This window comes from Triturus cristatus, chromosome 7 (assembly GCF_964204655.1).
Source record: "Triturus cristatus chromosome 7, aTriCri1.1, whole genome shotgun sequence".
In the NCBI taxonomy this organism is placed as follows: domain Eukaryota; kingdom Metazoa; phylum Chordata; class Amphibia; order Caudata; family Salamandridae; genus Triturus; species Triturus cristatus.
This window is the reverse complement of record NC_140590.1, coordinates 309,606,156-309,894,513: the sequence shown is the minus strand read 5'-3', so window position 1 is coordinate 309,894,513 and position 288,358 is coordinate 309,606,156. Positions and strand designations below refer to the sequence as shown.

At 44.9% G+C, this 288,358-nt stretch overlaps 1 protein-coding gene across 1 annotated transcript; it reads right to left on the bottom strand.

Moving 5' to 3' along the window:
- Positions 1-113,524: 113,524 nt before the first annotated feature.
- Positions 113,525-232,037, bottom strand: MBOAT7 (membrane bound acylglycerophosphatidylinositol O-acyltransferase MBOAT7). Its single transcript, XM_085616362.1, has 8 exons — positions 231,876-232,037; positions 214,237-214,319; positions 209,797-209,926; positions 166,617-166,743; positions 166,047-166,203; positions 137,491-137,851; positions 129,018-129,200; positions 113,525-115,339 (listed from the first exon to the last, which is right to left on the bottom strand). Exons 2-8 carry the CDS (start codon positions 214,310-214,312, stop codon positions 114,949-114,951), a joined length of 1,425 nt encoding a protein of 474 aa, XP_085472488.1. The 5' UTR covers positions 214,313-214,319; positions 231,876-232,037; the 3' UTR covers positions 113,525-114,948.
- Positions 232,038-288,358: the final 56,321 nt, after the last annotated feature.

Sequence of the window (288,358 nt, the reverse complement as noted above, 5' to 3'; positions counted from 1 at the left end):
CAGGTGGCGCAAGCGCCGTCGACTGAGACTGAGAGTGAATGTTCCGTACCTTTAGCACAGGAGTCTCCTGTCAAGTGGGGTAAGCCTTTTGATGATTTGTCCGCAGCGGACAGAAACCATGTTTGGTTCACGGATGGTTCAGCGAGGTTTATAGGAACGACACGGCACTGGAAGGCGGTGTCCTATAATCCGGTTACACAGAAATTGCTGAGCACAACTGGTGAAGGTAAAAGCAGCCAATTTGCCGAGTTGTATGCTGTTTATCAAGTTTTGAAACAAGAGTTACCTGGTACATGTCATATTTTCACTGATTCTTGGTCTACTGCCAATGGACTGGCTGTTTGGTTGCCGACTTGGCATTCCCATAATTGGAAGTTACATTCCAAGGAATTGTGGGGAAAAGAGTTATGGCAAGAGATTTGGGAGATGCTCCCACAGAGTACTGTTACAATCTTCCATGTGGATGCTCACACCCCGATAGATTCTCTTGACAAATTTTTTCATAACATTGCAGATGAGAAATCTAAAATTGCTGAGGCAGTGGTGGACAGGCAAGATTCTGACATTGCGGGATTGGCGAAATGGGCACACCAGAAGGCAGGACATTTTGGAGAGAAGGCCACTAGCAGGTGGGCTGCTGATCGAGGAATTTATATTCCCCTAGATTTAATTAAAAATGTTATCTTACACTGTCCCGTTTGTCAACATATCAGACAGCGTAAAGTGCCCCAAATTGTTAAAGGTCATTTACATCGCGGAAAACTGCCCGCTCAAATCTGGCAGATTGATTACATTGGTCCACTTCCTATGAGTAGGAATTGTCAATATGTTTGCACTATTGTTGATACATACAGTGGCCTGCTGGTAGCCCTTCCCTGTAAGCAAGCTACCCAATTGAATACCATTAAAACATTAGAATTGATTATGATGTATTATGGTGTGCCATTCCAAATTCAATCCGATAATGCATCCCATTTTCGTGGAAGATTGGTACAGGAATTCTGTGCGGAAAACAATATTGAATGGATATTCCATATACCCTACTATCCACAGGCCTCGGGCCTGGTGGAGAGATTGAATGGCCTGCTAAAGGACCAGCTGCGTAAGTTAACAAATGACAAGTATAAGAATTGGCGAGACTTTTTGCCTCAAGCGTTATTGATTTTGAATAACCGTCCTTTCCTAAATGCTGAATCCCCACTTATGCGTTTGTTTCCTCCGAATGTTGATGCTAAGCCCAATGAAATAAGAGAGACTGTGATGTACTGGGAAATTACTCCTGGAGCTTTGGCTCCATGTAGAGCGACCCCAGGGTCGGCAGGTTTAGACTTGCATGCCATGGATGACACCGTTTTAAAAAGTAAGGATCGGGTCATCATTGCTACTGGTGTTGGTATTCATATACCACCTGGGAATTTCGGATTAATCGCCCCTAGATCGGGGCTGGCCGTAAAAGGCATTCAGGTGCTTGGAGGAATTATTGACAGTGATTATCAGGGAGAGATTAAGGTGCTCCTGCTGAATAGCAGTGAGGTTGACTTACTGATACACCGCACTGACCGAGTGGCTCAATTACTCATTATGCCTGTTTTCAGTGGTACATTAATGAAAGGCACTGCCCCAACTTTGCTAACTGTACGAGGCCAGAAAGGTTTTGGCTCTACGGATAACCCTGGGGCTAGGGTTTGGGTGCAGTCGCCTAAAAATCCCCCTGAACAAGCAGAGGTTATTGCCACTGGTCAGGACAATACCATTTTGGTTATGAGACCAGGGAAAGATAGCTGGGAGGCGGTCCCGGCTGACAAATGTTATTTACGAGAATGATTAATGCCTGTATTTGATTCTCTTTCAGATCATTCTTTGGACTGTTGCTGCAGGATGTGTCGGTACTGGACTCCTTTTGGGATGGTACGACGAGAAAGGAGGGATCCCGTCAACCCGGGATGAACTGAGAACCCGAGTGTTGCGTTCCTTCGCTGCGTGGGATTCATCATCGAACTTTTGGACATCATTGGCCAGGAGGGTGACTGATGCCCCTCACTTCTGTTTGACACCGATGAGATCTGTACACGATATTCTGGCGACCTGTCTGGTTGCTGTCCCTGCCTCGTTGGAAACCCTAATTCACATTTTTAATGTTTCGAAGGCTCGTCCCAATGTTCTCCTGGGTGATTTTGCTACCCATGTATATTGCCCTTTATGTACTGAACTGCCGAACGAGCCACCCCCCATCCCGTCCCAAATAGTTACCTATAATATCACACAAGGTGATTTATGCTTCTTTCTTACGTGTAATCCTAGTGCGATCTCTGAATGTCTACGCCTCAAACTAAAAGGCGCCACTTCATTTACCGCTCATGAACGGACTTTGTGCTTTCAAAGGACACCGACCACATGTGTTTCAGTCCAGAACAATATGACTTGCAATAGTTTGGTAGTTACCCCCAGTCATTATCGCACGATGTTACTACCTGCCGGATGGCTTTTCTCATGTGGTAATACTTCCTGGCCATATGTCCCTGCAAACATTTCCGGAGGCCCTTGTGCTATTACGAGACTTAGTTTGTTAATGTTTTCATCACATCCGAATGCCAACTCTCGTGTGATTCGAGATACTGTGATGTTACAGGAGGATTGTGACTCATCTTTGCATTTATATTCCAAGTCTGAATACCTTAGCCTAGCTATTTCAATTATTGGTGTTCCTGCTCTGGCAGTTTATAATGCCAAATCCATTGGGAAAATGGCCTGTTGGATGGTGAAATCCATTAATCATACTTCTACAGTCCTGTCCGACATGTTACTGGATGCCCAGGGTGAACGTAGGGCCATTTTGCAAAACAGAGCGGCCATTGATTATCTTTTGCTTAAACACGGACATGACTGCTCCGATTTCGAAGGTCTCTGTTGTTTTAACTTGTCCGATCATACACAATCCATTCGTGCACACATTGATAAGTTGCGTGATTTAACGGAAGAAGTTAGAAAACATGTTGACCAGGGCTGGTTTGACTGGCTCTTTAATTGGTTGCCTGACGTATACATGCTACGTCAAACATTAGGTGGTATTCTGATTGCTGTAGCTGTTTTGATTTCTATCTGTTGCTTTATTCAGTGTATTCCTTCACTGCTTCAATTCTGTACACTCGGTACTAGACATAGATCAGTTAGCTTTGTTTCATATTATTCGTCCACAGATGTTAGTTCTGTTTAATGAATGTATAATAGACTGAAGTCAAGGGTGAAATGTACTGCTCGATTTTCCCGGCCTTATTGTGTTGAAGGGTGATTAATGTGACTTCAGTCTCTTTCCATCCAAGTCTAAGGGTTAGAGTAGTGTATAGAGCCTATTTACTAGGCACTTCGACATGATCCTGTGTTCTTCCCCATAGATCAGGGTTTGCACACATATCCTAGGGGATAGATTTGTTAGTATTAGGGGTAATCTGTTCTGTAGTGAGGGTATTTCATGGAGCCGTGCTGAATTCAGGCCTGGTAGGCCTTAAACGGGAGAGACTCCATCTTTCCTCCTGCTCTGGCAGCTTGGGATGCTTCTAGGTCATAGGCAGTGTTTTAGTTAGGAGGTGTTATTCGCTTGGAGAGAACCGGTTCAGGCCGGCCCTTATCGAAGGATTGTATTTTTCTTCATGCCGAAGACACTACATCAGGCCGGCCGGCTGGGAACGTGTCCTTGGCACGGGGAGGTACAAGAATTTGGTGGGCGGCAGGTTACGGGCTGGAATTTTCCATGAGAAAATGCACATCTATATTAGTGAAAGTCTGAGGCAGACACTGGCACTTGCTTTTAGTCCGTAGGCGGCACCTGGCCGTTAGCAGTAAAGCTACTACTTATTCCAGGGAAGACAGATGACAAACCTGAAGGTGGAGAAAAACCGAGAGATAGATATTCTTCTAACAGAATAGCCAAAGAAAAGAGAGTAGCCGATGAGGAAGAGGTCCCAGTGACTCGGAGAAGGAGAAGGGAGTAGATCCGTGACTGCGGAGGTGTGACTTCCAGGCGAAGCCGAGGCACAGACGAGAAGGGAACCTAGATGACCATTGAGTGCAGGCTACATACGACCAAGGTGATGTCAACCCCTTTATTATTAGAGTGTACAACTTAATTTATCACTTTTCTTTGCAGGTCATATGTGATATGTATTATGTTCTGTGAGCGTGTATGTAGTGACTAAATAAAGTATCCAGTTTGTAGTGAATCAACATGTGCTGCGTGTTCTTGTATAAGAGGGTAGCCTATTCTTCTAGTCAGCTGTGACTTGATATGAACAGATGTTAATCCTGATCAGGTAAGTGGTAGCTGAATAAGGGAGAAAGGAGCCCCTCGAACTGGGGAACAGGTTGTGCTCAACTAGCAGTCTTTGTGTGATCTGATACATAGTAACACTGGTTCCCTTGGTGTATGTCGTGGTAATTATAGGATGAACTTGTGCTAAGGCTGCCGTCCGGGCAGGAAGTCCTGGGTCCGTTTGGGACCGCGAGGCTAAGGCTGCCGTCTGGGCAGGAAGTCCTGGGTCCGTTTGGGACCGCGAGGCTGAGGCTGCCATCTGGGTAGGAAGTCCTGGGTCCGTTTGGGACCGCGAGGCTAAGGCTGCCGTCTGGGCAGGAAGTCCTGGGTCTGTTTGGGACCGCGAGGCTGAGGCTGCCGTCTGGGTAGGAAGTCCTGGGTCCGTTTGGGACCGCGAGGCTAAGGCTGCCGTCTGGGCAGGAAGTCCTGGGTCCGTTTGGGACCGCGAGGCTGAGGCTGCCGTCTGGGTAGGAAGTCCTGGGTCCGTTTGGGACCGCGAGGCTAAGGCTGCCGTCTGGGCAGGAAGTCCTGGGTCCGTTTGGGACCGCGAGGCTGAGGCTACCGTCTGGGTAGGAAGTCCTGGGTCCGTTTGGGACCGCGAGGCTGAGGCTGCCGTCTGGGTAGGAAGTCCTGGGTCCATTTGGGACCGCGAGGCCGCCACTTGTATTATAAGAGGTCTTGATATATATATATATATATATATATATATTACCTACTGGCGATAGCCAGTAGGTAGTTATAGTTAGGACCACGTTTCCATAGGAAAACCTCAACATTCTATTTTGAATAACTTTGGCGCCGGTCGACGAATCCTCGCGAATTTCTCAAAATAGGTGGGGCGCTACGCTCCGCTCCTTCCCTGAAAGTCTCGGGGGGATTCGTCAAGCGGGGGCTGAGATAAAAGGGGGGTCCCAAAACGCGTTTTTCCCATGCATTTTTCCATAGGACCTTTAGAACGAGCTACAGCCCGAATGGCTGAACAGAATTACTCAAAATTTGGCAGAGAGGTAGTCCCTAGGTCAAGGAAGTGCCTTTTGTAGGTTTGGTGTAAATCTGTTCAGTAGATTCTGAGAAAATAGCCTTTAAATCAATATATATATCTGAGCCAGCTTACGGTACGCTTACCGTACGCTTACGGTAAGCGTACGGCGGCGTGCGCGAGCGCGATTCTGATTGGCTCTTAGATCTTAGTAAACATTCGAATCGGCCGAAACCAGGAAGCGGCGGCCGCCATTTTGTCTCTCGCACTGAGAGAGATTTTTAAAATCTGAAGCCCAAAAACATGTAAAGGGGCTGTTTTGACAACTCCCTCCCACATAGTCATGTTGAGGGAGTCCTCAAACATCCCCCAAGTGCAAAAACGGTTTTATTTTTTTTTCGGCAATTTCGCGGGGTACGCTTACCGTACGCTTACGGTAAGCGTACGGTAAAAAAATAAAAATAAAAAAAACACTATCCACACTTACCCCACCCCCTGTGCTTTTGGTGGCCGAAGGCCACCAAATGTGCTGGGCTTATTACAATGGAAAAAAACACTATCCACACTTACCCCACCCCCTGTGCTTTTGGTGGCCGTAGGCCACCAAATGTACAGGGCTTATTATAAGGGAAAAAAACTTAGCATTTAAAAAACCGTACTAATTCACTGAAAAAACCATAGGTTTCACACACGTTATAGTTAGGAATTAGCATTTAAAAAACCTTGCAAATTCACTGAAAAAACCATAGGTTTCACACATGTTATAGTTAGTGGAAATTTTACTCGTAAAAAACCAGTGAAATTGCCCCGTTATAGTTAGCGCAGGCAACTATAACTCACGCGACCGCAATCCTCTGCTGATGACATATGTGTCTTTATGAAAAAAAAATATTTGTAATATATGTATAGCTAAAAATGTATGGAAGAAGACATGGGCAAATAAGTGTCTAAATACAGTATTAGCATCAGCAGAGGATTGTGGTCGCGTGAGTTATAGTTGCCTGCGCTAACTATAACGGGGCAATTTCACTGGTTTTTTACGAGTAAAATTTCCACTAACTATAACATGTGTGAAACCTATGGTTTTTTCAGTGAATATATATATGAGTAGGAATTCCCTGTCCTTAGGTGGTATGTATATATGTGGTTTCTTAGGTGTGAATAGGCCCTAGGGAGGGGGTAACGTTCTGGCTGGGTTAGAGAGGCTCTGTTGAGCGGGTTCTATCTGATCCGAAAACCCAAGCAGAACACCATCTCCATCCTGTGTAGTTGGACATCTTCTCCATCTAAAGAAAGAAGACAAGAAGGATAGGTAGTGGCTTAGAGTTGGCACAGTAAGAAAAGCTATAAGTCAAATAATTTTACTAGAGAGACGCAAGCTACAGCATAATTCAAGTATTGGGAAATGTGTATGAAGTAGTTTAATGATGTTATAGAGTCTGTAGAACGGAATTCCTGAGTATTGTGTTTGTTATTACAGGTGTTAGCTGACCAGACAGAAGAGCACCAGAGTTATTGCCATTGTAGCAATCTCTCTATATTCCCATTCCCCTTTCCCCCTCCCCACTGTGTGCAGATAGGTTTCTGGTGCGCATTGGGGTAGGGGAGTTGGGAAAATATCTTCTTGCCATCAGCTTCAGCCCTTCTGCTCCCATGGAGGCACAAGTTCAGGTACAGTTCCAAAAACTATCAGTCATAGCAGGGGGAAGAGGGCATTAAACAAAACTATGAGTTTTATAAAATTGGAAAAAGTTGAGAACTCAACATGCATAAATTTAAAGTAAAAAAGGTGATAATATTGAAGTAAAAACAGATAGGAGAAAAGAATGTGTTAGAGATGAAAGGTAGGGAGTACGAAAAGGTAGAGAGTAGTAGGAGATAATAAAACTGAGGAAGGAAAAGGTGAAAGGGGATGAGTAGTCAAAGAGGAAAAGATAGAAAAAGGAAAACAAGAAAGGAAGAGAAAAGGAAAGAAAAGAAGGTAAAGATTGTACATGATAGACAAGGAGAAGTTGACAGGAAGCTGGAGGACTTCAGTCAAGAAAGACAGAATACGTATCCAGACCAAAGAGAGTATCAAGAGGAGGCGGGGAGTCGCAAGAGGAAGTCAGATGGCAAAGCCAGCAAGGACATCGGGAAACAACAGGAACCAGTAGACAGAAAAATATGAAAAAATTGGGAGCTTAGTAGGCGGTAACAGAAAGAGACTGACGACATAAAAAGATAAAATAATAAAATAATAAAAAATAAAATAGTAAACAACTGCACCAATGACATCCGATGGAAGAATTAACACTTACCAAACACGAGGAGTAACTGTGAACATTATTAGCAGGAAGGGAGGACAGGAAGGAAAGAAACATCAGGGGAATGAGTCTGTACTGGAAGGGAGACATCTGTGGAGAAAAACCAAAGAAATAATAGCAAATGGCCTCCAGAGAAGGCGAACAAAATTCCTAACAACAGCAAAAGAAGACGAATATCTTCAGAACTTTAGAATGAGAAAAGTTAAATCAGAGAAACATAAGACAGAGCAAGAGGAGACAATGCTCAGGCCCCTACAAAGTCCAGCTCTTCTCCCTTATGACGAGAAATGAATTGTCTTAGATCTTCAGTATGATAAAAAGAGTAGGTCTTTTCTTTGTGAGTGACTTTAAAAAAGCAAGGATGTTCCAGACCGTATCTAGCACTCATGGATCGAAGAGCTGTGAGAAAGGAAAGAAATTCCTTGAGACGGGCAGCACCACATCTTGAGAGAAGAAAACTCTTTGACCAGATCATAGCATCTGCTTTCTCCGCTTTGCCGCTGAGAGAACCATTAACAGCTCAGTGTACTCCAGAAATAAAATGATTATCCCTCTGGGGCAGTTGACCAACGAAGCAGAAGATGAACCTCCGGGTTAGGATGGGCACGTGCAAATTGAGAGTGGTGCCGTCCTTGAGACCAACAATTTTAGGGATGTGTGTTTCACAAAGGCGAGCATTTGGGCCCCTCCTCTCCCTCAGGAATACCATAAATCCGAAGGTTGATGCACCTATTACGGTTTTCTAAGTCCTCCGTTTGCATTTTGAGGAGGGGGATCTCCTTAGACATAACAGCAACCTGAGGAATCACATCCTGAGTGTCACTGATCCCCTGTTCCACCGAGGACACTCTTGAAAATAGGTTAGACCACCCCTCTTCTAGCCTCTGAAGAGTAGCGTTAGTGTCAATCGCAAAAGGCTTTATAAGCTTTATCTATTCCATGAGGTCCTCCAGTGTTATAGGTATTGGAGATTTAGTAGGAGAGTTGGGTTCATTCTTTTGGCGTTTGGAAGAGGCACCAGTATTGGAGTCCTTGTGGAGGGAAGACCTATTTGCAGAGGTACTCTTCTGGCCAAGGGAGGAAGAAGGCTCCATATAGATGAATGTATTAAAGTCTCAAGAGACAGGCACTGTATAAGAATAGAGTATGAAACCTGTAGAGACAAAACGTTATCTAATGATCTCGCTTCAGCACCGAGCAGAGCAATCAGAGATGACGCTAATGATTCAATTAGAGCTGAGAGGTTTTTAGAGTCAGCCCAAAGGATTCCAAAACCTGCTAAGGTACGTCATATAATTATTAATGGCTGACTGTTGTTAAGGGTTGAAGCGTATCAAAAAGCAGGCGGTAAAGGCGCTCCTCTGATCCCCTTCACATCCCACCGGAAACAGGACGTCCAATGTTGCCAAAACTCAAATGGCGAGCACAGTTAATGCCTGACCACCATACTCAGTCACAACCTTCTTGCAAGAAAGGTAAACCAGTTCACAGCATTAAGCCTCAATGGGAAATGGACACCCAGTGAAGCCTCACGTCAATCCAAGCATATAGTACGACTTTAGTAACATCCGGTTGTTTCAAGGAATATTGCATTTCTATAACATAAGTTTCTCATCAGAAAATTTGCAGGTGAAATAAAAAGCTTCAGTATCAGATGTCTCCGCCACAGCAATAGAACTTTAACTGGAAACAGCAGTGTTGCCACCGAGACGCACCTCAGGCAGCACGGAGAAAACCATGAATTAAAGTTGCATCGCGCCACAAGCAAAATAGCAGGCGCTGCTGGAGAACCTGAGGGGAGAGCGGCGCGGAGGAAACAGGGCAAAAAGCAGCTACAAAAAAAGACAAAAAGACAGCTACCTGTGCCCCCGCGCCCGCTCCTCAGGTAGAATCAGTCCATTGCACCGGGATTCAGCAATTACAGCTACCGGTAACAAGAAGGTCCCGCTCGAAGCACGGAGCCTCAGCCAGACGTGGCCATCTTGTGGCAGCTCAAGCCACGCCCCAAGTCAATATGTTTTTTGAGCTCCTTGCCCATCACGTTTTTCAGGATTTTGACACTGGAAGGATGGATATTGGCCTACAACTAGACCGAATAGTAGAATCAAGGTTAGACTTTCATGAGAGGGGGTGTAATGATATGCCCATGCTCTTCAGTAAATACTCATTTCACTAGATCAAATCATAACTGTTAGACCTGTCAGCCTTAGAGTAGTCTTCCCCCAGACCTTTTGCCTTACTTCTCCTGTTTTGCTGAATTCCAATGCTAACCAGTGCTAAAGTGCTTGTGCTCGCTCCTTGAAACATGGTGAAATTTACTTCCACCCAACTGAATATTTAATTTACTTGTAAGTCCCTAGCAAAGTAGTACTACATGTACCCGGGACCTGTAAATGAAATGCTATTAGTGGGCCTGCAGTACTAATTATGCAACCCACTTAGATAGCCATTTAAACAGGTCTCGGGCCCGTTCTTCCTGTCTGTGTGTGCAGTTTTACCTGCATTTTGACCTGGCAACAAATCTTTTGCAAAGCCTAGATCTTCCTTTTTAATACCTATAAGTCAACCCAAGGCTAGGCCCTAAACAGCCCACAGATCAGGAGGCAGTTTACGTAAACAGTTGGACATGTACTTTTGGCAGTGAAAGACTCAAATTAGTTTTTCATTACTGCAAGGCATACCTCTCATAGGATAAGATTGGGTTACCTTATCACAGTTATAAGTGATAACTTCTGATTGGGAGCAGGTAGAAAAGATATGTTTGGTGTCTGAGGGATTGCATTTTAAAACCCTTTTTAATGGTCCTTTTGGATTTTAAGTCACAATTCTGAAACTACCACTTTTAGAAAGTTGGCATTTTCTTGTCCTACCCATTTGGTTCATGCAGCCTGTTCCTAGGTCACATAATTAATTGTGGTTGGGAGTTGGCATTTATGTATTACTCCTAGACAGCCACACAATAAGAACTCGGGGTGTTGGCAGGATAGGCTATCTCTGGCAGAATGAGGGAGTGGGGAAACTGTTACCTATGACACAATCAATTCAATGGGGCTGCCTAAGCACACAAACAAAGGACTTCGCACTTGTCAAGGAACCACACACTCTTTCCTGTTCAATTGCGTGGTGTTGAGTTTCGCAGAGAAGCAATGAGCTAACTTCCCTGATTCCTATTTTATAACTGGAGATTTTAAATATTACACTAGTTAACAGATAGAAACTGGGGAGGAAGGCCGGATACTGGACGTTTTTGTAGTGAGTTCTTGCTGTCGATCTGCAAGGCAACAAGGAACAAATCTAAGTAAAATTGTCCTGAGTACTTTGCCTTTAAACTACTTTCTATTGTGAGTTTCTCTTTAATTCAAACCTATTAAAAGCCTATCTGCGATCAGAAGGTGGAAGTCCTTGCGTCCGAGTATGTCTTTGTGGGGCTGGTTAGCAGAGCAGGGGTAGATGTAGTGTGTCTTTGCTTCGTGATGGTGAAATCTGAGGAAGCTCTTTAGGAAGAGAGCAAAACACCAGTATGACTCAAAATTCAACTACATGAGGCTTTCTTGTTATCTAACATATATACTTAGGTATTACTGTTTGACATAACTCACTTGTGGGTTTTTGCATTCCTTTGTAACCAGCTCCTACTAAAATGGGAAAAAGCAGAAGGAAAAAACAACGTGCCTTCTAATCTTAATTCACTATTCGAATGAGTACCTCTTTACAAGAAACTATGAATGTTCTTTCTTAAAACAAACTCTAATGACTTTTAAGCAAAAGCTACAAAAGTTCTTCTTGACAGTGTTCTTATTTTTTTGTTATGCGTAGCACAATTGAGCACAAAAGGTTCCAAAAATTATCATTGACTTTCTTGCGTCGGGCACCAGAATAAACTTGTATTTAGCTTTCTTATTTCTTGTTTTGCAGGTCCAGACGTCGCCGTGAAGAAAAGAAGATTTTCAGGAAGCCGAGTCAAAAGCGATGAAGTCCTACGCGAAGTTGAAGAGAAACTGCACGAACGTCATCCAGGCAAAACAAACAAAAGGCCAAGCGCCTTCTAGAACTCGGGTGTGGTTTTTTATAGTCAGACCACACCCAAGCGTTTACACGTTTGTCCATGTTCCCTACGTGGTGACGTGTGCGTGCAGATTTCTCCTGATCCCGATAGCGAGCAGAAGCTCCGCTGGAACTCAAAGCTCTGGAGCAATCTTCCTTCAGTCCTCTGGCATCTTATATTTCAAACACAAAACGTTCTTGTTTTACTCAATGATAAAGATAAGAGCTACAGGTATTTTCTGGCATCTCGTGTTTAAAACACCAAGTGTCCTTTGTTAATGATACCTACTATATGTAAATATCAATGGGGAGGGAATGAGAAGCAGTGATCCATCCGGCTTCCAATGGTAATACAAAAAATCAAGTACTGGGAGAATGGATCACTTGTCCTGTGGTATCAGGGTCTAAGATCTTAGAAAACTATGTAAGAAAACCCTCATATGAGTACACAGGTCGGGGGCGGTGTATCTTGATTCTCCGCCTTCGTGTACTATCACAGCATCTTCATTGGGTCTCTTTTGTTAGTATGCTGTCCTCCACCTGGAGGTAGACCAACTGATATTACAGTAGCGTCCAGGTATCAAAAAAAGGAGAGGGATGTGCAAAGTGCTCATAAGTGGTGAGGTTAAAATTCCCTACTCAACTCCAGAAACTACAATAATTTTTAATGAGAATACGAGTGAAGTGGGAAATTAAAATAAAAGTGATGTTGTGATAGACAGAGTTACTAGTCTATTACATCAGTGAATAAGGTCTGTGAATAAGGTCAACATGTTTCAGCCTTCTCGTGCATTCTTGAGGCTTTCGTCAGGACCAAAAAGTGAAAAGGGGGCCCGTTCTGCCGTCTTTTATTATGTGATCAGGTGATCACAATTGTGTTAATTCCTTTGGAGAGTTGTTGACTCTGTAATATAAACGAGATTAATTTGCATTTCTTGTAATCATTCTACCCTCTTTTCAGCATTGGTGATATAGTGACCATTCGTCCTATATAATTAATGGGGCTGTGACAGTAATAATGTAATAATTATCGTGCTTCCAATTAAGCAATTCAAAAGGAAATTTACGCGCTAAAAACAACTGAGCAGTCAAGGAGAGACTGGCATGTGGGCTATTAGTGGAGGAAAGTCATAAGATTCACTAGATGTCTTAATTACGGTAGCACTTATGTGGTCATATTAAATCAAGTGAACATTAGATATCACATGAGACATTTCGGTATTACTTTTGTTGGAATCTAAGAACAAACAGCACATGTATGACATTAACTTGTATTGTTGAGATGTAGGACTTCGGGTATCTGGTGCATGTCAATAATCCTATGTTCACTTCAATATAGGAGTTAATTGTATCATTGTTTGAGAGTACACACGCGTTTAGCATAAAAGAGTAGTGGGTCGTCACTGATGGTTTGAATGCACTTGTGGGGGCATATCTAATTTAGTGAGTAAGACGACATACATCCACTGATTCTTATTCTATGTGTGTCGTGCGCTCGTGTTTAGCCGCCTTTAATAAGATGAAATGAGCAGTGTGTGTTTCATCTTTCAATTTTTTTATTAGGGTTTTGCATGCATTTCATTACAGTAAACTTTCGCTTATAAATGCTCCAATCATTACATTACATCATCATCAACCTTTGCGTGAGCTATAGTGAGTGGGTGCTGTAGTTCGTTAGTTGCCGAAGGTATCTATTATAATCGGTAAGGCTGGTCGCCCCCTAGTGCGCTCTGCTCCGTCCCCGTGTATGTCTGCACAGTAATGTCGCCAGCGTCCGTCTCTATCGGGGTCAGCACTACCTCCCCATTGTAGTGTATGCAACGTTCCCTTCTTTCCCAGGTTCACTGTCAGGTCATGTATCTAGGACCACGGCGTGTAAGCCGTCAACCGGGGCAACTACCGCCTACGGGGCGGTTTGGAACGGGCCCTAGGGAGGGGGGGGATCCTTAAACTTGGAAAAAGAAGGGGTGGGGAAGGAAGGGAGTAGGAGGTGAAAAATGGAAGGGGGGGTGGGACTGCGGGACTGGCGGGGGCGAGGTTCACGTGCCAGATTGTGGGAGGACTGATAGCTAGTGCGAGCGATCCGTCCTGAGATCTACCTAGGAGAGGGGGGGGGGGTCGAGCCTGTCGGTCATCGCTTGTCGCGACACAGGGGGCCGGGTCCGCGCTCGCTCTCGCACCTAGGTACTCTGTCTACCTGCGGAGTCGTCTGCGCCCTCCACCAGGTTGGGGCGGCCAGGGGATGTCGGAGAGGCGTGAGGGGTGAGCTGTGGCACGTCCGGGGCGTCCCTCGACTCGTAGTTTTGCTTAAAAAGGATAAGGAGGAGCGCCCATTCCATAGATATCGGGTGTTACGGGCGCCCTTCGCCTCCTCCTCCCTTAACAGTTCCTCCTCGGCTGCTCCCCATTTGAGCACTGCGCCTGCCCACGCCGGTATGGGCGGTCCTTCTGGGGCCCTCCAATGCATCGCGATGTTCCTCTTCGCGAGGAGCACGGCTAGGGACATAAACTTCCACTGTACCTTCGCGGTTTTCTTCTTCGGGGACAACCCCAGTGCACACTCCTCCCAGGTGGCGGCGGCCGGGATTTCAGTTGTAGCGCAGACGGTTTGGTACACCTCCTCCCAAAAACGGTGTATGGAGGGGCAGGCCCAGAACATATGCTTGAAATCGGCGTCTGTCAGGTGACATCGGGGGCAGTCAAATCGCGTTTCAGGGTAAAACCGGTGGAGTTTGTCTGGAGTAAGATACGCCCGGTGGAGAATGTTGAATTGGATATTTTTAAATCGCGCGTTCCTGGACACCTTTTTGGGGGACACCAGGGCTTTGCGCCACTCCGCGTCATTGAATACGCGGCCTGCATCGTCCTCCCACGTTTCCCGGAGTTTGTCCAGGGAAACGTCCGCCAACTCCCTAATCGCTTTATAATGCCATGTGACCAGGTGACTGCCCGCTCCCATGCGCAGCACTGTATGCAGCACCGGATGCGTCGGGGGTTCCCCATCGCGTGGGTTCCAGAAGCGGCCACTACTTTCCAGCAGCTGCCTGTGTCTCAGGAATTGTCCCTGGGGGAGGTCATACCACTCCACCATCTGTGCGTACGTCCTCAACTGCCCCTCCTGAAACAGCGCCTCCATCTCCGTGACGCCGTGGTCCGTCCACACCTGGAGGGCCCTCGCGGTGTAGTGTCCGTTCCGTCGCGGGAACCCCACCAGAGGGAGCAGGGGGGAATACAGCGGCCGTCCCCTTGACATGCGGTGTATCCGCATCATGCATCGGCGGGCTACGACGACCTGAAGCGGATGTGTGCGTATCGGCTTTGAGCCCGGCAACAGCATACGTCGGATCGCGGGCAGTGGTAGTCTACCCGCATCCGTGACTGTCTCCTCCATATGTCGCTCCGCCGTCCACTGGGATAACCACTGGAGCTGTGCCGCGAGAAAGTATGATTCGAAGGATGGGGCCCCCAGGCCTCCGGCCGTCGTAGGTAGATACAATGTACGCAGCGCTACTCGGTGCCGACCGCCCCCCCAGATCAAGGTTGCTAGCAGCGTGTCTAGTTCCCGGAAAAAGGCACGGGGTGGGATTAGTGGAAGGTTTGCGAAGTAGTAGAGCATTCGCGGCACCATGATCATCTTCGCGATTGCGACGCGTCCTATAGGTGCTAATGGAAGAGTCTTCCAGAACTCCACAGCCGAGCGCAGGCTGATCAGTGCCCTCCGGTGGTTTCCCTCAAAGAGGTCTCTGGGGGAGTGGTATAGGCGCACCCCCAGGTATCTGGGGGGAGTCCCTTCCCATTTCAATGTCTGCGCACCTAGCGTTATCGTCAGAGATTCTGCGCGCGCGCCCAAAGGGAAAACGGACGATTTTTCCCAGTTGACCCGGAGTCCCGAAGTGTCCCCGTACTCCTGTAGTGTCGTCCAAATGGATGTAAGGTCAGCCGATATGTCACGGACGTAGATCAGTAGATCGTCCGCATATAGAGACACGCAGTGGGTGACGCCCGCTATGGGGATCCCCCAAGTCTCTCCCTCCCGTCGCAGCCTAATGGCCAGGGGTTCCATCGCCAGAGCGAAGAGGAGAGGAGAGAGGGGGCAACCCTGCCTGGTCCCGCTGGCCACCGGGAACGGAGCCGACACTAGTCTGCCGATTCTCACCCTGGAGGAGAGGCTCCCGTACAGCAGCTGTGTGTAGGCCAGCAGCACGGGCCCGACGCCCATACGACTCAAGACCTCGAACAGGTAAGGCCACGACAAGGTATCGAACGCCTTTTCTAGGTCCAGGACCAAGCAGGCCGCCCGGGGATACCGTCCCTTCGTCTGGTCCTGGACATGAAAGAAGCGGCGCAGATTGTGTGAGGTGTTACGTCGGGGAACAAACCCACACTGGTCTGGATGCACCAGCGTTGGGAGAATTCGACTGTATCGCTCTGCTAAAATTTTCCCGAGGATCTTGCAGTCCGTGTTCAGGAGCGTTATTGGTCGATAGGAGGCCGGGAGTACGGGGTCTCTATGATGCTTCAGGAAGGTCACCACGACCGACGTCCGCATCGAGTCTGGGAGCAGTTTACGAGTTACCGCCTCCTCGTATATGGAGACCAGGCGTGGCGCCAGCAGTGTCACGAATGCGTGGTAGAACTCGATCGGGAGTCCGTCCGTACCCGGCGTCTTTCCGCGGGCAAGTGCCTTAATCGCCTGTTTCACATCAACCGCGAGAATCCGTTTGTCTAAGTCCTTGCCGATGTCGGGGGGGATCCCGGGCAGGGGCGACTCGCCTAGGAAGCCGGCGAGATCTCTCGAGGGTCCGGCCCGTGGGGCACGGTATAGGGTCGCGTAGTACCCGTGAAAGATGCGCAAGATATCTGTCTGTGAGTATTTTAGTTGCCCGTCTGGGGCCATGAGTTCTGTGATAGGGCGCGGTGTTGTGTCTTGTTTGGCCAACCAGGCCAGGAGCGATCCCGTCCTATTCCCCTCTCGGTGCGCTCGAGCCGCGTATGCGCGAAAGTTGTATTTACGCAGATCGCGCAACGTAACCGCGTGGGAGGTTTTGGCCTCTGAGAGTTGTGTCATTGTGGCGTCGCCCTGATCCGCCCTTTTCGAGAGTTCCATGAGCTGGGACTCCGCCCTTTGCAAGGCCTTGTCCAGCACTCTCCTTACCCCGACTACTTGCTGGATGCAGTGGCCTCTGGCGCACACCTTAAATGCGTCCCACTCCACCGAACGTGTGGACGCCGTATTGTCATTCTGGCGGAAGTGGCCCTGCATAAACTCCTCAAGTGTGTGACGGAACACCGGGTCTGTGAGGCATTCTCGAGGCATCCTCCAAGTCGGAATCGGGGGGTGAGGCGGTTTCCATCGGAGGACCATAGTGTGCGCGTCGTGGTCCGACACTATCCTGCCGAGATAGTCAGAGTCCTGTACCAAGGGCACGAGTGACATGGAGCCGAGGAACCTGTCTAAACGGACCCTCAGATTATGTGGGATCGAATGGAAGGAGTAGAGTTTCGCAGTGGGGTGGCGGGTACTCCAGATGTCTGCCAACCCCCATTTGGCCACCCATCTGCGGAGGTCCGCGGCTTGCTTGTGTGCAGGGGAGTGGGCCTGTGGGGGATGTGAGCGGTCCAGGTGTGGGTCCAGAGTGCAGTTGTAATCCCCTCCTAGGAGCCATGGGACTGAAGTGTGTTGTGCTAATGTGCGTGTGAGTGTGCCCCAGAATCCCTCCTGTTCCGAGTTGGGGGCATATATACTCCCTATCAGTAGTTGTTGACCCTCTAATAAACCCGTCAGCACTGCATATCGACCTTCTCTGTCTACGAGTCTGTTTTGCTCTTTAAATGGCACCCCCGGCCTGATCCATACTAGGGCGCCTCTGGCGAACGCGGAGTAGGTCGTGGCGCAGATTATGCCTCGCCACTTTCTTTGTAGCCGGTCCACTTCCCCTACCGTCAGGTGCGTCTCTTGTAAGAGTGCAACTTGGGCCTGTTGTCGCTTAATGTAGGCATAAATAGAGTATCGTTTTCGTGCGGTGTGCATGCCTCGGACATTCAGTGTCAGGAACTTTATGTCTGTGTTAGGGGAGTTGTGAGGTGTGATGTGGGAAGTCATCTGTATGTGTTCTCATCGCGTGGCAAACCCCACGGTCATCGCTTCCAGCCCCACGCCCGCCGCCTATCGTCCGTCCATGCACTGTGTCGTCTATGGCGGTCACCTCGCCCGCTGCAGGAATGGTAGGGAAAAGGTATGCAGGGAGGGGGGTGAACAATAACAACGGTGGGAAACAGTCCCAATACTGGGGGCGCACCGCACAAGGCGGTGTGCCCAAACTAGTGATCATAGTGAAACTTTAGTTCGTAGTTGTGGGGGTGGTGGTTCTAGGTGGCTGCCGACTCTCGCTCTGGCGGTAGTCCGTATATTGTCAATGTCCATAGGTGTCCTGCCCTCTGTCGGGCTCTGTGGCGTAGTTCGTTCCCGTCGATTAGCCGGGTTGTGCGTGCTCGTGTCCCGTCTGTTCTGGTCTGTGGGCTTCTTGTTAGATGAGAGTGTCTGCGGTCTGAGGGGTCACCACCGGGGGTGTCACCGAGCCCTCTCGTGACCTCGGCGTGGCACTCCTTTCGTCGTCAGAGCTGAAGATGTGGGGGCCCCGCTCGGAATCTGTGTCTCTGTCCTGTGGGCTCATAGTGGCCACCGCCTGGAGTGCCTTCCGGCGTTCCGCCATGATCTGCGCGAGGTCCGGAGAGCTGGTGGAGGTAGTGCCGGTCCGTGCACTGATCCGCGTGGAAGAAGCCCCTCGGCGTCGGCGATCCGGGCGCCCGGATGTCCTCCTCGGGCGCGGGCTGGAGCTGTCCCCGGGGTGTCGTGCGTGTTGTTCCGCCCATGTCGCCGCCTCTCCTGGGTCTGTGAAGAAGTGTGTCTCGCCTCCATAAATGATCTTGAGGCGGGCCGGGAATAGGAGCGCGTACTGCATGCCTCGCAGGCGCAGGGTGCGTTTCACTGCTTGGAAGGTGGCGCGTTGCTGTTGGACCGCACGGGAGTAGTCCGGGAACAACATGACCTGTTTGTTCTCTATCTGCAGTTGTCCCTGTTGCCTGGCCGCTCTGAGGATAGTGTCTCGGTCCCTATAATGAAGGAGCTTGAGTAAGAACGGGCGAGGAGGCATGCCCGGTTGCGGCCTGCGTGCCGGCACTCTGTGGGCCCTCTCCACGGAGAAGAACGCTGTAAGGGCGTCCGCAGGAGTGAAGGAGGCTATCCACTCAGTGATATATTTGACCGGGTTAGGCTCTTCGATTCCTTCCGGCAAATTGACTATGCGAATGTTACTCCGTCTGGAACGCCCCTCCAAGTCGTCCATCTTGTTCTCCAGTGTCTTTATACGGGTTTGGAGGTCCCGGAGTGTGGTCCCATGTTGTTGCACCTGTGGTTCCAGAGTCTGGATCGTGCTGGCGTTGTGCGCGGCTTTGTCCGCCAGTTTCCTGTGGTCGTCTCGGAGGAGGCCCAGGTCCGACGCCAACTCACCGAACTTCCCCTCCATCGCCACTCTAGAGTGTTCTATGGCCGCCAGGACCTGATCCAGCTTCCTGGACGTATGGTCTTCGGTGACGGGTTCAGTGGTATGCGGGGGCCCCCTGGACGTGGATGCGGCCACTCGCGACGGGTGGGAGGTCGACGGCGCCCCCGCCGCCTTTTGACGACCCATGGTTGGGGATGGGCCCTCCCCACGGTGACGGGTGCGCCCGTCCGCTGGTGTCCGCACTTGGGTTGGCTCAGCAGGGCCGTTCTCGTGGCAGATAGGTCACCCAGGGAGGAGTCCGCTTCTGGGCCCTGTCTCGTCGTTCCGGGCGCGAGTGCACCGCCTGCGCTCCTTCTGGTCGCCGGCCTGCCAATACAGGATGTCTGCGGGCCCCCTGCGGTCACGAGCCCGGTCCGTTTTCCGTATGGGGGTGCGCACTCCTCCGTCCCCGATCTGCAGGGGGGGCAAGGACGATCCCGTCTCCCTGGCTTAGGAAGAGTCCCCCCACGAAGCCTCACCGACCAGTCCCCTGCAGCTTGGCCAATCCCACTGCATCCGCTGTGCGGGCTCTGCCCTCTCCTCGTGTTCCACGTCCAACCCGGCTCTCAGGCACGACGCGGTGCCAGGCAGAGTTCCCTGCCTCCTCGCCGTTCCCTCCCCAGAGCGAGGTCAGCGACCGCACGCAGCCCGGGTCCCTCCATGTGATCTCCTCGATGGCCTGGCTCTGTGCTGGTCTGTGTCCACAGGTGTCCGCCCAGGCGGCGATCAGGGCTCTCCGTTCCGGGGGCAGCGGCCGCGCCCCCTCCCCTCGCCGGGCGATCTGCCTCACAGCGCCTCCGAACAGTGCACCGGGTCTGGGGTCCCTCGGTGTCGTCCAGGTCGGGTCTCACCTGTGTGATGGGGCCGGCCGCCGGGTCGTCAGCAGCTACTGGAGGGTGCAGTACAGTGTTCGCCGCCGTCGCCCAGCCACTCGGTCCCACTCGGGGGGGGGGAGGGGATCAGCGCCCCCCCGTCACTTCGCCGCCGCAGCCGCCAGCATTCGGGGCTGCGCTCCAGGTCCGGATCTGCTCTCCTGTGATGTGGCGCCAAGGTGGGTGGTCGCGATCGCCGACCGGATCAGTCCCGCCGCGGGAGCCTCCGTGGCGCCTCAGGCTCGCCACTTCCCTCCCAGGCTAGGCGTCCGTCCGCCATCTTGTCCGCGGATCGGCCAGCGGCCGCGCGATGTCTCCGGCTGCACCACAGCCGTCCCCGCCGAGATCCAACGCCTGCCGGAGGTGCCGCTATTGTCACCGGGCACGGTCCGATACGTTCCCGGGAAGATGGAAGCCCGGGGCAGGTATAACTGTCCGTTACACGGGCCGTCGAGCGGGAGCCTCAAAGAGAGGAGTCCGCCATCTTGGCTGGCTCGGCCACACCATGAGCAGTGTGTGTTTACCGTGATTAGAGAGGAGCGCACATTTGATTGCTAAAACTAACAAACATACAGATTGTCCGCTTTATTCGTAAGCGTCATCATTTTCAAGTCAGCAGTGTATGTTTACCGTGAATAAAGAGGCGCACACATTTGACCGTTAAACCAAACAAACAAACATACAGATTGTCCGCTAATTCGTAAGGGTCATCATTCCCAAATTGATATGAGTATAATAATTTTTAGTCTCTATTACCTTTCCCAATGTCTTGTTTTAGCTTCCTCGGGACATCAGAGATCAAGAAACCTGTTCCTGTGGGGTTAAATGTTGTTTAGTTGGGTGCTCTTACCGCATTAGTCTTCTGTCTCGTGGTAGCGAGTAACACGGGCTTACCGGTTCTTCATTACGCATTGCTTGTGCTGACTCTGATCGCGGTGTCCCGGGTAACGCGGGGCCGCGTATCGATCGTTTTTACATGTTTGACTTTAGAAACTAAGAAGAGACTCTCATTCCTACATCTGGTTGGCAAGTCGGTTGGCAAAGGTCATCATTGTTACGAAAAAAGATACCTACTATATGTCTAAGCATACTCAGAAACAATGGGCCCGATTCACAGAACTAACTTAAGACAAAATCCTAAACTTACTACCATTTTGGTATTCACAGAAGGCACTTACTCATTTTGGTATTCACAGAAGGCACTTACTCATTTCGGCATTCACAGAAGTTAGGAGTCCTAACTTTAGGACTCCTAAATGCCTTCTGTGAATACCGAAAGTCTTAAAATTAGGATTTTTCTCAGTTTAGTAGTAGTATAGTTAGGACTCCTAACTTTAGGACTCCTAAATGCCTTCTGTGAATACCGAAAGTCTTAAAATTAGGATTTTTCTCAATTTAGTAGTCCTAAATTTAGGACTCCTAAATGTCTTCTGTGAATACCGAAAGTCTTAAAATTAGGATTTTTCTCAGTTTAGGAGTCCTAAGGTTAGGACTCCTAACTTTACAACTACTAAACTGAGAAAAAAACCTAATTTTAAGGCTTTCGGTATTCACAGAAGGCATTTAGGAGTCCTAAACTTAGGAGTCCTAAACTTAGGACTACTAAATTGAGAAAAATCCTAATTTTAAGGCTTTCGGTATTCACAGAAGGCATTTAGGAGTCCTAAACTTAGGAGTCCTAAATTTAGGACTACTAAATTGAGAAAAATCCTAATTTTAAGACTTTCGGTATTCACAGAAGGCATTTAGGAGTCCTAAAGTTAGGAGTCCTAACTATACTACTACTAAACTGAGAAAAATCCTAATTTTAAGACTTTCGGTATTCACAGAAGGCATTTAGGAGTCCTAAACTTAGGACTCCTAACTTCTGTGAATACCGAAATGAGTAAGTGCCTTCTGTGAATACCAAAATGAGTAAGTGCCTTCTGTGAATACCAAAATGGTAGTAAGTTTAGGATTTTGTCTTAAGTTAGTTCTGTGAATCGGGCCCATAAACACTATACATGTTAAATCATCAAAGCCTCATCTTATATAACCATAAAACTCATTTACTCATTACACTACATTTAAGCAGTGCTGGTGCACGGGATGGGGTTGGTATTTTATAACATAAAAAGGCTCTGAACTATACAGAGACACGCACATAGATGTTTATTACAGAACATGTCTTTGCCCTATGCCCTAATCATGACAGCACTAGCCTATCGTGCTCCCAGACAGACTGGAACCAGGGCAGAGTGGCTGAAAATTTCAGACACCTCTGTAGGGGAGAAGCTCCAGAAGCTTGTCCCAGTTCAATTTGGGCACCAGATATGAAAAGGGGACCCTCCGACTCACTCTACAATACACACTGGGCCAGTGGATATGACAGAAGGACACTCTGCTTGCTGAGAAGGAACACTGGACCTGTACCCTTCATCCCAGGCTGAGGAAACTCCAAGGGTCAGCTGACTAACCTCCTATTTTGAGCTCCCAGGACATAATAAGCTCATTGAAGCCTCACTGCATCTACCCAGCTGACCTGCTGCCTGGACTTGCAACTGAAACTGAAACTGCCCGAAGCCTGTTTGCTCTGCTGGAGTGAGTGTCCAAACTCCAAGAGTTGCCTCTTAGTGGCATCAGTGGCGCTCCTCCCTGAAGAAAGCAAAAAAACCTGAAGATTTTGGCAGTTTGCACAAAGATCTTGCCACCTGCGTTACCTGCCAACACGAAGCTCTGGTGAATCCGACTTCACGCTACAGCAACGACTGGCAAAAGCGAGATCTGCACTTCACACTACAGCCAGCGGTGACCGCTAACGCCAATCTCCAGCAACGTTCATTTATGATGCCAGATAGGATTTTCGCCACAGCTGGAGTGGGTAGAAGAAAACTGTGAATGAGGCAATCACATACTAATGGACAAAGTCTGATTAAAGCCCCCTATGGTAACTATGTTCTACATACTTTTAGTTAAATCAAAAGATTTTGGCTAACGCAGGCCTAAGAAAGCCATAAGTTTAGCACTGGCTAATAGCCTCACCTTTGGGAACAAAGACAAGAAAAAAGGGAAGAAAGGAAGGATGGCGGGATGGAAGAATGGAAAAAGGAAGAAAGGCAGACAAAGAAATCAAGGAAGGTGGGCAAAAAAAGAAAGGAAGGTATGCAAAAATGGAAAGTATAAAAGAAGGAGTGAAGGCAAAAATAGAAGGAAGGGAAGGAGGCAAAAAAATAAGGAAGGCAAAAGAAAGAAAGGAGGGAAGAAGGCAAGAAAGTAGTAAAGAGGTAAAAATATTAAAGAAGAAAATAAGGAGCAAAGGCAAAAATACAGAAGGAAAGAGAAAAAAGGAAGGGTAAAAGAACAAAAGAATATAAATAAAGAAGGTAAAATGAAAAAAGGAAACAAAGGAAAGAAAGAAGGCATAAGAGAAAGGCAAAAAGAAAGAAGGAAATAAACAAATTAAGAAGGCAAAAAGAACAAAGGAAAGAAGGCAAAAAATAAAATAAGCACAAAGGCAAATAGAAAGACAGTAAGAAGGAAAGATTCCAATAAAGAAGGAAAAAGCAAATGAAGATGCAAAAAAGAAAAAAGACAGAAAAGAAAAGAGACACAGCCAAGAAAGCAAAAAAGACAGTTAAGAGAAACAATTTAAAAAAGAAAGTAGACAAAAAAAGAATGGAATTCGGAAAGAAATAAGGTGAAAGAGAAAGAATGAAGGGAAAAAGGAAAGAAAAATGGAAAGCAGGCAAAAAGAGTAAGAAAATATGAAAGAAGGTAAAAAACAAAGAAAGTATGAAGGGAAAGGAAAGGAAAAAGAAAGCAGCAAAAAAGATAGGCAGAATAAAAGGAAATGCAAACAAGAAAAGAAAAGAAGAAAAGGGAAAAATGAAGTCAAAAGAAATAAAGGCAATTAGGAAAAAAGTAGGAAAGAAGAAGGAGAAGACCGAAAGAAGGAAGGAAGGAAACAGGGTTCAGGGTTCACATTATATAATATTGGACACTAAAACCCAAATGACGCTCTACCTATGCTGAAATAAAACTGTGTGTTGCAAATTAAACCTGATAAATTTTGGTTTTCTTCCTGGGCAAAGTTTATTAAAGAACTATTGGTAAAACCAAGTCAAGGAGCACAATATGGTATGGTGTGGAATAGCAAAAGTCCACTTCATAAGTAAGAGACAACCACCTTGGGAGATAGGAACTGATAAAGCTGGAATGTGCCCTGTGCTCACTTCAAATGTGGCCTACTATCACATCAGGTAACACTGGCACTAAAGGGAAATAAACCTTGTTTGCAGATGTGCTCATTGTGAAAGAGAAAAATGCAGTCACACAAAGTGACGTTACCTAGAGGCTTGAGTGGACTGACCCATTGGCCCATGCTGTAGTGGGTGGAAGAAATCAGAAATATAAAAATACAGACCAATGAATGAAGAGAGGTGGCTAAATGCCCCTTTAAGTAAGTATATTATACATGTTATTTTAGAAAAATCAAAAGGTCTTGGCTAAGGCCAGACCTAAAAAGGGGTCACTCAGATCCACTCTTCAGTACACTCCTGAACCTGTGGTTACTACAGAAGAAGGACACTCTGCAACACGAGGCCTGCCCAACTTGCTGAGAAGGAAGACTGGATCTGTACCCTTCTTCCCAGGCTGAAGTAACTGCAAGGATCAGGTACCTTTACCTCCTGTTTTGAGCTACAGGGACAAGACACACTCCAGAGCCCTTCCTGGAACTGCCCAACTGACCTAATACCGTAACTTTTAACTGGACCGGCAACTGGAACTTCCTGACCACTACTGTTCTTTGTACCACTTGGAGTTCAGGAGTTTACTCCAGCAGAGTGCAGTGGCATAGAGCTATTGGTGCAGAGTAGAGTGGTGCAAAGTAGAGTGATGCAGAGTGGTACAGAGTAGAGTGCATTGGTGTATAGTAGCATAGAGTACAGTGGAGTAGACTAGAGTGCAGTGGCATAGAGCACAGTAGTGTAGAGTGCAGGGTAGAGGGTATTAGGGAAAAAAGAGCAACATGGAAAAGGGACAAGTGGGAGGGAATAGAAGCTACTTCGATGGGGATATGGGAGACAGACTAGAAACACAAGCACTCATGTGAAGCAGTGGATGGACACAAGTACTTGGTCCATCCTCCAGGGGAGGGTCAAACACAAGAAGAGGACATGACCTAGGCATGCCATGGCAAACGGGAGCAAAGCAAATGAGAGTGACTCTAAAGCTAGCAAATGGTAAGCTAGAGCCCACTGTATGTAAACAAAAGTCTGGCAGAGACAGAGCAGGAGCTGTCGATGTGAAACAGTTACACGGTTCCCAGTAGAAAATGTAGGACTGGGTATTAGGACAACAGCACATCAGGGCAGGGACAACTACATCATTAGAAACTGTCGGCACAATCCCTAGGTAGCTCACAGTGCCTCACCCAAACCCCTAACCCTTCTGGGTTGGCAGGTGATTTTGGCGACCTCAAACATGACACGCTGATCCCCAAGGTAATCATGGAAACTGATATCATCCCTTTTGTTGTTTATTCATGCATGCCCTTGGTTTCAATGCATTTATCAAAACAATCGTAGTTTTCCATAGAAAGAATGTGCTGTGATTATTCAGCAGATAAAGCAAATCAAAGTAACCAGCATTGGGAACATGGTGAAAAGAATAAACAGTCCAACCATGGCAGTCTGATTTGCATATATCTATATTATTACCCAATGCTACCCCTATTCCGGGAGCATAGTGGGGGTACCCTTGCCTGATCTCTTGGGATAGCCTGTGACCCCATACCTGAGTGACTTGGTCTGGAGTTGGATTGGCAATCCCACTCTGCAGGATCAGCATGGAAGATGAGCATTGGCAGAGCTGTATGTCTAACAAGACATTCGTCCCATGACCGTTGTGACTGTAGTGCCCCCGCTGACCCACAAAGGGACAGTGCACTGTTTATTTGATAATAAAACCACTGTGTTAGCAATATAGGTCTGATGCAATGATGTGTTTAGATGTCCGAAGCGGTCTCTGAGCAGATAACGAATGTAGTAGGATATCTTGTTCTATGTCCCTAGTCTAGAATAAAGAGTCCAGATTATGTAGCAGGAAAGGCTTTCTAAAAACAAGCAGAATGTGCAGCGTTAATTAGAATCATATCTTGAAAACAAAATATTTGTAAATGGTAACATGGCTAAAATGAAGTCTGCTAAAAATGTAAAACTAGAGGGAGAACCGAAGTGGGCCCAAGAGGGCTTCACCACACCTTCAACTTGTCTAAAAATAAAGCATATACTACCACATGCATCAAAAGTAGGATTGCAATTCCTAAATACCAATTTTTAAGGAATCGCTATTTGGGTATCACAAATCCTTATGCATGTAGGGATAGCAAAATAAATTGCGATTCCTTAACATTACTTAGTAGCGATTTGGAAATTGTGAATCGCTATTAGGTAATGTCACTCCATTCATTCCTATGGGCCTATAGGACCATAGGAATGAATGGCAATGCATTCGCAAATTGTGATTACCAAATTGATAATCGCAAATTGCAAATGCAATTCCAAGGGTGCCAGGAGGCCTAAGGCCCCCCCTGATGCACCCTGCCAAAAGTTAAGTGGGTACATGTGGTGCCCACATGCCCTAAGGGCATGTGTGTGTGCCACATGTCCCTTTGAATAATGCACTTTTGTGGATTTTTCAACAAATGCGCAAATTACCATCAACTTGAAGTTGATGGTAATTAGCATTTCCTAAATGCACAGTTTGCATTTAGGAAAGGCTTGATGCATCGCCTTTAAGGAATCGCAAATTGCGATTGCCTAAATGCATTCGCAATTTAGGTAATCTCAAAAAGATGCAATTACCTAATTTGCAACTTGAAATGGGTGCATGCACCAGAAAAGGGCTTTTCCCGTCGCAAAAAGTTTGCTGCATATGGCCCTAAATGTAAAATAAAAGCTATCAGAAACCCAGCAAACTAAAAACTGCTGAAAAATGCCAATTTAAAATCAATTTATAAAAACAACAAGAAGCCACAATTCCTTATTATTGTCGCTAAAGGTGCCACATAAATATTAAAAAGAGTGGGGCTTAAAAAAGACCCCTGAGGCACCCCATATGGTGAATGAAAAGGTTTTGATTTAGCCTCTCCTAGCTCCACTGTGAACATTCTGTTAGACAGATATGAGGCTAACAACCTTCGCGCCATCACATGAACTCCGACATCAGCTAGTCGGCTCAGGAGTGTTTCATGGTTTACTGTGTCGAAGGCCACCGAAAGATCCAAAAGGATCAAGGCGGCCTTCCCTCCAGTGTCCAGTACACTTCTGAGTTCCTCTACTGCCATGAGCAGAGCCGTTTCCATTCCATGTCCCTCCCGGAATCCATATTGGGAGTGGTCTAAGGCATTTACTTCCAAGAGAAATTGTGACAGTTGTTTGTTCAATAATTTCTCCAGAACTTTTGAGGCAAAAGGGATTCTCGCAATAGGTTTATAATTCCCAGGTTCCTGTGGGTCTAGATTTGGCTTCTTCAGTAGCGGCAATACTGAGGCTGTTTTCCATGCGTTTGGAAAGCAGCCAGTTTTTATTATTTGTTTAGGATTGATTTAGGCTATATTGCTGTTTACTTCCTACAGCAGGCTGAGCAGAACAGTCAGTGTAAATTATGTATTCATACTGATCTAGAGGCATTATTCCATTCGGAAGAGGATATTCTTGTTCGTACTGCAGGAATGTTTGTGTTTTTAATGTAGAGTCAAACTTGTAGTCTACATCTGTTTCAGTGAGAGAATTAGCCCATTGTATCCATTGCGTATGCAATGCTTTAGCGTTAGGAATGCTTGCTTTAGTAACGGCCTCTAAAGTTGGTACTGGAGTTACGACAATTATTTGTTTTCCCTTACTACAGCAGTCTGTACTGCTGTCAGTATTTTTTCAGTGGATGCAAAACGCATTTCAGCATTTGTGTACAAATGTGATTTGTATGCTATGGGTACAGTTTCCTGAGTGACCCATGACTACACGGATCACCAAATTTGTAGTATGTGCACTTGTATCTAATTGTTCGGAAGCTATCATGTCAGCTTGTAGGGCACTAAGAATTTCTGTATGTTCTTGTTTCTAGTGTCGAACTGAGAAATCCGGTCTAATTAAGTCGTAGAAAGGTTTCACTTTTTCTGGGTAATCCAAAGTGTATGTTCTGCCAAAATTTAGAAATCCTAAAATGGATTGTAGATTTTTCAGAATTTTTGGAGAGTGGAGCAGTGCGCAGTTTTCCAAAACACTAGCTGCAAAGCTCTTCCCTCACTGGAGAGCTCATATCCCAAAAATAGGACATTGAGGTGGGTGTTTTTTGAATTTTTAAAGTTACATTTGTAGCCCTTAGAGGCGAACTCCAAAATGATGTTGTTCACCCTGGTCAAATGATCCATTAGTTCATCATCAGTCAGATAAATATCTTCATAGGACAATGCCTCCTCAACAAAATATTTAAGTAACTCAGACACTCTTGCGGAAAATAACCCCGGCCTATTCTTATACCCTTGGGGCAATCTACAGAATTAACGCTGAGAGCCGAGGGCCAAAAATGTGGTCAAATATCTGCTTTCAGGTGCTATATTTTGGCAAAAGAAGCCATTTGAGATATCTAGTGTTGTCTTGTATTTCTTCTGCACGATTTTATTCATTTATGCAGCACTGTGTGCATTTTGTACTACAAATGTTTTCGTGCATGTGTTCAAATGCCTGTAGTCTAAAACTAGATGATATGAATTGTCTGCTTTCATTACGGGAAAAAAAGGATTATTAATTGATGAGGTGCAATTCTCAATCACATCTAGGTATGCAAGTTGATCTAAGATCTCCCCGGCTTGTTTTTACACGTCATGTTTTATAGGTTACTTCCTCTGTGGAGTTGGAGTAGTTTTTACTGCGATTACATGGTGAGGTGACTCAGCATCCCACCCTACATGATTGCAGTATGAAGCAGGAGCTAGTGCAACCGTCTAATCCGGCGCATATGAATATTTTAAAGATTCTGGAACGAGGTCGCAGAAGACAGGTAAAATTACTGTTTCTCCCTTTGGGCAGTCCATAATGAACTCTGGAGGCCTAGCTTTTTCAGCCAAAAAGATATTGTATGCAAAAGTCAGGTTCCCCCAAAACAGACCCTTCACTTTTCTGGGAATGTCCGCCTCCATATGGAGTGTTTTTTCATATAACTGGTGCAGGACACTTACCCTAGTATCAGGTATTTCCACTGTGATCTGCTCATTCAACACCGCTGTCACCAGAAATTACATCCGGTTTTTGGTGAGCTATTGTTACGTCTGCTGCACTGTCTAGCATCGTCAGAGTCCATTCAGAAATTGAGTCCTCAGCAGCCTGGGTATTTCTTATTTTAAGACCAGCTACTTTCTTCTTTTTAAATTGAGGTCTGGATTTTGGTTCATCTTCTTTTTTAGGTCTCGCGAGCCAAAGGCTCGAAGAGACATTTTATATGTGGGATTTTCAAAGTGCTACCCACAGTTTTGGCTGGCCTAAACCTTGAGTGCACGATCACATGCACGTGCACAGCTGCTCCCACTCCCCCCTCCCTTCTCTATAGCTTTGGCTCCTTTGTTTTTTATTACACCCTCCCTTCTCTCCCCGCTGTTTTCACACTACCCCCTCCCTTCTAATCAGTTTCCTTTCTGCTTGCTTGATCACGTCTCCGATCACTTTAACTATGGCTTTCCTCTCTCGTCATGGTGCGCGCACATCGCACACCACTCGCCTGCCAGCCTGCTTTCACTTTTGCGCCTCAGTCACTCAGCCTCTATCCCTTGTGTGTGCTGCGTCCCCTTCGCATCCCTCTTCCTTGCTCTCTGTATTGCCCCAGGTTCATTTACTCCAGACCCCACCCTTACCTGTCCTGCTTAGCTTTTTTTAAGCCCCCCTTCCCCCCATGGCTCCTCCCTTTCTCTCTTGTCTCTCACTACTTCCTATCTATCGCAACGTTCACTTGATCTTCCATCAGGTCCCTCCGTTTCTCATCTGCCCCTGGAAGTCGACGCTGTCTCGCTGCACTGCACGATTCCCCTACACAGCCCTCCTGAGGAGAGTCCGATCCACCCACGCACACTGCCCCCCCTCCAGCTCGATCGTCCTCCCACGCAGCCCCTTCGTGGCTTGTCCAACCGTGAAATTAAATCCATGTCACTTCTGCAGAGAGAAATACGCTGGTCTGAGCGAAATATCTGCGACCGAGACAATCTGTCTGTTTACAAGCACATATACACCTCACACGTACTAACAGAACTGCTCACATGTCACTCCCACACAGATACAGACACAGACACAGCCCTCATTAGGAAGTAAACAAACTGCTCATGCGCACGCCCACACACTCCGAAAATCACATGTTACTAGAAAGAATACACACTGGTCGCTCTTTCACACAGGCACGCATACAACTTCAAGTACTAACAACTGCTCACATTTCACTCTCATATAGAAGACACACAACTCTCATTAGGAAGTACACAAACTGCACGCACGCACACACACACACACACTAGAATGAATACAGGCTGGTCTCTCTTTCACTCAAACACGCACACAACTTCAAGTACTAAAACCAGCTTCGCACATTTCACTCTCACAATGACACACAACTCTTATTAGAACTACACAAACTGCTCACACACACACACACCTCACACGGAAGGGCTCTAACTGCTCTCATATACACACAAACACATTCTCATGTGGATGGAGATACTGATTGCACCCGTAAGAAATGTTACAGACTGCTCAACTACTCCTGCATGCCTACACTCATCACCCTCACGAGAAAAGGCATCCATTGTTGGCAACTTTCTTACACGTGCAAATAGGCACACCGTATGGGGAAGGAGGTACCCGCAGCAGGAATGAAAGTATTGCAACACTGCCGAGACCTTATAAAACCATCATAAAGATGGGTGTACATGCGGCCATCTAAAACTATTTTTATAATAAAGTTTTGCAAAAAAGTTACATTGGCTGCTACCAGAGGCGCAACTAGAGCCAAATTTCGGGGGGGGCTAAGAAAAAATTTCGGGGGGGGGCTGAATCTTTTAAGCCATAGGCAGAGTGGAGCTGCAGGGGCTCTTAGAAGGGGTGAAACACCAGCGAGGCCTCATTAACATGCAAATGGTCTTTTAAAGACCTGTGAAGTGCTCGGGTGCGGCTCTGTGAGCGCCGGGAAGCTGTCTCAGCCTGGGCTGCCACACACGACGGGGGGGCTGAAGCCCTGTGAGTCCAATGGGTGTTGCGCGCCTGGCTGCTACACATGTGTTCACCACTTTTTTTGTGTTCTTTTCAAAATGCACACCTTGCCACTGCTGCCCCTGGCACTGAAGAGGGCTGCTTTTGTGTGGATGTGCTCATTGTGCGAGGCCTGCATAACATGCTCACGGTGAAGTTAGCCAATGGCTGAAGAGGGCTGCCCGCTGCTGTATGGCGTAGTGGGTGGAAGAAAAATGGGAATGTAAAAGGGTACTGCGGGGAATTAACTGGTGTATTTGAACAGTTGGCTTCAAGTCCTTATAAGTAAGTACAAAATTTGCATATATAAAATTAGACGAAAAGGTCTTGGCTAAATTCAAACTTAAATCAGCCTTTTGACTTTGGCATTTGGCTTTTTATGTCATGGTTTGAAAAAAACGTTAGTATTAGGGCCCTGCCAGGCCATCACCAATAAAAAAAATACATTGACTGAAGGCACAAATATATTGGAATATTAAAAAACTCTTATTGCCGTACTAGTCCCTGCACTGAAAGGAATTACTTTGTTTGCGGATCTGCTCCATGTGAAAGAGCAGTATACAGTCACTCACAGTGAAGTTAGCTAGTGACTGCAGTGGCCGACCTATCACCCATGCTGTATGGTGTAATAAACAGAAGGGCATGTGAATGACACAACAGATGATGCTTAAAACAGTGCTGGCTGAAAGCCCCTATAAGCCAGTGTATCAGATGCATAATTTTAGTAAAATCAAAAGGCCTTAGCTACGCCAGGCATATATCGGTTTTGGGAGCCTTACAGAACAAGCATTGGCATAGCCAATAGGTCTGGCCTTTGGGACCTTATAAGTGTTTAGCCATGCAACTGTTGATGTTGTTGCACCAAGGATATTGTGCTGCATAACTAAACACTTATAAGGTCCCAAAAGCGAGACCTATTGGCTATGCCAATGCTTTTTTTTTTGTATTTGCAGCACCCACACAGGACAATGGTGACTGCTTTTCGTATAGAGCGCTATGCCGCTCTAACTTTTAGTGGCCGCCCCCTTCCCTCACAGCACTCACTGCACAATGGCGACATTCTATCACCTTTAAAAAAAAAATTTTATAAATTGGCATGCTGAGTGTGGCACTTTGTATAGGGACACCATGCTCAGTTTCATTTTTTGAAAACAAATATAATGTGCAGCACGGCGTCCGTTTCAGGGACACTCGCTCTGTTTATTTGATTTTTTTTTACTTTATTGATGAGCGCGGCGCCCGCTTTATGGACACCGCGCTCTACAATACAATAGGCCTTGCTTTTGCCAAAGTTTGACCTATTGGTATTGTAAATGACAAAGCCATTTAATATTATAAAAGACATTGCCATTTACCATGCCAATAGCTCAAAATCTCGCAATTGCGAGACCTATTGCATTGTAAATGCTTGTTTAAATTGAGGCTGGAGTGTGATGTGTATCTCTTGATTTTGCTCGCTCTTCTGATCAGTGTTCTTATTTTTTATAAATCTTTTCATTGAACAAGCTCAAATTACAGTACATATGTTCACAAGTATGCATGTATATCATTACATCAGTTTGAATCAGTAGTACATCATTTGGGTAGGTGGGTGCCACTCTGTTTCTCGCAAGCATATAAATAGGTATATCACTACAGGAGACCCTACTGGTTGCTCGGAGTGTGCATACTCCATCGGCAGCCCAGTCTTTACATATTGGTAGGCATTTGTGACATATTTCAGATCGCCTTATGTCCCTCTGTATCTACACCATGGTGACCAATTCTTCTCTCATTTCTTAATACATCCCCTGCTTTTGTACACAGTTTCTTCTGCTCGTTGGCACCAGTCTAGATCTTTTTCACACTCAGTCACTAACCGAGGTTTGGGCGCAACCTAGCGTCTAACTATGTTTTATTATGCATACCTGTAACCAGTGTCATCAGAAGGAGCCATCTGGCGTCCATTGGGACCTCCCTGTTCATCACTTTTGCCATTATTGTCGTGACTCGTTGCCAGAATTGTGCAATCTTGGGGCACTCCCATTGGATATGCAAAAAGGAGCCCTCGCGCTGGCAGTCCCTGGTGCAGTGCGATGTTGGTGTCCTCTCCCATTTGAACAACAGTGTGCATGGGTAGTACATGCGGTGTAGTACCTTAAGCTGTACCACCCTAAATCCTGTACGGATTGCTATTTCTCTAGGGCTTTGCAATGCCTCTATCCATTCCTCGTCGTCTATATTGCCTAGATCGTCAGTCCAAGCTGCCAGGAGGGTGATCAGGGAGTCTGGTATATTATTCATGAGTTTTCGATAAATGGTTGAGGTTGCCGTTTCAGGGATAGCATCTGCCAGGAGTCTATCCTTTAGGGGGGGAATGGTCTGGGAGGGTCGGGCCCCGATGTATGTGCCTCCGCAGGGCATGTACGAATCTCAGGTAGGGAAATCTCTGAGCCGGAGTCAGACTGTATTCTTTCTGTAAGTCCTCAAAGGGAAGAGGAGCATCGTTCCTCCACACATCTCCCAGTCGCTTGATGCCTATTGTCTGCCAGCCCTTGAAGCCTCCGAATGTCACCATTTCTTTCAACTGATCACTGACCCAGAGAGGCGTCATGCTGGTTAATTTGCCCTGCCATCCCAGGAGTCTGTTCGGCCCCCTCCAGCATGCCACCACAGTCGCAGTGTGGCAAGACCACTCGGGTCGTGTCTTTTTGGCATATAGAAGTGATTCGCAGTTCCTCCCCATTATTGCATCTCTGTCTACCCTGTAGGCTGGCTCACTCTCATCTGTGTAGACCCAGTAATTTACAACCAGTAGCTGTGAGGCCAAGTAATATAGCTTAATGTCCAGGACGGAGAGGCCGCCGTCATAGACCCCTTTCTGCAGTTTATGCAGTGCTATTCTGGGTGAACTGCCCTGCCATAGAAATGGCCGGACTTCTTGAGCCACATTTTTAAAGATTATCGGGGGGATTGGGTACGGGGTATTCTGCATGATGTACAAAAGGCGTGGTAGAGCCATCATCTTGTATAGCGCAGCTCTGCAAAAGATGAGGGACAAGGGCAGGGTGCACCAGTGCTGCATGTCCGTACGAAGCCTGTCTAGCTGGGGGGGTAAGGTTTCTCCTCAGAAACAATTGTTGATCTCAGGTAACATGAAGACCCAGATATTTAAATCCATCAGTCACAATTGGAGCCACACACCTTGCCTGCAGCTGCAGGGGTGGGGCCCGACATAGGAAAAATCCCCCACTTAGCCCAGTTTATTGAGAATCGTAACTGCAGAATAATTTGAAGATGTCTAATACTCGTGCTATAGAGTAGTATGGTCTTGGAAGGTATAGGATTCTATCGTCGGCGTACAACAATATCTGCTCTTCCCCACTCCTCAGCGTTGCAATGGCCCAGATCATCGGGTCCGTCCTGATCCAGTGTCCCAGTGGCTCCAATGTTAAGGCAAACAGCAGTGGCAATAGTGGACAGCCCTGTCTCATGCCCCTTCGCACCTGAAACGACCTAGACAGTGCTCCGTTAACTCGTACTCGGGCCAGCAAGCCCTGGTAGAGCAGCTTCACCCCAACTGTAGAAAGCGTGGTCGAAGCCCAGCTTAGTGAGCGCTGCAAATAAGGACGACCATTCTATACTGTCAAAGGCCATCGAGGCGTCTAACACCATTAGTGCCGTCTGCTGCGAGGTGTGGTTTTTGTCAAGTGAAGCACACCGTGCAGTGTTCGCAGATTATAACGAGTGCTTCTGTTGGGCATGAAGCCGGATTGATCTACATGGACTATGGTTGTTATGACAGACACTAGTCTTCTGCCAAGATCTTTGCAATACCTTTGCCTCCAAATTGAACAATGAAATTGGCTGGTATGAGCTGCATTGATCTGGCGGCATGCCCGTCTTGTGTATAACCACAATGGTGGCCACTCGCTAGTCTGCAGTCAATTGTCCCTCTTCCCGGGCATCTACTAGCATGTTGTGTAGAGGTGGTATTATTTTGGAAGGCCATTTGGGCCAACTGCTTTCCCTGATTTTAAGGATCTCAGAGCTTTAGTCAGTTCCTCCCCCATAAGGTCAACATCTAAGGCCGCGTGCGTTTCCGCAGACAAACTGGGCACCGAAAATCCCTGCAGTATTCATCACAATCCCTCTCAGATCTTGCACACACCGGTGCATATACACCTTCATAGTAGGGGGCAAAGGTTTCTGCTATTTCCACATTGGCTGTGTGCAGTGCCCCTGTTTTGTCTCATATGCTGACCACCCACAATCGCTCCCTGTCTCGCTTTTCAAGCCAGGCCAACAGCCTGGAAGCCTTGTTGCCCACATCATACAGCCAGTGCTGTGTAGCCAGGGCATATGCCCTTGCCTCGCCATCTGCCAGAGCTCGCAACTCTCGCTGCTGCAGAGCCAATTCATGCTGCTTATCTGCTATCACTTCCTTTTCCATTTGAGCTACAATGCTTAAAAACTACTGGATTGAGGAGGTATTATGCCTCGCATCCATTCATAAAAATAAAGGTTCTGCCACACACGACCAACAAGGTGGGCAGATGGATGATCTCTAAATTAAAAAAAAGATGGTAAAATCCTTTTATGGGTAATATATATGGCCCAAATAATGATGACCACTTATTTTGGCGTGACCTCTCAATCAAGTAACAAAACATCCCCAATGATGAAATGTTTGTGATGAGAAGCAGCTTCAATCACCCAAAAGATGTCACCCTAAATAGAAACTCCAATTGTACAAGCAACGCTTGCAAATGTGCATCGAGGAGACGACAATTGAATTCTGCCTGTTGTAAATGGTAAAGATTGGCAATTGAGGATATGTTCATGGAATGTACATGGGCTGGCCCATCTATTGTCTGATCGAGATACTATTCTATTTTTAAACTCGTTTGCAATCTTACTACTCCAAGAAACGTGGAGAGAACAAGCAACACCTTTGTTTGGGTTTAATGAGTTCAATCTCCCGGCAGTACACTCCAATAAATCGTGCCGTGCAAATTGTGGGCTCTCATGCTATATTGAGGCTGAACTAAATGTAACAGTGGAAGAATTTGACTTTAAATTGGATTGGTTTCAATGCCCTGTATTGCGGAATAAAGGTCTAAGTTTGATAATACTTCAAGTATATCTAAGTGCAAGGAATAATAAGATTACCCAGTTGTACACCTTACGGGAAATCAAAAGCCGATTCATATTTCGACACCTTATGGGATATCATAAGCTGATTCATAATTCGGCATTCAGGAGCTGGATTTATAGTTTCTGGCGATTTTATGTTACATTTGGGTTTTTTTAAATCCTGGAAATGGAAAGATTTATTGTAGTGCGAAAGTGTTATGATGAAATGTACCAGCTATGACTTACTCTGCTGAAAGGAAAATTCAGATTCGTGCCACCTTTTAAACATTCTAAATATGGTTCAATCATTGACTGCACCTTTATTTCAGAAAATGTAAGCCCAATATTGTTTGAATACCGGTGACCCCTCGACTTGAGAGTGATCACAACCCTCAGATAGTTGTACTACAAAATCCAACAAACTATAATATTAGATCCAGAGAGCTCCCAAACATGATCCATTCTTCAAAAAAAATTTAAAGACTTATGTGGCATATGGATAAATACGAAGAAATAATACAGGCTGCAAAAGCAATAATAAAGGATAGTGGCCAGTGCGAGGAGGGGTTAGGTTATATGATTAACAAATGGAATTATTTAACAACATCCCTGGTGGAAAAAAATTCAAAACAAAATCATAAGAAAACTAATATTATATCAGGTTCGCCAAATAAATGGTTTACTTCTAAGCTATGCAAGCTAAAACAATCACTTGACAGAGCTGTACGAGATGCCTACTCCCACAGATACCAGCAATCCTACTATGTCTATAAGGACAAAATGAAGACACTAAGAAGATCTTATAGGCGAGAAGTTTGGGTAGCTAAATCATATTATCAAACTGGGCTTTGAAATAGTTTACTCCACGCCTCCAAACAAAATAATGTAAAAATGTTTTAGAAAATAATTAACAATTTAGAAAGGGGAGGCAGTAGGGCTTTTTGTATTAACATCACAGAAATTGAATCCGTACATTTTATCACCAATCTGTACGGCATAGTTTACCCAGTTGTGAAAAAGCAAGATTTGTGTTTTAACTATGAAAAAATGAGTGAACAAATTACTGAGATAGAGGATGGTAGGAGCCTGGGTATGAACAATAATGGTACATTTTGTGACAGTAGTTCTGACTTGAAGAATGATCTGGATCATATAAGTTGAAATGAAATACCCACTCTTTTACATGGCCTTCATTCAAATGGTGCCTCCGGTCCTAATGGTCTTCCCAATGCCTTGTTCCGTGCAGATATTGATATGTGGGCTGAAATACTAACCCCATTGTTCAATGGGGTATTGGAATCGGAAATTGGGCCTGTATCATGGCAAGTTAGTATTCTACAGCCCATTTATAAATGAGGACCGGTCGACAACGCTGTTAATTTCAGGTTGATTTCTTTAACTGTTGTTGATGCTAAGGTTTTTGCCTCACGTATATTGATAGACCTGGAAAAATGGGCAACACAGCAAGGTATAATTCCATTCAATCAAGCAGGTTTTCATAAGGGTTAATCTACTATTACCAACTTGTAGGCCCTAACTATCATCAGAGCGGGCAGTTAAAAAAAAAAATCTGTACACAGCCTTTGATTCAGTTCCACGTGATTTATTATGGAAAACATTGGTTGGCTGGGACATTCCACGGAACTTGCTGGAGGCTATAATCCTATTGTATTCCAATACTTGGGTTCAGGTTAGGCTGGGTGACAGTGGCTTTATCACAAAAAATGAAAACCTATAATTGCTTAAAGCAAGGTTGTGTCCTCGCACCTTGCCTTTTTATTCTATACTTATCAGATCTTCTGCAGCACTTGGGTTCTGTTAATGCTCATTTTCCAAGAGGTGCAAATTAGTTATCTTCAACATGCAGATGATACTATTCTGTTGAGTCGAACCCCTGTAGGTCTTCAAAGATTGATATAAATGCTTTTGACAATTATATATTTATGAATGTCCTGGAACTGAATGTGAAAAAAACTAAAATTATGAAAATTGGTCCAGCAAAATTAAAGACTAATTCATGGAGGGCGAGAGGTGGGACGATTGAAGTTGTAAAAACCTATAGATATTTAGGTATTTTATTTGATAATACAGTGTTATTTAAGAATCATTTTAAAGCTCTAAGGGCAAAAACTGTAACTCTAATTCATGCTTTTAAATGCCTACATAAATCACTGAATTGCCAATCATATGAACATCTTCTTAAAGTCATGAGAGCCAAGCTTCAGCCTATTATTACATACGGCTCACCGATTACCAGCGGGAAAGATGCAAAGCTATTGGACGTATTAGCAATCAAGGCTTATATGGCTTATAAGGCAACATTTGGGATCCCCAGGTCCGTGGGTCAAGTTGAAATAAGATTAGAGTTTGGTCCCCAAAGACAGTGTATGGTGTCGCAAGGGGCATTTTTGAAATGCATGTACTCTATGTTTTTCTCCGACCCGACCTCTTTAGCGAACAACTAGAGGAAAAAAAAAAAAAAAGGAATATAAAAAACATTTGGGAAGGATTTTGCGTCCTCATTTGCAAAGCCTTCTCTTTCTTCTTGCCCCCTAATGATTGATCGCCTGGGCCTGGCCCCTCAGCACAGTCTTATAGGTGTCCCACAGATTCTGGTGCGAGCCCACTGACCATGTATTTTCTTGGAAGTATAGGTCTGTTTTTTCCAGGAGTTTATCCCTGATTTTAGGATCTCTTAATTGCCAGGGGTCGATTCTAGGGAACGGTGGAATATTGGTAGTCTGGCCCAAACTGTAATACCTACTGGGGAGTGGTCAGTGATGCCTTTACCCATCAATACTGGTGAAGCAAAGTCCCCTACTCTGTCAATGTGTGTGAATAAATAGTCAGTTCTTGAGAAGGAGCCGTGCCTTGATGAGTAATATGTATACTGCATCCTCTGAGGATTGTGTGTCCGCCAGAGGTCCACCAAGCCCATGGCCATTAAGAAGCCTGAAAGGGTCCGCTCTCCTTTTTGGCCCACTTGTGGATTGGAGCGGTCCAGCTCAGGATCTAAAACTGCATTGGTGTCTCCCCCCACCAGAAGTGTACCCACGGGAAGTCCCACTAAGACCGCGCTTTTCGTGGGGAAGAATACCGCCTGCAGCCTCGGTGGAATATAGAATGAGCACAGCCCTATTGAGCGCCCCTCCCACTTGCCTGCTACTACTATACAACAGCCGGCATCGTCTGACTGGATACCATTAATTTTGAACGGCAATGTGTTCCAAATCAAAATTCCCACTCCCCAAGCATCAGTCGAGTACCCTGAATGTGCAGCTAATCGATACCCAAATCGGTGTAGGGCTCTATATCGGCTCCCTCTGAGATGTGTCTCCTGCATCATCACTGCATCTGGGGCATGCCGCTTGATATACTGAAGAATAAGTGTCCTCTTGATTTTGTTCCCTTGACCGTTAACATTCCAGGTCCAGACTAGTTACATCCCTTACTCTCGTGGTCATAGCAATCGTTAGCCATGGATTGTCCCTCCACCCTGGTCAACACTGCGTTAACATGCATCGTGATACAGATATATTTGTCTTGAGCAACAGTACAATAATAAACAAAAAATGTAAACAAGTTACCCAACGACCCCCTCCCTGCTAGGTGAGTAATTATCCTCCCACCTCCCCAACATGCAGAGTGTCTAACACCCTAAGTATGTAATGTCAACAATTGATGGGGGGGGCGGAAGGCCAGCCTCCAGCATGTGGTAGAATAGTTACATCTGGTTAGATTAATAGTTCATCACAAGCATATGCTGTCAATACATGCAGCAGTGAGGCACCTATTGATTAATTTAAATAGGTGAGCAATTCAGCTCATATAAAATATTATAGTTAGGAGTGCATCTCTTCCCTCTATATTTTGAGAATAGTTACTTTGACAGACTGTACCTTAGGCCCTGAGCAAACAAGTTATGCATTGTACAAGGGCATTGCAAGCCTCTACCACCATTATTAGCTAAATCACATCCCAATGTCTCATCACTCTTATCATCTACTATATCTACCTCAGCGACCCCCCACGTCCCCTCTCCACCCGATATAGGGACGGAAAAGTCAGTGGTGACAATAGTCCCCCCTCACGATCACTTATCTGTTCTTTGACGCTGGGTGGGGCTATCTGGCGCGGGATCTACTTCTTGCCACTTCGGATTTTGGGCTTTTGCAGTGGATGTTTGGGGCGATCCCCTTTCCGCCCAACCGTCTGCCTGCCCTCCAGCCAGTCACTTGCCTCGTCTGGTGTCGTGAAAAAGTAATCTTTCCCTCCGTCAAGAATCTTCAGATTCCCTGGGAATAGCATCATGTACTTTACGTTCTGTGCCCGAAGGGCACGTTTTACTGCATCAAAGGTGCGTGTTTGGCGCTGAACCTGCAGTGTGAAGTCAGGAAAGAAGCGAATGGTGGTATTTTTGTGCTGCAGGTCACCCAACCGACGCGTCGCCTGCAGGATAGCGTCTCTGTCCCTGTACTTCAATATACGCGATATAATTGTTCGGGGGGGCCTGGGCGCGGACAAGGTCCTAGTGCGCAGTTCAATCGTTCCACAGCGAAAAATGTGGACAGGCGCTTTGGCTTGAGCTTGTTCAGGATAAGGTCCTCCAGGAAGAGGTCCATCGATGGCCCCTCCATTCCTTCCAGAACCCCTACTCATTGGATGTTATTTTGCCGTGCTCTACCCTCCTGGTCCTCCAACTTAGTCTGGAAATCTGTATGATTTTTGGTTAAAGTAGTCGCCTGGCCATCCAGGCATTTCATTTTAGACTGCAGGCCCCCAATGCTTGTCTCTGCAGTGGACACCTTGTCCGCCAATGTCCAGAAGTCTGCCCAAAGCAGGTTTACCTCCACTGTCACAGAGTCCAGTTTTGGTTCCAGTGTACCACACAGTTCCCTTATTGCTAGCACAATGTCTCTTAGAGAGGGCTCTTCCTACCAAGCCGGCGAAGCCACCCCGGCAGCGCTCTCTTCACAGCTCATTGTTACTGTGTACTTGTCTATTTGATTGGTCTGACCGGACCCTGCATGTTTGGTTCGAAACATTGTCTTGGCTTTCCAGGATGATAAAATTCCTGGGTGCAAGCCCGACCCTCAGTGAATTATCTTGACTTCGGGCTCTTTATCACCTGGATGCCTCCAGTGTCTCCGTCTGGGCCCACATGGCATCTCTACACCATCCGCTCTCACCTTTTGCCACGCTGCCACTCTGGAAAGTGTGCACCTTTCTTTTTCCTGCCTGCTTATCTGTGTGCTCATCTGTGCTGGTTCCCCTAAGCCTCGGATTTAAACACCCCAAAGACCCTCTCTAGATTTGCCTCAGGAAGCATGGCACAATTTGTCAGGCCTTGATGCGCTGCCCCACTAGGCCGCTCTAATTATGTTTTTGCGTGCTGTGCCGGGTGAATCCCATGTCTTCCAACAAGCAGAACCCAGGCTTGCCCAGCCCAATCTCAGGCTATTTTAAGGTCCGGGCTGCCCAGTTGCCCTGCTGAGGTCTTTAATATGCCTTTCCTTGACTTCAGGATGTCCAGGCCTCCATGTGGGGTCCACACTCAATTTCTGGGCTTCCCTCTCAGGCCCCGGATCTCTCACCTCCAGATAGCCCACAGTCGACCGTTCTAGCCAACAGCAGAACTCTGTGCCTCTCCATGTCTTCAGGATGTCAGACCTGGACGTGGGGCCCACATGTGGTCTCTGGGCCTCTGCCCCGGGCCCCGGAACCCCACGCCTTCAGCAAGCCCCCAGTTGACTTCTCTCTTCGCCAGCAGGACCCCAAAAAGGGCCACCGATGCCGCTCATTAAGCCACTCCCCCTCAGCCCTGCCTGGTTTCAACGCTGGCTAATGGGACCCCCAGCATGCCTGCCGCGGTCGCTCACCACTGCTTGGCAAAGGTACAGGTGCTCCGTATGTAGTCTCTCCTCTGTGGGCCCTTTGCTGCCACTGTGCACCCATCAAGCCAGGAGCAGCAGGAGCATAGCTGTCTCGTCCCTCAACAACTCTCGTCTGGGCCTTTCACACCCGGACTGCACCCAGAGCCGCAGGCTCGCAATTTTGGGGATGCGTCCCCAAGGTTCTCTAGCAGGCCCAGAGAGCACGTCCGTCGTCGCTGTGTTCAGGCGGGTGATCGCGTCCTGGGCAGGGCCCGCCGGCCTCAGAGTCTCCCACTAGCTTTCACTGCCGCCTCGTTCCTGTGACCAAGGTCCATTGCCTGGGACACGGATCTTCGCTGGCCAGAGGAGCCGCAGTACTGCTTCCCGTTGTATTCTGCAGTCAGTGTTCTTTCTGATGGCGGATTATAACGCATTTAATGGGGCTTAAAGCTGGTGGCTAACGCAGCTCGTTTAGCTTGCGGCCATCTTCACCAGCTGCTAGCCACGCCCCCCCCGATCTGTGTTCTGACCGTCCTTTCATCTTGGATTGCTTTGATGAACCCAGAAAGGACCGAGAGGAACGTGTATCAGTATCCTGAAACCTGTTACGTTTTTTTTTAAATATTGTCATGATTTCTAAGGTTATACCTCCAGTCAGAGGACTTCTGTTGAGGAAACCCACCCCATGATTGTGATCTATTCCCTGTATTTTTATTTTTTATTATCCCATTTCTTTTTAGAAGAATCAGGTGCTTGCTTGGAGTTATCCTTTTCATGACTGCCCATTACTTGTGGTTTTGCAGGTCTAGCTCCCAAATTATCTCTACCCAATAAAGCATAGGTGTCTTTGACAATTTTTGGTAAATCTTGCTCCTTTTGTGCAGTAGTGCATTCGGCAAGGTGTTGGCATATAGCCACTGCTGCTTCTTTCCCTTTTATGTTGGCTAACATAATTGTAGAAACCTGGGGAAAATTGCCTATTAATTCATCCCTATGTTCCGAGCAGGTTCTGCCCCATACTCGTTCAGTATTTGTCTTGATACTTCTGGTATCACTGCTATTGAAAGGGTATGATGGCAGAGAAAACTGTGTCCCAAGTGGTACAGTCCTGTATCTGGGGAGCTATTCCCATTGGCAAGCAGATTGTTAATATTCTGTGTTTTTCTTGTGGGCCTGTATGTGGGAACACAGCCTCTAGTTGTGCTATTTTCTGTGCTATCCAGAATGGCATTTGCTCACTTTTAGTGGGCATTTTTCCCATAACCGCGTTCAGTGTTTGTGGGGTGATATTAGTTGCAATCCCTTGCAATTGACCTGCTGGAGTAACCCTTGTAGTGCTGAGGGACCAAAATTGTGAAATTTTGCAGCAAGTTAATTTCTGCAATATTCTGAAATGTTTATCAGACCTTTACGCTCAGTTTCCTCCCTACTTGTACTAGCATTGCCATCAGCCGCAGTTTTTGCTGTCTGAGACAGAATTCTACCATAGTGCTAAAACAATGACTATTTGCAGGCATATGGAAACATGACACCAATATTGTATACTCCTAAGATGCTAACCCTAACTAGATGTACCTAAGTGTACGAAGCATGTATACAGGTGTATAGCCAATAATCCCCCTAAGGAAGAGCCAACTCCATTACCTGATGTGAGAGAACGAAGGACCCAGTCTTGGTCTCGATCTGGACACCCCGCAAGGGATGTCAGACAACTGCGTGCTGGAGTGTCTGCATGCAGGGACCTCTGCGTCTCATGTCAGCATGGAAGTATTTTTCTCCTCTCCTTTACCTAGCGAAGATGTGGTACATATATACTTCGAAAGGTACCATCAGGGGTTCTACCTAGATGTGTCATGATACTTGTGGGCATGTCGGCCAAGGATGACGATAGTGGTGACCCTTATACAGAGGTATTTAGAAGAAGATGGTAATCCTGCTGAACTACTGATACTCATGCATAATAAATTAGGGTAATTTTCGGAGAAAAGTACACATTTATGCGGCACCTAACTAGGTAAATGTCAGTGCCAGAACCGTTATGTAGAACAATGGTAGGACAAATGTAGGTAAAAGGTCGTGCAACTACCTAGGCCTATATCGGGGTACATAACACAACAGGACGTCAGAGTGCAGGGACTGAGTCTAATTACACCATCAGAAACTGTTGGCCCTATTCCTAGCCACCTCACCCTAACCCTCCTGGGGTGGCAGGTGATTTTGGCAACCTCGGCCATGACACTGTGATCTGCCAGGGGCTTGTGGAAACACATCTTACCTATTTAGTTTTTTACTCATGCATGCCCTTGGTAAAACACATGAAAGATACGAATAGAGTTTTCAATGCATTTATTGAAACAACCATAGTCTTTCATAGAAAGAATGTGCTGCGATTATTAGGCAGGTAAAATTAAGCAAAGTAACCAGCACTGTGAACCTGGAGAAAAGAATACACCGTCCAACCATGGCACTCTGCTTTCTATATGTCTATATATCTACCTAATGTGCTCCTATTCTGAGAGCATAGAGGGGTACCCTGTGCTTGATCTAGTAGGATAGCCCAAGACCCCATACCAGAGAGACTTGGTCTGGACTTGGATTGGCAATCCCTCTCTGCAGGATCAGCATGGAAGATCAGCACTGGCGGAGCTGCATGTCTAACACAACATTCATCCTAGGATCATTGTGGCTGGAGTGCCCCTTCTGACCACAAAGGGACAGTGCACCATGTATATACTAAAATCACTGTGTTAGTGATACAGCTCTGATTGAATGATGCGTCTATATATTAGAAGCTGTCTCAGAGCAAAAAATGCATGTACAAGGATATCTCGTTCTATGTCCCTAGCCTTACACGAAGAGTACAGATTATGTAGCAGGAAAGGCTTTCTAAAACCAAGTTGTATGTGCAGAACTACTTAGAATCGTATTGTGAAAATAAAATATGTGTAAAAGGCAACAGGGCTAAAACGAAGTCTGCTAAAATGTATCAAATGAAAAACTAAAAGGAGAACCAAAGAGGGCCAAACAGGGCTTTACCAGAAAACGTTTAAAAAGTACTTTATTCTACCTGCAACACAACAAACAAACTAGGATGAATACAGGAATTACTAAAAACAACAAGAATTGCTAGCAACAATGGGCATTGCTAGCAACTACGGGAATGCTTCCCCGTGCTTCACTGATTTGGCCTCTGTCTAGGTGTGGTATCCTTGCAGTGTCTTGTGCCAAATATTGTGCCCAAAATGCTCTTAAGCAGCTTAAAAAGATAAGATGGAATGCTAAACATTGTCAAAATTCACTCCTAGTCACAAATCTGGGTTTAATCCATTGTCCATGAGAAGCAGGGTCAAGACTGATTTGCATATGGCTGGGTCTAAACTGGAATGGCGTGGCGAGCAAAAACAACGATGGAATTCAACCCAGACTGGGAGTGAATGTCTGATTTGTACAGCATTCCGTCCATCATCTGTTCTTCTTGCCTTTATCACCCTAAGTACAAAGGGTATGCCCAGACCTGGGTTCCATGCTCACTATGGATTCAGTCTAGCTTGGCTGATGAGGTGAGATATCCTGAAACCGGTTCCAGGATGCTTGTTTCCGGGTCCAGGGAGGCCATGGCCTGGCAGTTCGGGCTGGACTGTTCCCATGAGGAGCAGGGTCAAGACCGATTTGCATTTCCGTGGGTTCAAACTGGAAGGTGTTACAAGCAAAAAAAAAACGACGGATTTAACCCAGATCTGTGACCGGGAGTGAAGGTTTGATTTGTTCAACTATCCGTCCTTAATCTGTTCCTTTTGCAAAATGCTCTTAAAGACATTTTGGCTATGTCTTGGGAGTGCCAAAAGTATCTGGCAGTCTCAGCACCATAATTACCACCATAGATCAGTTTGTGTGGGGACAGAGGGTAGGTGGGTTTTTCTACCAATCACCGTTTAGAACTGTCCAGTTGCAAGTGTCACATCAATCAGCACCCTTTCTCTTGGACACCTCTATGGATGACAAACAGGTTTGGTCAGACCGCGGACCAGCTGCTGTTCTTTTAGATTTACCGTTTATGTGTGCTCTTTGGCGAACTTGGTGAAAAGTTGTGAGCTCACTTTATTTTCATACGTGGATGACATGAAAATCATTTTTTCGCTATCATTAGTGCAGAGGCACAACTCAGAGGCCCTGAACTCCTGTTTGAGTGCAGTGGCAGAGTGGATGAATATTCATTCAGTAAAGTTCAAAGGAGATAAAATCGAGGCACTGTAGCTGGGAAAGAATCCATCCCTTTGGGGTCCCCCAACACTGGCCGGAAAGTTTGCACCCTCTTCTATCACCAGTGCCCAAGGTGAAGAGCCTGGGATTTGTGCTGAACGATAAGTTATCTCTGAAACCCCAGGCAATGAAGGGGGCAGCTACATGTTTCACTGTCCTGAAATGGCTGCAAAAAAACCAAGCGGCAGCTCCCAGCCTAAAGGACGGTAATACAGGTATTAATAATACTGAGACGGGAATACAGCAATGTGCTTTATCTGGGAGCAGAAAGAACAGCTATTAGCCGGTTACAGGTAGTCCTGAACTCAGCTGTAAGGATGCTCTATAGACTCCCTAAAAACTCCTCGGCATCCCGGCTTTTACAGGAACTCCACTGCTTGAAGTGGAAAAGAGAATTTTTCTATTTGCACAAGGTAAGAGAAGAGGTAGGTCCACAATACTTGCAAGAATTTGTTAAAGTCTATCAACCACCTGTATGCTCCGCTCGGGGGGGGGGGATATATATATATAGTGTTCTTTTAGTCCAATGTACATGGACCGTTGCCCAGTAGTTTGCATTCCGGGGCTCTAAACTGTGGAACTCTCTCCCAGAATTGTTGAGAAACTGTCCTTCATTGATCATTGGCAGTCTTTGGAAGACAATTGAAGACATGGCTTTTCCGAAGTGCGATAATAAACACAGACCTACCTGACGTGCTAGCAGCAGGAAAAGCGGAGGGCTTTATGAAACCAATAATATAAAAAAAAAAACAAATTGACCACAACACCAAACGAACCCGCTGCCCAAACAGCATGGAGTAATGCGCTGGAGTCTTTTGGGGGACTAGAGGTGGTTCTGAAGCCCATACTTTAGGATGGCTGTATAACTTTGTGAGGCAAATCTCACAGGGCCACAATTCCAGGCAGCAGGCATAGTCTGATAGGAGGAGTTGGAACTTATGGTAATGGTTCTGTCAATTCGGCATATAACACTTCAGGGAGTGATTCGAGACCTGCAGGAATAGAAGGTAGGTCCCAATGTAGCAGGACGTCCCTGCTATGGACATTGTGTAATTACCGTCCACACTGCCAACCCCATCAAACTCTCCCAACCCAGGGATGAGTGCATCGATGCACTCAACCCAAAGAACAGAGGTAGCCGGAAACAAGCACTTCACAAGTAGGGTCTTGCCACAAGTCTTTGCAGTGCCAATCTTCCCTTAGGTTTTACAGTGAAGATATTGCTTTTAGAATTTGATCTGTCCTTTCTGTGCCTACTTGTCCTCTGATGCTGGGCTCTTCTTTGGGCAGTCTCCTAATGCAGAAACAATCTACTGCAGGACAGTCTCCTCATTCAAGGCATGCCCTCAGCACACCGTCAGAAATGATTGGATTCAAACGTATTGCTCTCTCACCTGGCTGGGAATCTGACAATAACAGACAATTATTATGAACTGAAGACGATTCTCCAACACTCTGGAGTTTGTTACCTGGTACTGTTGGGCGTGAATTCTGAACACAGACTTGGAATCCAAGTCTCCTTCTTAAATAATAGTTACTTACAGAACTGTGGCTTCTATAGGCACTGCTCTGGTACTGGTTCTAGGCAGATCTGCCATTTTTGTATCCGGCTCCAGACAGCTTAGCTTTAGGCTTTGTCTCCGAGTGTCAGGATGCAGGATGAGTGGGGATGGACGCCTCTAGCTCGGAGAAACCCAAAACACTGGCACAAAGGCCAGAAATGCCTTCACACTCTACACATTTCAACCTGTAGGTGATAACACCTCTGAGTGAACACTTCTAAAAGAAATGCGGTCTCCTGCCCTCCTACACACCAGAGACTACCTACTGATGAAGGCTTCAGGAATGATTTGAAAGAGCCCTGCAAAATACATTGCTCTTCTGGTAGTCTACCACCACCCACAAATTTGTGCACCATCTTCACAGCAGAAGTCCAAAATGGATTTCACACACTCCTAATTCATTGTGCCGTGCACATATCATGCACAAACATGCTACATCCATGTACACTTGGCTGCTGAGATAGACCGACTTGCAAAGGACTGACAGACAGTTTGGAGGGGGGGGGGGGGCAGTAGGCGACTCTCCCAGCACAGGTGGCAAGTAAAAAGAACTGTTTTGTTAAGCAAACACTTCACTATCACGTCTGAGTAAAATGCAGCCTAGCGAACTGACAGAAGTCAAACTCAGAGGAAGGAGGGAGAACATTTGTGTGGCATTGCACCCATGACTGGCTAATGTTGATAATAAAAAGAGCAAAGAGATTATCTGACAACCAAAATGTAAACAAGTGAGTGCCAATTAAAAACTACAGTCCTCAGTATTATAAATATAAAAAGAGACTGGGTAAAATACATGAGGGGATATCAGTATTTAAAGATTTTCTGATACAGTCCAAAATCCAAAAATTACATAATGACATGACCCGTTTTTCACATGATAAGATATACCCCTACTCGGTCCATAACTATTCTGAACCAGTCTAAAAAGGTGGAGATAGATAACTTACCCCATCTACATATGGAAGGTCCTCAGACTCTGCAGGGTGGAATAGTGGAGAGTATCAGCATGGGAGACATAGAGGAAGAAATAGGAGGAAACCAGGGAATCACCATTTTCCACCCACCTGCACGGCCTCATCCCTTCACACCCCCCACATACTACAGATGGGTGAACCCTTACAATCAACATTCTCACCAAATAACCAATTTCCTTTTTAGGGAGAGGTCAGAGACAACAGAGGCAAAAAGAAAAAAAAAGACAGGTTCAGTGGGAGGAAACCCAGCAGAGAATGCACACAAGGACCGTGACCTAAAAGGCAACACCAGGGACAAGCTGGAACACAACCTAGTTGTAAACCTAACAAAGAATCGACAAGGACACAAATGAGTGCTTCAATGAAGGACTCCACTCTTGCCCTAGACAAAATCCATGTAATATATCTGTGACTATTTCCTCCGATAAATAGTTCAAAGGACACCCACATACCTGAAGGACATCAAGGACCTACAGGCACTTTAAAAAGATTTGGAGTTTGACCCACAAAAGAATTTACTTATTGTTAGACCTGGCATCTTTTGGCGTGTTTCTCCTGTCTTTTTGCTTTCCGACTTCATGGTTTTGGTGGTTTGCGGGACATCATTTTTGCTGGTTTAGTATCTCTGTGCACTTTTTCACTGCTATTCAGTGCTAAAGCACAAGTGCTCCTACTGTAAACTGTATTATGATTGGTTTCCCATGATTGGGACATTTGAATTCCTAGTAAGTCCCTAGTACAGTGCACTTTGTGTTGTAAATCAAATGCTACTAGTGAGCTTGCAGCACTGGCTGTGCCACCCACAAAAGTAGATTTTCAAAGGTGTCTCAGACCTGCCACTGCAGTGTCTGTGCGCAGATTTACTGCCATGGAGACCTGGCAAGTGCACCCACTTGCCAGGCCCTAACCTTCCCTTTTCTTACACGTCAGGCATCCCTCAGGTAGGCCCAAGGCACTCACATGGGCAGGGTGCAGTTTATGGGAAAGGTAGGACATGTACTGGTCTTACATGTCCGGGTAGTGAAATACTTCCAATTTTGTTTTCACTATTGAAAAGCTATGTGTCCCATAGTGTTAGACCTGGCATCATTGGCATGAGTCTCTCCTCCATTTTTTTCTGTTTGCCTCCTCTGTTTACGATGTTTTTTCTGGATTATTGCTTTGGGCACTGTGCCACTGCTGATCAGTGCCACAGTGCAAGTGCTCCCTATGTTAAATTGTTACATTGATTGGTGTTACCATGATTGGCTTGGTTGACTTACTGTTCAGACCCTAGTCTAGTGCACTGCGTGTGCCAAGGGCGTGTAAGTTAACTGCTGCTGGTGGGCTTGCAGCACTGGTTGTGCCACCCACAGAAGCAGCGTGTAAAATGTGTCTCAGGCCTGCCACCGCGGCGCCTGCGTGCAGTCCCTGACTGCCATGTCGACTTGGTAAGGAAACCTACTTACCCGTCTCTAAACCTTCACTTTGCCACATTTCAGACACCTCTATGGTAGGCCCTAGGGCAGGGTGCATTGTTGGTAAAAGGTAGGTCATGCCCTGATGTGTGTGGCATGACCTAATAGTGAATTACAGCCATTTTCGTTTTTCACTATTGAAGGGCTACCTGCCTCCAATAGGCCAGACTGGGCAGACTGATTATTAACTCCATTATAATCTATCTGACTCAGGGAGCATGGTAGCAAGTCGAGTTTAGTATCCCTGAACTCAGAATTTAATAACACACCCTTTAGGATGGATGGTTTTTAAATTCTATGTTTGAAAATAGCACTTTTAGAAAGTGGCTATTTTCTTGTCCAACTATCTACCGGTCTCTGCTGGTTTGGTGTGTGTGTCAGGGGCTGGGTGGCTCCAGAGGTCTGAGTGAGTCAGTGTGGGGTGAATGGGGCGTTTACACGTAGAGTGAGGGAAGAGTAGCCTGCCCTGCCTGACACAATACTGGCTCTGCCTCCTGCTGGGCGACTGATAGCCCTGCTCCTGCCAGTGACAATACTGGCTCCGCCTCCTGCTGGGCGGCTGAGGACTCTGCCCTGCTCAGTGAATAGGCCAGGTGCCTCTGCCTGGCAACACCCACAACAAACCTGAGCTGGTGGGAATCTCCCTGCTTGGACAAAGGGAACAAAGGGAAAAAGGGGTATAAGAGAAGGACCCCTGAACCAAGAACTCAGATCACTTCTGACAAGGAAACCTGTACCAAGGACAAGAAGCCTGCTGATCTAAGGACTTGCCTCCCCTTTCTGCCAGAGTGCTGTTTTGCTGTGGAGGAACCTGAAAGCTGCTTCTTTATTTTTGCCAAGGAACAAGGAGAGAGGAACTTGGTGTGTACTCTCTGAACACTTGCTAGGAAATCTCCAAGGACTGGAAGAGTGCCAGTCTCCTGTTGAAGTCACAGGGCCAAAGGACTTCACCATCTACTGAATTGCTGAAAAGTGTTGTTTCCAGTACACAAGGGAAAATCTGCAGTCTCGACGCCAGCAGCAACGCCAGTGAGCAGTGGGTATCGGCCCCGGCTCCAAGTGACCCCGTCTCGACGCCGGTATCGACGCCAGTGAGGAGTGAGTATCGGCTCTACCTCCAAGCGACCCCGTCCCGACGCCGCTGCTGATCGCATCGACTCGACGCCCTTCTCGACGCCGTGAGCGCTGCTCCGGCCCGACATCCCTCGACACCGCTGCGGATTGACCCGACTCCGAGGCACGATCGACGCCGACCTCGACGCCGACATCTCGACGCCGTGGAACCTCGTTTTCCTCGTTTCTCAAGGTACTGTACTTGTGGGGTCTGTTGCAACTCCAGGCTCGACGTAGCGCTCCTCGCGGTCGACGCCGAACCTTGGGACTCTTGTAGACTCGACGTCGTGTGACTCCTGTGGGGGTTACATTGTTGCCAAAGAACTGTGCTCAGAAGAATACTTTGCTAAAGAACTATTTGCCAAGAAGAAACCTTACTTGAACTATTATTTTTCCTTCCAAAGAGTATTTATTAAGACTGTGGTATATTTTTGTCGTTATTTGGTCTTGTGCTAAGCCTTATATAAAAATACTATTTTTATAATAACCTCTGTGTCGTGTCCATCTGTAGTGTATTCACTTTATTACTGTATGTGGTCATAAATGCTTAACACACTGCCTCTGAGATAAGCCTGTCTGCTCTGCCAAGCTACCAAGGGGGTAGCAGGGGTTATCTGAGTGTGTAATCCCCTTTCCCTGACTAGAGTTGGTAGGTCCCTATTTGTCAGAAGTGTATACCTCTGCCAACTAGAGACCGCCGGTTCTAACATTGGTGGTCAGCGGTGAGGATTTGAACTTTGCATTTATGACTCATGTGCAGTGATTAGTGTACGCTACATAGTGAAAGCAGACCATAACGCAGCCACAATCTGTTTTGGTAGGATTGCCTATTTTTGTTCTCCGCTTTCCTGGAGCTTATTTTCTTAAACACTGCCAGTTTTGACCATGGAGAATGCCGGAGCTGCTACACCTGTGGAGAAGGTTGTGGGGGAATTTGATAAGGAGAAGATAGATTCCTACACGCTAAAAGATCTAAAAGGATTTTGCAAGCAGTTTAAAGTTCCTACCACAGGTCTCACAAGGAAAGACGACTTCCTCAAAGCGCTGAAGGCCTGGTTAGAGGCCAGAAATCCCTCTGATCCGGTGGTGGTACCGGAAGAGGAAGAAGAGGAGGAAGAGCCCGCAGATGGGCCAGTGTCATCTCCAGGCAGTAGTGCGTCCTCTAGGAGCCTTTCCCCCGAAGAATTAGAAGACAGGGAGAAGGAGAGGGGGTACAAGTTAGAAATGGCAAAACTTAAATTAGGAGGGCAGTTGGAATTAGAGAATGCGAGAAGCAAGAGAGAAGCTGAAATGGAGAGCAAAAGATTAGATTTTGAGAGAGAGAAATTAGCGTTTGAACGTGAGAAGATGGTGAGGGAGATGGAGCTTAAAACTAAGAGTTTAGAGTTGAATCCCTCTGGTGGCAGCACTCCATCTGTGCCTGCAGAAAGTAGGTTTTATTTTCCTAAAGATGTGATCAAAGATTACAGTAAGAATGAAGATATTAGCCAATGGTTTAAAGCATATGAGTTAGCGTTATTGGCCCACCGGGTCCCTGAGAAGGATTGGGGAACGGGGTTGTGGAGCCGCTTTACAAACGAGGGGAGAGATACCTTGTTGAGCCTTCCTGCTGAGGATAGGATGTCTTATACTCATATGAAAGATGCTTTAATGCTGAGATATGGCTTAACTCCAGAAAAGTACAGACAAACCTTTAGAGAATGTAAGAAGTTGCCTGGTACTACGTGGGTTGAATATGTGTCTTTTTTCTGCAGAACCATGGATGGTTGGATAAAGGGTAGCAAGGTTGATAGTTATGATGCTCTTTATGATTTGTTTGCTTGGGAGCACTTGTCTAATAACTGTTTTCCAGAGCTACGCCAGCACCTTGTTGATAGCAAGCTATCTAACCCTAGAAAACTTGCTGAGGAGGCGGACCGCTGGGTCAGTACCAGGGTCCACAAGGGTCCAGTGGGAGACTCAGCCAAAGGTGGGCAGGGTCCCCAGCAGAAGAGTGGGGGGGACAGGGGTAAACAGAGGGAGTTTCAGAAAGGGCCCCAAAGTAGTCCCCAAGGGAACCAAGGGAAGGGTTCCCAGCCTCCCCCTGTAAAGAAGCCAGAGGCCCCGACAGGTAAACCTGTTCACAGGGGCCCCATGACCTGCTATGCCTGTAAGCAGGTGGGACACCGTTATTATGATCCCCAGTGTCCCATGAAGGATTCGAATGCACCGCCGCGTGCACCCCCTCGTCAGGTAGCGAGTGTAGCCCTGGGAGGGGATGAGATGGGTGCCCCCGGTGGGTGGGGTCCCGCAGAAATGTCCCTGGTCTCTTTAGGAGACGTGGAAATGGTCCCTCCAACCCCTCTGCCTAGTAACACTAAGAAATATAGGCAGTGGGTGACCATTAATGGCCATAGGGTGGAAGCTCTCAGAGACACCGGAGCGAGTGTGACAGCTGTCAAGTGTCACTTGGTGTCCAGAGAGCAGGTGGTCCCTCATGCATTCTACCCCGTTGTAGCTGCTGACAACTCACAGAGTCAGTGTGAGGTAGCTCAAGTTCCCTTTGAGTGGGGGGGGTCTCAGGTACTCTTCAGGTTGCTGTGAGGCCCGCCATGCCTGTTGATTGTCTCTTGGGCAATGATTTGGAGGACTCCCCTTGGGCTAAGGTGGAGAGAAAATCGCATCTGGAAATGTTGGGTCTGCCTGAGTGGGTGTGTGCGACCACCCGGTCCATGTCAGTCAGTAAGGGTGTTGATGGGGGCCCGGAGCCTGAAAGTATGGCCCAGGTCCCAACCATGAAGAGAAGAGGCAGGGGGCGCGGGAAACCGTCCCCCATCGTTCCCGCGGTCCAGGAGGGAGCAGACCCTGAGGGGGATGCCCTGGAACCGACAGGAGAACAAGTGGCCGAACTGGGAGACCTGCCCGAGCTGACCCATTGGCAGCAGGATGGTGGTCCCTCCAGGGAGGAATTTTGTGCTGAGCAGAAAGTGTGCCCTTCTCTTGTGGGTATGAGGCAGCAGGCCTCAGCCCAAACGACAGGTGATCAGTCAGGATCACATTGGGTCTACTGGGAGAACGACCTCCTGTATAGCGAGCCTAAGGCTGCTGAACCTGGGTCAGCCCGTGTGCTGGTGGTACCCCAGCGCTTCAGAGCCTTCCTACTGGGGTTGGCTCATGACGTTCCGTTAGCTGGACATCTGGGGCAGGACAAGACCTATGACAGGCTTGTCACCCATTTTTATTGGCCTCAGATGAGAAAGGATTCAGATATCCATTGTAGGACCTGTCAAACTTGCCAGGCAAGTGGGAAAAGCGGGCGGAAGCAGAAGGCTCCCCTCCAACCTTTTCCCGTCGTCAGTACCCCCTTCGAGCGAGTGGGAATTGACATTGTGGGGCCACTGGACCCCAAGACAGCCATGGGCAACAGGTTTATCCTGGTCTTGGTGGACCATGCCACCCGGTACCCGGAAGCCATCCCTCTCCGAACAGTGACGGCCCCCGTGGTGGGACGAGCACTGATGGGTGTTTTCTCCCGCATGGGGTTCCCCAGAGAGGTGGTGTCAGACCGGGGCACCAACTTCATTTCGAATTATATGAAGTCTCTGTGGAAGGAGTGTGGGGTAACCTACAAGTTTACCACTCCTTACCACCCTCAAGGTAATGGGCTGGTTGAGAGATTCAACCGGACCCTAAAAGGCATGATCATGGGTCTTGAAGAACCAATGAGGCGTAAATGGGACGTCCTCTTGCCATGCCTGCTGTTTGCTTACCGTGAGGTGCCACAGAAGTCTCTAGGGTTCAGCCCCTTTGAGCTTTTGTATGGTCACCCGGTAAGAGGACCTTTGAGTCTGGTCAAAGAAGGCTGGGAGCAATCTCCCAGGAAACCTCCCCAGGATGTATATAGTTACATGCTGGCCTTTAGGAACCAGACTCGGTGCTTCAGAGATCTTGCTCAGGCAAATCTGGAGGCCAGCCAGGAAGAGATGAAGCGGTGGTACGATCAGAATGCCACTCTGGTTGAGCTTCAACCTGGTCAGAAAGTTTGGGTCATGGCCCCTGTGGAACCTTGTGCGCTCAAGGACAGGTGGACTGGACCATTTGAGGTTGTGGAGAAGAAGAGCGATGTCACCTACTTGGTGGACTTGAAGTCTCCCAGGAACCCCTTAAGGGTCCTGCATGTCAACCGGTTAAAGCCCCACTTAGAAAGGTCCGAAGTGGGCATGCTCCTTGCCACAGATGCTGGGATGGAGGAGGAGAGTGAGCCTCTTCCTGACCTCCTGTGTGCAAAAGAAAAAGATGGGTCAGTGGATGGTGTTGTCCTCTCTGACACACTGACCCCTGAGCAGCAGCAAGATTGTCGCCATCTGTTGGTACAATTCCCTGATCTGTTCTCCTTAATCCCTGGTGTCACTCAGTGGTGTGTCCACGATGTGGACACTGGGGACAGCACTCCTGTGAGGCACAAGGCCTACAGGGTGACTGACAAGGTCAGAGCATACATCAAGGAGGAGGTCTCCAAGATGTTTGCCTTAGGGGTGGTTGAGTTGTGGTAAATATTCTTTTTACCTTGACTGAATTTCATACTGAATCTGAAATAAAGTAGAATAGCTCAAAATAACAAGAGGCAGAATCCGTGGTATAAGAGATTTTCTGAATGGGCTTTATTTCAAAATGGCCGACTCGAGTGGCGGCCTTCAGGTTCCGTCACCACGAGGGTTCAGGAAGTGAAGTACAATACTTTATTGACAAGAAGTAACTTTTATAGCTCATACATTACAATGAAATGAATGCAAAAGGCGTAACAATTGATAAGAGAAATGACAGAGTGGTACGTAATCGAAACTAGGCGTAATAAGGAGCAGAAAGAAACATGATTGGCTCTGATTATCATGCATAGGTGGATCTATAAGATAATACTTAACATAGATGCGCGCGCAGCAGCATGACGTGTGATTGACGTGCAACTAGGGGGTGAAGGGGACTTGACATTTAGCTCTACATGTGGAGACGAGAAGTCTGGGGGGTCAAGTCAACCTAATCCCAAATCATATCTAACATCCTATGTTTAGAGAACTATGTTATCCACAAGAAAAGACTCTCGGACAGAATCTATTCTATACTGACTGTGTGTGCGTGTACAAGCGTCTAAGTGTCTATATGAGATGCGAGGGGCAGAAAACTTTCCATGGCAACAGGGCTATGAATTACTTGCAGGAGGACGGAAAGGCCGAGTCCTTTGCTTGTGAGCTAAAGGAAATGTTTACCTAAATCACTGGACAGGAATGCATCGGCTGAAGAGCAAAGTAGATAATTCGAAGGTGAAATACAGCTTCTTGGCAGGCAGGCAAAACTGGCCGAGGCAGGCACCGTTAGCTGCACAGGGAGTAGGACAAAGTTCATGGATACAGATGCGAGCTCAAGCTGAAGCTGTCAGGGACAGAGAGCAGGGAAGGCTTTAAGGACAGAATCGGGCCTACTTGCCTGAACTGTAAAAATGGAGTAACTTAGCCATATAAAGTCGGTGGCCTTTCATACTTAGGAATCGAATATCCAGCCCATTGATGGCGGATCTGACAGAGAACATGTTGACGGTGGACGCACATATGTTTGCGTTTTGGAAACTGAAACTGGAGGGAACATACATGTACTTGTGACATGCACATAGAACCGTTGGGGTCCAAGATAGGGGACATAACTGATCAGGAAAATCCACATTTCCACATTCCCTCCTTGTCCCCTACTTGCCCTTCAAGAGATATCAATCTTCATCATTCCATCGATTTGCTCATGGAGCATCATTTCTTCTTCCTTCTTCTTCCGGCATTTTGAACGAGAACCTTGATATGGAATGCATGATGTGGCACACAGACCACAAATCGCTGGTCCACATTGCAGGCATAAACAACAACTGAAGAGCATAAGAAGGCCAATACCTAGGAAGGATAGAACTCTCCATCCCCAGGCTGATATCACACTCCAAAACCACCCGGACCACGTCCAAGTGCCTGGATTCTCGTGTATCTGGCTCACAATCTTATGAAGGCGTGTTATAGCTTTATATACAGATGGCGAATTTTCTGGTATGAATATGCAGCAGCTGGATCCGATGACCCTGCAAGCTCCGCCCCTATCGGCCAGGATGACGTCAAGGACAAGACGATTCTGGAGAACAACAATTCTCATCACTGATTGTTCCTCTGTCAGATTGCCTAGGGCGGCTATAGTCTCGTTTACTACAGCTTCGAGAGTCTTGGTTAGTCTACGTATCAGCTTACTATTTGATATTGTACCTATATAGGGAAAGATGCCTTTATTGAAATCTACATACTTGTCCCATGCCGTCTCAGTATAATCGACAACTGGGAGATCTCTTCGCTCTCTATTGTGTACTAAATGAACATTCCGATAATAATCAGGGGGAGCTAGGAAAACAGGTGGCAGAAGGAATGCTATGTAACAGGTACCATCCCAATCTAGAGGCAGACGCATATATGCCGTCTGACCACATATAAAGTAAGAATGGCGAGAAGCTCTAAATGAAGATTTACCTTGATCACTATATTCTACTGTAGTAACGCATTGGCTATGGCCCATATGTATGGAACCAACTTTTCTTACACATAATTCACCCTTAACTGGAAATACTGACATAGTGGGCAGAATTAGTTCAACTTCGGATTTGACATTCAGAATCATAAGATTAGGTGTAAAATTACCTAATTTATACACTTCATTTTCTAGATCAGTTCCTGTTCTACTGGGGTGACCCTCCTTATTAGGATGACAGACTTTGAATAAAACTAGATTCAGACTTCCCCATATCCAATGTTGTTGATAAACTGCTGTGTCTGGGTCTATGGAATTTAGTAAACTAAACCATGCTCCACAGGAGCCATTGTGTGTGAACGGATGTGGAAAGAAAGGCAGAACTCCTTTGTTATTCTGATAGGGAGGGAGTCGGCCACACACCCAACAATTGGTGGCATTACTAGTCTGATGGGAATGATGTAACATACTAATGAAAGTGTTATTGCGCAGCGCAAGTCTATAAGATAATTCATGTGGCGGTAGGTCACTAAAAGAATGTTCAGTAGCAACATTATAAATATGTCTAGAAATAGGATGATATATGTGCAAAATCACACTCGTAATAATTACTAAAACACTCAATAAAAACAAAATTAATAATGTCCTCATACAGTAGCTACGCAGTGATTTACAATACGCCTGTCGTTTCAACATTTCTCGGGTATTTTCTCTACTCAGGTCCAAGGGATACATGTCGGAGACAATTCAACCGCTTCACCTTGGAGAGGACTTAAACAATCAAATTGCTCGACTGTTTGGGCCTAAGCTTTAATTTATAGCACTGAGAGTCATTCTGTTCAACAAAAGGAAGTTTTGAATCAGTCTGTGAGGGAGTGCAGGGCACAGTGTCTATATCCGAGGATAGTCCATGAAATTTCTTAATATGGCTGGAATGTATCCAGCCCTTGCGGCCCTCAACTTTCACGGCTGTTCTTGTGGTCAGCAGGACTAGCTTCGGTGCTTTCCACCTGGGCTCCAACTGGGTCTTCCGATCAAAATTTCTCACAAACACCAGATCCCCCGGAGCAACGTCATGGGGTTTCACCTCAGTGTTGTCAGGAAAAGCTGCAGCTACCTGTGAACGACAAGATTGTAGTGCAGACATCAAGGAAGCCAAGTAATCTGTCAGCATATTACAATTAACATCAGTTATTTTACGTGGTATAGGCGTCCCCCACATATTTGGTGGTCTTCCGAAGATCACCTCATACGGGGATAGCCCTGTTCGAGAGTGTGCTACCATTCTTATGTAAAATAGTGCAACTGGTAATGCTACTATCCAGTCAACACCTTTCTCCTTACATATTTTAGACAATCTGATTTTCAAAATTTGATTATGTCGTTCCACGAGACCTGCTGCCTCGGGGTGTCGGACACAGTGGAATTTCCACTGATATCCCAACAAAAGTGAGACATGTTTCATTAATTCGGATGAGAAAGGCTGGCCGTTATCTGAATATACAACACGTGGTAAACCGTACCGCGGGAAGAATTCTCGAACTAACTGTTTGGCAGTAGTCGGGGCCGTGTAATCTGAAACCGGGTACGCCTCTGTCCAACGGGACAGAGCGCAGACAACTACCAGAACATATTTGAATCCTCGACATCGTTCCATCTGGATATAATCCATTTGGAGCACTTCAAAAGGATGGTCAGGAGTCTGGAATCCACCCTGTTCTACGGGAACACTTTTTCCTGGGTTGAACTGACAACATATCATACAGGTACGGACTTTTTGTTTAGCTGCTGCTCGTAAATGTTTGTTGAACCAAATGCGTTGAATGCTATCTAGCATAGCTTTCTCTCCTAAATGCGCTGGGCTGTGAATTGTAGCTATAATGGCTTGGACCATAGAGTCAGGAAGAAACCATACAGATTTCTCCTTTGTCATCCATCCCTGATCTGTCTGGATCCCTCCTAGTTCAGTCCATTTCTTTAATTCTTCTGCAGTAGCATGTGTCTGTATGTCAATTACGTCAAGTGCGGGATCCTTAATTGTCATACACTGTGTTGGTGTCTGAACTATTGGCTTTGTCATGTCTAATGTGCGATTCTGAGCAGTCTGTTTAGCTGTTCTGTCAGCTAAATCATTGCCTTGAGAAATGATATCAGTAACCTTCGTGTGTGCTTTACATTTCATAATCGATATGGCAGTTGGTAGATGTATTGCGTCTAACAAGGCATGAATGAGGGTTCCGTGCTGAATGTGGGCACCATGGGAGGTTAAATAACCTCTCTCTCGCCACAGCACGCCGAAGTCGTGTACAACTCCGAATGCATAACGTGAGTCAGTGTATACATTAACTTTCTTATTTGTGGCTTGAATACAGGCTTGTGTTAGGGCAATAAGTTCTGCTGCTTGGGCTGACAAAGTATCTATACAACTTGTCTCAATAACTTCAGTGTCTGTTGTGACTGCATACGCGGCCACTAAGTCTCCTGTACTTGCTCTCATGCACGATCCGTCTACATACAACGTCAGGTCTGGATCTAACAATGGAACGTCTGTCAAGTCTTGTCTAGGTTTCGTCTTTATTTCAATAATTTCAACACAATCATGAGCTAGTGGGTCTGTTCCAATTACAGGTAATAGTGTAGCAGGATTCAATGTATTACACCGTCGGATCTCTATGTGTGGCTGAAACAATGTCAGTTCATAACCGGTAAGTCTTGCTATGGTCAAGTGTTGTGTTTGTGTTCGGTTCACAAGAACTTCTACTGCATGTGGTACTTGTACTGTCAATGGATGTCCTAACACTATGGCATCGCTTTGTCTGATTGCTAAAGCTGTTGCTGCCACTGATTTCAGGCACGCGGGCAAAGCCTGAGCTACGGGATCTAATGTACTGGAAAAATAAGCACATGGCTTGCGTGATCCTGCTTGATCCTGAGTGAGTACTGACAAAGCAGTACCTTCGCGTTCTGTGACAAAAAGTGTAAAATGTTTGCTATAACATGGTGTTGCTAAAACAGGTGCTTGACATAAAGCTTCCTTTAAGCTTTCAAAAGCTTGTGTATGTTCCTGAGTCCAAGGGAGAACAGTCGATGTGGCTGCCTCCTGTGTGGTTAACTGAATGAGTGGTTTTGCTAGAAATGCGTACTGAGGGATCCACTGCCTACAATATGAAGTGAGGCCTATGAAAGCCCGCACCTCCTTTTGTGTCTGGGGTATTGACATGTCAGCAATTAACTGGATGCGATCTGGTGTAAGCTGCCTTCCCTCCTTGGACAGCGAGTGACCAAGATAAATAACTCGCTGGACACAGAATTGCAGCTTAGAAGGAGACACCTTGTGCCCTTTGTCGGCTAGAAAATGTAAAACTGTCAGGGAAGCCTTTTCACATTCAGGTTCGCTTCTCGCGGTGATCAGCAGATCATCGACATATTGAAGCAGTGCAGTATTGACTGGCATGTGGATACTGTCAAGTTCTCGTTTCAGTGCTTGGCTGTAGATGCTGGGGCTTTCTGTGAATCCTTGGGGAGCGCGTGAGAATTTAAAGCTGCGCCCATTTAAACTGAATCCGAACAAATATTGGCTTTCCGGATCTATTGGGACGCTAAAAAAGGCATTCTTGAGATCAATTACAGTAAAGAATGTTGCTTCGGAATCAATTGCTGTCAATAATGATGATATATCGGGGACCACAGGAAATTGTGGCACAATGCACTTGTTTAGTTCACGCAAATCAATAACCAATCGGTATACTGGCGGAGCAGTAGGGTCAGTTCGTTTAAGAATCGGAATTATCGGCGAATTACATACATTGGAGTCTGTTTCTACAACTACTCCTTGGGCAATTAACTCATCAATGATTTTCAGCAAAGCCACTACAGCATCTTGCGGTAACTTGTATTGTCGCATTCGTGGTAATACCACTCCTGCCTTTAGTGTGACTCGATATGGTGTAATGTTCATGCAACCAACATCAGTAGGGCCTTGTGCCCATAGATGTGCTGGTAAAGTCTGTAGTCGGGGATCCATGTCTCTAGACACATAGTGACCTTTAAAATCACGTAAAAACAACCTTATTCCTCCCGGAGAACAACATATTATGGCTCCTAGGGCTTTCAGAGTTTTAATTCCTAACAGATTTTCTGGGCATGATTTAGTAAGCAATAAATCTGTAGTTCGTGTCAAAGGTCCTATCGTAAGTGGAAGAGGCTGTGATACTTCATTAACAATAGGTTTTCCTGAAAAACCAAGGGAAACATTTTGAGAGCCTGAGAGGGGTGCCCCTGGAACTTCACTACGTTTTATAGTTGTTCGACTTGCCCCTGTATCGAGTAAGAATTTTCTATCTTGACCTAATAATTCACTATGTACATAAGGTCCTTCTTGATCTACAGGAATCTCGATAAGCGGTAAGTCAACTTCCCTCTCTAGGCTGGTTCATGCGTAACGCTGATACTCAGGATATTCATACTGTGCAGTCTGATACATTTGTCGTGTGGTGGTTTGTGTGGCAGTAACAGGCAACGGTGGTGCAGCTGGCACAAACTGTATTGGCTGTTGTGCGGCTGGCATGGCCTGGGAATGTGGCATAGCTCCTTGTTCATTCTGATCTTGTCTGAGTGGCCGTGATCTTTCTTGTGTTTTACCTATGGCGATATTGTGTTTTAAAACTGGACAATCGTGTACATAATGACCTGGCTTTTTGCAATAATTGCATGTCCCTTTTACCAGTCCTGCTGAATCGGAATGTGTCATACCCTTTTTATGTCCTTCAGCCGGTACTGTCTGAGACACTAGCATTTTCATTTTTGTATCTTTCATACGTCTTTGTTCGTGTTCTTGTTCATCTCTAATTCTATTGTGATGATACTGTAACATTTGTAGCATTTGTGACGGAGTGTTACTTTGCCAGGTACTCTCGAATTTCAATATTCTATTCTTTACTGGAGGTAATGCATTTTCTACTAATTTTGTCACAAATAAATGTGGATACGACTCACTACTTGTTTTTATACCACTATTTATTCCAAAACATTTTTCAAATCGGGCATAATAGTCACTTGTGTCTTCATCATGCTTTTGTTTACAGGCCGTGATTGCACCCCAATCTTCCTTTTTCGTAGTTAACAAACGTGGCAGTACTTGTACTAGTAAACCTGGTAATGCTTTGATTTTATCCCCGAGCCCTGAACCTGCAGCTCGGGCCTTTTCTTCCGTTTCTAATGCTGTCCAATCTATCTTTTGGTCTCCCACTTCCCACTCTTTTTCTTTCAGTTTTTCATAAATGCCAGCAGGTAAGAGCACCTTTAATATCGTCATAATATCAGGATAGGTATACTCTCCCATCAGCAACATGTCCTTAATTTCTCGGTGGAAACCCGCTGGGTCTTTGTCATGACTTGGTACTACTTTCTTCATTTCTAACAATTCAATTTTTGATATGGGTGTGTATACAAATACACGGTGAAACTCATTGTCTTCGCCTTTTATTGGGTGCACTTCTCGTAAGGGATTTTGTCTATCCATATAATACGGCGTTCTTTCTCTGCGGGGCAGCGGGAAAGAATCCGGATTTACAAAAAGGACATACTGTTTACGTGACACTAATATTTCTTTAATTAACTTGTTACTAGAACCTCTCCATCTGTTCGTGAGTAGTTCCGTTAATATATCAGGTAAAGGACCAGGGTCAGCATGTTGGCTCTTATATAGTATAAGGAGTTGCTGAATCATATAGATTCCAGCTAAACGTTGTTCATCTGCACTAAGGTTAAAAAACGTGTGTGCTACGGTCTCATCACCGTATTTTTCAGGACTGTCAATCCAGTGAACGGCTGATCTGGCCAATTCTTGCTCATCCATGGAATCGAGGAGGTGGTAACCCCTTCGTTCTCGTAGTAGTTTATCTGCGGCTTGGAACAGATGTTCAGGAGACTTTAAATTTATTACAGGCGTCGGATACGTTCTGCTATTATTTGGACATACAGAGTGTATGGGATCAGAAAAGCATCTAGTATTATCACAGGATCTTCCTCTGCCTACGTATGCTATGGTTTCTGACTGTCTTGCGGAATTCCCTGATTCGGAGACTTCATCTTGCTCGAACTCGTCTGTTTCCAATCTTTCTTCGTGAATGCGTTCTATTTCTCTACGGATTTTTCGGCACATGGCTATTATACAGTTTTTCTTATCGTGTCTCCCTTCTGATATATTCTGGCTCCATCTTGTAAGAATGAGCATTGTATTCGGGTCTACCCCCGGACGGTCTTGATTTCTGATCACGCAGTTTATGAGGAAACGTAACAGTTCCCCCTGTATTTCTACTTTCTGGAATTCCATAGCTCTGTTAATACATTCTGGGTCTCGCCCTGTTTGGACAAAATGATATATGTTATCTAGATGCGTAGTCATTCCTGGTAACCTCGCTAAATACTCTGCGGCTCGTCTGATACGTAATGATGCCAGGACCATTTCGTCCTCTTTACCGACCACCGGGTCATATCTACAATCTATAAGGAGTTCCTTAAGCGTGCGTTCACTTACGAATTTGGGTGTACGTGAATGCGCTGATTCTTGAAAAACAAGTTTATTTATTCTAGGTGGCGTAAAAGTATTGCTTGCACCTCCCGTGGCCCCTTCAGGGGCGTCGGGTGTGAATGGATTCGTCGAACGTGACACAGCAACTATAGGTGTCGATACCACTGTAGAATCGATTGCGGGGACAGATGCGGAAACAGATGTGCTTGCCGGAGCTCGTGTCGGGACTTGCTGTTGCACGGGGACAGATACCTGATCCTGACGTTGAACCCCTCTGCCAGACGGTCTATGTGGTGTGGGGTTAGCATACTCGGGAGCTGCGTCATCTAGATATGAGGAAAGAAAAACATCTTCTGCGGTTCTGGGATGCCCTTTTGGATGTACCTTAATTGGAAATAATGGGGGTGGCAAGTCTTTTGGCATCTCTGGAACAGCCTTAGGTAGTCCTTCGGCTAGGAGGGGATACATACCACTCATAAGAGCGTTTCTTTGTCTATCTACTTGTTCTGATTTCACTCGGATACCTTCCTCAATTAATATATTTTCTTGAACTTCCTTTGAACTCTCTTTACTCCTCTCTTCTTGTCTACGTGCTTTTTCTGTACGTCTATGAGATTCTTTACGCCATAACTCAACAGCGTCTTTCTGTGACTGTCTGACTTTTCTTTTCCATAACTCTTCCTCCACTTTCATGATGCACTCTGCATCCCAGGTTCCCGCTGCGGGCCACCTTTGACTTTCCGGCAATCCCTTGGTATAATCTACCCATAGATCAAGAAACAATATGGCATCTAAGCCATGCTTGTGATACATAAAATGCCCTGGGGTGTCCCTAGGAGGAATAGGAACTGCTTCTTCGAGCACCCCTTTTCTGGTAGTAATCTGTCTTAACTTCGAGAAGAGCGGCATCTTGACAACTGATCTGATACTTACTCTTGCATTCACTTAATACGAAAAACACAATAATGAACGGTGAACAATGAACAATCATTCATACCACAATATGCAAGACATTTGAACACTTTAAACATTTAAACATTAAACATTTTAAAAATGACCGACGATGATGACAGTCTGCATAACTAATCACCAAGCTGAATTCTTGACAATAACTGAATACTTCGGAATACTTGATATACTGCTAAACAGTACATATACACTGCTAAACAGTGCAGACCGGATTTGTGTACCCAAATCCGTCTTGACCGGCACAACCTATGTGCTGTCAACACGCCTCCCCGGCGATGGTACTCACCGAGTAGCTCCTTGAAACGGAAGGCCTCAGAGAATGAACGGGACTCGATGACTGCGGACAGCGGACCCTCTGGACATCGGGATTTCGAAAACCTGGTGGGCCTCTGTATACCTCGGATCTTGCTCTCTCAGCTAGGCTCTGGTCGGGATACTTCGCACTTCTCACCGCCTCGTCTGGGTTGATCGCAGCCTCAGTCGCCCCCGCTTGACCGGAGGGAGTTTACAGGAAATCCTGCTGGTACGCGTTTATGGTCCGTCCAGCTGTGGCAGGAGACCGGGCCTGCAACGCACCGCCGGCGCGTGAGATGAGAAAGTGTCCCTGTTCGGGCGCCATTATGTGGTAAATATTCTTTTTACCTTGACTGAATTTCATACTGAATCTGAAATAAAGTAGAATAGCTCAAAATAACAAGAGGCAGAATCCGTGGTATAAGAGATTTTCTGAATGGGCTTTATTTCAAAATGGCCGACTCGAGTGGCGGCCTTCAGGTTCCGTCACCACGAGGGTTCAGGAAGTGAAGTACAATACTTTATTGACAAGAAGTAACTTTTATAGCTCATACATTACAATGAAATGAATGCAAAAGGCGTAACAATTGATAAGAGAAATGACAGAGTGGTACGTAATCGAAACTAGGCGTAATAAGGAGCAGAAAGAAACATGATTGGCTCTGATTATCATGCATAGGTGGATCTATAAGATAATACTTAACATAGATGCGCGCGCAGCAGCATGACGTGTGATTGACGTGCAACTAGGGGGTGAAGGGGACTTGACATTTAGCTCTACATGTGGAGACGAGAAGTCTGGGGGGTCAAGTCAACCTAATCCCAAATCATATCTAACATCCTATGTTTAGAGAACTATGTTATCCACAAGAAAAGACTCTCGGACAGAATCTATTCTATACTGACTGTGTGTGCGTGTACAAGCGTCTAAGTGTCTATATGAGATGCGAGGGGCAGAAAACTTTCCATGGCAACAGGGCTATGAATTACTTGCAGGAGGACGGAAAGGCCGAGTCCTTTGCTTGTGAGCTAAAGGAAATGTTTACCTAAATCACTGGACAGGAATGCATCGGCTGAAGAGCAAAGTAGATAATTCGAAGGTGAAATACAGCTTCTTGGCAGGCAGGCAAAACTGGCCGAGGCAGGCACCGTTAGCTGCACAGGGAGTAGGACAAAGTTCATGGATACAGATGCGAGCTCAAGCTGAAGCTGTCAGGGACAGAGAGCAGGGAAGGCTTTAAGGACAGAATCGGGCCTACTTGCCTGAACTGTAAAAATGGAGTAACTTAGCCATATAAAGTCGGTGGCCTTTCATACTTAGGAATCGAATATCCAGCCCATTGATGGCGGATCTGACAGAGAACATGTTGACGGTGGACGCACATATGTTTGCGTTTTGGAAACTGAAACTGGAGGGAACATACATGTACTTGTGACATGCACATAGAACCGTTGGGGTCCAAGATAGGGGACATAACTGATCAGGAAAATCCACATTTCCACAGAGTCCTCTAGCAGTCCTTGGGCCAGCCCAGTGGTCTTGGTCCCAAAGGCTGCAGCGCCTGGTGCTTCACCAGAACTTCGGTTCTGTGTGGATTACCGAGGACTCAATTCGGTCACCAAGACTGACGCGCACCCCATCCCCAGAGCTGATGAGCTCATCGATCGGTTGGGGGCTGCCCGGTACCTTAGTACGTTTGATCTAACGTCTGGGTACTGGCAGATCGCCTTGACTGATGGGGCAAAAGAGAGGTCTGCATTCTCCACACCAGATGGGCACTACCAGTTCCGTGTGATGCCCTTTGGGATGAAGAATGCCCCTGCCACATTCCAGAGGTTGGTTAACCAGGTATTGGCCGGGCTGGAAGATTTCAGCGCCGCCTACCTGGACGATATAGCAGTGTTCAGCGCCAGCTGGGAGGAACACTTGCGCCACCTCCAGGAAGTGTTGTTGGCCCTGCGCAGAGCAGGCCTCACAATCAAGGCTAGTAAGTGCCAGATTGGGCAGGGTTCAGTGGTGTACTTGGGGCACCAAGTAGGGAGTGGCAAGGTGGCCCCCCTGCAACCCAAGATAGATACCATCCTGGCTTGGGAACCGCCCAAAACCCAGACTCAGGTGAGAGCCTTCTTGGGTCTCACGGGTTACTACAGGAGGTCTGTCAAGGGGTATGGCAACATTGTGCACCCCTTGACCTCGCTGACTTCCAGGAAGCAGCCGAGACTTGTGATCTGGACTGACGCCTGTCAGAACGCCTTTGACACCCTGAAAACTGCAATGTGTACAGCACCGGTCCTCCAGGCACCCGACTTTTCAAAAGAATTCATTGTTCAGACAGACGCTTCAGAGCATGGTGTGGGGGCTGTTCTAGCACAGATGAATGAGGAGGGCCGAGACTTACCTGTAGCCTTCATCAGCCGGAGGTTACTTCCCAGGGAACAAAGGTGGAGTGCGATAGAGCGTGAGGCATTTGCTGTGGTCTGGGCGCTGAAGAAGCTAAGACCCTACCTGTTTGGGACTCACTTCCGGGTTCAGACAGACCACAGGCCCCTCAGATGGTTAATGCAGATGAGGGGTGAGAACCCAAAGCTGTTGAGTTGGTCCATTTCCCTACAGGGGATGGACTTTACGGTGGAACACCGCCCTGGTACAGATCACGCCAATGCTGATGGTCTGTCCAGATTTTTCCGCCTTAGTGATGAGGACTCCCTGGGTGAAGGGTAGTTCTCCCCACATTTCAGCTGGAGGGGACACGTGTTAGACCTGGCATCATTGGCATGAGTCTCTCCTCCATTTTTTTCTGTTTGCCTCCTCTGTTTACGATGTTTTTGCTGGATTATTGCTTTGGGCACTGTGCCACTGCTGATCAGTGCCACAGTGCAAGTGCTCCCTATGTTAAATTGTTACATTGATTGGTGTTACCATGATTGGCTTGGTTGACTTACTGTTCAGACCCTAGTCTAGTGCACTGCGTGTGCCAAGGGCGTGTAAGTTAACTGCTGCTGGTGGGCTTGCAGCACTGGTTGTGCCACCCACAGAAGCAGCGTGTAAAATGTGTCTCAGGCCTGCCACCGCGGCGCCTGCGTGCAGTCCCTGACTGCCATGTCGACTTGGTAAGGAAACCTACTTACCCGTCTCTAAACCTTCACTTTGCCACATTTCAGACACCTCTATGGTAGGCCCTAGGGCAGGGTGCATTGTTGGTAAAAGGTAGGTCATGCCCTGATGTGTGTGGCATGACCTAATAGTGAATTACAGCCATTTTCGTTTTTCACTATTGAAGGGCTACCTGCCTCCAATAGGCCAGACTGGGCAGACTGATTATTAACTCCATTATAATCTATCTGACTCAGGGAGCATGGTAGCAAGTCGAGTTTAGTATCCCTGAACTCAGAATTTAATAACACACCCTTTAGGATGGATGGTTTTTAAATTCTATGTTTGAAAATAGCACTTTTAGAAAGTGGCTATTTTCTTGTCCAACTATCTACCGGTCTCTGCTGGTTTGGTGTGTGTGTCAGGGGCTGGGTGGCTCCAGAGGTCTGAGTGAGTCAGTGTGGGGTGAATGGGGCGTTTACACGTAGAGTGAGGGAAGAGTAGCCTGCCCTGCCTGACACAATACTGGCTCCGCCTCCTGCTGGGCGACTGATAGCCCTGCTCCTGCCAGTGACAATACTGGCTCCGCCTCCTGCTGGGCGGCTGAGGACTCTGCCCTGCTCAGTGAATAGGCCAGGTGCCTCTGCCTGGCAACACCCACAACAAACCTGAGCTGGTGGGAATCTCCCTGCTTGGACAAAGGGAACAAAGGGAAAAAGGGGTATAAGAGAAGGACCCCTGAACCAAGAACTCAGATCACTTCTGACAAGGAAACCTGTACCAAGGACAAGAAGCCTGCTGATCTAAGGACTTGCCTCCCCTTTCTGCCAGAGTGCTGTTTTGCTGTGGAGGAACCTGAAAGCTGCTTCTTTATTTTTGCCAAGGAACAAGGAGAGAGGAACTTGGTGTGTACTCTCTGAACACTTGCTAGGAAATCTCCAAGGACTGGAAGAGTGCCAGTCTCCTGTTGAAGTCACAGGGCCAAAGGACTTCACCATCTACTGAATTGCTGAATTGCTGGAAAGTGTTGTTTCCAGTACACAAGGGAAAATCTGCAGTCTCGACGCCAGCAGCAACGCCAGTGAGCAGTGGGTATCGGCCCCGGCTCCAAGTGACCCCGTCTCGACGCCGGTATCGACGCCAGTGAGGAGTGAGTATCGGCTCTACCTCCAAGCGACCCCGTCCCGACGCCGCTGCTGATCGCATCGACTCGACGCCCTTCTCGACGCCGTGAGCGCTGCTCCGGCCCGACATCCCTCGACACCGCTGCGGATTGACCCGACTCCGAGGCACGATCGACGCCGACCTCGACGCCGACATCTCGACGCCGTGGATCCTCGTTTTCTTCGTTTCTCAAGGTACTGTACTTGTGGGGTCTGTTGCAACTCCAGGCTCGACGTAGCGCTCCTCGCGGTCGACGCCGAACCTTGGGACTCTTGTAGACTCGACGTCGTGTGACTCCTGTGGGGGTTACATTGTTGCCAAAGAACTGTGCTCAGAAGAATACTTTGCTAAAGAACTATTTGCCAAGAAGAAACCTTACTTGAACTATTATTTTTCCTTCCAAAGAGTATTTATTAAGACTGTGGTATATTTTTGTAGTTATTTGGTCTTGTGCTAAGCCTTATATAAAAATACTATTTTTATAATAACCTCTGTGTCGTGTCCATCTGTAGTGTATTCACTTTATTACTGTATGTGGTCATAAATGCTTAACACACTGCCTCTGAGATAAGCCTGAATGTTCTGCCAAGCTACCAAGGGGGTAGCAGGGGTTATCTGAGTGTGTAATCCCCTTTCCCTGACTAGAGTTGGTAGGTCCCTATTTGTCAGAAGTGTATACCTCTGCCAACTAGAGACCGCCGGTTCTAACACATAGGCTAACATGTTATGTTAACAGCACTTTTAGCACACACGGCTACTCCAAGGAGTGTCCAGGCGCGTGCCCTGCGAGGTAATTAGACAAATCACAGAAGACTATTTTAAAAGTAGGGTCTTCAGTCTCTTTCTGAAAGCTTTCGGGTCACACAGAGCGCGAAGCTCCACTGGGAGTGACAGAGATCTGCCACCTGCCTTCTGTTTGCGGAATCTGGAGACGCATGCCATTTGTTTGGTAGAAGAACGTAATTGCCTAGCCGATGAGTGAAAGCTGAATCTTGCTCTCAAATAGGCCAGACCATGACTATAGAGGGCGGAGTGAACAATAACCAGAGATTCAAACTTCACCCTCTCTTTCACCGGCAACCAGTGGAGGTCACGAAGATGCCACCTGACATTCACTCTTTTAGGGAGATTAAGTAATAATCTGGCTGCTGCATTCTGAATCATCTGAAGTTTATTTCAGAGGTAACCAAGCAGGCTGGCATATAGCGCGTTGGCATAATCGATGTGTGATGTGATCAAGGTTTGGGTGACAGTTTTCCTAGTCTTAGTAGGGAGCAGCGGTAAGAATTTGTGTAGTGCCTTCAGGATACCAAAATATGTGGGGCAGACCATAGTTTTTCATAGAACCATATCCCCAAGTTTTTTCTTGGACCACTGTGGGGAGATTCGTCTGGCCAGAAAGAGCGCCAGTACTGCGGGGGGACATTTCGAAAAAGGAGGATCTCTGTCTTGTCATTACATTTCAGTTGGGCTAGCACTAGCCAATAAAAAATTGCGGTCAGGCAGGTTTAGCCATGGGCACAGCTAGTCTCACTTTTATTCCAGGAGAAAAGGAGCTGGTAATTATCTGCATATGAGATGACTTTGGCTCAGAGTTCATCAGCTAGCTGAATGAGGGGAGACACAAAGATGTTAAACAACAGGGGGCTCAATACTGAGCACGGAGGGACCCCGTGACCATATTCTGGGGAGCAGACGCAAAGGGCGGGATCCAGTTGTGCGGGATTCTGTCCTTCAGCTAGGATTTAAGACAATTCCAGGCTGACACTTCCACGCCGATTTCCTGAAGGTAGGCCAGGAGCAGGGCATGCGGGACTGTATCGAACACAGCCGATAAGTCCAAAATGATCAAGGCTGCCCCACCCCCGAATCTAAGATTCCACGTATTGCCTCAGATGTTTCAGCCAGCGCTGTTTCAGTACTGTTTAAAGATATGAAGCCTGATTGAACCGGATGAAAAAGTTCATGCCGTTCCACAAAACCAGATAATTGATTGTTAACCTGCTTTTCCAAGACCTTGGCCACTGCCGGGCGATGGGGCGATAGTTAGAAGGTAGAGCAGGATCCAATGAGGGTTCCTTAAGCAAGGGAATAATTGTGGCCTGTTTCCAGACAGAGGGTTCCCTGGTTGAGGATAGGGATAAGTTGAGCAATGTATTAACCAAAGGGTTAAAAGCCTAATCTACACCTGCCAGACGTTTAGTCGGGCAGAGATCAATTAGTGAGCCAGATTTAAGAATTTTTTAAGCTGCAAGGGTGTCACTCAAAGATATGGCTTCAAATGCCACTAGTTTAACCTGTGGGTTAGGGATCCTCACAGGAGGGGTCTACCCCACCGACCTCAGGCTATCAAAGGCACTAAAATTAGCTTGGATGACACAAACATGATCGTTAAGGAAACCTGCAAGTTGATCGCACCATTTCTGCAACGACACATGGACACGAATCACAGCTTTGGGGGAGAAAAAGCGAAAGATTTGTTTGGCATTGTTGCCAGAATGGGCAAAATGTTCTGCATAATAGAGGCTTCTAGCTTTGGAAACGGAGGCATAATACTTCTTTTGAACCCTTTTGAAGATCTCTCTATCCTCTGGACTATACTTCCGCCTCCACTTGCATTCTAGTTTCTTGCACTGTTGTCTCTCCAGTTCTAGGGGTCCGGAAAACCAAGGCTTCAAGGGTAATGTTCCGATCTAGACTAAGCTGGACTGAGGGGGCGAGTAGGTCAACCACTTTATTGATCCAGATGTTATAGCTCCCTTGTGCTTCCTCAATTTCCTTTGACAGCATGGGATGAGACACGGCTAACACCTTTCTAAAATGCTCAGGGTCGATCTTATTGACAGCTTTCCCTGCTGCCTATTGACCTTAGTAGCCTGCATCGGCTTTTTCTGTACTTGCCAGTTGAATTTAATCAGGAAGTGGTCCAACAAATCACGAGAAATGGGTCATCCAATAATAGTGGCTTATTAGAGCACACTAGATCCACCTCGATGAGTGGGGTGTGTGACAAATTGTTCTAGGTGAGCTTGGTTCATAGAATCAAGAAACTCTAGCCTATCTCCAGCTTCTGGGTTATCCACATGATTATTGAGATCACTGAGGAAGATGAAATGAGAGTAGCGAAGCCCCAGAGGGGTAATCACATTGTCCAGGGCTCATTCCATTGGCAATTCCAATGCTCCCTTAACACAATTGTGACTACCCCCCAACACGCCCCAGCTTCCGATCCACTCGGATAATTCTGAAACCTTCCAGGATAGCCATCTCAATCACCGGACCAGAGCTCTCAGACAGCCATGTTTCGGTGAGAAAGAACAAATCAAGAAGCTCCTCGTTAAGCATATCAAAGTGGTCCTGTGTGTGCTTAGGAACAGAGCGTGCATTAATCAGAGCTTCCTTAAATGTGTGGTTGTGCCGAGTAGCTTGAGGCTGCATTCTTGTTTGTAGCGATAACGCATGCCCTGGTGTTCGCCTGCCAAATGCCAGGTGCCATCTCCAGTGCAATTAACGGGGGCTAATAGTAAAAGCTCCTTACTGCTATACATCAGTGGAGGCAACTTACTATTTCTTGCGCCACGGGCAGCATGGCTGGCGCTGGATGCTTCCGGGCACAGAGGGGATTGTCTTAGGTGCACCTTTGGTGTGCCAGCAGCGCATCCACACAGCAAGTGTTTTTATCGGTATTCCCCCCACGACGACTAGAGCATGCACAAATTCAAGATGGCGTCTCTAGTCGTCCCTACATGTAAGACTTCTTCCAGCCCAGGCGGGGCTTGCTCGCTCCCCAGAGACCTCCATCACAAATCAAATACAAATTAATACAGATTCTAAAAGGCAGTCAGTAAAATAGACATTTGAGGCAGCAAAATGCACCAGACATACCACACATGGATTATAACAGCAAAAAATTGTAGAAAACGAATGATATTTAAAAGTAACACAGGAGGTACAAACTGTGGTCTAACCACTCAAAGGCAGTTTCTTTGTAGCACCTTGCAAGCATAAACTTCCATTGGAACAAGATAGAGAAATGGAGTTTAGGCTTCCTGAACTCCTGTGTGCACCTCTGCCATTTGTCTATTCACTGTCTGGGTTCAGGGTGACAGGAGCAGGGAATATGCATTGACACTAGACAGACACAGGGAGGTAGAGGTATGATATGCCTTTCCTGGGTGGCTCATAGCCAGGCTGAATAGTACTGGCTGCATTTAGAGAGGTGAGAGGAGTTGTCGCTTGCACCTGAATGGGATGTGGCTGCCTTCCACAAAGCGGTCTCCTCCCCTGGAGTGAGCCTGGCCTCAGCAGGCTCAGGCAGTACTGGTTTATGTATGCCAGTGGAACTTTGTTTGTCGCAACTTCAAAGGGAAATGTGGTATAACTATTAGGGCCCTGACTAAAGGACTTTGGAACTCTTTGGGATCAAGAAACCTACCAAGAAGAAGAGCCGTAGAAGCTGTGAGGAGAGACTACCACTTTGCTGTTTGCTTTGCTGTGTTGGCCTACAGTGGCTGCTTCTGTCTTGGGCACTGAAAGGACTGGACTGAACTGAACTTTTTACAGCAACTTCTTCTGAGTATCTCCAAGGATTTGAAGAAGAGCTTTCCCCCTGTTCAAAAGTCTCAGGAACAGCAAAAACTTTGCCTTTCTCTGCGTACTGCCTCTGGGACCATGTGTTTAAGTTGTCACAGAGGGAAGCAGAAATCAGATGCCATCACAGAGACCGGCGGTGGCTCCATGACCTGAAGGAACTACAGAGGGCACCACTGCACTTCGCTCCACAACCCTGGTATCACCAACGACGCCGTCCACTGCCAAGCCACTGCTTGCACTGCAACTTGTGGGCACCACACTTCGCACCGCCTCGCTTCACTCCACTGCCCTGGTCTCGCCAATGCAGCTGCTGCAAGCAGACATCGCCACATGCACTGTGGTCTGGGGGCACCGCTTGCAAGTTACACGATTCACCGCCCTGTCCCACACCGCAGTCTTGGCCCTCCAACGACAGTCCCATCGATCCCAGATCATCAACAGACACCGTGGCACCTCGCACTGCAGCCCTGGCCTCACCAACACTGCTGGACAACTGCCACAGAGCCGCTACCTGCACCGCGACTTGAGGGCACCGCATGCTACATCGCTCCATTCACACCGCAGCCTCGACTCCCGCCACAGCCAGCCTGCACCACCATGGTCAGCCAGAAACATTGGATTGGTTGGTTCACACCACCATGGTAGCCCCGGACAGATGTATCCCCTTCAGGTAACAATTTCTAAATCTATTTTTGCTTATTGCTATTCCTGAGTAACTTTATGTTGGATTCTTATAGTTTTATGGTGTGGTTTTGCCCAGACAAATATTGGATATTTTTCCAAAACTGGTGTGGTGCCCTTTTGTAGTGTATTTACTGTATTGTAAGTTTTGTGCAAATGCTTTACATATTGCCTCTGAGATCAGCCTGACTGCTCATGCCAAGCGACCAAGGTGGTGAGCAGAGGTTATTTTAGAAGTGTAACTGCCTTATCCTGACAGGGAAGAAGGGTCCCTATTTGGTCAGGGTTCAAACCCCATAGCCAGCCAGAGACCCCCATTTCTAACTCTCATTGGAATCGACACCGAGAGCCTATATACGAGTCTTCCACAAGGTGAGAAGTTCAGAGTAACAGAAGAACATCTCCATCTTGAAGACTGCAAATACTCATTTCCACAACACTGTCTTGGAGTGTGCTAGGTTGGAACTAACCAAAATGTATTTTGAATTTGAAGGTACCTTGTACTTCCAGACCCATTGTACTACCATGGGGAGTACATTTGCACCTTGTATTGCAGAACTGTATGTACATACTTTTGAGAGAGATTAAATCATGTGTGACACCAACCTCCTCACGGTCCAGATACAAATCTGAAAGTAGTACTTACATGATGTACTGGTAATTTGGGAGGGTGATCAAGAATCAGCATAGCTTTTTTCCATGAATAAACAACTGTGACACACACCTTAAGTACACACACACACAAATACACTGTCAACAATGAAGAACTTACCTTTCTGGATGCGAGGGTCCTCCAAGCAAAAATGTGCTTACATACAAGTTAATACCACAACCAACCAACAAAAAAATATATTGATGTTTGATAGTTTGTACCCTAGACCATTGAGGGTCAATCCCCGTACAGACAATTGCAGTAAGAACGAGATCAAAAGGCAGGCAGACTGTATCTAGCACAAACTTGGGGAATATAACGATTCTGAGAAAATAATCCAAAGCATAAGAAAAAGAGCTAGAAATCAGAATATGGAGACCCTGTTTTTTTGGAGGTTTATATATTGCAAACGAAGGTATCGGGTATTGGAGTGCTTTAGATTTGCACCAGTTGCGTTACACATGGACACATTTATTTTTTGGTTAGGCACAGGCAATTAGGTGATTTGCCCAGAATCACAGGATGTTGAGCTTCTTTGTCGAAAACAATACCTTGAGAAAATGAAGGCCAAAAGATTGATCTGTTACTACTTACAATAAAACATCAAATTAGATCCAAGAAAATCATTAATAAGCACTGACTTCTCCTGAACACAGGGCCTCTGTCCTTGAAAAAACCTATGCTCTCACACAAGAGGGGTAGGAGCTCCAGGGACTCCTTAGTACACACCAGAGGTCGAATAACTAACACCAACACAACCTGACATCCAGCCTGAGGGGAAGCATCGAAGGTAGCAGGCCATTACCCTTGCAGTCACTGTAGGATATACAATTTAAAAACCCATACTCAAATTTTGGATTTGGATACACCATAGCCCTTGAGAAAGCATACCAACTGTAACTCGGCACAGGTAATCTATATGATTGCCCACCAATATCAACTAAGATACATAGGAATTGTAGTGAAGATTGCTATCTATATACGTACAATGCTAAGTTAGCACAACCGCGTTCGATGTTCCATCTTGCCGCTTTTGCTGCTTTTGCACACGACACTGTAGTCACACGTTATTAATTGAGAAATGCTTGCTCGATTTTGCTTCACATGAGAACTGTCTGTTGTTCACAGCGAGTAGCGACCTTGGTCTGAACATTGTGTATAGAAATAGTCTGGGACGCCAGACGGTGCATGTTGTTGGGTTCAGGTTGATCGGCCCACTATTTAGCCATAACACACACGCAGCTGCAAATACCTGAAAGTCGGGTGCTTTTAATATTGCAGTGCTGCATGTTTTTATTCATTCGGAAGAAGAGCTTTCCCAGGAGCAGAGTCTAGCTGATCCTGTGATGTGATTCCACTAAGCTGATCTTTACGGTATGGGGTTCCCCATTCAAGCCTAGAGACCTTTTATTAGTCTAATAATAACCATATTAGTTTACTAGCGAAAGGAAGGTGGTTGTCATCCACTGTCATTTGATTATGATTACTCCTTTCATTTTCTATGGTATTGTAACTATGCTAATGGTTTTGATGTAAATCATTTGTCTGCTTATGTTAGCCAAAGTACTGCATCTTAGGACACAAGGTTTATAAAATAAACTCTTTAAACTTTACAGTGTCTCTGTTTATTCTGACGTGGACTGATATGAGAATAATTACGAACAGGTATTTCTGATTCCCACCATTCCTAAGAATACCCTAAGTCGCTTGTTCTGGGTTGTCTATACATTGGGACCGCCGAGATAAAACTCGGATAACGAATGGGACACTGATGCTGGTCGGATAAGGGGTTCTGAGGTGAGTTTTTGGTACACCACAATTAACTGAGGTCCTGGTTTCCTGTGCATAGTTCTGTGCATAAGCAGAATCCCTGCAACAGAATGACTTGCAGGAAAAGGACTCATCTGTGAACGCCGCAGTAACTCACAGTGCAAACGCAATACCACCAAAACATCTAATCACCACGTCATGAAGAGCCAAATGGTGAACGTCCTGAAATGGGTTGTGATTGAAAAATTAGACAACTTAACAAAGTATTCAGAGAGTTTTCTATTTGAGAAAGAGCAACAGTAGGTCTATAGATTATCCACCAACAAGGAAGGAATTAATGATGACATGCTCTGAATAAATAATGATATTCAAACATCTGGATGTCCCTGGTCATCACAAAATATGAGAGCTAATGAGGCAGTCGCTCTCCCTATTACCCTCCAAACTCTAATCAAGGTTCCTGGAAACTCCACCACTCGATTTTACGACCACAGAAAAAGAGGAAGGTAAAGAAACTAAACCTATTATGGAAGAAATAGAACTGATTTCTTTATTTAAAAAGCAAAGGGCAAACTCCACTCTCCTTAACCTCATCACCCCAAGTTTTGTTTCAATAAAGACTGAAAGAGAAACGTGGGCACAAAAGTAAATGCAATCACAAGACCTATCGACAGGGAAGACGTCTACTAAACCGCAGAATAATCTAACATGCATTGTGGAAATTACGGACCTATTTCCCTTGGGAGAAGATCCCCTAAATCAAGAAAGAATAACAAATCTTCTTCAAAGGATACAACCATTACAGTTACTAGCAATAAACGAAATAAAATTTGTATCTCTTCGAGAAAGAACGAAAACCGCGACAGCTGTCGTAAAATTTTGGTCTCCAGTAATTCCGGGTATTATACTAAGAGAAAGCGATACTCTACACAAATGCGGATTCGATGTGGCCCCAGTAAAAAGCACAAACGGAAAATTAGAAGACATCGTTACAATTGCAAATCAGCACATAAACAAAAATCAAAATTGCATCAATAATCCTTTAAATCTATACAAAGAAAATATATAAGTCTCACTTACGAACGGTGTAAGGAGAAGCTGGACCAAAAATACTCCAAAAAAGGAAAATATAGCCACTGTAAATACATGGGCATGGATCGCAGAGAATCTTAACAGCAAAAAACAGGGACAGGAAAACAAGCGCCCCTTTTTAGCAATTGTTTGACCATCTCTTCCTGGAAAATTGCAGGAAAACCCCAGGAAAAACTGGCAATAATTACGCAAGATAGTCCAGGGATTGTGGTTTTACAAGAAACCTGGGCAATCACAACCCTTGACCACCTTGACTATGTTGTATACGACATTCCAGCAGAACCGGTTGCCCATGGGCACGCAAAAGGAGGGATAGCAATTCTTCTATCTGAAGAATATGATTGGGATCAAGAAATCATCCCAATGAGCTCAAAGAACATTCAATGCATTAAGATCAAATTTGGGACTGATCTGCGCGAACGCTCGAACAAACTTCTCATTTTTAATGTCTAGATTCCTCCGGGAGCTAAAATGAACGCATTACCGTTAGACATTTTTGAGGGTCTCGAAAAGGTGGTAGAAGATCATGGTTTCCCGCCAATTTTCCCTAACGGGCAAATATCGAACGACCTATTGGAAAAATGGGAGTCTGGAGAAAAAGAAGCAGCTCTGGCAATACCTATCCGACAATTCCCTATAGGAAACAAAGCCGATAAGAGAGGGAACATTTTATTATCGACACTCCCGATCATGAACGGAGTAATAGTAAATGGCAACACAGGAGACATTCCGGCTTCCTATACAAGAAAGGGTAGCCGTAATGCCTCAATTCTTGACTACATGATTTGTAGTCTAGATCTATTTGGATCAGCCCTACAATTAAACATCAAGTTTGAGACAGGAAGTGATCATGCAATATTACACTGAACAACAGATTTATGCCTGAAACCAACATCTCTGGTGCATATCATGGATTTACAAAGTACAGTACTGGTAAACCCACTCCAGTGCAGTTATCATGGAATCCTAGAACATTCGATAAAATCATGCAAATAATTGAGAAGTCAAGCCCATTAAAAACTATTCACTCAACAAAATCCAACAAAAAACTTTGAGGCTGTGGTCAATAAACTGGTACAACTGTTGCAGGAAAATTCAAATCAACGAACGACAAAAATGCTAAAAAAACAAAAGACGGAACCCAGATATAAGGGAAACAGAATTAAACAAACTAATAAGGGCACAATTTTTGCAATTCTCTGAAATAAGAAAACATGAAATCAATAAATTGAAAAATAGTCGCAGAAGAGAAAGATAAAGTACAAAAAAAGACACAGGCCAAAAAATGGGTGGACCTTCAAATAGCAGCAAAACAAAAAAGACAAACATTCCTACTGGAACATAATAGCGTTAGAAACGGGTAAAAAACAAAAAAATCACTACAAGCAAATCCAGTACCGCCATCAGAATGGGAAATATATATAACCAACTTAAACAAAATAAATGAAAAGACTGGAAGTGAGACTAACACAATGCAAGGGAGGAAAGGAAAAAAGTACATATAAAGAGGCCCCATCTCCTCTTCAAATTGAATATTACATAAAAAAGGCAAGATCGTCGGCTGCAATGGGTCCTGATCAAATTCCTATTAAGGTCCTAAAAAACACAACCCTAAAAAGAGTGGAGCATGATTCTAACACGCCTTTTCTGCTACATATTCGGAACAGGGGAAATTCCAAAGTCCTGGAAGGGGAGCATCGTAATTCCAATCCACAAGAAGGGCTCCAGGCTGCTCCCCTGCAATTATCAGCAGATAGCTCTCCTGGACGCTACTGGGAAGATATTTGCGGCAGCTGTTTTAGACCATCTCAAAGAGTGGGCATTTTCAACTGGTTCCATTCTGGTTAACCAAGCTGGGTTTAGATCAAAACACTCGGTTATAGACAATATCGCAGTACTGCAAACAATAATGGAAAAATACGTCATCAATAAGTCACAGGTAGTGTATGCAGTCTTTGTCGATTTTACAACTGCATTTGACAGGGTACACAGAGATAAGCTCCGGAAAAACTCCAAAAAATGGAAATCCCAGATTATCTCCTCTATCTAATAATATCATTGTACTCTGGGACATGGTGTCAAGTCCAAATGTGGAGGGAGAAAGGTCTCACCCGCCCAATACCTACACCTAACGGCCTGCAGCAAGGGTGCCTCCTAGCTCCCTTACTGTTCTCTCTACACCTCAGTGACTTGCCGGAAAGACTCAATCCGGTTAATCATTTCCCACCTAAAATTGTAGCTTTTAAAATTCATTCTATGATGTACGCAGATGTTGTAATCTTGGATCTGACTCCATTCGGTCTTCAAAGAAATCTGCAGGCACTCACTAAATATACAGAAGAAATCTATTTAATACCCAACGTCACTAAAACAAAAATCGTCCCGTTTACAGGACGGAAGAGTTATGTCAAATACAACTGGTCTTTAGGGGGAAAAACGATGGAAATTGTAAAAGAATATACATGTCTGGGGGAATTTTTGTTTCCCCATCTTTGCACAATCTGCCCCACTTGCAAAACATGGGCCGAAAAGCTGATGTCCATTTAGGGGTTCTCCAACGACTTTATTCCTCCACTGGGCAAAGACACTTCTCTTCTACAAGTATATAGCTCAAATATTCCCTCGGTACTATCATATGCAATAGAATATATTCCAATAAATCAATGGAAACAACTCGACCTGAAAGAAGGTAACGTCCTCAGGAAACTGACCAAGACATAACAAGGTGTGCTGGTACAAGCTCTTCGGCTCGAATCATCATTAGTCAGCTCTTTTTCAAGAGGGATCACTAACATAATAAGATGGGCATACAATTTGGTTCACGCGGATCAAGGAACTCTACGATCCTTGCTAAAAATTTAGACATTTTAGCAAGAATCGCCGAAGTATGTATTTTGTAGAAACTTATCTATCGCTTTTAAACTATCAAATGTTACTCTTGGCATGTTGAAATCTTGGACCACAGCACATTTGAAACTTTTTTTAAAACATCTAACACCAAGGCTAAGCATGGATCTTGATATCCAACATTGCTCAGAACTATCAATGTACAAACAATATGCGGAAACTATTGTATTTAAGAAAACGCAACAGTAAATCTTTTTTAACTTCAATCACGGAGTCAGGCGAATTATTATACTACTCTTTCTTGGGATACTGCCTCCGAAATCATTTACTTTTATGTTGTATCCAAAAGAAAAAGGGTCTAATCTCTGTGATTTATGTAAAGGTGGGGTGCAAGATTTAGAACACGTATTTGTTTGCCCAAACGAGACTGTCGTACAAGCTAGAAAGAGATTTTTAAAACCAATTAGAACAAAGTGCAAAATTAACTCTGTTCAGAATTTGATTTCTCTCTGCAAGGCACCACCTAACGAATGTGTGTGTATTAATATGTACAATTTTTTTAAATCATTTTAAAATTTGTATTAGAACAATAATTTTATTACCAAAATGTAATTTTAATCGTCAAATATTTGTTGTTCTCAGACGAGAACTAAATCAAATAAACTTGAACTTTGAAACCATAGCCCTTGAGAAAGCATACCAACTGTAACTCGGCACAGGTAATCTATATGATTGCCCACCAATATCAACTAGGATACATAGGAATGACTTGCAGGAAAAGGACTCATCTGTGAACGCCGCAGTAACTCGCAGTGCAAACGCAATACCACCAAAACATCTAATCACTACGTCACAAAGAGCCAAATGGTGAACGACCGGAAATGGGTTGTGATTGAAAAATTAGACAACTTAAAGTATTCAGAGAGTTTTCTATTTGAGAAAGAGCAAAAGTAGGTCTATAGATTATCCACCAACAAGGAAGGAATTAAGGATGACATGCTCTGAATAAATAATGATATTCAAACATCTGGATGTCCCTGGTCATCACAAAAGATGAGAGCTAATGAGGAAGTCGCTCTCCCAATTACCCTCCAAACTCTTATCAAGAGAGCGGACACTTCACCATATTACCTTCCTGGAATAAATTACCTGCATGGACCACATGCTGAAAACATTTGATATCTAGGGGTACAGAGAGAGTCATTTTTCATTAAGGTCTGGATGCTATTCCAAAACCCTTAAATGACACACCAGGCTTACATATTTCTAGCGATAAGAGTTGGCGGCACCATATTGATATTGCCACACTTAGACATAGGCAATTGTCTGGTGCTATTTGTGCAGAGCATAGAAAATCCTTAACCAAACCTGTAAAACCTGCCCTTCAGGTTTATGAAGCAAAGGCTCTAGGCTCTGCCCTTTATGGTGCTGAGCTCTGGGGCTTTGAGAAAGTGGTTGTGCTTCAATCCTCTGAAAATAAATTTTTCAGGGCTATAACGGGTGTTCCTAAAAGCACCCCCCTGTTGCCCCTCAAATATGATTTGGGCAGAAGAGCAGTTTCAGATTTGGTTAAGCTCCGTCCGATCTTATATTGGCGCAGGTTATGGACGACTCCTGTGCTCTCTCACTATGCCGAGGGCTTTTTAGACATTATAAGATCTGATGTATTCCACAAAATTGGGTGGTTAAAATCACTTAAGACAACTTTGACTGAGCTTGGTTTGTGTTCACTTTGGGAAGATCCTGAGAGAGCAATTTTTCCATCTAAAAGCACTCTAAAAGACATTTACTGGGAGATGGTTGCCTCCCGGCAATGGAGTAGCTCCAGTGCTGGATCTATGACTGGAGAATTCTTAGAGGCCAAGATGTATCCCTGTTTAGAACCCTACTGGGAAATTATAACCAAGCCAGGAGAAAGAAAGCTCCTTTTCCAACTTAGAGCAGGCGCTCTTCCCCTCAGATATCTGTCAGCTAAGTGGGAAGGTGGATCCTGTGACAGCTGCCCTGTTTGTGGTATTACTAAAGAATCAATCGGCCACTTTTTATTTTCGTGCAAAGCTTACGCTGCTCCAAGGCGCATCTGGCTGTCCCCGATGTGTAAAAATCTGGGGACCACCAGTAGTATTGTCGCTTTGCGTATTATATGCACCAGCACTTTGACTTGGATTTCAGTAGCCACTGCAAAGTACCTAGGGTGGGCATGGTCGATAAGACAGAGACTGCTAGTCACTTGACTATTCTCTTGTTTAGATAGAGATTGCTAGTCATCTGACTATTCTCTGCTATGTCATTTCGTCTGCATCTTATCTTAACTTATATACATTTTAAAACTACCCCTGTATTAATCTATTCTTACTATTTTTTTCTAAATTTCCTTTTGTTAATAGAACAGTATGTTACATAAATTGGATTAGTAATTAAATTTGAAATTTTCAAGAAGTAGGTCTCGTATTCTGATATCATTGATTGGAATATAATTCTTTTTTTAAATGTTGTATGAATTGTTTTTATTGTATATTTGTACTTGCTTTTATGAATGAATTTCGAATAAAGCATACTTTGACTTGACGACTTGACACACCAGAACTCAGACAACTTCTCCAGTATGCAGTGAATTGATTTAGCAGGGCAAAGATTATGAGAGGATCATGTACCCCAAGTAGGACATCATTCTATTTTGTTTGGCAGCTTTCTCAGTATCAGCGTTTTAGAAATACCAATGAATTTTAAAACAAAAGGCCACTTTCAGCTCTCCGAATTGGCAATTTTATATCCAAGTAAGGTGTGTTCAACAGAACTAAAATGGATGGTTGTTCAGTGTCTTTTCTAATAAACACACCGCATCTATCCAACATCACTTAGTGTAGGTCCTATGATGTTAATAGATGGATGAACACACATGCTTCCATGCATAAGTAACAAATGAATATGTTAAAATAACGTCAGATAGTTATCACAGGCAATATGAAGGGATTTGAGAAGCCGAATAGGTATCTCTGGGGGGCTGACATTTGACTAAGTAAGTCTGAGGAAAAAAGGGCCATACTTAACATGTACACACCCAATTTCAATTTCTAATGGGACAATGTCTATTATCTCCCTCTCTTTCAGAGAGTAACTACAAGTCTGCCTGCGTCTAATACTCTTTGGGGCACATTGAAAACACTTATTTTTCGACCGCAACTTGCTCTGTAAGCATGAACAACTCAACACAATTGACTTATTTACGACCTTGAGGTTTCTAGTTAAGCTCATTTGATATTAGAGTAATGGGTCAGAGACAATAAGTAATGCATGTGCATCTGTTTGTTCCACTATATACACACTTTTGTGCAGTGCCCTCTGCATTTGACAGCATGCAATACTAGCTGTGAAGGTTTATGTCTATCTTTTGACCCTCAGATACTAAACTGAGGAATTATATCAGTATGTGAGACATGCTTGAATGAGTGGAATTCACGCAGCCATATATTCACATAAATAGTGTATTGTTTCTAAATAAGGAGTCCCAATTGGGTTTGTGTAAGGATCTAAGGTATGGTCCTGACGAAATGCATTTGACCAATCAGGCATAATTATTTGGCTGAAATATGTAGACTCACAGATGTAGAGTTTATTATTTACTACAGTAACATTGCCTTTGGTTTTCAATCTTGCCAGAGGATCCTCTCACACCAAATCTCGACAACTCTTGTAATGCACAGAAACAATAACACTGGCAAAGCCAATCGATACCAGCATGTTAACTTATAGACTTACCCAATGCTGTTAAATGTCTGATAGCTGTAATTCAAAACTCAATATTGACCTTCATACAAAGAGGGTGTTCTTTCAGGCAAAGAGTTGAAACTTCACCAAACAGGAGTACTTCCTCTTAAATAAACAAAGTTAGCACTTATTTTTTGGGTAGGTATTACCTACTTTTCTTCTACAACAGTCACAAAAATGGAAGCAAAAAGAGGGCTTAATTTGTGGGTCGTTTGGTGCCTTTGATGTATTAAACGTTAGAACCACAGGCACTGCTCTCAGAGCAAAAGAGTTGAGAGCATACCCTCCTCTTTGCCCTTACAGCTGGAACAGACTGAGATAACTCCAAGCAATGCCCTTAGTGCAGTTCATAATTTTGTTTGGGAATTTACAAAAGTGTAGCTTCAACTGGGCATCTTTGATGAAATGGAAACCTATGAATATATTTCTTCAAAATGAATTCACAATTTTGCATCATATGTCTACCTAACAAGTGTTCCTTCTATTTCTTGAAGATGAAGTGCTTCCTTATTCGTGAATATCTAGTACATATCCTCACCTACAACAATGTTAAGGACTACGGGGAGAATGTATGTACCCTGTGATACCAAGATGGCTGCAATAGATGCATGTGAATTAAAGATTGCTTAAAATATTACAAATGCATTCAAATAATGCCATCTCATTTGAAGTTAGCTGCAGTGGGCATACTCAGAAGTAAAAGAAAAAGTGGGCGAGGAGTGCATGGGAAACCTGAAAATGTAAAAGCACAGGACAGAGTAGGTGGAGAAAACAATGGAAAAGCTGGGAGATGCAATACAGAGAGGGAGGGGTGGGGAAGTGAAGTTAATAGCAGCACACAGAGGAGACACGAAGAAAATACTCATTACTAAATGAAAAAGGTAGTTCCTTGATTGCAAGAAACATCAGCAGTCGAAACATACAAGTCAACCAAATCAGAACACTGTGAGAGCAAAATGCTCCTGTGTGAGTTAAACACATGAACAAGTAGGAAAGTCATTCACTCAAGCAGATAGAAATTTGATAAGCAACACAATAGTCCAGTCATAATCACTAAGTATGTGTTAGGTATTGAAAACAATAGGTCTGCTTACATACATACAGCTAAAGCTATCTATACCATAAACATAAAATAGGATGACATTTAACCAAAAACACTTTTCATTAAATTCTCAAAAAGTGATTAAATGCATTTGCTCTAAGGCTCCGACTGTTATTAGAAGAATGTCTGCCAGTTGTATGCATTGTAAACCTCACCCACTCGTCAAGAGAATTTCTTCATATGGTCACACAAAGAAGGTGAGGGAGCACCGTCCTTGCTTCACTAGTGTTGCCATCATGGCCAAGGATAAGGTCCTCACCCCTCTCCCCCTTCCAGCACCAAGCAGAGTACTTTGGACAAATACACCCAGCTTGGGGAGCCCTCCTCTCTCACTGATGCGGGCAGACAGGACGGTCCAAATCTGGACAGTGCTGCACTCCTGGCAGCTATTACTCAGACGCAAGACATGCTGGATCCAAAAATCGGAGCGGTGGTCACAGACTTTACTTTGCTCCACAAAGACCACAGGTAAACCCTTGAGTGGATTGCTGAGGCTGAAACCAGGATCATTGGAATAGAAGACCCCTGCAAAGAGGCGCAACAGGTCTCTGGTGTGAAAGACTCAGTTAACACCATAAAACAAACTGTCTAAACTTACTGCTGTAACCAGGGAACTGGCGGCGAGAGTACAGGATGTGGAGGGCAGGACTCGCCGAAATAACTTGAGGTTTGTTGGCTTCCCCGAGGGTTGCGAGAGTCCCTCAATGCAACACTTTTTGGAACAATGGCTTTACTCTCTGATGCCCACAGAGGCCCAGTCCTCCTGTTTTGTGGCATAGCATGCCCACAGAGTATTAGTACGGCACCCTCCTCCCAGGGCTCAGCCTTGACCTGTTAATGCAAAGCTCCTAAATTACATGGACCGGGATGTTATCCTCAAACATGGCTGTTACCAATACAAGATTACATACCAGTTTCAAACCATCATGATCTTCCCATATTATACCACGATGGTGCAGCAGCAACGACAATCCTTTTTGGCAGCGAAACGATGACTATGACCTGAATATCCAATAAATGCTATTACATCTTGCTAAGCTGAAGGTCATCTATCGATCGCAGATGTTCTTCTCGGAGACACTCGAGGTCTTTCAGTAGATCAATAAAAAAATTCATTTAAAGCCACACACTCCCCCCACACATGGACTCTAACTCGTCCCAAGGGGACAGATTAAACAAACCTACCGAAATCCTGGTGAAGAGGCGCAACAGATCTCTTTCCTCATGGAGGAGCTCCAGACGGGATGACGGGGCCCTGGTCGAGGGTGGGGGAACTACCAGAACCTCAGATGTCAGCCGCATTGCCTTCTACATTAAACCAGTGAAGGTAAGTCGATCCTTGTGGTGTTTGCATCCAGCTTCAATGTAGTCCAGAACATTTGCAACAGATAGACTTTGAGAGTGGTATATTTGACTTTCCCTGTTCATTGACCTTGTTGGGTATGGTGATCCTTTGGGTCAGGCCTGGTGAGGTCTCCTGTTAGGGCCTAGCGGTGGTGTGCCCCGCAACAGATACTTCTGGTTCTCAAGGTATGGGGGGTTGGGGATTTGTTTATGTTATCGAGCTTTAGTTTTGTGCACCTACAGCCCACCTCTCTACTTGTCTGCAGTACCCACTGGGCGTTCCGCACTAGTACATCATGAGTAGAATGGGTGACTTAACGGACCAGCTTCATGTAGTGTTGTGGAATTTGAATGGCTTACTAGATGAGACTAAATGAGGGCAGTTCTGAAACCTGCTAGAAGGGTGTGGGCAAGGTTTTGCTGCTTCAGGAGACCCATCTGCTAGGTAATAAGGTCCCTTGTCTAGCCCGGTTTGGCTTCACTCAAGTAAATTTTTCACTCTGGGTTTCTGAGGGTATCCAGCGGCACAAGCATCTCAATTAAAAATCATGGTCCATTCCAGCATGTTAAAACATGGGTAGATATATGGCAGTAATAGGTAAATTGCATGGGGAACCTCTCACTTTTCTCTGTATGGGGTGAACTCCCTGGGGTACTCACGGTATTGGGGGTTGTCTGGAACAGTGTTATGGATCTTTCGGTGGACTGTGGCGCCCGCAAGGACCAACCCCGGGGTCTGGGAAAGCCCACCTGTCTTCTTTTGTAACTGCTTTGGTCTGATTGATGTCTGGCGGGAACACCATCCATCCGGGGGGAGGTGTACATTCTTCTCCCTAGCATGCAGCTCCTTTTCCCACCCACGTAATTTTCTTATCCCACATTCACACCTGCATAGAGTTGTGGATGATGGGGTTTTGGTGCAGGGCATTCTGATCACTCTTGAGTGGCAATTAGACTCGGCATGGGCTGTCAGCAACCTGCTTTCCGATGGCACCTTTCGCTATGCAATTTACAAAACTTGGATTATCGATTTCATATAGAGCGCTCCATTGAGGAATATTTTGCAGATAATAATGGCTCAGTGACTTCCCGGGCGATGATGTGGGTGCCTCTGCAACCCACATCGTGGGGGACTGAGAGGGGTAGATATTATCTATTCTATAGGGAGCGGCAATACTGCGGGTAGGATTTGGTGGATTTTGAATTCCGGATGGTGGATCTGGATGCACAGAGTCGTTGGGATAATGGGCAAACGGTGCACTGACTATTGGGTCAGACTGCTATACACTGAATTAACAGTGACAGTAGAAGGTGGCCAGTGCCAGATTGGATTCATTTCGGATACAGCTGGGGTCTAGGCAGATATGCCCCATCACCCCGGCTGTTTGCTCTTGCCATGGAGCCTCCAGCGGTGTGAGTGAGGATGGAAACTCTGGTACATAATTTCGAGTTGGGGGAGATCGACTCTACAATTGAATTGCCTTATGTGCTGAAGATGTCCTCTTCTTCATAACAACCCCTGAAAACTCAGGACCCTGTATCCTGCAAATGATATGCATTTTTGGGGAAACCTCAGGCCTTTACATTAACATGTCTAAATCTATGGTGTTCTCAGCAGGTAGCCAGGGTTGGGTTCAAGTGTCTGTGTGCCATGATGCCACATTGCAATGGACTCGGACCTTGGAGCCTGTGTTGGCTCGTTTGAAAGAGGATATTAGGGTCTGGTCAGTTTTGCTTTAGTCCCTAACCAGTAGGTCTTAATGGTTTAGTTGCCCCAGGTTTTATATCAGCTCCAAAATTTCCCATATGACATTCCACGGCAATGGTTCCGAAAATTGAATTCCATTCTCAGTAACTTCCTTTTGGAGGATAGAATCCCTGCACAGCCCTTAGCAAATGCTTTCATTCCACTTATTGTGCAGCGGATCTTGAATCAGATTATCATACGTCACACTTGTTGATCATGGAGGGCTGGTAGTTTCACCTCCAGGGTGACCCTGCCTTTGTGTATGAGAAGTGGGGGCACCTCTTGTCGCCTTTCTGTACAATGGGGGTGGCGGTGGTAGTCTTCCTCCAGCAATTAGAGTGGTACTGAATTAATATAGTCTCTCCGTCAGGTGGGATGATGGGGGGGGGGGGGAACTGAGGGAATGGACGCAGGTGGCTGCACTGTAGGGCTTTCGGAAATAGGACCTAACAGGGATCTCTACTTTAAGTGATGTAATGAGTGGAACAGTCCTCAAGTCCTTTCGGACCATACAGGTGGAATACTAGCTCCATCTTAGTCCATTCCATTATTACCTTCTGCTCCACCATGCACTGACCCCGTACATTGCAGCCCTGTCTGTTCTTCTAGATTTAATCCATTGGAGGGTAAGCTTATAATGGTAAGACCTGGGAGACCACAAGATTGCAACAATATACCAGATGCTTATCTCCAAACAACCAGACACATTCCTTGCTCTCTGAGGACTCCGGGGAGGTGTGGGAGGCTGATGTAAGGGTTCTGGAGAATAAGGATTGGACTGAGGCTCCAAGGGGCTCCTCAGGTGGCAGCCACTGAAGCCAGTTTGATTCAGTTTAAATAACTCCACAGGGTGTATTTCACACAACATTGAATGTGGCGGGTGGGGATAATTGCCTCCCTGACCTGTCTTTGGTGTAGTGCAGAAGATAACACATTTTTACATAAGGTTTGGGGCTGCCCTGCATTGGACCATTTCCTGTTCTAGTGCAAGGTGACATCATGACTGGGCAGGATCTTGTTCTGGTCCATTTTGATGGACCCAAAACCTACTCTCCTTCATATCACTGACATACTGGGCGGTTACAGATACAAGCTGTCACTATTATTTCTGGGTCTGACCCCGGTCAAAAAACAAAACAAAACAAAAAAAATCTTCATTGGGTTGAGAGAGGAATGGGAGGGAGCAAAACCTGTGATCGGATTATTAGACTTGTTATGTATATTATTACTAGAACGTGGGTAGAGAGTGGGGTGGGGCTGATTGCAGGTATTTGCTTTTGTCTATGCCTTTCTTTCTTAGGTTTCTTTATTTGCTTGTCAGCCTTCCGAGCAATGTTTATATTTCTAAATCAATAACATATGTTATAAAATAAATACCATTCTTCTGGAAAATGCAGAACTGAAAGATCATGGAAAAGGAAACCATATTGATCCAGTGGAAGGATGTCAAGCATGCCCAAAGCAATGTGTCTGCTTCCAGCATTACAAACTGACAAGATCATACCAAGTTCTTTAGTAATTGAGGAGTTTTATCATGTCAAAGATCAGCCAGCTGCCTCTCACCAAACAAACACAACCTCCTGCAGGGGATTTTACTTTTAAATGATGGTGAGCCCCTACTTGTTGAGTATCATAAGGCTAGAAAATGTGTACCGGATAAAAGAATATTAAAGGGTCTAACGGCCTGCAACCAACTGGTAGGCATTGGGTTAGGAATGAGGTACATTGTACTTACTGCAAGTTTGCTACAACAGAAACCAGCTTGGTGAACCTAATATTTGGAGAATTGTTCACAAACCTGTGTCACAACAGCAGCCAAACCACTATTGAATCCTTTATGTTCTAAGCAGTAAGCAACAGACTTGGCAGAGAAGACCGCATGAAGCATGTTGTGTATTAAATAGTCCATTTGATGATTTCACTGAACTGTTGAAAGGCCATCAAGAACCCTGCTTTCTGTTGGAGACTTTTTATATACTTCTACTCTGTTCAGGTTGTGATCTCTCCTACACAAAGACATCCACAGGGTGATATAGTGCTTTACAAGTATCAAATTAAGGAGCATGATGGCACTGGTGTAGGACGTGAGCTTGCGTCGCTCCCCTTCGTGAGACTCCCAAGACTAATTCACTGGAGTATGCTGTCCGGCCTCTATCTTCATGATTACTGCTGGCGGGACATGGCAGGACCCAAAACGCGGAAGCGCTACGGACGAGGCTGGGTGCTCCCGTAAACACTGCAACGGTCCCCCTTAGGATTCTCTGTATCCTGCTGCAGCTCTGGAGCAATACAACAAAGAAACTAAGAATGACCGGCTGCAGGACCAAGAAAACAGCCCCCTGCACAACAAGCGGACTCCCTCCCTCCTCGCAAGACTGTGGTAAGGTGACGAGGGGGTGGTACTCTTGAAGGGATCCCAGGCAGGGGGAAAGCTAAATCCAGTAGCTGGGACAGTGGTACCAGGAACACCAAACCTACTGGAAAGACAGGATTGTTAGGTGATGCAAACAGGTTTCAGCCTCTAATCCCAGCCCTATTTTCTAGCACCAGCAAAACTCACATTTCGGATCCTGGTGGACGCAATCAGTCTGGTGGGTCCGGGAGTAACACTGTTGTCCCGTTAGAGGAGGGAAGGGCGGATGTCTCCCTCCCTCCGCAACGAAGGAAATCAGAAATCCCAAATAATGCCAATATACTTCACGGTGAAGCATTATCCCCAAAATGTCGAGCCTCACTCAAGGTTAAACCCAGGTGAGGGTATGCTAACTGGTGTTGTTTTGACCCCAGTCTTAAGTCACGAAGGAGTGACTGGAGATGGAACTCATGGTAAGGGTCATGAACACAACTTGATAAAGCAGGCACGGATGAGTGAAATTCATCCAGATTCCATGTATAAAGGTCAACCTGGGACAACCGCACATTTGGCGGTACAAGCTATCAGAGCCACGGTGGTGAACCTAAAACTCCTCCAGGCCAGAGCGGGCCATCAACGAGAAATTTCCAATTATCATGGCTAAATCTCCTGATATTGGGGAATAATTCTTTTTGCTCATGGATGATTCAGACCTGTCTAACCTGGCGCATTCGTCATCTTCTTGGAGTGATGAGCCAGCTTCATATACCTCCTCCAGTGATGCTTTGGACAATACCACCTGTTTAACTTAGTGCAAAGTTTCAGGGAAGGGTGAGCGGGGAAAAAAAAAAAAAAAAAAAAGTAAAAGGGAGCCGGTGGCGAAGATTCTGGCGCAAGCAGGAAAACAACTTCTATTGAGAATTTACAATGAGACTATTTGGCAACCCAGCTAGTCTTCTCAGTAGAGGAGCCCGGAAAGACGCCAAAGGAACTTAAGGGCACGTCCTCGCAATCATCCACAGTTGAAGGCTCATTGGCAGTAATTCTTCAAACAATCAAGCAGGTGCGGAAAGAAGCCAGAAAATCGAGTCGCCGGGCTAGGCTACCTACCAAGAAACTACACTGAACTATTAAGAAGATTAACAAAACTTGCTCAGATATCGCTGGTAGAATAACAATGCTGGAGGAACGGACTGAATGTCTTGAAACCAAAGTTAACACACTAAAACTACAGGAATCCTCACATGAAGCAGCTATGGCCGACGTCCTCTGGAAGCTTGAGGATCAAGAGAATAGACAGAGATGCAATAACTTGAGAGTATTAGGAGTGCCCGAGGGAGCAGAACGCTCGGACACCAGAGCCTATATTGTTAAACTTTTAAGAGGTGCCTTCTCAGAAAAAGCGAAATGGGATTGGGAGGCTGAAATTCAACGTGCGCATAGATACCCCCTAATGTTAAGAAAATCCCGGTCCAACGAAGAGGAAAGACTCAGGGCCATTTTTGTCTACTTTGGGAATTTCTTGCTGCGTCAAGAAACCTTCGAGCAAGCCCATCCTAATGAGAATAAGGAATTTGGGGGTGTCACGTTCTTTGTTAGGCCAGACTTTGCTCATGCCACGGTAGAGGGGGTTGTGGCTGCGGCAATTGTTTAATTAATTTAAGCAAATTGGGGCTCAAGTGTACCTCCAAAATCCAGCCCGTGATTTATAAGGGGCATACCCGTAGTTTCACATCAGAGATTGTGGCCCAGGAATATCTAAAAGAAATTGGTGGGGGATCGGCCACAAGATTGTATATTACAGGCTCCTCTGGTTAAACTAGGACTAGGCAACAGATAGTCAAGCTAGTTTAAAGCATTTTCTGGGCCCATTGCTCTGATTATTTCCAGTGTAGGCTAGACGCTATACCACTCGGGTCGTTTTGCTCGGTTTCTTCAATTCTATTTTAGGGGGGTTACAGTAGGGGAGCGACCGGGGATGCATGCTTTCACAGGTGCCCTCATTCAGGCATGTTGCCTGACTGCTTAATTGCTGGGGGGAGCGACTGTGGGAAGCAGGGGCATGGGTGGTAGAGGGGGATGACCGCTACACAAGGATGCAAAGGGTACAGATTCATAGTAGGGGTAGGTGGATCAAAAGGAAGGGTGACATCACTGGCTGGCCAGCATAAAGACTGCATGTAAGAAGTGTCAAAAAGGAATTTAAAGAAAGGGGGGGGGGGGGTGAGTAAACTAAGAATCGCCTAGGTGAATATTTGTGGGCTTTATGATAAAAAAAAAAAAAGAGGGCTAAGGCCCAGAAGACCCATTTTGAGGGATCTCAATTGTCACTGCTGGATGCACTGGGTTTTTATATTGGTTGGTGGTACTCTTCAAGGCACACCGATGTGTGGGTGGCAATTCTAGCTAAAAGGATCTCTATTTACTCTTTGTACAGATAGATTCAGAAGATGGGGTCATCACGGAATTCTGCTCTGCTGCATGTAGATCTACTTTGTGTTCTATATATGGATCAATTTTAGATGATCTGGGGTTATACGACTGGTTGTCCAAGGAATTGGTATCCTGGACTACTCCAATTGTTTTTTTGTGTAGATTTAAATATTAATTTACCTACCAGCTGGTCTTGTGAGGAGCAGTACAAATATTGTGAAAAGAAACCAAAGGTATTTCAGTCTCTCAAAAGCCTTTCTAATCATAACATCGAGATGGATGTCTGGCAAATTAAGAGACCTACGGATCTGGGTATACCTTTTTATCCTTTCCTCACCAATCGCACACTTGGATCGATTTCTTCTTTGTATCACACTCCATAATACAAGAGTGGGATATCGAAATACACTCCCAACTCATGTCTGATCACAATCCTCTTGTGTTGGTGATCGAAAATGGGGGCTATCCCAAAAAGGGCACTAATTGGAATTTGATCAAGCGCTATTGGTTAACAGTCACTATCTATGTCTTATGAGGAACAGGATACAGTTATTTCTCAAAGAAAACGTAGGTAGTACCTACTTGGAAATTGTCTGGGATGCGCTGAAAGCGGGGATTCAGGGAGAGACCCTTCAGTTTACGTTAACCCGGAGAAGGAAAAACAGAATGCAGGAACTTTATACCACCTTAGCTTTGGACGATAGGGAACTAATAGTTGCCACCCATCAGAAAAAGAACATTCAAGAGGTGCAGATAGGGGTCACGATGGCAAAAGCGGCTATTAATGAGATCACAACAGCAAAAATAGCAGATACATTTACAGTCTGGAGGGAGCAAGCTTATGAATGCAGTGAGCAAGTTGGATGTACTCTTGTCATAAGGGTGAGACAAAGGGGGGGGCCAAAACGAAGTTAGAAATACGGGATCCAGTGCAAGGCATTGTATCCGACCCGGAAGGAATAAGGATGGCGTTTAAGAGATTCTGTCAGTCTTTGTATTTAAAAACGGACAAGGGGGAGGACGCTGATATTATCAGCTTTCTGAACTCAATACAACCCCTGAGATTTGGTGAAGAACAGCAGGAGCTAGAGGGGAGTCCCCTGTGGGAAGAGATCTTAACCACTGTCTCCTCTCTGCCAGCAGGGAAGGCAGCCAGGGTCAATAGTATCCCAGCAGATTTCTACAGGGTATTTGCACCAGAATGGAGGGACTGCCTAACCAGCTTGTTTACACATATTCTTAAAGAAAACAATCCACCACCCTCGTGGTCCTAGGCAAAGATTGTGGTGTTCCTTAAAAAAAACAAATTGCCAACCGATCTCGGGTCCAATCACCTTGATTATTGGCGACTCCAAAATATATTCAAAAATCCTTGCCTCCCCACTGTCCTCAGTCATTTACAACGTGGTGACTGCACGGCAACATGGGTTTATACGCGGGAGAAGCACTACGGATCACATCAGACGTGTAATCACTTTGCTTGATGCAGCCCAGGAGACCCTATGGCTCCGATTGTGCTGGATGCGGAGAAAGCCTTTGATAGGGTCTCCTGGCAAGCTCTGTGGACTGTGTTAGAGAAGGCGAATATTGAACCTGCGTTTTGGCTAGCTATCAAGGCTTTATTTTTTAAACCAGAAGACAGAGTGTTTGTGACAGGGGAACTCTCTGAATCATTCGAGATTTCAAGGGGGCCAGGCTGGGGGGTGGCCAGGCTGGGGTGCCCATGCTCCCCTCTCCTATTTGCCCTATACATAGATCCATTTATACGCCGGCTTGAGTTAAACTCTAGCCTCTCCCCTATGGTCTTGTGGCTGGGATACAAAAACACTTGCTTACGCAGACGATATAGCCCTAAATCACGCCCAAACCATCTATAGCACTTGTTGAGATAGAGAAAGAGACAGCTGAGTTCGGGCGTATCTTGGGTTACTTGTTAAATAAAGGAAAAACAGTTATTTTGATCAATAATAAGATCACCCTGGTGGACTCTCGTATAGCTACAAGCGTTGTATACCTAGGTATTTCCATTGCCCCAGATTTGGACATCATTATTAAAGAGAATTTCTAGCCCCTTATTGAAAAGTCGAATAAAGATTTATACAGGTTAAATAACCTACACTTATCCTTGGCTGGCCGATGCAATGTCATCAAAATGAATATTTTTCCCACAAACCTCTGGTTTAAAAAACTGGAAGAGTTAATGTCCCGATTCGTCTGGTCATACGCAAAACCTAGAAGAGCTCTAAAATTCCTGACTCTCCCTAAAGATAGAGGCGGTGGGGGCTACCAAACTTAAAACTATATTACTGGGCCTCTATATTGCAGAATTCAGGGTCCCTGCAACAAGATAAAGTTTGCTACTCCTGAGTTCTGCCCACAGGTATTCTCTGTTAAACAGGAGTCACTGTTAGTCTCTGCCCACAGAGGGGCAGGGATCGTTGCTCCTGGATTCTTCCGCACAACACCCCCATCCTTAACAAACCCAATTCTCAAATCACCACAAACAAGCCCCGTCACATTCCATCATCTCCACTAAGTATAACCCACATGCAATAACCAGCCCCCCCCCCCCCCAATCTTATCCATACCACCTGTACACTCCCCCATTTAATCCTACTATGTCCCCTTCTGCACTCTGGCCCCAGAAACAAGAGATTTACACAAGAAGCTTAACTGCTTCCTCGTCAATTGGTGCTCCATGAATAAAAATCCCCTAAACGTATTTCAACAGATTTCAGATACATTATCAGATCTTATCTTCATAACAGAAATAAGACTCAGTTGATGACCATTCACCAAAATATCAGAAGATGGTCCCTCCCGTCTACCACAACTGAAACCACAACTGAAACGTACACCCAGCAGGTGATCTCTTTGCGGTCTTCAAAACAACAAGTAGTGAAGACTTCACCATAACAGATGGTGAATCCCAACATGCTCCTGGTCATTCCTCATGAAATACAAACCACGTTCAAGCAAAGGGTACTTCAAGGATGAATTTGATACTGACAAAGAATACTCTTCACCACAACAACTTATGTATCTAAGGAGACGTGAATATTTGGAATGTATGGATACCATAAAAATAAAACCAGATCAAATCTGGAGGCCCTCAATTTCAGTACTCTTATCAAGCGACCATCGCACACACACACCAGGACACAATTTGCATCTGATATTCTCCTCTACAGGACATGCTAAAGAAACTGGAAACTCCCCCCACAGTACAAAGCAACCAAAATGAGCTTTCCTTCAACTTAAAATCTCTAGACAAAAACCAACCCTGAACAATGGAAGAAATACAACCTTCCAATGCACACAGTTCTCATCAACCTTGCATAACCATCACCTAACAGAAGTAATGGTATTCTACCAGTTCAATGGTTCACTAACTGCCTCACAAACAGATCCCATTGAATGTCAATAAGGAAGCCCAAGAAAGGTTCACACAGAGAAGAAGATATTTTAAAAGAATCTGGGCATTCTACAAAAAAAAAAAAAAAAAAAAAAAAAAAAAAAAAAAAAAAATCGAGGAAATCACACAACAAAGATGGCAAACTACAGCTTTTAAGTCACAACGGGGCACACAGACAGGCAACAGAAGTGGCAAATAAGCTACAATACTATATGTGAATAAGGAACACAGAATGCCCTTCAAAGAAGCTACACAAATTCTGGCACAATTCTGCAACCCGCGATTCTCAATTTCAGTGATACCACAATCATAAGCATTCTGCGACTCCAAGGAGCTGATTGCCAAAACCGGGAAACCAGATGCCCACCTAAGGTAAAAGCATGAAATGTGACACCTACAAAAGACAAATTCTTTGTAAACAAAGATTTAATCAACCAGCAACCCCCTACCTAATTCAAGATGAATTCTGACACACAATACTGTAAACTAAGTGAAGCAAGGACCCCAACCAGATCTCCAATGTACACCACTCTGGCAAAAACCATCAAACCCTAAAGAAATGTGCTGGATCCCTGGAAAGGAATATCTTAAATGGTTCCCTAGATCATAAATCCTTTACAACAGAATTGTAAGCATCCAATAACAGATTGATCCACAAGAAAAAGAATCTCAATCCTACCAGTCCTGACAACTAGAGGTCAATATCCAATGGCCTACTCTTGGGCCAATTACTTGAAAGAGGAGGGATTTGCCAACTCACTATGTGCAAAGACAAATTTACTGTTGGATCAACTATCTGGGTTCTGCACTGGCAGAGGTACAGTCAGGTTTCAGGAAGAACTTAAATCTAACTGAGAAAGTAATGCAGTGGCTGCCACTCGTCTTCTGGTTGTATTGACCGCTTTCAACAATACCAACAATACCTCATTGCTTCAGACATTGATAATTAGGCTCCAAGAACTTGGCACAAGTAGGAATCACTTCTTGCTGTAAAGATGAACACAGCTTAGTAATTAAAACCTCAGATTCCTATACAGATAAGTCCATTGGTGGATCTGCTTTCAAAGTACAGATGACAAAACGTGGGTCTTCATTGCAAGTTACATTATTAAATAAACAAAATCATCTACAACTCAGGAAAGAAGTAAAAACCTGGTTATGCTCAAGATCAAACTTAAAACATCTGACCGGACCCCATGGTGTGAGCATCAAATTATACTATTGATCACTACAGTGCATATTACTCAAGAGAATGGACTTGAACGGACCCAGCACTCTACTCAAGAAAACCCACAGATTCCCGGAAAGAAACAAAGCCATGGTTAAGGTGCTAACCATACTAGGTACAGGCATTCATTAGAGGTATTCATACTACTTTGGTGCCATCGCATCAGAAGAGCAGCACAGCCAACTGTAATCAGAGCTGTAGAAATGACATTCATAAATCCAAATGGTTCTCCTAAGGACCTAAATAACTAATGGTTACCACAGATGACCACAATCAGTGCAGGCTGCATACCAAAATATACACATCAGTTACTTGGGCGTAACACTTGAGGAGAAAATGTCCTGGAAACATCACATCTTGAAACGGTCCCTCCAGCAGAGGAAAACTACAGGGGCATTACTGAAGGAACACAGGGCTTCACAAGCTAGCATTACTGCATTACTCCAAATCTATGATCCGAAAGTGGTAAACTCTACTCTTTACGGAGCTGAACTGTGGGGTTTGATAACCTGGAGGGTCTTCTCCGCAGTGAAAATAAATTCCTGAGGTCACTTTGCTCCCTCCCGCAGAGTACTCCACTGCTCCCTCTTAGACACAACATGGGTAGATCCACAATAGTGGACAAAGCCAGATTATGCCCTATTCTTTTTTGGTTACGTCTGAAAAACACACATGAGCTTATCCACTATGTGGCTGCCCTTAAAGAAGGTTGTAGTCTAGACCGTTCAAAACAATTTGGGTGGTTTAGTAAAATTCAAAAATCCCTCTCTGCGGTTGGTTTGGGGAATCTGTGGGCGGAGTCTGATATTAGTTTGCTACCTAGTAGGGACTGCATCAAGACCGGCTATTGGAATTGGGTAGACCAGAGAAATGTATCACTAGCAGGTGGCTGCCTTACAACAGAATTTCTTGAATTCAAGCCAATTCAGTATATATGAGCAGTATATGGAGGTAATCACCATCCCAAATGATAGAAAACTATATATACAGTTCATATTTGGTACTCTCCCACTGAATTCATTTAAAGCCGGCTGTCAGCGGGGATCTGACGACAAACTTTGTTGCTGTCCCCACTGCTCAGGGGCTCATGAGACGATTAACCACGTTTTTGTTTTTGCATGCCCACTGTACAAATCCCCGAGGCTCAAGTGGTTAGCCCCCGTCTGTAGGCTGATGGGTACCCAATGCCATCAAGAGGCGCTGCGTATTCTAAAAACAGACTCTAGGCCACTGTTAGTTTGTGCAGTGGCCAAATTTCTGGGGGAAATGTGGCTTGTAAGAAGACAGACTTAAGAATGCCTAAACTACTTACTGTAGCTCTCTAACTTCACCCGGCCCTTTTAGTTTACAGTTATAGTTAGAACATGTTACACCATTAGCACTAGTATCTGTAGTTTTGTTATCTTGACTGTGGTCTCGAAAGTAAATGTTCACAAATTATACTACGGGCTTGAGATGCTATGGAAACGAAGGGGACTTTTTTATTATGTATATGTGCCCTATTTATTTGGGCATTTGTTTCCCCTTTATTAGGGTAAAACACTGTAATCTGCATTCGTACTAGCTAAATAACAAGTATATACAGTAGTATCCCTGTGTTATAAGCACTAGCACTTTTCTTTTCCGTCTTCCACTCTGATGTTTTATGTCTGAGAACACTGTTTGGAGCTCATCTGTGCGCTTAACTTTATCAATATGAAGCTTTGTTTTATTATGATATTTGTAAGCTTAGTCGACTCAACTTAAGGAGCTACTCCGATGAACCAAGGAAACTGCACCTATTAGACATTAGTTGCATGTTTTTAATAATTGTTTATTGCTATTGTATCTTTTTTATTGACAAGTTCCAATTTCTCTTTGCTCTTTTTAAACTCACAATGTTTTATCTATTTTTAACCTTCTTATGAAGATGTATTTATTGTCAGCTACTGTTGTATATAGTAACATCAGTAATCATTGTAAGTGTTGGTGAATCTACTATCCTGTACCCATTATACTGGTCAAATCGACCGAACAAAGTTTCTTGACTGACTACACATCAGTATTCACTGCGTAATATACCAAAGAAGAGACTCACCGTTGTACACATTATACCAATAGCTAACAATACAATAGCAAAAGCGTCAGGCAATAAATGACTGACTTAGTCCCCACTATCATCCGCACCACATCATTGACTAGTCACCTCAAGGCCTCCTCCCTCTCAACCACGGGTCAAGGGCGGCGAGTAAGATGGGCACAAGTAGATATGGAATTATTTACTTCCTCTCTTTTTAAAGATGGACAGGAGCACTTTATGAATTGCTTAGATCCCACTGTGGGGGGGGGGCAGAAACAATTACTTCCTTTGAGGCTCTTGCAAATTTGATTAGCTCTCTTCTTACTGTCCCTGCGAGGAAATTTAACCCGCTGCATAATAGATGGTTTGATGCCTCATGCTCACTTGCTCTAAGGAACCTTAAAATGGTTATGAAAGAATTTCCGCGTGTAAAGGCAAAAGTGGCTAAATGTCGGAAACAGTATAATAGGGTGTTAAAGGAGCGCAAGACTCAAATTCAGCGTGCGGCCTGGGAAGACCTAACAGAGGCTGCAGAATTACATGACACTACACGCTTCTGGCAGGTGATAAATAGTCCCTGCTTCGCAGATCCAAATAAGCCACACATCTCAACAGTAATTCTACCGGATGATTGGCAGGTGTACTTTGAAGGGCTTTATAACCACCCCACAGATCAAGTGGCCTTTTTGGCCCCAGTAGACTCCACGGATTCCACACAGTCACTATTTTTCTCTATGGAGGAAGTTAGCGTAGGTATTGCCGCCCTAAGCCGTAACAAGGCCCCGGGTCCCGGCGGTATTCCACCAGATATTTATCATAGCAACCTTGAAGTGTGGATCCCGCTTCTGACCAGAGTTTTAAACGCTGCTATTACAAGTAAAATGCCAGCCTCATGGTCTTCTGCAATAATTGTCCCAATTTATAAGAAGGGGGATAGGGACAGTCCCCACTGTTATCGTCCTATTACGTTAATAGATGCCACCATGAAGGTTTTGGGTGGGGTGATTTTAAACAGATTGGAGGACTGGGCAGAACTCAAGGGGGTGATTACCGACACCCAGTATGGGTTTCGGAAGGGAAAGTCCACAGTATATATTTAATTAGTGCTAAATACACCATAGCCAAAAAGGGATCATTATTCCTGGCCTTCATGGACCTCTCAGCTGCGTTCGATCGTGTGAATCGCAGCAAATTGTGGGCACTGCTTGGCGATATGGGGATTGACCCACTACTTATAGGAATACTGCATACTATTCACTCAGACACATCAGCCGTAGTTAGGTACTCACCCGTGGGCCATCTAACCAAATGTTTTGAATGCTCAAGTGGGGTGCGCCAGGGTTGTATTCTTGCACCCTTTTTATTTGTGTTATATATAAATGGGTTGGACTCCACTCTCAGCAGTATTGAGACAGATGTCCCTAGGATAGGCTCACGTAAAGTTCAAGTCCTATTATGCGCAGATGATGCCGTTCTCCTGGCCCGCACTCCCTCTGCACTGCAAATTTTAATAGATGGTTTTACAACTTTTATGACAAATCTGGACATGTCTACTAATCTCACTAAATCATATGTGATGACGGTATGGGAGAAACCACGAAGACAACAGAAGGTTACAATTGGCACACATGTACTAGGAAACGTACCCATGTTCACTTATTTAGGCATAACCTTTGATGTAAAGCTGAATTTTAAAAATCTAATAGACGAAAAATGTCTTAATATGTCCAGGATTACAGGGTCCATCAAGGGATATGCAACTCGGCTAGGGTACTGGACGCCCGGTCTAATTTTAAAACTGTATAATTCCATCTGTTGTTCAGCGGTTCTATATGGTAGCAAAGTTTGGGGCTTTATGGAAACGTCTAAACTTCAAACTGTGGAAAATAAATATTTGAAAAGCTTGTTGAGAGTTCTGCCTTGCTCACCCACTTTTAGCATACATGAGGAGTTGGGGGTTAGTGTTATGTTTGGCTTTTACTTAAATGTTTTCTGGGGTATGGTGCTTTAAATGCACATTCTAATTTCGTGTTCCAAGGTTGCCATGGCATGTATTGTAGATGTGTTCCTTCTCAGGCAGTTGTTTGCTGGCTGCATTGGGAACACCAACGCTACTCCTGTGCTCGCAATAAAGTATATATATCCTGGTATCACGACTACTCTGATGGTGCTTATTTGAGATTACAACATTGGCGACAGTCGGCCAGCAAGTACTGCACGGAGTGGAAGCGCCGTTGGTAGATTGGAACTCACGCGGTGTTATGGAATCGACCTAACACGACGAAGCCTTGGGAAAATAAGTCAATCGTGTGGAAGGTGAAGGTGTTGACAGTATTTGAAGAAGCGAGAACCCTGTTCAATATTTCACCCGAGTTGATTTACTAATTTTGTGTGTGTCCAAGGAGGAAATCGGAGTGAGTGATTTGACTTTGAAACTGTGGAAGTGGCTCAGTGGTTTGAGGCAATTTGTATGGTGATGTCGACGGATTTCGTGGATTGGGAAAAAGGCGATGTGCTGGTAAAACGATTTAATTTTAAACAAACTACGAGTGCAACCGTTACCTGGTTTCTTGAAAGACAACATCGGCGCGTGGACTAAAAGTTCGACGAGAGGAATCTTACGAGTGTCTTCACACCGGAGTTCTCAAGCTGCTGTGACGTTTGGAGAGTCACTGGAACGCATACGCTTAAGCGTGAATATGTGATCACGTAAGGTGTGCAGCCATATTTGTTGTGTCGTATCCCAGGAAACGAATCTTGTGGGCGCGTTCACGCAAGTGTTACGGATACATTGGTGTGATAAAAAGAAAACAAACAAAGAAACGGCACTACGCGGACATCGCTCGTATTCAAGACTGAGGAGTATTTGAGAACGTGGAGTCATCGGTATTTGCACAGTTTGGCGAGAGTGTGTGAATTGGTTTGTCTTACACCATATTCACCATATGACTATAGTGAAACAACTGGTTGAAACGAATATAGTATACTATTTGTGTTTAGAAAAAAAAAGCATTGGTAAAGGAAATTATTATTTTTTTTTTCCTCCCCTTTTCTCTATTTTTTCTATTCTTGATTGTGTAATTGCTGCAAACCATTGTACGGGGTGATTGTTGTAATTTAACTTTATCATACAGTATAATGGATAATCCCACTGTAATAGCGCCACCGTTATTTTTACAACAACCTGGAGATCCTCTCATCGAGTGGGATGAGTGGATAGAAATATTTGAAAATTATATAGAAGCTCTGGATGGTAAAGATTTCAGTGCTTCAAGGAAGAAAGCGTTGTTATTAACCACATTAGGAAAAGAGGGACAGCATGCTTTTAAATTCTTGCCAGTTGGGGTGGATGCAGAAGGAAGGGTTTTAACTAATGTTTATTTAGAAGCGAAAGAAAGACTTAAGAAACAGTACGCTAAAGAAATAAATATAGTAATGTGTAGGCACAAATTCTATACGCAACCACAAAAATGTGATGAAACAATTGATCAATTTGTAACGCGATTACGAGAATTGTCTCTAAATTGTCAATTTGGTGGCATGAGGGAAGAGATGATACGTGATCAATTTATTGTACAATGTAGGAACAAAAAAATGCAGGAAAGGTTATGGGCGGCTAAGAATCCTACATTGTCCAATGCTATTGATATCGCTAAAGTGGTAGAACAATCTGAGACGTGCATGAAGGAGATTGAAAAGAAAGAAAGCTCGGCGGAAGTAACATACATAGATAAGGATGAGGTGGCAGCATTAGGTGCTAGTAAAAATACGGATGTCAATAGTAAAAAGGGTGTATATGGGAAGAAATACACTAATAGCTTGAGTTCAAACTCGGACACTAGTAAATTGAATGAAAAAATGTGTACTAGATGTGGAAGCACTTACCATACAGCAGATTGTAAGAGATGCTATGCCATTGACAAGGAATGTAAGAAATGTGGTCGTAAAGGTCATTTTTACAAGATGTGCAAAATGTACAAGCCCAAGGTATCAATAGTGCAGAGTGAGGTAGGAAATATTACATCACTGTGTGATGTGGAAGGGAGAAATGAAATCCTGTGTGTAGATGATGAGAATGTTGTAGACCCGGTGGGAAGAAGAATAAGACCAAAGGCTTTATTCATTATTCACGGAAAGGAAGTGGAATTAATGGTGGATTCAGGGTCCTTCTGGACGATTATTCCCCGGGTATTGTTTGAACAAAATTGGCCTGATGAAAAATTACTTCCAAAAGATATCAACCCAGGGGGGTACCAAGGGGAGAAAATAGATATCATTGGATTTATGGTTGCGGATATTCATTTTCAAGAAAGATGGGTAAAGGGGAAAGTGTATGTGGCTCACAGTGGACCACCTATCCTGGGTTGGGCACACCAGTACGACTTACACATAATTTTAAACCCGAGAGCGGAGCACCAAGTGATGATTGTGGATGAGATTACAACGAATACCATTGTGGAAGGTATGAGTAGTGTATTTGCAGATAGGATTGGTGAACTTAAAGGGTATGTTCACAAAATTATGCTGAAACCTGATGCTATACCAATGCAACACAAGGTTAGGAAGGTACCTATCATTGCGAGACAAGAGGTCAAACGGATGTTAGGTGAGATGGTAGAACAGGGCATCATAGAACAGATTGAGACATCAAGATGGATTTCACCCGTTGTTATCACAGGCAAGCCTGATGGAAGTTACAGATTTTGTGTGGACTTGCGCACACTAAATCAGAACATTGTAGTGGATAGTTACCCGTTACCAAACATAAATGAACTTATTCTCTCTCTCAAAGGAGGGAAGTATTTCTCAAAATTAGATCTGCGCAGTGCGTATCACCAAATAAAGTTACACGCAGAATCGAAACCACTGACAGCATTCATCACGACTGAAGGGATTTTCCAGTTCACGAGGATGCCGTTTGGATTGGCATCCGCTGCTGGTGTGTTCCAACGAATGATGGGTTCAGTTTTGGGAGATACAAAAAATGTGGTTTATTTTCAAGATGATGTTTTGGTATTCGGGGAAACAAAAGAACAACATGATTTGTTCTTGAAAGAGGTATTGCACAAAATGGATAATGCGGGTTTAACACTTAAAAAAGAAAAGTGCAAATTTGGTGTAGAAGAAGTGGAGTATTTAGGTTATACCTTGTCTTGTGATTGTATTAAACCAAAACGTGATTTGGTGGAAGCTATAAGGAAAGCTCCGGCACCATCAGACAAAGATCAGCTCAGATCCTTCTTAGGACTCATTGAGTATTATGCTAAATTTGTACAGAATTTTGCGGAGAAGACAGAGAAAATTAAAATATTTCTAAGGAAGGGCCACAAATTTGTTTGGGATATAGACCAACAAAGTACCTTTGACATGATTAAAAAAGAGATTTGTGAAGCAAAGATTCTAACACCATTTGACACAAAATTGAAATCAGTTCTCACGGTAGACGCTAGTGCGGTGGGTGTAGGAGTTGTATTGGCACAGGTACATACATCTGGTATTAAAACAGTGGCATTTGCTTCAAGATCCTTGACAAATTCTGAAAGAAATTACTCGGTAATTGAGAGAGAGGCTTTGGCGGCGGCCTGGGGTGCTGAGTATTTTCGGATGTATTTGTGGGGATTTCAGTTTACGTTGCAGACGGATCACAAACCTCTTATTAAGATCTTATCTCCTGGTGGGGCAGGCAAGGGATAGGCAAGACTAGCTAGACTTGCAGCTCGTTTACAGGAATACTTGTACAGGATTGAGTATATTCCGGGATGGAGAAATTGTCAGGCGGATGGGTTGTCCAGATTACCTTTACCTTGGAAGGAAGTGGACAAAATGAAGGTGGAGGCATTCCAATATGAAGGTGCGGTTGCAGCTGTTGACGAGCTGGTGGAACTATGTAATGGTGCTATAGGTAGGGAGCAATGGAATGACTATATGGTGAAGGATGGAGTCCTTCAAGGAGTTAAAGATTTAATTACCAAGGGAAATAGGAGGGAGAGCACAGTTTCAATTGGTGTGAGGCCTTTTGTGAAGGTTTTGAAAGAACTTTCGGTGTTTGATAAAGAAGGTTTTATCATCATGAAGGATGACAAATTTATTCCTCCACAAGGTTTGAGGCTTTCTTTGTTTAAATTAGCTCATGAAGGTCATATGGGGCAAACTATTACAAAGAAAAGGTTAAGGGAGCATTTTTGGTGGCCTGCAATGGATCAGCAAGTATCTGATTGGGTTGAGAGGTGTCCTGACTGTGTAGAAAGTGACAAAAGGTTGAAAGTAGGCAGTCAACATGAGGTAGGTAAAATAGATGCCCCAGTGTTACCGTGGCACACTATTTGTTTGGACTTTATTGGTCCATTTGTTGGTCTGGGTACAGAATTAAAATTTGGGGTAGTGATTGTTGATGTGATGTCCAAATGGTTGATTGTGGAGTTTGTAAGGGAGATTACTACGAAGAATACCATTAGTGTTTTGTCCAATATTTTCAAAGAAGAAGGGTACCCTGTTAGGTTAATCACGGACAATGGCACGCAATTGACGTCTCATGAGATGACTCATTACTTGAAGTCTTGTGGGATAGTTCACACTAGAACATCCTTTTATAACCCACAGGGAAATGGGGTGGTGGAGAGAGCGAACCGCATGGTGAAAGGTGTTATTCAAATGGCAATAGTTAACAGGAAGGATGTGAGATCTATGGTGAATGATTTGGTGTGGGCATATCGCACAACAGTGAATACGGTGTCAGGGAAAGTTCCGTTTGCTGTCATGAGAGGGCGTCCTGCCAGTACCAAATTAACTCCGGCATGGATGAAGGAACGTATTGGTTTAGCTAATTCTGATTACGACAAAGGGGTGGAGTGTAGAAAATCTCCGCATAATACTTCTATAAGACCCAATGATTGGGTAAAGGTTAAGCCTGGACGGATTGGGGCTGGGTTTGCCAAATTTAGAGGTCCATATAAGGTTAAAAATGTGCACAGTAGGCATGTTACTTTGTACAATGGAGAGAATTGGAATCTGAGAAGAGTTGCTTTGTACAGAAAAAATGTCAATCAAGGAAAAGATGTGATAGTGGAAAACAAGGGTGATTTAAATCCTTATCTATTTATTAGTGATGAGGAAATGTGTAAAACTCAATCTTCTCTGACTAGTCAGGATCGGGGTGATGGTATCAATAATAGAGTGGGGCTGCAGAGATCTAGGTGCCCACCAAGGTACCTTCAAGACTATGTATGTGGGGATAGATAAGTTTTCAACTTGCTTGTGTAATGTAGCAGCTCATGTGATGTTTATAGTTTTTTTTGTGTTATGTAGTAGCTCATATGATGTTATAGCTTTTTGAGAAAAGTCATGAAGGGAAGAGGATATGTTATGTTTTAAAAGTGATAAAGGTTTGGGAAAGTGATAAAGGGAGGAGGATATGTTATGTTTGGCTTTTACTTAAATGTTTTCTGGGGTATGGTGCTTTAAATGCACATTCTAATTTCGTGTTCCAAGGTTGCCATGGCATGTATTGTAGATGTGTTCCTTCTCAGGCAGTTGTTTGCTGGCTGCATTGGGAACACCAACGCTACTCCTGTGCTCGCAATAAAGTATATATATCCTGGTATCACGACTACTCTGATGGTGCTTATTTGAGATTACAACAGTTAGCTATCTCTCTGACTTGGTGGCCGTTAGACCTCTTCTTTGCTGGCTTAAAATTTGGCTCAATGAAGATTCTAGCAGTACAAAAGGGGGTGGTGATGGACGGAGCATGAGAACCAATCAAACACTCACACCCAGTCAACAGATCTGGGTTTGATCCATCACCATTCTTTAGCCCACTCTGCCACCCCAGTTCAGACATGGCCATATGCAAATCAGTCTGACCCTGTGCCTCATGGGAACAGTCCAGCCCGAACTGCCAAGCCATGCCTTCCCTGGACCAGAAACAAGCTTCCTAGGACCGGTTTCTGGCATTTCAGCCGTCTTCAGCCAGGCTTGCTTGAATCCAGTGGCAAAGTGAGCAAGGGACTCACGTCTGAGCATACCCTGCCAACTTATGGCGAACAAAGCAGTATAAAAGGGGGTGGTGATGGACGGAGCATGAGAACCAATCAAACACTCACACCCAGTCAACAGATCTGGGTTTGATCCATCACCATTCTTTAGCCCACTCTGCCACCCCAGTTCAGACATGGCCATATGCAAATCAGTCTGACCCTGTGCCTCATGGGAACAGTCCAGCCCGAACTGCCAAGCCATGCCTTCCCTGGACCAGAAACAAGCTTCCTAGGACCGGTTTCTGGCATTTCAGCCGTCTTCAGCCAGGCTTGCTTGAATCCAGTGGCAAAGTGAGCAAGGGACTCACGTCTGAGCATACCCTGCCAACTTATGGCGAACAAAGCAGTACAAAAGGGGGTGGTGATGGACGGAGCATGAGAACCAATCAAACACTCACACCCAGTCAACAGATCTGGGTTTGATCCATCACCATTCTTTAGCCCACTCTGCCACCCCAGTTCAGACATGGCCATATGCAAATCAGTCTGACCCTGTGCCTCATGGGAACAGTCCAGCCCGAACTGCCAAGCCATGCCTTCCCTGGACCAGAAACAAGCTTCCTAGGACCGGTTTCTGGCATTTCAGCCGTCTTCAGCCAGGCTTGCTTGAATCCAGTGGCAAAGTGAGCAAGGGACTCACGTCTGAGCATACCCTGCCAACTTATGGCGAACAAAGCAGTACAAAAGGGGGTGGTGATGGACGGAGCATGAGAACCAATCAAACACTCACACCCAGTCAACAGATCTGGGTTTGATCCATCACCATTCTTTAGCCCACTCTGCCACCCCAGTTCAGACATGGCCATATGCAAATCAGTCTGACCCTGTGCCTCATGGGAACAGTCCAGCCCGAACTGCCAAGCCATGCCTTCCCTGGACCAGAAACAAGCTTCCTAGGACCGGTTTCTGGCATTTCAGCCGTCTTCAGCCAGGCTGATCTGTTGACTGGGTGTGAGTGTTTGATTGGTTCTGATGCTCCGTCCATCACCACCCCCTTTTGTACTGCTTTGTTCGCCATAAGTTGGCAGGGTATGCTCAGACGTGAGTCCCTTGCTCACTCTGCCACTGGATTCAAGCAAGCCTGGCTGAAGACGGCTGAAATGCCAGAAACCGGTTCTAGGAAGCTTGTTTCCCGTCCAGGGAAGGCAGGGCTTGGCAGTTCGGGCTGGACTGTTCCCATGAGGCACAGGGTCAGACTGATTTGCATATGGCCATGTCTGAACTGGGGTGGCAGAGTGGGCTAAAGAATGGTGATGGATCAAACCCAGATCTGTTGACTGGGTGTGAGTGTTTGATTGGTTCTGATGCTCCGTCCATCACCACCCCCTTTTGTACTGCTTTGTTCGCCATAAGTTGGCAGGGTATGCTCAGACGTGAGTCCCTTGCTCACTTTGCCACTGGATTCAAGCAAGCCTGGCTGAAGACGGCTGAAATGCCAGAAACCGGTTCTAGGAAGCTTGTTTCCCGTCCAGGGAAGGCAGGGCTTGGCAGTTCGGGCTGGACTGTTCCCATGAGGCACAGGGTCAGACTGATTTGCATATGGCCATGTCTGAACTGGGGTGGCAGAGTGGGCTAAAGAATGGTGATGGATCAAACCCAGATCTGTTGACTGGGTGTGAGCGTTTGATTGGTTCTGATGCTCCGTCCATCACCACCCCCTTTTGTACTTCAATGAAGATTCTGGCCTAAGAAAATCTATTTTATTGGACTGCTTGAACCTGGATCACAGCAGCAGAATCCCGTGGCTGCGATACGTCAAAACCACCTTCATGAAGTTGGGACGTGAGGAACTGTACAGTGCACCCGAGATAATTAGGCCCAGCGACAAGGGAAGTATAAAGATCTTGCACTCTAATTTTCTGGTTACCACTCGTGAAAAGGCGGAACTCTTAAAGCGGACTGTGAGAGAACACGCCATGATCAAAACAACTACTGGTATAGAACCCTATCTGTCTTTTGTACTTAATTCATATGAAAGATTTTTAATGACTCGTTTTAGATTTGGTTTTATCCATTTTTTATTAGCAGTGCCAGAGGGTTTTACTGACAAACTTAGTGATAAAGGGCCCTGCGGTTGCGATCGTAGATCTCCGCAGGACACCCTTCACTTTATATTTTTATGCTCTTTTTATGCTGGGCCAAGGAGACAGTATCTGAAAGATCTGCTCAAGAAACTTAAGTTTAAACATGTAAGGGTGGCATTACTGTTTTTAAAAATGTCTACTGATCACTTTACATTATTCTGTGTTTTAAACTTTTTGAAGGCAGCTATGAGATTACGTAAAACCAGAGGAGTGGTTTATTAATCCATTGTAACGAACTTGAAGATCGCGTATTGTATTGACTGGTTGTGATGTTTTTCTTTTAAATGTATTGCTTTTATGATTTAATTTTAAATCGAAATAAAGCTTATTGATTGATTGACTGACTAAGAACTGTTGCCACTTAAAAGCACCTCAAAAACGTATGTCCCTACAAGGCCCAACCATCAAGCAAGGCAATTAGCCAACAGGCACCCCATAGTCACACACTAAAAGAGGACACATCTAACATGAATGATCAAGGCAGATCTCTCCCTCTCCTCGTTTTCTTGTCTATCCCCTTCCTGACCCTAATACTTCAGACAAGTCAATGCATAATCAGCAGAGACAGAAAGCGGATTGAAAACTTCAAGAAAACCAGTATTTAAAAGTGCCTGCAGAGCAGCATAGTGGCCAGCAATATACAACTATAATTTGCCAGTTTGACGCGCACGACTCCTCAGTCACACTGCTAAGCATAGCATCCGAAGCCAAGATAAAAGCAGCAACCCGATCACTCCTACACGAAACCAAAATGCTTCCCAAATAGAAAACAAAATCCTAACCACACTCGCCCACAGTGTACCGTGCTCCCCATCCGAAAATATCAAGTGGCGGCCTGGGCTGGGGTATAAAGTGCTTTTAAGTATTACAAAACAATACAATACCCCTAAATATATTAAAATTGTACTTTAGTGGCTATCTGTTGAACAGGAGAAAATTCTAACTTCACACCGAAGCATGTGTGAAACCAAAGGGTGGTCTGCTATTTCACTTAATCAGAAAACATGCATTCTCTCTCAAACACGCAACCAAGAAATTTATTTTTGGAGGGGACAGAAATTATGTGAACGAAGAGCTCTTTTTAAATGTTTGAATTTGCATTTGCTTTGCTGAGAGGCCAGCAGGAAGTAACAAGGATTTTCTGGAGATCGGGTCCTAATATTTTGCAGAAATTATGTTTCGTGACATCCGAACATTACATTCTCCCAAAAGTCAAATGCAGAGCACCTCAAAATTTTGGCACAAGGACTTTTCTATACACAGGGTTTTGTCAATGATACCACTTGCAGTGATGGCGAAAGGCACTGTCAAAATGCACTGCATTTCGCAGGGATCTACAGTGGATTGGGAGGGCTGCTTAAAAGGTCCAAATTGCCTAGTGGTCAAAATAGTCTGATTCTTGCCACAAGGGTATTTGACCAATCCGTTCCTTAACGCCTGTGCTCCGTGTGTCTAATTGTCCATTTCATGGTCATGTGCTTAGTTTACTTTCATTGTAAAACCGATAGGATACGGAAGTCTCAACTGTGCACCCGGCAAGCACAGAGAGGGCATAATGTTTTGCTGTCCTGTTCTATGCCCTCCAATTTGCTCAGCATGTGGGGGCATGGAGAGGGTGTGTGCTTTCTCTCTTCTGAATCCACCAAGGCGCTTTGGTCCTTCACAGTTCTACAGATTCCAACAATGGTCGTCAGCCTACAAGTGGAATGGATGCGGAACATTAGAGCACTGACCAGACTGGCCCCGTTTAGTCGATACCTGAATAAAGCAAGTATACAGAAAAACAGATGATTGACCAACATGCTGGTGCCTCTCGTAAGGCAGTAGGACATGGCACGGAGTCATATACAAGAGAAACAATGTTGCAGGCACTAACTAGCCAGTAAGCAAACCTGCAGCTGTTAAAGTGAGCAATAGGGAAATAGGGTTTTAAATGCACGCAGGTGGGGTCTCTGAAAGGCCTGAGGGTTGTGTCAGATATAAGTCGAAGAAAAATACACCAGAAACACTTTGTTGATTACCATTTTAAAAGTCACAATCACCACATCACAGCTGCAAAAGTTGAACTTTCTTAATTTTTCAAACTGCAAGTCATTTTATTTGGATAAAAAATGTTTCTTGGTTTCTTTTTACAATTTGGTATGAAAAGTACAAATTGCTCATGATAACAACCCCATCAACTGTTCTCGTCCTTGGTCCCGCTCTCCACCTGGATATATTGCACTAGTGCATTCTGGCCCCTTTTTCAACAGGGCTGTAATGTTTCTGAATAGCACGGCTGAGCAGACATTTCCTACATACAGTAAAGTGATGGGCTAAACTTTAAAGTCTTTCAGAGTTCAGTTTTCAAGTAAACAAATAAAAACTATTCAAATACGTTGGACAAGGTATGCACTCCCTTAGACATGTTAATTTTAGTAATACTGCCGCTTTTAAGGGCAGTGAACTTCAGACCCCTAAAAGTCAGCTCCTTTTGAAAGAAAATACTTTTGCGAGCTATCGTGAATTTAAGATACTTCCTGCGCGCACTGTCACACCCATTAAGATGGCTGCCCACTTGCTTGGCAGCATGTTGAGAGGTTCCTGGGTGTACTGTCTGCACCATGTGTGGTCACCTTGGATTGGGTTTGGAGGACTGAAGGAATTGTAGCACACTAGTATTGTATTTCACAACACACTCACACCTGTCCAAACTGAAGGGTCTGCCACTTACAGGCACTTCATAGAACAACAGCCCTAACAGACTATACACAATACCATCGGGAGCTAACTCAATAAGGTGTGCAGCAGTTTACTTCCTGGTTTCTGAAAGAAGCCTGTTGAAAGAAAAATAGCTTTTATATGTGTTTTAGTCTGGATCATCTATCCAGGTGCACCATGCATGCTAGCAATAGTAGCATCCCTTTATCATTCTAAGTGCAATGCTTTAAGAAGTAAAACCAAGATTGGCTGAAGGCTTCACATTTAATATGGGCCAACTGCGAAGCTATGAAGGAAGACCGAGGAATCTTCTATTTTAAGTATAATGAACATCTGAAAGTTCCTTCCAACAAAGTTTTCCTGTTCAATGGGTCCAGGTTAAGCCAGAGGGCGAAACCAGAACACTTCCTTAACGGCCAGCAGGGATTGACATGCTCTGCCACAGGCTGTGCCTTTAAAAGGTCAGTAGGGTTGGAGTAGAGTTGGTCTCATGTAAGGTTACATAGAATCAACTTTGTCCTAACTCTGTTTTAGACACACACATAACATTTATACATTTTTCAACAGTTGACATAACCGCTTGATGAGGTTAAGCCAGTTACTCCCAACAAGCATAAATAATTTTCCTTGCCCCATCGGGAGGAGAGGGTAATGCGCTGCACACACACACTGATACGTATAAATCTGCATGGGTTAGGTTTGGCACACAAGGGTTGCTAGGCCTGAAGGGAGTATTTAGGATAGGTGTACATTCCTAACTAGCCATCTTTCTCTAGCTCTCTCTCTGCAAGTTACTCTTGGAGTGACTTTTCAGGCTTGTCCCTGCCTGACTCTTCATTGCTCCGCCGTGGGCTGCGTGGGGAGGTGGCAGCCAGGATCCGACCGGTCACCAGTAGCGCCAAAGCTAGAAGGTGGACTGAAAAGTAGATGGAGTGCCAATAACGCATGGTGTCAGAATAAGTGAGCAGCACAAAACCCATGCACATGTAGTCGTACGACCGCATCTTCAGGAACCAATGCACCCAATCGAATGCAAGCTTTCCTGCGTCTGACAGGTGGTGTCGCAGCCCAGCTTCCATGGCGCCTTCAGCAGCAAGACAGAGAGGGATGGTCAGGAAGCTCAGGTAGTAGCCGGGATGGATGCCGTGCCAGTATGCACTGATTAGCATGGTCCAGGCACTCCTGCAATGGAAGGAAGGCAGAACAAAGTCAGAGCCTGCAAATTAAAAGACTGGGAAAGCCTCAAGACATGTAGTATACCCCTAGCCTGCTTGGAGAGTCTTAGTAAATGTAGCATGTCCAAGCCAGAGAAGCTGGCCTTAACATTTGTTGAAAACTGAGATCGGTATCACATACAAACAATTAAAAAGCAAGAAAAGCAAACAGGATTCCCAATGCCTGCAATTATTCATAAACACAGTGACATGGATCACAATAAAAGCATGCATCCCAACAAAAATAGAAGCATCAAGAAGCAAACACGCAAAAACCAGATAATTACAGCATGTATTCGGGAGCGCAACGCATGTGAGAAACTGAAATCAGCGGATCGGCAGAGGCAGCTCCTCCGCTAAGGTGGAGGAGCATCGACCCACTGCTCTGTGAGCAGTTTAAAAAGAAAAACTAAATTTATAATAACCAATGTTATTATCATTTTAGTTTTCTGTTCCTGCTTAGGTGCGGGGCTGGGCAGAGCAAGGGTCGGGGGAGAAATGGTGAGCACACTCTAAAGTGAGCATGACTGTTTGGCCAGCCTTCTTGGCACACCCAAACAGTCATGCGCACTTTGCATGTTCTCCACTGCCTGTAATGCACAGCCTGGGTTGAGAACATGCACAGCCTCAGTCCCTCTTTAAGTACCGAACCACGGTGTGCTTATTGGTTCCTGCTGTCGACGGAGTAGCCAAAGTGGACCGAGAGGAGGTGGCCGGCCGGCTGGCTGGCCAGCCAGCCAGCCAGCAGTTAAGTGGGGTTTTGTTTTCTTTTTCATTTCTTTAATGCCCACTGAAGCATCTTCCACGGTTTCTCTCATCAAGAAGTGCCTCTGGAGCACTAAAAGCAGGCTTGAATGGTCCACTGTACAACCTAGCAACTTTGTTAACGTGGCCCATGTTCTAAAGTGAGAGGTGCACACCATGTCTCCAAGATGTTTCTGTCAATCAGTTTTGTTTGTATAGTGCAAGCATGCTGGCTTTTGGGTACTTCTGAGCACATTTAAAGGTACTGTCAGTATTGGTAAGTCTTAAAACGTCTCCAATAGTATGTAACATTCCAGTGACATCATTCTAACCTGAGAGTTTTGAGCCAAATGAAATGCCTAAAATAAGTGCCTGCAAAAGCTGTGCAGAGGACACTGAAGTAGTCCAGCTGTGCCTAACACACAGGTTTGGTATCTGTAGGAGAACCGGGGATTGCTCCTTTTCATTTAGTATAAAAAAAGCATTCCTCACCCAGGCTTGCTGACTGACCAACATTTAGCCATTCGTTAGTGCGCTAAAGTGCTTAGCTTTTTTAGGTTTGGCTAAAGGAGCTTTAGGTGTTGAATGCCTTTATTTATAATTTCTTTAAAATATACAGAGTGAGCCAGAGGAGTAGTTCGCTCCTGCCACATGCCAGAAGCGGTTTCTGATGGACTATCTTACCTGCAGATTCCTCAATTGTTGAATATCCATTGGTGCCAAACTGGATCCTGTTATTTTTCGCATCTCTTTAGTGCCAGTAGGGGACACAGGCTTTGTATGAGCACCAGAGACAATGCCTTGGTAATGTCACTGGAGCCATCAAGCGCCCACCCCAGCACACTAATGTCTGTTCCTTTTTTTTTGCACCCTTCGACGTCAATCTCCTTCATTTTTCAGTACCTTCATATTCTCTTAAATTACTACAAAAAGAGAAGTGCTTGAGGATGGCTCCCTCTAGGGAGTCAGGGTACAAGCCCATTTAGAATTGTAACAAACAAATCTGAATTTCAGACACACATGAAGCAGGTCTGTGGTGTTTGGGGTCAGCCCACGACTCAAACCTGTACAGCATGTGCAGCTTCATGTACCCCAGAGCCATTAAGGAGCACATGGCCAAGCTGCTTATGGCCTTTGCCCGAAATGAGCCTTTGGCTCAGCACCATTCATGTTCTGGGTCAATATATCAATCTAGGCCATCTCCTTCACTGACATCATCAAAAGTCTCAATTGCTATCAAAAGGCAAGTTACCTGATATTTTCTACCCACTGTGGAGTCCCCTACGTAGCTGGAACTGGTGGAGATTTTTCCCCTTAGGAGCCGAAGCTTGCCCCTTTGTCCTCTCCTCCTCCTCATTCACCGGCACCAGTCATGGCTCCACCTCTGGCCAATCCAGAATTCCCAGCGCAGGGGGCTTCTCCAGTTTTCTTTTTACATGCCAGGATGGAAATGTTTTGATAAGAGTCAATCCTCTCTGGCACGCTTACGGACCCCACTGGAATTGTTGGACTCCATTCAAATCCTACCGACTGGTCCTTCGCCGGTGGCTTATGTCCCAGATAGAACACCAGCGCTCTGGAAACATCCTGGCCTCGAGGCCTTTGACAGGTGACCTCCCCCAGTGCGGACTCATGAGCCACCAATGCCAATTCTGGCGCCACCAGTCCAGCCAGTGACATTACCCAAAATGCTGAGGACCCCTCCCCTGCAGAATGTGATGATCCCCTCCCCCTCCCCCCGCACAATGTGATACACCACCCCCACAAGTCACACACATCTCAGATATTCATTGGCCATGGGCTGAATGAGGGCCCCTGAATGGATGTGGCTCTTTGAAGACTTGGGGAGTGGGGGTAAGGGGAGCGACATACACCACAAGATCTGCAGGTGCCTGTGTTACACCCCTGGTGCCAGCATCACCAGCACCTCCTTTGGGGAAGCTGGTGTTAACATCTTAAACTATCCTGCAAAGATCAAGTAGGGAAGCCCAGAGGAGAGTGGAGTAAAAAAGATAAAAGGGAGGGGGTAGCAGGATAATTCCTGCTAGTGTTACTGGTACACAATATTTGAGCTATTTGGCTTGAATTCAGACCTTATTCAGATGCCCGATGCCATTAAACAGGACACAGAAGACAGCAGTGAAGCAGCCAACTGGCTCCAATCATCTGACAGCAGATAATTTAGCTCTTTAGCTTGCTAGTGATTTAGCCATTTCTCACAATTTACATATGGACTGTCCCTTAGAGTGGGAACCCAATGAGGTGGTTTCATCTTAAGCAGTCCTGAGTAAGTCTGCAAACATGGCCGGCTTTAGGGCGGTGCAACTGCACGGGGCGCCAAGCTCAGGGAGGCACCATCTGTGCTCCTAAATCAGCACTGTTCACAGCGTCGAAAAGCTAGCAGTGGGCATCGCTGTCCTTCTTGTGGGTTCTCGTGGTAATAAAAGGACACCTGTGTTCAAGTCATCACGGATTACGTATTCTTATTGCCAGCCCACACACCGCACTGTCTTGTATTCTCAGAACACTTGATTAGTTGGAGTCATCCGGGAGACAAAAAGTTGTGTTCCTTTCTGTGGATTAGCAGTGGCACACAGAGTGAGCACCGTTTGGTAGTATATTAGAGGTCAGTTTGGTCACAATTGGAAGCCAGCTCATAAAAAGCAATATAGATATTAAAATGTTACTTGGTGCAGTGTTTAAAAGCAATATAAAAAGTAACATTTTACTTGGAAAAGTGTTTCATATTATTTGCATGCTGTAAAAGTTTAAACCTGTGAATTAAAGCCAAATTGAACAGGAAGATTGCAATTGCATAAGTGAAGGAAAATGCTACTTACTCAGTATGCATCTGTTCTTGGCATGTAGAGCTGTAGGGTCACATGCTGTGCATAGCCCGCCATCTAGTGTTGGGTCTGGATGTTTACACTTTGTTTTTGTTCGAAGAAGTCTTTTCCAGTCACGAGGTAGGTGATTCCTCCTTTCGGTGTTAGTGCGCATGGGCATCGACTCCATTGTTAGATTGTTTGCCACAAAGGGTGATAATGGAGTTAGTAAGAATAGTAAGAGATGTCCATGTATATATGTGTCTAAAGTAAGATGTGACCAACAGGTATAGGTACCCGGGAAGGCGGGTGGGCACGTGACTCTACATGCCAAGAACAGATGCATACTGGGAAAGTAGCATTTTCCGTTCAAGGCATGTGATCTGTAGATCACATGCTGTACATAGACTATAAAGCAGTTATCTCCCAAAGCAGTGGCTAACCTGTAGCTGTTGCTGTGGTCTGAAAAAGTGTACGTAAAACTGCTTGGCCCACACTAACTTGCTGTCTTGCTAACACATCTACACAATAGTGTTTTGCGAATGTGTGCGGTGTAGACCATGTTGCAGCTTTGCAGATATCTATGTGTATAATTCCTAAGAAAGCCATAAAATCCCCTGGTTTGCGTGTGGAGTGCACTCTAGGGGGCATTGTTTGTGTTCTTTTCACTTTTGCATAGCATATTTGAATGCCTGATTTTGATATAGGCTTGCCTTTATGTGGTGGAGCAAAAGCGACAAATAGTTTTTTGTCTTGCGGAAAGGTTTTGTCCTTTCTATATAGTAAAGAATTGCTCTTTTCACATCTAAAGTGTGTAACGCACGTTCTGCCACAGAATCTGGTTGAGGGAAGAACAAAGGCAACTCAACAGATTGGTTGATATGAAAGGCAACAATGACCTTTGGTAGAAATTTAGGGTTTGTCCGAAGAACCACTTTGTTTTGGTGTATTTGTAAGAATGGTTCTTCTATGGTTAGTCCCTGAAGCTCTCCCACTCTTCTTAGAGATGTGATAGCTATGAGGAAAGCTACCTTCCAAGTGAGAAATTGTATTTCACATCTATGCAATGGCTCAAAGGGTGGACCCATTAGCCTGGTGAGGACAATGTTGAGATTCCACACTGGAGCAGGAGTAAGTCTTGGAGGAATGATTCGTTTAAGTCCCTCCATAAATGATTTAATTACAGGTACTCTAAAAAGAGACCAATGTTGTCTGTTCTGTAGATACGCAGCTATTGCAGCAAGATGTAAGCGTATGGAAGAGTGCGCTAACTTGGAACGCTGCAGATGTAGTAGATTATAGCAAATGATGTTTTGAACTGAAGCGTCCAGTGGATCCATTTGATTGTTATTGCGGTATGTCACAAATCGCTTCCATTTTGCTGCATAGCATGCCCTTGTGGTAAGACATCTAGCCTCTTTGATAATATTTATGCCGTCTGGCGGAAGATTAAGGTAGCCAAACTCTAAAATTTCAGGTGTCAGATCGCAAGGTTGAGATGGCTGGGATCTGGATGTATTATCTCTCAATGGCTCTGAGTGAGAAGATTGGGAGTGAGGTGTAGTTTTTGGTGAGGAACTACTGAGAGCTCAAACAGGGTTGTGAACCAGGGTAGTCGGGCTCATGTGGAAGTAACTAGGATTAATGTCAGGGACGCCTGTCTGAACTTCCGAACCACTAGTGGAATGAGTGGGAGAGGTGGAAAAGCGTAGGAAAATATCCCTGACCAATTCATCCATTGTGCATTGCAATTGGACAATGGGTGTGGATATCTGATGCGAAGCTTGGGCATATTGCGTTCAGGTTTGTGGCGAACAGATCTATGTCTGGGAAACCTGAGGGTGGAGTTCCTATTCATTGATCTGTTGTCTTTGACAACAGAGCAGATCTGCAATCTCATTGTTTTCTCCTGGAAGGTGTTCTGCAAGAAGAAACATTTTGTGACATATAGCCCATCTCCAGATGGTCTGTGCTAGTTGTGACAGCTGGAGAAAGTATGTGCCCCTGTTTTTGTATGTAGTACATTGCTGTCATGGTGTCTGTACGGATCAGGACAGCTTTGCCTACTAGATGAACTTGAAACGCTTTGAGCACTAGAAAACCGCTAGCAGTTCTAGATGATTTATGTGAATCTGCTTTTGCTGCAGGCTTCACATGCCCTGAATTGTATGTGTCTGTAGATGAGCCCCACCAGTGAGCAATGCGCATGCTATTAGCACTATCTGTGGAGTCCGGGTCTATGAAGGGCCGCCCTACTGAAAGGTCTGGTGTATTCCACCACTGCAGAGAGTGATGGGTGCAGCCGTCTACCAACACTATATCTGATAACAGACCCTGAGTCTGCTAAGCACTCCTGAAGGGGACGCATGGGAAGTCTTGTGTAAGAAACTATTTGTATGCAAGACGCTATCATCCCTACTAACTGCATGAACACTCGAGCTCGCAATGAGTGTTGTGGCTGAAACTGGCAGAGCAGAGTCTGTATGTTGCGGATTCTGGTTGGATTGGGGTAGGCCAAAGCTTTTTGTGTATCTATTGTGGCTTCCAGATATGCCTGTGTGTTGGATGGCTGTAGATGGGACTTGGATAGGTTTACTGTGAATCCAAGATTGTGGAGCAAATGCACTGTTTTGCGAGTGTGACGGAGACAGCTTTGTTGCATGGTTTTCATGAGCCAGTCGTCCAGATATGGAGAGACGTGAATATGTCTTCGAAGATGAGCTGCGAGTACTGCCAAGCACTCGGTGAAAACTGTGGGTGCGGTAGTTACTCCGAATGGGAGCACCATGAACCGATAGTGCTGGCCTGCTACTACAAACCTGAGGTATTTGCAGTGAGCAGGATGTATTGTGATATGGAACTAGGTGTCCTTTAAGTCCATAGTAGACAGAAAGTCACCTTGTTGAAGAAGTAGAAGCACTTGGTGGAGAGTGACTATGTCGAAGTGGTCCGACTGAATGTATAGATTTAGTTCTCAGAGGTCTAGTATAGGCCTGAGAGAGCCGTCCTTTTTGGGAATTAAGAAGTACAGGGAGTATACCCCGGTCCCTTGATGCTTTAATGGGACTGGTTCTGTCGCTCCTTTCTCCAAAAGAGAGAGAACTTCTTTTTTTAGAAGGATAAGATGTTCCGGTGACATTGTGTGTGATCTTGGAAGAATGTTTGGGGGGTGTGTCTGTAAGTTACAGGCAGTAGCCATATTGAATAATTTGTAAAACCCATATGTCTGAGGTGATGGTGTGCCAGACAGGGAGAAATTGAGAGATGTCACCATACAGGAGTGGAATGATTGGGGGTAGCGGAAGGAAGTCACTGTTTGTTATTTGCAGGGGGGGGCTGCGTGTGGAATTGCCTCTGCCTCTTCCTTTACCATTATTGCCTCTAAAATAGCCTCTTGATGAGGGCGATTGGTTGTTGTCCTTGTAAAAGGAGGAGGGATTTTCTGTGGTAATATTTTTGGAGCAGCCCCTGTAAAAGGAGCGTTGAAAGGAACCCCTACTCGCAGGTAACTGTAAAGCCCCCATGAACTTTGCGACCTCAGTGTCCTTTTTCATTTTTTCCAGGGAGGTGTCAACTGCTGGACCAAAGAGGTGTTCCTTATCAAAAGGCTGATTGAGAATGGAGGCCTGCACCTCAGGTTTGAAACCTGAAATTCGGAACCATGCATGTCTACGTAGCAGTATGCTGGTGTTTACTGTGCACGCTGCTGTGTCTGCTCCATCTAATGCGCACTTGATGGAGGTATTGGTGAGAAGTCTGCCCTCCTGGATAAGATCATTTACCTTAGATTTGTGCTCATCATGCAGGTATTGCATAAGTTTTTCTAGCTCAACGTAATGAGCCCTATCATATCTGGCTAGCAAAGCCTGAGCATTAGCGATGCGCTGGTGATTAGGTGCTGGTCAGGCTACTCCTTTGCCGGAGGCATCAATTAACTGGGACTCCTTATCAGGAGGAGGGGCCTCACCTGTGGTCTGTGAGTTCGCTCTTGCGAGCATTAAAAACCACAAGAGAGTCTAAGGGCAGCTGACCCTTGATGTAGGCAGGGTCAGCAGGTGCAGGCTTATTTCTTTTCAACCCTGGGCGTGATGATTCTTGCCATTACAGGATCTTTAAAAACCTCATTTGCATGCTTAAGCATCCCTTTAAGCATTGGTAGTGTATGTGTAGTTTTCTGAGTGGAGCTTAAGGTCTCAAAAGAGAAGTCCTCCTCTAAAGCCTCCTTATGTAGTTCCACCCCATGGTAATGAGTAGCCTTATTAAGAAGCTCAATGTAGCCTATATTGTCATCAGGTGGTGATGGCCTGGACGGGTATAAGTCAGGGTCAGTATCATAACCCTCCCATGTGTCAACATCTTGTGGCCTATCCTTATCTCCATCCCCATTCCCATCATCCCGTGGGTCAGGTGATCATGGCAGTGGTGAATTAATGGGTGTGATGAGTAATTGAGGATTAGTAGGCCAAGGAGGTGGCACATAAGGTGGTGAAGGGTTTGTACCCACATTCCTTTTCTTCAGGGGCATGTAGTGCTCAACCTGTTGGAACAATTTCCTATTTTCAGGTATCTGGGTTATTAACCAGTTCTTTTTGTTTTGGATCCGAAGATGGAACATCAGTCCGAGCCTGTTTTGTCGGAGTCTTTTTATCTTTACTTGCAGTTTTCGGCATTGACACTTTCAGCTCTGAACTCTTCGGTACCGAACATTTAGACTTTGACAAAGATGGAACATGGACCAGTACGGGCTTGGATTTCAGCGCCGAGGATTTCGGCTCGGTGCCTGCATGGGGCTGACTCGAGCCAGAGCCAAAAGGCTTTTCTTTGTCTTTCGGCGCCAGGCCCGCGGGCGGGGCGCTCTAAACTTTCTCGGTACCGACCTTGGCCCGCAGGCAGAGGAAGGACTGGAGCCTTTTTTGTTTTTGGGGCAAGGGGGGTTTCTATACTCCTGGTACGCTGACCCAGTGTAACTTGCTCCTCTTCTTCCATGTCAGAGTCGGCCTCGGAGATGTGTTCCTCTTCCTCGGCTCCTTGAGGGTGTGTTTCTTCTCGGTCTGAATCTTTGCCGAAGAGGTCTGGTACGGAGCCGCCTTGGTGTTGCATCTGGTGCCGTCGAGCCAGGCGGTCCCGAAGCATTTTCTTTGATTGAATCGATCGGCACGCGTTACAGTCTTTTTCCCCGTGGTACGGGGACTAACAGATAGCACACTTCATACAGGTCGGTGCGCGGAAACTTGGCACGACACCTGGGGCAGTCCGTTCCATTGACTGCTAGTGAGCCATGCACGGGTAGGCCCAACGGCCCACCACGAGTTTTACAATCGAAGATGTACGATTGTAAATGATACGCGGAGAATGGGAAACGCGGTCAAAACAATACCGTCGAGGGTAGTGGATTGCGCGTCGAAGGGAACCCGAGAAACGGTGCCGAACCTGAGCGCAGCAGTTCACATCCAAACCAGATGGCAGAAAAAAAACCTAACAATGGAGTCCATGCCCACGCACCCTATCACCAAAAGGAGGAGTCACCTACCTCGTGACTGGAAAATACTTCTTTGAACAAATACAAAGTGCAAACATCCAGACCCAACACTAGATGGTGGGCTATGCACAGCATGTGAACTACAGCTCACATGCCTTGAACATAACTTTTCTGTTTTGATGAATGGCGTGTAAATGTGACATCAAGCTTTGCCTCCCTTCCTTTCAAAAGCATTTCAATAAATGTGACCTTCCAAACGCCAATAAAAATTTGCTTTGTAAAGCTTATTTTGGCTAGCCTAAAGACAGGAAAATAAGCCTGCTGCAAAGAACTGTACCATGCAGATTACTGAACTGCATTTAAGGTGGATAGTTCAGGGGGTCACTGCATCTGTCACAGAGATCCTTTTGTTACTTGCAGTTCATAAATTACAACCCTAATATAACATAGTGACCAATGAACTGTCCTCAAAGAGCTGCATGATATAGGTTAGAATATTGTTTTACCCCCAGTGCTTCATTATTCTAATATTGCTAAAAAGGGTTCATTTGGGTAGGAATATATTCTCATTAGTAAACCAACCATCAACCACTGTGGTACCTTTAAATCCGGAGTCTGTGCTTCTTCAGACCAAACTATCTTAAAATATACTGCCGACTGGTATGGACGACATGCTATTCCTACACCGTGCAATCCTCATTCCATTGTGCTATGTAAAGTTTCCCAGACTGATTTACACACACGATTCATTGTCTCTATATAATGTGTGTGTGATGTAAAGTGCTCTGACACCGTAAAACCGGTATGAGTAGTGCTATAAAACAAATAAAATGTATGGGAGAGAGGGGCTATGAAAAGATGAAGGGCACTGTTGTAGGGAGGTGGTAAAGAAAATCATAAAGCAGGAGGTCATTGGGTTGGGGGCAAAAAAGACTGTCGCACCGGGCATCACCAGAACGACCAGCACTGGCCACAGATTGTTCGGGAGCTTCCTTTACCCACTGTCAAGGCAAAGTCAAATATCCTAACAGAGGTCCCGCAACCCTGGAGTTCCTAATGCCTTTAAATAAGGCCTTCATGGACACAGTAATAATTAATAATAATGATGATAATAACAGTAAGATTTGTAGAACTCATAGCTACTTCACATGAAGTGTCCCAGTGCTAAGATCCTGACCTTCGTGAGAGAAGAACACATTAAAAGCTGTACCAATTGTCAACCAGACCTAAAAATACTGTTTACATTTTCTTCCTGAGAAGAGCTTCACAAGGAGCCCGACGGGCTGTAAGGGGGAGAGAATTCCATATTTTGGGAGCCAGGTAGCTGAAGGAGCTGCCACCAATTCAGACTCTTTTGACTTTAGAAACAGTGGTGAACTTGGTATCAGCAAATCTAAGATTCCTACATGGAACGAGAGGCTAGATCAATGACCTAAGATAGTGTTGTCCATTATTGAATAAGGCCTTGTAGCAGTAGCAGAGGGCTTTAAATGCAATTCTCTGCCTCATCAGGAGAAAGTGCAAATTGCTAAGTGCAGCCCCGATGGAAGCACATTTTGGAAGATTAGGCAGAATTTGTGCTGCAGCATTCTGTACACGTTGAAGTCTGCTCAGTCGTGATTGAGACACAACTAGGTAGAGTACATTACAGTAGTCCAGCTTTGTAATAATCAGAGCTTGAACTACTGTTTTTGAGCAGACTCTGGTGGAGCGCAATATATTTTCTTAACGGTTTTTAGCAGCCCAAAAGATTTCCCGTCAAGTGTAGTGATTTGGCTATCCAGAGAACATTTATAATCGAACCAGATGCCCATATTTAGGACCTTAGGAATGGAAAATGACATGGGAAAAGCTCACATCAGCCACTGCGGTAAATAGTTTGATCCCAGGCATTCTAGACCAGATGCTGGAAATCCGGCTTTTTCGTACATTCATCATTCTCCAGAAAACCTGGTTGTGCAGGCTCCACTACAAGACAAAATCATGGTGCTTTATTGATGGCCCCTACTGGACAGAGTCAAGGAAGCTCGAGGTAGTCTGAAAGAAGATCTTTCCCGCAGCCAGTTTGACACTCCACTCTTAAAAGTAGTATGTTTGTTGGGGAGGTGTAGCCCAGCTTTATGGAATATGTCACAATTAGTGGTACCGAATTTACTAGATCACAAGGCGGACTACTTTGTAGCGTGGTTTGTGATGGGAAGGATGACTTTAGACAGGTTCCCAGAGCTGGTCTGGATACTGGCAACTCAGTGATCAGAGCTGTGGGCTCTTCTGTGGCCATTAGAAGGAATGCCTGGCTCATATCAACTGGCTTCTCCAGGAATGTACAAGCAGCGGAGTTGGACAAGCTGCTCGATGGAGCCAGACATTTTGGTGCCAAAGCGTATTCTGCGATTTAAGCAGTGGCCATTTCCTTTGATCATCAGTTTCTAACAAAAGACTAATGCCAATTCCCAAAATTTTGAGGCTTCTTGAAGTGCTTCAATTTTCTGCAACGCCAGCCGTCCAGCAACAGAACCAGCTTCTTAAGCAATACTGAGGCAGGAGCAAAGGTAGGGGCAGTTGGACAAAACAAATCTCCTCCTCCCCTTCACCACCTGGAAAGCTCCTTTACCTTCCCCCTTGAAGAAGCATATGCAGCCTTTGGGAGCATGTGTATTCTCCTTTCTACAGGCATGGAGGAATAGAACACAGGACCAAAAGTTCATCCAGATTGTATAATAAGGTACACTGTTCTCGTGCAACACACTCCTAACCAGATTCCTTCACTGCGGTTCCTTCCGACAGAAGACAATCTTTGAATATTGCAGGCTCTGGTAGCAGCGGTGTTGTACCAGCAGCCTAGTGTTGGTGTCTGGCTGTTTACCAACTAATTGCGCCTTTGTGATTTTTTAGTGTAACAGAGCCGTGAAGCGGTTTGGGGTTCGAGATTGGTGTTGGAATCAAATCTCAGGTTGGCGCCAGTAAAGAAGGAATCAGCACTGGCATGTAAAGAAATGGTGTAGACCGTAGTGCTAGTGTGGAAGTTAAATAGGCTTGGTACAAGTCCGGAAACACGTTTTGAGGGGTCAGTTAGGGGCTAACTCACCAGTGAAGTCTGAGTGGATGCCCTTCGGCTCCTTGGAGCCCTAAGGCAAGCTAGAGGGGACCGAAAGAGCCTGAAATATTGATGTTATGGCTTTTTTTGCAAATGAAGTAACAACTTTGCCATATGCCTACACTGCACAGCAAAAGCAGGAACAAGGGCAGAGATGTCTGTGAGGAATTTTCTAATTGTGCACAGTTCGTTTCTCTGTGGTGTGAGGAGCGGAACTGGATTATTATTATTACCAGTTACAGTGGTCTACAGTTTCCATATTGTTTAAGGAATGTGTCGCTATTGGAGAGAGGTTGCATTGATACTTTAAGAATGAAAGTAACCAGACTATAATCAATTCACTCTAAAGATGCAGGATCCTCTACCTGAAGAGAATCTCAAGACGAATAAAATAGGATCTGGTAGGTGGTGTATCAATATTCAGTCATTTAAGATTCAAGACTGCTATATATATCTCAAAATATGAGTCCAGTTCCTCTAGGAGATTCATTTAGTACGATAATATTGTTTTTCAAGGCTATTAAAAGCTTGAATTGTTCAATAGTTCTGATCATTTGACCATATACAACAGGCAGAAATGTCTGTCACAACATACACTGAGTTGAGTTTTGCGCGTAGACGTGCATTTTGAGTTGTCCATGTAACTGTTGTATTGTAAATTATTTCAGAAGTGCAATTGTAATCTAGATCGTGGTTGGGTGCTGTTTATGGTAGCTACTCTGTTATTCTGTAGAGTGCCTTCCAACTTTAGGGGCAACTACAGTTAAACTACAAACACTGCCAGATGGTGCAGTCTTTATAAAGTGTATAATGTATGCTGGGGCAGACTACATATGTGGGAGAGATTTAGGCCTTTTGAGGAAAGTAAAATAAAACCCATTTGCTGGGACCTTCTGTATTTTGTAGACCACGCCTTATCTATCTAGAGGACATAATCTAGTTTGCAGAGCACCCAGTGATGGCTGGTATTTGAAGGTGGTGGGGGCTGGAGGCGGGAAAGGAATTATATACAAAAATACACACTTACCTGTCTTCTGCTGCTGCCACCCGCCGCCTCCTCCTCCTCCTCCTCCTCCTCTTCTCGGTCCTCTTCCCTGCTTATAGGGCAGGTAGTAGAATGCACCTGGCTCCCAGCCTTCAGATAGCAAATCACAACACTGCAATGCAGCGTTGTGATTGGTCTGAATGCCGCAGAATGGCGGCTCAGCCAGGGAATAGGAGGATGGGGGTGTTCTCCATGCAGGCTGTAATGCAGCCTGCATGGAGAACATTAATGCACACATTAGGGAATGCAAACCACTCCTCCCCTCCCAGCAGACCAGCCCGCCCTGTTTTGTCAAAGCTGCCGCAACAAAAGGAAAAAATAAAATGATAATAACTTAGAGTTATCATTTTATTTTTTCTTTAGTCACACTGCTTAAAAGCCTTAGCGGAGAAGCCGCCACTGAGAGCACACCCTGCCTGCAGGGATAGTCTGATACCTAGAGCATCCGCTTCTCACCCAAATATGAAGGACTTGACAGGCGAGTTCTTGTAGATGTACTGCGACAGCCACCATTGGACGCTCATGTTCCAGTACCGCATGCCATCCTTCACCTTCACACAAAAGTCAGCACCATAGCAGTCGATATTCTTCACAGTCTCGTAGTCATATTGCACAGTCATGCGTTCGCCATCAGGGGATCTGTGGGAAGCATCAATTGGAAATTGATTAGAGCGCAGCTAAACACTTCTTGATATTTTCCAGCAGCACACACAAGCAGAGAAACAGAGGTGGACTGCTAAGACAGAAGGGTCAGTCATATTTTACCTCTAGATAGGCTTCCAAGCGGGTACGTAGTGCCTCTTTCCCCCTATGATCAGCACTGATTGCCTCACAATTCAGCATCATATCTTTCTTTTTTGCTGCGTACTAAGATCCACACATGTCCACTACATCCAATCAATAAGAGGACCCCAGATCTAAACTGACAAGAAAACTGAAAACTACAAGTCTCCAAAGCCTCTGCATGGACCAGTCCCAACAGAATAGAGACAACTGTCATGGCAGGGCTAAATAATGACCAGTCCATGCTGAAGTTATTTGCTACTGTATGAAATAGCGGACACTTCTTCTACTTGTACTATTTTTCTATGACGGTCAGTTTAAGATCCTATGTCAGGACCGAGGGGAGGATTATCCTCTATAATCTTCACTTCACCGATTATAAAATCCACAGCACCCATATTAACATTAGCTTAGTATAAAGAAAACAAACATTCCCAAATGTCCATGGGAGACTACAACACCCAATCACGTAATGGCAGTCATAGCATAGTCCATAATCACTGCCCATGCGGTCTCTTTACTTTGCTGCTCAGCAGATGCAGATAAGTGCTGCTTCCTTCTCTCGGCCTATTTCTTGAGATTGTGGGGGATGGGGGAGATTGTGGCGCTGTCAACTGCACGTCCAGAGAGGCCCCTTGCTCACTGTGACAATGTGAACAGTAATCGCCTCGATCGGAGCCTTCCCCAGCCTGGAGACATACACCCTGCTGCCGCGGGGTGTGTAGTACCGCGCTGTATTACACGTCTTTATGCCCAACGGGTCAGTGCAGCTGTGAGGGATTGCCACGCCCCTCCTGGGGTACGTATAATTATTTTAGGCCAATGTTTTTATACTTTGTGGCCTGATTGCAAAGTTTCCTCATTAATTCATCCTGTAAGGTGAGCTTTTCACTTGTATTGGCGGCGCCTGTTGGGGTTGTAATATCGCACTGCACCGCCCTGCGAGGTCCGCACTCTTATTAAGCCATTCTGACACTGGAAGGGACACTGTCCCAGGCTGACCATGTATACATATTTGGGCATGTGTGTGCGTGCGCGTCTATAGGGCCTAGACCCTACCTAATTGGCGACATCCAGTCCCCCCCAAAATATACTGGACCTTCAAGTGCCACATTGGACAGTTCCACCTGTCACAATATCGACCTCTCTCCTGCAGATTATGCAATCTTCTGAGAGCGTGTACGTTGAGGAGGAAGCTTTGTCCTTCCTACCTTGGAAAGACAACTTCTATGATGCAGTGGAACCATTCATAGGGCAATGGCCCCAGTTGAACAACGTCAGTAAAGGCAGATCTTTGAGGATTATGCCAGGATGTCTCATCCCCAGATCACCCCAGAACCCAGACCGTCTTGTCCAAAATGGAAGATGACTAGGGTGGATCAGGATGCCTTTTCACAACTCAAGCAAGATTTTCTGGCCCATACTCAGCCTCCCGTCGGTGCCCTAGGACCGGCTAACGAACTGTCGGACTGCAATAAATCGGTTTCTCCGGATGTTATGGACATTAACTATTCACACAGGGACTCAAATGGGGAGCCAGGCCCCTCGCGGCCTTGGTGCCCTTCTGCTGCCAATGACACATCCGACCAACCCTCTACTAAGAGGTCTGACATGTTAGACCCTGAAGATCTAGTACACCCGCGCGCTCTGGAATCGACTCCAGTGACTAAGTGGTGTTGCAGGCCAGCTATATAAGCCTCTGGAAAAGAAGACATGCTGTTGCCTGCGTGTGGAATGGAACAGACCATCATTGGAGGGGAAGGTAGCCCTTAGCCCCGAAATTAATATGAGGATGGCCACTTTCTTGGCCAAATTTGTCAAAGATCCAAGAAAGAGATAGACCGTACCTGGCGCTTATGCCAGGGCAAACTCCTGGACATGGTAGGGCCATTAACTAAAATCTTGGACATGGCGGAGGATGCCAAGGTTTCCGGTTCTCCGATTTCCCCCGATGTCCTCTTTGGCTGGGCCCAAAGATCCATAATCTTTTTAGGGAACTCCCACTGTGCCATTTCCACAGAGCATTGTCTCTCCCTGCTCATCAAGGTGGACCCCAAGTTGGGGGACCTGGCTTCTCGGAGGCAGGGACAGTGGCCCGGGGGGGGGGGGGGGGGGGTCTTGGGGGGTCTCTTTGAAAAAGGAGCTGGGGAAGTTGCTGGCCACCTTTTCGTCCATTGACAAGGCCCAAACTTCTATTAAGAGGCTATTCCAACCTCGGTTTGTGGCAGGGTCTGCTTGGCTGGCCGCTTTTCCTCTCAACCCCTCTTCCAGATGAAAGGCTCTGGACGCAGACAGGACCAGGATCAAGCCTGGTTTGCGAACTTCTATCCTATCAGAGTCCAGCAGTTCCAGGACAGGTGGCTCCAGAGGACAGGCCTCCAGCTCTTTCAATAACTGCAAGTGTACACCCTTCTTTTCATCTAAGGGTAGGGGCTGTCTGGCACAATTTTCCCACAGGTGGGTGTCTCTCACAATGGGTTCATGGGTCCTTCAGATCGATCAAGGCTTCCAGATAGATTTCTGTGGGTCTCCAAGAAAGGAGAACCCTCCGCATCCGTTAAGGTTCTCCATGATGGAGAGCACTCTCAGACTCACAGGTCCAGGACCTTCTCGACAAAGGGGCAACATGCCATACTACTCCTGACCCCTCTGGTTTCATAAGCAACCTCTTCTTGGTCAACAAGCGTGGCAGGGGCCAAAGGCCAGTGATCAACCTCAGAGTTCAATGAATGATTGGTGTACTTCCACTTCAAGATGGAAGAGTCCAACTTCTGCAGGATGTACTTCAACCATTCGATTGGATGGTGCATCTAGACTTGAAGGACACCTACCTGACCATCCCAATCTTTCAGCCTCATTGCAGATTCCTCCAGTGTGTCTGAAACGACCAATCCTATGAATTTATCACACTTCCATTCGGCCAGTCGTCAGCACCTTGGTGCTTGTTGGAAAACGGCCCCCTCCGAAGGGTCACCCCAAACATTTTGCCTTCTTTTTCATCCTCTTTTTGCTTAACTCTTTTTGTTGGCTTTAGGACTCTGAGCACTTTACCACTGCTAACCATTGCTAAAGTGCATGTGCTTCTCCCCTGAACATGATGACATTGGTGTATATCGGATTGGCATATTTGATTTACTAGTAAGTCCCTTGTAAAGTGGTATACCATATACCCAGGGAATGTAATCTAATTGCTACTAGTGGGCTGCAGCACTGGTTGTGCCACCCACAGAAGTATCCTTTCAAACCTGTCTCAGGCCTCCCAATACAATGCCTATGTGTGCAGCTTACTGTCTCTTCGACTTGGCATTTAAACTACTTGCCAAGCCTTATGCTCCCCTTCATTACATGTAAATCACTCCAAAAGTAGGACCCAAGTAACCCTAAGGGCGGGTGCTATGTAAGTAAAAGGTACGTCATGTACTTTTATGTTTTGCATGTCCTGGTAGAGACAAACAGCCTATTTTGTTTTACACTACTGTACGGCCTACCCCTCTCATAGGTCAGCATTGGGAATTCCTTAATACAAGTTTAATCTGTAATTCCTGATCAGAGAGGAGTAGCTTCTTTCCATGTTTCATATCTTTAGAATGGTAATGATAAATTCTCCTGACTGGTGAAGTTGAATTTAACATTACTGTTTTAGGAACGCCACTTTTGGAAAGTGGATATTTCTCTGCACTTACTGCTCTATGTTCCTGACAGCATGTCTCCAATACACATCTGGGTGGGTAGCAGCTTCACTTCGTACATTCCGTCTAGACAGCCACAAACCCAGGCAAGTGAGGCACATCTGCATTTTGAGAACTCATCTGCATTCATCTGATTTCTGATGGGTCTTTCTAGGCAGGAAGTAATGGGGTGGGGGTAGCTGGCACACTTAAATGGGTAGTGACCTGTCCACACACAAAGCCACCGACATACCTACAACAGATAACCTAGCAGACAGGACTGGGTTGAAAAGGATCCTTGTGCACGAGAGTGCTGCTTTGAAGTCACCCCCTATATCAAAGGCACTTTTGGGTAGAAGTACTGGGTCTCTGACACTCCCTAAAATCAGAAACTTCAGGATCTTTGAACTGAACCTCTGTTAAAAGAACTGTTGTGCTGCTTAAAGGACTGCTTTTCTGCTTGTTGCCTAGCTGCTCCTCGACTCTGCTTAAGGACAGCTGGACTCTGCCGTCCCCTCCAAGTGATCTCCAGGTCTTGCTGGCTTGCCTCCTGTTTGCAGACCCTCAGGGATACAAAACACTTACAGCAATTCTACTGGTGCTACTGGACTCTGCCATCTGAGAGTCCTACCTTTGCCTGAGGTGCCCTCGCCACGTTCTGGGCCTTAGAAGGGGCTTCTGTAGCGGTTTTCTACAAAACTGACGCATCATCACCCCAGTGCTGATCGGAACAGATGCATCGCCGTTTGACACGAACACAAAGGCTGTTCGACGACAGTGGTTCTACAGCCTGTGCAGCCAGACGGTGATGCTCTGCGCGGCTCAACGACGTATTGCCTTCACTTCAGCAAAGCTAGACTACGATGCGCGACCAGACTGTGTGGAAAAGATCGACACATCAAGCCCTCAGTGTCGATCCTTTGCTCAATCCAAGGTACTTCTCAGCGGGGCCTGCATGGGTTCTGTAGTCGGCCTACGCTACATTGCGGTTGGCCTGTACTTTGCACTGGTTTCGCAGGACCTCAAGTTACCTTCTTTTGACCGCTAGTGACTTCTAAGCACTATCTTTGCGGTTAATCTTTAAAAAATCATCTCAACTCCTACTGATTGGACTTTTGTTTTTTTTGGTCTTATTTTGCTCAGATACATATTGTCTATTTTTCTAAATCTGTGTTGAATCTTTCTGTGGTGTATTTATTGTGTCTGTGTGTGTTGCACAAATACTTTACACATTGCCTCTTTAGATAGCCTGGCTGCTCTGTGCTGAACTACCAGAGGGTGAGCACAGGTTTTCTTTTAGTGTGTATCTAGCTTACCCCTACTAGAGTGGAGGTTCCTGTGTCGTCTAGGTGCATACCTCAGCCAACGAGGAGTCCCATTTCTAACGGTGCTTACGAAGCTCCTCAACTGGTGGTAGAGCACCTGCGCATGCAAGGGAGGAGACTCTTATTTGGACGACATGCTCATTATGAATCAAAGCCCCAAAACATTCCTGCAATTGAAGACAGCAGTCAATCTCTTGGAGGAGCTGGGGTTTGTGGTCTACGAGAGCAAGTCACTTTTGCACCCTCACAGATGACGAAGGTTCAGCGGCGTCTTTGCGTCTCCCATCTCAGAAGATAGCAAAGATTCATCCCAAATTCAGACAGACCCTTTCCAGGCCATACACTTCTTTACGTCAGATAGCAAGGTTAATGGACCTCCCGTCATCATCAATTCAGGTGATCTTTTCGGACCCCTATACCATCGGGCACAGCATTGGCTCAAGGCCCATCATCTCCGGAGGGGACTCACGCATTCCTAGTTGGTGCCCTTGTCAGAGGGGGCACGTGAACAGATCCAACTGTGGCTATCCCACATTGCGGCCTGGAACAAGAGAGCAAGCTTCGGTTCCAGCCTGACTTCATTATAGAGTCCGATGCTAGAGGGTTCCTTCGCAGTTTGTTGCTGGATCAAGGGCAGCATTAAGTCTGGTATCCTTCTCAAAATGGACATTTTTATTTTGTGTTACATAAACCACCTGGGAGAGACCAGGTCGAAAGCACTGTTGGATCTGGTGAAGGGCTTTTGGCAATATTGCCTGGACCATCATATATCGGTCACAGCGGAGTATATTTCCGATTAGACAATGAAAGTGGCAGATTGGTATTGCCATGATTCCAGTCTCTAGAAATTGGATGCAGAAGTCTAATGCTTGATTTTGGTCAGGTGGGGGCAGTTTTCAATAGACCTTTTCGACTCTCACCTAGATCATCAGCTTTTCAGTTTCTTCAGTTGGAGGCCAGACCCCCCCCCCGCTTCCCCCTCCCTCGTGGTGGTGATGGATGCATTCCTCTGTGATTGGAAGCAGCAGAAGAGGTATGCTTTTCCTCCTTTCTCAATGATAACAAGAGGCGGCCCGGGTTCACAGGTGGTCTTGGTGACTCCCTTTTGGAGGTTGAAAGCTTGGTTCTCAGTTCTGATGGAACTTTCTTCGTATTCTCCGATCCTAACCCCCCTTTCTGAATCTTTTCCCTCGATCCGAACCTTCTGCCGCACCGGATGATGATGAACGGTTCGATTTGCCTCATGGTGTAGCTGGTAACGGGCATAGATGGAAAATCCAGTGACTTTCAAAGCAGGCTGTCATCCTCTTGTCCAAGGCCTGGGAGGATAGCATGGTCAAGCGATACAGATCAGCATGGACGAGATGGATGAGTTGGTGTATACAAGGCCTGGATCCCATGGATGCAGATCTAGTCCAAATACAACATTTTTGGACAAGATCTCCTCAGAGGGTTTAGCATATTGGACTATTAATGCCTTTCAATCTGCCATATCAGCGGGTCATGTGTCGATAGATGGATCCCCTGAGGGACAACATCTTTTTGTACAAACATTGCTGAGGGGTATGCCATTATCTAAGCAGCCTGAGCCGCTGTATTCTCTTTGGAACGTGAACTAAGTTCTTAAACTCTTTCTTTCTTGGCAGCCCAATCGTTTTCTTGTCCCATAAAGAGCTTTCTGCCAAATTTAGCTATGTTACTATGCCTGGTGTCATGTCGTAAGGTCTTGGATGTCAGAGCCCTGGTTATTGCAGGTACAGTATTTTTCTCGCAAAGACTATCCTTTACTGTTAGGAAAAGGACTTAATCCTAAACTGAATTCTCTTACCCTGCTTTTGGAGGATTCTCCTAAATTAAAGTATGTGTCGTCAGGTGCTTTAAAGCACGTCCACCAGGTGGGCAGCAACCTTTGCTTGCCCTGCGAAAATCACAAAGAGATGTCTCTTCACCCACGATTGCTGGATGGGTGCATTGGGTCATGACTGAAGCTGGCATCAATATATGGATGTTTGGGGTGCATTCTGGCAGAGGAGCGATGGCATCTAAAGCATTTCAGCTTGCTGCCCGCTTGGAAGAGATCATGAACGCGGTGGATTGGACCTTTGATTCCACTTCTAAGAGGTTCTACTACAAGCTGGTGGTGGATATAGCCCAGTTGGTAGTAGACAAGCTTTGAATTAGCATAATCCACGCTTCCATTCCGGACGCAGAATTAAAAAGTTCCTAGCTATTGTAAAGGAAAGTTTCAATTCTATTAAGGACTCAGAAGAGGATTATACCACCCATAGAGATATGTCTCAGATGTTTTTTCCTCACAGTGATCAGTAAGTAGAGGGTTATTCTGCTTGTATCTTGATAGCTTTGATCATTAATTGTATCGGGATTGTCTCAATTGCTTTTTTACACCCGTTATGGATATGGAAAATGTGTCTATTTTGAGGAAATAGTTACAATGGTTTCTTTCTTTTCCTGGTTCTTCTTAGGAGTTTATGGCTCCAAATAGGATTAGTGAGCAAATGAGGACTGGATTATTAGTGTGCAGAAAAGAGACAGCATGGACAGTGACAATGGACTATGTTGTGACTGCCATTACGTGATTGGTTGTTCTAATTTTGTCATCTCCCATGGACTTTTGAGAATGTTTTTTTTTTGTACTAAGCTAATGTCAATATGGTTGTTGTGAATTTTATAATCAGCGAAGTAAAGATTATAAAGCATAATCCTCGCCTCAGAGTCCTTGATGAAACTGAAACTTTCTGTTACGATAGGAGGGACATTTTTCATTGTTCAGTCTTATCAAAAGGGGCAGTCAAACCTTCCTGCTGAAAGCCTGCCTTACTAATATTTATACTGTTTTGATTAAGGTTTTCAGCTTTTATTGTTCAGTGCCTGTCTTACCCATGATTTCATTACCTTACTTTCTGTAAGCCTTTTTAAGGACCAAGAACCATCTTATGATCTTAAGCAAAGCCATATGAGTGCATCACCCTTCTTTGTATACTGTACTGCTACATTTATGTCATGAGATTGTTCTTTTACATCCAGTTTACAACCTCCTACACTACTAGATCTACTCTATTACCTGCTTCATGTTAATCTCTAGGAGGCGTTTGGGAGGTTCATGCAACAGATCTAAGAGAATGAGGTCCTTACCTCTCAACAGGAGCATACTCCACAGTCGGTCCACCTCCTGAGCGAGACTTGGCTGCTACTGGATAGGCACCAAACGCAGCAGCCATGCATCCGCACTCTGCAAAGATCCATGCCACATAGAAGCGCATGCGGAAGACGAAGAAAACAGTTGTCATGTAGAAGAGACGGTACAAGAAGGCCCGGTCGTAGAACTCCTCAGATCGCACATATTCCAGTGGAAACTGCTGAGAGACTAGGAGGAAGAGGACACCAAATACAGGAACTGGCTTCAGACGCGACAGTAGGGGCCACAAACTTGGTATGGACTGAGAGTCCAACTGGTGCAGCCAGTCATGATATGTTTTGTAGCGGTAGAAGGGGCCTAGAAGAGATTTATTAAAATGAGTGAGGCAACCAGAAATGACCCTAAAAAGATACATTGTAACTCTCGTTCTCCATCAAGGATCATCATACATTGAAAGGGCTACTCTGTCTACCATTTGAAACCAGAAGCCTGAAAGAGATTTGTTTTTAGAAATATGCTTTAAAAGCAACTACTTCTTGAGGAGAATATTCCACAAAAAATTTACAAATGTATGAGTAGAGCATCAACTTAAGCAAAAAGGAGCACCAGCCCATTATCCCTACCAATTTACATTTGCATTTCCATTTACAGGTTTTAGAGTGAAATTTGAGAAAACTCACTCTTGCCGTAACAGAGTGAACAATTCACATTTAACCCAACAGAGAACTAGATGCTTTCCCCCAATCGACTTCCAGATTTTGACACGTGAAAATAAATAGGTCAAACCACTTTTCCCAATTTCTGGCTTTAAAACTAATGAGGTTTTCTCTTTTAATGACCATTAATACAACTTTTTTTTTTGTTGAAGAAAAGGTTTTCTGCTCAGTATCCTGGTTTTCTTGATAAAAAGGCCACTTTATTTTACTCAATTTACAGATTTAAAGGCCAATGTGAAAATGAGGACACTATAAGACAGGCTGATCCCAAGAAACATGGAAGCAAATTCAGTCATATCTAAGGCATGCATTGCAGATGCTATACGAGGGTGCCATAGAACTGCAAATTATTATTATTTAGAACTTAAATTGTGCCACATGCCATACAAGACTGCTTTGGGGAAAAAAAAGAAGACTCTTACCTGTAATGAGATTCACATGCTTGAATCAATCAGTGTTGTCAAGCTGGGAGTCCTATGGTAACATTGTAACAGCAAGTAAATATGAAATATAGCCCAAAGGATAAAAAGAATGGCTCTTTAGCAGCCTAGTCATATCAATTAAAATGAACCAAACTTCAACCAATAAGGGAAAATCAACCTGAAGCCCACACCCTGAAAAGCCACCATCCTTCAGATTTTATGTAGCACTCAGGTGAAGGAATAAGAGAAGTCAATGAGCCTCCTGCCAGAAGGAGGGTTGGTCGCACTTGAATCTATAAAAGATACCAATACTGCAGAATAACCTTTAGAGGCAAGCATGTTTTTTCTCCTCCAGTATTAGATCTTTCAAAGTTTCATGTGTTTAAATCAGAAGAACAAGTAGTACAAAATGTTTAGTAAGAAATCCCAAAGTAACAGTCAGTGTCGCAGGCCTGAGTTAAGCTACACTGTCTTCCAGGGGCAAAGAGAACTGCATTTAAAGCTCTTTGAATAGCTTTTAAGACACTGCACAATATTGGTCCAGATTATCCTCAGGAGAGATTGGTCTGGTACACGCCACCCAGGAAACTCAGATCCTCAGAAGCCAAGCACTTAGTACTACCCAAGGTCAAGCAAGCATCGTGGGGAGGCAGAATTTCTGGTTTTGGGGACGGCAAAACTATGGAACTCTTTTCCCTTGATTTAAAAAAAAACTTCCAAGACCTCCTGTTCTTCCGAAAGTCTCAGAAGACCTGTCTATTTAGTCATTAGGGCAGCATTAATCTTGAATTGTCTTTTCTCGCTCATGAAAGCAGCAGCACCAACACGCCTCAGGGCATTCAAGTGCTTTATAAAATTATAAATCAAATCATATTAATAGAAGTTAGAAGATGTAGGGAACAATCTTAGAGTGGCTCACCTTATTAAAACGGATGACGTAACACGGCTTGGTCCATTGCTCCATCTTTCTGTACTGTTCCTTCTAGACAGTAACAGCATATTTCTGTCAACTATACTGCAGTTAACAGCACCGGCGTAGATAAACTTCTAGACGAATGAGCTGTTCCTCTGATGTGTTACTGCTTGCCTGCTTTTATGTGGCATGATACCATTGTAACTGCAGCCCATCAAGTAATGCTGTGTGGAAATGGCTTTTATCTTACTTGGGTTCACAAAAGGTGCCTAAAACTCTTTATTCTATCCAGAAAGACTTAGACATCTTATATCTAGAGAAAGCAAGGATCTCTCTGGAGCATATGCTGGAGTTGGAAACTACTTCAATACCATGGTTTTATTCAGGTCTGAAGTCTGAATGTACTTTAGGTATACATGTTGGGTTAGTTCTCAAACGCACTCTGTCAGCGCAAAACTGGAGAAATGGTTCTTAAACTGTGAGAGCTTGTATCTCACTGGTTCTCCGAACTGATGTTAATGCCAAGAGTAGGACTACCTTATAAGAGAGGAACTTCATTCATGCCGTATGAATTGGTTCAAATTGTGTGTGTATAAGCTGTGAGAAGACTATACGGAGTTGCCAAACTGGGGCGGGGTGGAGATTGCAGCTATATAAACTTTGCTCGAGGGATGTGCTAACCCTGATCAAGAGTATCTGATGCAGCACCGAAGATATAGGATGCAAACATTGCTTTTCACATTACAACTACAAAACCTTTGCCATTTAGTACAGTAAGTCCAATTTGTTGATATATACAAATGTATATAGATCTTGCCTGTGCCAGGATTTCTCTGCAGTCTTGTGGGGTGTCTAGACTTGAAAATTCCAAGAGTGAAGCTTCAGGGAAGTTGGATCTGGTCACTGTCTCTGGTCAGGAGGTCTTGCTATGGCGTCCGTGCAATTTTCAGGGCTTCAGAGTAGAAGTTACATTTTGGGCTTACTGGTGTGATTAGTATTACTCTGCAGGGTACAGTTGCATTTTCGCTTGCACCTGTGGAATTATGGCAAGAGTGAAAACCTTCTGGGCTTTATTTATTTGCCATTCATGGCACTTGAGTTTATTGTGATGGAGCACATCTGCCAACTTGTTGTCCTGCGCTGGAAGGTGCTCTGCTGTTAAAGACGCATTGCGCTGAATGGCCCACTTCCACAGGGTCTTTGCTTCCTTGGATATCTCTTTAAATCTGGCACTTTAGGTTTAGTTATATAAAACATGGTGATGGTATTATTGGTGCCTATAAACACAGATGATGCTTTCGGTCTCAGTAGGAAGAACTGAAGTCCTAAACACATTGCTCAGAACTTCAGCAGGTTTACTTCTTGAATCCATATGCCAAGGTTAGCCAATTCCTGGAAATTCGCTCTTTTCATGCTTCCTTGGATGTGCCAGTTGTCATAATAGATTCTGCAGGCTTCAACAGGAAACAGATTTGATCTGTTAGACCCTACCTCCACCACACAAATCAGCTTATATATTTGCAGTTTTATCTATTTTTTCCCATCAACATGTCCTTCTATTGTATCGGACGATCTAAATTTTCCTGAAGTAGCCTCCTGTGCAACCAACAGAATGGAATCAATAGAATACAAGAGATCATGACCAAAAAGGCATTTGAGATGTTGTACCATAAACTGTTTCGTGGATCAGATTCAGATCGCTAGGTCCTGCAATTGTACCAACATTCCCGCTGAAGGGAAATGCTTTTTCTTTTCTTGCATTCAAAATTGCATGTGGAATTATTACATAAATCAAAAAGTGATAGAGGTAGGTTAAGCAGGTTCATATCGTCTGCTGTCATTAGAACCATTTATCAAATAATAAAATGGAAGAGGATCAGTCCAATATCCCCAAGCTACCCTGATTAAATTTTTGCTCTCGTTTGTTTCGGAGGGTAAGTAGCACCTGGACACAGCATTCGTAACTGCACTTACAGGGGTTACCTCAAAATTTAAGGTAAGCCACCTCACTCGGTCCTGACGAATGCCTTAGACTTGGAGGGACCCTATGAGGCTGAAACACGTAGACCGTATCACCAGATGTGCAGAACCAGTAATTCTTCCTTACAACATCCCCTCTTCTTTTAGCCTTATCCCAGCCCCTTTTTTTTTTTATCAATTTTTGCTGATAAATACTCTCTCTGAGATTGGAGATAATTTTAATACACTCACTTACCACCACTGTCTTCACTTGGGGAGTTCTCCTCCAGGAAGGAGGATGGTTTTTCACTTGGATAACGGGACACTCAAGTGAAAGAGACCCTATGATTATGCCATCCACGGCATCCCGTCAGCGGAGACAACATGCTGTGTTGCGACTAAATACATGCATGAGGGTCTTCAAAAGAATCCTCTATAACGCTACAGAGCATTGACATTGCCGTTCCCTTTATTTATTTACCTTCCGGGTATCAGAGCGCTTTACAACAAATATAGGAAATAGACATATACATAAAAAATACTATTAGTTATATTAGTCCAACAGTGGTAACTATTACAGCATAACAAATATCTACAAGACTGCATCTAATAGTTCAAGTGAATTTGGCCAGGAGAATCGATTTCACTTCTTTTGTGAAATATGCCGTGTGAGGGTTCTGTCTTGTTTTTGGGGGCAAGGCATTCCAAATCCTGGGGGCCATTCCTGAGAAGGTGCAGGTATAGGTCTTCTTGGTAAATCGTTGTGGTTTCAGTAGAAGATTATAGGAACTCCTGGTGGTTCTGTTACCATCCGATAGAACTAATTTATCCGCAAGGTATCATGGAGTTTTGTGATGCAGTGCCTAGTGTTCATACAGGTGATTTTCAAATGGATTCTGGCATGAAAGGGTAGCCAGTTAAGGGCACGCAGGTCAGGGGTGATGTGACAGTTTCTTTTGGAGCTTGTGATTAGTCTGGCGGCTGCGTTGATTGACACTCTTAGAAGGGCTGTTGTTGATGTGGGTAGGCCGCAGAGAGAGCACTCCCATACTCCACTCTGGGGATTACTAGAGTTTGAACTGCCGGTTTAAAGTCATTTGCGGGTATGAAGGGTTTCAGTCTTCAAGGTGTTCATCTGAAAATGTGCTCCTTTAGTTGCTGTGCTGATGTGCTTCTGCATATTTAGCTTATTATCCAGAGTTATTCCTAGCGATTTGGCAGAGTCGACAATGAGTAGTTGGCCATTGAGTGATGTTAAGTGCTTCATCCATTCTCGCATGATGGTTGTTAGGCTGGGGGGCGCTATGTGGTAAATAAAATTCCTTTACCGGGACTGAATTTGATACAGAAACATTATAAAATAGCTCAGTAAAATGAGAGGCAGAATCCGTGATATTAGAGTTTCGGAATGGGCTCTATTCCAGTAATCGATTATAATCGGTTGCTCCAAGTTCCATCACCACGGGGGTTCAGGAAGTGAAGTACATACTTTATTGACAAGAAGTAACTTTTATAGTACATACATTACAATGAAGCGAATGCAGTAGGCGTAACAATTGATAAGGAAAATGACGATTTGTTCTGCGTAACCAGAAATGGGTGTAATAAAGCGTAAAAAGGAACATAATTGGTTATGATGTCATATATAGGTGGATCTATAAGATAATACTTGGCCTAGATGCGCGCGCAGCAGTATGACGTGTAATTGACGTGTAACTAGGGGGTGAAGGGGACTTGACTTGACATTTAGCTCTACATGTGGAGACAAAAAGTCTGGGGGGTCAAGTCAACCTAATCCCAAATCATATCTAACATCCTATGTTTAAAGAACTATGTTATCCAAGAAAGAAGGACTCTCGGACAGAATCTATTCTATACTGACTGTGCGTGCGTGTACAAGCGTCTAAGTGTCTACACTGAATGCGAGGGGGTAGGAATATTCCATGGTGACAGGGCTATGAATTACTTGCATAAGGGCAGAGAAACCGGGCCTTTTGCTCGGTAACTGGAAGAATGTTTACTTAAACTACTAGGCAGGAATGCATCGGCTGAGGGGGAAACAGATAATTCGAAGGTGAAATACAGTTCTTGGCAGAGAATAGGCTGATGTCAGGCTTCGTGAGCCGCGCAGAGAATGAGACAAAGTTCATGGTCACAGATGCAGGCTCAGACTGGAGCTTTCAGAGGCAGAAAGCAAGAAGAGTTTTGATGACAGAATCAGGGCCTACTTGCCTGGACTGTAAAATGGTATAAGTGAACCATATAAAGCTGGTGGCCTTTCGTACTTAGGAATGGAATATCCGGCCTATTCATGGCGGATCTGACAGAGGACATGTTGACGTTGGACGCACATGTATTTGCGTCTTCATAACTGGAACTGGAGGGAACATACATGTACTTGTGATATGCACATAGAACTGTTGGGGTCCAAGATAGGGGACATAACTGACCAGAAAAATCCATATTTCCACATTCCCTCCTTGTCCCCTACTTGCCCTTCAAGAGATATCAATCTTCATTAATCCATTGATCTGTTCATATAGCATCATTTGTTCTTCTTTCTTCTTCCGTGACGAATGAAATCTTGGTGGTGGAATACACGATGTGGCACACAGACCACAGATCGCTGGTCCACATTGTAGACATAGACAGCAACTGAATAGTATGAGAAGGCCAATACCTAGGAAGGATAAAACTCTCCATCCCCAGGCTGATATCACATTCCAAAACCAACTGGACCAAGTCCAAGTGCCTGGGTTCTGGTGTATCTGGCTTACAATCTTATGAAGGCGAGTGATGGCTTTATATACAGATGGCGAATTTTCTGGTATGAATACGCAGCAGCTTGATCCGATGACCCTACAAGCTCCGCCCCTATCAGCCAGGATGACGTCAAGGACAAGACGATTTTGAAGCACAACAATCCGCATAGCAGACTGCTCTTCTGTTAAATTGCCTAAGGCGGAAATAGTCTCATTCACTACTGCTTCAAGGGTTCTAGTTAATCTACGTATCAGCTTACTATTAGTAACGGTACCTATGTAGGGAAAGATGCCTTTATTAAAATCTACATACTTGTCCCATGCCGTCTCAGTGTAATCGACAATGGGGAGATCTCTCCGCTCTCTGTTGTGTACTAAATGAATATTTCTATAATAATCAGGAGGAGCTAGGAAAACAGGTGGCAAAAGGAATGCAATGTAGCAGGTACCATCCCAATCTAGAGGTAAACGCATATATGCAGTCTGACCACATACAAAGTAGGAATGGCGAGAAGCTCTAAATAAAGATTTGCCTTGATCACTGAATTCTACTGTAGTGGTGCATTTACTATGGCCCATATGTATGGAACCAACTTTTCTTACACATAATTCACCCTTCGCTGGGAATACTGACATGGTGGGCAAGACTAGTTCAATTTCGGATACGACATTTAGAATCATGAGATTAGGTGTAAAATTACCTAATCCATATACTTCATTTTCTAGATCAGTTCCTGTTCTTTTGGGGCGACCCTCCTTGTCGCGGTAACAGACCTTGAGTAAAACTAGGTTCAGGTTTCCCCATACCCAATGATCTTGGTAAACTGCTGTGTCTGAGTCTATGGAATTGATTAAACTAAACCATGCTCCACAGGAGCCATTGTGTGTAAATGGGTGTGGAAAGAATGGCAGGACTCCTTCATAATTCTGATAGGGAGGGAGCCGACCACACACCCAACAATTAGTAGCATTACTAGTCTGATGGGAATGATGTAACATACTAATGAAAGTGTTATTGCGCAGCGCAAGTCTATAAGACAATTCATGTGGAGGTAAGTCACTAAAAGAATGTTCAGCAGCAACATTATAAACATGTCTAGAAATAGGGGAATATATGTGCAACAACATACTTGTAATAATTATTAAAAGACTTAATAAAAACAGAATTAATAATGTCACTATGCAGTGGCTACGCAGTGATTTACAATACGCCTGTCGTTTCAACATTTTCCGGGTATTTTCTCTACTCAGGTCCAAGGGATACATGTCAGAGACAATTCAACCGCTTCACCTTGGAGAGGACTTAAACAATCAAATTGCTCGACTTGTTGGGCCTAAGCTTTAGTTTGTAAAGTTCGGTTTCAGTTTTTTCAACCAAAGGAAGTTTTGAATCAGTCTGTGAGGGAGTGCAGGGCACAATGTCTATATCCGAGGATAGTCCATGAAATTTCTTGATATGACTTGAATGAATCCAGCCCTTGCGGCCCTCGATCTTCACGGCTGTCCTTGTGGTCAGCAGGACCAACTTGGGTGCTTTCCACCTGGGCTCCAGCTGAGTCTTTCGGTCGAAATTCCTCACAAAGACCAGATCCCCCGGAACCACGTCATGGGGTTTCACCTTGGTGTTGTCGGGAAAGGCTGCAGCTACCTGTGAACGACAAGATTGTAGTGCAGACATCAAGGAAGCCAAGTAATCTGTCAGCATATTGCAGTCAATATCAGTTATTTTGCGTGGTACGGGCGTCCCCCACATATTTGGTGGTCTACCGAAGATCACCTCATACGGGGATAGCCCTGTTCGAGAGTGTGCTACCATTCTCATGTAAAAGAGTGCAACTGGTAACGCTACTATCCAGTCGACACCTTTCTCTCTGCATATTTTGGACAATCTGATTTTCAGTATCTGGTTATGTCTTTCTACGAGACCTGCTGCCTCGGGGTGTCGGACACAGTGGAATTTCCACTGATAACCTAACAGAAGTGAAACGTGTTTCATTAATTCGGATGAGAACGGCTGGCCGTTATCTGAGTGAACAACACGTGGTAAACCGTATCGTGGGAAGAATTCTCGAACCAACTGTTTGGCAGTAGTCGGGGCAGTGTAATCTGAAACCGGGTACGCCTCTGTCCAACGGGACAGAGCGCAGACAACTACGAGAACATATTTGAATCCTCGACATCGTTCCATCTGGATATAGTCCATCTGGAGTACTTCAAAAGGATTATTAGGAGGATGAAATCCACCCTGTTCTACGGGAACGCTTTTTCCTGGGTTAAACTGGCAACAGATCATACAGGTACGGACCTTTTGTTTGGCTGCTGCTCGTAAATGTTTATTGAACCAAATGTGTTGAATGCTGTCTAGCATAGCTTTTTCTCCTAGATGTGCTGGACTATGTATAGTGTTAATTATAACTTGGACCATTGAATCAGGAAGGAACCATACAGACTTTTCCTTCATCATCCATCCTTGGTCCGTTTGGATCCCTCCTAATTCAGTCCATTTCTTTATTTCGTCTGGTGTAGCATGTGTCTGTATGTCAATCACGTCAAGAGTAGGATCTTTAACTGTCATACAATGTGTCGGTGTCGGGACTATTGTCTTTGTCATGTCGGGGGTTTGAGTTTGAGCAGTCTGTTTAGCTGTTCTGTCGGCTAGATCATTGCCTTGGGAAATGATATCAGTAATCTTTGTATGAGCCTTACATTTCATAATTGATATTGCAGTGGGTAGATGTATCGCATCTAATAGGGCATGAATGAGGGGTCCGTTCTGAATGTGGGCACCGTGGGAAGTTAAATAACCTCTCTCTCGCCACAGTACGCCGAAGTCGTGTACAACTCCGAATGCATAACGTGAATCAGTGTATATGTTGACTTTTTTATCTGTGGCTTGAATACAGGCTTGTGTCAGAGCGATGAGCTCTGCGGCTTGAGCTGATAAAGTATTTATACGATTAGTTTCAATGACTTCAGTATCTGTGGTGACTGCGTAAGCAGCCACTAACTCTCCTGTACTTGTTCTCATACATGAACCATCTACATACAACGTCAGGTCTGGATCGGACAATGGAACATCTGTCAGGTCTTGTCTGGGTTTTGTCGTTATAGTAATAACTTCAATACAGTCATGAGCTAGTGGGTCTGTTCCGGTTACTGGCAAAAGTGAGGCAGGATTCAATGTGTTACAGCGTCTGATTTCTATATGTGGCTGAAACAATGTAAGTTCGTACCCTGTAAGTCGCGCTATAGTCAAGTGTTGTGTTTGTGTTCTATTTACAAGAACCTCTACTGCGTGTGGTACTTGAACTGTCAATGGGTGTCCTAACACTATGGCATCGCTTTGTCTGATTGCTAAAGCTGTCGCTGCCACTGATTTCAGGCATGCAGGCAAAGCCTGAGCTACGGGATCTAATGTACTAGAAAAATAAGCACATGGTTTGTGTGCTCCTGCTTGATCCTGTGTGAGTACTGACAAGGCAGTACCTTCGCGTTCTGTAACAAAGAGTGTAAACTGTTTCCTGTAACATGGTGTTGCTAAAACAGGTGCTTGGCATAAAGCTTTCTTTAGGCTTTCAAAAGCTTGTGTATGTTCTTGAGTCCAAGGGAGAACAGTCGATGTGGCTGCCTCCTGTGTGGTTAACTGAATGAGTGGTTTTGCTAGAAATGCATACTGAGGGATCCACTGCCTACAATATGAAGTGAGGCCTATGAAAGCTCGTACCTCCTTTTGTGTCTTAGGTATAGGCATGTTAGCTATTAACTGAATGCGGTCGGGTGTAAGCTGCCTTCCCTCCTTGGACAGCGAGTGTCCAAGATAAACAACTCGCTGGACACAGAATTGCAGCTTAGAAGGGGACACCTTGTGCCCCTTTTCGGCTAGAAATTGTAAAACTGTCAGTGATGCTTTTTCACATTCCGGTTCGCTTCTTGCGGTGATCAGCAGATCATCGACGTATTGAAGCAGGGCAGTGTTAACTGGCATGTGGATACTGTCAAGTTCTCGTTTCAGTGCTTGGCTATAGATGCTGGGGCTTTCTGTAAATCCTTGAGGTGCGCGTGAGAATTTAAAGCTACGACCATTTAAACTAAATCCGAACAAATATTGGCTTTCCGGATCTATTGGGACACTGAAAAAGGCATTCTTGAGATCAATTACAGTAAAGAATGTTGCTTCGGAATCAATGGCTGTCAGTAATGACGAGATATCTGGGACCACAGGAAATTGTGGCACAATGCACTTGTTTAATTCGCGCAGATCAATAACCAATCGATATACTGGCGGGGCCTTTGGATCTGTTCGTTTAAGAATCGGAATTATCGGTGAATTACATACATTGGAGTCTGTTTCCACAACTACTCCTTGGGCAATGAGCTCGTCAATGATTTGTAGTAAAGCCACTACAGCATCTGGTGGTAACTTGTATTGTCGCATTCGTGGTAGCACCACTCCTGCCTTTAATGTGACTCTATATGGTGTAATATTCATGCATCCAACATCAGTAGGGCCTTGTGCCCATAGACGTGTAGGTAAAGTCTGCAGTCGGGGATCCATGTCTCTAGACACATAGTGACCTTTAAAATCACGTAAAAACAACCTTACACCTTCCGGAGAACAACATATTATGGCTCCTAGAGCTTTCAGGGTTTTAATTCCTAACAGATTTTCTGGACATGATTTAGTAAGCAATAAATCTGTAGTTCGGGTCAGAGGTCCTATCGTAAGTGGCAGTGGTTGTGACACTTCATTAACAATAGGTTTTCCTGAAAAACCAAGGGAAATATTCCGAGAGCCTGAGAGGGGTGCCCCTGGAACTTCACTACGTTTTATAGTTGTTCGACTTGCCCCTGTATCGAGTAAAAATTTCCTATCTTGGCCTAATAATTCACTATGTACATAAGGTCCTTCTTGATCTACAGGAATCTCGATAAGGGGTAAATCAATTTCCCTCTCTAGGCTTGTTCATGCGTAACGCTGATACTCGGGATATTCATACTGTGCGGTCTGATACATTTGTCGTGTTGTTGTCTGTGTGGCAGTAACAGGCAACGGTGGTGCAGCTGGCACAAACTGTATTGGCTGTTGTGCGGCTGGCATGGCCTGGGCATGCTGCATAGCTCCTTGTTCATTCTGATCTAGTCTGAGTGGCCGTGATCTTTCTTGTGTTTTACCTATGGCGATATTATGTTTTAAAACTGGACAATCGTGTACGTAATGACCTGGCTTTTTACAATAATTGCATGTCCCTTTTACAGGTCCTGCTGAATCGGAATGTGTCATACCCTTTTTATGTCCTTCCGCTGGAACTGTCTGGGAAACTAGCATTTTCATTTTCGTGTCTTTCATGCGTCTGTGTTCATGTTCTTGTTCCTCTCTAATTCTATTGTGATGGTACTGTAGCATTTGTAACATTTGTGATGGAGTGTTACCTTGCCAGGTACTCTCGAATTTTAATACTCTATTCCTTACTGGGGGCAGGGCATTTTCTACTAATTTTGTTACAAACAGATGTGGGTATGATTCGCTACTGGCTTTTATGCCACTATTTATACCAAAACATTTTTCAAATCGGGCATAGTAATCACTAGTGTCTTCATCTTGCTTCTGCTTACAGGCTGAAATCGTTCCCCAATCTTCCTTTTTCGTAGCTAATAAACGTGGCAGTACCTGTACTAGTAAACCTGGTAATGCTTTAGTTTTATCCCCAAGTCCTGCTCCTGCAGTTCGGGCCTTTTCTTCCGCTTCTAACACTGACCACTCTATCTTTTGGTCTCCTACCTCCCACTCTTTTTCCTTGAGTTTTTCATAAATGCCAGCAGGCATCAATACCTTTAATATTGTCATAATGTCGGGATAGGTATACTCTCCCATCAGTAACATGTCTTTAATTTCTCGGTGAAAACCCGCTGGATCTTTGTCATGACTGGGTACCACTTTCTTCATTTGTAACAATTCTATTTTTGATATGGGCGTATATACAAATACGCGCTTGAACTCGTTGTCCTCGCCTTTTATTGGGTGCACTTCTCGTAACGGATTCTGTCTATCCATGTGATACGTGGTTCTTTCCTTGACGGGCACTGAGACCTGCTCTGAGCATACAAAAAGAATATACTGCTTTCTTGATTCTAGAATTTCTTTAATTAATTTAGTACCTGGACCTCTCCATTCATAAGCAATTCAGTCAGTATGTCAGGTAAGGGACCAGGGTCCGAATGCTGACTCCGATATAGTATAATGAGTTGTTGAATCATATAAATCCCAGCTAACCTCTGTTCATCTGGGGTGAGATTCAAAAATGTGCGTACTACTGTATCATCACTATATTTTCCGGGACTGTCCACCCAATGGACAGCTGCCCTGGCTAAATCTTGTTCATCCATGGAGTCGAGAAAATGATAACCCCTTCGTTCTCGTAGTAGTTTGTCGGCGGTTTGGAACGAATGCTCGTTAGACCTTATATTAATTATAGGTATTTGGAAATTCCTGTTATTGTCTGGACATATCGGACGTATCGAGTCAGTAAGACATCTAGTCTGATTCTTATTACAAGATCTTCCTCTACCTACATAGGCTATGGTGTCCGACTGTCCTGCGGGCAGTCCTGACCCTTCTTCCTCGCTTTGTTCGAACTCGTCTGCCTCTAATCTCTCTTTGTGTAGGCGTTCTATTTCTTTACGGATCTTTCGGCACATGGCTATTATACAATTTTGCTTGTCATGTCTCCCTTCTGATATGTTCTGACTCCATCTGGTAAGAATTTGCATTGCTTCCGGGTCTACCCCCGGTCGGTCTACATTTCTGATCACACAGTTTATGAGGAAACGTAACAGTTCCCCCTGTATCTCTACTTTCTGGTACTCCATAGCTCTGTTAATACATTCTGGATCTCGTCCTGTTTGGACAAAATGATATATTTCGTCTAGATGCGCAGTCATTCCTGGTAACTTCGCTAAATACACTGCGGCTCGTCTGATACGCAATGAGGCCAGGGTCATTTCGTCCTCTATACCGGGCACCGGGTCATATCTACAATCTACGAGAAGTTCTTTAAGTGCACGAGCACTTACGAATTTGGGTGTACGTGAATGCGCTGACTCTTGAAAAGTAAGTTTATTTATTCTAGGTGGCGTAGAAAAGATATTGGTAGCACCTCCCGTGGCCCCATCTGGGGCGTCGGGTGTGAAAGGATTCGTTGAACGTGACACAGCAACTATAGGTGTGGACACAGCTATAGAAGTAGCTGTAGGAACAGATACAGAAACAGATGTGCTTGCCGGAACTTGTGACTCGATTTGTTGCTGTAGGGATACGGGTACTGGATCTTGGCGTAGGACCTCCCTGATATGCGGTCTATGTGGGGCGGAATTAGCATACTCGGGAGCTGCGTCATCTAAATATGAGGAAAGAAAAACATCTTCTGCGGTTCTAGGATGCCCCTTAGGATGTACCTTGATTGGGAATAATGGGGGTGGCAAGTCTTTCGGTATCTCTGGAGTAGCCTTAGGTAATCCTTCGGCCAGAAGGGGATACATACCATTCATAAGGGCATTTCTTTGTCTGTCGACTTGTTCTGATTTCACTCGGATACCTTCCTCAATTAATAGATTTCCTTGAACTTTATTTGAACTTTCTTTATTCCTTTCTTCCTGTCTACGTGCTTTTTCTGTACGTCTATGAGATTCTTTACGCCATAACTCAACGGCGTCTTTTTGTGACTGTCTGACTTTCCTTTTCCATAACTCTTCCTCGACTTTCATGATGCACTCTGCATCCCAGGTCCCCGCTGCGGGCCACCTCTGACTTTCTGGTAATCCCTTGGTATAGTCTACCCATAAATCAAGAAATTATATAGCGTCTAAGCCATGTTTGTGATACATGAAGTGCCCTGGAGTATCCCTAGGAGGAATAGGGACGGCTTCTTCGAGAACCCCTTTTCTAGTAGTGATCTGTCTTAATTTCGAAAAGAGCGGCATATTGACAACTGATCTGACACTTAATCTTGAACACACTTAATACAAAAACACAATAATGAACAATCATTCATACCACAATATGCAGGACGTTTAACACATTAAACATTAAACATTTTTTTACCTTGAAAATAAACAACAATGATGATCGTCTGCATAACTAATCACCAAGCATAACTCTTGACACTAACTAGATACTTCGGAATACTTGATATACTGCTAAACAGTACAGATACACTGCTAAAACAGTGCAGACCGGATTTGTGTACCCAAACCCGTCTTGACCGGCACAACCTATGTGCACGTCAGAAATGCCTCCCCAGTAATGGTACTCACCGGGTAGCTTCGGAAACGGAAGGCCTCGGTAACTTGAACTTGAACCGGACTGGACTCGACTTGACTCGTCGGACACTGGGCTTGACTTCGAACTGGTGGGTCTCTGTATACCTCGGATCTTGCTCTCTCAGCTAGGCTCTGGTCGGGATACTTCGCACTTCTCACCGCCTCGTCTGGGTGTTGATCGCAGTCTCAGTCGCCCCCGCTTGACCGGAGGGAGATACAGGAAATCCTGCTGGTACGCGTTATTGTCCGTCCAGCTGTGGCAGGAGACCGGGCCTGCTACTCACCGCCGGCGCGTGAGATGAGAAAGTGTCCCTGTTCGGGCGCCATCATGTGGTAAATAAAATTCCTTTACCGGGACTGAATTTGATACAGAAACATTATAAAATAGCTCAGTAAAAGGAGAGGCAGAATCCGTGATATTAGAGTTTCGGAATGGGCTTTATTCCAGTAATCGATTATAATCGGTTGCTCCAAGTTCCATCACCACGGGGGTTCAGGAAGTGAAGTACATACTTTATTGACAAGAAGTAACTTTTATAGTACATACATTACAATGAAGCGAATGCAGTAGGCGTAACAATTGATAAGGAAAATGACGATTTGTTCTGCGTAACCAGAAATGGGTGTAATAAAGCGTAAAAAGGAACATAATTGGTTATGATGTCATATATAGGTGGATCTATAAGATAATACTTGGCCTAGATGCGCGCGCAGCAGTATGACGTGTAATTGACGTGTAACTAGGGGGTGAAGGGGACTTGACTTGACATTTAGCTCTACATGTGGAGACAAAAAGTCTGGGGGGTCAAGTCAACCTAATCCCAAATCATATCTAACATCCTATGTTTAAAGAACTATGTTATCCAAGAAAGAAGGACTCTCGGACAGAATCTATTCTATACTGACTGTGCGTGCGTGTACAAGCGTCTAAGTGTCTACACTGAATGCGAGGGGGTAGGAATATTCCATGGTGACAGGGCTATGAATTACTTGCATAAGGGCAGAGAAACCGGGCCTTTTGCTCGGTAACTGGAAGAATGTTTACTTAAACTACTAGGCAGGAATGCATCGGCTGAGGGGGAAACAGATAATTCGAAGGTGAAATACAGTTCTTGGCAGAGAATAGGCTGATGTCAGGCTTCGTGAGCCGCGCAGAGAATGAGACAAAGTTCATGGTCACAGATGCAGGCTCAGACTGGAGCTTTCAGAGGCAGAAAGCAAGAAGAGTTTTGATGACAGAATCAGGGCCTACTTGCCTGGACTGTAAAATGGTATAAGTGAACCATATAAAGCTGGTGGCCTTTCGTACTTAGGAATGGAATATCCGGCCTATTCATGGCGGATCTGACAGAGGACATGTTGACGTTGGACGCACATGTATTTGCGTCTTCATAACTGGAACTGGAGGGAACATACATGTACTTGTGATATGCACATAGAACTGTTGGGGTCCAAGATAGGGGACATAACTGACCAGAAAAATCCATATTTCCACAGCTATAAGGAGGAATTCTGTTTTAGGGTGTTTAATTTTAAGTGGTTATTTGCCAGCCAGGTCTGCATTTTTTGGAGCATTGAGTTGAGGGACTTGATGCCCTCAAGTGAGTGCACATTTTGACAAAGGTGGAATTATTAAACACTTTTGTATGTGGACTGTCAGTCACTAGATGCAGAATAAGCTCCGAAGTTCTTTTGCTAACTTTCTGATCATACTGAACGATGGGCCTTTTTATCAGCCAGTCGTCCAAATATGGAAACACTGAATGGCCTTTTTTTAGGTCTCGCGCCTAGCGATGCAGTGCGCAGCCCTGCTCGCGCAGCCAGAGGCCTTTTGTCCGGGGTTCCGAAATGGACCCTGGAATTGTGCAAGCTTGTGCGTGTGTTTTTACTTTTGTGGCCTGCTATTGGCCTTTGCCTGCATGTTTGTTTTAAAGATAGCATACAATAGGCCAAAGGCGTGAGAATTGCTCCACCCATGGCCTATTGGTGTCTATTACACGCTTTCCTGCCATATGGGTTCAATTATCGTGCCCAGAGACGGGCGCGATAATTGAAACCATATGGCAAGCTGTGGCGCGCGCGCAACACTCGCGGTCTTCTTTGTTTTGAAGCGATCGCGAAAGTGAAAGCAATCGCTTTCCCTGCTGCTTGCTTCTGCCTTCTCGTTTATTCCTCTTTCTGGCTCTGAGAGTAGGGCTGGTTGGGGCAGGCCTGTGTTACACCACTGACCACCTAAAAGGCATTCAAATGTGCTGTAGGCCAATCCACTTCCAGTCATTGTTGTGGACGCCTCCCCCCAGAGGCCCCAACGAAGCAGCGTACATTTGTCTTTTTCGGCGGCAATAAAGGACTCACTGGACTTTCCCCAGACAGAACCTTTTGTAAGAATAGTGAAGCATCTTTTGAGCAGGAGATGGTTAATACACCTAGAGGGGGTGAGAATACACACGCATCTTACTACCTAGGGGCTCCCATGCCTGCTACTCAATTGCGGAGGCGAGGGTGGGGGCCATTGCAGGCTTGGAGGCGCTCCTTCCGAGTGCCCCCACCACCTGCAGAGCTCCTGGTACCCCACATTGTGACTCGATTCATCAGCCTGTCCATGAACTCCTCAGGGACGAACTCCTCGGGGTGAAGTGGGTCATTAATTTTACTATTCTGCGGCACCAGCCTCCGATGGCTCCAATGTCCACGGCATACATCGCCTCGTTAATCATCACAGCAGACTTCTAAACACTTCTTTCACAACACAGCCCGCAAAAATAACACGGGGAAGATAAATGGAGAGAGAGAGCGTCATGTGTGACTTACTGAAACCAGCTGTGTTACTCTGCTTTCTGTGAGAGGAAAAAAGAAGGGGGTTTCTAAAAGGGGAGGGACTTTTATAATTAAGGGCGTGGCTTAAACATATATGCTAAAATTGACTTGGAGTGCCACCATACCTACACATTTGCATAGAATCACAACTGCAGCCGGTATACTTGACCTTTGCTCTGTGCGCTTTGCAGAGAGGCCAAGGATTGGATGAACACATAGTCTGAATGCCTTTTTGCACACGGACAAGCAGTGAGAGAAAATCATGCCGCCTTCAGCCACAAATCAATAGTGCCCCATTATAAACACATGGATGCTTCTCAAGTTATATTCTGCACTAGACGGGAGTTATATGCTGCCCGGAAAAAAGTAAAAACATCCTAGAAAAAAAAAACTAGGGAATGCAAGATTATGTGAAGCATGTGAAATAAAGCAGGAACAATATAGATTTTCTTAACTTTTTTTTACACTTGTTAATATACCGATCAGTGTTTTTGCATAAAATTTAATTTCTTTTTGCCAATAAGAATCGTTTTCTTGTGGTATGCAGTAAAACTTAGAAAAGGTGCAACAAGCATTTGCAATGCAATAGGTCTATTGGCATTGGAAATGGCAATGCCTTTTATTTAGGTTTTAAAAACGAAACCAAATATAAAAAAGCATTGTCATTTGCAATGTCAATAGCTCAAACTCGCGTAAATGCGAGACCTATTGCATTGCAAATGCTTGTTCTTATGTGCGCTGTGGCTGATCAAATGCACTTCATAAATATCCTTGGCACCAATTTCAGCCTAAACATAGTACTTTGAACTGATAGCTGCAACCAGCCACTTGGAAGTGCAAATAATTCAGGAAGCCAATGGTAATGGCGATACAACCTGCGCAATTGGTTCAGTCATTTGAGGGCTAGCAGTCGCCCTTTACAGAGTCGGACTTGGCACACCTTCCTGGAAATTCTTATCCGGAAACTGTTAGACCTGCAACCATTGGCGTGAGTCTCCCTTCCATTTTTTCGCTGTGCCTCCTCTGTTTTTCTGGTGATAGATGCTCTGGGCGCTGCACCACTGCCATTCAGTGGCGCAGCGCGGATGCTCCCTGTATAAAGATGACATATGAATTGGTGTATCCCTGATTGGCTTATTTGGTCTACCTGTTAGTACCTAGTAATGTGGCCTGTGTGTGCCCAGGGCTGGTAAACCAAATGCTGCTGGTGAGCCTGCAGCGCTGATTTGCGCCACCCACAGAAGCAGCCTGTAAAGTGTGTCTCAGACCTGCCACTGCAGTGTCTGTGTGCAGTCTAGAACTGCCATCTTGGCTGTGAAGTGCACCCACTTCCCAGCCCCTGAACCTTCCCTTGGCATCATGTAAGCCACCCTTATGGTAGGGTGCATTGTATGTGTAAGGTAGGACATGCTCTGGTGTGTGTAGCATGTCCTGGTAGTGAATTACACTCAATTTCGTTTTTCACTACTGTAAGGCTACCTGTTCTCCATAGGCCAGAATGGGAAGTTTGGCTATTACATTCTATAGTCCTAACTGACCCATAGAACATGGTAGAAAAACAAATGTAGTATGCCCGAGCTCAGAATATTAAAATACATCTTTTAGTGAAGTTTATTTTCATATTCTGTGTTTGAAAATACCACTTTTAGAAAGTAGGCATTTTCTTGCCTAAGCCTTCCAGGGTGCTCTGCTGTTGTGTATTGGCTGTCTGGTTTTGGAGGGACAGGGCAGGCTGAGTCAGACCTGGGTTGAATAGAGAGATCTGCCTTGGAGTGAGGGGAGGGGTAGCTCCCGCACTTGAATTGGGCTGTGCCTGGCAAGGTGAATGCTGGCTCCACCTCCCACTGTGTGTCTGATGGCAGAGCCCCTCTTTCTGAAAGGAAGGATGCAGCCTGGTTAACAAAGTGCTCCAGGGCTGGGCAGAACTGGTTCTGGCTGGGTTCAGTGACTTGTAGCTTCTGAGAACAAAGACTTTTGGGGTATAAATATCTGTGCTGAAACCCCTACAATTTGTATTGCCCCTGGATCTCAAGACCAACCTCTGTCCGTGGAACTGAAGGAAGCTGCAGGAGAGGACTGTCCTGGTGTTGTGTGCTGTTCCCTGGATTGGCCTGCAGTAGTTTTCATTAGACTGGAAATAGGAGGGAAAAGAAGTTGTAAGAGAACTTTTTAATCTTGAACCTGCAATCACCCAAGGGCTAGAGAGAGAACTATCCTCCTGACGGAAGTCTCAGGACCAGTAGACTTCATTTCGTCGCTAAGGCCGGTTAGCGAGTCGCGGCAGCCGAGGAGCATCAAGAAAATCATTGCACTGCTGCCGCCGAGGGCTCGCTGGCCTGACCTTCGCCTCGCACGTTGGTGGGCCTAAAAATTATCGCTACAGCCGCGGAGCGTCAGGAAAATAGTCGTATCGATGCCGCTGAGGGCTCGCTGGCCTGATCATCGCCCCACCCGGTTGCGGGCCCCGAAATGGTCGCTAGCACCCGTTAGCGAGCGGCCGTGACCAAAAGCGTGAGGAAAAACATCACTAACCCGCCGTAGCGGCATTTTTGTGGATTGTCAACAACACCCCAGAACTGTGAGTAAAAGGGTCGCAGAGACCATTGCCCTGAACTGAAATGTGCATTCCCCATTTGAACTATTTTTGCAGCATCCAGAGAGAATTATTTTTATACAGTATTGTGGTTTTCTCGTTATTTGGTCTTGTGATAAGCCTGTATAGAAAGATAACTATTTTTAATGACTACCTGTGTTGTGTCCCTTTGTAGTGTTCCTCACTGTATTACTGTGTATGGTCAGACGCTTAACACACTGCCTCTGAGATTAGCCGAACTGCTCGTGCTACGTTACCACAGGGTGGACCAGGGGTTGTCAAAGGGGTGCAGCCCTTCACTCTGACTTGGAAAGAAGGGTCCCTGCTTGGACAGTGACCATCCACTGAAGAAGCGAATTGAAGAAGCATTTATAGAGCGCCTGGTTACCCGTAGGCATCCCCGCGCTAATGGACATTCTATTCCTCAAAGTGCTTCAGGAAAAAAGTAGTGTTTTTAGTTGTTTGCGAAAAATGGAATGATTGTTTTGTGATCGGATATGGATGGGGACAGAGTTCCAAAGCTTTGCACCACAGTAGGAAAACCTACGACCTCCACATCTGGTGCGTTTTATTCAAGGAACTGTCAGCAAATATTTACCCTCGGATCTCAGTGTTCTCTGAGGGAGATGAAGGTGTATCATGTCCTGTATCAGAGTAGAGCCTTTTCCAGTCAAAGATTTTTGTATAATACACATAACTTTGAATTTTATCCTCTCCTGAATGGGAAGCCAGTGTAATGAGGAGAGTGCTGGTCTAGCAGATAGACGTTTGGGGATATTTAGCAGAAGTCGAGCTGCACAGTTTTGTACGATCTGTAGAACTTTAGTGGTGGATAACGGGGCCCCCAGATGAATGGCTTTTGGAGTAGTCCAACCTGGACAAAATAACTGCCTGCACCAGTATTCTACTAGCCATAAATGGGAGCAGAGGGAGAATCCTCCTGATCATTTGCAAAAGTCCATAACAGGTACCTGCAACCTTACGTGATTGTTCCTTAAAATCAAGCTTGGTGTCAAGCACGATCCCTAAGCTTTTTATGGGTTTTTTTGGGATGGGCGAGGGTCCAAGGCTGATTGGCCACCAGGGTTCGACAGATAAGCATGTAGCGTTTCAAAGAAGCATAACCTCTGTTTTAGCCCCATTGAGCTTGAGGTAAGATGCCTCCATCCAGTTAGCCACTCTCTTCAAACAAGCCGTAAGTGCCCCTCCTGAGTTGTTATCATTGTTCAAGGAGACGACTAGCTGAGTGTCATCTGCATAGGTGACAATATGCACCCCAAACGGGGTGACAATACTTGCCAGTGAACTCAGATAGACGTTAAACAACGTAGGGCTTAATGCAGAGCCTTGAGGTACTCCGCATGAGAGCGGTACTGGATCAGAGACGCAGTCATCCACGAATACGGAGAAGACTCTGTCCTCCAAAAAAGAACTGAGCCATTTCACTACCGTTCCCCTTATCCCGATGTCTTGGAGTCGTTTAATAAGAAGTGAGTGGTTCACGGTGTCGAAGGCTGCGCTGAGATCTAACAGAATAATTGCAGCGCAGCCTCCGCAGTCTAGGATCTTCCTGGCTTCTTCCACTACTGACAGAAGCGCAGTCTCGGTGCCATGTTTTGCCCTAAAGCCAGTCTGCGAAAAATGCAATAAAGCATTATTTTCAAGAAAATTCGATAGCATCGAGTTAACATATTTCTCGGCAATTTTACAGACACCAGGGAGTAAAGATAAGGGACGATAGTTTGACCAGTCTTCTATATCTAGGTTGGGCTTTTTCAACAAAGCCATAACCATTGCCTTTTTCTATAAAGGAGGAACAATCCCTGTTTGAAACGACGCGTTGATTAGTCCAACCAGCGCTGATAAGATTGTCTTTTTAATCTTAAGGAGAGCAGTAGCAGGGGCAGGGTCAGACGGGGAGCCAGATTTAAGATGGGTAAGAATACCCTCTATCTCCAGTGCATTTACCAGCGGAATTTCTACCAAGAGAGGTTGTTCTGTCTCTGCCTCTGATTGATCTGACAGATCAGCGTCTTCCTGCACGGGGAACGATTTATAAATAGTTTGAAATTTTCAGCAAAAACTTTTGCCATTTGGTTGCACCAGGATTGAACATTCTCCCGGATAGAGCAGGGAGATGGAGGTGTCAGCAGAGATTTAGCGATCCGAAAGATTTCCTTCGGAGAGTTAGCTGCAGATGTTATTTTTTCCTGAAAGAAGGAACTTTGTGCAGATTTAATCTCGCTTTTATACACTCTAATGGCATTTCTATATGAAGTTCCATCATTCAGTGAATAACCTTTCCTCCATTTCCTTTCACATCTTTTACATTCTTGTTTAAGTTTTCTAAGTTCTGGGGAGTACCATGGATTTTTCTTGGGATCTGGTTTCACCTGAATCCTTTTTTTTGGCAAAATTTTGTCTACTGAGACCTCAAGCCAGTTATTAAAAATATCATTAGCCATTATGGGATTAGGGTGTAATGGGGGGCGGGTGATTTCCAAATCGCTTTCCCACTCATCCCAGGAGAGGGTTGTCCAAGATCGGATGGATTTCTTTATGTTTGATAATATCACTTTGGCTTCCTGCCTGATCCATATAAAAGGGATCAGAAAATGGTCAGTCCATGGGAGGGGAATGGGTTGACTGGCAGTCAAAGACTGAATATTCGAAAAAATGGGATCCAGAAGGTGATTTTTACTGTGTGTAGGGCCCACAACTTTTTGAGAGAACTGAAAGGTTTCTAATCCCTCAACAAACTCTAAGATCTGAGGGTGTTCCCTTCTGTCAAAGTGAATGTTAAAATCTCCCAGCACCGTGAAGTTAGATACAGTGCTGGCAAACTTAACTACATTATCTGTGAAAGCTTGGCAGAAAGGCGCATAAGGGCCAGGCGGGCGGTATAAACGTATACCTGAAAAGGTGGAGGTGGGGGAAAGTTGGATTGAAAACAAAATGCTCTCACACTCCAATATGGGGCTGTTTGAAAAGCGACCTTTAAAATCTTCTTTATAAAGAATGGCAATGCCTCCACCACGGCCATCTTCTCGATCTAATCTCTGAACAAGATAGTGGGGAGGAAGGGTTTCAACAATAGCATAGTTCGAATTTTTATCTAACCAGGGTTCGGTTAGAAATAAAATATCTGGTTTTTCCTCTTCCATTAATAAGTTTATTTCTACAGAGTGTTTCACAAGAGAACGGCAGTTAAGGAGGAGCATTTTAAATTTGGTTTCTTCCAGTATAGCTTCCTGTCTGCCTTGTCGGTAAGTCCTTCCAAAATCACAGTGTGGACATTGTAGCCGAGAGGTGTCACAGCTCATGGAGTGTAAGCATTTGTTTGATACAGCAGGTTTCAGTTGCAGTAGTGAGTCACGTGAATATGTACCCCTGAAACTATCAAGGGTCCTGGCCCCTGGGCCCGGTCAGGCGCGGACGGGCGCAGACGGGCTAGCCTTGAGCGCGCCTTTGGCACGCTCGCGGCGCGCCCGCTGCGCGCGTCCGCTGCGCGTATGCGTCATCGGCTCCTAATAATGCAGAGTATGCGAGTCACGTGAGGGGGGGGTGTGTCAGCGTGCAGCCGAGCCGGTGACCTGTACTGCAGAAATGGTCCCTAAAGGAGCATTGAACACAGCTCCGTGTGTGCAGGATTAAAACAACAAGACGACGATTTTTAAAACAAATAATCCTCTTTAAGCAGTTCCCCCAGCCAATACCAACTATTTTCCCAGGACCATGTCAGAAATGTGTCCGTTGCGCGCTCGCGTCTCGGATCCCAATAATGCCGAGTATGCGAGTCACGTGAGGGTGGTGTGTCAGCGTGCAGCTGAGCCGGTGACCTGTACTGCAGGAATGGTCCCTAAAGGAGCATTGAACACAGCTCCGTGTGTGCAAGATTAAAACAACAAGACGACGATTTTTAAAACAAATAATCCTCTTTAAGCAGTTCCCCCAGCCAATACCACGTATTTTCCCAGGACTTTGTCAGAAATGTGTCCGCTGCGCGCTCGCGTCTCGGCTCCTAATAATGCAGAGTATGCGAGTCACGTGAGGGGGGTGTGTCAGCGTGCAGCTGAGCCGGTGACCTGTACTGCAGAAATGGTCCCTAAAGGAGCAGTGAACACAGCTCCGTGTGTGCAAGACTAAAACAACAAGACGACGATTTTTAAAACAAATAATCCTCTTAAGCAGTTCCCCCAGCCAATACCAACTATTTTCCCAGGACTTTGTCAGAAATGTGTCCCCACTGCCAACCAGAGACCCCCCATTTCTAACAGAAACCATTTGTAAAAGTCTGCTCTCATTAATCTTGCACATCTTACATCTGTCACCAGTGTAATTGGAATTTATCTGGTGCGGTTTCTTGACTAGTGTAGTAAGGTCACCATAATAGGGTGCATACTCTGGACATGATTGCCTACCATTTGGTTGCGACTCTTCACCGAAGGATTCATAAAGCTTGGTCTGGTATGGCTCCTCACGAGATCCCTCTTGAGGCTCCACAATAGAGTACTCCTAATCTCAGTCATATTCTTGGCATTTAGCCTTTAATTGGTCAGGACTATATGCAGGACCCAATGGGGCTTCTTCTTTAGAGTCATCAGAATCTAGTATCCTGGACAGTGGAAGCTTTATTAGCTTAAGTGGAGATGTGTGACATGGCACTACTTCCTTTGGCACCCAAGTTTCAGAAATAAAAGTTATTAGAGCTGGAAAGGATTCTATAGCCACAGACTTTAGAGGTTTTACTGGCACTGACGGGGTTGTCGTCGATGGAGAGGTCATTGACGTGTGACTCACAGATGAAGGGGCGAGCCGACACAGGAATTGCCACAGATTTTTAATCGATTAGTGTCTCATTGACAGTGAAAGCATTTGCATTGTAAGTGATGGTGTTGTCGATGACAGTGCCGGCATAAATGTGGTCGCTGACAGACAGCTTTCTGGTGGTCAATAGTGCAGTCACTGCTAACAGAACCTTTGTTAGCGTTAAGCTTCTCAATGAATGTGAGAGAAAAGATGAAGGTCTGAGGGCCTGGGGATACAGTCTTTGAGTGAGGAGTTTCCTTAGGAGATTCACTGAATTATTTGGATTGCTTCACAGCTTTTTTGAGTTACAAAGTTCTTTCACTATTGGAGCGGTTTCAGAGGCCTTTTTTTTTTCTTTAGTGAGAGACCTCTTATAGGTCTTTTCTGATATCTTTTAAGACACCATTGATTTATCATCATCTGTTGCCCCTTCCTTCTTTGACTTTTTAAGCCACAATAAGAGCCATTCTACCTACCCTGCAAAGTTTAGTAGAAGTACAGTCCTTAGGGGGATAATATGATTTTAGCCTTTTTCCGCTAAAGGGGCCATAGTGTCTAAAAATACTCTTTTTGATAGTATCTGACATGTTAAAATAAAAGGAGGTGAAAACCTTCTTCAGTCACTATAGCAAACAAGCCAAAACACAAAGGGTGTGTGTGCTGTGTTAAACAGCAAGATTATGGCGACCCACTAACCAAAGCAGCTGCTAAGCAGCTTGCTTCTGCTACAAATTCTGAAGAAAATTGAAGAAAAAGAACTTCTCTGTGAAGAGTTAGCAGAGCTCAAAGGGACTCACTTCACACACAACATGAGTGATGGTAGTGCAAAGTGAGGGCTTCAGGTTGATGGTCTCTGATTGATTGAGGTTTGGTTCATTTTAAATGATCTGAATAGGCTACTAAAAAGACACTTTATTTTAGCTGTTGTGTAACATAGAACTGATGTTATGGTGAAACGCCAGAATAATTAATGTATGTGAATCCATAAAAGGTCCAAAACTAGAGAAGCTTTGCCTCAACCCTGAGCATAAAATCAAACAATGTTTGTCTGATTTGCTGCACCTCTTCACTTCTAAATCATTGCAACCCATACCACATGTAAAAGACCCTCCCAGAAGTATAAATGACAGCTCCCCATTAATATCTGTTGCGAGTGCGGTCACTCTACATTGGTAATACGAGTACAACCACATCGTATCTGTTCGCTGATAACCTGTGCTCAATGACATCTTACAGCAAATTATACAGATTCCTCGTCACCTTACCCATACCTATGTCGTAGGAAATGTTGCGATATAATGGTTATGGATTCCAGCCACACTGCACCAGTTTACTGATATACTGTGGTTAATGATCTCTCCTAAACTATAAGACAGGTTCCCTGCACCGATCTATGCATTCAGGGACCAGAATAGTGATAAATGATTGTCTCGTCTTTTGCTCTGTAATGCACAAGACAAATCCGTGTTTTCTCCTTCACCTGGTAAAAGTGCGCAAGGGGCGGGTGTGAAACAGGTCTGCACTGCTCACCATATTTAGCAAATTTCAGATTTTATAAGGTTGTGGATATTGGCCACAATGTACCTTCAATGTTTGTAATTTCTTCTTTTATAACAGAAGTTATTTTCAGATATAAGAAAAACAAATCCTTTTAACAAAGTTTTTAACACATGCACTCCTACATCCTACTTGTTCCTCCTCTTCACAAAATGGCACTCACGGTAGAAAGTGACAGGTTCCCTACTGACTCTTAATCATCACACAATGTCACCTCTTACACTATAAGGGACAGGTTTATATTTTTAATATGAGTTTGTAACTTGTGCAAAATAATATTTACTGTACACTTTTATATGATTATATATTTCCTACACAATGATTGCTGTCAATATTTTGGAGTGGAGAGGAGGATCTCACAGTGAGGCGCTAAGAGGTGCAGAACAAATTATCAACGTGGAGGGGTACACTACATTATTCCTACACAATGGGATATAGTGAGGGGTGCAGTTAGAGAGCAGCCTAATATAAAAGTGTTATTCTTATTTCTTGTTCACATGTAACTCAGCTAGAAAAGCTTGCTGTATCTTTCGGAGTCAATATGCTCCCCAATCAAAGTGGGGCTTTGTATTGGGATCCGACTTTCAGCTTCCTAAAGTAGCTGAGCAATTCTTTGGGTTCTAACTGAGCCCAGCTACAAGAATAGTGCTTTGAGTGAGCAATACCTGACAAAATGCCTGTTTTTGTATGTTTCACCTGCACAGCGCATGCGCTGTGATGGTGAAATCTATTTTATTTAATATAAATCTAAAAAGGGGCTTACATCCCACCCCCTTGCATCCTTGCTTTCCATCGGTTCGTATGCTTGCCACATGGCTTCTCCTACCTATGATTTTTCTTACAATCGACTATGGCCGTGCTACAAACATCACCTAAATCCACGACTCACCCCGTAACTAGTGTACAATAGACAGTTCTCACATCACACATCCAACACACTTTCAGTATGTCATAATCAGCTACTAAGAAGTACCTTCGACCTAACAATATTTACTAAACACAACCTTTCAAAATCTACTTATAATTTGCATTGCTTAAACAGAACACAGCAGACAAAATCACTAGCGCAGTTGCATAGATCCCCTACACCGCCCCCCCCCCGCCCCAAAATAGTCTCTGTATTCAAAGCTGCTTTTCACAATTTTATTTGGGAGTCAGTTTTATATAGCACCAACATTACCCGAAGGTGCACAAGTGCATTATATTACCACCAGTTACGTCATGCAAGCACGCAGGTAACAAATCTCCTACAAATTTAAACCTGATTTTCCCAATTTTATTTCAGGGTCAGTTTTATGTAGGGCCAACATCACCTAAAGGTACAGGACCACTTTATAGGACCAGCACATACTGCACAATATATTGCCTTTCAAAAAATACAAAGTCATAACACTTTTACAGAGTTTCTTTAACTTATATTGCACAACCGCTCACCAACTTAAAACTTATCCAAAAAAAAGATTATAAATCACATAGGCGAAACAAAATGCATTTACCAATGCTGGTTTGTTTTTTACTCCAATGTTACTCCTAGTTTACTAATCAAGAAAGGCCGGTGAGCTCCCGTTGTGAGGCTAGCCTTGTGCATAACCACATTCCCTCACATGACCACATCCCAATTATCAACTTGAGCTTATAGAAAGAGGCGACTAACCAGATAGCGAACCTGTTGCTCTATGCTTTCTTACCAGTCATCAGGCCGACGTAGCAGTAACTATAACAGAACATGTCCCACAGTCTTGGGATGTTGGGAATCACACCAATCAAGGAAGACTTGGTGAATGTGGTCATTTCCTGTTTCTTCGACCGGCAGAATTCTTGCACCTCATTCGCCAAGCTCACCAGCTGGAAGAACAAGAAAGAATACTTTGTATCACAGTGGAAGATGGCCGGGATTGGGTGCAACTAAATAAGGTTGAATTTCTCATGTGTGTTCAATCACACACGTCCTAGGGATGGAGATCAATCGCCAAGTCCCAATGATTCATAGCGCTCTCAATTAGATGACACTGCTGCACTCTCCATATCAAAGGGGAGCTACAGATTCAAAATCTATTCCAGCACTTAATTGTCTAAAACGCCCACAAATCCCATAGTCCTATGCATCATTCAGATTTTGTTTCGCAGTAAGGCTACGGGTAGTACTCGCACCTGTGCTGGAAAATGTGTCTTAGGGTAAGCTGAGCATTACTGCTAAGAGGCAGAAGGAGATGCAAAATGTACAGTATGAGGCTATATAAGGAACTGGGGCAACGTACCTTCAGTGTCAGAAGTAGCTGAACAGCATTTGTAAATGGAGTTGGGGTAGGAAGCCCAAAATAAGTCACAGTCCGAAAAAACAACAGGTAGCCAAAGGTCCAGCCCAGAGTCAGGAAGTGACAGGACCTGAGAAAGAGGAGAAAAAGAAGACTCACCTGGTTTCATCTCAGTGGATCAGAAAAACACAGATCTCACAAAAGACCTACAAAAACAGTCAATATTGGGTACTGCATGCTGTAGGGGAACGGATAGCTGTCTGGTGGAGCTCCTGCTACACAAGGCGATTCTTAATTATGCTTCATTATGTCCTTCAATCTACGCTTCTCTTTACAGTGCGCTTTCTTCATGCGGTAGGTGCCTTTCTGTTGCGAGACACCAATCAGTAGTCCAGTCACACCATCTTCCCTCTGGTAGTGACCAGCCCATAGAGGGCTAGTGACCAGAGACTGGCTGGTGACAATAGATGGGTACAATAATGGTGTTATCGGAATGTTTTCTGATAGATAAGGTCTACAGGTGAAAGCTTGCTGGTGCACTCGGTTATGATGTAAGATGCTGCTCTTGTGGCCACACGATGTAGACATAAATCAGTGGTAAGGCAAGAGGGATACAGCGTTTGCTTCAGCAAACAAAGCTATGCAAGAAGGCCAGCATGCCACCAGGTAGAAAGTCAGTATCAGACATTGTGTAACTGAAATTTGCTGAATTAGAAAGAAAAACACTTGGAGGGGAGGAAGGATTTCAAGCATAATAAACTGTGTCAAAATAAGATGTAACCCAGGGAGACAAGTCATTGCCTGGATACTTGATGCCTGCTGATGGATGGCCCAACATGGAGGGTACAGCAATGGGGTAAGTGAGTCTTGTCTCTCTCTATCCATTAACTGGTGTCTGTGCTTTTCACCGATGTTTTTTTTAATAATGCTGTCTGATCTAAATAGTGTGTCATCTGCATTAGACGTGTGTATATTTCTTACTCCTATTATTTAAGGCGTTAGACAGAGGTGGGCTCATTTACCCATCTGGTTGTCATTCTCCTAGTTGGGAGTTAGCATCATGACAAAGTGTTTGTGGGTGAAGTGTTCTAGTAATAGTAACGTACAGCCAACTCTTGAGTGTGTGAGATGTATATGATGTCTTGCTTGTTGTTGAGATTTGGTGGGAGTGTCACCATTCTTACTCTCTGGATGGCACTGTGTAACCTAGCCTCACTGCAGGATATTTGAGAGCTTCATGCTCAGGATCACTGGTTCCCACGTATAAGGACTGAATCGTGTAGGCCCAGTGTCAGTCTATGCCCCGGAAGACAACAGGGGCAAGTAGACCGTGTCTTGCTCCTTCTCCCCAATTGAAAGATTGAAAGCAGGGTGAGCTATTAGGGACCTAAATTTGAAGGCCCCCTGCTTTCCTCGAGAACTAAAGAAGGAAGTTGCTGTGAAATAACTCTGTGCTAGGTTGCAAGACTCTTAACAGTGCAGGACATAAGAAAGATGGCACAATGACAGCTCTGGGTCTTGGATAAGCACACCGATAACAGTCCACCCGGGAAGAATCATTCCTTTTGTTCTTTAGGGGTGGATGATCAATCCCCAGGTAAGGGGTTTTAGAAATGGGGCTCTCGGCCCAGCAGACTCCAAACTTGTGATATTAAAGGACATAAATAACCTCACAGTTCTTCTCTGGACACCTGCCGTGTGCAGATGGATGACAACTGGGTGAGAGGGCATAGTAGTTGCAGACCAGTTGGGTAGGCAAAATAGCATCTCAGTTCCCAGCTGAAAGGGTGTGCAAAGGAGAGCTGGTCGCTTCCGAAGCACCTTTCAGCAAAGTGGAACTACACAGAGAAACCCAGACCTGAAAGATCTTCAATGTAACAGAACAGAATATACAGGACACCAGCAGTAGCTCCCTCTGTAACGTTTCACTCCTCAGAATGAGTCTGTTCCAAACAGCTAAAAGACTACAGAGCAAACTCACAATAGTGGATGAAAGGATTTTTCCAAGGACCACCGTACCTTTCCGGAAACGTGTTGCATCTGTGTCAGAAACTTACAGAAGACTGCGTGCATTTAATGATGGAAGACGCGTTCCTCAACCTGCCGGTCAGTGTTCCTGGACGCTGCGCTCAGAGCATAGCAAAGCATGCGCACAGCTTGGGCCTCTCTAATGTCCCTATGCTCGCAGTCACAGGAGGGCCGTTTCGCGAGTTGCCTGGAGCACCAGACCTAAAGGGCAGTGGTGGGACTCTCAAAATCCACTGCAGAACGAAGGAAGTCAACCCTTTTTTTCGCCAAACTAAGGCCATTACTTTCAGGAAAGGGGTAAAGACAAGACTAATAACCAACCCTTGCCAAGATGGGCGCCTGTCCATCGGATGGTGTGTGCAGCTCTCATTCCAAGGTGAGGTAGAATCTTTTCCTGAGGTTTCAGTTCCGGTTTAAATCATATATAAAAGGAAGCCATCCCAAGAGAAAGAAACATTGCAATGCATTTGTTACCTTATTTCACATCACATTCTTCACCTCCTTACTACTATTTTTTCCCAGTTTTTTTGCATCTAGCAGTTTGATCTACTTCTGGATTCAGCACTTGGAACGTTTAATTATTTTCTCCTTTCGGATATCAAAGGGAATTTGGTGCCTCTGATTTCTTCAGTATTAACGTTCATCTTAAATGAAGTGCTACAAGATTGCCAAGGAGGAATGTTTCCAGTTTGTGGAACCCACTAAGGAGACACTCCTTTCATGTACACTGTGGTGCAGGTTGACATCTTGGCTACTGGGAACAATCCATGTCTTCAAACAATCAAGAAGGGGCTGAAGAGCCTTCGGGGCCTTCTAAGCCTTCAGTACTCAACAATGCTATTATGATGATGCGGACCACCTGTTCTGGGAAAGCAATAATGACTCAACTTTCAGTGCCTTGCTAAAATCCTCACCTCACATTTTCTTATTCTAGTTTTCTAGGGGTCATTTCACTTCCTCATGTATTTTATCAATTTGCACCACCCCTTCCAGGACCTAGAGTTTTTTTAGGGGAAAAAATCAGTTTCATGGACTGAGGGCTAAATGGTACCAAGCCATGGCCCACAAATGAAGAGGTGATCCTCTTCTCCAGCCGTTCTCGGTTTTGTGCTTTTTTTTTCCCTTTACCCTGGTATCCATGCTTTCATTTTTTAGGTCTCGCCTGGCATTAGCAGCGCATGTGCTGCTCTCGCCATGCGAGGGCTTCTTGGAATCAATACGGATTCCGAAGCTTTCAGAGGCGGACTTGAAGCCCCGACCATCTTTTTAATTCGCTGGCATCATCCTACATGCTAAACGCTGGCTCATGATTGAAAAGGAGGCTTCTTAGTCCCTCCTGGTTACCGCCCTGTCCTCTTTTGGCCCCGCCCACCAGGATTGGATCTTTCACTTGCGGCGTTACACGGTCTCCTTCATTAGCTGGGACGCACTAATTTTTTCAGACAACGCCGACAGCTTGTTTAAAATACCAATTTGTATTATTATGATTGCGACGTCCTTTCTGACACCTGATATTTTTATATTTCTCGGTCCGTCATCCCCGCTCCCCCACAGTGTACAATGTATTTATTTACTGACTGTTTTATGATAAAATCCGCTCATTTTTCACGTTATGCGACAATCGAAGAGGGAGATCAACACCCGCTGCTTACAGTGCTTGGAGGCGGGTTATGTGCTGGAAGCTCTGTGACAAGCAACGAATTTGTAATATTATAATGTGTTCTGATTTATAATTATGTAGTCGGGTGGTGATCCGGGTCCTCCCGTTTTATTGCGCGTACTTTGTGTGTTTTGGGGGGGGGGGCGCAGATAGGGCTCCTTCGGTGTGTACCCACTGCCCCTCCAACAGGTCCACGGACAGGGTCACTCAGCATCACTCAGCATGTCTGTTTATTTATAAATGAAGTGTTTTCTGTTTATTTCTGATATTTCTATGGCGCCCACCTCTCCGCCCAGAAAACTAGGCGTTTTAAAGAAAACTAACCCCCTCTTTGCAGGTGAGGTGGAGGACGCAGTCAGGTGTGAGAGAGAGCCGGGTGGACGGGCGGGGAGGGCAGTGAAAGTGGGGACACGCACCTCACGGTGGAAGGGGTGAGTGAGGGAGGGTGGCATCTCAGCGGGGTGGGGGTGATGGGGTGCGAACCTTCACTTCTAGGGGTGCGGAGCCAGATACCAGGGGGCAGGGGTGTCCCCTCTCTACCCATCCCACAGAGCATTTCATCACACTGGTGTTGCAAAGGTTAAATATAACACACCCCTCCCTATGCCCTGGTGACCCCTTATAGACACCTCGCTATACAAACAATCACCGACCCTATAAACGCGCCCTTCACGTGCGCCAGAGACCCGGTGACTCCGCATGGGGTCCCAGTGGCACGCACATACACACTGCCTAGAACCCCTTCAGGCACCCAGTCAGCGCTTTATATGTGCATGACCCTTATTAGAAGCGCTGTACACTCCCTCAAGCGTACATGGTGCACCCTTGATGACTGTCAGTTCAACACTCGCTGCTGACACTCACAGTGCCCTGAAGTCATTTCTTCAAACCCTGACCGCCACACTCAGTTCGGTACATTGACTCCCATTACATTTGGTAATACAAGAATGTTATTCACAGCGCCTAGAAACTACTAACGCGTGGTATAAATCGCTTTATACATTGGATTATCATCAATATTGTGGGAACTAGTCAAGGTGGGCTGCATTGATAGGGAGCGTCAGGTCCTTTCTTTTTTAATTTTAGAAACCAGTCCCCTTATTTGTTTGTGAAAATCAATGGTCCCTGGGTGGTTAGTGCGACACGGGGGGGGGGGTCCTGCTAAAAGTAAAAGAAAGGGGAGGGGGGGACAGGGAGGTACAGAGGGCTAATCAGACAGCACCCTTCTCACCGAGTGCCTGTGAGAAAGGTATTTTAAGGAATAGGCTACTCAGCAAATGTAAAGGCGGCTCCGGGCCGGTTCAGGCTTTGATTGATTAAGTCACTTGAGGCGTCTTGGTGCCTAAAATGAGTCATTTTCAGAAGAACCAAAAGCTGTACCAGGGAGCTCTGGGGTGCGTGCTTTTAAGGGACATTTACACAAATGTTTGCACCAGGTACAGTCGGATTGTGTATTAATAATATATATACACACACGAGTCGAGACGACTTCTGTGATCTCAAACATGAAATGTTTTAACACACTTTGCACAGCCTAATACTGCGTCTAATACTATTTTACGTTTACAGAGTGCGTTATGTCCAAAGGTGCGACCTCGCAGCACTATAAGTGCACAGGTCACTCTTCCCAAGTACAGGGCAGGATTCACAGCTGTGACTCTCTGGTCGCACACAGACATCCGCCGGGGTCACACTCCTTCCAGGGCCAGGGTACGACCTCGTAGCCCTACAAGTGCACAGGTCACTCTTCACCGGTGCGGGGAAGGATTCACGGATGTGACTATGGTCTCACGCAACCATCTGCAGGTGTCGCATTCATCCACTGAAGCTTCAGATCATAAAACAGTGCATTTCCTTTTGATTGGTGTGACATGCTCCTTCAAAGAAATGGAAAAATAAATGCGTTTATCCGTTCTAGGCATTCACCCGAAAGATAACACAATACCTGCAGTGTATTCTTTTTTAGCCACATGTTTTATCCGTCCCCACACCCCATGACTCTGGCCATGGGCTCAGGGCCACAGTTTCCCTACTCTGTATACATTACATAGATGCAGCTATACAGTGAATATATACATGACCTGCAGTCTCTAGCCGCCATGTGTCTTCCAAAAATACGGCAGAGAACTTCACGTGCACCATATGGGTGATTCATAGCTCCTCTGTGCAAACATTTATAGACCATCTGTACATCTTATAAATTGCACACACGAGCGAGTGCCCCGGTGGCACTCATGGGCGCACTAAGCACACCTTGTAGACATCACTATGTGCATTTAACAGCCCCTCTTGCCCCATCCTATGCACTCCCCAGAAACATGCCCTTGTCTCCGTGAACACTCCCAGCTGACACTATGCAGACACGTCACACCCAGGCGTAGACCCTACACACTCTAGACGCCTAACACCTTCTATAATGTAAACGGTGCTCACGTAAATCCCCCCTCACCCCCCCCCCCCCCACCTTCTGGGCCAGTTTCGCTATATTAAACAAAACAAAAAAACATGATGGGAATAAATAGAATGCAAAAACAACAATTGATGGACAGAATGCAGAACAATGTCATACATTCACCCCAGTACAGAGATCTGGGCCTAAATCCATCGTTTCCATCGTTTTTTTGCTCACCATGCCATTCCAGTTTGAACCCAGCCATATGCAAATCAGTCTTGACCCTGTGCCTCATGGGAACAGTCCAGCCCGAACTGCCAAGCCAGGTCCTCCCTGGACTGGAAACAAGCATCCTAGGACCGGTTTCGGGGTTTCACCCCTCTTCAGCCAGGATAGCTTGATTCCAATGGCATGGAGAGCACGGGACTCACGTCTGAGCATACCCGTCCCCCTCGGGGTGACAAATGCAAAAACAACAATTGATGGACAGAATGCAGAACAATGTCATACATTCACCCCAGTACAGAAATCGGGGCCTAAATCCACGATGGATTTAACCCAGATCTCTTGACTGGGGGAGAAGGTCTGCCTTGTCAGCATTCCGTCCATCATTTGTTTGTTGTAACGCTTTTCGCCCTAAGTGGGATGGGTATGCCCAGACGTGGGTCCCTTGCTCACTACGCCACTGGAGTCAAGGTATCCTGGCTGAGGACGGCTGATAGCCAGAAACCGGTCCTAGGATGCTTGATTCCGGTCCAGGGAAGACATGGCTTGGCAGTTCGGGCTGGACTGTTCCCATGAGGCACAGGGTCAGACTGATGTGCATATGGCCATGTCTGAACTGGGGTGGCAGAGTGGGCTAAAGAACGGTGATGGATCAAACCCAGATCTGTTGACTGGGTGTGAGTGTTTGATTGGTTCTGATGCTCCGTCCATCACCACCCCCTTTTGTACCGCTGGGAATAAAGAGAACGGTACTAAAGGGGGTGGTGATGGACGGAGCATCAGAACCAATCAAACACTCAGACCCAGTCAACAGATCTGGGTTTGATCTATCACCGTTCTTTAGCCCACTCTGCCACCCCAGTTCAGACATGGCCATATGCAAATCAGTCTGACCCTGTGTCTCATGGGAACAGTCCAGCCCGAACTGCCAAGCCATGCCTTCCCTGAACCGGAAACAAGCTTCCTAGGACCGGTTTCTGGCATTTCAGCCGTCTTCAGCCAGGCTTGCTTGAATCCAGTGGCAAAGTGAGCAAGGGACTCACGTCTGAGCATACCCTGCCAACTTATGGCGAACAAAGCGGTACAAAAGGGGGTGGTGATGGACGGAGCATCGGAACCAATCAAACACTCACACCCAGTCAACAGATCTGGGTGGGTTCAAACTGGTATGGCATTGTTTTTGCATTTGGGAATAAATAGGAATCATCAATAGGTCTCGCATTTGTTTGAGTTTATTGACATTGCAAATAACAATGCCTTTTATTTTTGTTTTCGTTATTAAAACATAAATAAAAGGCATTGTCATTTACAATGCCAATCGCTTAAACTCGCATAAAAGCGAGACTATTGCATTGCAAATGCTAGTTTCCTTTATTACAAATCCTTACACACCCCGCATCAATCCTCCACTTTTTGGTTTCCCCGTCTGCAATGTTTAATCTTGCGATGTGGTGCTGGTAGACATTTTTGCTGTCACAGTGTTCATTCAATTTAATCTAAATGCACATTGGCTGTAATGCAAACAAGTCTATCCAGATTTCAGTAAGCAGCGGAAAGGGACTAAATTAAAGAGGCAATCTGCCCAGGAGTCCACCCCAATGGGCTTCAGGGCTCCCTGGTTTCAAAGCAGGCTCTAAAGCCGAGAATAACCCTTTGCAACCTGAGGAATGGGCTTTACCAGTTCAGATGTGAAGTGAACTATCTTCTGCGAGTTCTCTTGACCTTAGAGCAAGAGGGCGAGAAGGCCCTTGCCTTTCTGCCGGTTTGTGGTGGTCAGGAGGCTCCGTGACTTGCTTGGGGGGAGGGGTCTGTGCACATGGCGTGCACAGATACACAACACTGCTAGCAAACATCTCTCTCCGGCCATGAGCACACCCACACAACCGGAAGCTGCACTGGTACAAGGTCCCGACTGGTCTCAGGGATGAAGGTACGGTGAATAGCGAAGAATGTAATTAACACATTCATCCCTTTAAAAGGCACACACATCGCCACAGTTCTAGCTTCAGGAGGTGCCCCTTCCGTAAAACGGTCGGCAGGGAAAGGACAGCATCGAATGAGCAGCAGAGATCTGTTGGGTGAGGGGACATTTGTAGATCTGATTGCAGTGGACGGCAAAATACACTCTGAGGTCTGTTCAGGAGTGGGAATAAGGAAGCCATGGTTTGTAACAATCTGCAAAGTTTATAGTGTTAACATTTTACAAGAAACTGTTCAGGCACACGTACAATGATTCATGAATGCAGAGTCTTTACTATTAGGGGAGTGCTCTAAGGAAATGGAGTGAGCTCACCTTCCATTACCGACCGCGTTTCCAGTAAAAAAAAAAAAAGAAAAACACGTGCGCAAGCATGTTAATTTTATAAACGAATGCCTCTTGTCATGCTCCTAGATTGCTCCCCGACTACATATAAATATAAACAGAAGTCTAAAAGCAAGACCTGCAGGTGTTTGCGTTTAAAAAAGAAATATACACAAAAAAATATCAACTTGAAATAAATGTCTGGCAAAACTATTGTACAACTTGATGCTGTTTCTCTGAGGCATAGTTTACTATGAAGTGCAGAATCCATGCAAAAACACAATTGGAAACATGAAAATAAATTCGGGTTAAACACTTAGGGAAAGTGACAGAAGTGCACACACAGGTACAGGCTTGCCTTGGCGCAGATTTATGACTTTCAGGAATTCACCACAGGTTACAGACGTAGCCCTGAAAGTCCTACTCCTAGCAAATCGTTGGTAACTTCATTTTCACATGATCAAATATACAGGTGTACATTAGCTCACATGGAAATTCCCTACACTGCTCATCCCACTCTTGATATTTTCTTACATAAATAAGGCGGCGCTTACAGTTTTATCGTCAACTCGGGGAGTAGGCTACCCGCTAGGTACATTCTCTCTGGACTTGAACTACTGCTTGGCCGGAAGTGGCCAGATGATTGCGTTAATTGCACCGAGATCTGATCTACCATAGGCCGACTAATCTATTGGAGCACCACATGCTTGATGAAACAGCTTAATACTCTAAATATTGGGCCATTAGCCCATCAGTAACATGCAGATGTTCCTAGATGTTTCAGTCTATTGTTATTCTACTCAAAATATTTGAAGCTTTGAATCAAAAGCCCCAATATTACATTATAAAATGTATAACTTATTTTTCAGTCCAGATTAGGTATGTAACAAAGTTGTTGTAATGAACTGAAGACAGCATTGTGGAAATAAACTCCTTACTAAACAAAGATAACAAAATAAAAAAAATTAAAACACACACACACACACACACACACACCCCACACACACCCCACACACACCCCACACACACACACACACACACACCACCCACACACGCACACACGCACACCCCTTCCCCCCCCCCACCCCCCCACCCCCAACACCACGTAGGGAACTGTCAAAACGTGGCTGAGAAAAGACTGTACAAAACAAAAGATACATCATCGTTTCATTTAAAGTCCATATCTTCTCCAACTAAATAACGGCTCTGGAAATTCTACAGAGACATGGTTAACAAGTAGGGTCAGAAGCAGACATGGTTAACAAGTAGGGTCAGAAGTTTCAGTTGTGGATTAAAAAGAGTTGGAGCTTTAAATGACTTTTCTGGCACTCCAGCCCTAAAAGGGAGTTTCAAGTCAAGTCAAGTCAAGAGCATTTGTATCGCGCACATATCACTAACAAGAGTCTCATGGCGCTTGCAGACGGCTCTGATAAAAATGGACTAGATCTAATTTCCAAAAATCCAGGTCTTCAGCTTTTTGCAGAAGCAGCTATGTTCAGAAGTGCTGCGAAGATGGAAAGGCATTTTATTCCAGTATGCTGGTGCCAGAATAGAGAACGATCTACCCCCTTGCCTAACATTGTGAATTCTGAGGGGGGTCAGCAGTGCCATATTACTAGAGCGAAGCATCCTGGGCGGCGGATACCAGCGTAACTTTGGCAACCAGTCTTTTGGACCAGTTCAATACATATGCTTAGGAGTTAAGCATAGGATTTTAAAAAGAGTTCGTTTTTTCACTGGAAGTCAGTGAAGAGTGTTTAAACATGCTGCAGAGGGAGATCTATATGGGCGATCGAGGACTAATCTAGCGGCGGTATTCTGTAAAACCTGAAGCCTATTTAAAAGATCTTCATTTATTGACAACAATAAAGCGTTGCCATAGTCCATTCTATTAATGATCAATCCTTGTATCAAGGGTTTCCGTGCCTCTATGGGAAGCCATTTAAAAAACTTTCGTAGGCCACGCATAACGCCAAAACAGGTGCCAACGAGATGATTAACATGGCCCCTCATTGATAGACAATCGTCCATGTAGAACCCGAGATTACGGACCACGTTCTTTGGGGCAGGACACGGGCCAAGCCTAGGTGGCCACCAATCATGCGTCCAATGGTCAATAGCTTTACCAAAGAGCATGATCTCAGACTTGCCCCCGTTGAGTTGGATATGGTTAGACCTCATCCATTTGTCAACATGGGTCAGGCAGTTTTTAAAGCGTTGCTTAGTATCAGTGGGATCTGGGCCTAAGGTGACCAGAATCCGCATAAGATATGACATCAAAACCATATAATCTTATCACCTCAACCAGAGGGGTCATGTAAAGATTAAAAGGGTGGGGCTCAAGATAGAGCCCTGTGGGACTCCCCATCTTTTCGGGTCTGTCACAAGAAATGGTGTTTCCCATCTGAACAGTTGTTATAAGTTCAGCTGCTAAACCATTTAAGAGCATTCCCTCTGACACCAACCTCCCAAAGCCGTTGTTCTAGGATCTTATGGGAGATGGTGTCAAAGGCGGCAGACAGATCAAGCAAGACTAGGATGACTGATTGATGTTTATCTAGAGCAAGTCTGATGTTATCAGTGCTGTCTCCGTACTATGCGCTGGACTGAGAGGAATCTAAGAGTACGTAGCTTTCAAGATGGTTTGCCAGCTGTTGATTCACAAGGGACTCCCAACATTTTCCCAAAATAGGGAAGTAATGAAATGGGCCGATAGTTTAGAAGTACTTTTGGGTCAGCCGTCAGCATCTTTAAAATTGGCCTGATTCTGGCTGCCTTCCAGATAGAGGGAAAGTCGGCTTCCGAAAAGGACTTATTGAATAGATCGATCAATCTATCTAAAACTGTAGGTGCCATGATAGGAAAAAATTTAGAAGGGAAAGGGTCAGCGGGGGAGCCTGACCAAGGTGACAGACTTGCGGTCACATTTTATAAACTCATTTAAGATACCGGGAGGGTCGGGTGAAAGACGGGGCGGTTCTTCAGAATAGGTACTGTTATGGTAAAAGACCGATGAATATTCAGAATTATTTCCTAAAAGAATTCAGATAAGGAATCAGTCCAATTTTTGGAGACAGACACTGTGGGCTGGTTAATAGGAACGGTAAATTCTTTTAAAATGTGATAGAATTCCCTAGAGAAGTTTTCTGCCTTATTTATCAGAGATTATTACTCAATTTAATTTGGTTGATTCGGTCTCACATGGATGATTCATTATAGTCTTAATTAGTTTACTATCGATAATTTCCCCATAGTTGTACCAGCTAACATTGTTGTCTGGAACTAGAGTCTGTAGTATTTTGTCAAGTGATAGAGTGTGCTTAAGAGTTTTTATTTATTTATTTTTTATTTAAAATCAAATGATTTGGAGAATGAATCACTCATTAACTTCTTATTTTTGACATCCAGCATAACGTAGGGTTCAGTATGCTGTTTTACAATGTCATAATATTCTGTGACTACTTATGGCTTGGTAATATTCTGTGACTACTTATGGCTTGGTTCAATTGATATCTGCAGAGAGAGGCCTTTCTTTACTTCAAAGATGCTGTTTTTGTACATTTTGTCTACTTTATAGAGTAGCTAGGTTCACTACTTATGACTCATGCTACCACACACATTCCACTACTCTGAGCTTCTTCCTATCTGTACAGAGCTCATTAGATTACTGCTGTGCTGATTTTTGTTTTCTATCTCTGTAAATTCACAGAGAATAACTTTATTGCGTTCATAGCTTCATTATAGTGGTCTGTCAACAGTGGGGTCACTTAACTCTTTGTAAAAGGGTTGTAACAGAAAACATACTCAACACCATAGTATAGGTAGTAGATGTTTAGCGTCCCAAATCCATTGCTACCTTAATTTTTCCTCGATATTTGTCACTGCCTTTAAAGAAATTAGGAAAAAAGGAATGAGGTGGTGGTCTGGCCAGCTCACTAGTATTAGGGGTTCTGTGCTCGAAGCACATTTTATCACCATACAAAGGTACAGGAAAATCCCCTTCACATGACAGGGGATTGTACAGAATTACATTAGGCCACTGATGCATAGAAGACACTCAGTTGAGAGATGGCAGTCATCTGAGTCACCCCAATGTACGTTAACACACCCTAAAAAAGTTTTTTAAGGATGATATTGCTTTGTCAGCGATTAGTTCCATCAAAATCAACACCTGTGGGTAGGCGTGAGCAGTGTGGGGTTAGACGCCCAGGTAACTCCCATGGCTGATCAAAGCCACAGCCCCCTTTCTTCCCCCAATGCTGTGGATCCACAGTTCACCAGTGAATTCACACCAGCGGCCCCACTGGGCCTTGTGGTGTATCCACGGCTCCAAAGACAGACAGACAGACAGACAGACACACACAGACACACACACACACAGACACACACACACACACACAGACACACACAGACACACACAGACAACCTATTTTCCATAGGAAATCCGCAACATTCTAGTCCCAATAACTTTGGCGCCGATTGACGAATCTTCGCGAAATTTTCAAAACTTTTGGCCAGCTCCGGTCCGCTCCTATCCTGAAAGTCTCAGGATGATTTGTGTACTGGGGCCGAGAAAAAAGGGGGGTCCCAAAACGTGTTTTCCCCATGCAATTTCCCATAGGACCTTTAGCCGCAGCTACAGCCCTAACTGCTGAACGTAATTACACCAAATTTAGCAAAGAGGTAGTCCTCAGTTCAGACTCGGGCCTTTTGCTTAAATGGTGTCAATCTGTTCAGTAGTTCCTGAGAAAATCAAAAACACATATATATCTGGGCAGAGCCTAACCACACATCTCATCGTGAGATGTGATTGGCTGTCAGCACTTCATCCAAGAAGTGTTGGCAGCCATCTTGGGACCAATATACATGATAGCACCTCATTAAAAAGCATTGCAGTTAATAGAAGGTTTTAAGACTTTAGTTACATTATAAATCAGAAATTCTGGTGTGTTCTAAGGTGATTTTACCATGTGAAAAAGCCTTCTGCTGGGATATCATGAATCATGGTTGAGAGAAAAATATTTTCTCATGCTTTTCCCACAGAGGTTTGGAAGGTGATCTATAAGCTAACCTGAGAGCATATTTTCTGTAAATTCACATAAGCTTTCTCAGTCATGTGAGAATGAAGTCTGACATTCTCAGTAAAACATGTACATCCAGCAAGGGCAGAGACTGTCAGTTGATTCCTTTGTGTTCTACTGCAGCTTCCCAGAGTGTTTTAAAGAAAAACTAGAGCGCTAACAGTCCTACTTATGACAAACGTATGGCACACCTGAAGCCATCTTGATTTGAATAAAGTGGTAACTCTTAAAACATTTAATTTAAAAAGGAACAAAATGAGGGGGTTCATTTTGCCATAGAAAGTATGATTAGTGCTGCAGAAAGACAAATTAGGGCACATTGAGTGACTTCTCAAATCCTCTTCTATTTTTTTTTTTTTTTTTAAACGGACATGCAGACTGAAACATGCACTTTGAATACCAGCAGCAGACTTCCCTGGTGTGCAGTAGCTTTACTACAGTGATCTAATGAGCAAATTGAGTGCTAACATTCAGAATTTATGATAAATGTGTGACACATCTGAATGCCTTCTTGATGGAACCAAAGTAAACAAGCATTGAAAATGCAATAGGTCTCGCCCTCGTTTAAGTTAAAGCAATTCTGTTTGTAATTAGGTGGCTTTTTAGCTTTGCTTTTATTCGAGTTTTTCAAACTTTCATGTACATAACATGCATATGAATGCATATATGTATATGTATGCATGCATTTATATAGATATGCAGATTATATATATGTATGTAGATATATATACACACATACATATATATAAATGCATATGCATATATATATGTGCGTGTAGAGAGAGGTAGAGGTGTAGAGGTAGAGGTAGAGCGGTCGAGAGTAGCAGAGAGAGGTAGAGCGGTCGAGAGTAGCAGAGAGAGGTAGAGCGGTCGAGAGTAGCAGAGAGAGGTAGAGCGGTCGAGAGTAGCAGAGAGAGGTAGAGCGGTCGAGAGAGGTAGAGAGAGGTAGAGCGGTCGAGAGTAGCAGAGAGGTAGAGAGAGGTAGAGCGGTCGAGAGTAGCAGAGAGGTAGAGAGAGGTAGAGCGGTCGAGAGTAGCAGAGAGGTAGAGAGAGGTAGAGCGGTCGAGAGTAGTAGAGAGAGGTAGAGAGAGGTAGAGAGAGGTAGAGAGAGGTAGAGAGAGGTAGAGAGAGGTAGAGAGAGGTAGAGAGTGAGCAGCAGAGAGTGAGCAGCAGAGAGAGAGCAACAGAGAGAGAGCAGCAGAGAGCGAGCAGCAGAGAGCGAGCAGCAGAGAGCGAGCAGCAGAGAGCGAGCAGCAGAGAGCGAGCAGCAGAGAGCGAGCAGCAGAGAGCGAGCAGCAGAGAGCGAGCAGCAGAGTGCATATACATATATGTGCATATGTGTGCGTGTAGAGGGAGGTAGAGAGGTAGAGGGGTAGAGAGCAGAGAGTGAGTAGTAGAGAGAGTAGCAGAGAGTGAGTAGTAGAGAGAGTAGCAGAGAGTGAGTAGTAGAGAGAGTGAGTAGCAGAGAGAGTGAGTAGCAGAGAGAGTGAGTAGCAGAGAGTAGCAGAGAGAGAGTAGCAGAGAGTAGCAGAGAGAGAGTAGCAGAGAGTAGCAGAGAGCGAGTAGTAGAGAGTAGCAGAGAGCGAGTAGTAGAGAGTAGCAGAGAGCGAGTAGTGTAGAGAGTAGCAGAGAGCGAGTAGTAGAGAGAGTAGCAGAGAGCGAGTAGTAGAGAGAGTAGCAGAGAGTGAGTAGTAGAGAGAGTAGTAGAGAGTAGCAGCAGAGAGTAGCAGCAGAGAGTGAGTAGTAGAGAGAAGCAGCAGAGAGTGAGTAGTAGAGAGTAGCAGAGAGCGAGTAGCAGAGAGTAGCAGAGAGTAGCAGAGAGCGAGTAGCAGAGAGTAGCAGAGAGTAGCAGAGAGAGAGTAGTAGAGAGAGTAGCAGAGTGAGTAGTAGAGAGAGTAGCAGCAGAGAGTGAGTAGTAGAGAGTAGTAGAGAGTAGCAGAGAGAGAGTCGTAGAGAGAGCGCTAGAGAGAGAGCGCTAGAGAGAGAGCGCTAGAGAGAGAGTCGTAGAGAGAGAGTCGTAGAGAGAGAGTCGTAGAGAGAGTCGTAGAGAGAGTCGTAGAGAGAGCAAGAGAGTGAGCAAGAGAGTGAGCAAGAGAGTGAGCAAGAGAGTGAGCAAGAGAGTGAGCAAGAGAGTGAGCAAGAGAGTGAGCAAGAGAGTGAGCAAGAGAGTGAGCAAGAGAGTGAGCAAGAGAGTGAGCAAGAGAGTGAGCAAGAGAGTGAGCAAGAGAGTGAGCAAGAGAGTGAGCAAGAGAGTGAGCAAGAGAGTGAGCAAGAGAGTGAGCAAGAGAGTGAGCAAGAGAGTGAGCAAGAGAGTGAGCAAGAGAGTGAGCAAGAGAGTGAGCAAGAGAGTGAGCAAGAGAGTGAGCAAGAGAGTGAGCAAGAGAGTGAGCAAGAGAGTGAGCAAGAGAGTGAGCAAGAGAGTGAGCAAGAGAGTGAGCAAGAGAGTGAGCAGTCGCAGAGAGTGAGCAGTCGCAGAGAGTGAGCAGTCGCAGAGAGTGAGCAGTCGCAGAGAGTGAGCAGTCGCAGAGAGTGAGCAGTCGCAGAGAGTGAGCAGTCGCAGAGAGTGAGCAGTCGCAGAGAGTGAGCAGTCGCAGAGAGTGAGCAGTCGCAGAGAGTGAGCAGTCGCAGAGAGTGAGCAGTCGCAGAGAGTGAGCAGTCGCAGAGAGTGAGCAGTCGCAGAGAGTGAGCAGTCGCAGAGAGTGAGCAGTCGCAGAGAGTGAGCAGTCGCAGAGAGTGAGCAGTCGCAGAGAGTGAGCAGTCGCAGAGAGTGAGCAGTCGCAGAGAGTGAGCAGTCGCAGAGAGTGAGCAGTCGCAGAGAGTGAGCAGTCGCAGAGAGTGAGCAGTCGCAGAGAGTGAGCAGTCGCAGAGAGTGAGCAGTCGCAGAGAGTGAGCAGTCGCAGAGAGTGAGCAGTCGCAGAGAGTGAGCAGTCGCAGAGAGTGAGCAGTCGCAGAGAGTGAGCAGTCGCAGAGAGTGAGCAGTCGCAGAGAGTGAGCAGTCGCAGAGAGTGAGCAGTCGCAGAGAGTGAGCAGTCGCAGAGAGTGAGCAGTCGCAGAGAGTGAGCAGTCGCAGAGAGTGAGCAGTCGCAGAGAGTGAGCAGTCGCAGAGAGTGAGCAGTCGCAGAGAGTGAGCAGTCGCAGAGAGTGAGCAGTCGCAGAGAGTGAGCAGTCGCAGAGAGTGAGCAGTCGCAGAGAGTGAGCAGTCGCAGAGAGTGAGCAGTCGCAGAGAGTGAGCAGTCGCAGAGAGTGAGCAGTCGCAGAGAGTGAGCAGTCGCAGAGAGTGAGCAGTCGCAGAGAGTGAGCAGTCGCAGAGAGTGAGCAGTCGCAGAGAGTGAGCAGTCGCAGAGAGTGAGCAGTCGCAGAGAGTGAGCAGTCGCAGAGAGTGAGCAGTCGCAGAGAGTGAGCAGTCGCAGAGAGTGAGCAGTCGCAGAGAGTGAGCAGTCGCAGAGAGTGAGCAGTCGCAGAGAGTGAGCAGTCGCAGAGAGTGAGCAGTCGCAGAGAGTGAGCAGTCGCAGAGAGTGAGCAGTCGCAGAGAGTGAGCAGTCGCAGAGAGTGAGCAGTCGCAGAGAGTGAGCAGTCGCAGAGAGTGAGCAGTCGCAGAGAGTGAGCAGTCGCAGAGAGTGAGCAGTCGCAGAGAGTGAGCAGTCGCAGAGAGTGAGCAGTCGCAGAGAGTGAGCAGTCGCAGAGAGTGAGCAGTCGCAGAGAGTGAGCAGTCGCAGAGAGTGAGCAGTCGCAGAGAGTGAGCAGTCGCAGAGAGTGAGCAGTCGCAGAGAGTGAGCAGTCGCAGAGAGTGAGCAGTCGCAGAGAGTGAGCAGTCGCAGAGAGTGAGCAGTCGCAGAGAGTGAGCCGTCGCAGAGAGTGAGCCGTCGTAGAGAGTGAGCAGTCGAGTGAGCAGTCATAGAGAGTGAGCAGTCGTAGAGAGAGAGAGCAGTAGAGAGAGAGCAGTAGAGAGAGAGCAGTAGAGAGAGAGCAGTAGAGAGAGAGTAGTATAGATTAGTAGAGAGTAGTAGAGAGAGAGTAGTAGAGAGAGAGTAGTAGAGAGAGAGTAGTAGAGAGAGAGTAGTAGAGAGAGAGTAGTAGAGAGAGAGTAGTAGAGAGAGAGTAGTAGAGAGAGTAGTAGAGTGCGAATTAGTGAGTAGTAGAGAGTAGTAGACAGCGAGTAGTAGAGAGCAAGTACTAGAGAGTGTGTAGTAGAGAGAAGTAGAGTGAGTAGTAGAAAGGGAGTGGTAGAGAGAGTAGTAGAGAGAGAGTAGTAGAGAGAGAGTAGTAGAGAGAGAGTAGTAGAGAGAGAGTAGTAGAGAGAGTGTAGTAGAGAGAGTGTAGTAGAGAGAGAGTAGTAGAGAGAGTAGTAGAGAGAGAGTAGTAGAGAGAGAGTAGTAGAGAGAGAGTAGTAGAGAGAGAGTAGAGTAGTAGAGATTGAGTAGTTGAGAGTAGTAGAGAGTGAGTAGTAGAGAGTGTGTAGTAGAGAGAAGTAGAGGGAGTAGTAGAAAGGGAGTGGTAGAGAGAGAGTAGTAGAGAGAAGTAGAGAGAGTAGTAGAGAGAAGTAGAGAGTGAGTAGTAGAGAGTGAGTAGTAGAGAGTGAGTAGTAGAGAAGTAGAGTGAGTAGTAGAAAGGGAGTAGTAGAGAGAGTAGTAGAGAGAGAGTAGTAGAGAGAGAGTAGTAGAGAGAGAGTGGTAGAGAGAGAGTGGTAGAGAGAGAGTGGTAGAGAGAGAGTGGTAGAGAGAGAGTGGTAGAGAGAGAGTGGTAGAGAGAGAGTGGTAGAGAGAGAGTGGTAGAGAGAGAGTGGTAGAGAGAGAGTAGTAGAGAGAGTAGTAGAGAGTGAGTAGTAGAGAAGTAGAGTGAGTAGTAGAGAGAAGTAGAGAGAGAGTAGTAGAGAGAGTAGTAGAGAGAGTAGTAGAGAGAGAGTGGTAGAGAGAGAGTGGTAGAGAGAGAGTGGTAGAGAGAGAGTGGTAGAGAGAGAGTGGTAGAGAGAGAGTGGTAGAGAGAGAGTGGTAGAGAGAGAGTGGTAGAGAGAGAGTGGTAGAGAGAGAGTGGTAGAGAGAGAGTGGTAGAGAGAGAGTGGTAGAGAGAGAGTGGTAGAGAGTGAGTGGTAGAGAGTGAGTGGTAGAGAGTGAGTGGTAGAGAGTGAGTGGTAGAGAGTGAGTGGTAGAGAGTGAGTGGTAGAGAGTGAGTGGTAGAGAGTGAGTGGTAGAGAGTGAGTGGTAGAGAGTGAGTGGTAGAGAGTGAGTGGTAGAGAGTGAGTGGTAGAGAGTGAGTGGTAGAGAGTGAGTGGTAGAGAGTGAGTGGTAGAGAGTGAGTGGTAGAGAGTGAGTGGTAGAGAGTAGTAGAGAGCAATAGTAGTGAGTAGGAGAGAGTAGTAGCGAGTGAGTAGTAGCGAGTGAGTGAGTAGTAGACAGTGAGTAGTAGAGAGAGTAGTAGACAGTGAGTAGTAGAGAGAGAGTAGTAGAGAGAGAGTAGTAGAGAGAGAGTAGTAGAGAGAGAGTAGTAGAGAGTGAGTACTAGAGAGAGAGTACTAGAGAGTGAGTACTAGAGAGTGAGTACTAGAGAGTGAGTACTAGAGAGTGAGTACTAGAGAGTGAGTACTAGAGAGTGAGTAGTAGAGAGTAGTAGAGAGTAGTAGAGAGTAGTAGAGAGTAGTAGAGAGTAGTAGAGAGTAGTAGAGTAGTCAGTCAGTCAGTGTCAGTCAGTCAGTGTCAGTCAATCAGTGTCAGTCAATCAGTGTCAGTCAATCAGTGTCAGTCAATCAGTGTCAGTCAATCAGTGTCAGTCAATCAGTGTCAGTCAATCAGTGTCAGTCAATCAGTGTCAGTCAATCAGTGTCAGTCAGTCAGTGTCAGTCAGTCAGTGTCAGTCAGTCAGTGTCAGTCAGTCAGTGTCAGTCAGTCAGTGTCAGTCAGTCAGTGTCAGTCAGTCAGTGTCAGTCAGTCAGTGTCAGTCAGTCAGTGTCAGTCAGTCAGTCAGTGTCAGTCAGTCAGTCAGTGTCAGTCAGTCAGTCAGTGTCAGTCAGTCAGTCAGTGTCAGTCAGACAGTCAGTGTCAGTCAGACAGTCAGTGTCAGTCAGTGTCAGTCAGTCAGTCAGTGTCAGTCAGTCAGTGTCTGTCAGTCAGTCAGTGTCAGTCAGTCATTGTCAGTCAGTGTATGTCAGTCAGTGTATGTCAGTCAGTGTATGTCAGTCAGTGTATGTCAGTCAGTGTATGTCAGTCAGTCAGTGTCAGTGTGTGTCAGTGTGTGTCAGTGTGTGTCAGTGTGTGTCAGTGTGTGTCAGTGTGTGTCAGTGTGTGTCAGTGTGTGTCAGTGTGTGTCAGTGTGTGTCAGTGTGTGTCAGTGTGTGTCAGTGTGTGTCAGTGTGTGTCAGTGTCAGTCAATCAGTGTCAGTCAATCAATCAGTGTCAGTCAATCAATCAGTGTCAGTCAGTGTCAGTCAATCAATCAGTGTCAGTCAGTGTCAGTAAGTCAGTGTCAGTCAATGTCAGTCAATGTCAGTCAATCAGCGTCAATCAGCGTCAGTCAATCAGCGTCAGTCAATCAGCGTCAGTCAATCAGCGTCAGTCAATCAGCGTCAGTCAATCAGCGTCAGTCAATCAGCGTCAGTCAATCAGCGTCAGTCAATCAGCGTCAGTCAATCAGTGTCAGTCAATCCGTGTCAGTCAATCGTCAATCAGTGTCAGTCAATCAGTGTCAGTCAGTCAGTGTCAGTCAGTCAGTGTCAGTCAGTCAGTGTCAGTCAGTCAGTGTCAGTCAGTCAGTGTCAGTCAGTCAGTGTCAGTCAGTCAGTGTCAGCTAGAGCAGCTCTGCTGACCTGGTCCTCTCCCTCTAAAGCAGCTCAGCTGACCTGGTTCTCTCCCTCTAAAGCAGCTCTGTTGACCTGGTTTCTCTGGCTCTAGAGCAGCTCTGCTGACCTGGTTCTCTGGCTCTACAACAGCTCTGCTGACCTGGTTCTCTGGCTCGACAACAGCTCTGCTGACCTGGTTCTCTGGCTCGACAACAGCTCTGCTGACCTGGTTCTCTGGCTCTACAACAGCTCTGCTGACCTGGTTCTCTGCCTCTAGAGCAGCTCTGCTGACCTGGTTCTCTGGCTCTAAAGCAGCTCTGCTGACCTGGTTCTCTGGCTCTAAAGCAGCTCTGCTGACCTGGTTCTCTGGCTCTAAAGCAGCTCTGCTGACCTGGTTCTATGGCTCTAAAGCAGCTCTGCTGACCTGGTTCTATGGCTCTAAAGCAGCTCTGCTGACCTGGTTCTATGGCTCTAAAGCAGCTCTGCTGACCTGGTTCTCTGGCTCTAAAGCAGTTCTGCTGACCTGGTTCTCTGGCTCTAAAGCAGTTCTGCTGACCTGGTTCTCTGGCTCTAGAGCAGCTCTGCTGACCTGGTTCTATGGCTCTAAAGCAGCTCTGCTGACCTGGTTCTCTGCCTCTAGAGCAGCTCTGCTGACCTGGTTCTATGGCTCTAGAGCAGATCTGCTGACCTGGTTCTCTGGCTCTAGAGCAGATCTGCTGACCTTGTTCTCTGGCTCTACAACGGCTCTGCTGACCTGGCTTCTCTGGCTCTAGAGCACCTCTGCTGACCTGGTTCTCTGCACTCACGATGCACGCACCCGACTTCGCGAAAATATATTTAAAAATAATATAAGTTTATTATAAGTACAAATATGTTATTTTTATGGACTATCTTAGATAATCTCTTGCCCTAATATGTATAATAAAGACACATACATATCATTTTGGAACATTAAATTTTTTTTGCGGGAGTTGTGCACCCAGCGCGCCCCAGCACGTATATGAAATCACACGGGACCCGCCACCGCGCAAGCATCTCGTACCGTAATGCGCATGTGTCGCGAATGCGCGGGAACAGAAGTCGCGGACTGGTCGCATACCAATCGCGCGCATCACGTAATATTAAATGTATATGATGTAACTGAAAAACACGCAGCCGTCGCACACCGTATGCGGATCCTTCACGACTTTTCTAAAATAGCGGCTAGAATCCACGCACCCACCATGATGTGTACGCTTTGAGTGCGTGACTCCGAATTGTTTTGGGAAAAAACATTTTTGTAAAGAAAATATAAATGTATTAAAAAAAATGTTATTTTTTTGCAATTTTCTGAAAAATATATGTTATTTAACCCCTTCGACGCGCATGACGGAACAGTTCCGTCATGCACGTCGGTTGGGCTGTGCTTATGACGGAACCGTTCCGTCATGGCCCCGCCCGCGCTCAGAACCTTCAGCGTGGCGCGGAAATCCGCGCCGCGCTGAAGGGGTTAATGAATTAATTATTTATAAATGAACAGTTAAAAAACTGTAGGAAATCAGTACAAAAAAATAGGCATAACTACCATCACCCTTAAAAATTAGCATTTAAAAAACCTTTGAAATTCACTGAAAAAAACCATAGGTTTCAGAGACGTTATAGACAGAAATTAGCATTTTAAAAAAGCTTTGAAATTCACTAAAAAAACCATAGGTTTCAGGGGTGGTATAGTTAGCTGGCCATTTCACTCGTACAAAACCATGGAAATTCCTCCGTTATAGTTAGTTCTAACTATAACTCGCGCGCCCGCAATGCACTGCTGATGTCACATATTGCATCATTCATGACATGGTCTGTGACATCACTGATGACATCATCCACGTGACAATCTGATACACCTCATTATACACTAGTATAACCTTTCATCACTCACTGTAAAATACCATATTTGAAACCATTGACACACCAATACCAGTTACTACATACCCACTCGATTCCTACGTCTACACACACAACTACCCATTCAACAACAGAATCATTTATACATGCAGTCACTAATTAATAGAACACTATCAAATGCACTTATACACATATATAGACATTGACACATCAGCAGTCATCTTAGTCGGTTAACACATAGTAACTCATAGTTAATATGTTAAAAAATCACCATTACAATTATACTCATTCATATAGTTACTCTCACAATCACGGACTCTTACACATATTTATATACACCAACTCACATACAATGCCTTTTATTTTTTTACTTTGTTGAAGATGTACAACTAAAACATATTCGCTCACCAACACACAAATAAATACACTCAGTCACCCAAACAACTGTTTCCACATGCACTCTTAAACCTATACACCTAGTCAATCAACCATTCACACATCTATTCATAGAGTTACACACACCCCATTCAACCACACATAAACTCAGTGTCCCATACAAATACTCACCCAACTAATCAATAACTAATATACACACTCATGTAGTTAGTGACAAACTGATGCAGCATGTTATACAACAACTGAGACAGTGATGCACACATTCACATAGTTTAGTTACTAATCCATGTATTAAAGTGAGACACTTTTAATTACTCACTTAAACAGTCAGACAGCTACTAAATCCTCCATTCAGGCAGTTACATATTCACTCAATCTTCAATACAGATTGGTGTGTATATATATATATATTATCTACTGGCGGTCGCCAGTAGATAGTTATAGTTAGGACCGTGTTTCCATAGGAAATCTCAAAATTCTATTTTGAATAACTTTGGCGCCGGTTGACGAATCCTTGCAAAATTTTCAAAACTAATGGGGCGCTCCGTTCAGCTCCTACCCTGAAAGTCTCGGGTGATTCGTCAAGCGGGGGCCCGAGAAAAAAGGGGGGTCCCAAAACGCGTTTTCCCCATGCATTTTTCCATAGGACCTTTAGACGCAGCTACAGCCCGAACGGCTGAACAGAATTACTTGAAATTTGGCAGAGAGGTAGCCATAAGGTCAAGGAAGTGCCTTTTGCAGGTCTGGTGTAAATCTGTTCAGTATTTCCTGAGAAAATAGCATTTAAAAGCATATCAATATCTATACGCGCGCAGGGTGCGTAATTCTGATTGGTGGTTACATGTTAGTCAACGTTCGAATCGGTCGAAATCAGGAAGTGCCGGCCGCCATTTTGTTTGTTTTCAGTGTGAGAGTGAAAAAGGAAGGTGGCGAACGTGAAAAGGGGGCAGGGTAGAGAGTTCCTGACCCCCTAGCCTTTGTCAGGGGGACCCTGAAGGCATACATTTTTTTTTTTTTTTTAAATCGCGGTGGTGCGCGCACGGTGAAAACCAAAAAAAAAAAAATAATAATTTTTTAATACGTAGTTTATTGTAAAATAAATATATATATAAAAAAAATACATAAATAAATTAGCATTTAAAAAACCGTACAAATTCACTGAAAAAACCATAGGTTTCACACATGTTATAGTTGGGTGGATATTTCACTCGTAAAAAACCAATGAAATTCCCCCGTTATAGTTAGTTCAGATAACTATAACTCGCGCGACCGCCACTCTATCACAAGGATGATGTCATCAGTGATGTCATGAGTGATGCCACTGACCATGTCATGAGTGATGTAATATGTGACGTCATGAGCAGTGGATTGCGGGCGCGCGAGTTATAGTTATCTGAAACTAACTATAACGGGGGAATTTCATTGGTTTTTTTACGAGTGAAATATCCACCTAACTATAACATGTGTGAAACCTATGGTTTTTTAAGTGAATATATATATACATATATATATACACATACATATTTAAATTTCAAACTAAACTACATTCACTGGATGATGTAATCAGTGATGTCATCAGTGATGTCACTGACCATATCATGAAAGATGCAATATGTGACATCATCAGCAGTGCATTGCGGGCTCGCGAGTTATAGTTAGCAGAACTAACTATAACGGAGGAATTTCCATGGTTTTGTACGAGTGAAATGGCCAGCTAACTATAACACCCCTGAAACCTATCGATTTTTCTGTGAATATATATATATATATATATATATATATATATATACACACACACACACACACATATTACATATACACATATATGTTACAGATACATACACATATACACACACACATATATATATATATATATTACCTACTGGCGGTCGCCAGTAGGTAGTTATAGTTAGGACCCTGTTTCCATAGGAAAACCGCAACATTCTATTTGGAATAACTTTGGCGCCGGTCGACGAATCCTCGCGAAATTTTCAAAATAGGTGGGGCGCTACGCTCCGCTCCTACCCTGAAAGTCTCGGGGGGGATTCGTCAAGCGGGGGCTGAGAAAAAAGGGGGGGTCCCAAGACGCGTTTTTCCCATGCATTTTTCCATAGGACCTTTAGACACAGCTACAGCCCGAACGGCTGAACAGAGTTACTTGAAATTTGGCAGAGAGGTAGTCCTCAGGTCAAGGAAGTGCCTTTTGTAGGTCTGGTGTAAATCTGTTCAGTAGTTCCTGAGAAAATAGCCTTTAAATCAATATATATATCTGTGGCAGCTTACGGTGCGCTTACCGTGCGCTTACCGTAAGCTTACCGTACGCGTACGGTGACGTGCGCGAGCGCGATTCTGATTGGCTGTTAGATCTTAGTAAACATTCGAATCGGTCGAAACCAGGAAGCGGCGGCCGCCATTTTCTCTCTCGCACTCTGAGGGGGGGGGGGAAAAACAAAGGTGGAAAATATGTAAAGGAGCATGTTAGACAGCTCCTAACCACCTAGCATTGATTAAGGGGCCCCACAAGACCCCCCCAAGGCAAAAAAAGCAATTTTATTTTTTTTCGAAAAAACGCCGATTACGCTTACCGTACGCGCACGGTAAAAATTAATTATAAAAAAAAAAAATATCCACACTCAACCATCCCACCTTTTGTGCATGGCATATCTATTAAAAGAACAATTAATAGATTAAGTTTCTCAACGAAGCGCATAATATGTCCTCCGTGTGCGGACGATGCGCGAAGCGCATCGTGCGTACATGGCCCATCCAGCGTAACGTGGGCACGTGGTGCGCGTAGCGCACCGCGTGCCCACCGTGCGTGCACGGCACTAACTGCGTAAAGTGGGCGCGCGGTGCGCGAAGCGCACCGCGTGCACACTGGCGCACCGTGCGCGCACGGAACGAACTGCGTTAAGCGGGCGCGCACGCCACGAACGGCGTAAAGTAACTTAGCATTTAAAAAACCGTACAAATTCACTGAAAAAACCATAGGTTTCACACATGTTATAGTTAGGAATTAGCATTTAAAAAACCTTGCAAATTCAGTGAAAAAAACCATAGGTTTCACACACGTTATAGTTAGCTGGACATTTTACTCGTAAAAAACCATTGAAATTCCCCCGTTATAGTTAGTGCAGGCAACTATAACTCACGCGACCGCAATCCTCTGCTGATGACATATGTGTCTTTATGAAAAAAAAATATTTGTAATATATGTATAGCTAAAATTTAATGGAAGAAGACATGGGCAAATAAGTGTCTAAATACAGTATTAGCATCAGCAGTGGATTGCGGTCGCGTGAGTTATAGTTGCCTGCACTAACTATAACGGGGGAATTTCAATGGTTTTTTACGAGTAAAATGTCCAGCTAACTAAAACGTGTGTGTGAAACCTATGGTTTTTTCACTGATATATATACACACACACACACATACACACACATACATACACACACACACTAGTATATATATATATATATATATTACAACACCCTCTCCTTGCGGAAAAGAAATGAGCCGCACTCCCACGGTGAGTTAAGCGATTTCTTTATTCGTACATTGGCTAATTCCGGCGCGTTTCAGTCAACCTTTGACCTTCTTCATGGATAAGCCTTTGAGCATCAGTCACACCAACTAGAAAATGCCTGCATTTATACATTTTTTGCTCCTAGTAGCCGCCCAGGTGGAACGTCTTTCTAAGGCATGCTGGGACTTGTGGTGTGTTAACAGTTCCATCCCTCCGGTGGGTGATGCATTTGGTGTATTAAAATAAAGAGAATTGTTGCTCACTGCTGCTCCCTTGCATCCCTATTTTCGAGGTTTGCTGGAAACCAATACCAGAGCCAGTCTCTGGTGGCACCTTGCTGAACCCTTGACGCTTTCACGGACTCCAAAACGGTTCAATTTCGGGCAGCCATGGTGCGCTTTCTGGCGGTGCGTCACTCGCGGCAGAACCAAGCCGCTAAAACATTACAACACCCTCTCCTTGCGGAAAAGAAATGAGCCGCACTCCCACGGTGAGTTAAGTGATTTCTTTATTCGTGCATTGGCTAATTCCGACGCGTTTCAGTCAACCTTTGACCTTCTTCATGGATAAGCCTTTGAGCATCAGTCACACCAACTAGCAAATGCCTGCATTTATACATTTTTGGCTCCTAGTAGCCGCCCAGGTGGAACGTCTTTCTAAGGCATGCTATATATATATATATTTATATATATATATACACACACACACAAATATATAATATATATATACACACACACATTATATATACACACACACTATATATATATATATATATATATATATATATATATACACACACACACACACACACACACACACACACACATATATACACACACACACACATTTGTTTAAATAATTTGACACCAGGGGAGTCCCTTTGGAACCCCCACACAACATCCAGAGGGTTAGGGTACCCCTATCCTGCCCCCTTCTAAGGTTTTTTGTTTTTATCCTTGGGCAATGGTACAGAGTCCTTGAGCCCAGTTATCAGTTCATGTAGTTTGAGCTGCAAATCCTTGCTGATTCTCCATTTAAGTACATCAGTGTGAAATATGCATACATTTTTTAACCCTAATTTCTCAAAAACAACTTCAATTAGTGATTTACACCAAATCACAAAAGGGACACTCTCTGGGTATGGATCTAGCTTTCTGGCAAAAATTTGGTCTAATTCTGTTCTACAGTTTTTTCTGAATGACTACTTAGTTTCCTATGGAAAATTGCAAGGGAAAAATATGTTTTGGGACACCCACTTTTTCTCGGTCCCCTCTTGACGGATCACACCTAAACTTAACAGGAAAGAGCTGAGGAGGATACGCATCTTCTGGAAGGTTTTGTGAAGATTCTTCAAATCAGCGCCAAAGTTATTAACAAATCAATAAAATCTATTTACTCTGAAAATGCAGTCCAAACTATACTTACACAGTAGCAACCGCCACCGGGTAATATACAATACATATATCCATGTACGTTACATACATACATACATACACTGAAACAGGTCTCTCCTGGTTGCTGGATCAAGAGAGACCCAACACAATAAAGAAGCCTTAATCCTGCAGCCCTCGTGTGTGTGCACTCCTCCCTTTGGGAGTAGGGGTTGTGTGGATATATTTTTGTAAAAAATTGTTATATTTTATTTAACAAAGAGGGAAATGTAGTATCGTGTGAGTTAGAAATGACGGAACCCATTTGGCTCCTGATAGACTCTGTAGATCTGTGATTCAAGTGTTAGAGCATAGTGAAATTAATGCAGGTTTAGAATGTGGAGTTCGCGTTAACACCGATGAAAAAAAAAAAGACGGGTTAAACTACCCTATGTGAAACTTGCAAGCAGGAGTGGGCTTACTCTTGTGGGTACGTGCAAGTCCCTCACCATATTCTTCTCTAAACTTTCATTTAACCCATCCTTAGCCCTCAATAAACCCCTCATCTTTAGTCATAAACATTTTCCATTCTCCAGCCACTCGCACCGAACCCTCCCACAATTACTATTAACATACGTGTGCGAGTACTCTGCGGTTAAGCGTAGACCACTGCACAGAAAAAGATAGGACAGATGGTCGTGAACAAGGTTGCAAGTTGGCAACAGAAACACATTGACGTTTCTTTGAATTAAACCACTGAGAGATCCTGGACATTGGAGTGCTGCCTTTTTCTTCATAAGAGAGAAGAGTTACATTGGATTTTCTTTTTGCTGCAAAAAAGAGATTAAACACACTGATTGAAATTGCGCCCTAACTGCCTTTTGTTTTCACGCAATTACGATCTTATATATATATATCCAAACCCACGAGTTTGCCTGGAGTAAGGGAGCCCACACAGGAAGGTAAAGTACTGTGGCTTTATTGAGTGGAGATTGCAGTGAAAGAACAGCATACCGCCTCACACGATTTAGTCCAGCCCGTTTCATGCTTGGGCAGCACTTCTTCAGAGGGTTAAGGACTTGCGAAGAAAAAACACAGGCATTCATTTCTCCAAGCACACCTTATATGTGATTACTTCCCGCCTCAGCGTGACCATTCATGTGACCCGATGGTCCATGTAGTGCTAGAATCTTACTACAGTGAGTCGCAGGTTACATCCTCGTGTGAGGCGGTATGCTGTTCTCTCACTGCTATCTCCACTCAATAAAGCGGCAGTACTTTACCTTCCTGTGTGGGCTCCCTTACTCCAGGCAAACTCGTGGGTTTGGAGATATCTCTCTCACACACACACAGTTTGTCTCTATGATTGAATCCATGAGATCTCTGGGACCATCAATACTGCTGCATACAGGATGAGGCAATGGCTCAGTCCAGTTCATCCACTTGCATCATTTTCCTTATCACATATGCACAACCATCTGAAAAGGAGTCCACTTCAGTATCAGGGCTGGTGTGTCTGAGCTGCTGGACCACTCCTTAATTTGAAGGCTGTTAGTACAGGTGGTGATGGAAGGTGGTAGCATCCCATGGTTTGTTGGGTGAAGGGATGGTGTTGCTCTATAGGACTCGGAGGCTTTTGGAGATGAGCAAGGCCATGGAAGGTCATGCTATGCATAGCTCCCCAAATACTTCTGAACGCAGAACTTTAGATAAAGCTTCCAGAACCGGACACAGTACTAAAGTTCAAGCATTCAGAACAGAGCGCAGTATTCAACATGGAAATCTAATGATGCGTCAACCGTGAATTTACCTTTAAGATTACATCTTCTAAATTGAGTTAAAAGTACGATCACTGTTCGATGATTAACCAGAAGAGAACAATAAATATATATTGACTTGTTCGGTTCAGAAAGGTAAGGACACAAAAGAATAATATAAATCGATGTTGCAAAAACAACAAACTAAAACGAGCAATAGTATGAATACATGATAGGATGTAGGATAAAGGCAAGAGCTGCAGACAGTGGAACTGGGGAATCAGGTTCGAGTTTCAAAGTCAGCAACATCCTGTGATTCTAGGCAAATCACGTGATCTCCCAGGGCCTAAAAAACACCCCCCCCCCCCCCCAAAAAAGTGTGTCCTTGTGTTATGTAACTGGCGCTCACGTAAGGCGCTCCGATACCTTCAGGCAGGTCTGTGCTATATAAAACCGCAAAAAAGGAACAATGTACACAGGCAAAGCTCGAGCTAAAGGTGAAATTCTTTCTCATCTCTGGAATGCGAGTGAGCAGTAGGATCGATAGCCAGAGAGATCTCATCCAGCCACCTGCAGTGTGTACACAGTGTGAGAGAAGCCATTCCCATACTATATACCCAATACTCTAGAAAGTGCATTCACTCAGCCTGTATATGTGAGGGGGTGAGAGGCCATTCGGATGCACATACTGAGCACATGATGAGGATTTTCAACACTCCAGATAAAATAAAATTCTGCCAGCCGTAGGGCTCCCTATGCGATGGACTCAAACCATTTTCAAACCTTTTTTAACTCAATCCGTCGCAAACAATGGGGATACACAGGAATATAGTGAGAAGGGCTTTGGCTCGGCGCCCCTGCGTACCGGCCAGTTCAGCCACATTTGGCGGGGGTCGCCCTCTGTTGACTTCTGTTCACAACACAAATGCCTCAATAGACTTTGATGGAGTCGCCTGCTTTTCAAACCTAGATCAGCCTCCAAAAAAGGTGCTCATTCCCTATTGACCTTACTGGGATGACCCGCTGTTTTGAGGCTAGAGGTTCACAAGCACGCCTTTGTTGATCTTCTTTACAGGCATTTGAGTGGGAAGCAGTTGTGAAGCCGTTACACATTGTAGTGTATGGACAGTGAGGAGTTCATGCACTTCAGTGGAGATGCGCAGTTTTACTATACATTTCCTATCCTCTGCATTAAAGGAAACCATTCGCATTGCTTACAGACTGGTACTCATGCACGTGAGCCGGTAGCACAGGGTGGACAATTTCCACCATTAATTCACAGGACACACTGTGCACGTGAAGACACACTGTACACATGGAGACATCAAAAGAAAACTGCTGTCAAGCAGGGAACTAGTAGCCGTATATCGTATTCATTCTAACCCCCCCCCCCCCTTCTCCAAACTAGGCCCTCTTAAAAGATATAACTTATACTGTATTTGAGTCCTAAACTGTTTGTCACCTTGTGGAGTAAGCCTCAACTACGCTAGACTGCAAATTTTAAAAGGCAAGTTTAGAAAATGACCAACTATGGTATCCAAAAGTAATGAAGCGGTGGCTCAGACATGGGTCTCGTGCTCGCTGTGTCACAGGACTCGGGCCGAGGTTGCTTGTGTTCCTGTTCAGAGCGGATCTGGCCTCGAAGCTTTGGCTGGACTCTTCCTGGTGGAGAAAGGCCAAGACACATTTGTATCTAGCTGGTCTCCGTCTGATACGGTACACTGGGTGAAAAACAAGGGATCGGCATGTGTCCTCAGAGTCTGCTAGTGGTTAAGACGTTTGCGAGCATCCCATACATTATCTCTGTGTTTTCCGTATGTCCCTACTGTACCAGGCTGCAGTACCTTGGGCTATTACTAGTTCCACTGCCAACTCAAGCAACTAAATTTTTATGAGCAGAGCAGACCACCATATCAACGGCAAAAACCGTGTCTATACTTTTGTTTTGTGCATGGCAGATCATAGAGATGGAAGTGCTTCAACATATACATTTTCATATTCACGTTTGCTAGTATAATGATTTGTTCTTATTTTCTAGGAGCTAAATAAACAGACCTTTGCTGGTTATCATGTTAATAGTCATCAATACAGTTCTGATGGCATCACATTTATGTTCTGGAAGAAGCAGGTAACAGCAGCCTAATATTTATAGCCTTACCGGTCACTGGTATGTACACTTGAACAGCTTTTTAGCTGCTTGTCTAGAAGGCGTTTGCCTGAAGGAGGCTTTGCCCATTCGGCGGCTCTGGCTGCATAAAATTAACAAAGGGTTACAGTCATCCCAAAGTAACGATGAGATCATGTTGATATTAACATTGATCAAGTGTTTGCCACAGTATGGTTGGGGAGAGGCGCACTGGCTATTTATTATCAATACTGATGAAATGTTGATCAATCGTATGGCTAGCAGTGGTGGGTTCGGTCTCTGTCACTGGGACATCTAACCTAATTATGGGCAACCTGACGTGGAAGAGAAACACACTTGTTAAGGTTAGGTTTGCATCTGCATCCTGACCCAAAAAATATATCAAAAAATGTGTGGCTCTACAGGTATCAATAATCGATTTGAACATGACAAAAAGTGTGATGATTCTGTGTATTTTCATGTATATAATACAGTCTTTATTGAATTGCAAATTAACAACTTCCTAGTAGGCCTAATAATCTCAAAGCAATGGTCGAAGGGGGCCGGACCCAAATAAGGCACTGGCTGAAAAGGGCTCAGCAAGAGTCCACACTGTATATTGGAAACAATAAGTCTTGCAAAAAGAACAAGCATTTGCAATGCATCGGTCTCGCCTTTGGGACCTTATATGTATTTAGCAATGCAGCATATTAGCCTGGGTGCTGAAACATCTACTGTTCTTTAATATGGAGGGACAGTGAGCACCAAACTGTGTGACACGCCAGGTATGGGAACACATGGAGAGAAATATTGCCTTTCAGCTGGAAATTGTATAGTCCAAAGCTCTGTTTTTAATATAGAATTAGGTCCTTTGGTGGTTATCAGTTAAAATACAAGATTTAAAAAAAAATATTATCTATGGGTGCACGTGGAAGACAATTTCTATGGACAAATCTCAGTGCGGGAAGAAGGACATGGAGGAGGTAGGTAGTATGTGGGGCAATGTGTGACTTCAAACGGGGTTCTCCAGGAGAGGAGAACTTTCGTCTTCAGAAGGCTGCAAACTTTTAAAGCAAGGTTTCAAGCTGCGGAGAGAAAGAACTGATCAACAACCGAGTGGAGGGAGTGCACAAGAGCTCGGTTTGTTAGGTCTCGGGACCATCCGGTCTGCCGAAGGCAGAACCGGAAGTCCGGAGAATTCATGTTTTGGAGAAGAGGGGCTTGAACCCGCCCCTCTTCTCTCCTCTTCTCCATTGGCTGGCCTCTTAAATGCTGGCCAGCCATTGGAGAAGAGGCTTTGTCTCTCCGAACAGGCCCCGTTCTTTTCGGATTCGGGGGCGTGTTTTTGGCTACTTTTCTAATTTTCTCTTCCAGCCAATGGCAAGAGGAGAGAAAAGAAAAACACGCCCCCGAATCCGAAAATGACGTGCTTGAGGCTTTGCCTTGAATTCCCACGCAGATTATATCACTTCTCTGCTGCTTCAGATGTCGCTTTAAATTTAGGCTTTTTGTTCCTCAATGTGTACATTATACCGCGTTAAATCAAACAAGTAAATCAGCAAATAAAAATAATCCCATCCATCACAAAGAATGGATTTTTTAATCAGGACCAAAGGTGGTGGAGAATCCCAAAAGGTTAATTATGGAAAACGAGACCCGCTTTATTGAAAACATTGATGATTTAGACAACATTTTGAAAGGGGAAAGATTTCAACTCCGTTAGGATTACTCTGTGAATTGGATGTTTGTCGCAAAAACATACAATAATTTGTAGATTACGAGTTCTAATCCCGCCACAGCCACATAATAGTTTCAAATTCGATAAATTGAGTATCATTAAATCGTATTGTTAAAAGCAGACCAATAAGGAATTGTGATTAGGCGCCATTACATCTAAAAAAAATTTTTTTTCTAAATTAGAGTCTGTCGCTGACCGAAGAGGTGCGTGGTTGAGGTCGGTTGGGTTCCGCACCCGCGGCTGATGTACGTTCGGAGACATTTGAAAATCCCCCCCCCCCCCCCCCGAGTAGCGCCTTGGTTCGGAGGGAGGAAGGGGCATGATACAGCAAGAGGAGGAGGGAGAGGAAAGGGGCGTTAGGGGCGGCATGTCAGGGATGGGCCGGCCGGGAGTCGACAGCGAAGACGACTTACCCCTACCCTTCTACCCTCTAGCCCTCCCGCAGTCACCGCAGCAGAGCCCACTGCCCCACCCGGAGGCCCGGAGCAGCTCCATGGCTTCCGCAGACATCGCCCGGCAGTTGGTGAGTTAAACTGAACCGGGTGGGGGTCAGAGGAGAGGGTGGCTCCGACTACAGAGATTGGTCGCTGGGCACTTTTTTGTTCGGTTACTTGTGGACACTTTCTTTCGAGTTTTCGATACTCAGAAGACTTGGGCCCTTCCTCGAAGCTGGGAATGTTCGGTTTCCCGTGGGAGTCCGGAGCTGGGGTGCGGTGCCGCCTCCTCTGTCAGCCACAGACCGGGCTGCATGCGCCTGCTTGACCCGTCCTCAGCTCTGTGGTCATCATTACTTTCATTCAGGGGAAAAGTAAAAACTACTTCAGAAGGTGCGGTTCTTCTGAAAGACTTTACTAGCTTGTAAAGGTTTACTCCTACAATATATTGAGTGTGAAAAAACCACAAACGTTGAAGAGTATTCTGCCTCACACTTTTTTTTCAGGCATTGAAATAATCATAACAGTGATTCTAACTGATAGGAAAGAATTAAAGACATATACGCTGATAAAAACCATAGAGGACAAGCATTTACAATGCAACGGTCTCGGCATTGTTAAAGTTAGAGCTATTGGCATTGCTCATGACAATGCCGTTTCTTTAAATGTTTTAAAAACAAAAACATAAACAAAAATAATGTCATGAGCAATGCCAATAGCTCTAACTTTACCAATGCCGAGACCATTGCATTGTAAATGCTCGTTTTTTTAAATGTTTAAAGTTATCTGAAACTTTCCGACAGCTGAGCCCCCTGACAGCCACCACACGGAGGCATAGAGTTTCAGCAGGTGGCCCCTCTCGGCAGGACCGCACTGGTGGCATGGAGGCGTCCCTGAGGTAGAGAGCTACACAAGAAGGAGCATTAAACAAAGCCAGGTAAGAATCGCCCGGAAATGTTCGCGCTTCTTGTGCACAGTTGTGGAAATGTCACACATGGCCTTTAAACATTAGTGCTTGGCGCTATGTTTATTTCTGCTTGAATTTCCGTGGCGCTACATTTCGATGTTATTACTCAACAGCAGCGACGCCATTTAAAAGCTCAAAATAGAACCGGTGTATTATGTTTTAATAACTTTGTGATAAAATCTTACAAAATGGAGAACCACATTTATAACGAAGCGGCGCTTCAATCGCGTCATGGAGCTTGGGGGCTTGCAGGGCACTAAACGTGCTGAGCAAACGCAGAAGTGCAGATCCTCAGGTTGCAGAAGTGCAGACCCTTAAGATGCAGAAGTGCAGAACCTTAGGGCGCAGAAGTGCAGACTATAAGGTGCAAAAGTGTAAATTCTTAGGGCGCAGACGTGCAGATCCGTAGGGTGCAGAAGTGCAAATCCGAGGCTGCGGAAGTACAGAGCATAGGGTACAGTAGTTAAGAACCTTGCCATAATATCCTTGTTAGATTTATGAGGCAAGTTGTGTGCGCACGTGCATGCGTTTGTGTCACTAAGTGTGTTTGTGTGCACGCGTGCGTACATACGTGTGTGTCAGAGGCGCAACTAGAGGCAAATTTCGGGCGGGGGCTAAGCAAAAATTTCGGGGGGGGCTGAATCTTTAAACAGTAGGCAGAGTGGGGCTGATTTCGGGGGTGGGGGGGCTGAATCTAGGCAGAGTGGAGCTGCAGGGGCTCTTAGAAGGGGTGAAACAACAGCGAGGCCTCATTAACATGCAAATGGTCTTTTTAAAGACCTGTGAAGTGCTCGGGTGCGGTTTTGTGTCTGCCCGGGAAGCGGTCTCATCCCGGGCTGCCACACTCGACAGGGGGGGCTGAAGCCCTTTGAGTTCAATGGGTGTTGCGCGCCTGATGTGGGTGTTGTGTTGCTGACAATTGCCGCTTGTGTCGCGCACAATCTCATAGACGAGCAGTGTTCTGCCCCTTCCGATACCTTGCTTTAAGTGCCGTTCTCTCGATGCTCTGGGCTCGTAATTGACTTTAGTCTTCCTTACCTCTGTGGCTGGGTGGGTGGTGGTGTGTGGGGGCGGGGTTATAGGGAAGTGCAATATTTTAGGAGCTCCTTTAAGTGATGTTTCAGGCACGAGAAGGGACGGGGCTCCCACAATCGGAGGCAGAGCACCCTTCTGTGTCCTCCTCGCTGCTTCCGTTCGAGCAGGCAGCGTTAATCGATGTGTGCTCTTGGCACTTTATCGGAATTTATTGTACAACCAAAAACCGGTGTGGTTTACTTACGAGGCTTTTGCTCCTGCCAACCCCGAGTGCATAAACTCAAAGGCGACCCATCTAGCGCCAGTCCTGGCCCAGTGGCACCACTACTTGGGATTCTGGGACTTGCTGTTCGGCTTTACCCATTAGAAATTCCCAGAATGCATTTTGGCTGGCTAAAGCAGCACTAATTATCAAAGCAAAGATGAAAAAAAAAAGCACACCACTGCCTTTCTCCGAGGCATCTTTCTCCGAGGTGAAGCAGAAATGCCTCGGAGAAAGGCAGCGGCATTTTCGGATTCGGGGGCGTGTTTTCGGAGTCGGGGCGTGTTTTTCTTTTTCTCTCCTCTTGCCATTGGCTGGAGGAGAGAAAAACACGCCCAGCGAAAAGTATCGAAAAAAAACGCCCCCGAATCCGAAAAGGACGGGGCCTGTTTTGCGAGACGAACCTCTTCTCCAATGGCTGGCCAGCATTTAAGAGGCCAGCCAATGGAGAAGAGGAGAGAAGAGGGGCGGGTTCAAGCCCCTCTTCTCCAAGTCATTAAATCTCGGAGCGAGACTGCGCAAGCGCAGCCCTCGAGCCGAGACCTAAAAAGGAGTAAAACACACTATTGCTGCTTCCACAGCTCCAAGGGCCCATACAACGTTGCGCCCTGTGACAAGAATCACTCCCAATGCCCTTAAACAGAATAGTCAAGATGGATCTGTCAAATGTCCATGTACTTGAATAAAAAGGTTTTTTTTTTTAAAAAGGAGTCTTAAGACAACTTTGGCAGTTTAGGAGCTTTTGAAAAATATGCTCCTATGAAACTCACATCAAATTGGGAGGTGAGCGGGGGGCGTGGCCGAGCCGAGCTGCAAGATGGCCGCCGTGTAATGGGGCTCTGCCGGCCGAACGCTGAATCCGTCAGCACATCCGGTGTATGCCTTGTAATTTGCGCCGCTAAGCTGCGGCGGGAGCTGCCTGGCCGAAGAGCAATCGACTGATGCCTTTCTGACCGAGATTGGTTACGGCTATCCGGAGCGGCGACTTCGTCTCGACCCTGCTGCCGGACGGCGCCGCCCCTGACGGCGTCTGCTGCTACGCGAGTCCCCGGTCGCAGGCCGCGGACGGGCGCGCGCGGTGGGGACGCCGCGTTTGAACGCTGAGGGATGCCTCTCCTGCCCTCGCTGCCCTCAGTGACCGGAGGGTGATCCCGGATGACATGGGACGGCCTGCATAACGACAGCGCTCTCTGTGTGCCTGTGGTGCTGCGGATGCCGGTTCGGCGCCGATTGCTTCCCCAGCTTTCCTGTCGGCGGGGCTGCTGACTGCGACACCCTGAGAGAGCGACCCGCATACCTCGTACCTGTAAGGGGCGCCTAGCTGGTAGGCGCCGAAGATCCGTGACCTACGCGGAGTGGCCCGACCGGGCCTGGCCCGGATGTGGTGACCGCGGGGGTGCAAGACCCGGATGGCCTAGCCCGACTGCGGAACGGCTGTTGGGCGCATTCTTGTGGAGACCGCCGCGGGCCCGCAAACGGGGGACGCTGGAAGATTGCCTGGCCTTATTATCGGCATGACGCAAACCGCGGTACACGGCCACGAGACAGTGAGGTTGTAGGCCTTCGCTACCCGTGGCTTTGGCAGAGACCCGGGGGGCCTGTGGCGATTCTGTGGGATCCTCCCCCTCCTACATTGAAGTACATACCTGCACCATGGGGAAAACAGATGCCAAGCAGCGGAAGCTCCAGTTCGAGCGACAGTTGGCCCAGAGTGCGGGCGCTGGCCCGGTGTCGCAGACGGTGGTCCCTGAAACGCAACTGGAACCAACGCAGGACGAGGATGTGAAGAGTATGTTCCGCGACCTGAAGGGCTGTCTCAAGGAGATTGACGGCAAGCTAGACTCCATGGCCCAACGACTGGACGGAATTTCGCATAAGGTTGATAAACATGAGGAGAGGCTGGAGGCGATGGAAACACGAATTGCCGAATGCGAGGAGGGCCATGGGGACACCCAGGAGAAACTGCTCCGCATGGATAAGGTCCTGGAGGTGATACGGGGGCGCAATGAAGATTTGGAGGCCCGCTCCCGAAGGAACAACGTACGAATTATTGGTATTGCGGAATCCACGAACACTGGCAATATGGAGAACTTTGTTGAGGGCATGTTCCGCGACCTATTTGGTGAGGCCCTGTCGGCCATGTTCCTGATCGAACGGGCGCACCGTACAATGGGTCCGCGCCCGGTGCCGGGGGCGCCTCCGCGCCCGATCCTTGCCAGAGTCCTAAACTATCGAGACAGAGACACCATATTGCGGCTGGCACGTGAAAGAGGTGAGCTCAAATTTCAAAACATGGACATATCCTTATTTCCCGATTTCACGCAAGCTGTGCAGGCTGCGCGACGCGAATTCATACCAGCTAAAAAGATATTCCAGAAAGTGGGGACTAAATATGCCATGCTATACCCTGCCAAGTTGCGGATACACCATCAAGGGAAGCCAATGATCTTCGTGGTAGCTGCGGAGGCGCTCAAGTTCGCGAGACAGGCGGAGAGGTCGCAGCGGGGACGGCGAGAAGGACAGGAGACTCCACCGATGGGCCAGCTAAGTGACATTGAGTAGTGAGGACAAAGTTGTGCTGGTTTCCCCGACCGCTGGTGCGCCAGGGCACCGGTCAGCGTGAGCGCTAAGTATACCACTTGCTGATGCCTTGGGGGATCCGGAGTCCTGCTGGGGGCGGGGGCGGTGCAGGGTAAAGGTGGGGAGATAGTCGGACTTGTTGCAGAGGCCGTTTCTGAACTTTGGCAGAGATATAAAGGGGGAGAGCAACTGGGCTAGCCCCGCTGTAAGCAGACAGACTGAGTACATATAAGGCGGACTTGTTCGGCCACCCTATCGCTTCTCGATAGGGGAGTATGCCGGTGACCCCATGCCCTCGTAGGGATAATTCCCGGGATGCCACTACAAGACTGTTGTTTTTGGGATGGGTGGTGGGGGGCAAGTGAATCTCAACCTGATTGGGGGGTTGGAGTGGGTGGCGGGGGGGTTTGGTTCTTGTTGGGTAGTTATTTTCCACTGCACTATTTTACTGTACCACTGTCTACTGGTGCAGCCCTGGCGCTGGCCGAAGCCATGTTGTTATTGATTGCTGTCCATGATGTACGGGAGGTTTGCATGCAGGCCCAGAGCGGGATACAACGAATGATCACATGGCTGCGTATGACACACCCATATACGCATACATGATCATCGCAAAATACGACTGACCCATGCACATTTGGCGCGGCACCAGATCGACATCTGTTTCCTACAGGAGACACACCTGACACAGACTGCTGGGGAGAAACTTAGGAACACAAGATGGGGAGAAATCCACACCTCAGGTTGCTCCAGCTACTCCAGGGGAGTGGCAATTCTGATTCGGAGGGGCCTGCCCTGGCGCACCTTCAAGGTGTATGCCGATACTGATGGGCGCTACGTAATCTTGATGGGGCAGTTATTTCACATGCAGATCACACTAATTAACACGTATGGTCCTAACACAGACGACCCTGATTTTTTTCGGCATGTCTGGCACAAGGCACAGTCACTAGGTGGGGGGGCATGTATATGGGGCGGGGACTTTAATGTAGTGCTCTCGCAGGAGTTAGACAGGGTAGGGGCTGATCGCATACATCACCCACATGCGTCAGATCTCATCCGGGGCCTCATGGCGGATTATCATCTACTGGACTCGTGGCGAGCGTTACATCCAGAGATCAGGGAGGGCACCTGTTTCACCCCACACAGGGGGGCCTGGTCCAGATTGGATTTTTGGCTATTGACCCCACACATACATGCATGGGTGTCCGCAGTTACTCACAGGGCGCGTACCCTTTCTGACCACTCCCCGGTTGAGCTGACGTTGCACGTCCCAAAACCATACATAACGCCCTTCACGTGGCGATTACCGGCACAGGCCCTGACGGACCAGGTCTTTAGGGAAGAAATATACCAACACATAACTGAATATTTTGAGCAGAACACAGGTTCTGTGCAATCGGTGGGCATCCTGTGGGACGCATTTAAGGTGGTGGTAAGGGGTCATTGCATCGCGGGGCAGGCCGCAGTCCTGAAGGCAATCCGGGGTGCACTAAAGCGGCTGGAAGACAACATACATGATCTGGAGGTGCGGTATTGCTCGGATCTATCGGCGGCAACATTGGCGGAGACACGAGCCAAACTTACGGAGTACCAGGCTGAAGCAGATAGGGAAGTTAAATTTTTGACTAAACACGCGGTTGCCCGCAGGTATGGGGAGGGAGACCGCCCGGGTAAAACACTCGCCCTCCTGCGGCGATCACAAAGACCTTCCCCCTTTATATCCTCAGTGGAGACACAAGGAGGTGGACAGGTGCACACTCCTCCAGAAATCCTAGACACCTTTCGAAATTTTTACAGAGACCTGTACCGTGCCCGGGGAGTGCCTCCGATAGAGGAGTTGGCTGGTTACTTGGATACGATACAGTTAATTTGGTTCAATGCGTATCAAAAAGGGTATTTTGATCGCCCCTTCACGGTCGAGGATGTTAGAGAAGCAATAGGCTCTCTGTCAGCCGGGAAGGCGCCAGGGCCAGATGGTCTACCGGCACAGTTCTATAAGGAGTATGCTGATCTCCTGGCCCCCAGACTGTTGGCAGTCTATACCGAGGCGGTTGAGGGGGGCATGCTCCCAGCATCGATGAGGGAGGCTGTAATTATTGCCCTCTTGAAACCTGAAAAGGACGCCAAGCACTGCGATTCCTATAGACCGCTGTCTTTGATCAATACTGATGCGAAGATCTTTGCAAAAATGCTCGCAACGCGGCTACAGCCGGTGCTGCCGCTTATGATCCGCCCGGATCAATCGGGCTTTGTGCCGGGCCGCTCGACCTCTCAGAATCTTCGAACACTCTTTGGAGTACTACACTATTTGGCCCCACATTTTAAGGCGGTGGCGGTGCTGCTGGACGCCACAAAAGCGTTTGATTCCCTGGAGTGGGGGTTCTTGTTCCCCTTGCTGCAGCGTATGGGTGTAAGTGAGGCTTTCATTAACCATATTAAATTACTGTACACTGACATCACTGCTCGGGTTAGAGTAAACGGGCTTGTTTCTGAGCCCTTTGCCATTGGGAGAGGTACAAGGCAAGGCTGCCCGCTATCGCCCCTGCTGTTTGCGATCGCCACAGAGCCCTTGGCGGCCCGCATTAGACAACATCATGCAAACAGAGGCATTGGTTTTTCGTCCAGGGCACTAACCGTATCACTGTACGCGGACGATATCACTCTATACATGATAGACCCGCAGGAAAATCTTTCCCCCATGACAAATGAACTGCTGGAGTATGGCCGGCTGTCGGGAGTAACCATAAATTGGGAAAAGTCGGTCATCCTGCCTCTGACGGCCGGGACCTCACGCTTTACCCCGGACTGCCCGCTGAAGTGGACTGACGGTCCGGTTAGATACCTGGGAATATGGATAAGCGCTGATATGCAGCAATTATGGTCCGAAAATTATGGACGGGTGTTGCGCTGGGTGGAAGAGAGGGTCGGCCGCTGGAAGCATCTTCCCCTTTCGTTGGCGGGAAGAATTGCTGTGGCCAAAATGGTCATCTTACCTAAGCTCCTATATTTATTTGTCAACATACCGCTGCCCCTGAGTGCTAGCTTTTTGCGCCAAGTGCGCTCGCTGATGGTGGAACTGGCGTGGGGGGGAAAACAACCGAGGGTGTCCTGGGAGACCCTCACTCTCCCGCAACGACAGGGGGGCCTGGCGGCACCGGATTTCTCGCTCTATGCATACTGTGCGCAGGCACAGTTTCTGCACTACTGGGTGCACCCCACGCCGTTTCAGCCACATGTGGCGATTGAGACGGATAGGGCGGCACCACTGCCGCTCGCCGTGGCGGTCTATGCACCCCACAAGCATAGATGCACCGAAATCGACCCAGTGCATACCATTAGGTGGGCCTGGGATGGACTGAAGCGCAGGGCCGGGCTGGACCTTCTATACACCGGATCGATGCTTCTACGGGGGAATCCGATGTGGCCTCCGTTGCAACACATGCGAACTGGGGAACGGGCTGCGGCACGGGGACTTCACACAGGGGGGGGGGGGGGGGATCTGTTCCCGGGGGATACCTTCCTCACACGGGAACAGTTATGCGGGGAGGACGCCCCAACGATGCTTGACACGCTCCTTTATTACCAGCTCCGCCACACATGCAAAAAGCTCTTTCCTACATTTCCGGCACTACCGCCGGATTTCCCTGCCCTGGAGAATGTGCTGACGGTGAAATCGGGACGCAAGCTCATATCCCGACTTTACCGGAGTCTGCAGAACAGCAATCCCGTGGTGACCCCGGCGGCGCGTGGCAGGTGGGCCGCGGAACTGGGTGCCGAAATCTCTGATGCACACTGGGATCTGTGATGTGGGCTCCTTGAGATCCTATCCCCCAACTACAGGCTTCGCCTGATCCATTTCAAATATATCCATATGATGTATCGCACCCCAAGCCGGCTGCACCGCATGGGCTTGAGAGAGACAGATGCCTGCTGGCGCTGCGGAGCTCGCGGGGCTACATTCTTGCATATGGCGTGGGACTGTCCCACACTGGCATCCTTCTGGACAAGGGTGATAGAGCTCATATGCACAATAACTGGCCTGCTGATCCCTTGTGCTCCGCCAGTAGCACTACTAGGCATTCTACACATGATCAAACCCAAGCACCGGAAGCTACCTGCGATGCTAATTTTGCTGGCCAAGCGACAAGTTGCAATGCATTGGGGGGTGGCTACGTCGCCTAGTATAAGGGACTGGGTAAAAAGTGCAGCATATTGTCAAACACAGCTTGCTTTGTACTGGGAGCTCATGCCGGTACGTTCACGGCCGAAAGACATATGGGAGCCTTTTGTACACTGGCTGGCACAAACTACGCTCCAGGCGCTGTGATGTAATGCTCCTTGTGGGAACATGCGGGACGCAGCTGGGATGTGGGTAGACGTTGAGACACGTGGGGGTATATCGGGGATTTGAATGGTGCATGGGTGGTGACAAAGCTGCGGCGATTAGATCTGGCGAATGCTGTACCTGCATACTGAAGTGGACAGTGCTGACCCTATAATTTGCTGTGGGCTGGTGGGGGGCTGTATTGTAGATAATATGACCTGTGTTCACAGCAGTGAGTTGTGTTGTTATTTATTGTTTAAAAATGCAAATAAAAAGAATAAAAAAAAAAAATTGGGAGGTGAGCGATAGGAGGAAGCATGCAGGGCCTTACCTTGGGGTGGCCCTCAGGATCACCCACGTCCCGAGTATGGAGACAACAGAGTGAAGGATATGGATATGGCAGGTTAGTAGCATTAGGAGGACACCAAGAGCACCCCCGCCAACCTGCTTCACCCAGGGACCTGCAGAAAAAAAGTGAAAACACATTAATAAGAAAGCAGGATTGTGTGCACGTGGCCGAAAACATGCAGGGAGATATGTAATCATGAACAAAGAAAGGAACACAAAAGCAAGACCAAGAGCTAGGACAAAATGCAGAAATCAAAAAGGTATAAACACAACATTGAACAAAGGACAGGAACACGCAAGTAAAACAATAGAGACAAATATATAGAATGGAGCATAAGGACTGTACATGTGTATAGCAAAGGGCAGGCTCTAGAACCCTGGAAGGGAACACAAGTATAATGCAGAAGACAAGATGAATACATCAGAGGTATAATCAGGATTAAAGTACAAGTCACGTACAAAAGAACAGAGACCCGACACGTGCACAATGCAGGGATTTAGATGCATACTCAAGACCTATACACAGAACAAGAAAAGAGATAACGCAAAAAAGCAACAAGTGTATAGCAGACGTCAAACTGATGACTATTCTGCTAGCAGTATGCATTCACTGGACTTGACTGCATCAACGGAGAAGTACTGATTCTAGGACATAGCCACCATGCTCAAAATCCACGTACATCAACAACAAAAAAAGCAACAAAAAAGTTTAAATGGAGACAAGCTTTTGTACCTGCAACAGCATAATTTGCAGTCTACTCTGCAGAAAAGGCAACACTACCTAATAGTTCTCCACCCATTAATCAATAAGACAAGGAAGATTGAATTAGAATTGCAACTAGCCTCTCAGCGTTTGATCAGCCTTGACCCGCCCAGCCTCCTCCTGGTGCAGTACCTGGTCAGCTCTCCTCCTAATGGATATACTACAAAAAATAAGACTACTTGGTCCTCCTTCAAAATCCCTGACGAAATTGACAACCTCACAATTATGACTTTAAAAAAAATCCTCTACCATTTTAATGATCCTCTGCCAGCTAAACTTGTCAAAGAGCTTAGATCTTCCATACTCCTTTTATGGACAAAGATTAGGAAAGCATCTCTCTCTCTCTCAGGGCATGGTCCCCGATAGCCTAAAGATAGGAGAGGTACCCCAGTTTATAAAAAAGAAAACTAATGCTGACCAGTCTGACCCCTGACAATTTTTGCCCAATCTCCAACATCCAGACGCTAGCAAAATTTCTGGAGAAATGTTTACATCCGCAGCTCTGCAACCACATTGAACACTTCCAACTTCTAGATTGATAACAATTTGGTTTCAGAACTGGTCATAGCACTGAAACGGCTCAGACTCATACCTTCGAGGATGTCCTGAGAGTGCTTTATCAGAATGATTCCAGTCTACATCTACTTCTTGATCTCTCATTGGTGTTTGATACGGTCAAACAGGACAACACGATTAACCTCTTAGTAAATAGGATGGGGTTATCTGGTCCAGTTTTAAACTGGTTTGCTTCATTCCTTCAAAGCAGAACTGAGCGAACCCGAATCAACCATTCCTTAGCTGACATTACACCGATAAAAATTAGAGTACCCCAAGGTTCCACACACTCACCCACACTATGTAACTTGTTCATGGAACCTCTTACGGACATTTTAAAGAACTCAAACATTTATTACCACATCTATGCTGATGATACACAATTGTATCTGAAAATGTCCTCAACTGAAAATATCAAAATACTCAAATTGCACTGTGTTGAAAACCCAACAATGGCTGAACCGCAATCAATTCATGCTCAACACCCTCAAAACTGAATTCCCTTTGATCGCACCCCACAATCTCTCGGCCCCCGTAGAAGATTGGATCAAACACCTCTCTACTGCTCCCACCACATTGACTCCACTCTATCTCTAGGCATTACTCTGGACAAACATCTTAATATGCAAGATCATATTAGTGCAAACATTAGACGAGCCAGTCACCAAATTAACATTCTAAGGAAATTCAGACCCGCCCTGCCTGCCCCCTATGGATTTTCAATTAGCAGTACAATCTGTGGTCATCTCCCGATTAGATTGCAAGAGTGCCACTCTTGCTGACCTTCCCAAAGTAAAGTTGGCCTTGTTAGAGGCCACACTGAACTCAGCTGACAGACCTTTTAGGAGAATAGACCACATGATTCCAGACTTAAAGCATCTAAATTGGCTACTGCATGAAGCTAGAATTTAATTAAATATTGCATGCATGATGCACAAGGCCCTCCACCATAATACTCCTGTATACTTGGCCAAAATACTTGAGTTATCCGGGAGCCATCACAACTTAAGAAGCACTCCATTCCTTTTATTGAAGCCACAGAAGGTAAAAGAATATATGAAAACCTACAACCACTCCGTCTCCGGCCTAGCCCCCAGAATTCAGGACACTAACTCCTGAAATTAGGACAAACCCCTCGATTATCTATTCTCTAGGAGCCGTGATCCTTCTTCAGCTAGCAATGGGTGGACTCCCGAGGATCTTTGAACTGATATACATAATGATATACTGTAAATATGTAACTCCATGATTATTCCTCCTCCGATTGTCATTTGTTTTTCTCTTTTGTAGGAGTGGATTGCTATATGACCAGCACTCGAATACCGGGACAGGTCACGTAAGCGCTATATAAAACTCCATAAATAAAACAATTAAAAAAGTAGGAAAGAAAACTGAATATGTCCACAATACAGAGAGCAACCAGTGTTCACCCGGCCCAGAACTCAAGGAGGGCACCCATGCAGAAGGTGGACAGCAGCATGTAAACACATAACCCATGTCCAGGATCAGGAAGTAAGGTGCCTTAACAGAGTTTATAATATGTTACACAGGTTACAGGGAAGTAGGCAGAAAGGTGCACACTATTTTCATGCAACTAGAGCATAAGCGGTTTGTATTTAATTTAAGTCAACTTGTCCGTAAAATGTGCTGCCAAGACTCGAACCCAGATCAAGTGCACTACCAAGTGCGCGAGGTCAGCATCCCAAGCTTACAACTTTGACACTGTAGTTAAACTTAGAGGGTGTGTTAGCCTTTCGGTTCCTCAGTGTTCAAAACCCTTATTGCTAGAAGTACAGACCTTAAAACCCAATTCATATGTTACAAAAGATATACGTATACAAGGTATACAAGACCACATGCTTCCCATCTACACTGAGCTTGTTATAAACTGGTCAGAGACCAACTGGTTTAAAAGCGAATCACATGATTTCCCATTTAACCAGTACCTGAGGAAGGATGTGGCTGTCACATAGAAGAGGCAAGTGTACAACTCTGCTGATCTACAAGAGGCAATACCTGCCGATAAAATCAGACTGATCCTTCTATGTTAGGACGTGGACTTAGTCTTTCTTTAATGCATGGCTCCTTACTGTCAAGTTCTAAAATATTTAAGCTATATCTGCACTATCAAAGAAAGATGAGACCACCAACCAAAACCTTTTTGCAATCCCATATAGTCCAAAATAGTAGAGGTTTGACATTTTCCAAAATAAAGGATCTGAATATTGTAAAACAAAGACATGAAGTAATAGTTGCTGTCCTACCTATGAGGTCCCACTTACAGTTGTACAAATGAAAACAGACTATTACTATTTCCCAAAGAAGCCAAGACCAGACCACATAAGGCTTCTGTTGAAATCTTACGAGATTGGGATATACCCAGGACAGCCTTGAAAAGGCCCTGGGCTTAATGGCATCGGGCAAAACACATGCAAGACGTTTTTTTCTCTTACAAAACTGTTTAACAATGAATGTAAACTGAACTTTGTGCATAGTATAACACATTCCAGACAAATAAATCATCTATTTTATACTGAATGTGGATCCTTTATTTGTTTGAAAAATGTCTATAAAGTCATTTGGGCTCTATAAGGTTACAAGAAGGATTTTAATGGGTGCTAAGGGTCTCACACTTCTTCCAACTCTACAAACATTTTAATAAAAGGTCATTCAGCTCAACTACAGTACCCACACAACAAGTGAAAATTCTGGTCTGCTTTCCTTGATCTCCAATCCATTATTTCCAAAACAATATATATGTAGTATCAAATTTACTGGAAACCAGTGGGCCAATGCATAAATAAAGGATTATGATGATGTGTATGGTCCGAACATGGACTCTGCATGGAAAATACCTGTAGAGATTGAAGCTACCTTACAGCAGTCATGCTAAAAAGATCACAACAAAATCCCTTCCCTCCTAAAGCAGAACATCTAGCATTGATAGGCCCTTAATGAGGATTCTGCTGTCCCACATTTAAAATAAACTATGATGTCATATTCCCAGCAACACTGCATTATCTTGGGTAAGCATGCATACACAAATATACCATGCATCCTCTAACTTGCCCCAACGTCCCAAACTGCAACAGGCTGAACACTCACTAGCATTCTTGAAGAGGAAGCCCACTGGTATGGCGGATATTAGGATGGCTAGGTACTGGAGCTCTTCAGGTGACATTATGGCACTGTGACAAAAATAAGAAACAATAAAATTAGAATCGGTCATTAGAAAAACTAAACAGAAGTCTCCAAAATGAGAGAGCTATTGCAGCTCACAAGAGGAAAACGTGAAGGAGAAAGCATACAGAATCTAACACACCAATGCTAAGCCGGTTAACTCCTTCAAAAGACACCCTGGAAAACAAGGAAATACATTTTTTAAATTTCACTGCAGTGTGTTTCTATAGCTGTTTGGAACAGTAATAAAATACACTTTGTGCTAAATGCAACATTGAGAGTATCATTGATTTCTTCTTAGGTACAGCATGGGCATCAACGGTACAAGCTTCCCTAAAGCACAAGTCCAAGCACTAAAAGCAGCTGTGTGACTTTACACAAAGTACAGAATATTGGGTAAATAGCGTGTCGCTGGGGGAGGGGGCGGGCCCCCAAGTTTAAGGAATGGTTGCATGACCTGACGTATAGCCAGGATCAACTGACACGGTACGCGGAGACGTTGCCAAGAGCCTCGAGACCCTCAGACATATGGGCCCCTCTCCAGAGATACCTGATAGCCCATACAGAGGATCCCTGGGTGGGGGTGGGGGACTGCCGCACACACTGGTCGACCCGTGCAAGCACTGTCCGCTGCCACGCTCCGCTTGTCTGTACCCTGTGCACTACACTAGCCTGGGGGGGGCCTAGGTTGCGAAGGGGGAAGGCCTGGGCGGAGGGGCCTGTTGATGGAGTGCCTTGTTTCTTGATGTCTGTAACTACATTGGATGTATAGATCGACGGCGGGCTGCAAGTGTCCCATATTGGACGGTATTGAGCTATGTAACCCCTGACCGGCAAGTGATATTGCTCTGTTTGTTCACTTGATACATTTATAAATAAAGTTTAAAAAAAAAAAAAATGTAGTTACAGAATAGGCAGCAGCATAGAAAGTCTCACACACAAAGACCCATATTTCATTGTTATAGGGAGACCACCACCCCCATTTAAGTTTACAAAAATATAAGAGGATTAACGGTTTTCCCAAGGGGTTCAACATACAGGCACTGCAGTCAATAGCAATCTTGCGTTTATACACAAAAATAAATTAACACAATTGTTAAAAGGGGCTTGACTATCTGTTGACAGACCTATTGTTCCCAATACAGAATAGGTTCTTGGAGTGGGTTTTGGGTCCGTTCCTTTCTCATTTTTGGATAACCTTATTGCCCATTTCAGCTGTCTGCTCCCGATTGGACTGCTTTTTTTGCACTAGTCCTGCCCAGGGGGGGCAAGGGTGGAAGAGATTGGGGGGGTGGGGGGGGGTAGGATTTCTGTTTACAGTGTTCTAATTAAGGAGTTCTAACCTTCCTCTAGTGTTGCCAGATTGGGCTATTTCCTGCACAAATGGGCAATACTTTTTGTATTTGTGCAGGGAAATTACTCTCCTGTCGGGGTGCATAAATTTGGATTTTATTATGACCTATACAGGTGAACAACAAAGTCAAAAACGTGCCTCCAAATCATAGTGTTGTTTAAGAACTTGTGAAGCCATCCTCCATTGTACGTGTACTTCCCCAAGCCCCTCTTGCCTACTCTCCGTTGCCTTTGTGCTTGTCCGTGTGCTTCCCCAGCCCCTCTTGCCTACACTCTGTTGCCTGTGTGCTTGTCCATGTCCTTCCCCAATCCATCTTGGCTACTCTCCGTTGCCTGTGTGCTTGTCCGTGTGCTTCCCCAGCCCCTCTTGCCTACTCTCCGTTGCCTGTGTGCTTGTCTGTATGCTTCCCTTGCCCCTCCTGGCTGCCCGATTGTCCGTTTGCTTTCCCTGCTACCCGCCCTCCATTATCCATATGCTTGCTCGAGGCCCTCCTGCCCATGTTGTGTTGTCCCTGTGCTTGCCCCTGTCCTTCCCACCCACTCTCTGTTGTTCATGTGGGCCTCCCTGACCTGTCCTCTTCCACTGGCTTCTCTCCCTCCCTCTGTGTTACCTCGTCCCCCCAACCCACTCCCTCCTAAGTTTGTTACCGAAAACTGTGGAGTAGGTTGCTAAATGAGGCAACATGAAGCAAGGGAGGGCAGGAAAGAAGGATACCATGGTGGGGAAGGACAGACAAGGGAGGTGGGGTGGGGGAAACACATAGCTAAAAATACATTTTATTGATTTATTTTTAGAAAATACACTTTTTTTAAATCACCTTTAGCCGCACCGCTGAACAGCATGGCTATAAATCATTGTGTCTCACAGTCGAGACCTAGTGGCTTTGTTAATGCTGGTTTTATTTTTCACTCAGCAATTCATTGGACTGCATGTAATTGTGCTCTTTCTGCCTGCTTTTTATTCTGCCTCCTCCTGCGTGCCAGCCATGCATGCGTGTGAATGGCAAACAGCAGTGGCAAATCTAATACACTTGCCTATTGGAGCCAGGGCTTGGCCACTGCTTTTTAGGTCTCGACTAGCGTTGCAGAGCACGCGCTGCTCGCTTTGCGAGGCATGCAGTATTCACTATAGTGTGGAAGCTTTGTGGAAGCTCCGCCCACTCTCAGCCCTTTTTTGTGATTGGCTTGGATTCTAAATGCTGCCTTCCGATTGGTTTTAGGCTTGTTAGTCCCTCCTCATGACGACCATGTTGTCATTTGTATCCTTCCAAGGCTACTGGCCCCTTTACTCCAAAGACTATTTTCCTTCCCCGTCTCCCCCTCCCCACCCGCCACCCCCCGCAGTACGTGACTTCTCCCCCCCCCCGGCACCTCCCCACTCCCCTTCGTGGCTTCTTGCATGCCCACACTCCCGTTATAATACAATAAGTCTCTCGTAAATGCGAGTCCTATTGCATTGCAAATGCTTGTTTGTTACATCAGTGCCTATTCATATAGAACCATCAGCTAAAGAATGAAAAGTGCATCACTTTCCATGGTGCTGCATTATGCACAGAGACATATTGTATTAATCTTCGAGGTCGAAATAATACAAGCGACTTACGTACTACTGGACGGATTCTCAGTGCTCTATGACAGAGTGAATTTGCTGAATCTTAGAACCTTTGCTGAATCTTAGAACCTTTGCTTTTGAACCTCTGGTTGCTTTAGCAGCAGCATTCTCTATAAATATCCAAAATTAGGAACAAATGGACAAACAAACAAAAACATAAGCATTACCCCTGCCCGGCAGAAACTATTTGGACCGAAATTTCAGCTGTACAATCTTTACAGCATTAGAGACCAAAGTAACAAAGGGGGCAAATGTTAATGTTGCAGCAATGTGCGTGCATCTGAAACACGAGGCCGCAGGTTTAAATACCAGTGAGCTGGCTCAGTCATTCATTTAAGGATAACAAAATAAAAATAAACATTGGTCAAGCCACTAGATCTCACCTTTTAAACATATTGGCTTTGTGAATAGTTTCTAGTTATGCTGTACAGCATGCCCTTTGCTGTGCAGGATGTCTAAATAGGGAGGATAAAAGCCTATGACACAGCTGGCGGCATCATTTTGTAAGTGCGTATCACACATGTGCACTCCTACAAAATTATGCCAACACATTTTTCCCCTATTTATTTGCCAATCCGAGTTGGACTGGCATATAAAAAGAAAAAATGCACAAAATCACTTTTTAAAGTGTGGGTTAGTGGGAGCAACATGGAGGGCGGTGGTGGAGAAAAGAAGCAAAAGGCAAGAGAGCAATGTAGCGTGGCAGGGGAGAAGCACCCACCCTGAAAGTAAGCGGCAGGGCATGAGAGCGAGTGCAAAATGTAGCGGTAGGGGAGAAGCACTAAGGTAACAGTGAGAAACACAGAGTGCAAGGGAAGAAATGACAGGAGGGAGATAGCTGGAAAACACATGTACTCACTTAAACAAAAAGAAAATAGTGGTGCTTGAAAAGCAAGAAGTAGAAGCATAGAAGTCAGCAAATCAAAGGAGATCATAAATACACTTTGCTCCATGGGAGAGACAAACACAACATTGACAAGTTGGACACAAATAAAAAGAGGGCAAAGAGAGTGACAGGAAAGCCAACCAACGGTAAGGAAAAAGAGGGCTCCAAGCCGCTGTATGTTCTTGATAAGCCCTCAAAAAGTCTTTCCCAACAAGACAGATGTGCTATTTAGAGGGCTCAACCTAACTAGTTTATTGATATTAGGAACTGCTGAACCACTAGACTATGGCAGCAGGTTTTTTGATAAATACAAAGAAACAAAGTAGAATGGCACATGGAAACAGGTGTGTTTCTAAATTTCTCAACTTGATTCTGCAGTTCTCTGTTATTAGTCATTGATATCTGCTCTCTAGAGCAGCTCCTTTTGCTCTACACCTTTTCGCACATTTTTAGGTAGAGCCTGGGCAGCGCAGGGGCCGCTGCGAGGCATGCAGTAGTGGAGTATGGCTTTGAAGCACTGCCCACTCTCCGCCTATATTTTTAATTGGCTTGTGACATTGTCCTCCGTAAAAGCTGGATTCCGAGTCGTTATTCAGCTCGTTAGACCCTCCTTGGTATAACCTTGTCTGCATTTGTTACCCCTCATAACGACTGGACCTTTTACTGGTGGTGTTGCATGGTTTGCTTTGTAAGTCAATGAGCAGCATTTTCTTTAATTCTCTACGCCTATTCCACCCATGACATCGCAGCACCCACACGTTTTAATAGTACTACTTTAATCTAAATTACAGCGCGGTCCTCTTTAACTATAGTGGCCGCGCTTATTTGATTATTTAATATACGCACAGTCTGCTTTCACTTTAGCGGCGGCGCTTATTTAATTACAAGCACGGCCGTTTTCACTTTAGCAACCACGCTAAAGAAGCTTTCGAATTTTTTTTTTTTGCCTTTTGGGTGAAAGCAGCATATGCGCTTTCACTTTAATGTTGGCTGCACCCCTTTGTTTAGACGCTGCTCACTGTAACCCGAATACGCGAGCAGCGTCTAAAAAGGGGTGTGGCCAACATTAAAGCACTCTCGCATTTGCAAGAGTTTGAGCTCTTGGCGTTAAAAATAAAAATGTCTTTTATATACGAGTTGCTTTTAAAACACATAAATAAAAGGCATTGTCATTTACAATAGCAATTTAATTCATACGATTAAAATGGCTGACATGAATGGTGACATTGTTGCATAAATAACCATCTGGTACTAATGGCCTAAGCAACTGATGGGCCAGCATCTTGGACCCCAACCGACACAAACAGTTGGTCAGTATAGCATAGGTTCACAGTTCCAGAGGATAAAAGTGCACCCGAGGTCAAAATTCTTTAGTGCATCCTCAGCCAATTTACTACCAGGAAGACGAAAATGTTGCTAAACAATCTAAATTAGGACATTGCCATCCTATGTTTTTCGTTTAAAAAAATAGTAGTATATCCCGCTTCCTTGCTAGGGTGGTACCATCCATACTGCTTATAGCAGGAGGAGCCTTGCCAACTAGGGAGATGTGGTGTGAATGGTGGTGTGAATGGCTGTGGAAAGAAGAGCACAACTGTTCCTTACAATTGCAAAGACAAACAACGCAGCATTTGTGTCGCTATAATGGAAGTTGTGGGAAGAAAGCCTCCCCTCCACGACTGTAGTGTAGTGGGATTCCCAAAATGATCTCAAACAAAATCACCAGCTGAAGCCCAGAGTAGCCATTTCCTCAAATTTCTGTTACCTTTTTGCTCCCTAAGGAAGGGGAAAAGAACTATTGATGGACAGAATGCAGAACAATGTCATACATTCACCACAGTACAGAGACCTGGGCCTAAATCCATCGTTTTTTTGCTCACCATGCCATTCCAGTTTGAACCCAGCCATATGCAAATCAGTCTTGACCCTGTGCCTCATGGGAACAGTCCAGCCCGAACTGGCAAGCCAGATCCTCCCTGGACTGGAAAAAAGCATCCTAGGACCGGTTTCGGGGGAGGCTCAAGCTATGGGGGGAGAGAAAAGAGAGAGAGAGCGGGAGGGGAAGAAGGAGAGGGGGAGAGAGAGTGAGAGACAGAGACAGAGCTTTGCCACCAGTAAGAGGTAAAGCAACCACCATACTCAGGACCTGAGGCGTCACTGTCAGTTGCCTCTTCAGGGATTTATCTTACACAGGGCTGGACTGGTCGCAACAGGCATCGAGCATTTTCCTGGGAGGCTGGACGGGTGGGGCCCATGTTTTGTGGAGGGGGGGGGGGGGCAGGTAGCGGGCTTTTTGTTACTGGGGGCCGATTTTGCAGCAGTGCTGAAATATCCCTTCCATTCCCGGGGATGGTCCTACAAAATTGCCAGGGCTGCTCTGAGTACCCAATCCGGCCCTGATCTGGCACCTGGTCGTGAGTGTCAGTCTGCAACTATTTCCCAAAAATGATGTCGGTCCCAATTTCTGGGAATCCTCATTCTCACCATTGACCAAAAGGTGAATACATTTTTGTCGTACTTACTGTGATCCTCCATGGCTGTTCTTTTTAAATGCCAACTGTTTTCATTCATACAGAGGTGTCACAATCTGTTCTTGGCCTGAGACCTTGTTAATTAACTCTGGAGGTCTGAACGTCATCGACAATACACCACTCAAACTTGGTATTCGATTGCCATTTCCCTAGTCTTAGCTGTGGAATTTACATTCGGTTTAAAAACATCCCAGTACTCAGACCACCGTTGTGTGTTTTACTGCATACACGCACAGATTCTATTTGTATTTGTAAGTCTTTGTTCAATGGTTATCACTAAAACACTAAGCACTTTCCTTCTGTCGCCTTGCTATTTGATATAATGATTATTTGTACTAATTGATTTTTCTAATCAAATTGGTGTCGGCACATTCAGCGGCTGGGGCAGTGGTTTGCTGATTTATTAGGCAGCATTAATTGTTTACAGTCATTTATTTACTATTCATTGTGCAGTCTCCTGATGAATTAGCCCTTGGTGAACAACTATTTTACATATTCATATTTACCCAAGCTCCCCTGGGCATAATGGATTGCTCTAGTCTGTTATGAGTGATCAGAAGTTAGTGCCAGCACAGCCAGTCATGACTCAGGACAGCAAGCCAAAGCAGTAGTTCGAAAAATTGCTTTCTGCAACAGCATTCCTTAAAGAAAATCCTAGCTTGTCCGGGTCTCCAGCACAAAGCCTTGGTGGTGCTAGCAGCTATTAACTCCTGCCTGGGCTATGCCAATACTCTTTATATAGGCCTACCTAATATACTTTTAGACACACCGCAATTGGTGAAAAACACCGCTATTAAATGGACTCTATGATGTGATCTGTGGTGGTGTGGTTTCCGTGAAAGAGACCACACCACCAGAGCGAGGATGGAGGTGCACAGTATTCGGTCATAGCCTGGATCACTTTTAAGAATCCCAGCCTAACTTTTAGATACATCTTACGTAGCTAATAGAATCACACCTTCCAATGCTCCTAGCATCCCCCAGGCTAAAACGGAATTTTTTAAAGGCACTCCCAAATTCAATTTGGCTTTCAGAGGAAAAGGCTGCCTCGCTGTAAAACTACCCTCACCTGGAACTCTACCAGCTAACATCTGGCCTTGTCCCAGATTCATGACATTCAAATACCAAGTAAAGGTACATTTGTTTTAACTCTACGGAGTTTAAAGATCACACAGGTTAACAGAGTGCTGTGTAAGTGTAACTAGTTCGTCAGAAAGGAAGAAATTCTCAGATTGCAAGGTGCATATCGATTTTTCCCAGCAGTGTCTCCTTGCAGTGAAGAGGTCTGCTCCATCTGCCTATTCATCCGTTAACTTGTGGCCAGGTCAGCTTTCCAGTCCATAAATTTTCGACTTAAGAGGAAGGAAGGGAGACTTCAATCATTCATTGCGTGCATGCACACATGCCTTTTTCCTTACCATAGATTGTCTCTTCAACATCAGCGTGTGTGTGCGCACCCTGGCAAATATGCCTAGCAAGGTTCCCACTAAGAAGATAGAGAGCCAGATATCCTCAGCTACTTAGGGTCTAGACTCTAGAGGAAGGGTGGAGAAAGCCAACAGTGACCGTCTAACCAATTGCACAACCTACTGTTGAGTGTTCCTTTCTGCTGCTACGATGAATACACTTGTCCTTCATTCCAGCATGTTTTTCTTGAGCTTGTTGTACACCTTTTGGTCCCACAATTGTTACAGGCAGAGCTTGTGCCACAATATGCAGTTACATTTATTTGTAGTCTTGTGTAGAGTGAACCAGAGCTAGAAGGATATCAGAGCACTTTATGTGTAGTCAAAAGGCAGAAGAGTTGCAGATAGGTTGACAAGAGAAGGATTACTTACTGGAAAGTAAAGTGTTCTTTCAATTACCAGCCCAAATTCCTTCTCTGCAGTGGCATTGTAGAGTGGAATCCATAACTTGGGCCTCACGGTCTAGAAATAGACCATTTTGCTGCATTCGGTTAGTTAGAGCATCATCAATTTGTTCCTATTTGAAAGTGGTATTGGAATAATAGGATTTTTATATCTTTTTTAAGGTGACAAAGGGGCAACTGTTCTGATCGATGGGGAAATGGAATTCCAGACTCTTGGTCCCTTCCCAGAGAAGTCTTCTGAGAATCTTTATTTTCTTGAGTTTAGGAGTTTCCAGGCAGAGAAAGTCTGCAGTCCACAGTGCCTGTGAGCCGCCAAAAATGATTAGTTAGTTGACAAGATAACATCAAGATAGAGTGGCAGTGTCCCACAATTGCTCCATTAAATCCAGAAACACAGACTAAGTATCTCGAGACAAGAATGTGGTAAAAATTCATTCCTTTATTGCTCTTTAATTTTCTTCATGAAATAAAAAAAAAAAAAAACTACACAGTCGACATGCTTTGCCCATACACCAGGAGCTTACTCAAGGATTAAATTGTCAACAGATTAACCCCTTCAGTGCCCCGCCCTTTCCCCGCCCTGTGCCGGCCCCTTCATTAGCGGGCGGGGTTCATGACGAGACCATCTCGTCATGGGCACTGAAGGAGTTAACCAAAAACCAAGCCATATTATTCAGAGATCAATACAAAGCACATTACTTGGTACAGCCTCTATTGGCGCCGCAAATATTCCAATACAGTATACGGCTAACGGAATGGTGTTGTGAGACTTGTATGTGGAACACAGCACAATTTTGTACAGAATTGAAGTACATTGTATTGGAATATTTCCAGAGCCAATAGAAACTGCACCAAGTAACGTGCTTTGAATTGATCTGTGAGTAATATGGCAAGTTTTTTGGGCTAATCTGTTGAGAATATAAGTCCGGAGGAAGCTTGTGGTGTATGGATAAAACGTGTTGGCTGCGTAGATTTATTTCATGAAGAAAATTAAAGAACAATCAAGGAATTAATTTTTAACCACAAACTTGTCTCAAGATAAGTGAAACCTGTGTATATGGACTTAATGGAGTAACTGTGGGACGTGGTCTCTTTATCTTGATGATGTGTTATTGCTCGGGTATTTGACGGGGCGGACCCTGTGAGGTAGGCAACTTGTTGGTTACATGAGGGGAACTTGCTGGCTGATGTTATTAAGTAGTCATCAGCTGTCATTAGATTAGTCAGCAATATACCTGCGAGAGCTTTCGTGTACAGCCTTGTACACAACGCAAACTAGTTTAAATAAACTCCTTGAATCTAAGGGGAACCAGTTTAGTGAGAGTAGAATAGTGATTAAGCAAGCAATATTGCGGAAGGTGGTCTTCAAAAGGATCCAGAAAATTTTCAGTATTCAGTCAGTAGGAAACTGACATTTGATTTGAGAGCCTGACCGCTTGTACCACTAATTTAAAAGTAGTGTGGTGGACTAACCAGCTTCAAGGAGTCAGATTTGGCAAAGCCGATTAGGTTACTGAAGTGGTCTTGAGACGGAGGTTTTTGTGGAGTATGAAATCGAGGGATTATGCACCACTGTTCAGAATTTACATCTTACAGTTGAGCGTGTTTGATGAATTTACGCAGGCCTGACATGGTGTGCATAATTTCGGAGGAGGGATGAGGAGAAACTCAGATTTTTAGGGCTCAGTTTGTGATGATGATGATGATGATGTGACAGCCAGGATTGTAGGATTTTTATGGTGCTGTATAGTTCGGGGATGTCTACTGGAGAAACTATTTTCATGTAGAGTGGAGTGTAATCTTCGTAGAGCTGGAGTGAGAGGTCTTAATGGTTCAAGAAGAAAAGGAGTTGTTCCAGGTACACATTAAAGCCAGGGAAAGAACTGACTCCAGAGGAACTCCCTGTTGGATGGAATAGGGGTTTGACAGTACATTTGCAATTATCTGTTGGAAGCAGTTGTTCAGGTAGTATTCAAGCCACTTCTGTACAATATCGCCATATGTAGTTGATTAGATCTGTGATATAGGGAATGGGGCGAGGGCCAATATCTTTCACCAAGATAAGATTATTTATATATATGTGTCTTTGCCACATCTGTTCGTATAATCATTTGGAATGATGACCACACTTTTGATGTTTTACCCGTTAGGGTGCTGGTGAGAAAGAAACAGGCATCTGTTGCACTGGTGAGCTCAATTTTTCTGATTTTGTCCTGGAAGAAGATCAAGAGCTGTTCACAGATTATTTTTTTTCAGTTAATATTACTATGGGAGGTAAAGTGCATATGTTTTTAACAATAACAAAACTTTTATGGACGATTGTTTACCGTAACAATCTTGGATTCGATAGGCAGCACCTTGGCTTCAAATATATTTATTTCATAAACTTTGCTCTAGTTTCGGAGATCTGCAAGGTTTAGAACCAGGCGCGCAACACCCATTGGGCTCACCGGGCTTCAGTCCCCCCACCCCCCCCCCCTCCCGAAATGTGTCTCTAGTTGCCCGCCTGTTTAGAACAGACTGGTTTCTTCACCATTCTCTCTCTGTAGCTCCGAGATATTTCCTCTTGTGTAATTCTCTGAGGAAATATTGCAAGGAGGGGTTGCTATTCTGACTCATTCGTTTTAGCAGGGCTACTTCATCTGCTGGTTTCTTCAACTTGGTATTATATTGGTGTGCCAAAGAGGGTGCTTCCGTGTAATTTCTGGGAAGCAATAGTTTGGTGGCAATTTTATTTCCTAATTCCGATCTGTCTATATTACTCATGTTCCTCACCCACACTTTTTACTTCTTTACATGCCCCTTTCTTCATCACAGAAAGCAAGAAATTATATATGGATGAAACCAGACTACAGATGTATCCTCATCTTTTTTTAGAGGACTGGAAACTAAAAAGAAAGTTTTCAGGAAACAGCAGTTTAACTTTTGCAACCACAAGCGTGAACGCACTTTGACTTCTGCAGCTCACCTTTTGCTCCCAACCCACTCATTCAGTTAGGAGAATACAGAGTAAAAGGCAGGCATTTCACAATAGACGGTAAAATGCAAGCCTTCCTGTAGCTCACAAGACCAAGTAAACAAAACCAGGCACCCTTGTCCTTGGTCATGGCAAAAACTCTCGCTATCTATGACAAGATACAAAATTGAAGGGATTAAAAAAAAAAAAAAAAAAAAAAAAGAGAAGATTTTGCTAAACTTTAGCCTGTCTTTCAAGCGGAGGTGCAGCTTTTCTGAAACCTAAACTTCCGTATGCAGTGCCTCTGAATGCTTGAAAAGTGCCTACCCATGGAAAAGGGGGTGACACTACAGGACTATCAAGGAGCTATTTTTTGGGGAGAAGGAAGAGTTCATCCTAAACTGAATGACAGATATAACAGCATTGCTGTTCTGTTTGCACATGGAGACGTCAGTCCATTGTCTAACTCCAATGCATCATACCAGTGAAGACTATTAACTACATTCTTGTATGATGATGTCAATAGTTACCTGGTGTGGCTCTTACATATGAAAAGAAAAGGTGCAGCTGTGTCAGATATTTGCATCTAGCTAATAAATAACTATTGATGGTTGGAGCTGCTGACCCAGACAGAATTTCACCTGAGTGAGTATATACCCACTATGAGCTTACACTAATTTTCCATATTCCACTGCTTCCTCCTTGAACAAAATGGGCTAACGCATTATATGTTTGCAAGACTATTCCTCCTGCTCACCCTGCGTAGGGAGCACTGGCCAGAGTGCTCTCATAGGCTGAGGTTGGAAGGTGGGAACTTTAGCCAAGCCTCGGTCACAACTCCATCTGCTCTCCCTAGCTCATGACAGCATATCCTAGTAACCTCACACTACAGTAGTTTGGGGTACGCCACTCCTTATCTTCTTGACATACTTTATGGCAGTAAGCTTACTTGAGATAGGTATTTATTTATTTACTTGAAGGCGATCGTGTATGCCTCGGGACAGTTAACCTGTGGAGGAGAGGACTCATGGTCTACTTTACGATCTACTGCCTCTACCCTCGAGTGGTCCTTCCACACATCCACCCCTAAATTCATTCTATGGCCGACTTACCCTCATAACTGCCCGTGTTTACCACATCACAAAAAGTCCTCATATCATGAGTACTCACTGAACTTCTCAGAATATCCAACTTGTCTCGTTCCCACCCATTTTTGACCTCGTCCATATTATTTCTGTAGGCCACTCTTTTTTTTTTTAATTAGCGGCCTATCCATGGCCTTAATTACAACGATCAAAGCTAATTTGGCCTTACGACAACTTTCATTAAACCAGGAATGCCGATATTGTTTATTGTTCCAGATTCTTTTGTTCGGGCAAAAGAAATTGGCCATAGTAGTTGTCAGTCTAGTGAGGTTTAAGGCTACTTTCCGATGTACAGTTGAGGTGTCATCAGCTAAAGCAGATTGCATCGCAATCGTAATAATCGGGATGATGGTTTGGTATAGGGAGGATAACTTTTCTTGTGATTGACATATGTCCACCCATCGAACTCTCTTCCTACAGTTGGTAAGGGTTAACCTATCATCAGCTGATGATGCAGGACCAGATACACTCCCAGGGCAAGACGAAACCATCTCTAGAATCAAGGCATTGTGGTTGCAGTCATGCCGAGGCACAATCTTAAAATCTACTACCCTGTGCCAGGATTTTGTGTCTATCAAGATATAATCTAAAAAAAAAAAAAAAAGGGATGCATGCCCAGTTCTATTGAAAGTGAGTTCACACGGTGAATCAGATTTTGTTCTACCATTACGTGCCCTCAGTGAATGTTTTAATGCAAGAGAATTCATCTGGAGCACCAAAGGGGTCCAGACTCTTACTAACTGACTAGTGGTCTCAGGGATATCCCAGTCTTCATTGGGATTGCCTCCATTCAGGAGCTCATATTGGCAATTAAAATCCCCACCAAGAATCACCAGGCAATTATCAGGGATAATAGACATTAGCCCATCAAGTGTCCTTGACTCTTGACTGCGACTAACCGGTCTAGAGTAAACATTGATTAGAGCAATTGTAATCCTAGATGGAAAATAAAGAAGAATACATAAGATGTCATTTGAGAGTGTCTCCATCTGTTTTACTACACAGCCCAGATGTACACCAACCCAAATGCAAAGCCCCCCTGAAGGCCTCCCCTTTCCCCCCCCCCAATGTTGCAGCTACACTATACGATGCGTAGCCTATTTTAGAAATATCCTCCCTAGCCCAGGTTTCCTGGAACATACAGACCTCATATTGCTCAATAAATACCCCCCATTCAGGATTATCCATCTTGGCCATTAGTCCAGCTACGTTTCAAGATAAAACCCGCAGCCTTGGTGGATCCAAACGGCTACCTGTGATGGTGGGGATGGTGTTTATAAGGCCTCCACTGCACTCAAATCTGGCATCTGGACAATCTCATTGGATACATTTAGAGGTAGTCTAGTTGATGTGGCCTTGTTGTGCCTATCAATTTCTTTCATTCTGTTGCCGCACAACTTCCTACAGGTCTCAGTCCACCTACATGGCATACTGTGTTCGGGGACCTCCCCCAGGTGAACAATTCTCCCGTCGCTCTCTCTGAAGATGGGATACCTCTAACCAGTATCTTTCGAGTGTGACTCAGTCCAATTCCTCTAGACCCCGATATCTATTTGAAGTTGGTATGTTAAAAAAAAGTTGCCTGGGTCGTTCATGATCTAAATTAACAGGTTGATAGATCTGATTCAATTCAACATATCCCCTCCCAACCCTTCTGCCATCTAGTATGCGGGGGTCTCCACGGAGGGTAAAAATAGCCCAACGGAAAGGCCCTTATGGCCCCCTCCTGTCTAAAATCGTCCCTGCTTAAGATTGTTCTGGCAGCCAGTGGATTTCTAAAGGTGATCAGAAGATGCACAGGGAGACTGTATTGTGATCTCCAACCCACACAGCCAACTCTACGAGTTAGGAGGATCTCTCCTGCATCCTTGTAAGAAAATTGCCTCTGTTTGGCAAGCCAGAACATACATTTATTTTTTAATTCCTGATGTGATTCACTATAACCCCTCACAAGCTCTGGTACACCTGTTAAAACAACAACGTATGGGGTTGAGGAGGGTGGAATATTAATGCATGGCTGGGCTTGCTTTTCATTACTGGCTTCTGTACGCCGAACGGATCCTTCACCCTCCCACTGTCTGCGCTCCCTGCATTGCTCATTTTCATGTGCTAGTGGGGGGTTTAAATTAGCCCTACTTACATTTGTAGAGCACTGATTGACTTGATTTGAGGCATTAACAGAGGGTTTTTTTCGTACAGGTGGAGAGTCAACCCTGTTAGTGCTAGATGCAACCTGTGCTTCCTGGCCACCAACATTCTCATTACCCCCATTCGGGACCCCTTGATTGCCTATCCGAGCCTCAAACAGCAATGCCAACTTATCAACCCGTTCTAGCAACAATTTAAGCTTGTCCTCCACAATGATCCTAACTTGAGCTTGTGAGTCCGCCACTAAATTTGTGACCCATGTTGGATGTTCATTGTCTACCATTAGGCAACTGGATGCTCCTCCCTCCCCAGTGTCACTGGTGACCATTATTTCCTCAGTACCCTTCTTCCGTTTCACCCCTGAGTTTTCCTTTTTTCACGGGGCTTGGTGGATCAACCCTCGGATGCAAATCAGAATTGGATAATTCATCTGAGGTCACACATCCCTCTGGATGGACTTTGGGAAGATCACTAGCCAGAGTTACTGGAGCATATGTGGCATCCAAGTATGTCAGAGGAAAAGCTGAATTTGAGGTTAGCGATAGCAGTCTTTCAGTCAGTTCAATTTCAGTAGCCACCGCTCCTATTGCCCTCTGTAGCATCATATCAAAAGAAGTGGGATGGGCTTTGGGCATGGGTTGTGGAAGTATCACCCGCTTATCAGCACAGGTTTGCTTCTCCCCTTTGTTCTGCTTATTATTTGGGATATTCTGCTTAATTGCTGTGTGTAGAATATATAGGATCACTTCTTATGTTCCAAGATGACAACAGAGGACCAGCAGTTAGGTGGGCGTTATAATAAACCACTCGGGCCAAGAGGGAGAACATAAAAAAGTGGTTCAGTGGAGCAAATGCGTGTGCTGCAAAGGATGAAGGCACGGACCTCAGACCATACGATGTCCAAATACCAGGTCCACTTGTTCCAATGGGAGAACTCAGGAGGGTGGCCCGACCCGGCCCAGCCCAGCCTCTTCCGACCGCTGAAGTATTTGACGCGCCTCCTGGGGCGGAATGCAGGAGTCAGTGGTGGTGTCAGGAAGCTACAAGAGAGCCTGGGGCTTGGAGTCCTGGTTTGCACCGCCTCGCTGGCAGGCAAAGCAGTGGCGGCAGGTAACTGATACTGAATAGACTTCTCCAGAAGTTTCGATGCTCCTAAGGAATGTGGTAGAAAAGGGAGGTTCAGATAATCATAGCCCTGTGCCTGTCAATAAACATGAGGGGCAGTGATGCTGCAGGCTCCTGCCATGCAGTCGAAACAAGGTAAAATAAATAAGGCACCGCTACTGCGGATACTTATGAGTAGGATGTGTCCACGACTCCCGTCGTGCACTTCCAAGAAGGAAAGAAAATAACTGAACCACGTTTGCAGTCTGCTACGCAAATCGGTGTATGCGGCTCCTGCATTACACCAGGGAAGGCAACAAAGAGAGAATGAACCGCAACTGTGGTTTGTGAGGCAAAGACGGTGCAACAGGCTCCTGCCGTGTGCCAGTGGGATTTGCGAGTAGTAAAAACTGAGTTTGCTATTTCTCTGATAATTCGACACTTACGGCTCCTGCCGTGTGCCCACAACATAAATATTAATAATGTGCTTCTTGTTTCCTATATAGCACTGAATATGATACTTCTGCTGGTCTAATCACGGTTTACTGTTGATCAATGTAGTTGTACCTAATTGACTTTGGAAGGATGGAGCATGAGTTTGCCTACCTGGGAATTCAAGCTGTTGCCTATAGAACTATGAGCTATTTTGCAGACTTTTAATTACAACAAATAGTTCTACATCCATAAACAAATGTGAGGGATTACTTAACTACCGTTTACAATGCAATGCGACTGTCTGTGGGTAAATAATATATGGAATAAAGTAGCCGCTGTCATACATCATAAGGATATTGCAAGTCACTGAGGAGTTCTGTCGCCATACAGAGGAACAATGCGAAGGCTGGATGCATTTATAAGACTATGTAACTCAGCTACCTTGTGATATCTTTTTAAAGTCTGGCATAGTGTATTTTATTCATTGTAACACATGGGCATACTGTCTTCCTTCCCTAACACTGGTTAAATCATCTGCGTCTTGCTCTTTCGCATAAGCATGGTTACAGACATGGAAAATAAAAAGCACAAACTGTAATGTGAAATTCCACACACCAAAAAGCATTTAGTAACGTGTTAGCAACAAAAAAAAGATATAGTATCAAATTAATGAAAGTAACATTTTAAAAAAAATTACATAGCTCAAAATGTCTCGAAGGATTCGGTATATCCTGTAGTGTGAAAAAAAATTATCATATTCCCATAAATATCATTTTTTCAGATCGTTACTCCTTTAAGAAAGAATGAAAGTAAACCGACAAGTTAATCGACTATTTTCGGGATAACTCCTTCATATATTCAAGGCTTGGCGTGTTCGTTAATTCTCTCTCCTAATCGGTAAAAGCCCGGAAGCGCAGTTGAACCCCTTCGGAGAGTTGGCAGTAGAACTGGAGGACAGTTTTAGTTGTGCAAGTCAGAGACCTTTCACTACCTACCTGGTACTCTGCAAGAGCAGTAAATACGTTGCAATAAGGCTATGCTAATACTGGCGACAAAGGGCTCGTGGGATGCTTTATTCCAAAGGTTGCTGAATCGAACTGGCATGTTATGCAGGTTATGTTTTTTTAGGACGAATAGATGCGAACGCATCACACCGATCCTAGTTAAACTGCAACGCAGTTAAAAGGTATGTTGTCCCACATGTCCCTCCCAAACTTTCTGGGACAATGATTCCATGTAACTAAAACGGTCATTCATTTATGACAGGACATAAGAGACCTGTGTGTCAAACACTCATAATAAACTGATTAAACCCATATTAAAGAAATCACACAATCAATAGTCTCTCCCTCGGCGGTCACCTCCAGGTTTCACATTAATCCCTGCAACAAGCACGCTAACACATTCAGTTATCTCAAAGCCAGCACTACACAATGAGGTGTACGGGAGCAGTGTGCACATCACATGGATGTACAAAAATGAGACTCAGCAGAAGAAGCACCCCGGATGTGCGGCGCCGCTCACCTTTCTCGCGTCTCCACTCCAACGTTATCAACCGTACATGCTGTTGCACTCTAGGTGGTTTATCTGCCCGACTCCGAGAAAATGGGAAGTTGCTGCTGTGGGTGCAGCACCGACGCTGCCTAGAATCACTTCCTGGTGGTCGCCGTCCCGCCTACCTCCCACACACTGTGTCAGGATTGGCTGACCTAAGCCCTCGAGCTCCATTCAATTGGACACGCAGAACGTCAAGGTGGAAGCTGCTCCTCCTTTCATACCAGAGCTTGCCTAGTCCGTTCTGTGTCTATTTCTTATCAGCTGTACTGAACAACTAAAAGTGATTGATACTTTAATTTTCTTAATCACTTGCGCTGTGTTCTTTTCTCGGACATGAGAGTAACGGAGTTGGTTGAGAGCGTGCTGCGAAGATCTGTTGATGCTCCTTCACGCCGGATTCAAATTCTGGCAGGATTTAGCAGGCACAATGTTTGCTCATAGCAAGGTTGAATTGAAATTGCAGTTATCTAGCGCTTACTAACCCTGAGCAGGTGTTGGAACACTTAACAGCGAGTAGCACGGGAGCACAAAGTTAGCTAATGGTCAGTCCATTGGTTATTGGAGTTAGTATTGCATGCTAAAGGCTCCATGCATTTCGTCCTTGTGGTACATGAGTGATGGTAGAGCATTGTGATATCCTGAAAATTGTAGGGGTACATTATATTCATGAATAGTTCGAACCCGCATATATTCTTATGTGTGTTAATTTTAGTTAGTAACGTGTTGTAATAACCAATGGTAAATTAAGTGCTAGAATGAGTCGAGCCATTCGAGAAAAGTAAAATGGCATTTAGATGGAATCATGTAATTCTTGAGGTTAACTGCAAGTGCTTAGAGAGGTAGTTCATATGTAATGTAATGCATTAAATGTAAACGTGCACCATATTAAAGTTGCACATGCAGTGATGATTGATTTTGTTTTACATGTGATGAAATTTAGCACTTTATATTATGAAAGGCCTATTCGTTTCTTATGTTAGCTAAATTTTGTAGGCCTGAAATGTATTTTCCCTTGTAAAGCTCTCATTTGGAAACAGTCAGCGAAGTTCATGTGCGTGCAAGGTTGTTCTGTTCTCAGGTTTCTGTTGCAGGTGCAAGGACATCGTCCTCGTTAGTTAGAATAACACTTTTGTTTTAGGAGTTAGTTATGGAGGAGACCTGCTACAAAGTATTCAGGAATGCCGATAATTGGGAGCCGATACTCTTTCGTGCTGAAGAAGCCTGAGACCCAAGGGCACTTCAACCGTTGCTGAACCAAGTACAAGTTTTGGTAGAAAATTACCTACAAGAGGTGCCTGGCCAGAGGAGGTGTTTCAGGGGCGTGTTCTATCAATTGCGCATTTTGTATTAAGGACAGTGCCCTGTGGGTTAGGGCGGCAAATGCTAGCGGAGAGCAGAGAGAGACGTTAGAGGGGTAGAAGGAAGACATCGATCTTCAAGAGAAAGACTTAGAACAAGTTCTGTAGCTGTGGCCACTGACCCTTACAACGTATTGTCTTGCAAGGCTCAAATAAAAAAGGTCACCTCTGCGTGCTTTGGAAAGCTTTGCATGATACATAAAATTCTCCCTTTTCTGCCCGTGGACACATGTAGGACCATCATTCACGCTCTTCTAACATCACACTTGGACTATGCAAACAGTCTGTATGTGGGAGCACCGGCCTATTTGATTAAACGCCTGCAGATTGTACAGAATGCAGCAGCAAGGCTGATATGCAATATCCCCTATCGTCACTCAATCTCTTCTCATCTAAAAAAGCTACATTGGTTGCCTGTGACTAGCCGCATACAGTTCAAATCCCTGGTCCTGACATTTAGAGCAATAAAAGGTCAAGGGCCTGCATATCTCAGAGCCAGACTCAAGCTTGCCCAGTCCAATTGATCACTTAGATCAAATCATCTTTGCCTCCTACGCTCTCCCCGATTTTGTTGCTCCACAATGGGGGGCAGAGCCTTTGCAGTTATTACTGCTAAATCATGGAACAGCCTACTACTATCTCTGCGTATGATTGAATCTGAATGCCTGTTTCGGCGCAATTTAAAAACCTGGCTGTTCTCCAATCCTTAGCCACGCTGAGATACTCATGACTGCCCACTGTCCATAGCGCCGGGACACTCCCGTTGGGGTAGCTGCGCGCTTTATAAGCTTAAAAAATAAATAAATAAATAAACGTGTGTGTACTTCTTAGGAAGTCTTCAGGAGTTGACACCTTTTCTTGATCTTGCCTAGCAAATGTTAAGTAGGGGATGTCACCTTAGTGATAGTGTAGGGATAGATTAACAGATTTCTTTTTCAGCCACTAATGAAGACTAATCTAGATGTTTAAGCCGTCATTGCTTGTTTAGTCTTCTTGGAGTTCCTCATTCTTTTCATATTGCATCGGATTAGACTAATTCGTAGGATGAACTTTGTATTAGTGCCCCTGTATTATTTCAACTTCGTCATTCGTCATGAGGTGCTTGAATGTTCAGTTGTTTTTGGCTTTGTAATAAAACCCCTAAATTTGAATTTGGAGTTAGTGATCTTTTCCGAGTCTAAATTGATTGGTCCATGTTAGATAGAATTGACTGTATGATTTTTCCCCTTTACACTTTTCAGCAGGCAATAAAGATCCAGTCGACCAAGGATTCTAAGAGAAGATTTTAGGGTAGAATCCGGCGGCATTAGTTGGTGGCGAGAGGATGGTCGTCTCTGTAGTAAGGGGAGACGTAGAGAAGGATAGTCATTGAGTCTCTATAGAGCCCAAGTGATGGGCATCCATGGATGGTGAGCGGAGGACGACGGCGTTTGATGGAAACCGACGGAGAGTGACGGTGCAGCGGAATCAGCAGTTCGTGGTAGAGTGAGTATGAATAGGGATGTGTGTCTGTTAGATTGCGGTATTCTTTTGATTGTGTGATATCTTGCGGAGTTGGAATGAGAGTTGAGTGATTGTGGTTTCGGGCCAAACGCGTGCGGTCCATGAGATTTGATTTTTGATATCCCGGGATAAGAGATTGTGGTGTAGAAGACACCCAGAGTTGAAATTGTCTGACCAGTGATTGTGGGAGTCATGAGACGTTGTTGACTGACACACCAGTGAAAGGGAAACGTGTGTGTGAGTGCGTGAGTAACCGACGATGGTCGTGAGTTACTGCATGTGGAACATTGAGTGATTGGATCCTATAGATTAAGTACATGACTGTCCGGCCGTTCGTGGGCAGATAGTCTGAGGAAGTTGTCCGGTCATTTCGTGGACAGACGGTTGCCAGAGTTGAAGTCGACAATTGTGTGAGACTATTCGGTCGTTTGGTGGACAGTCAGAGAAGTGACTGTTCAGTCGTTTGGTGGACAAACAGTTATTTCATTGTATGAGAGAGACGCGTGAGTGTGCGAGAGACAAATTGTAAAGGAGGGGAACTGCTGCACGAGGAGGAAGAGTGATGTCAGAGGGTGTCACGCTGCGATAGGTCGGTTGGTGTGAAGCCGCGCTGGTATTGGTGGAGTGACATCAGGAAGTAAAACGAAAACGCTGTGTGTAAAAGAAAGTTGATTTCACCATGAAATGTTTTAAAGTTTTACCTGATATGTGTAGAGGAGATAAAAGGGTGGTCACTCGAGGAGGGGAAGAAGCTCCTCCTGAGGATATCCCAGCCCATTACATCGCTCCGAATGTGGAATTGCATACCATAATTTGGCTCGAAAATTGTTATAAAATGACTGAAAAAGAGGGTGAATTGGCTTTTCTGCGTCATGGCACTTTCAGGTTGGAGGTGTTGTACCAATTGAAAACAGTGATGTCTTCATTACGGCCCTTACCCAGACCGACACAGTTTGAGGCGCTACACGCATGGATAAGAGCAGCACATGACAGGAAAAGGGACCGAAGTCAGGAAAGGGTGAAAAAGTTGATCAGGGCGTTTCCAGATGCGCGATGGGATGCATTGGAGAAGAGATTGAGGGTGGAAACTATTGAGGGGGATAGGCTATTCCTGTTGATGGTGAAAGTAGGATATACTCAGAAGAAGTGTGGCGAGGAAGACGAGAGTGACACAGATGACAGCTTGTTAGAAAGACTGCTATCAGAAAGACCAACTCAATTTAATCCAAATTCAGAAGAGGGAAAGGCAGTATCAATAGAGGGGATTGGAGAATCGCAGACTCAACCTAGTGCAAGAGTAGTTGGAAAAATCTCGACAGGAACAGAAGGGATGGGAACACAGACACCAGCAGGTACCAAAGCTAACGGAGTTACAGGTGTTACAAGGTTACCGAATGCTCTTACAGTGCCGATTACCATTGACCCCATAGTGTCAGTATATGACCCAGATCAGGTAAGAAATGGAAGTCTAGCACAGTAAGCAGCAGGAGAGGGGACTGGTTCTGGAGAGAATGGCATAGTGAGTGGAATAGCTCCTGATGGAGCAGGTAGTGCAAAATGTTGTATACCTCCTCTATTTTGCATGAAAGTATTAATTGAATAACCTACTAATAATAATTTATTAATGGTGTGCTGTGATTTATTATAACTAATCTGTTGCATACACAAATTACACGTGAGAACTTGCTATTTGCATGGCAAAATAACTCTAATAACTAAAATACGTACGCACATTAATAGTAGTATATGTGGTAATTAAATATCGCATGATTTAGGTTGCTTTTGTGACGTTTGCATCTTCGTGGAGGACCGTGAAGGTGAATATATTGCTTTAAATGTCGCTATATGCTAGGAAAATACTAATACATAAAGGGATTAGTAAGGGTATAACTTTAGAAGCATCCTTTCTTTGTATTAATTATCCTTTTGTGTTTGTTTCGCTTAAGTTGACATTTGGGCCTATTGAAACATGGCGGCAGAAACCGAGTTCAGAAGTAACCACCGTCTCGTGAAGCGGGAAGTCTACTGCGCAGACTCGGCTGGCTCTGTGAACTTCCTAACGACCTCTATTCACCCTGTCCCTGTCAAGGATAGGTTATTGGTGGACTGCCAAGACCCCGAACTCCAGAAACTGGTATAAATGAACAATGGACTCTTACAACTAGAAGTCGAAACTTTGCAACAATCAGTATTGGATCATCACCGGAAACATATCAGCAAAATCCATGTGAATGTGGACTGACCAAAAATCAGACGTTTGCCCCAACCAATAAAAATCATTCTCCTCCCAAAAATGTTTCATGTTATCCCGAAATTTATTATAAAAAGAATAGTAGAATATGGAGGGGTAAGCAGCTACTTTTCCACATTCGGCGGTTACTATGACTGCACACCCTCTTTGACCCCACAGGCGATGAAGGATGCTGGCACGACTTCTGGTCCTTTGACGATCTTTGGAACTGTACCGTGCTGAGCAAAGGACTTTCGGACGCTGAGTTCTGGCCTGCTTATTTGGACAATTTAACGACAAAATTCGGTTATGCAGAGCAAATGAATTAGAGAAAACCCAGATAGCCAGAATAGGTAAATATGATGTTCTGTGATTTAACTAAATTGATCTAGAAATTCTAAACTTTTGAAGAGACAAATGCTAATATTAATTACAATGAAATTTTAGATAAACAAATATTGAGTAACAGAAATTATGAGTTTGTGGTTCTTCGTTAAAGAGAATTAAGGATTCTGAGTCTTAAATGTGTTTTAGCTGGTTCTAAATCACCATCAACCAATCCAACTAATTGGTCTGTCGACCAAGTGGGCGGAGTGCCTTGATGTTTAGGATTAGGAATCTATAGGTGACGAATGTTAATGTATATTTTGTAAAGTAACTTTTCCTTCCCTATAGGTTATAAGGTACCCCACCCACATGTCCAGCGCATCGTTTCCCCTCCTGTGTGCAGACCTGTGAAAGAGAACGCGCGAGTGTTGGTGTTATGGGCCCCACCAATGAATGCGTGTGTGAATGAGTTAGTGTGACGGCGGGTCTGCAACGCAGGGAGGATAACTGTGCTCTTTCTATTTCCCCCGGCTTTTTGTGCTGGATCACTCCCCTTCTGAGACCTACAGAATCAAGTACGCCATTGCCAGCCACTGCAGACCCCTCTAGAGGCCAGGTGGATGTAAGAACAGCGAGACCAAGGTCTTTGGTAGAGTCACGCTCTGATAGGATGTGGGAACCACCAGTAAGAGGCCCTAATGATAGGACGACAGGGGATTGGGATCACGGGAATTCGGGAAGCCGACCAGTCCTTGGGAACATGGCAGAAGGGAACCGATGTGGAAACCAGAGCAGCAAGAATGGGGAATCAAGTGGTGCATCTAGTCGAGGGACCCTGAAAGTTGCTATAAGAGCAAAGGTGTTGGATGTGATGATGTTAAAGGCTGAAGTGGATGAGATAATTAGCGGGAACCTGCCTTTGGAAAGAATGGGACTTTATGAACCAGATGAGTTGCTGTTTGTAGCAAAGGGTGTAACTCACAAGGCAAGGACAGCACATGAGAAACGGACAGATTTGGCAAAGAGATATGAAGTGGATCTGTCCAAAACGAAGATGTTGCAGGGAAGTCACAGGTTGCAGTACAGTTATCAGGAATTGGAGGAGAAGAGAGTCATAGGGTTGATAACTCACATTTGAGAATTGATTGTGGGGATACGTGCATGGAGCATGCTTGATAAGTGTGAGGAAAGATGGTCCAAGAAGAAGAGTACTAAAAAGAGTGTAGGAGAGACGCCGCCTCCAGGAGGGGGAATAATAGGCGTGGAGAATTATCCTTTGTGAGAGGTACAGAATGGAGGGTATGTGCATGTGCCTTGGAGTAGAGGTGATTTGGCTGCGTTCATGAACAAATTTCCTCGGCTGAGGGAGAAACTTGTAGAGTGGTACAAACAGGTTGACCGTTTTGTTAAAATCTCAACAGTGTTGTGGGTTGACCTGAACACATTGTTTGATATCGTAGTACTAAGTGATTTGTGGGCAGCTTGTAAGGTTGCAGTTGATTGGCCAATTTCTGAACCAGATAGGGATTCTGTTACCAATGGTCCTTCACCCATTGTTATGAAAAAGTTTGAACAGGTAATTACATGGCTGAAATCCAAAATCTCACCGCAAGATATAGATTGGGTTAAAATAGATCGAACTGTACAGGAACCGACAGAGTCTGTACACAAGTACTATGAGAGGCTTTTGAAAGCCATTAAGCAGTACAGTGGACTAGACACATTAGACCCCAAAGATATGGGACAGTTCATATCCAAGTTCGTCTTAGGTCTGAGGTCAGAAGTCAGAAGTTAGCTTCATGATTAAACAGCATTTGATCTGCTGGCAGAACAAGTCAGTGGAAGAGATACTGCGGTATGCCAGGTACTGCAGCGACGAAGTGGACTCAATATGAAGGAAGCTTAAGGACAAGCTAATGCTGGTCCATATGCAAAACGCTGATGGGGGAGTCCAGACACAGTCAGGAGGAGGGACGTTAGGGCGAAGACGGGGAAACAATCAAGGAGGGACCCAGAATGTGCAGGGTCAAGGGAAAGGGAAACTGGTAGACCCCAAGACAGGGATGGACGTGGCAACACTGAAAAAGACCACTGAGTGTCACATTTGTCACAAAATAGGGCATTGGAAGCACAAGTGTAGATTGAATTCAGCAAACCAGGTGCAACAAGAGGAAGAGACAGGGCAGGTATCGGAGGTCGCCAACACAGTAACAAGACCCAGGTCCATGCAAGGGGGGACATTTGGCCAGCAGGTGCAAATTCCGCAACCTCCGAGAATTCCACAAGGGAATCGAATGTACCAGCAGATGCCCCTTTTCGAGAATTATGATGAGTACAGCTCAAACCCATTGAAATGACGTGCACTCTTGGGGCAGTCTTGAAGGTGGACCAGAGGGGACCGTTTGTAGAGGCGGATGTTGACGGTCATCCCACCACCTTTTTGGCTGATACTGGTGCTACCCGTTCTACTGTAAGATCTGCAGTAGTTCCCAACCTACCCCTCTCGGGACAATCAATCCAAGTCGTAGGAGTGGCAAATAAGAAAATGATAAATCCATTGACCGAGCCGATTCCTGTGAGAATAGGAACCTTTCGAGATCGACACCAGTTTGTAGTGTGCGACTCAAGTCCAGTCTGTTTGCTGGGACGCGATCTGTTGTGGAAGCTGAATTGTACCATCTACTGCACGCCCAAGGGAGTTGAAGTACAGACAAAGGACGATGATGCCACCTTTAAGGTTGCAAATCAGCATCTGTACATAGAGTACATAGAGATGTATCCTAGGTTAACAGTGGAAGAGCTTCCACTTGACCTCTGTTTCATTGGAGGTGTGGGATTTTACAGGAGAAGAGATTGGACTGATCAAAGGTGTTGAGCCCGTTAAAATCCAGGTTAAGCAAAATGTTGAGTTCCCAAGAATGCCCCAGTGTAATCTGACACCTGAGACAATTGTAGGGATTAAGCCTGTAATCGATTCCATGATTCAGCAAGGGATCTTGAAAGGGATAAGAGGCAGTCCATGCAACTCACCCATCATGGGATTGCAGAAACCAAGCGGGAAATTCAGAATCGTGCAAGACCTGCGAAAGGTTAACACGATTGTGGTTCCATGCTGTCCAGTGGTACCGAATCCATCAGTGATACTATTCCAGATTTCACGTGAAGCTGAGTGGTTTACTGTGATTGGCTTGTGCCAAGCATTCTTTTCGATACCTTTACACAAGGAAATCCAATATTTGTTTGCTTTCCGGCTCGAAGACCGTGTGTTAACGTGGTGTCGTATTCCTCAAGGGTATACAGAGAGTCCATCGATCTATAATCAGATCCTGAAAAAGAATCTTGAGAGTCTCGTATTGCCACAGAATTCAGTTCTCGTGCAGTACATTGATGACCTCCTCATTGCGTCAGAAACGGAGGACGCTTGCAGGATCGACACGATTGCCTCACTGAATCATTTAGCGGAGAATGGACACAAGGTGTCCCCAAACAAGTTACAGTATTGTTTGAGTGAGGTTCAGTATTTGGGTCATCTAATTGAGAAAAGCAAGAGAAACGTGTCACCACACCGGATTGAGGCAATCATGAACATGACAGTGCCTACCACTTAGAAGGAAGTCAGAATGTTCTTGGGGATGGTTGGCTACTGTAGCCAATGGATTCCCAATTTCTCACTGAAGGTGAAGCCATTGCAGAGGCTGATGCACAAGGATGTGAGTGAACCGGTACCATGGAACCACGGCTGTCTGATTGTATTCCTGGAGTTGAGAGAGGGCCTGTGTCGTGCTGCGGCTTTGGGAATGCCTGACTACAACTAGCCCTTTTCATTGTTCTGTTATGATCGAGAAGGTTGCGCATTGTCAGTTCTGACTCTGAGTCATGAAGGTGTCCGTAGATCAGTTGCCTGCTTTTCAGCTACTTTAGATCCAGTAGCTTCAGCGTTGCCCGGATGACTCAAATCCGTTGCTGCAACAGGTGTCAGCATTGAAAGGTGTGAGAGCATTGTCATGAGTCACCCACTAACAGTGTATGTTCCGCATTCTATTGAACTTTTGATGACGAGGACTAAACCACAGCACCTGACAAACAATAGACTCACAAACTATGAGCAAGTCATACTTGCCTCGGAGAATGTGACTCTGAAAAGGTGTTCTGTTTTAAATCCTGCTACACTGATGCCATTGCCAAATGTAGATGATGAAGATTGGGAAGACCATGACTGTCTCGATGTAACTGAACTTTGCACCAAACTGATACCTGATATTGTTGATTAACCTCTGTCTGACCCTGATAAGATTTTCTTTGTCGATGATTCATGCTTAAGGGGCAATGTGGGTCATCTGAGAGCAGCGTTTGCTGTATCTACCATTATGGGAGTGGTTGATGCTGCTCGCCTAGAAGGAGTACACTCTGCCGAAATTATTGCCCTGACTCGTGCCTATCTGGCAGCTGATCAGATCCGAATCACCATTTATACCGACAGCCAGTATGGGTTTGGTGTGGTTCTCGATTTCGGACAGCTATGGTGGCACAGAGGTTTTCTGACATCATCTGTTTCTCCCATCAGGAATGGAGAATATGTGAAACAATTGTTGGAGGCCTTAAAACGTCCAGGGGAAATTGCGGTAGTAAAATGTGCAGCTCATTGTTACACTTGGAAATAAGTATGCAGACGAAGTTGCACGTTTCTGTGCTGAACAAGGGTGTATTTATACTGGAGATTACACAGGAGAGAGCCAAGAGAGAACCAAGCTCAGCATGATGTTAGCTATGGCTGACACTTGGGAGGAACTCAAGCGCCTGCAGGGCGGGGTTTCAGATCAGGAAAAGAATGTGTGGATCAAATCAGGATGTGAGATGGGAGATGTTGGCATTTGGGTTCCAAGTGATAGTCGAGCAATATTACTAGATGACCTATTGAACCCAATTGCAAGGCAAATTCATGGTGCTGTGCATCTAGGAAGGGAAGCAATGGTGCGAGTGTTCAGACTAACATGGTACAATCCACGATTGCGTGAGTTTGCTGAAGCGGTGTGTTATAGGTGTGTTACTTGTCAACAGATGAATGCTGGGAAGAAAACTGTGGTTGTGTTGAGTCGCATTGGAAAGTCAGGAGGACCTTTCAATAGGATGCAGCTTGATTTCATCGAAATGCCTAAGTGTAATGGATTGAGGTACATTCTAGTAGCAGTGTGTGTTTTTTCACGGTGGGTGGAAGCTGACCCAACACGAAGGTGTGACACCCTTACAGTAGCGAAGCTGTTATTGAGAAATTTATCCCAAGGTTCGGTTTTCCAATCTTGTTGGAATCAGACAGAGGAACACACTTCCGCAGCGAGATCATGAAGTTGCTTTCTGCCGCTTTGAATGTTGATCAGAGACTCCATTGTAGCTATCGGCCAGATGCTTCTGGGATAGCGGAACGGATTAATGGACCTTTGAAAGCACGGATGGCAAAAGTGTGTTCGTCTACATCTCTGAAATGGCCCGACGCATTGCCTTTGGTGTTGATGAGTGTTCGCAGTGTCCCAGATAGGAGGACCGGTCTTACCCCGCATGAGATCCTTACGGGGAGGGCGATGCGATTGCCAGCAGTACCGTCCACAGCTTTGATAAACATCACTAATGACTTAATCCTTGATTACTGCAATGAACTAGCTGATGTGGTCCGTTCTGTGTCTCCGCAGGTGTAAGATGCCGCTGTTCCAGCTTCAAGTGATCTCTGTCACAACCTGTGCCCGGGTGACTGGGTGCTTGTCCGCAAGCACGGGAGGAAGAGCTGCCTGGATGCTCGGTGGCAAGGCCCTTACCAGGTGATACTGGTAACGAACACAGCAGTGAAGTGCGGAGGGTTGCGTTGCCAAACTGAATACATGCTTCCCACACCTGAAGAGTTTCAGAACCCTTAGAAGAAACAGCTCCTCTCAGAAAAGAAAATCCAGCTGTGGTGACAGGGCAACAAGAGAGGACAAGCCCATCTGTGAGGTTTGCTGACGAAGCTGGTTGCTCACCAGACCAGGCTGAGGAGGGTTACGTTACACACAACCCAGGTATTGACTCTGAGGAAGAAGGAAATGTTGTGAGTGGTACAGAGTCAGACTCAGCTGAAGGAAGTGGTGTGCAGGGTGGTCGGGAGGTAGGCAAGGGAGCTAAACGAGCAGAAGAATCGTGGCCTGAGAGACGGAGAAACGGAGAAGACTGAACGTAAGATTGGCTCCTGAGAGAGATCTTGCCCCTGTGCCAGAGACATCTGAATCAGAAGTGAGTAAAGAAGAACAACCTCAAGAATGCCTGAGAAGGTTGAGAAGGACAAGAGTACCTTGCCAGAGATACGCTACCCCAGAGTCTTTTTTTGTCTTTTTTTCTTTAGTCTGTTTTTATGTTTTCGGTTTTACTGAGCTGCCTCGATAAAGCGCCGGGACACTCCACGGAGTAGCCGTGCGCTATAGAAATAAAAGTTTAACATAACATAACATAACAGAGTGGGCATATGCAGTAACTGATGCCGGGAGTAGTGAGTTCCGGGCGGCTGAGGCTTGTGAAAGTGGTCAGCCGGAACCCTCTACTGAAAATTGATGTGGGACTGATAGTTCCAGGACTTGAAGTTGAAGGAGTGTTGACAGTCATGGTTCCAAAACACGCAGTCTTGAGCAAGGTGCAGATTCTGATATTGCATAAATTAGTTTTCCCAATGTTTGGATTTGAACCACCACCTCATGAAATGGTAGATGCTCGTCTTGAAATTTTGCAACATGTTTTAGCCGCAATTGGATCTGAACATATTGTTGATTGTGAATGCACTGGTCCTGTAAATAAGAACCATAAAGAAGATAACCTAGGCCCAAGTGGAAGAAGACTAAACTTTGGTACTTTTCGTAGAAGAAGAAAGAGGGTTAAGGAAGTCTTTTTTGACTGTGTAAATAAAGAATAAAGTACTGTAAAGGGAATTTTCAGCACTTCAGGAGTGGTGTTTGAACTGGTTAAGCAGCAATCTGTGGTGAAGAAAGAGACTTTAATTTTTCGTTTGCTGAGGACCAAACCGACATGGAAAAATGGAGGCTGGAAGTCCGAACCGTAGGTCCAAGTGGATAATAGGCACATTTATAGTAGGAGTGATAGTTTCTATAGTCATAGTTATTATAGTATCATTTTCTGTACTGCATGAAGCAGAGCAGTAGTGGTGAAGGGAACACCTACACCCAGTACTTCTGACAAGAAAGAGGATATCATAGGAGCTGAAAAGGCTATACTAGATCAAAATAGTCGTAGGTTGCATGTAGATTTGTCTAGAGGAGATTTTAAGCTTAATGCGTATGCCAAGCTGCTATGCGAATACGTGGAGACAATGGATGCGAAAGATTGCTATGTGTGTATGCAGTTGCCTGCATCAGTGGATGAGGGTATTAAATATCACCATCTTCCACTGACGTATGGGATTTCGTGTAGTTTGTTGCTTTGTATGTTTTATGGAAGACGTTATCATGAGTATTTCTTTTCCAATTATGATGCATGCTTTCAGAGGTACCAGCCTATAAGCATCTGAACAAGTATGATTATTATAAGCAGGAAGATAGGGTTGGGAAATATTTCATACCTTCTACAACGTTAGATACAGCTTATGCACATAGACTCAACCTGACCTGTTCACTAACTGAAGTAGAGAAGAAGTTTGTAGATCAAGTAGAAGATAGATATAGACAGCTAACACAAACACGTAACACCGGAGAAAGTCCAGTAGATTGGACAGAAGAGGAGAGGGCTCACAAAGCGAAAGGGAGCTATGGCCCTATAGCATTGGATCTAGCGCAGAAGGGGAAGCTGTGTGTGAAATGTGTCCAGACTTATTACGATAAAGTTTATGACGGACAGAGTACGTGTGATCATGTTTTCCCTATGGAAGAGACAGCAAAGAACTTTCTGCAAGGAACTGTACAAGTGGTGCCAATAGTATATTATGTGTGCGAGAAGAATGCTTATGTCAGATTACCTGCGAATTGGTATGGCACTTGCTATCTGGCAGTAATTTTCCCCAAAATCTACCATACGGAGGAATTAGAACTCCTGGAAGGTGAAAAGCATTCTAGAGCAAAGAGAGATGCGATTGCAGGAGGAGTGATTGGAGATATTTTTGGAGCAGTGATACCAAGTTTGAGAGTGATTTTGAATGATGTGAAAATTAGAAGGTTGGCGACTGTTGTGGACATGTTGTCGACAAATACAGCTAAGTGATTGTTGCTTGTTGATGGAGAGATGTTGTCGATAAGGACAATGGTGATGCAGAACCGTCTTGCTTTAGATGTCTTATTGGCAAAAGAGGGCGGAGTCTGTAAGATGTTGAAGGTTCAAGAGTGCTGTACTTATATACCAGATAATAGTAAAGATCTGAAGAAGTATATAAGTAACATCACTGTGATCCATCATGAGATCCAGGATCTGACTGAAGAGGGTGTTTGGGAGAAAGTTGGTAAAGGATTTGGTAGAGTGGGTAATTGGTTTGCGAGCTTGGGAAAAGGCATACTTGGTTATATTTTGAAACCTATCATCATAATCGTGGTCTGTGTGGTTTGCCTGTGGGGTTTTGTCAGAGCTTATCAGTGGTACAGGGCGAATCAAGTCGAAAGATCCCTTAGGGAGAGAGAGGTAAGGATGGCTAGACTGCAGGACAGTCACTATGAGAATATCAAGAATATAGAGAGGTTCCGACAAGCAAGGATGGCTACAAGTTCTATTTAGGTCGGTTCTTTCTCCAGGGAGTTGTGATTTTGTTGATGACACTAGTCATCAGAAGGGGGAAATGATAAAGCGTTGTGATAATCTGAAAATTGTAGGGGTGCATTATATTCATGAATAGTTCGGACCCGCATATATATTCTTATGTGTGTTAATTTTACTTAGTAACATGTGTTGTAATAACCAATGGTAAATGAAGTGCTAGAATGAGTTGAGCCATTCGGGAAAAGTAAAATGGCATTTAGATGGAATCATGTATTTCTTGATGTTAATTGCAAATGCTTGAGGAAGTTTACATGAAATGTAATGCATTAAATGTAAACGTGCACCATATTAAAGTTGCACATGCAGTGATGATTGATTTTGTTTTACATGTGATGAAATGTAGTGCTTGTAGATGCCCTTATTAAATGCGTGTTTAATTTGATGTCAAAGGCCTAGCTGGAGCATTTATTCCTTTATATTATGAAAGGCCTATTCATTTCTTATGTTAGCTAAATTGTGTAAGCCTGAAATGTATTTACCCTGGTAAAGCTCCCATTTGGAGACAGTCAGCGAAATTCATGTGTGTGCAAGGTTGTTCTGACCTCAGGTTTCTGTTGCAGGTGCAAGGATTTCATCCTTGTTAGTTAGATTGACACTTTTGTTTTAGGAGTTAGGTATGGAGGAGAACTGCTACAAAGTATTCAGGAATGCCGATAATTGGGAGCCGATACTCTTTCATGCTGAAGAAGCCTGAGATCCAAGGACACTTCACCCATTGCTGGACCAAGTACAAGTTTTGTTAGAAAATTACCTACAAGAGGTGCCTGGCCGGCGGAGGTGTTTCAGGGGCGTGTTCTATCAATTGCGCATTTTGTATTAGGGACAGTGCCCTGAGGGTTAGGGGGGCAGATGCTAGCGGAGAGCAGAGAGAGACGTTAGAGGGGTAGAAGGAAGAAATTGATCTTCAAGAGAAAGACATAGAACAAGTTATGTAGCTTTGGCTACTGACCCTTACAACGTGAGTGTACTTCTTTGGAAGTCTTCACGAGCTGACACCTTTTCTTGATCTTGCCTGGGAAATGTTAGGTAGGGATGTCACTTTAGTGATAGTGTAGGGATAGATTAACGGATTTCTTTTTCAGCCACTAATGAAGACTAATCTAGATGTTGGAGCCGTCATTGCTTGTTTAGTATTCTTGGAGTTGCTCATTCTTTTCATATTGCATCGGATTAGACTAATTTGTAGGATGAACTTTGTATTAGTGGCCATGTATTTTTTCAACCTTGTCATGAGGTGCTTGTACGTTCAGTGTTTTTTGGCTTTGCAATAAAACCCCTAAATTTGAATTCGGAGTTAGTGATCTTTTCCAAGTCTAAATTGATTGGTCCATGTTAGATAGAAATGACTGTATGATTTCTCCCCTTTACACTTTTCAGCAGGCAATAAAGATCCAGTCGACCTAGGATTCTAAGAGAAGATTTTAGGGTAGAATCCGGCGGCATTAGAAGGGCGTATGTGAGAAGCAAATGCATAAAAAAATAAGCATTTGCAATGCAATTGGTCTTGTCTTTGGGACCTTATATGTATTTAGCTATGCAGCACATTAGCCTGGGTGCTGAAACATCTACTGTTCTTTAACATGGAGGGAAAGTAAGCACCAAACTGCGTGACATGCCATGTATGGGAACAAATGGAGAGAAATATTGCCTTTCAGCGGGAAATGGTATAGTTCAAAGCTCGATTTTGAATATAAAATCAGGGCCTTCGGTGGTCATAGCGCTGAAAATACAAGATTTGAAAAAAATATTATTGTCTACGGGTGCTCGTGGAAGACAATTTCTATGGTCTGGAATCTAGAGAATGCTAAAGTGAATCTGGTATTTTACTGACCTGTGCTGGTCGTTTTCTATCAAGAAAGTTAAATAGAGGCAGTTGCCAGAAAATTTAAAAAAAGAAAGTCCCTCAGCAGAAAGCAATTCTGGTATTTTTCTATCAAGACAATTAAATAGAGGCAGTGGAACAGATAAAAAAGTCTCTAAGCAGAAGCAGACAAGTCCTAGGGCTGATCTCCAGAGCCCACAAAGTACATACACTTACAAGTATATATCAAGTATATACTAAAGTTTATAGAAGAGGTCTCGAATGTTCGACGGAAAAACTTGTAGACAGAGGCTTGCGATTTAAGAGAGTGTATAGTTAGAAGAGGCATATAAGGTAAGCAGAGAGGCATTCAAAATAAAGAAGGGAAATAGTAATTCAAGGTCATGCAGAATTTTAAGAAATGTAGCAGGTAGTTTTTTCTTTTTAACAACAGCATGCAATTGGTGGAAGAAAGTGTCAATACTCACCTCAGTGCAAAAAGCAAGCTCAATATTTGCTTAGACCCCTTTACCAGCAATCGTGAAGAAGTGCGACTTTGAACATCCCAATACCCATAATAACAATTTGACAACACCGCTATCAGCTCACTGTATCCAATGCAAGCAATACTTTCAAATCTAGTGCCTACAACAGCAGTATATTCAATACCACAAAGTATTGCAACAGTTTAAGCAAATAACTTTACACCGTACGTAAGCCACACATATAATATAAACATGTTATGGGAGCTGCCGTTCACTCCAAAATACAAAATAAATAAATAAAAGAATGTGCAATGGAGAATTTGCAGGGGATAAAAATAAAGCCAGATGGGGTACAAGGGTTAAAGGAGGGGGAAATCAGCATTCGGGTTGCGAAGAGAGCAACACGGAGCATGGAATATTTTGCATTGGATCTAGGCACATGAGAAAGAAAGCTAGAAAACACATGGATTCTGAGTACTTAACAAAAACAGAAAAGCCCACTGCAAGTTCTTGATATAACCCATAACAGGCTTTCTCCTACAGAGAGCTAAAAGCTGTTGTTGGATCTGGCCCTCTCAGTGGGGTCACAACCAAACTTTTTGCCTTCACTTCTCCTGTTTTTGGAACCCATTTTTTTCTAGGCTTTAGTACTCTGCATACCTTGCCACACTACTAACCAGTGCTGAAGTGCTTGTGCTCTCTCCTTTAAACACATTGAAATTGGCTTTAATTAATTTACTTTTAAGTCCCTAGCAAAGTGGTACTAAATGCCCCCACAACCTGTTAATTAAAACCTACTAGTGGGCTTGCAGCACCTATTGCACTATTTAAATAGCCCCTAACACATGTCTCAGCCCTGTCATTGCAGCCTGTGTGTGCAGTTCTAAACTTTTCAAAATAAACCTTTTACCAGGCTTAAACCTTTCTTTTTAATAGATATAAGACACCTCTAGGGTCGACCCTAAACAGGCCATAGGACGGGGTGCAGTGTATTTGAAAAATTTGACATGTACTTTTAAGCTTTACATGTCCAGGTGGTGAAAAACTCACAGATTTGTGTTTTCCTACTGTGAGATCTACCTGTCCCATAGAATAACATTGAGTTACCTTATTATGTTTAATAAGTGATAACTGTTGTTTGGGAGCAGGCTGGAATGTCCTATTTGGAGTCTGAGGAATTGTATTTTTAAACCCTCTTTAATGGTATAGTCACATTTTAAGTCACAATTATGGAAATGACACTTTTATAAAGCTGGTATTTTCTTGTTCTAACCCTTTGGTGCCTACCTCCTGTATCTTGGGCCGCATGACTAGGTGTAGTTGGCAGTTGGCCTTGCTCTTCACAGTACATCGACAACCATCCGTGACGTTCTCCCTGTTCCTCGCGGCCTTCTCCACCACAAATGTAACTGTTTGCGCAGAACTTTGAAAGGTAAATTCACAGTGATTAACCTGGTCCCTGTATCCGGCCCACACACCATCCCAGCCGGCATAAACTTGTGACTTTTACCCAGTCTTGTACGATCAGATAGAGACAGGTAGCCCTTTGTGCTTTTCAGAACTATAGTTCCCTGAAATGTTTATAATTGCATATCTCTGGTTCTACTGATTGGATTTTATAATTTTGGTGTCAAATAATGTATGACAATTTACTCTACCTTTCTACGTTGGTGTGGGATTTTGTTGTGTTGTGTTTTCATTTTATTACTGTTTGAGTGCTTTACAAGTACTTCACACATCACCTCAAAGTTAAGCATGACTCCTTTTGTGCCCAGCTACCAGATAGTTAAGCACTGGTTAATTTAGTGACTTTTCTGGGTCACTCTGAAAAGGATTGCCGCTGTTGCTTGAAATGGGCTCACACTCCCCTCAACCGCTAACTCGTTCTCTCACATCTGTCTAGGAGGAGATATCTAAAAACTTTACATACTTCGCTGCACATTAGGAATTCATGTATGCAATGGGGTAGGACAAAGCAAGAGAGAAAGGGGTAAGCCAAGTCAGTTTAGGGGAAAATGGGGATGATGAGGAGGACAACGAGAAAGAAAGGGGAGGGGCAAGCCAGTTTAGGGGAAATTAGGGAAGATGAGGAGAGAAAACCACAGTGGGGACCATTGAAGAGAGAAAAGGTTCACTATTATAGGATGGAATAGGAATAAGAAAGAGAGGAGAACAATATTGGGGAAGAGAAAAGAGGGCGAGAGAGTGTATTTGTTATGTTATATTATGTTGTGTTACAGGTACTTAATAAAGTGCAAACTCACACACTTTAACTGGAGTATTCTGGCGCTAGACCCTTAAGCCTAGAGGACAGAATAACTGTCATGGCAGTAGACAAATTATTTTAAATAACCATTGTTACCAAATTTTTAAAGGTGATAACATTTTGACAAGTACAGATCTGGATCAGCAACTTATTCCAGTGAAGTTGTGCAAGGTGAGAAAAGGATCACCCCCCACAGACAGGAATTGTAACCATCCAAAAGGCAACAGTTTCCCTGCATGAGCAACTACCCTCAGAAAACAGATGGCTTAAACAGAAACTCAGGACTTATACAGGAACACTGGGGTAAAGCTGGAGACTTGTCTGCATCACAGAAGAGCAGGAGCCTGCAGGCTCGTTCGACCAGTAGATTTCTGTTCTAAGTTATGTTCTAAATTAGATCAGCTTTTAATGTGTAACTCGACAAGAGATCGATACATGGGAAGATTCAGCCCTGTGAAATTACATCTTCCACTCTGCTTCTATGCACCCAACGTGCTCTGATAGATACAGAAAAAAACACGTTTTAAGTGCCTCAAGCTGCTTTGTGGTTTCTGTCAAATTTCTGGTGACAATATTTGCATGTCTTTCCAGTATTTTGGGACTGTGCTCATCACTTTTGCCCCTCGTGTTTTCAATTTGCTTTGCATTTCCTCGCATGTTCTTTGGTAACATCGTAGCACAAGCATCACATTTGTTTTGTTTCTAAAGCATGGGATTTGAGATGTTGTTCAATCAATCAATAAAGCGCAGCAAATCACCTGTGAGTGTCTCAACATGCTGGCATTGTTAACTGTTTTATGGTGATCTGTTCATTCAAACAGCCAGGTCTTGAGATCTTTCCTAAAATGCTCGAGTGATGAGGCTGTCCTCCTGATGTGCAGGGAAAGGTCGTTTCAAGCTTAGGCCGCTAAGTGTGCGAAAGAGCATCCTCTGTTGTTGCTATGATGGATTCAGGGGGTGTCTGCAAGGAAGAGGGAGGCGGATCACAGGTTTCTGGTCAATTGGTGGAAGGTTAGGCGTTTGTTGAAGTATGGTGGTCCTTCGTTGTGCAGGGCTTTGTATATGTGGGTCAACATCTTGAACTGGCATCTCTTCTGGATCGGCAGCCAGTCAGTGTAGCTTCTTGAGGTAGGGTGTGATGTGGGTTCATCTATGGGGGTCGAGGATGAGTTGGGAAGATGAATTGTGTATGGTCTGTAGTCTCTTCAGGAGGCATGTGATGATTCCTATGTAGAGTGCGTTCTTGTAGTCCAGCCTGCTGGTGACAAGTGTCTGCGTGACGGTCCTTCTGCTGTTGACTAGGAGCCACCTGAAAATCTTGCAGAGCATGCGTAGGGTGTAGAAGCCAGTGGATGAGGCTTTGTTTAGAGGCTTCTTCATAGATAGCTTGCTATCTAAGATGATGCTGAGGTTGCGGGCATGGTCTATCTTCAACAGGCCATCATGCGTCGTTCCACGGTAAGGTGTTGTTCCCAAAGATGCGGACTTACCTCTTGACAGAGTTGAGCTTGATACAGTTGTCCTTCTTTCAGTAGGCAACGTTCTTCATGCAACTGTGGAAGTTGGCTCCGGTGATGGAGGGGTCTTCTGACAACAAGAGAATGAGATGGGTGTTGTCGGCATAGGAGATGAGGTTGAGCCTGTGCAATCTGATGATGTTGGCCAAGAGGGTGGGGCTAAAGGATAATCCCTGGGGGTTGCCGCAGACAATCTTCTTGGGTTCCGAGGTGAACGGTGAGAGACGTATTCTCTGGGTTCTTCCGGTGAGGTCTGAGGCAATCCATTTGAGGGCATCTCCCTGGATTCAGATGTGGTGAGAGACGGTGTCGAAGGCGGCTGACAGGTCCAGAAGGATGAGTACTGTTTCGCCTCAGTCCAGGAGGCCCCAGATGTCGTCGGTAGCTGTGATTCGGGCTGTCTTAATGCTGTGGTTGCCTCGAACTCCAGATTGAGAGGGGTCCAGGTGGTTGTTGTGTTCCAGGTGTTCAGTGAGTTGCTGGTTGATTGTCTTCTTGAGTATCTTTGGTGGGAAGGTGAGCAGGGAGATTGTCCGGTTGTTCTTCAGATCTACTGGGTCGGTGGATGGTTTCTTCAGGAGGGGCTTCAGTGTGCTCCCAGTCCTCTGGGAAGGAGGCCGAGGTAATAGTGGTATTCAGGACTTTCTTGTGCTCGTCGCCAATCGTCTTTTTCTCTTTTGTTCTGGAATTTTATATAGCGCAAACTAGATCCAAAGATATTAGAGCGCTTTACATGAACACCAGTTACGTTACAGACGGGCACATTCTTTTTTGTTAGGCACAGGGAGACTAAGTAATTTGCCCAGAATCACAGAATGTTGAGCATCCCTGCCGAGACTCGAACCTGGTTCCCCAGCTCCGAGGTCGAACGCCCTAGCCGTTTGGCCACATTCTCTCCCGACTTTTAAGATGTGGTGGGGACAGAGGTCTCTGGGTGCTCCTGAGTGCATGGATTTCATGGTGGAGATTGTGGCTTGAGTTATGAGAGAGTCCCAATTGGTGAGCAGTTGTTTGAGGTTAGTGTTTGTGGGTGTGAGAAGGCTGATACTGGCGGTGGCGGGAGGTTGGGGTTTGAAGTTTTCGTAGATGACGGAGATCTTGTCCTTAAAGGGGTGGGTGTGGCTGCACACATACAGACAGGTCTGAGGAGACATCATCTCTTTTCCTCACACCCACGGTGCACCATAAAATACCTCATCTCTAGCAACTCATTTCAGCCACATATGCCACTATCCCTTTGGCCAAACTATAAGCACAATGTATCAGGCTGAACATCTGTACTAGGCGGTATCTACAAAGCGTGATCATGCCATTCAGTTGGAAGTGCCAGAGAGTGATGCAGTTTGGTGTGTTGTGTTTTACTAGACTCCCTACTCATATTAAAGTCCAAGTTGACAACATAAGACAGATTTTTCCAGCTACATAAGTCTACCATAGATATAGCTCAGTGTGGTGAATGCCTGCTATGTAGACCTGAGGGTGTAATCTGAAATCGCAGGCTTCAAAAATTGACTGTGCTTTTATTCCTCTGGCGTCGATAAAATGAGAACCTATAACCGAACCCATTATTAGCAAACAAGAAGCAGTGGCGTCACTAGGGAGGTGCGGGGGGTGCGGACCGCACCGGGTGACACCCTCACGGGGGGTGACACCAAAGGGCCGGTCCGGTCGGTGTGTCTGTGGTGCACCGCACCGTGCGTGCAAAATTTTATTGAAAGTAAACAAACAACATCCAGATTCCGAAACCGAAACGCAATGACCGTGGACGCAACGCGCGCAACCTAACCTAAACGGTTACCTTCTATTCAGCAGGAGGAGGTGCCGCCTGTGCGCAAAGCGCACTGTCTCCTCCTCCGCCGCGTCTGCGCGCCTGACGTCACGTCGGCACTAGAGGGGCCCGGGTGCAGTTGGCGATGTTGTGAATCCCCCCGTGCCCCGCATGCAGCGCATTGGGCCCCCAGTGCGCGTGACTCACGAGGGACGACTAGGAGGTGAGGACTCGGAGGTCTCAGGTCACTTGTATCTATTGTACGCGCATATTTGTGCACACCGGTGTCTGCACTTTACAAATGCTGGTATTCAGACTTTTGGCCGCCTTTCAGTCGTGATATTAGGAATAAATGTTAGTGCCGGAGAGGGGACTTCAGGTTCGTTTGGGGCCAGGGCTGCTGCTTGGCAAACTCCTGGAAACCAGCAGGAGAGGAAAGCGTTTCTGTAACCATAGACCGTCGCCATAACTCTGATATTTCACTAGTCCCTGTGGAGAGAGGCGGCTGTTAGAAGCCTCTACTCGTGCAGCCAACGGGATCCTTCAGGGGCGGCTGCAGCATCTTCCGAAGTGCTTGATAACTTATTTCTAGTTCTTTCTCGACATCGCACTTTTCCTTGAATCGAAATTCCGTTTCATGTTTCAAATGCGATTAAACTTATTACATCAGTCAGAGCCGTTTTAAGGCATGGGCATAGTGGCCATTACCCCCTCCTTCAATGGGTGATACTGGTGTCAGAATGGACGATTCCAGGCGATGTCTCTCTTTCCCTCTAAGTCTGACCATTACAGCGCTAATGATTTGGAGGCCTCGGAATGGAAATACCATGCGGGGTCCAGAAAGACTGAATCCTTTACCGCACGTGTTTCCTGATTCCGGGGCTTTTTCCACAGAGCTCTGCTCAGATAGAAAGTGTACCGCACATGGTAAAAGCAGGCCAGGTTTTACCAGACCTGTTAATTCTAAGTCCGGTGACACTGCAGCGCTTAGAATCACTGAGTGGGAATACTGCTTCGACTAACTACTAACGCGGACCTATGTACCTACCCCATATCTCCCCCTCACCTTGCCTACCTCTCCTCTCTGTCAGTATGTTCCTCTATCCAACTTCTCTCTCAACCTCACAGACCTCTCTACCACTGTCTGTACCTGTCTCATCATCACTACCTGTACCCTCCCTGGCTACCTCAACTCTCTATCCCGCACCTCCCTGTGCACTCCGTGGCTTTGTTTACATACCACCTATCTGCAACTGTCCTTCATCTACTTCACCTCTCAATCTCATCTCTCTATACCTCACCTCTCTCTACCTTTGCCTCGGGCTCTCTCCTCCGATTCACTACCTCACATCCCATTCCCTACCCCATCTTTCTACCCAACTTCTCTACTGCTACCTAACCTCTCAATTTACCTCACCACTCATTCACCACTACTCTTCACTCTACCTCTGTTCCCTCTACCTCACTTCTCCCCCTACCCTCCTCCTTTATTTCTACTCATCTTTCTCTGCCTCCTTTTCTCTATCCTTATCTCGCTCTGAACTCACTATGCACATTCTTCTCTATTTAATTTCACACTCTCTACCTCACCTTACTCTCTCTACTTATTTCTCTTTTTGCCTCTATTTATCTAACATCATCTGTCTCAACCTCTCTCCTATCTCACAACTCTCTCTAGCTCTGAATCACCCTCACCTCACCTACATTTATTTTCTGTACACACAACACCACATCTCTCTTTCTTTCATTCACACCTCTATCTACCTTCTCTCTGTCTCACTACTTTTTGTCTTACCTTCCTTACCTGTCTTTCTATCCCTCTTCTCATTTTTAAAAAAACCTCTTTTTATTGATTTTGTGCATACTACTTTATACATACAGATTAAGGTTACAGTACATTTCCGTGTGCCTATCTTGTATTTTACAGTGTCTGTAATTATTGTTACGTCACAGGTCCACTCTAACGCCATTTGAAACACATAAAGCCCCCGATAGGTCTGCCAGGCCCCCAAATTTTCCCTCCCTTCTTAAGGAACCCTATACTTTTATAAATCGTGAACTCCACCTGCCAGTATCAGTCCAAGTCGTGTTCCCATTCTTCAAGTGTCGGGACTGCAGCTGCCCCCCAACTCTTTGCCATATTCTGCTTTGCCACCACTGCTGCCAGTGTTAACCAGCGCTGTGTATGTCTCGGACAGTCTTCGTTTCGTGCAGTTATCAGCATGAACCATTTAGGTGCAAGCGGGACCTCTAGATCCACCACAGCAGATATTGTCACAGCCACTCTACCAGTATCTCTGCAGGGCTGGGCATTCCCATATCAAATGGTAGAAGGTCCCTTCCATCCCACAACCCCTGTGGTACTGCGTACTCTTGCATCTCCCAATCCGTTGTAGCACTGACCTGGGGTTTTATACCCTATGTAATACTTTCATCTGGATCAAGCGGAACTTTGCCCTAATAGCTACTTCACTCGGGCCTTGGAGTGCCTCTACCCATTCTTCATCTTCCATTGAACCAACATCGTGTTCCCATGTCATTCACAGATTGCCCATTCGGTCTGGGGCTTTGTTTGTTATTTTTTTTATACAGTAGGGAGATGGCTTTGGTATGCAGGTGGTCTGTCAGGATCCTATCCTCCAGTGGAGTGGCAGCCTCCAGTGTCTCCCCTCTCTCAAGTGCTGCTGGAGGGCATGTCCCAAATGGGTGTATCTAAGCCATTCTCCTTCCCCTAGTTCGTATTTCAGTTGTAGCTCAGTGAACGGGATATAGGCCCGCCCTCTTCATATATCTCCCACCAATTCCAGACCCAGCAGCTCCCACTTGGCGAAGCCCTCGAGTGTATTTATACCTTTTTAAGTGGTCGCGCCCAGAGGGTTATCTCCGAAAGCTTGCCCTCCCATCCCAGGTGCTTTGTCGCTGCCTTCCATGCTTTTACCACTGTTCTCGTGTGGCTCGGAAGGTCCGCATTCTCCTGTTTTGTGTATAGAATCGCTCTTGGGCCTTTCTTGCCCATGGCTAGCCTGTTTACTCTGTAGGCCGGGTCCGATCTATCGTCGAACATCCACCTGTTCACAGTCACCAACTGGGTGGCCCAGTAATAGCTGCAGATGTCGGGTACCACAAGGCCCCTGTCATATATACCTTTTTGAAGTTTATTTAGGGCTATGCGCGGGGCAGCCCGCTCCATAACAATGCCCGGAGCTCTGAGTTCACGCGTTGGAAAAAAAAAGGGAGGACCTCATAGGGTGTATTTTGTAGAGCATATAATAACCCAGGGAGAGCCTTCATTTTGAACATGGCTCCCTGCCCCATCATGGTCAGAGCGGTACAAAAGGGGGTGGTGATGGACGGAGCATCAGAACCAATCAAACACTCACACCCAGTCAACAGATCTGGGTTTGATCCATCACCGTTCTTTAATCTGTGTGTCTGTAGCTTCATGTGAGAGGAGTTTTTCAAAGCTAAAGTTTATAAAGAACTATTTGCGATCTACCATGGGACAGTCAAGGCTTTCTGATCTTGCAATATTATCAATTGAAAGTGATTTGGCAAAAGATTTTGATGAAGTAATTAACAAGTTTGCAGCTTTAAAGGCCAGGAAAGGAAAGTTCTGATTAGTCGAGATTTAATGTGACATTGTAATTTGTACTGTTGCATACTATTCTGGCAGTTGCTGATTGTGCAAACCCAATACAGAACGGTTACAACCTTATCTCCTGTAACAGTAAAATTTAAAGTTTAATGTTGAAAAAGTAACATATTTTCTATGTAGTTCTTAGTTCTTAACTTAGTACAGTATTTTACCTCCGACCTTGTTGAATTCAATTTTTCTTCTATGGCCTTTGTAAATATAGGACCTACATTTACAAACGTTACTAAGGATTCTGTATGGTCCCGTTATTTGCCAACTGTGTCCACTGGCGGACTCTGGAGCGGAGGAGGTCCATGCGGTAAGTCGTGAGGGGGTGACACCATGAGTTACCGCCACCGGGTGACACCAACCCTAGTGACGCCACTGACAAGAAGCAACATTATTTGTAATCGGCGGAGAGGCGTGTAAAAATGAAGAAAAGCATTTTTCTTCCTGTTGTTTTAAATATGTATTTTTTAGTGCATTACTTATATGTCTGTAAAATAATTACTTTTCATTGTAGTAAAATAATATGTTCTAATCGTTGACAGACAAAGTGAGAGCTAAAGTTTTTTCCCCTGAAAAATAAAGTAAGCAGCACATAGTGGGGTCACAGCCAGGAAGATAGCTGAGTGGGATAATGCACCTGCTGTAGAAGAATATGTGCAAACTTCATAATTACCAGGGAACTGAATAAAAAATATGAGGTCTACACTGCAAGACTGAGATGACGACCAAGCGGTATATAAAAATATTATTAATCAGGTAATCCATGCAATACTATAGCTCTCGATAGCTCACGTTAGAAAAGCACATCTCTCTGTGTATGTTGAAAATGTACCCGGATTGCATTTACCTTAAAAATGAGTGTTTTGGAAAAAGAAAATGTAAGACTCATTATTGAAAACATAAAGGAAGAAATATAAACAAATGAGGAACACTGCAGTTCCTCAAGGGAATGTGAACAATATCCCACCTTTAAAGTGCTTCTATCTTGCTAGTGGAACTGCAAGGAACGTTAATTTGGGTTCGAGGATAAGGAAACTGAATCACGGCGATCCCACTCAAAAGAAATGATCCTGGACAAATCCTTTTATCTCCCTCTGCCTCAGTTCTCTTTGCTGCTACAATGCAGTCAGTGTGTGCTCCCGGAGATGGTGTCAGGTTTCAATAACATTTGTTCCAGGACGAGGAAGGAGATTTCTTCTGGCCCAGGGGAGCTGGGAGCACCTTCATGAATGTGTAAGCGGAAGGAGAGGAGAGCGGTTACATTACTACAGGCAGAGACCTTTTAAGTCATGGGCAGTGTGGGCAATTGCCCAAGGACCCCATCTTTCAAGGGGCCTCCTGGAAAACTGCGCATTCTGCCTATTTGACCTCTAGCTATTATGTCTATTTCACTATCAAAACCACTCCTCCTCTCTCTCCCTGCCTGCAATGACCCAGTGTCATTTTAAGGATTTTTGTGGTCCTTGGCAAGACATATTTCAATTATTTTTGCGTGACCCAATTTCTGAAAGTTGAATATATCATTCAGAATAGTTTTGGATTATGCAGGCTTGAAAAAGAAGGAAATTCATGATAAACTCATGTCTTGCTGGACGCCATATTCCTCAATATGACACAGACGCCCTTTAACAGCGATCCACGGTAATGTATTTCAGGCTAACGCCTTCATTTTATGAGAACTGATAGCTTTTTGAAAGCATGATGGCGCTTCCCTTATCATCCGAAGCTGTACAAAGAGTGTGAGGAAAGTGGGCTCTTGCTTTTATTAGCCTCCAAGCAAAGTACTAGGTATTTTATTTAAAGACGTCAGTTGTGCAGTTTTTTTTATATATTGAGGCTGCCCGACAGCCTGGTTGGAAAAGACCTATTGTCAGCTTACCAAGATCTTACAGTTCTCTTAAAGCCCACCCATTGCTTACCAATGGTTGGTTTCATTGCTACTCTCATATGCCTGCTTCTTATTCGATGACTGCTTTGTCCGGCTTGTATTTGTCTGTCTCTTGGAGTACACTCTGTTTACTTGTGCCCCTCCACTGTTCACTTTTAGGGAACTACTTTATTCTTAGTGCTTGTGCACTTCATGAGAGCGAATGCATGTTTATTGCTTTCTGTCCGCTATGCTGCTGCCCCTTCCCCCCACCCTAGCATCACTTTCAGGCTCTGAGAGTCAATGTACTGACTCACATGAACACGCACTGTTGTGAATGGCTCTCATTGAAAGCCTATATCATTGATTTCAATTTCTGAATCTCATACTCCACTGCTATGACATAGAAACAGGTGATAACAAAACTAGTTACCCCCTGATGTGGCGTCATAAAGACAGGCCTCACTGAGAGCCTGTCAGCGCCACATGTCTTGTCTGCTTTGACTGGAAGAAGAAAGCACAGCTGCAGGAGGGGAAGGAAGATAGGGAAGGTGGTGAGGGTTGGTCAAGGGTGGCAGGTAAGTTTTATTTTCTCTCCAAGGGAGGACTGTCAGCCTGTCATGGAAGGCCTTTATGACATCACAACAGTGGGTAACCAGTTTTGTAATCAACTGTTGCTATGTCACAGCAGTGGGTTATGAGATTCAGAAACTGAAACAAACAATGGATGCTCTGTGTGAGAGTCATACATAATAACATGCATTTTAAACACCTATTACTCTGTATTAAATATGGTTACTGCTTTTTCCCCTCCGGTATGGCAAGCAGCAGCAGTCGGGTTTATGAATGCATATAACAGCTTTACTGTTTCAGTTTAGAGTTCTTGCTAGTATATATTCTTATATTTGCCTGTAGCTCCAGATGTTGGGACTTGTTAGGATGCGACGCTCAAAGTTCCGATTGTGCTATTTACTTTTACATGTAACACAAAGGGATATATTGAGGAGTGTGTCTCCTCGCACATTTAAGTGTTTTATGAGAATTGGTGCAAGTACAGTTAGGTATCTTTGTTTCGCTTCAGATCGCCATCCTGACTGCAGCAGCACTTTTAGTGTCTTTACAATGGAAATTGCAGTACCCAACCAGTATGCTGCTCAGCAACACAAAGGGCTTTATTTCTACAGCAAAGTACAATTAGACAATGAAGGCAACCAGATTAGAGCATCGCCCCACTGCTCACTGAGCAGTGTAAAAACATGAAATCATAATAACAGAAGTTATTTCTGTTATTATCATTTTTTTTTTCTGGCCAGGTTGGGCTCCCATGAAGTCCAGGAGGAGGAGTGGTTGCTGCACACTCCAAAGTGCTCATGACTGCTTGGACGGACCTCTCGGGCCGCTCCTAGCAGTCATGCGCACTTTGAATGTTCCTCACCAGGCTGCATTATACAGTCTGGTGAGAAACATGCAAACCCTCCCAGATCCCGTCTGAGGGCCGAGCTACGGCGTTCAGACCAATCACACTGCTGCATTGCAGCAGTGTGATTGGTCAAGGGAGGGGGCATGGGAGCTTCCTGGTTCTGGAGAGACGAGGGATGACACGACGGAGGAGAGCCGGCTGTGGATTAGGCGAGAACGTCAGAACTTTTTAAAAAAAAATTGTAATGCCCCTACATGACCTCCCCATCCCCCAACCCCTCCACTTTTGTTCCCTGCCAGACACTACTGAGAAAAACAATGTGCCTCTACGGGGTAAAATCTTAATCAGATAAGAATGTACCCACTGAGTTACTATCTCAGAAATCATGCTCTTAGCCAGAATAAAAAGAAAGCCAAGTGGGGATTAAAGATGACTATATTTTAGGTCTCGCCTGAGAAGCGCATGTGCTTTCCGCTTGAAGAGATCTTTTGTTAAAAAACAAAAACCTAAAGGGGGCCTAGAGCTCCCCCACTGCTTACCATTGGTTAGCTTCATCATCACTCTAATTTCCTTGCTTTTCATTGGCTAGTGCATGTTGGTTTCACTTTTTTATTTCTTTGTTTGTCAATTAAATGGAGCATGGACCAAGTATTGGTTAATTGCTTTATTAGTGTCCTTCCGCTAATCGTGTTCGAATCCAGGTACTTTTTTTCTCTGTTTCCTTTTTTCTCGTTGTTCCTCAGTACCCCGTTATTGTTACATTACCCTTTCCCCATGTTGTTGCTCGGCCATTCAAGTCTACCCCTGTTTTTGCTTATTGTTGCCACCATCCCTCCCAAGCCCTCCTTCCCACTCCATTGCTTGTTTATTGCAATGCCTCCCTGGAACCCCTTAACAGTCATTACAATTTCCTGTATTTTGGGGTCTGTTATTTGAGTTCCGTCCTATTTCTGGAATGTGTATTTCTCCAGCCTACTTTGTTGCTATGTTCTTGTGTTGTGGTCGCTCCCATAATTTTCACAGCTTTAGGTATGATTTGTTGAAATGCCTTTCTCCTTATTCAGATTGCGTTAATCACAGTATAGCTGCTTGCAGACTGAGCAGTAACATTCTATGGTTTGTTTATCCTTCCTTCCTGGGGCATTTTGTGTTTTCTCAACATTCTATATAACAAATAGCTTGTAGGTTCTGTCTAATCTTTGTCAGGTATTTCTTTTATATTGCACCCTCTCTTTTTTGAGGCTAGGATTTCTGGGCTTCTTTAGTACCACTCGGGTATTGTGCTGATCTTGGGGAGCTATCTGAGCCCCGTTGAGCCTGCCACCTGCTAGTGGGTCGCTCGACTGACCGCTGTTTTAGAAGACCCACTATGCCAGTCAAGTCTCTCAGCGGCTTGTCATAGCTTCATTTCTGTAATCCTTGCGTATTTTGCCATTTATAATGTTTGACATCAATCAGTCTCTGGCTGTATCCACGTTTCTGTGTCTTTAATATTGTGCTTTAGCCTATGGTTTACTTGGTTCTTCTCTTAATGGGCCTCCTCTTCCTTCCCTGTGTCCGCATTTGGCTTTATTATTGTACTAGCTGTTGTACCTTGATTTCCTTTCCCTGCTGCTCAGCCAGTATGAATGTGATGTGGATGTGGAATGTTAGAATGTTGATGAGTGAGCAGAATGTTGGAGTGCCTGGTTGTGTGTGAGCGAGACAGTTGGAGACTGTGGGCTGAGCAGCAAGGATGCGGCTCCTGGTGGGGTCTTGGCCTAGCCTTGGATTTTCTTAACTACCATCCTGTAACTGAACAACCAAACCACAATGCTAGCGGTAGCCCTCTAGAGCAGCACCAGATTTAAGATAACTCAATGTAATTGTTGGTGATACAGTCCATTCACCTTAAGTGTGCAATTTTGGTTGACACCCGCCAGCACAATGCCGTTCCAGTAACTGGAAAATACATGTACAAAAACAACACCAAATGCACCACTTAAACAATGTAATTCAAATAAAGTCCAAGTTCTTAAGGTATTTTTCGTTTATCAAAAAAACTCTTCTTTATTATGCAGTGAATATTGCAATTAAAAACAATTTTCCAACACAGCCAAAGCAGCCGACGCGTTTCGTCCACCTCTGGACTTCTTCAGGGCAAGGAAACTTGAGAGGGATTAATGATGTCTTCGGGTTCTAGGTTTCTTGTTTCAGTTCCCTCATAGTTTCAGATATCAAAATTGTAGGATTTAGAAGTCAATGTTTTTAATGTCTTGTAGACAGCTAAAAATCATTCAAATTGTAGGGCCGCTCGACAGGACAGGTGTTTTTTGACCTCGCTTCTGAGATACGGACTCGGGTATCTCTGACCATGTTATAGCTGCCCTACAATTTGAATGAATTTTTTGATACTGACCACCACTATTTCTGTTAAGCCTCATTTGGGCCAACCAACTTAATACTTCGCTACTCCGATTTTTAGCTGTCTACAAGACATTAAAAACATTGACTTCTAACTCCTACAATTTTGATATCTGAAACTATGAGGGAACTGAAACAAGAAACCTAGAACCCAAAGACATCATTAATCCCTCTCAAGTTTCCTTGCCCTGAAGAAGTCCAGAGGTGGACGAAACGCGTCGGCTGCTTTGGCTGTGTTGGAAAATTGTTTTTAATTGCAATATTCACTGCATAATAAAGAAGAGCTTTTTTGATAAACGAAAAATACCTTAAGAACTTGGACTTTATTTGAATTACATTGTTTAAGTGGTGCATTTGGTGTTGTTTTTGTACCATCCTGTAACTACCACCTTCCATCCAAGGTTAAATAAACCTTTACTTATTTTTATACCTCATGGCTACGTCTGGAGTTCCTACTATTCATCTATGTAACATTGGCGACGATCTGGAGAAAACACCCTGCGTGTATTGGCTTCCACTCTACCTGAGGTGAAGATTTCTGAATTTAAAACAAAACTATTTGCACTGGAAACTACCTTAAGAAAAGAAACTGAAAAACTATGGAGAAGAACGCCCCTTCAGCCCCACCAGTGTCCTCCACCACCTGGACAGCCTGCCCTGGGCGCTTCACACTCCTCACATTTATAGATGTTTCTTGTGCTTCAACCTTTGACAGCTTCCTGTAATGTGACCTAAAGCAACCTACAATCGATCTACATTGAAGTCTGCTGCCTTCCAACAGACATTGGGAGAGTTATGTTACCTTGAAGCAGAGAATTACTGTGTCTGACAGAGTATCAGAGCAAGCGTCATCTACTGAGGCTGCCCTTGTACTTTAACTGGCTCTACACAAAAGGTATGACTTCCCATTACTGCGAAAACTTCTGTGATCTGTGCGTGGTGAGGTGTTCTTGAGGATCCTCTGACAACACAGTCGGTGGCAGTGTGTTTGCAGCCCAACTAAAGTTTCACGCATGAGGACCTTGGATGAATGCTGCTTCAACTTACAGCCACCCAGTGTCTTCAAAAATCTGTGTTTGGGAGCTGCTTTTGTTAGGCCTGCAAAGGCATTACCAACTCCTGCATTGGAAACTGTTTGGGACAACTGTTTTTATTGGTGAGTGCTCATTTTGTGACATTGAACTTGCAAGTATGTCAATGTGACATTTTTCGTCTATTATTGTTTCTTGCAGCTTGCTCAATCCTTATGTCAGCGGCAGTTAAACCGCTTTTGGTGTGTTTGAAAAATTTGAGGTGCGAGTTGCGGGAAGCGCGTGCACTCTTACCTGCATTGTTGTGTCATGCGGACTGCAACTTAGCTGCTATTGTGCGTACGTCTTCACTGCGAGCCACCCGGTGTGGGCGTAACAACTTGCCGCCATCTTGTGTTTCTACCGCAGTCCTGCACCTCAGCGACGCTGGCTACTGTTGTTCTTTCGTCCATGCGGCGGTGGCAAAATAAAGTTAATTTCACTGGCGCTCTCAACTTAATAAAGTTAAATTCAACGGCACTCTCACACAACACCAAGGCGCTGTCAGTACTCATGCCTGTTCCGCGACAATCACCATGGCTGTTCAAAGAAAGTTCCTGTTCTTCTGTGCTGTGACCACTTAGCAGCACTCCCTATCTACCTAGCTTCCCGGCTTTGGACATCGGTTAGTGTTCAGTGTGAATTTCTGACATAAGACAGTTGGGAGTTTAGCAGCGCAGCTCCAACAGCACACTTACTGAAATAAAACTAAAATCTTCTGGACAAATTTACACCTTCTTCAACAATTGAATGCTGTGCAGTCAAGTGAGAGATGGTGTTGCAGTGAAGCATTTGCTTTTATTAATTATTTTTATTGCCTGCTTTGCTTCGATCTATTACTGTCTGTCATGCATCTTTATGCACTTGCTGCCTTGATGCCTTATATTTTGTTACATCTTTTGATGTCATCATAGGTATATTTCATGCTCATGCCTTTCCAAGTATGTTGCTTAGCTTTATTTATTAGTTTGATGCCCACTGCTTCATAGTCCTGGCTATGTGGCTGTGTGGGTGTTAATGCTTATACTATGTGTTATCTCGTGCTTAGCCATTCTTCGATGTTTTGGAAGAGCGTTTCATGAAGTGTTCTGTCTTTCTTCATGATGATGCACATCGTGTTTCCTGTGGTGCTTGGAAGAGTGTTTCACAAATTTGTTTTTTCTCTCTCCTTGATGATGCACATCGTGTTTTGTGTGCAAAGGGTCGTGTACCCTAAACTTTTGTGCCTTTGTGCGATGGGTTGTGCACCCTATACTTTTGTGCCTTTGTGCGATGGGTTGTGTACCCTATACTTTTGTGCCTATGTGCGATGGGTCGTGTATCCTATACTTTTGTGCCTTTGTGCGATGGGTCGTGTACCCTATACTTTTGTGCCTATGTGCGATAGGTCCTGTACCCTATACTTTTGTGCCTGTTTGCGATGGGTCGTGTACCCTATACTTTAGTCTCACCTAGGATTTTGTTCAGAGGTCATACACCTCTCACTTGTAATTAACCTATGGTTGTGCATGTGTGGTGTATAGAAGGGGGTAAGCGGTGTGGAATTTTTGTCCTCCATTCTCCTAGTCCTGCACAGCATTACCACACAAATGTGTGTAGAAGGGGGTGTGTGGCTTGGAATTTACATCTCTTTGAAGTCCCCCATTCTCCCAGTCCTGTACAATATTACCACTGCGAAATATTTCCTTTGGAATCTTTGGTGTGTAGAAGGGGGTGAGTGGTTAGAGATGTACACTTCCCTAGTGTCCTCCATTCTCCCAGTCCTGCACAATGTTACCACTGTCTAATTTTCATTATCTGTTAATATTGTTGGGAAGTGATTAATCCTTTCCTTTCTTTGTTCTTGTATATCTGGAGTTTTCATGTGATTATTGCATACTTCTCTTTCATATTCTTTTCCACTGTTCTCTTATATTTGCAGTTATCATTTGCACTTTGTTTCTTTCTCCTTAATGCTGTAATTGTATCTGTATGATCTTTAATTATTTTTCTCCATTTGTACATTGCATATTTCTCTTGTATTGTACTTTTATTGTGCAATGTTGTAATCGTTATTTATTTATTATGTTCCCAATGGAAGGGGATGTGTTGTACCTTGATTTCCTTTCCCTGCTGCTCAGCCAGTATGAATGTGATGTGGAAGTGGAATGTTAGAATGTTGATGAGTGAGCAGAATGTTGGAGTGCCTGGTTATGTGTGAGAGAGACAGACAGCTGGAGACTGTGGGCTGAGCAGCAAGGATGCTGCTCCTGGTGTGGTCTTGGCCTAGCCTTGGATTATCTTAACTACCATCCTGTAACTACCATCTTCCATCGAAGCATAAATTAACCTTTACTTGTTTTTATACCTCATGGCTACGTTTGGAAATCTTACTATTCATCTTTGTAACATAGCTTTAGGTGGGGTACTTAGTTTTGTGTTCCCTTTTGTTCTGATATTCACCTGTGCCCATATCTTGCTACTTCTGACCTGTTTTTTCTCATGTTATTGTCTCCAGGTTGGTCAGTAAGAGGAGCATTAACATTGATTCCTCAAAATTCCAGAGGTAGCGTGGCTTGATAAGATGGATGGACAGATGTGTTAAAGTGGATCTCTTGCCCCAAAGTAACTAATACTCCATTAATCCTGGCATAATCGGCGGATAAACCACCCCAAAAGCAGCTGGAGGGTACGCTGTCCCAGCAAGAATGAAAACAGAGGGCTGCCGCTAAGAAACAAAGGAAAACGAAGCTTAAGAGGAACTGCGAGGTGAGCGGCGTGCCTGACGCTGTAATGGCGCCGCCTGATCCTAACGCCGTAGAAGATTGAAGCGGTTGTAGAAGCTCACAGAATAATTTGTGTAAGGGCTGGATCTGCTGCCGCATCTGCAGAAAAAGCACTCGATCTCCAAGAAGACTGCCGGGTGGCCGGCGGAAGCACCCGGTTGGCCTCTGAATCGGCGCAGCAAGCGAGTGGCCAGTGAGCAGACAGGTCTGGCAGGAAGCGACCTGCTACGCGCTGCAGTAGAATACGGGCTGGGAGGGGACCGTGGCCCTCCGACGGACTAGAATATACACACACAGTGAGAAGGGGACTGAGACCCAGTGAGAAAGGAGGCAGGCCCTGAGTCCTGAGACAGATGTGGGGAATGCTAAAAATAATAAAACACTAGCAACAACACTGTGCCCTGAGTGCAAAAGACTGGGAGGTCGTGGAAGCACCCCAGCTGCATGCGCGGAGATGCATAAGCATATGTCTCGGTGCTGAGGGCAGGGAAAGGAAAAATCGAAGACCCCCTAGAGCAGCAGAGGGAGAGTGCAGGAACTCGGAGGGAAGATGTGCTCCAGCGTGGAGTGCAAAATCCCTCCCTCTAACACAGACCAAAGATCTCACATACACACACTATCCACACATTCGCTGGTGGGGCCCATAACACCAACATTCACTCACCATTAGTCCGTGTGGGAGGCGATTATCTTCCAAACGCTGGTATGAGAAGGAAATACCACTTCTACCCTAATGAGTGACAAATCTACACCACCTTCTGTTGCTCATTAGGCCCTATATTCCATCTTTGGCAGTCCTCTCATAATTTTGGCGGTGGATCTGCTAGTTGCTGTTTAAATGATTATCTAATTCTCTTTCTCTTCGCATTAATAAATTTTCATAAATAAACAAACCAACTCTTTTCTGTAATGAATCAAATAAGTTCTTTATCTAATTAATTCAAATAAAATCATTAGTGGCTCAAGCAGCTGACCATCATATTTACCTATTCTGGCTAAATATCGTCTTCTAAGTCAAATCCAGTAGTCTCATCAATCTATGCACGTCAAATTTGAAAGTTCAGTTCATCAGGAAATTGGGTATTCGATCAGTCTATCAAAGATTCAGGAAAACAGCTGTCCTGCAGTGTCACCGTCCTCTGCGTCAGCATAACATTAGGAAATTGAAAAACGACGTAATTGCCTCTCTATTCTACCATAATTTATAGTAAAATTGATGTTAAAAGTATCAAAGTTTGGGCATCTGAGTTCGCTGATTGGACAATCAGGGATCATCCTTTTGGGTTCTCACGAAAGTGTCTTTTGGGTTATGACCCTTGTCAGTTCCGTTTCACACAACAATCTTTGTTCAGAATATTTGGCCGATGTCCCAGGCTGTCCTTGGAAGGTACATGTTCATCTGGGGTCAGGTCCAGGCCACAGTTGCTAGCAGTGACGCATGCGCACTTCACCCAGAACCTTGAGCGATGGAGCCGGTTTCATCGGATTCAGGAGTCAGCCATTTGTGGCCACTCGAAATGGTCAACTTAAGCAAAGAAACACAAAAACGTAATTAACACATAAAAATAGCTAATTAAATGTTATTCCCTTGCTAATATCCATACGTGTGTGTATTTATCTAGCAAAAGCAACACTCAGTGCAGTTTATACTTACTGAATAAAGCACGAATCACAATTACATCACAAAAGCGACATATATCATGCAATAGTCTAATTGTCTATCATTAATAGGCGTACAGAATTTAGTACACGTATTAATTAGGTCATGCAGATGCAAATCCCACGTGTAATTCATATATTAGTAAGGTTGGTAAGTATTTTCCACATCACTCCAAACCATTAATTCGATTATAATTAATTAATTAATCTAATTAGTAAAACAACATGCAAAATGGGGTGGGTATACAAAATTTTGCATTACCTGCTCCAGCAATCCCCCCTTTGGTGATTTTATCACCACACCACCCAAAATTTTGTTCTGTCTTACGGAATCTTTAAAATGTTTTCTGGCTCTTAATCATAATTTAGTTTCACCTACATCTTCTCTTTTTGCTGATTCGTACACACTCTCCTTCCACTCTTCCAATTCTATTTCCTCAATTTCTCTTTCTTGTTTCTTATCTTTTCTTTTTGAATTTTCGCTTTTTATTGTTTTCATATTTTTCTTATTTTTACAGCAAATACAACCTAATCTTATCACTAAAATTATGCAAATTACACATGTTAATGGAAACAATATTTTACCTATAAGAGTACTACCTATTTTTACTAAGAAATTCTTAATAGCAGCTATTTTCTTTCCAATCTTTTCCCAAACACCTTCAACCTCCAGTGGTGCAATTTCATCATGCAATTCAGTAATGTTCTTAATATAAATTTTCAGATCTTTGCTTTCGTCAGGAATGTAAGTACAACAATGTTGAACTTTCAGCATTCCACAGACTCCACCCTCTTTTGCCAATAATATATCAAGGGCAAGTCGATTTTGCATTACCATAGCACGCATGGCAACCGTTTCAGTGTTTACCAATAAAAATCCTCCAGCGGTGCTTGTTGACAAGCGATCCACTACTGTTGATAATTTTCTAATTTTGTTTGCATTCAGAGTTATTCCCACTGCTGGTATCAATGTCTCGAAAATATCACCTACAATTTCTGCCCAAGATTCTCTCTTGCTCCTGGCTAAATGATTACTTAAGCTATCTACACCATCTTCTCCTCTATCCATATGAAAAAGTTTCGGAAAAACCAGGCCTACGTAACATGTGCCATACCACTGGTCTGGCAAACGATAATATGCCCTGTTCCCACAAATAAAATATAATCCAGGAAAGACTGGATCTTTACCACCTTTAAATCCCCATCCACCCATGATTCGATATGTATCATGGCACTCACTATTACCTAAAAAATAATTATCATACACAGTTTGATTCCTTCGAATGCAAAATTTCCCTTTCTGAGGCCAATCTAAAGCTATAATTGGACTAGCTTCTCCTTTCAAATGTTTTTCTTTCTCTATATCCCAGACTGTTTTCTCCACTTTCCCTTCTGCTGCCTTTCTTTGCATTTTCAATCTCCTTTCTTCAACCATGTCTAAGAATGTCTTTTCTTCCTTCTTCAAACTGCATGTCAAATTGTTCTAAAAATATACTCTAATGTTAGTTCTTTAGTTTCTAAGAAGAATTCACCTAAAACTCTAGCAGGTTTTACTTTGTTTAATTTAGTATAAGAAGGTACTTGCGCAAAAATTTTATCTACATCTGAAAAATAATATTCTAATTTCCCTGTCTGATAAAATAAACTAGCTATCACACTACATGTTATTCCATACGTTGCTGGAAGGTGATGATAGGTCACTCCTTCGGAAACAGATGCAGGTAACTGCATACATATGTAGCAGTCCCGTACGTCCATTGTCTTTACATATTCATACAATAATTTTGAAAACACATTATTAGAAAAATCTGTTATTGACCTGTCTTTATGCAAATAATTATTATCTATTCTTGTTGGAACTACCTTTGAAATTTTCCCTATATTAGTTTTGTTCTGACTATGTCCTTCTAATGTATCTATAGTGACCTTAAAAGAAATGACAAGAGCAAGGATGCTCCATAAAAGCATTAATAATCCTGTACAACAACAACACATTTTACACCATCTTTTCATGAATGTATAGCTACCTTTGCTACTATCTATGTTAGGCATCTTTGTTAAAATGGACCGTGTCTTTTGACTTAGCCTCTTTTACTTCACAACTACTCTTCTAACCTAAGGTTCTAAAAACCTATTTGGTTCTACCAGTCTCTATCTTTTAACCCCTTCTGTGCCCATGACGAGCTGGACTCGTCATGGAGCACAGTCGCGCTGTGCCCCATGACGAGTCCAGCTCGTCATGAGGCATTCCCTGGGGAATCCCTTTGGTGCGGGCACCAGAGGGATTCCCTTTCACTAAAAATAGCCTCCCCAGCTCCCGAGACCCCCCCCTGCTTTCAGTGCAATGACGATCGGCGCGCACGTCGCGCCGACATCATTACACTGAAAGTGAAACTGAAATGAGCCAAGAGGCTCATTTCTGTTTCTCTTTCTACGTGCTCAGGGGGCTATCTCAGCCCCCTGAGCACGTAGAAAGACGGGAGAGGTATCGTTGGAAAGGGGAGAATCTCCCCAGTGGATCCCTGCTTGGGGATCGCCACAGGAGGGCGATCCCCAAGCAGGGATCCACCCACTACACACCAGGGAGGGGGGAGCGGCCCCTTGGGCAAGGGCCTTTGCTCCCCCTGATTATTTTGGCACGATGCAGTCTTTTTGCCCCCCCTGGGGGGCAGATGGGGGCAGTAGCCCCCAAACTGCCCCCCGGGGGGGCAAAAAGCCCACTAGACACCAGGGAATTTTGAAAAAAATAAAAATAGGGGTGGGGGCATGGGCCCGGGGGAACGCTGGGTGGTAGGAAATTTGTGTCAGCCCGGTGATGCCACAACTTTCCCACACAAAAATGTGTGAAAAAGGTGAATTTGTCAGCTAAATTTGAGGGTTTGCAGGGCATTCTGGGTAAGGAAACGTTGGGGGATCCACGCAAGCCATACCTCCCTGGAATCCCCCGGGTGTCTAGTTTCCAGAAATGTGTGGGTTTGGTATGTTCCCCTAGGTGGCCGCCGAGCACCGGGCCAAAAACCCAGGTGACCACCCTTGGAAAACCAGGTCGTTTTGAGGTAGGCAATTTTCATGTCACCTCAATACGTTTTGGGCCCTTGCCTGTCGCGGGTACTTGGGCCTCCCACACGAGTGAGGCACCGTTTTTATCGGGAGACCCGGGGGAACACTGGGTGGTAGGAAATTTGTGTCAGCCCGGTGATGCCACAACTTTCCCACACAAAAATGTGTGAAAAAGGTGATTTTGTCAGCTAAATTTGAGGTTTGCAGGGCATTCTGGGTAAGGAAACGTTGAGGGATCCACGCAAGCCATACCTCCCCGGAATCCCCCGGGTGTCTAGTTTTCAGAAATGTGTGGGTTTGGTAGGTTCCCCTAGGTGGCCGCCGAGCACCGGGTCAAAAACCCAGGTGACCCCCCTTGCAAAACCAGGTCGTTTTGAGGTAGGCAATTTTCATGTCGCCTCAATACGTTTTGGGCCCTTGCCTGTCGCGGGTACTTGGGCCTCCCACACGAGTGAGGCACCGTTTTTATCGGGAGACCCGGTGGAACGCTGGGTGGTAGGAAATTTGTGTCAGCCCGGTGATGCCACAACTTTCCCACACAAAAATGTGTGAAAAAGGTGAGTTTTTTCAGCTAAATTTGAGGTTTGCAGGGCATTCTGGGTAAGGAAACGTTGGGGGATCCACGCAAGCCATACCTCCCTGGAATCCCCGGGTGTCTAGTTTCCAGAAATGTGTGGGTTTGGTAGGTTCCTCTAGGTGGCTGCCGAGCACCGGGCCAAAAACCCAGGTGACCCCCCTTGCAAAACCAGGTCGTTTTGAGGTAGGCAATTTTCATGTCGCCTCAATACGTTTTGGGCCCTTGCCTGTCGCGGGTACTTGGTCCTCCCAGACGAGTGAGGCACCGTTTTTATCGGGAGACCCGGGGGAACACTGGGTGGTAGGAAATTTGTGTCAGCCCGGTAATGCCACAACTTTCCCACACAAAAATGTGTGAAAAAGGTGATTTTTTCAACTAAATTTGAGGTTTTCAGGGCATTCTGGGTAAGGAAACTTTGGGGGATCCACGCAAACCATACCTCCCTGGAATCCCCCGGGTGTCTAGTTTTCAGAAATGTGTGGGTTTGGTAGGTTCCCCTAAGTGGCCGCCGAGCACCGGGCCAAAAACCCAGGTGACCCCCCTTGCAAAACCAGGTCGTTTTGAGGTAGGTAATTTTCATGCCGCCTCAATACGCTTTGGACCCTTGCCTGTCACGGGTACTTGGGCCTCCCACACGAGTGAGGCACAGTTTTTATCGGGAGACCCGGGGGAACGCTGGGTGGTAGGAAATTTGTATCAGCCCGGTGATGCCACAACTTTCACACACAAAAATGTGTGAAAAATGCGATTTTTTTCAGCTAAATTTGAGGTTTGCAGGGCATTCTGGGTAAGGAAACGTTGGGGGATCCACGCAAGCCATACCTCCCTGGAATCCCCGGGTGTCTAGTTTCCAGAAATGTGTGGGTTTGGTAGGTTCCTCTAGGTGGCTGCCGAGCACCGGGCCAAAAACCCAGGTGACCCCCCTTGCAAAACCAGGTCGTTTTGAGGTAGGCAATTTTCATGTCGCCTCAATACGTTTTGGGCCCTTGCCTGTCGCGGGTACTTGGTCCTCCCAGACGAGTGAGGCACCGTTTTTATCGGGAGACCCGGGGGAACACTGGGTGGTAGGAAATTTGTGTCAGCCCGGTAATGCCACAACTTTCCCACACAAAAATGTGTGAAAAAGGTGATTTTTTCAACTAAATTTGAGGTTTTCAGGGCATTCTGGGTAAGGAAACTTTGGGGGATCCACGCAAACCATACCTCCCTGGAATCCCCCGGGTGTCTAGTTTTCAGAAATGTGTGGGTTTGGTAGGTTCCCCTAAGTGGCCGCCGAGCACCGGGCCAAAAACCCAGGTGACCCCCCTTGCAAAACCAGGTCGTTTTGAGGTAGGTAATTTTCATGCCGCCTCAATACGCTTTGGACCCTTGCCTGTCACGGGTACTTGGGCCTCCCACACGAGTGAGGCACAGTTTTTATCGGGAGACCCGGGGGAACGCTGGGTGGTAGGAAATTTGTATCAGCCCGGTGATGCCACAACTTTCACACACAAAAATGTGTGAAAAATGCGATTTTTTTCAGCTAAATTTGAGGTTTGCAGGGCATTCTGGGTAAGGAAACGTTGGGGGATCCACGCAAACCATACCTCCCAGGAATCCCCAAATGTGTGTGTTTGGTAGGTTCCCCTAGGTGGCCGCCGAGCACCGGGCCAAAAACCCAGGTGACTCCCCTTGCAAAACCAGGTCGTTTTGAGGTAGGCAATTTTCATGTCTCCTCACTACGTTGTGGGCCCTTGCCTGTCGCGGGTACTTGGGCCTCCCACACGAGTGAGGCACCATTTTTATTGGGAGACCCGGGGGAACACTGGGTGGTAGGAAAGTTGTGTCAGCCCGGTGATGCCACAACTTTCCCACACAAAAATATGTGAAAAATGTGTTTTTTCAGCTAAATTTGAGGTTTGCAGGGCATTCTGGGTAAGGAAATGTTGGGGAATCCACGCAAGCCATACCTCCCTGGAATCCCCCGGGTGTCTAGTTTTCAGAAATGTGTGGGTTTGGTAGGTTTCCCTAGGTGCCGGCAGAGCTATGGTTCAAAAACTACAGCTGTCCACGATGCGTTTTGCGCCGTTTCCTGTCGCGGGCACTAGGCCGACCCACACAAGTGAGGTACCATTTTTATCGGAAGACTTTGGGGAACACGGGGTGGGTGGAAATTTGTGGATCCACGCAGATTCCAGAACTTTCCACCACAGAAATGTGGGGAAAATGTGTTTTTTTTGGCAATGTTTTAGGTTTGGAAGGGATTCTGGGTAGCAGAACCTGGTGGGAGGCAGTCAAGTCACCCCATCCTGGATTCCCCTGGGTGTCTAGTTTTCAAAAATGTATAGGTTTGCTAGGTTTCCCTAGGTGCCGGCAGAGCTATGGTTCAAAAACTACAGCTAGGCACTTTGCCAAAAAAGGGTCATTTTTCACAGAGTAATTGAGGTGTGTCCACGTTGCGTTTTGCGCCGTTTCCTGTCGCGGGCACTAGGCCGACCCACACAAGTGAGGTACCATTTTTCTCGGAAGACTTTGGGGAGCGCGGGGTGGGTGGAAATTTGTGGATCTACGCAGATTCCAGAACTTTCCACCAGAGAAATGTGGAGAAAATGTGTTTTTTTTGGCAATTTTTTAGGTTTACAAGGGATTCTGGGTAACAGAACCTGGTGGGAGGCAGTCAAGTCACCCCATCCTGGATTCCCCTGGGTGTCTAGTTTTCAAAATTTTATAGGTTTGCTAGGTTTCCCTAGGTGACGGCAGAGCTATGGTTCAAAAACTACAGCTAGTCACTTTGCCAAAAAAGGATCATTTTTTACAGCGAAATTGAGGTGTGTCCACGTTGCGTTTTGCGCCGTTTCCTGTCGCGGGCACTAGGCCGACCCACACAAGTGAGGTACCATTTTTCTCGGAAGACTTTGGGGAACGCGGGGTGGGTGGAAATTTGTGGATCCACGCAGATTCCAGAACTTTCCACCAGAGAAATGTGGGGAAATGCGTTTTTTGGCAATTCTTTAGGTTTGCAAGGGATTCTGGGTAACAGAACCTGGTGGGAGGCAGTCAAGTCACCCCATCCTGGATTCCCCTGGGTGTCTAGTTTTCAAAAATGTATAGGTTTGCTAGGTTTCCCTAGGTGCCGGCTGAGCTAGGGTTAAAAAACTACAGCTAGGCACTTTGCTAAAAAAGGGTAATTTTGCATTGTGAAAATGTGGTGTGTTCACGTTGGGTTTTGAGCCATTTCCTGTCGTGGGCACTATGCCTACCCCTACAAGTGAGGTGCCATTTTTATCGGGAGACTTATGGTAATTCAGATTTGTAAAGGAACTGTCATTACCTATTGACTTTCGATGCATTTCTGCCTTCCAAATGAAAGACATTGTGTAAAAAAGAAGTCATTCTAAAAAATGACTGATAATTCTCATGCTAGTATGAGTATCCCAATTTCGGAAATGTGCAAATATCTACTGTTTCTAAACTCCATATTTTGTTCCCATTTCAGAAATACATAGGTGTCTTTCATACCGATTTTACCATGTACACATTTTTACAGAATAATTACTATATACCCGGTACATAATAAAAAACCATTGCAAGTTGCTGCTCAGTTTTTGGCTCTGGGTTCGTCGGGTTCTTGGTAAACCTACAAGTCCTATATATCCCCAAAACCAGTCATGTCCAGCGGATGTAACGGTATATTGCTTTCAAAGAGCTGTCAAAATTAGAAGAAGTTACAGGTGAAAACGTTGACACAAAAGGCGCTTTTTTTCAACAAATTTTCAATTTATCCTATATTTAACTGTTAGTTTCTATAAAGAAACCTTGATGGATCCACACAAATGACCCCTTGCTGAATTCAGAATTTTGTCTTCTTCTCTAAAATGTATAGCTTTCCAGGATCCATTATTGCTTTTGTACCCATTTCTACCATTAACTGGAAGGAGGTTGAAAGCACAAAAAATAGCAAAAATAGGCTATGTCCCAGAAAAATGCCAAAACTGTGTAAAAAAATGTTGGGTTTCTGACAAAAGTCTGGTATCCCCTAAAAGCTGGGATAATTGTGATTTCAGCCCCACAAACCCTTTTTTGATAACATTTGCAGGGAAAAACCCAGAGGCTTTCATTTGCAGCCCGTTTTTCCCATTTCCCCCCCAAAAAACTAAATTTTGCTGTATTTTGGCTCATTTCTGTGACCCCTCCAGGGGAATCCACAAACCCTGAGTACCTTCAGAATCCCCATGATGTTGGAAGAGAAGGACGCAAATTTGGCGTGGATACCTTATGTGGTCAAAAAGTTACAGGGGCCTCAGCGCGCACTACCCCAAATAGCCAAAAAAGGGCATGGCACAGGAGGGGGAAAAGGCCTGGAAGCGGTTAATTCAATATCTTGTTTCTTCGTCAATAGTTTTCTTGATTTATTCAGTTTGGCATCTCATCATTCTTCACTCTCCTCTCGTCATCCAAATACAAATTTTTCGGAACTTCCGTTTCTTCTTCTCCAATGTCGGACAAGAGAACTCTCAGGATTTCCGATTCTACTTCGTCCTCAACCACTTTCAGTACAGCCTTCTCTGGATTTCCTTGACTATCTGCCTCTTCTCCCTTTTCAGGCAGAGCCACATACGTCCATTCCGGTGACTTATACTTCTGGTTAGGTTTCCTTGTTCTTTTACTCTCTTTATCGTCAGTTATTTCGTCTTCTTTTGATTTTTCTTGACTTGTCACTTCATTCACCTGTTCAGCTCTCAGTGAATTCACTCGTGTCATTCGATATCTCAGTTTCCTTATTTTATTGGGCCAAACGTCATCTCTTGCAACTCTTCTTACTTTGCTCCCTTTGTCATTCTTTTCATTCCTCCAAGCTCTCTTTCTTAGAACTCGACCTTCAGGTATTTCATTTTCACTCTCTTCAGACTCTGTCTCAACTTGCTTTGTCTTTTCAACGACTTCTTCTTCCACCACTTGTTTTGTTTTCCCTACTTCTGTCCCTCCTCGAATCTCTGACACACAATCTTCCTGCTGGTTACTTGTCCCTTCACCTCACTGGATGTTGCAGTTCCCTACACCTCCTAGGGGGTCTTCCGCAGAAATCTGTCCCTCTCTCTCTGTCCCCGTCCCTTGTTCACTTAAATTTGTTATTTCAGGTGGAATTTCTCTCAGTCTCTCATCTGGTACTTCCTTTTCATGAATTTCTCTTATTGTTTCTTCAGTACTCTTTCCCCTTTTCTTTCTGTGTTCTTTTTTAGAACCCTGCGCTTCTTGCTCGTTTCCAGAATCGCTGGATTCAGAAATCTGTAATCTTCTTCTCAGAGAGCTACTTCTGGGGACCAAAGCTGAACTTGGTTCTGTTTCCCCCCTTTCAGAGTTTTCTCGTGTCTTTGACCCTTCGTCATCTGACTCAGTACTTGATTCTGATTCATCAAAGTATTCTTTTCCTGTGCTGTCCACCGGATTCGGAATTCTCAATGTATGACTTGCATGGATCCAGTTTTTCAGTCCAGCACACTTCACAGCTGTGGTCGTGGTCAGAATGACTTGTCGTGGTTTTCCCCACCTTGGAACCAAACAATTTCTTCTTCTGTGGACCTTTATCCCTACCCATTCACCTGGGCTCAGATCATGGGCTGACTTCTTTTCAAGTGTGGTGGCATCTGCTCCAACCTGATGAAACACAGAATGAACTGCGTCAGCTAGGCCTTTACAGTATTCCAACACCATGTCATCAGTTATAGTCATCAGCTTGTTGACTGGTATAAACAAATGTCTCAAAGCACGTCCCATGATTATTTCATGAGAACTCAATCCTGTAGTTCTGTCTGGAATTGACCTAATTGTCATGAGTACTGGAGGCAAGAAATCAGGCCATTTCATACCTGTGGCCAAACACATTTTCCCTATTCTATTTTTGATAGTGCTCCAGCAATAGTACCATTCATCTGTTCAACCACACCAGAAGCCTCTGGTCGGTAGGCACAATGTAGTTTTTGTTGTACATTCAATGCTTCACAAATTAATCCTACAATCTCATTATGGAAATGTCCTCCTCGGTCTGACTCAATTGTCACTGGGAACCCGAACCTGGGGATGAACTCTCTCAGCAGTAGCTTGGCTACTGTCAACCCATCATTTCTTCTTGTTGGGAATGTTTCCACCCACCTAGAGAATAGGCAGACCACAACCAAAACATACCTCAGTCTGTTACAGGGAGGCATCTCAATGAAATCTACTTGCATTCTAGTGAAAGGCCCTCCTTCTCGACCTATTGTTCCCAGACTCACTTCTGTCTTCCTTCCAGGATTGTATTGCTGACATATTAAGCATCTTTGACAAAGAATTTCTGCTACAAGTCTGAATTTTGCATTGTACCATGTCTGCTTAAATGACCTGATCATGGCATCTCTCCCAATATGTCCCTGGCCATGATACATCTGTGCCATGGTAGACATCATGCTATCAGGCATAACTGGTCTTCCATCTCGATAGACCCACACATGATCCTTTTCCATTGGGGCACATCCTGCTTTTACCCACTGTCTCATTTCCTCATCTCCTGCCTCTTCCTGCAACTGCCTTACCTCTTCCCAAGTCCCCACAATGTTAGTAAACATCAATGAGCAAGAAGACATTTCTGTTTCCTTAGCCCGATTGATCGAATTCTGATTTTGTGCGCAATACTGTGCCATGTCATTGGCGTACCTGTTCCCGGTGGTGATATAATCACCACCTTGACTATGAGCAGCACATTTTACAACAGCCAATTGTCTAGGCGGCTGTATCGCCTCAAGCAACTTTCCAACCACTTCTGCATTCTTAATGGGAGTTCCACTCGAGGTCAGGAAACCTCTTTGTAGCCATAGTTGGCCGAAGTCGTGGACGACTCCAAAGCCATACTGGCTGTCAGTTATCACAGTCACTCTCACACTCTTACCAATCTTGCATGCTCTAGTCAAAGCCACAAGTTCTGCTACTTGGGCTAATTTCACTCCTTTCAGATATGATGCTTCTATTACTGCTGCGACTGTGCATACTGCATACGCTGCACTCAGCACTCCTTCATCTGTTCTCAAACATGACCCATCAACGAACATCACAAAATAACTTTCTGGCAAAGGTACATCTTTTATATCTGGTCGTGGTTTTGTACAGAAATCAAGTACATCCAAACAATCATGATCTACGTCATCTCTTACTTCCACAATCTCAGCATCAGGCAACAAAGTTTCAGGATTCACATTCAAACATCTTGCAAGATTCACATTAGTTGCACCCAATATGACCTTTTCATACTTAGTCAGCTGACTGTGTGTCATATACTGAGTACGACTCCCTGTCAACAGAATTGCTACATCATGGGGTACAAACACTTTCAATGGATATCTCATCACAATTCCTTCACTCTGCTCCAAACTTCGACATGTTGCAGCCACCGCTTTCAAACATCCAGGTAAAGCTACAGCTACTGGATCTAGCATCGATGAAAAATATGCAATTGGTCTTCTCAGTTTTCCATGCTTCTGGATCAACACAGAAAGTGCACATCCATTTCTCTCACTGCAATACAACTCAAATTCTTTCTCATAGTCAGGCATACCTAATGCAGGTGCTTCACACAAACCATCTCTCAATTGTCTAAATGCTGCCAATTCTTCCTTGTTTAATTCAATGGGATCTTTCACATCACTTCTCGTTAATCGCACCAAAGGTTTTGCGATCAAGGAAAAGTTGCTGATCCACTGACGACAGTATCCAACCATTCCCAAAAACATTCTCACTTCTCTTTGAGTCTTGGGATCTCTCATTCCTTTTATTATTCTGATTCTGTCTATGGTTATTTTCCTTAGTCCTTTCTCAATGTTATGTCCCAAATGCTGCACTTCCTTCTTGCAAAACTGTAGTTTCGCTGGTGACACTTTAAGTCCTCCATCTGCCAAATGATTCAGCAAGGCTATTGTATCTACCTCACAAGCTTCATGTGTTTTTGACGCCACCAAAAGGTCGTCAATGTACTGGACTAATACAGAGCTTTCTGGCATTTCTAGACTCTCCAAAGACTTCTTTAATAGCTGATTGAATATTGAGGGGCTTTCTGTATACCCCTGGGGGATTCGGCACCATGCCAAAATACGCTCACCAAAACGAAATGCAAAAATGTGCTGACTGTCGTGATGCAATGGGATGGAAAAGAAAGCATGACACAGATCACTCACTGTATACCATTCTGCATCATGGGGAATCTGATATGAAATCACTGATGGATTTGGTACAATGGGATAACATGATACCACAATTTTATTCACTTTTCTCAGATCTTGCACTATCCTGAATTTCCCATTAGGCTTTTTCAGTCCCATTATCGGTGAATTACATGGACTACTCATTATTTCTCTCAAAATTCCCTGCCTGATCATTTTCTCTATTACAGGAGTTACACCTTCAATTATTTCAGGTGTCAACTTGTATTGCGGAACATTTGGATATGTTACTCCTTCCTATACAGTTATTTTGATTGGATCTACATTTCTCATTAGCCCTACATCTTCTCCAGTGAAATCCCAAACTTCTGCCTTTACAGATTGTCTCAATTCTTTAGGTAATTCATCAGGGTTGAATACAGCATATGTTTCAGTAACTTCATTTTCCCTGTTAGCTATGGTCATCGTGTACAATACATCATCATCTGGTGTTTCAAAAGCTATTCCATCTGGAGTACAAAATATAGTGCAATTCATTTTGCCCAACAGGTCCCTACCTAATAAATTCACAGGACTGGTGTCGCACACCACAAAGCGGTGCATTTCTGAAAATTTTCCTATGCTAACTTTCACTGGGTCTGTAAGATATGTTTTAATCTGTCTGTTGGACACACCAACTACTTGGATCGTTTCATCCGAGAGAGGAAGATTCTTAACATCAGCTGATCTAACAGTTGATCGAGTAGCACCAGTATCCACTTGGAAAGTAATATTTTCATCATTAACCTTCCCATCTACAAAAGGTCCTGTCTGGTCTACTTCTAGAGTTGCGCCAAGTACGCACTCTCCTTCCTCCCTTCGGCACCGTCAATAGCTCTCTTCTGAGTCACTCTCATCGCGTTGCAGCCAATACTGCGAGACAGCACTAGCGCGTGGCGTCTTATTTACCTGTTCTTCATTGTAGAATCCCAATTCACTACTATACTTCTGTGTGTTTCTGCTCTGTGGAAAAGGCGGTTTTGGAACCTGATTCTGTGGGGGAACAACTTGCTGCTGTTGCTGAAGTTGACCACTCACCTCATGCTGCACCTGTGGGTTCAATGATGGATTTTCATTGTTAGTACTCGTGGGAAACTTACACTCAGATTTCCAATGCCCTATCCTGCCGCAATTATGACACGGAAATTTCTTTTTAGCTTCTTCAATACTCCCTTTATACTTCCCAGTATTAAATTTAGGCTTTGACCCTGCTTGTTCCACCAATTGTGCTTCTTGTCTCTCCGCTACCTTTACCTGTGCCCACATTGCCTTCTCTTTTAGCTTCCACTGTTTTGCTTCAATTTCATCACTGAAGTATTTAGCATGTCTCAATACTTCATCTATTTTCTTGTTTTGCCAATCTACCGTATGCTGTTTAATCATCTCACCAATTTCTGGACGTAAACCATATACGAATCTGTATACAAAATGACTCAAATCCTTTTCACTCAGATTCTCATCTCCGCTAAACTGCTTAGAAGCTTGTATTAGCCTCTCGTAATATGCATGTACTGACTCTTTACTTTCCTGGTGTGTTCGATCAATTTTTAACAATCTGTCTCTTTAGGGGGCTGTAACGCCCTGAACGTCTCAGGATCGTTTAACAGACACGATAATGAGAACGCAACCACTTGTGAAGGTTTAGTTATTTTAATGAAGGCAAAAATAATACAAGGAATAAACAAAGGTTATAGTCACTGGAATCCTCCAGGCTAAGTACGTTACCAGCCCACAGCACGGATGGTCCTAACCGTCCTCTGCATATACGCCGATCCCGGCGTATGCCAACAGAGGGCAGAAATGAAATGGCCGACAATGCCAATCGGTAGGCTGTGAGGGGCACGAAGAGTGTTGGGGAGAATCGAGGAGTCAGGGAAACACCCAGCCGGGGTCTCTACCTGAAGGGAGCAGCCGCTCAACCTCTTCCTCAGACTGCACCGGGAGGCGGAGTCACCTCCTGGTGATGCGTCACCGATACCCCAATCACAAGCAAAGAAGACTGAACCGAGAGCAGCCGCTCGATCGATCCTGTGGACTTCCGAGTCTGTAACGCGGCAAACACCTCCTGGTGTGCGTTACAGCTGGCAGTCCCTGTATCTCTGGTCGGGCTGGGAGTTACGACTCCAACCAGCAAAAGCGCCACTGCGCTTTGACTCAGCCGAGTCAAAAAGCGAAGCTCAATGGTTATCCGGTAGAGCTTCCGGGTCCTTCACAGGTGACGATGGGGCAAGACACGGCCCAGGGAGTAACGACTCGACCTACCTCCGTTCTTGCCTTACTGGAGCACCACTCCGGAACACTGCTCTTCACTAAGCAGGTACGTCGGTGTAAACACAATATCCGACAGCGTTGTACCTCCCGGTTCCTCCCTTTATAGGGCGTGTTTTCCTTGAGTTATGTAACAGCTCTCCTGTTTACATAAGGGCGTGTTTTCCTTGAGTTATGTAACAGCTCTCCTGTTTACATAAGGGCGTGTTTTCCTTGAGTCATGTAACAGCTCTCCTGTTTACATAAGGGCGTGTTTTCCTTGAGTTATGTAACAGCTCTCCTGTTTTACATAAGGGCGTGTTTTCCTTGAGTTATGTAACAGCTCTCCTGTTTACATAACCTCTCAACCGCTAAGCATCCTGGGAGATGTAGTCCGTTTTCGCTGGTTACCGTTTTCCTCCCCTCGCATGACAGGAATTCTTGACAGGGGCACTTTATTTTTCAAAAAAAACATACCTGCTCATATTTCTTCATTACCTCGGGGTCTGGAGCTCCTGTTTTAGGATCCCTAGGATATTCCTTGGTTGGCCAATTGATCATTAATTTGCACTCTGTCCATAGATCTGCTGGTACGATTATGTCAAACAGACTATTCAAATCAATCCATAATACTTTAGACAATTTCACAAATCTATCTACCTGCCTGTACCACTCGACGGGCTTTTCACGTAGTCGAGGGAAATCATTCGCAAAAGACAAAATATCCTATCTCGTCCATGGGACATGTACATATCCTCCTCCTGGAATCTCTCTCATAGGGCATTCTGTCACTACCTTCTCCTTTTCTCTTACAGGAAAGGCTGAAAATGTCTTATCTGAGACATCATCGCGTTTTCTATACCACCTGCTTCTCCATTTATCCACTTCTCCCCATTTTCTCAGCAAAATGATTATGTCCTTAATTTGACCTATTCGTCCTGTGGTGTTCATATTCTCAATGGTTCAGTGACTAAATATCGAGGGACAAAATATCGACTATACAAAAAATCGACACTAAAATATCGAGGGACAGAATATCGACTCCCTATCTACAAACAGGTAAGTACTAAAATATTGATTCCAAAATATAGACTGTCAAAATATAGTTAGCCAAAATATCGAATTTTTTAAATGTATTAAAAATAATATAAAATTAATTAAATATTACAAACAATTAAACAAAACATACATAAAATAATATAAAATAGCTTAAAATGTAAACATAATATAAGTAATTTAAAAAAGTCGAGATTTTGTTGGATACTGAAAGCGTAAAAATTACTATTCCCACTCCAGTGAGTGCAACAGTAGGGAAAGCGTTGGATAGCGTAGGGGTAAAAATTACTATTCCCACTCCAGTGAGTGCAACAGTAGGGAAAACGTTGGATAGCGTAGGGGTAAAAATTACTATTCCCACTCCAGAGAGTGCAACAGTATGGAAAGCGTTGGATAGCGTAGAGGTAAAAATGACTATTTCCACTCCAGTGAGTGCAACAGTAGGGAAAACGTTGGATAGCGTAGGGGTAAAAATTACTATTCCCACTCCAGAGAGTGCAACAGTAGGGAAAGCGTTGGATAGCGTAGGGGTAAAAATTACTATTCCCACTCCAGTGAGTGCAACAGTAGGGAAAACGTTGGATAGCGTAGGGGTAAAAATTACTATTCCCACTCCAGAGAGTGCAACAGTAGGGAAAGCGTTGGATAGCGTAGGGGTAAAAATTACTATTCCCACTCCAGTGAGTGCAACAGTAGGGAAAACGTTGGATAGCCTAGGGGTAAAAATTACTATTCCCACTCCAGAGAGTGCAACAGTAGGGAAAGCGTTGGATAGCGTAGAGGTAAAAATTACTATTCCCACTCCAGTGAGTGCAACAGTAGGGAAAACGTTGGATAGCGTAGGGGTAAAAATTACTATTCCCACTCCAGAGAGTGCAACAGTAGGGAAAGCGTTGGATAGCGTAGAGGTAAAAATTACTATTCCCACTCCAGTGAGTGCAACAGTAGGGTAAACGTTGGATAGCGTAGGGGTAAAAATTACTATTCCAACTCCAAACAGTGCAACAGTAGGGAAAGCGTTGGATAGCGTAGAGGTAAAAATTACTATTCCCACTCCAGAGAGTGCAAAAGTAGGTAAAGTAATGATTTAAATTAAATATAAGATGACATTAATTATCAATACTGATAAAAAGTTAATTAAAAATAATTACCAATTAATAACAATTAATTACCATTTAAAAATATTAATTATCAATTGATAAAAATTTAATACCAATTAATAATAATTAATTACCAATTACAAATTAATTATCAATACACATAAATAAAAAAAATAATATTTACTTTATTACAATTAATTTACTTTCCACCCAATTCCCCTACAAACCCACAACCCACTCCCAATAATAAAAAATACAATTCACATTATTATCAATTAATCAATTAATAAAAATATTTTTGCAAATAATAAAAATTATTTAGCAATTCATACAAATTATTTACCCATTAATACAAATTTATTACCAATTATTAATTCATTATCAATGAATTATCAATACACATAAATAAAAAAATAATTATTTACTTTATTACAATTAATTTACTTCCCACCCAATTCCCCTACAAACCCACAACCCGCTCCTATTAATAACAAATACAATTAACATAATTATTAATTAATCAATTAATATAAATTAATTACCAATTAATAAAAATAAATTACCAATTAATAATTAATTATCAATTAATTAACTATCAAAACATATAAATATAATTAACATTTAATTAACCATAATTAAATTACTTCCCACCCTATTCCCCTATAAACCCACAACCAGCTACGGAATTAAATTACGCAACAATTAAATTACATAACATTCATTTGTTTAAATAAATTAAACATACATTACAACAATAATACATCATTTTAACACATACTACCATACATAACACAAAAAATAATTCGATATTATGGTAATCTATATTTTAAAATTCGATATTATGGTATTCGATATTTTTAAGGTCTATATTTTGGTAATCGATATTTTGTACCCCAATTTCGATATTCTGACCTATCTATATTTTGTAGAGTCGATATTCTGTCCACTCTATATTTTAACTTCGATATTCTGGGCAGTCGATATTTTGGAATCGATATTTTGGGTGTTTACCTTTCTCAATGTCCTTTTCAGTGAATTCTACTCAATATGGTTTATGTAAGGCTTTTACTTTTTCAATATCAATGCCCATCTCATTTGCTACTTCTTCTAACCTTTCATGTAAGTTTTTTGCTCTCCAGGTCACACTCTTGCACAAAAATAATAATTCTTCATCCTGATAGGTTTTCAATTTTTCTGTTGGGATAGTCCCTACTATTAATTCTTCTAATACCAGTCGTAACTTGGCCACATCAATTGATTGGGATTCTTTGTCTTTCCTCTGCAGCTTTTTAACCAGTCACTTAACTCTTCTGTTGATGGTCCTACTGGTTTTTCTATACTTCCGTGTCCAAAATCTTTTTGTGTTTCTGACACTGTTTCTATCATTGTCATACATCTCTCTGCATAATTCTGATCTACAAATGGATTATTTGTAAAATTCGGTTCCATTACACTCATAGTCTCCCTCCATGGATTCTCATTCTGACTCACTCTTGGTTGTTCCACTGGTTTATTACTTCTGTAAGGGACTGTCAAACAATGCTCACTGTCCTTCTGTTTGTCAAAAATAGGCATTACTGGACCTATCGTTACTGGAACAGTTACCGCTTCTAGATTCTTAGTCAATTCTCTTATTTTCTCAGTTAATTCCAGGGTTGTTTTAGCTAATTCTGCAGAATTTTCTCCATCTGTTCTTTCTTCCGACCTCTTTTCTACTTCCCTAGTAGCACTGTTTTTACTCAAACTTAGGGATTCTGGTTCCGAATTTATAATTCGCATGGTTTCTCTCATTGGGGCACTTGGAGTTAGCATTTCTGGTTCTGGTCGATACGGTTGTGGATTTTTATAGAACATATCATCAAGAACATCATCCTCGGACTCATTCGCTCCATACCCTCTCGACTCCACATTATGCCTCTTTTCTACACACTTTCGTCCTTCATTCTCTCCTACAGTTCTTACAGGGAACACACCCTCAGTCATACTCACATCCCGCCATCTTTTCATTCGATCATTATGCGTCTCATATCCATATGGTCTTCCAAACCAGTACCTATATCCTCTACCATTTCTTTGTCTCTCTCGTTCATGCATTTCGTCTTCCCATTCCGTCAAAGCCTCAAACTGCGTCGGTCTAGGTCTTGGTTCTAAATTCATAATTTTTTCTCTCAAGTTTCTCAAAACAGCCAAATTAAATGAACCATGCTCTGTAAAAGCTAATACTCCGTCGTCCTTTGTATATCTCACCCAGTTATCTAACCAAATACAAGTATTATACCCATATTTCGCAATCATTAAAGATGCAGGGGTTTTCGGTGGAGGAAGTAACTGTCCTTCCCTAGTTTTAACTGGTTTGTCCTTCTTAAACCACTTCTTGATTCTTCCTAACCATGTTTTCTTCTCTTTTTCTGGTGGATAGTAATACATGTTCTTGCCTTTCGCGTATCACTAGTCTCTCTTTACAACTGTACCGCTAGTCTATCCAATCACAGCGCGACTCACACTAACGCACCAATTCAGAGCGTCCACGTCACTGTCACAATCCTCAAATCCCAGCGCGACTCACACTAATGCACCAATAAGGAGCGCCTACGTCACCCTGTTTTTCTCCACTCCTAGCGCGGCGTACACTAACGCACCAATCCAGGGCGTTTCACAGTTCTGACCGACTGTCCAATCCTAGCGCGGTCGTTCTGACGTCAGCAGCCGATGCGGCAGCTCCTGCTCCTGCTTCTGTCTACCCCTCCTTTACAAATCTGCTCAGTACGTTTTTTTTCAATTTCTACACTTCTGTTAGTAACAACATAGAAACATCGCCATTGTCCGCTTCGCTAACCAAAGAACAGCTAAAGACCTTTCTCACAAGAATTCCGTCTTTCCCGAGAGCAGCGCTTACCTCTGCCCTACTACGGAATTGTTACTTCCGTTGATAAAGTAGCTCATCCCACTACTTCACCCTTCTAACAAGCATTAGCTAACCGTTTCTCTAGTATTTAAGACACATAGGTGCCGATTACGATCCTGGAAAAAAATTCCCCGTACGACTCGTATCCGGTCTTTTTACCGTACGAATCGTACAAGTGCCGTACAAACTGCCAACTACGATTCGCATGGGAAAAAGTCCATACGAATCGCATTGGGAATAATTCCCCACACGTCCTCGGGTCGGAAAATGTGTCCGACACGTCCCCGGACGATTTACCGTACAAATGTGAAAAGTGAAGTCCGACCGCGCAAGTACGATCCATCCTGTGCGTCTGATGTTACAACCGGATGGAAAAAACACCGTCCGCACCGAACTCCTATAGCAACCATGGAGACATGTGCCAGCATACGCGCCCAACACCCCCCC

Bases quoted from the DNA above. Each gene is read 5' to 3' on its own strand.
- MBOAT7 (XM_085616362.1), bottom strand. From the start codon at position 214,312: ATGTCACCTGAAGAGCTCCAGTACCTAGCCATCCTAATATCCGCCATA. The intron at 166,744-209,796 runs GTAAGGCCCTGC...CCTCTTTCTCAG, and splicing joins ATCCTGAGGGCCACCCCAAG to GTCCTGTCACTTCCTGACTC. The intron at 137,852-166,046 runs GTAAGAAAGCAT...AATCTCTTCTAG, and splicing joins CTACGTCGGCCTGATGACTG to GCCCCTTCTACCGCTACAAA.